The sequence below is a fragment of the Struthio camelus genome, chromosome 6, assembly GCF_040807025.1.
Source record: "Struthio camelus isolate bStrCam1 chromosome 6, bStrCam1.hap1, whole genome shotgun sequence".
NCBI lineage: Eukaryota > Metazoa > Chordata > Aves > Struthioniformes > Struthionidae > Struthio > Struthio camelus.
The window spans coordinates 17,806,218-18,084,558 of NC_090947.1; the positions used below are offsets into that span (position 1 = coordinate 17,806,218).

The 278,341-nt window shown below is 50.3% G+C and overlaps 4 protein-coding genes and 1 long non-coding RNA gene across 10 annotated transcripts; 2 read left to right on the forward strand and 3 right to left on the reverse strand.

The window, feature by feature from the left end:
• Window positions 1-3,811: 3,811 nt before the first annotated feature.
• NUP35 (nucleoporin 35) lies at window positions 3,812-13,572 on the reverse strand. The gene is made up of 9 exons (XM_068948363.1): window positions 13,374-13,572; window positions 12,367-12,537; window positions 10,363-10,487; window positions 8,626-8,686; window positions 7,858-7,999; window positions 7,388-7,457; window positions 7,170-7,298; window positions 4,829-4,993; window positions 3,812-4,465 (listed from the first exon to the last, which is right to left on the reverse strand). The coding sequence occupies exons 1-9, from the start codon at window positions 13,405-13,407 to the stop codon at window positions 4,388-4,390; spliced, it is 975 nt and encodes a 324-aa protein (XP_068804464.1). The 5' UTR covers window positions 13,408-13,572; the 3' UTR covers window positions 3,812-4,387.
• A 522-nt stretch (window positions 13,573-14,094) lies between these two features.
• On the reverse strand, window positions 14,095-22,254 carry DUSP19 (dual specificity phosphatase 19). The gene is made up of 4 exons (XM_068948371.1): window positions 21,570-22,254; window positions 21,291-21,337; window positions 19,517-19,669; window positions 14,095-15,337 (listed from the first exon to the last, which is right to left on the reverse strand). The coding sequence occupies exons 1-4, from the start codon at window positions 21,793-21,795 to the stop codon at window positions 15,116-15,118; spliced, it is 648 nt and encodes a 215-aa protein (XP_068804472.1). The 5' UTR covers window positions 21,796-22,254; the 3' UTR covers window positions 14,095-15,115.
• Window positions 22,255-24,005: 1,751 nt separating this feature from the next.
• Window positions 24,006-104,568, forward strand: NCKAP1 (NCK associated protein 1). Of its 5 annotated transcripts, none has more exons than XM_009676329.2 (32): window positions 24,006-24,029; window positions 48,385-48,402; window positions 49,542-49,652; window positions 60,358-60,450; window positions 60,647-60,703; window positions 61,772-61,914; window positions 62,003-62,093; window positions 64,392-64,529; window positions 65,303-65,351; window positions 65,836-65,992; window positions 66,618-66,674; window positions 67,965-68,061; window positions 68,365-68,471; window positions 69,011-69,143; window positions 71,993-72,074; window positions 73,213-73,271; window positions 74,192-74,337; window positions 77,314-77,446; window positions 79,943-80,062; window positions 80,774-80,913; window positions 82,085-82,216; window positions 84,276-84,494; window positions 84,874-85,004; window positions 85,381-85,478; window positions 91,516-91,609; window positions 92,460-92,542; window positions 93,011-93,091; window positions 96,409-96,502; window positions 97,955-98,071; window positions 101,310-101,419; window positions 102,930-103,019; window positions 103,615-104,568. In XM_009676329.2, the coding sequence occupies exons 1-32, from the start codon at window positions 24,021-24,023 to the stop codon at window positions 103,729-103,731; spliced, it is 3,306 nt and encodes a 1,101-aa protein (XP_009674624.2). In that variant the 5' UTR covers window positions 24,006-24,020; the 3' UTR covers window positions 103,732-104,568. The 5 variants fall into 5 exon arrangements, with proteins under 5 accessions (XP_009674624.2, XP_068804467.1, XP_068804468.1 ...); XM_068948365.1 differs by lacking the exon at window positions 24,006-24,029 and adding an exon at window positions 37,423-37,579 and having other exon boundaries at window positions 60,364-60,450; XM_068948364.1 differs by lacking the exon at window positions 24,006-24,029 and adding an exon at window positions 37,424-37,579.
• On the reverse strand, window positions 77,313-122,096 carry LOC138067633 (uncharacterized). The gene is made up of 3 exons (XR_011141883.1): window positions 121,774-122,096; window positions 100,216-100,296; window positions 77,313-78,329 (listed from the first exon to the last, which is right to left on the reverse strand). It is a non-coding gene; the product is annotated as an uncharacterized lncRNA (long non-coding RNA).
• On the forward strand, window positions 121,060-147,099 carry FRZB (frizzled related protein). 2 transcript variants are annotated; one of them, XM_068948369.1, is made up of 6 exons: window positions 121,060-121,533; window positions 132,619-132,666; window positions 139,561-139,626; window positions 141,710-141,914; window positions 142,169-142,232; window positions 145,825-147,099. In XM_068948369.1, exons 1-6 carry the CDS (start codon window positions 121,080-121,082, stop codon window positions 145,933-145,935), a joined length of 948 nt encoding a protein of 315 aa, XP_068804470.1. In that variant the 5' UTR covers window positions 121,060-121,079; the 3' UTR covers window positions 145,936-147,099. The 2 variants fall into 2 exon arrangements, with proteins under 2 accessions (XP_068804470.1, XP_068804471.1); XM_068948370.1 differs by lacking the exon at window positions 132,619-132,666 and having other exon boundaries at window positions 121,080-121,533.
• Window positions 147,100-278,341: the final 131,242 nt, after the last annotated feature.

Sequence of the window (278,341 nt, forward strand, 5' to 3'; positions counted from 1 at the left end):
ACGCAGCATTGCCAAGAAGCCAGAGTTGCCTAAGGATTAATGTTTTTGCTAGAGGTAGAATGTTTATTCTAGTGCCTTCTCATCTTCAGTCTGAAATTTAGTAAATCAACTGCTTAATCTTAGTTGTTGCAAGCCAGTTTGCTTTGTTTTTAATTTATCAAATGAACAGTAAGGGAGCTTACCATTTTTAAAACATTTAAAGCAATACATTTCTGTGGATTCATCTGTGCTCTAGACCTCTATGGCCAAATAGGAGAAAACTCATGCGAGTTGTCTTTTTATGCACGCACTCAGACAGTACTAGAAAAAAGCCAATTACATTTATGCAAAATGATTTTTACTTCATTTTCTGCTAAAACATGTTCAGTTTATCCATCTCAAAATGGAAAGGAAATGAGTAAATACTGATAACATTTTTAATAAAGTTTAAGAACGATTTATTCAAGCAGCATTTAGAAGTTTGAATTATTTCTAAATGATGTTGTAACTATATTTTGTGATCATCTTTGTTCTTTCTTTAACTACAAAAGCACTTTGACTAAAAACAACATTCGAGCACTACTGTTCTCTCATAGTACCATTTACGCACTGCCTAGACAAAGTACTAAGATACTGCATCCCATACAGTACCAGTTAGGTAGTTACAAGCCCAGTAACTAAAGAATTCTAAAGAACTGCCACAAGGTGGAGATAGATGCCTGCAACTTGAAATAAGAGTTTAAGCTAGAGAAGCAAACATGCTACACTCTTAACATTTGACGCACATTTTATAAACACATTACCCAGATACACATTTCTCAAAGTTACTAGAAAGCTAAATCGAGGAGGGATGGCAGGAAAGAAGAGGGAGAAAATAAGCACTATCTACTTGTCTTTAAAAAAGCCTTTACGAAAAAATATGCCAGTTAAAATTGTAATGAAATTACCATAAAAACACCACAACAGATCCTCCTAGAATTTAAAATAGTACAGATTTTGATATTGAGAGAAGTGAATTAAATCCCCAAGTAACTTGCTAGTGGTTGAGGCAGAGAGAAAGTTCTATTTTAAAGGCCACATTCCTATAAAAAATGCAGTGTCCAATCTTACATGTCCCATACAACTGAAAACAGGACTGAGTTTCATGAGCATGTTACCCATAACAAGCTGAAGTCCTTGATTTTGGTTTTAATGTAAATCATATCCTTAACAACAGTTAGCATAGCATTTTTCCTTACTGCAGAGCAGCATACAAATTGTTAACAAACAGGAAGAAGTGAGTTTTTAAATGCAATGCTACCTACCCCCAGTAGCCAGCCTTGAAAGAGTTTACTTGCAGACATCCAAGTGTTGCAGATAGATGTTCTTCACACATGTACTTCTGAGTCTTTCCATGGCCATTCACACATGGCCCCTGTACTCTCATTTAGTTAACAAAGACACATCAGGAACACACCAAATTAAAGTTGTACAGTAGTTTGTGCAGTGCGAGGCGAGACTAGCATTCATACACTCGCTGAACCTGAATTACCAGTGAGACTAGGGCTTACCTAGTGTATGACACTAAATATATTGAGGAGAACCTTCACCAGCAGAAGCCATATGAAGAGCATTACTGAATACTGTTGTACAGAAGTACACAGATTCACCTGTTCTAAACTTCCTTCTCCTCATTCACTACCTTTATAATTAAGTGAACACACACACACAAACCCCAAGTGCTCTTATTTTTCTTGCAGCTTCCTGAACACTAACTCCTAAAGCTAAGACAAACAAGAGACTGCATGACAAACAGGAGACTAAAGTAAATAAGTGGCACTTACGAGCACAGCTTTAAGTCTGGTACTTACTAGTACGACAGTTTAGCCAACAAACAAAGGACCTGGGCTCTAACTCCTTTCTTATACATTCAGTATCAGCCTTACTTGATCCAAGTTCAATCTCATTCTTGACCACTTGAATTCAAGTAACTAAATCCTACACACAATATAACTTTCAAGCACACCAGAATTATATTTTGCAAAGCGACTAGCAGAAGAAAAATGTAGATGAACCACCTTCTTTCTTTGAGGTCATATGCATGTCAAATGTTTTTCAGTGAGAAAGAGTGTATTCTGAGCAAATATATTTGACTATCAGTTAGGTTTGAGCAGCTGTTGATCAACAGCAAACAGATAAGTAACAACTAGCATTCATTCTAAAAGGCAATTCTTAATACAGCATCAGCCAGCACCTCAAACAGAACTCTGAATCTGCCTGTGCATAGGCTACTTCTACATCATAGAGTAGAGTACAAAGGGCCCTGAGGTAGCAGGGGACAAGTTAGCAGAACTGGAAACAGTACAGCATAGTGCTATACTTGAGCCCACAAGTCCTGCTGATACTGAGGACCAATTAGCTTTAGTACAATGCAGGACAGACATGAGTATGGTGCTTTCATACTTAAAGACAGTATGACTGAAGTGCTCAAGGACAGTGCAGACAACTGCAGGCCATAATATATTTACTTGCATTTCATGCAAACAGGCATTTAACCAAACCTGCATCTAGCTAATGGGTTTATGATATGCCCTACCACTACTGGTAAGTGATTTAATGGAGAAGAGTATAGTCTGCTAGATTCAAAGATCTCTGCACTGACTTCCAAAGTTTGACATCTCAGAAGCATCTTTCACAGCTGTGGACTGGCTGGAGTTCTCCATGTGTAAACATACATATTTCTATGCACTTAATGTGAATGCGTGTGTCCAAAGGAAGTAAGCAAGGAAACAAAACTTGGAAACATACCTTGGAGCATGCCCCACCTCTTGTGGGACTGTGCAACTTGCCCTACTTCTCCTAGTTCCCCAAAGAAACTCTATTAGATCACAGTTCCTCCTTTTCAGTCAGCCTTCCTCCTTCTCACCTAGACTGTCATAATTCATCTGATCTCATTTAAAAACCCAATATCACCAGGCTAGTTCAGATTCTTAGGCTCCAAACTCCAGCCAGTTGCAGAAAAATTGAAGAAAATAAAGAGCAATCGCATCACAATTTTCCTACGAAGCCCTACTCAGAAGTAAATTGCAGAAGTTTACCACTACACCCCCAATAAATATGATCATGTCTCTCCAGGGTGTTTTATCTCCTCCCTCCCTTTACAAACATAAGGAGCATTGCCATAGCAAATCAAGGCATCTTACAATAGGAAGTAGTGCAGCCCAGCCACAGCAGATGCTTAGGACCTGACTTCCTCACTAAGTACATCTGGTATTTTTCTTAGACCATCTTTAGCTTAATCCTGTAAACTGAATGCCCATTAGCATTTGGAGCTCATTAGGCATGTTCCTGGACTAATCTTCCAATCTAATTTCATCAGAGAAGTTCAGCTGATGAACTTTGAGACCACACTGCAGTTTGAACCAAAGCATGGTAAGTAGGTATGACTGGAGATTCACTTCAGGAGCACGCTCCTGATACGAAATAAAACTCTAATATTGACTCATCCTAAAATAGCCACACCAAAAAATCATGAGAGAAAAGTATTACTTACATGTAGATTCCCATGTATTGGAGAAAAAAAATTACTCTTTTTCAAGATAAAAGAGCTTCTTACAAGCTATCTCAGTCTAAGACCATGAGTTCACATGACACACATAATTATTCAAGAGCTTCAGGGGGAAAAAGTTCAATTCTAAAAAAAAATTCAGCATGCAGCCAACACCTCAGAAACAATTTCTTAGAATAACAATAATAAAGATTGAGCAGCCTCATAATCCACTCTAGTAAGAGTAACAGAAATACTATTTCCTAACAAAACTTATACTTGTTTAAAAAATAACCCAAGATGACCGAATTTTATTTAGCTTTATTAACAAAACGTAGGATAAAGAGTTAAAAGATTGTTATGACATTTAGAACAGGATGCCAGAGATAATTATAAAACAGCAAGGAATCCAAATAAAAAAATTAAAATCACATGTACTAAAAACAATCCTTATCCCTGGGAACCAGCTGTACAGTGTTCTTCCTGCAAAAAGCCCGTCATCTTCCAGGGTGGGGGGGAAGCCGATAAGATTAAATGCATCAGCAGATAAGGCTGCCACTTTAAACATCTCCAACTTACTGGAAAGTAATTTACAAGAGGTAATTACAGGGAAAGAAGTCAGTGCTGATGTTTCTTCTTTAGTCATGAAATCAAAGCATAAACAGGAAAAAAGCACTTAAATTTACACTGATTATACTTTTAAAACCGTGTGCACATTGCCATCATTTAAAGTGCAAGCTACATGTCTGCTGAATTCATAGAAGGCATAACAGGTGAGATGGAAGTTAAAGTACTGCCATCAGTGGTTATACAACTAACCAAGGATGCTGGTAGTAGATTTCAAATGCTAGCCATGCCTAGTGTGTTACTTCCTCTTGTTTATTACCAGCCAAACACATACTCCATTGCTTTAGATACAATACTTTCATCTTTCCTAGGAGTCTGTCTGTCAGAAACCACCTAGAAGGCAGAGGAAAGAAGAGAGAAAATAAAAAGAATCAATCAACATGTAGTTAACTCTTCATACTAATCAGTATCAGTAAAATCATCTTTTTAAGCATTACTATATTTTGCCAAAGTATGTTTGCAAGTTTCGTAACAAAACCCTAGTTCCTTGAAAAGTGATAAGTCGTTTTTTTTTTTAATGATTTTACCAGTTGAATGTATTCAGTCTGTACTCAAACCACCTCTTTACCACTTGCTATAAGAAATGACAGGAGAAGATAGAGGCTAGGGCCACACTAACTTTTTTTAATATGCCTACCCTCAATTAAGCAAGGGGGTTTTTGCTGTCTCCTCCTTTGCTATCTCCTCTTAAAATACCTGGTAGTCACTAGTGGAAGCTTTATATGCTGTTGCAAGAGGTCTCATTGTAGAAATTCTTGTAGTATTTGCAGGTTGTACTGGTGTGCCTAAGGATTTCATAGGTGGAGTAAAGACTGAAGACACTGAGGTTGTAGAACTTCTTTCAAAGTTTTCCATCACGCTCTTGGGGGGAAAAGAAAAAGTTAATGTAACATAATCAAAAACTGAAAAGCTACACAACAGTATTCTAATCTTTATGATTTTATCTAGAATTGTTTGATAAAAAGATGCGTCCGCATATCAAAGTGGGCAAAAAACTACCCTTTAAATGCCTCGCAGTACAGAGCAAGGTGCTTAAATACCTCTCCATAGCTATGTTAGTCCACACAAAGTCCAGAATTTTCCTTAATGCAACTTATTCAGATGTTGAATTATGCCACCGCAAGAGTGTGGAAGTCTGTCACCCGTTGGCTTTCTACACTCAAGGCCAGCCAAGTTGGAAACAGCACGGAAAAGATAAAACTCGCCACAAGCTTCAGGAAGCAACTTTCAGGCTCACTTGAACGTACATAGCATAACAATCATCTTCCAGATATTTTTTAAATATTTTATTTGACCTGTATAGGAGTAAATCTCCAAGCCTTTACCAACCTGCAGCGCTTTGCTCAGATTCAATTTGCAAAGAAGTTTCATTCAGTCCCCATTAGCAAATACTAGGAAAAGGAGTCAGAAGGTTCTTGCTCTGTTTTGTAAGCTCGCATTGAGAAGGCAATGTGCAGAGGATGGAGGAGGCAGCAGGTTACTTGATCATAATGATGCATTCCACAAGACAAGAGGAGATGACAAACAGTCTAGGAGACCTGATCCACCTTCCCTCTATTGCATCTAGACTCAGTGGAGCACAACATTCAACCAGCTTAAGGAAAGCAGAAATCCAGACGCACATGCGGCAGAAGAGGGCTCTTCAAAATACAGGATAGGATTAGCGTCCAGTGTGGGTGACAGCTGACCCTTCACTCACCATGATGGGAACCTACAGAACCAACTGCAACTTTTAGATCAGAAGCCTGAGCTGATGTCAAATCCACATCTAGTTTTCAACTGCAAAGAAGAGTTTTATAGGCCCATGCCAAGCCCTCAATGGATTAGTCTCCAGAATTCTCTCTCGCCTCCAGAAATCGTTCAATGTCTCAACCTCTCCTCCTGCACAGACTTTCCCATCCTTGGAAAGAAACACCAGCCGGAGCAGCAAACATGAAAGATAAAGTTGACAACCATGGGTTTATCTATCAATATTTAAAAGTGGACACTATCCACAATAGAGATAATGACAATTCAAAAGCAGCAAAGGAGTCACATGTCTGACAATTACATGTCTTAAATCACCATTTTCTGAGTTTTGGCTTATAGGTGACCCAGTCAGTCATACAAACTGGTCAACAAATTAAAAAAAAGGTAAGAAAAGAGGCTGGAAGCCCTACAATAAATCTGTGCAGAAAAGGAGCACTGTAATACATGTGAGTTTTACGTAACATAAGAATAAATGTTTCAAGCTTGTAAAAGCTGAAGTAATCATTTTTATTTCTAAGGCCTTCCTCTCAGAATAGTTTACTCTTTACTTTCACAACATTACTACTTAAGTGTTGTGTCACTTACCCTTAGAGGAGGCCAAAAAAATTCTGCAAGTGATAAACGACAGTGTCATTTGCTTAAGCTAGTGCACAGTACCATATATAGAAGGTACAATTAATGCACAGGAACTTACAACTCAATAAAAATCAGACTGAAACACAACTATCATTTAGAAATCCCAACCACCATCCACAACAAAGGGAAAATTGGGGGGGGGGCGGGGGGGTGAGAGTGTAATTAGATCAGGACTTGTCTTGCAAACAAGTTTTCAGCCGAATGTACTACAATAAACCTAAAAGCCAGAATCAGATAAGAAGTCACAGAAGAGTCGGGATGCAAGGGACAATTGGCAGCAGTATCAATTTTAATCCACCACCATACATCTGATGCAGCCTCTAGTGCCTCAGCTTCCAAACTGGGAAGCTGTTTCATCTCCATTGTCTCTCAAGTCTTAAACAAGTTATGGTTTAACTTCATATCTTGAAGAGCAACAAGAGTTTTGTGTATTACGTAATTTCCAAGCATCACAGAGCCTTCCCACAGTGATCCTTCTCAGCGCAGCATTTTGTCAAATACTTAAAAAACTTATTTAAGGTTTAACAGATTATCTATATAACTTATTTCCCTACACCTTGTGTTTCAAAAGGTTAAGGGAGCAGCAGGGAAATAAAAAGGAAGTCCAAAAGCAGAGCGCCTTTTATTTAAATAAAAGCAGCTGCTGACTTACTTTGTCTATACAAGGCTTGACACCAATCATGATAGATTCACCAAAGATTCTTCCATCTTTGCTTAAGGCTTTCCGGGCTTGAAGCTTAGACTGATATCGAATGTGCATCCAGTTTCCTGCGTTGGACATCTGTATAAAGTTAAACAAAAGTTGCAAAACTTAGGCTTTTAAAAACGTGCAAGAATATTTTCAGAGATAAGTTTTAAACCAAGACATACCACATGCTTTAATATGTTCCCATACTGAGCAAACTGGAGAAGAATATAGGAAGCTGATGCTTGAGGAAATCTGAAAGGTAGAGAAAAACGCTCAAAAAAAGCAATGAGAAGTGTAAGCATTTTGGTGCTAAAATACATCCCTATAAAGGGTTTCTAGATGTGCAAAACAAGCCGATGTGTTAATACTGTTTTAGAAGCAGTGACTCGCATAATGTTATCTTCTAGGCATTTTTACTTCATCACACACCACACTGGTAGAATGTTGCCTTTCTAATTTGAAGAAACAACATGCAGCTTAAGTTCAGATGCTTTACTAAAATATCAAATACATCTATTCGCTGGCTTTGACCACAGCTGCATTTGCTGCAGAACCTAGAGATACCAGATAACAGCAGTGTCTGACTGCTGCTTCTTTCTATATGTTACCAAGACTTTGTTCACAATTTCTAATGCTCCAGAAATCAACTTACCCAAATACAGTTACCCATGTGTCATCAAGTTGATCTTCTGAAGTTAGGGAATCACCCTGAGTATAAAAAGGATCTAGCTGAGCAGGAGAGAGAGTAGTCTTCCTAGGCTGTCCAATACTTGCAGGACTGAATACACTTGAGGCTGTTAAATTGAAATGGCATTAAGAAATTACTTTTGCAAGACGCAGAAGCTTAAGAACACACCCTAATAGGATACATTCAACATCAAGTGTTTCATTTGTATGTGGAAGAGTCTGGTAGAGATTTATTTGCAGACAAACAGTAAGTCAATCCAAACGTCACATCTGCAAGCACGCTCCTGAGTTTTGTGACTAGCTACCTAGCTTTTCCTTCAACACCTCAACAGCAGTAGCAGCTTAACATGGAGGCCAAACAGGAACACAGCTACCCAGAATTAAGCCTAGCAAGATGCCATGGGTTCATACAGAAGGTAGGAAGCCTTATGAAGGTGGAAGCCCACCCAACAACTTCAGCAGCTTTACTCAAGTAAAACCACCTCTGTGCTCAATTCAGTAGCAAGTTCTCCACAAGGAACAAGTAAAGATGGTTGAAACCGATTCAAATAGCATCATAGCGGAAAGGTATTTTCTGTTCTCATCCACATACCTTTTGAAGAGCTAGTAAGAAAGATGTGACTGCTTTGCAGATTAGCAAGGAGTTGATCTAGTTTGGACAGTGGTGACTTTTTAACTGTGTACTAAGGAAGGCAATATTAAAGTAGACTATATATTTTGACAGGATGTCTACCTGTGCCAGGAGTTGATGGCATAGTTCCAACCAACGGGCTCTGCGTTACAGAAAAGCTGGGCTGCGTTAAAATACAGAAAGTGACAAGTCATTCTTAAAAGTACACTTTTCACATTGGAAAAATCATTTTCAGGCAACTTGAATGTCAGGCGAGCATGTCAACAGCTTGCCTTAAGTTATTCCTTCTAACTTTTAAGAGGGAGATCAGTGCCATTTACATGTATTCTTAATACAAGCTTTCCAATTCCCCTCCAACACCCCCCCACATACACTCTCCCCCATCTATTCAACACTATTTTTACATTCTACCACACCCTAGTAGCCTAGTAGGTAGCCTGAACATCCAGTAAGCCTCAATTACTGCATGCCAGAATTTACAACTGATTACTAAGCCACCGAAAAGCATGCAGTTAGCTTTCTTAGTAAGTAACTTAGTGACTGTTCGAAGCAGAGATAACACAGGAACATAGAGCATGCTATTACACACAATGGAAGCATCACAAGCAACAAGATTTAGGAATTGTCTATAATGTTTTATCATCTATCAACCAACAGCTCCTGTCATACAGGAAGAAAGCCTATTTAAGCCACAGGAACTGGAAATTTTGGACTAAAAAAAATCCATTATGTAACATCAACCACATATCCTTTGTCAAGTCAAATAGCTTTTGGTATCAATACTCAGAAACCTTAAAGGTTAACTTTTTCAAAGTTAACTACTGATGCACTATAGTATTTCACACATCCTTCATGTGCGTCCTGAGGGAAAGGATACCAGTACAATAAGTTACCAGCATCTGATTTTTGCTGCTTACAAGATTTGGAAATCATGTAAATATATACAGCCTTGTACTCATTGCTAGACTTACTATCTCTTTCAATTCTTTAGTGCAACTTCAAGTTTTAGCTGTTACCAGTTATTTTCTCTTTAACACAGAAGGATCTCAATATCTGAAAATAACTTAAATTTATTTTTATCCTGCATAATGGCAATTCTTACACACAAGATCAAGCAAACTGGAGCACCTGTAGATCTAGCAGCATGCATTCTAACTGGTAGCTACTAATAATTTTTTTGGAAACATTTATTCCTTTAAGACAGTAGGGGATTCTCTTTTACAGAGGACTTGAACCTTTAGAATTCCATAAAAGGCCTGCTCATTCAGTGAATGTCCTCTCGACTCATAAGAATCACGTTTGCTGAAGAAGAACTCACTGCTCAGATGAGGTGAACAGCAAAGGTGTTTATTCGCACAACCTCATAGGAATTTTGCCATTGCTCTTTCAAAATGACCTCTACTCCCCACCCATCACTTGATAAGGTATTTTACACAGCACAAAATCCCTTCTACTTTTATAAGCACACCTATTGTCTATTAAAAGGCAAGATTACACATATGTCGGTATTTCTGGCTATCAGCAACCAAATAAACTTACAGAATGTGAAGAGCTGCAACAAGTCTGTATTTGTTATGTAAAAAGCACAATAGAGGCATGATCCGTTTTTCACTCTCTATTGTCTATTGATATAGAGTTACTACAGAAGATAACTCCACTACTGCAGAATCACTACTACAAAGGAACAGGCACACAAAACAACCAGAGCAAGCAACAACGTGAACTGAAAACTCAGTTCTTTTGCTACAACTGTTTATACAACTGAGTTAAAGAACTCACTGAATCAGTAATCTACCTCACATTTTCTGCTGAGAATAAATCAGGACATAAACCACTTACTGGTCTTGAGGTTAGAGGTGTTGATCCAAGTCCAGGACTAGATAACTCATCATATATGCTTCTAACTGGTGGAGCACCACTTTTATCTTTATGTGTAGGGACTACTGGTTGTGGGGGAGAGCCACCTGCACTTAAAAGGAACAGATGAGAAGCCTTAGGAAGTCCATAATTTTACTCCACTGCTGTGTTCTTGAAAGTTCAACAGCAAATTCAGCCATGAAAGACCATTTATTCTTTCACTAGGGATCTGCAAAACCATCTGACCTACCAAACCGTTCAGGTTAGAAAGTTCTGGGCAAGGATATCTCATATTTATCAGAAACTATCTCCTCACAAAGGCATCATCTAAAACTTGTAAATCGCTGACTGTCACAGCACATCTGATTAAACCTGATGTGCTCACTATTTAAATGCACTTGTTCTTTTTAAAAAGTTCTGAACCTAGCTACACCTTTCTGCTTTAAGGTACATTGGCATTTGAATTGTTTCAGAGATTAACTGCCCTGTTTCAGAGATGCAAAAGCAAGGTTTCTAAGACTTAAGGGACATACTGTACTAAAGAACAATGCCAAAATGCATACACTGTCACTTTTCCACTGTTTATTCCTTTCCTTCCCATAACATTGCATACTAAATAAAGTCTAAGCTCCTGAGAGTAGGAACTAGCTTGCATATAGACAGGATGAAGTTAAGTTCGCTGCCCTACCATATTTTAAGCTTCAGGACTTGCATTATTACACCGAATTAAATTGACTGAAAGACCCTGATATACCTCTGAACACTTTGTGTAGGTTTGTGCTAGAGAAGGCTTACAGTCTTCACACAACTTTAGGAAACTAAGCTTTTCAGAAGCATTTTTCAGTCCTGAGTTTTAAGCTTCAAGACTCCCCTCTCAACAGTTTAACATATCCAGGGGAGCACTCTCCCTTCAAGGTTCTTACCTTAAATTTAAATAATATACCTAACCACTCATTTTAGAAAATCTTTCCTAGCGTTTTACTGGTTACCCTGTTTGCGGAACTGATACTGTTGCAACGATTCCTTTTTTTAAAAAAAAAAAAAAAAGGATGAGGTGAAGTTTACATGATTATTTTAAATTTTGAAACTATTTTCTCAAGAGACTTGTATTTAAGGGAAAAAAAACAACACACACAAGACACAGGAATAGAGAATCGATCCTACTTGGACTGAAAGAAGAAAAATGAAATAATCTTGCAGTATGTCAACCCTCAATTCTTCTGTAAAAAGTGACCAGTATTTTAACACCAAGAAACCAAATATTTATATTGCATCCAATAATTTAATACAAAAGCCTGCCTCATCTAAGATAGGAAACAAATTAACAAAACTGTAACTACTGATTTATACTTCTAAGAGAGGATAGACACATAATATCACTGTCTTAGAAACACAGGAATGACTTCTAGTCAGATCAACTAGGTGGTTGAAAAACAAAAAAGCATCTACCTCCAACAGGTAAAAAATGTCACTACTCCAGTCCGATTACGGCAGACACTAAGATTGTCAAACATTAGCTCAATTACTAGATATTGACTAAGGAGCATTTTTTATATTCTCTCCATTCAGTTTTAAGAACCTGACAATCTGTAAGTGGCTTTTAAGAATTCATTGCAAAGAAATCAACACTTTCCATGAGCTGTATTTAGTTTGCCAGCAGATTATCTAACTACTTTGAGCAAACAGAAAATACAGATGATTCTATATGCAATTGGCTTGTAAAGAATTGTATAAGTTGAACTTATACTAGAAAAGGTTCATATTATCTTTGTCGTAGAAGTAACTTTTCCTGGTAACAAACTGCTGATTTAAAACTCTTATTAAACTTAAGTCTATTCTGAGAAGTTTAGCCAAACTAAACTGAACACACAAGTTCACTGTCAAGTAAATTCCAAAGCTACACAGAGCCAAGTCTCTAACAGAGCAATAAAGAAAACCCTAATTCTTATTTTTAAGATAACTTTTCAGTGTTTAATGCATTCTGACCTGCAAGTAGAGGAGACCTCATTTCCATTATACCAACAGCAGGGCCACTTAAAGCACGTGGTTGTGGAGTCACTGGAGCAGGCAGATCGCCCATCAAAAATCCAGGAAGAAACTGAGCACCAGCACCTGGTTTGGGAGACGTTGGGGAGCCAAGAGTCATTGGCTCAGCTCCTATATTAACAAAAACAAAATTTAAAAACATTGAAGCAGCCAAACAATTTAGCCTATGCCAACGCCTAAGTAGTAGCTCTATAAATAAGCCGTAAACCAATTCACTGTGAGGGACTAGGATGTTTCTAACAACTTATTTTTCAAGAAAATAAGGCTTATCATAATTCTGCATTTTTAGCAACTCCACTATCCAAAAGGCAGTAAAAATAAGAAGTGCCACACTGGGACTTTCTTTTTAAAATACACCGATTTGGTTGCAAGAGACACCTGCTTCTGAAGATATCTGCTTTCTTTAAGGTGCTTTTTTTTCCTTTTTTTTTCCACTTCTGAAACAAAGCCTGTCTAGAGTCCCGCTGTCATCCTGCTTTGTGCCCCAGCTCTGGGAACACGCTCTGCCAAAGCTCTCCGGCCTCTTGCCAGCCGCCTCAGTTTCCCTGCGGCCCAGCCACCAAAGCAAAGCTCGCCGCAGCCTGCAAGTTTGCTCGGGACTGTTGTTTCGGGGTGTCACGAAGCGTTTGCGTTACGGCCGTTTAGGTCACTCCGAAGGCGCGCCTCCTTCCACAGTCCCCGGGCGTAGGCAGCCGCCCACACCCAGCTGGGCACCCCGGCCCAACAGGGCCCGGACTGCGGCTGCCGGTGCAGCAGGGGGCCGAGGGGGACCGACCGCGCCGCCCGGGGCAGAGCCAGGCCCGAGGCGAGGAAGCGGCGGCGCCGGGCCGCGGTGAGCCCCGCGGCGCCACTCGGCCGCCGGCTGTGCGCGCGGGGCGGGGCGGGGCGGGGCGGGCCGGGCCGGGGGTGGCAGCAGGCCGGCACGGGCGGCCCACGGCCCGGCTCACCTGCAAGGGGCGGCTCCACGGCGAAGGCGGCCATGGCGGCGTGAAACGGCTGCCAGCAGCTCCGCCAGGCGCTTTCAAACGGGGCGGAAGCGCCTGCGGCGTCACTTCCGGGAGGCGCGGCCGCGGCCTCTCCCCCTCGCCATCTCGCGAGCCGCCCCCCGGCGGGGGGAGGCCGCGCCGAGGGCCGACATGGCGCCACGTCACTGCCCAGGCCCCGCCCCCTCCCCCCTCCCCGCGCCCGGGGGTGGGACGTCACAGAGCGGGGCGCCCTCGCTGTCGCCCGGGGACCGGAGCCGCCGCGGCTCCGCCGAGCGCCAGCCCGCAGCCCCTGGGAAGGGCCCGCACCGACAAGGCGCAGGCCCACCGTTGTGATTACAGCTGCTGATTCCGTGCTGTTTCTGTGGGCTGAGAACTCCTGAACCTGCGGCAGATGAAGCAGAAAAGCTTTCTCACCGCAGAAAACGATGGGCTGGCGTTTCCAGGGTTCACAGAGACTGGTCCCTTCCCCTGTTGCAACGGGAAAAGGGGGACCAGACAGCAACATGGGGCGAACCTAAAACCTGCACTGATAGTTAGCATGAACAATTAATACAGAGAACTACACACGGTGTAGTCCAAACTCAATGGTACACTGCAATTCAAATTAGTGGTATGAGAAGGAGAGAACCCAGTATCAGTACTTGTGAACAAATGTTTCAAATATCTCTCATTTAACACAAAATTTAACCAAATACAGGTTTTTTTATTTTATATTAATACGTCAAACCATTTAGAGCTGGCATGAAGGCCACAGAAAACACTGATTACATTAACAAAATCTTTTACAGATTCTTTTTTTTTTTTTTTGAAGTGTCATCCTAAGATGGTTATTCCAGCCTGAGATGTGGCAGGAGGATAACAAGACAAAAAGCCAAAGTCATCTATCCTATCACAGCTGTTCTTTTTAGGTGATGCTGAACGGAGTGAGAGGAGTGGAGAACTGGATACAAAAAAACGCAGTAGCAGTAGTCTGAGAGATGTTGCTTTAAACATTTTTCATATCTTCACTGAAACAATCTACCAAAATGAAAACTGATCGCCTGGTTCCAGCATTTCAAAAACATCACGTTAGTGCACTTCAAAACACAACTTGATGGGAAACAGTAAAAAGAAATAAAGCATTAAAGCACTCCATGCCTTTTTTAATTCCATCAAAAGACCACCTGGTTTAATTTCTAAAAATATTTATCAGCTGGCTAGCCCATGAAATTCAATAAAATCTTCTTTCTTTGCAACACCAAATCAAGACCTAATAGCAAGGTACGGTATTACAGGAATATTTTATTATCTAGGTGTTACAATCAACTAGAATGGATAAAGATTTGGTTTAGTATTAAAGTAAAAACGGCAACTTTATTATCTCAGTTATCATTTTATGTTCTGTCTCTATTGCCTGCATTGTCTGATGGTTCAATAAAGCCCATCATTCTGTTTTTTCTAATATTGCAAGGAAAAGAGAACTTGATCTTTCTAACGTTGCTCTAGGAAGAGCTGGTTCTTGAGCCAAATCTTCTCTGAAGTCAGTAGAACACCATTTGGCCTCTAGATTAGATGCTGAAAACAGGAGGGGGAAACACAGAAGAAAAATGTGTAGAGAATGAATTTTAAATGCACATGTGAAAAGGAACTGCAAAATGACAGATTAAAGTACATCCAACATCTGTTATTGTATACTTATAGATTGTTTCACTTCTCCCTTTTGATCAGTCATGATCATTTATGCTTCCATTTGCCCTTTTACTGTGTTCTTGGTACTTGTGAAGCTGCTCCATGAAGCCAGGATTTGGACAAACAGCAGGCCTTGCATTTTTCACCAAAGAAAAGGCTCTAGCAAAACTGAGTCCTTCTGAATTCATTAGAAAACCAATGACTATTGCTGCTGCACGAGAGACTCCTGCATTACAGTGAACCAGTACCACGCCATCCTACAAGAAACAAATGAAACACGTTAGTTGGGATACTCATAAAATACATAGTAACAGTACTGGAAACTTAATATGAAATGTATTAATATGTATTAAAACTCCTTAAGGAGTCCAAAACAAAAACATATACACATGTAAGTAACTCCAAACAAGATAGAGAACCTCAAATTAAGTATTTGTCAAAAGCCACTTTATAACTACCAAATACTTCAGACCTAACTATACTAATGTCATAGAAATAATTACCAGATCCCATTCCTCTGTCCCTTTCCCCAAGACCTTGCAGCATGTCCCTCGCATAAAATCCAAATCAAATACATCTGGGATACTAAGATATTGGGTGCTAATTTAAAAATAGATTGTATTTGCAATACAGAGAGGAACTTGACTGTATCTTGTAACCAGATTAAAAATATAGTGATGCAGCAAGCTCTTAGGCAGAGGTAGATATGAATTAGAATATTCCATAGTTTCAGTCATGCTTCTTGTGTACTCTGGAGTTCTTCAGTGAAGATTCTGGGCAAGCACGATTATGCATAGGGAACAGAAAAATCAGCAAAGTTAAAGCATGACTTGCAACAAATCTCTACCTCCCCATCATACTGCTGATCCAATTGTATCAGTTGGTACAACTATGGTCCCTTAGGTAGGGACTAAGGTGCAAAATCCAGTACTACTGAACTTCTTTTAAATTCACAGATGTTTCTGCTGGTGGTTAAATTCAGGCTCATCTTGAATTATATACAAAATTAATACTTTTACCCTACTTAAATATTTGCTGAACAACTTTTGAAGCAATTTCATGACACTTCAAAAAGGCACTGCAAGTTTCATTAAAATATAATGGGCATGAGTTAACAATCATAAAGACAGACACTGGACAGTGTAGTGTCGGTTAGGTCACATTTGCAATGCCCAGGCTTTGTGAAGTTGTCATGTTTGCATGTTAGACTACAACCTAGCAAACTCTCTGCCAGCATCTCCACGCTCTGGATAAAGATACCGAAACACAACACAAAACGTGCTCGGATATTTGAGGCTAAACAAATATATTATAGTTACAGTCAGCTTTGCCTGCCTTTAACATGCACAAATTACTCAATGTACATTTTACCCAGAGGAAAAAAGATCTTGTAACTGGCGGGGTTCCTTTTCAGGAACTTTACGATTTAGGTACAGACCTTGGAGTACCAATCATCTGGTACACAGAGCAGAAAATGGTTCCTGCTTCAAAGATTTTTCAGTTTAAACAATAAGACAAAGACATATGAAATGAAGTATTATTCTTGTTGAATAAGTGCTAAGCTAAGACTAGAAGAATGACTTGCTCAAGTTAACACAGCAAGATTATGGCAGTGTTAGGAACTGAATCTAAACTTCTGAATCCCAGCACAATGAATCACAGTTTCACCCCTTCTCGCTTTGCAAATCACATCCCCTTTGCATTGTCTACTGGATATTATAATCTTCATTCACTTTCTCACATTCATAGGGGTGTGTTTCCTGACCACACACTGCAAGAGAGTGGAAAGCAGACATATCTCTGTATTTCAATTCATTGCAGACATGCCACTGGAAAACTCTAAATCTGTTGCCTCCTTAGTAAGAATAATATGATATTAAAAAATTACATTTATGCCACTGCTAAGGAAGCAATTGCTCAAGCTTATCCACTGTAGATCTGCAGTAGCTTTTACTGATTCAATGGGTTATTTCAGACATAACCTACTGTAACTGAGATCAATATCTAGCAGTGACGTTCAGAGTGAAAAATCAACATTTGAAAGTGATTCATTTTTTTCTTGTACAGTTCATGCTTTACTTTCCTGTTTCATATTTCTCTCAAGTTTCCTTTTATGACTGCTCTGTGGTATACTGCCAAAAATTATATAATGATATCAATGCAATAGAACTGAAAATTACTGAACACGAATGAACAAGGGCAACAACATTAAACCAAAGTTACCACTGAGCACATTTAGCCTTCCTTGCTAAACCCTGTTGCTTGCTTTTTTATACAGAGATGAATTTGGAACATCATTCTTATTAATTTTGCATTAGATATGAATACAGAATAAAAGCAAGAAATAGAGTGCAGATATTAAACTACTCTCTATTTATTAAGAAGTCTCTGCTCTGATCCTTGTAGCCCAACCTTCTCCTACCCAGAAATGGTCTATCAACTTACAAGAACCTGCAAGATTTAAGACCAAGTTTTCTTGGAATTTTTATATAGGAGAAAGTATAGTGTCCTCCCACCAAAAGGAAATAGTGATTATATAGCACAGTCAGCAAAAAACCCCATTGAGGAAAGCAGTGAAAAAGAAGCATCAAGCTCTAAGATGAAGAACCAGGCTAACACAATTTCTTTAGGATTCACTTTACTTTTCAGCAGTGCCAGGGCTTTTGCTTTAAGAGAGAGAGAGAGAGAAAGTAATAAGGAGAGATGTTTGTGAATGAGCTAAGAGTTCTTTGCACACTCTTGAAAGACAAGATTTTATAAACTTTATGATTAGATATTAAACCAAAAAATAAAAACTACCCCTCATTCATAGCGATATGATTTGACATGGGTCACCTAATACCTTGTAGTCAATCTGTCTGTTTGAAGTCCAGAAGAAGAGGTGAGCTCTGATCAGTATCAGAATTAGTACCATGGTGTCTACAGACTCGAGCAGTTATAGTTTTCTAAAACTCCATCTATTACGAGTACCAGCTGTCAGTAACTTAAGGAACAGTGCAGCCTTTACTTGCATTCTCTAATATAAGTGCTCTCATACTCCTTCAGTTAACCATGTTTTAGGAATAATTTCCTATATATCACACTTTCTTTCATCAGTGATCCTCTCTCCCTCCCCCACCTTAGGGAATGAAACTATCTCTTTGTAACTACTTACATACAAAAGCACTACAACTTCATTACACCGCTTATCATAAGCCTTTTTAACACTATCTTGACAAAGCAAATAGGAGGATTCAAAACCATCCAGCCATCCCACTTTCCACACACTACTATCACATGCTTCATGAACTGCTCCTTGAGAACATCTATTCTATCAGTTATCTGATCTTTTGCCCAACTCTTCCATTACAAAGCTACTAATATTGCTATAAAAGTTTTCAGGAAGATTTCCTTGCTTACAAAATAGTAACTGGAACATAAACACTAGAGGCAGAGCAGCAACTCAGTTGCAGTTATGAATGGCAAGTCTCATTTAGAAATGAAGTGGAAACCGTAACTAGAAACCTTAAAAAGGTTATTAAGTGACAAAGTGTATCACATAGCTCATAAATGATATATGAGAGAAGGAAAGAACACCGTGTGACACAAAGAAAGCTGGGACAAGATTATCTTCTTTTACCCCAAACTATGTAAATAATGAATACGGCAGATATAGTGGAATAATGCCCAATAAGGTTTGTTTGTCAAGCCATAGTGTTTATACTAAAGCAAAGGTTGCTATGAAAATACAGTAAGTCTGAATTTTACAAATAGGAATCAGGGACAATCTGGGTCATATATAGGACTGCCAAGCAATTCCAAAAGCAGTCCCTTCACTCCATTTCCTATGTCACGTCTTTTTCAGGATTTTATTAGCAAGAAATCACTCATTAGCTTCAAGACTACAGAGAGTTCTCTGACAGTCTTTGTACATAACTGCATGTGGCTTCACAGTTTAATGTGTTGCATCTTCAGTGAACGGTCGAGAAAAAGCACAAAGATGGTAGATGGCACCTGACAAACCATATAGAGCTGTATAAGCCATATTCATCTTCCTGTTACCTTTTCTTCTAACTCAAAACAATCGCTCTGACGGATGTTTAAAAAGCAAAAAAAGCAAAAAAGTTTTTCCTTTTCTCTCTGTCAGATACGGTAACTTGGACTTAGATGGGATTTCTTTATCTAAAGACACAACAGCTTTGTTAAAGAAGCATGTCTCTATAACATGCAGATCAGTCATTCTAAAAAAAGTAACACTGATAGGGAATGGGGATTAATAGCAGGGTCATGTTTCTACGAATGCTTAGAAATTGCTTGAATTCTCTACTTAAAATGAAAAAAGCAATGACAAAGGTACTCATTTGGTGCCACATGTTCTTTTTTGCTTTAGATTTTAAATAGTGCAATAAATAATCTAAACAGGATAACTAGTAGCATTAATTATTCATATACTGTACCTGGATCTTGGCTTTCTCAATAAACTCAAAACATTCTGGGAAGTAGGAGGTAATATCAGTTTCTGGGAGATCCAGAATAGAAATGCTCTTGTATATAAAGTCATTGAGGAAGGCATTCTGGACTCCGTATGCCACATTTAGAACATGAGTAACCTAAGTCCAAAAAAAAAAAAAAAAAGCATTTTCTGAAGACTGCAAGCAACTGAACAGTAAGAAAGGTAGACTATTCATTAGACATACATAGACTGTAATGTACGCAACTGCACTGTTGTTCATTCAGTTTTATATATATAGCCTGCCTATGGTGTGTTTTTTTCAAAGTAAAGTTTTACTGAGTGTTAAAATATGTTGTGCTATATTTCACTTTTCTTCTTTTTTATTAAAACAAAATGGCAATGATCATTAGGGCAATGAAGGTATTTCAAATAAGTAACTTCATATCTACTGAAGTTACTCTGAGTCACAACTTTAATTTATTTAATATCTGATCACCAGGTAGGTACTCAAAATCCATTTCAATTTACAAGTAGGAATCATTTATTTCATCACTGCAGTTTAAACAACTCTGGATGGAGCATAACTTCCATTTTACAGTACAGAGACACACTACCCAACAATAAAAGAAGAATAAATATTAATTTGTCAGATGTGGTGAGAAACTGATCAGCTAAACTGAATTTGACAGAAAGCTAAAGTATTGCAGAGAAGTGCCAAGAAATTTAGAGTGACCGTAAATACCATAGCGTTCAGGGATGAATGCTAATGCCCCATAATTTATTGTGACACTGAGATCTGCTGTCTGAGGATACTCAATGGCACCAAGCCAGTCATACAACCTGGTCAATAAGCTTTAAACCTCTTACTACAAATCATGTGATTGAAGACTTCCTTTTTTTCCCCTCCCCTCATCGCAAATCAGAGGAAATTAAGTGATCTGTGCTCACCCAAACATACAGACTGAAGTAAGGATTTTAAACAGAAAAGGGAGTTGTCAGCATACAGATGGAAAATAAAAGAGAAACCAATGGGAATGACAGTACAGGTCACCCCTGTACTGACAGAATGACACCCCATAATCCCCCAAATTTCAAAGCCTGCCCAAGCCCGTCACAGTGATGTTGTTTCTACTGACTCACCAGTAATGTTTACTGGAACACAAGAATTTCAGAGTAAACTATACTTGCACTTGGCAGAAAAGAGCAAATCTGGCTTCCTACCATATTTGCTCTGTTCAAGGTATGGTGAAGTCATGGATTGTTTTAATTTATGGCGAAGTGACATTTAGATGGCAATGGATGCCAGGTCAGTGCACGCCCTGTCCTGCAGAAGCACAATGGTCTGAAGGCCATACCACCTCATTACCCTAGCAAAGAAGAGTAAAAAGATGGATGTTCAGGACAGACTTAGAGTTATTGCTTTGTTTTTCTCCTTTTAACAACTCCCATAAAAGCCAGTGGGTTTGATTCTGGCTAGCATCTGAAACTTAAGAACATGTATAGCAATGCCAGAATGTATTCTATAAATAGTGCTAAACAATCATGAGTCTTGCAGCAAAGTATTTCAGCCTCTTGTGAAACTCACATGCATCCATCCATCTGTGAATGGAGCTGCTGCAAGCTTTATTGGTAGCAGCCTTTTTAAAGTATAAATGTAGTATTACTACTATCTTTAAAGTTACCTGAGAACATACATTTTTTAGAGTTTTCCAACTTAAAAAAAAAATCCTCTAACAAGCACTACGTGAGGTATGTTTTTAATCGCTACACGATGTTACCTTATACTTCTTCATCGTCTCCAGATCATGAGCAGCATCCTGCGACCCTGGAAAGAGAGCAAGTTTACCATCACGTGAATTATCACTTGGCATCAAGGTAGCACCACACTGTCAAGAAGTCAACAACAGTCACTCCTGAAAGTCTGGAGACCCTTTTCCCTGGAGCCCACTGACTACAAACCAGCAGAGTGAACATTTACTGTCTACGGTTAGCTGTAACCATCCAGCCAGAGGCGAGGCAGGGTCTTCCAGCGGGCCTCGCCAGCGGCACCGACTCACCCAGCAGCAGCCAGGGCCGCACCACGCCGACCTGCAGGTCGGCGCTGAGGTCCGGCACGTAACCGCAGCCGCCGCCGCCGGCAGGCTCCGTCTCCTCCACCACCTGCAGGCAGGCGCCCCGCCACGTCTCGATGATCCTCTTCCCCGTCAGCGTCGTCACCCTGGTGCACTGCTTCCGCAGGTTCGCCCGGGAGAAGCTCCGGATCTCCTCTCCGAGCGAGTGCATGGCACCGGCAAGAGCCGCTCCGCCGGCCACCAACGCCGCCCGCCGGCAGCTGGGCGGCGCCCCCCGCCCCAACGGCAACCGCAACGGCAACCGCAACGGCAGCAGCGCGCGCGCCTTGCCTTCCTCAAGCCGCGGCGCCAGGCGGCCCGCGATTGGCCGAGCGCGCGCCGCCTCCCATTGGCTGCGGAGCCCTCGGGGGCGCGCGCGGCTCTCGCGCGTCCTGGCGTCGTCGCTGCGGGCGGCGGTAACGGCCGTGGCGTGGGGCGGCAGCGGCAGTGGCCGGGATCGTCGTGAGCCGCGGGAAGGAGGGGCCGGGCCCGCGGCTGAGGATGCCGAGGCGGCCGTTACCCGCCACGGGGAGCGCCGGGCTCTCCTCCAATCCGTGGCTGTGGAAAAGCGCTGGTGAGCACTCCCCCTAAGGTGTTCAGGTCGCCCTGGAGAGCATAGAGCTGTCTTGCTGAAGGAACCAGAAGTGGCAGATTTGCCAGCGCTTTTTCTTTAGTATTTACGACCCTGGGGGGAAGTTGGAGGCTCACCGAAAACGCCAGGGCTTTTTTGTTTTGGGTTTTTTTTTCTCTCCTTTCTGGGCTTTTGGTCCGCCAATGAAAAATGCAGCAGGTATGATTGATTGAGGCTGCACTTCAAAACACATGCTGCTGTTCCGAAAAACAAGTCGTGGAGAAATGCCTGTCTGATTGTGAGTTTCCTCATGGAAGCATGAGAAAATGTTACAAGCAATTATACGGAAAACATTAGAATGCAAAATCACTTTTCTCCTGGCTTATTGGGCCAATAACCAAAAACTAATCAGAATCATTTAATTCATAATTTACCAAATTATTATGAATATTATCAAATCATAATTTACCAGAGAGACAAAATAAGGAAAAGGGAGGGAGGGTAACACTGTTCTTTCCCTTCCGTTTGTTCCCAAGATGCTTAATGCCCATATTTTCAGGTAATCTATATAGACTATAAAGTGCTATTTGTAGTGTAATCGTTGCAATAAAAAGGTACATTTGGAGTGAAATCGTTGTTTATAATCAAGGTAAATGGGAATTCTGTTAACTTAAATTGTACCAGAAGTACATTTCAGTTTTAAAGAAGAAATTCTCCATATCAATTCATAGAATAAAGATGGATTTCTACAGTACTTCCCCTCTAGTGTTAAAATATCCTTAAAGCTAGAGCTGAGAGGATACGATGACTCTGAAAAGTCTGCCATTATAGTAGCACTGCTCTGGAACGTGCCTTATAACTGACTTCTGCCCCATACGAACCTGAGGCATGTTGTTGCCTGAGAGCTTCCAAGACTAAGCTGTGAAAGACCCTGTATAAGACCCTGGTAATTAAGTGTTAGTAATACAAATAAATTTTCTTCTTTAACGTCTGAGGAAGAGCCTCCGTTACATGTGGACACAAAAAAGCAGCTGATTCCAAAGCAGTTGATTTATCTTCCGGAAGTGTTTATCATTGCTATAACTATCTTAAACAGCAGGGGTCACTACTAGACATAAAAACTGTGCTATTTTTAGCACTCTGAATATTCAGTCTGCAGATGTTTACAAAAAGAATTACTGTACTATTATTTAATTAGTATGTCTGCATCATCAGCACTAGATCTGGCTTGACTATTCACAAACACTATTTTTTGTCATGCAGGCTGCTGTCAAGTTGTTCATATTTTCCATTACACAATAGAAGAGAAGATGATTGGGGAGATTAGAGTTTAAGATGGGATCTCAGTTCACAGATGAATACTGTTCTCTTGCATGCCTTGCTAAAGATAAAAGACTCCTCAAAAGATACAGCAGGAGCTGAACACTGTCTCCGCCTCTTCGGTAGAATGCATTTATGGTATTGCTGAATCTTTAGTTTATGAATAAGCTATCTGCCAGTGCATGTGCAGCAGAGCTTTAAGCTCACGGTCCTTTAATTTTGTCTGTGTCAAGAAATTCAGCTGAGTGTGTTCTAGTAGATGTAGTATAAGCTAAGAAACGTATAATGTAGGCACAAATTGTTAAAGAAAACAGCTTGTACACATTCAGAAAATCCATGTGACAATATGTCATCTCTCTCTGTTGTCTTCATTTCTTTCCACCACTCATTTAGACCCAGGTTACACCGCCCTTACTCATCGATGTAAAAGAGCCAGTTTCTGTCAAAGAAATGGTAATCAGACATTCCAGATAACTGACTGAGAAAACAGCCTTGCATTCTGAAGAATGAGGATGGTAGGTGGTTGAACTTGATTATAAAATGCACTAAAAATTGAGAGCTGATTGCTTATGTCAGTAACTTAACTGAAGAGGAGAATCGAACCCTGATTAATATGCTAATGACATTTCAAACTGAAATAACCAGATGACTTTGAAGACTAGAGTAAAAGAAATGGGTCAAAATTCAAAGTGTTGTTAGTTAATATCTAACTAACAATATGGGCCTTTGCTGCAATCTGGAAGTTTATTACTTGCAATTAACTGAGAAGGAGAAAAACCTGTGTGCAGCAGTTGGTCACAGAATGACTATGAATCATGAATGTAACGTGGTGATGAGAAAGGCAAGCGTGACCCTAGGATGTGTCAGGAGGCATTTAAAGTAAGGAGAAATAATGAAAATGCTATTGTATAAGGGTCTAATAAGCCTTTTCTGAAATACATTGTGCTATCTGGGGCTGACCGTATTTGAGAAAGATGATCTCATATTGAAACAAGCGCGAAGAACAGCTTAAAGCTTAAACTGCTCTATCTTCATTAGACATTGAACAAAGCACTTGATGGTACTTGTTCTCAGCATGGAGGACTGGCTCACTTTCAATCAGTTTGTCCTGGATCCCTCGAGGCAGGCAACTCAGGCTGCCTGCACTTCAGCAGGAGTAGCAACCCACATAGTATCTATTCCACCACGATTTGTGCCTCCACACACACGAGCACTTTAGCAATGACTTGTCTGCCTCCTACACTCCAGAATGGTGTGCCCACCATCAGGCCCATACCTGATGCAGATTCTCAAACTTTGCGAAGCTATAGGCTATATGATGCCTATTCCTGCTGCCTTTGTTATTGCTGGAGAAGCTGACTGTGTGGAATCATGAGCTCAGGATCATTCCCACCCTAAGCAAGGGCAAGGTGGAATGTGGGAGGATGGCTAGAGCATGACATGCTTTGAAAAAAAAAAACAAAAACATATTTCTCTTCAGAGACATTGGCTTTGGCACATATCTGTACACCCGCATCAGTTCCCCCATAGAGAGAAGTTTTAGCTGAGAGAGACAACCATTCGTTTGTTCTCATTCATTTATTTTCATCCTTTAGACTTGTCATGAGCGGCAGTGGATCTACATCTAGTACGCATGAGAAGAATATTCTGTAAGAAAACCAGAGTCCCAGCAAAGTGTCAGTGAGGTCTGTGGAGGAAAACCTAGCCTCTTCTTCAGCCCACCTGTGTCCCATATGCTGAATGAGGGTGTGGATGTGCAACCTCGTTTATCCTGGTATCCAGTAACATGTCTGGAAAATCTGACTTAAGTGGATTGATGGCTGTGAAGTAAACAGTATGTGAACTTAAAAAGCTACCAAAGTGTAGACCAAAGTCTGAAAGGGCATTGTGTGGGGAAGAATGAATTTGTAGCAAAGCCTCCTCTGGAGCAGGATAGGGCGAGGAGTGAAAAGCCTTCAAGGATTGTCAGTTTTATGTGCTGAAATGGCTACATCACCAAGGTAAGCCATAAGAAACTGTAACTTTGTCAGTTATTGCGGTTGTTTCTAGCATCACAGGGAGAAAGGACAAAGGCAGAGGCAGATTAGTAAGTACATGGCACTTTGAAAGTTTACCATAGTAGCTAGTCTAAATACAGAAAGTGATGGGAAGCAGGAACATGTTGAAGGCTATATACAGACCACTGTCAAAACTAAGAGTTACCGGGGCATTCCTGCAGGCTACCTATTGCTGCAGTTTTGTATACTGCAATCTGGCTCAGTGAGCCCAGCTTCAATGCAAGCTGTTACTTTGTTTCTGTGTTTTTTGTCTACGCCAGTTCATTACACACTAGAAGCAGTAAACCTGTCGGCTAAACTATCTGTAGTTATTCTTGGCTGGGAATGGGCTGAGGCCAGAAGTGGTGGCCTCCCTTGAAATTTCACTCGTCTTGAAATTTCTTTGTGCTTTGATTTGACGTGTTTGTGGTGCCCATTTTTACTACTGCAGAAGGTTTCCAGTTGAAGCAGGTAGTATACCTGCTATACGTGCTAAGATACGTACATATTCCCTCTTCCAATACCCATTCCAATGACTTCCAATACCAATCAAAACATCCATTAAAGCCGTGTTCCTGACATATGCTAGATCATTCTTGATCAGCTGTACCTACCTAGTGTTTCTTCAAATTAGAGCTGGAGATGCGTGTTTGTCAAGCCGAGAAAGAGAGCCACTTCTTTAAGCCTTTGAGTAAGTTTGTAGCCTCAGAGGTCGAGCTGGTGATCTGGCTCTGGCAATAATGTGTGAAAGCCCAGACCACGTTGCAAAAGATTGTAAACAATTAGATGCTCAGTGGTTGTTCCTAACAATTTTGGTAAGTCTGTGGACCTACTCTATCCCTAGCCTCAAGGTAGACAGCCTTCTATTTTATTTTGTTATTTTGTTTATTTTTGTATTTTTGTATTTTTTCTTTTATCTTTTATTCTTATTTTTGTTTTTATTTTTTATTTTGTGTTATTATTGTTTTGGAGGGGTTTATTTTTTATTTTTAAATGTATTTTGTTGTTTTATTTATTTTGTTTTTTAAAGTATTTTTATTTTTGTGTTTTAATATTTGTTTTTTATTTTTAAATTTATTTTTTATTTTTTATTTTTTATTTTATTTTATTCAAACAGCACTGCTTGCTGATCTCTTATAAAGCTAGCCTGACCCAGTGGTATTTCTACTGGAGTATATCCTCATCTTGCTGCAGGGAAATTCTCCCAGAAGCAAAGCCATGCATATGGGCATGGGCCTACAAACGCTTATCAGAGCATTATTTCTCTCTGCACTCACTGCACCTTGTGAGCAATCCATGCAAATGAGTGGACTGATTCACTGATCAAAAGATACATATTTTTATAGTGTGTCACTGACAGTGGTGAATATAAGCATTGGAGAACAGGGCGGACTGCAAAGCCAAAGTGTTTGATAGCCACCATAAGGAGTATCCTAGGGATACCCTCCCATCTGAACTCTGGTTTTTCCTCTGTGGAAGCTCTTTGGCTTGCTCCAGTGCAGCGTTGTATGTGAGCTCAAATAAATATATAATGTGCATGTGGATGAACCTTGGTGTAAAACAGGGTAGATCAGTTCAATAGCAGAGACACAGCTAAAATTAATCAGAGAAAGAGACAGTTTATTAAGTGACTGGAAAAACATGACTTATTTCAGCAAAAATATCTGTACCCGCACAACATCTTCCACTCAGGCTAGCTGCTCTGCAGAGGAGTAATGATTAAATATCCAGTTAGCTTGGTGACTGTCAGTCACTAAGGCAAATGTTCATCACCATTTGTGTGTTATTTCATTCTAAGAATACTTTCACTTCAGAAAAATTGACCTAAGAGAAGTTAACTTTGCAATAAAGTCTGAAAAGAACCTGTGGAGTTCAAGACCTCCACAGAGAAAGAAAAAGATCTGAGCTTTTCAAAAGAAATGATGCCACATAGGTGAACTTCTGTAATGTTCCCAAGGTTTCTAAGTTCTTTGAAACCCAAAGCATAGTTTTCTTTCTCCAAATGAGTTTAAAAAAAAAATAAAGCTGAAAGTTAGATTTACGATTTTTCAGAGGCTGAACATTATGACGTCTCACTTTTTTTTTTTATCAGAACACTCAAAAGAGCAACTTCCATCTTGCACTTCAGCTCCTATCAGCTCATTTCTGCATAAGAGCAATTAATCTTTCTCCTAGATTTTTTTTTTCTGTATAGTTTTATTTCAGTGGTCACTCAAAGACATGTGAGCTACTTTAGAACAGAAGTCCCCAAAGGTTTCTCTTGCAGCAGGGGCTAAGCCTACAGCCTGGAAAGTTAGTTTCAGAGGGTAAAATCAAAGTTTATTTCAGAATTCCTGTAACATCTTATGTGTAGCTTTTACTTATGTGTAGCTTCCACAGACATAATAAAATATTAACATTTTGATTTACACAACGATGCTTAGCTAGTTTTTCCAGCTTTACAAAGTTCAAGAAGGAAACCCATACAGCTTCTTATGGTATTTGATGTCAGAAGAATTTTCAGAAGATGTTCAGTAGAAGAATTATTTCACAGGTTAGCTTGTTCAGATATGGTATTGGGAGCTCCTCTTACTGTTTACAATTAAGAGACAACTTCTATAAATAGGAGTTAAGGTGAAGTGGAACATGTATGAGCATAGCATCTCTCCTTTTAAAAACTGGAGAATATGGTTTCCCAGTATCTTCTTGCCTTAGCATATTACTAATACCACATTATGCTGCATGCTGGTGTGTGGGAAGTTGTTCCCTGCAGGCAGGGAAGGAAAAAGAAACTATCTGCCTTAGCTCGTTCTGTATCTATTGCTTGATTCAGCCAGCCCAGATCTGCCAAATAACTTCTGGGCACTAAGAAGGAAAAGAGACTAATTTTCTCCTTTCCTGCTCAGAATACAAATATACTCAGGCAGGAAGAGACCTATGTTATTCCTTCAAATTCCTACATACAAGACGCTATTAAGCTAAGGGAGCCTTTGCTTACAGGATCCTAGAAGTTTGCATAGGTTCAGAAAATGATGGACACATTTGTAGAATAGTTCAACAGCTATTAAATACAAAGACAGTATCAGTGGCTCACAAAGTCCCTGAGCCACAAACAGTTGGAGTCTGGGAGTATATTCTACAGAAGCACTGCTATATGCTTAGTCTGTTCTTGCCCTCTTTTTTAGGGATCCATTCTTTAGTCACTGATTTCATACAAGATACTGACCTGGATGGACTTTTGATCTGACAAAGTTCTTATGTTCTATTTTCTTTCTGCTCAGCTGAATAATAAAAATTAATATGCTTAGCATTATGAAGCTTAAAAATTTCATAAGATCACTTAATATTTTAAATACATAAACTCCCTCACCCCAAAGCTATATCTGTGAACTGTAACAGAATGCAAACTGCAGGTGACAAAGTAAAGCCTTACTAGTCAATAATACTGATGCAGTAAAAACTGCTATCATAACTAAATTTGTAATGTGATATTGCATGTATCAGCAAAGAAAGTGACACTGCTGTGATTTTTTTGCTATGAGGCCTGAGATCGAGGTATCTGTCAAAATGTTCTGGGGATGTTTGAAAGTGATTGAACAGCAAGGTTTCCATCAAGAGAAGAGAACTCATAACTCTTAAAGGAAAGACATTTCCAGAAAAAGAGGTGACAGGCTGAAACATATGCATACCTTCATGCATACAGACATGCACACAGAGAAAAAAACTCACTAGTTTGGTATACTGCATGACTGAAGAAAGACCTAGATTGACCTAAACCAGATTGATTGTCTCTTTGGGTGCACTTAATATTTTTCTTTTATTCTTCAATGGGCAGGCAGACTGAAAGGTAAGTTCCTTTTGAGTATTTCAGTAAAGAGAATGTACAGAATCATTTTACTTCAACTCGAATGTCAGTCCCAACTTTAAAAAGTCATGATTAAATAATATGAAGTATTTGAGACCTTCCATTCTGTTTGGTCATTAGAAAAAGAAAAAAAAATCTGTGATGGAGTTCTATTTATATGTAGTTCATTTTTACATGTAGAATGTAAACGATGCTTAGGATGATGTAGCAATGTTTTCTGATTTACATTAGAAAAAACTAATTAATTTAGACTTAAACCAATGGTAGAAAATTACAAATGAGGATGTCAGTATGGATACCTTTGTCTGAGGTAAAGTGTTATTTTGATAACATCTTAGTTAGGAAGATTTCTTATGTTTAAGATTGACTATCTTGTCAAAATCAGTAATAACTAGCTTTTCCCTTTGTTCCCTTTCCCTACCTCTGTTTTCAGAATCACCAAAAGCCTCCTGGATAACTTTGTCCTTAAGTGTGAAAGATTTGCATTCAAGTCTGATTGCAATGACAAATGTCCTACCAAAAAGGTTTTTCAATATTTTGAATACCAGTCATTGACTTATTGTGAGTAGTATTGAGAGTTCTTGGCTTTGCCTTAATTTAGAAACTTCACAGTATTTCATAAAATGGATTAGCTGTTTTCTCTCCAGCCCTAAACAATGAGCTTTATTAGTTCAAGCAGATGAAATCTTTGATAATACTTTGCTAATGGCATCCCCTATTACCAGAACATAATCCAGCAAGTTGAACCTTTGAGGTTCAAGAAGCTGCATTTCCTGCATTAGACATTTGGGTTTTTTGAGTAGTAAAAGCTAGATCATTAACAGTTTCATTATCAAAGACACAAAATATTATATATACCTTCCAGTGTTTTTTGCAAGAGAGTTATACCTGTAAGCCAAATATCTTTTTCAAATATGTTAAAAGATATTCAGGGGTACTTCTGTAAAAAATTAACTTGAAAGTATTATTACTAAAGAGGAAACGTGTCTGAAAAGCTCTACATGCAGTAGAACAACTCCACCTAAGGAGATCCATTAGGAATAATTGGTATAAATCTTAGAATTAATGATTTTATTGCCTTTTAAATTTCCTTAAAACTGTGTTTGTATTATTTCACATTCACTCTATGAATATTATCTAAACTGGGAAGAAAATTTAAAAATATACCAAAAAAGTAGTTTTTCAGCTAATCTATACAAACAGATTATTTGATATCCGTTCCTCTACTTCAGTGAAGGCAATCAAGCAATTTTCCCGTAGGGAGTAAAGCATTAGGAAATAAGCACTTAAAAAGGCTTAGGCTTCCTATAGTAAAATTACAGTACCTGATGACACAGTAGCAATATTTTCTGCATCTTATTTCAGAGAGAAACTCAACAACAGTTGGGTTTAGCAGCATATTTGAACGGCAAATATTAAGGCACAGATTCATCCCATATATTTTTCGAGTGATATAAATTTGAAGTGATGACCACATATAATTTTTACTGTAACAGTCTTAATAAGCACTGGACTTTAGTTCTGAGGAACAGTTATTTAAAGTATGAGGTACTCCTTAATACACAGCCTTATCCTGGCCTGCTACCCTTTTCCACACATACGGATTCACGTTGCATCCTGGAGATAGATTTTTGTCGTATCTGTCACAGTATTGTTTCCACTTCTGTTTTAAGTTGAATAAGTATTTTACAACTCTCATGTATTCCATACCCTCAAGTATGGAATTCACATTTCTTTGTCAAATGGAGAAAACATTACGGATGGAGATGTGGATAATTGTAATAATTTTTTTGCTGTAATAGTTTTTTAAAGTTGTTTCCCAGTTTGATCATAGCTCATTGATGTGACATTTTGGCTGATGTTTGTATTATCCTTCTCCGCTAACTTGCTCTTCTCCACGTATATTTCATCTATAAAAATCTACAGCTGGTCTGTTCCGTTCTATGTAAACCTCAGGCTTCAGAGAACACTTGATTTTTACTCTAGTCAGTATCTGAGATCCCCCCTGGTTGGTAAACATATGATCCCTAGCAACACTGGAGGATAATCCTTCATTCTTTGGCCATTCATTTTCTGAAATGAAAATCCTATTTTCCTCTTCGACATTAAACTTACCCTACATTTAGAAGGCTTCTTCCTTGGTCTTTGCTGGATGGGCCTTAAAAACTATTGTATTTAAACAGGTACTTGCTGTTCTCTGGCATTCTCATGCATGGGAAAACAAACAAACAAACAAACCTGTAATAGGTTATTTTTGTACAGTTATAACTGGAGCCACGCATTAGTCCCTGGTGCTACCCCATCTATCTAGGATAGAACTGTAACAGATGCTAAAGGAAATAGGTCAGAGTGTATTAGCTTGTATGTGCCTATATCAGAAAAGGCTGGCTAGGAAGCTCAACGTATTAGAAAAAGTTAGAGACGTTTTATGGCCAGCAGTAGCCCCACTGTTTCTGTGTGTGCAGGACCACCTTGATGGGTCCTGTTTGACAAGTTGGCATCCCTATTCCAGCAACAACACACTACTTTCTGCCCACAGCCCAGTTCCAAAGGGGATGGAGACCATCCTTTGCAAACCAGTCACTCCTGACTTATTCTAGCTAGTAGCCAGTCAGCACGGGTGGGGTGAGTCATCTTTGTGATTAAGATTTGCAAGCCCATTAGGCACTCTATCTCCGTTTGGTGGCTTCACAAATATCTCATTGCTGGTTCCTCTTGAAATCACAGCCTGTAGGGAAACTATAAATAAAATACCGCTTGCTAATCTAGGTGGAGTCCTAACCCAGAGCCCTTTCTGATTTCAGGATTTACCAGAATTTATTTGAACCTGGTGATGCTACCTCTGCATAGGAATGTAACTTAAAGCCCATGCCCATATCAGATCAAGACCTTAATTTAGTCTGGTGACTCAGCCTGAGAGCCCTCATAAGCTTTATTTGACAGCCAAAGAGAAAACTCTTTTGTCTATTTGCTGAATGGTTTCTGCAAGAACCAGCTGTAATCCTAGCTCCAGCTTGAAACCATGCTGTTGCATCTAACCTAGCATCGTGATCCCATCTCAGTTATAAAAGTAACCAGTATTCCATGCTGTAACAAGCCAAATCCTAGCTCACCAATGCTTTCTAAGCTCTATCTCTTTAGTCTTCACCCGGAATGTTCTCATTCCCCAAGCCTATAGTTAAGATACATAACAATTCCAAAGCGAAATAGCTCATTACTGAAATAAGATCTAACCTACTTCAGATACCCAGTATTCTCAAAACTTATTGGCTTCTTTCATCCTGAATCCAAAATTATAATTCTAGGTTTATCCCAGGAACCTCTGATAATGGAGGGCCTAGTAACAATTTACATGGCTATTCTCAGTACAAGGCCAAAACATAGTCAGGTCCCCTTCTGAACCCAGGGTCCAATCTTTTGTCAATAATTGCCAGCCTGAGCCCTAATCCAGTCCTCATCCTAGTTTCAGTCCACGCCCAATGTTCATACTCTTTTCTTCAAAGTTTAAAGGCCTAGTACATTTGAGCAACTGCCGCATGTCATGCACAACTTCAGCTAGAGGGATTTACTGATACAGGGATGAAACTGAACATGTTGCTGTGAGAATGGATTTAAAAAATGTCCAAATAGTTTTAAAGGGAGGGAAAAAAAAGAGGACATGGGAAATTACAGCTATGTTAGTTTTATGCCAGATTAAATGAAAAAGTTAAGTTGGGATTCATCAAGAAAATTATGGATTGAAATGTATGTCATAAATCTTTACCAGCATGGTTTTGTGAGTCTTTGGAACCTGTTGCCTCTGTAGACAGGATTAAAAGTCTACTTGATAAAGGCAGCTTTGCGTAGTCCGTGCTATTTATTATTCTTATAAATGATCTAAACAATGGTGTAGGCTTTGTATGGTAAAGTTTTCAGCTTGTGTGCTTTTGAATCCCAAGATTAGCAATATAACAAATACCTTATGTTATTAACATAAATGCCATGGCATACCTAAATGGAATGATAATGATGACAGTTTAAAAATTCTAGTCAGTTCAGACAACAGCTTGCCTTTGTGTTTTGAATTGTGTTTTGAATTGTGTCTATTTGAAAATGAGATATTGAACAAAATAGGTCTGCGTAAGAGTCATTTCTTGGGCTTTACTGGCTAAGTTGGCAGAAGCTAGGTAGTGGACTCATGGAGAGTGCAGCTCCTCACGGCTGCCGTTCGGCTGGGATTACAAAGTTTGAATGGCCCCCAAAATGGAAGCAGGTAAACCGAGAACAAAGGTTATAATAGTAGCAAAGATCTAGTTGATGATACCATCTACTCTGCAGTCATGAATTGCCCATCATGTCTTTTAAAGTAGCAGTGCTAGAAAAGTATACATACAATTTACATGCTTTGCCAAACACCACATGAAGTTGGTACACCTGGAACTTCTTGGCTTATGGTGCCTCTTCTTTAGAAGTTTCTCAAACAAAATTTTCTTTACTGTCTAAAAGGCCCATTGTGAATAGCACTATTAGATCCTCAACTGAACTGAAAGTTGCCTTTGAAAGGATCAGAGCTGAGCCCAAAACAAACCTGAAATGTTTGCTACACTTACCCATAGCTCATACTTTTGAATTAAATATAGCAACCTGTTTGAATGTTAATCATTAATAAAACATCAAGGAAGTAGGTGTTGCATATGTTTTAAAAATAATTGGTAGCCTTATTCTTCCCTTCACTACATTTTAATTTCACCACACCTCTAAAAGCTATGCTGTCACTGACAAAGCTTGTATTTCTGCTTCACTGTTATGCTTCCTGCTAAACTGGTGAACCCAGACTCAACAAAGCAGATATATTTTTATACTCTAATATGCAACAAAACTTCCTGCTGAAAACCTAATGCCTATTCCAGCAGTTTCAAAATAAAGTTCTAGCAAAAAGTAGTATGAGAACATGGGCTTAACCCTGCTTCCATTAAAAACAATGACAAAATTGCCTTTTCACTGCTTGATTATATACATTCACGTTAACTAAGTTTGATCTCAGTTTCTATAATTGTAAATTTTCCATTCACATAGAGCAAAGTTTTCCACATCATTTTTGCTGCACTTCCTGTGAGACATAACTTTTTAGCGATATCCTATCCTCCCTAAGAGGTATGCACGTTTTCTCCTTCTAATAAGCAGTCAAGTGTTTAGAAGCAAGAAGAAAAAAGACATGCTTTGCAGTTCCAAACTCACCACCGGTCCTGGCACTCAGCGCAACAAGATGCTGCCAATTATGTGACCAGCAGCATGTTGTGTCTGTGTGGGCAGTAACATCGTCCGTCACTGAGTTTTGAACTTCCCTTTCACATCTTCCCCTGAATTGAGGTATGATACGCCTTCTTTTCCTGATCAGGTCTAGGCACCTCAGCGAGACCTTTTGCTGAAAAATCTGGAAGGTGGTGAGGCACAGCCTGTACTTGAAAACATCCGGTCTATTTTGTCAGGCTCCACTTAATGTAGAGATTGTTTTTCATCATAATGCTTGAATAGATTTTAGCAGAAAAGTGTTAAAAATCTGTGACTAACCATGTTATAGTGATAAATTCAGACAATATTCTATTTAATATTAGGACTGTATAGCTGCAAGTTAATAAAGAATTGATTGTAAATACCAGAGGTTCATATTTACTGGTATTGAGCTTTTCCTTAATCTGATATTTAATACGTTTTCAAGAAATGCAACTAACTCGGCATCATTTGCATTGATAATTATAGCAACCAGAGGTGCTTCTTACAATAGGATCTTGTAAATAGCCTCATAAGTAGTGTAGGAGTTTAAAATCAGAATGCTATGCCATTATTACAGAGGAGAGTCAGTCATGTTTCCATTCAATGCCTCAACTTGCAACCTCTCCAGTGCGGAAAGTGATTGTGATTGCTTTTGTATTGAAAGACAGCAAGGGATTGCCAGTGGTTACAGAGAGCTTGAAACTGTTCCAGCGAGCTCTGTAAGTGCCAGCCTTACCGTAGAGGCTTAAAACCAAGTGGCCTTGACCCCAATGTAACCCATAGTAGTAGTCATAAAACCGTAGTAGTTTTACTACTAATTTCAAGGGGAGGAAGATGAGTATGTTAGGTCATAGATGGTAAAATATGACACACACAAACTCATACTGAACCCTGTCGCTGTTAATATCAGTCCACTTGCTTGGCTATGTATAAATGGCATATTATATGGCTGTTATTGTTTGAAACTTCCAGAAGACTGAATATGGCTCAAAAACAAGTGAATACAGAATTGAAAATTGATGGTTACTTGTTTTAGGTGTGGATGAGAAAAAGAAGTTTGCACTCAGCAACAGCATATTTTTTGTTCTTGCTTTTCAGTGGAACTACATAGGAAGTATCTTTATTGCAACTAGAAATACTACATTCAATATTGATTTTAAAATGAATTTTTAACAGAAGAAAGATGCTTTGTATAATAGAATTACTGTAAATATTTTCCATTTAATACTTTGAAATTACATAGCATTTTATGCATTATAAATTTAAAGACTAATTTGAATGTTTCTGATGTTTTCTATAGACTACAGTGGTGAAAGGTCAGCTCTAAACTAATTAATCTTTGCAACATTATTGCTAGGTATGCTATAAAAGATTATTCCCAACTCTTGGACAAAAAGCTGAGGCAGAAAACTAACTGCTAAAGGCCAAAAAATGACTCAGTAGCAGGCTTCAGATTAGAACTCTAAGTTCTTGCTTCCCGGTTTCATTCTGAATCATAAATTATCTTGTAACTGCTAAAGAGGAGGAGGAGGTTGGTAACAAATTAGTTACATTTAGGCTTCTCACATTTATTCCTATGCTTTCTGAATCTATTAGTTTAAAACTGTTGAAAGGCTGATTCTGATCTCTAATGTGAAAATATGAACCGAAGATTAAAATAAATGCAATAAAAAGCACAGATGGTGTCATTATTAAAAGAGAGAGAGAGAGAGAGAGAGAGAGAAATAGACTAGAAGATTAATTCTTAGGTGCATCTTCCATTAAGCAGCCTGAGTTGACTTTCGTACCAGCTGGTTGTGCTGGCTGCTCAGCAGTAGCACTGTCTCAGTAACAGGTAACAACGAAGTTTGGAATACAGGGAGAGGTCTCACGGATGCCTGTTTGGGGTATTTATGACATAGGAATCTCACTGTTACTTAAAAATGCATCCTTTTAAACTTTGTAGCTCCAAGAGAAAAAATATATGTGGCTGTGTGAGTCATCTAATTGGTGAAATGGTATTTCTCTGAATTTGCTGTGCAGCTTTCTAAAGCAATGGCTCAGAGGAATAAGAGCCTCATAAATTTCAGCGTGTTGCTAACTCTGAACTTATTGATACCACCTTCAGCAGATGTCTGTACGATTCTTTTTTTGCTTCCAGGATCCCATCATGAAAGTGGCTTGTGTGTTACTGACAAAGGTTCTCTCAGAAAATTAGTGAGTGTCACTAGTACGGATAATTGTGTCCATATACACTATACACAGCTCTGCTAACCTTCAGTTCTTGATTTCACATGATTAAGTGAAAAAATCAGTTTTCATTACAAATTTAGGAGAAAAACTAATGTGCTTCACTGTTTTGAAATACAACGTAGAATTCTAAGTAAAATACAACCTAACGACTCAGAAATTAAAAATAAAAACAAACCGAAGGGAAAACCAAATCCCATTCCTTCGGGAACCCAATTTTAAAAAAATGGAGCCTAAATTTTTACGAGCGGTGAGCGCCAGCTGTCCGGGGCTCGGGATCTCCTCCTCCTCGGTGGGCCCCGGCGGCGGGAAGGCGGAGGTGTCGCGGGCGAGCCCGAGCCGCGCGGCGCCCCAGCCCGCGGGGCAGCGCCGCCGCCGGCCGCAGGGGGCGCCCGCCGGCCGCGTCACGTGGCGCCCCCTGCGCCGGGCCGGGCCGGCCGCCGTCGCCGTCACGGTCGCCACGCCCAGCGGGCCGCGAGCGGGCGGCGGGAGGGGAGGCGGCGGCGGCGGCGGCGCCGTGCGGGGCGGCGCAGCGCAGCGCAGCGCCGGAGGCCGCCGCAGCGGAGGCCGCGCCGGGGCCGGGGCCGGGCTCAGGATGTCGCGCGCGGTGCTGCAGCCCAGCCAGCAGAAGCTGGCGGAGAAGCTGACCATCCTGAACGACCGGGGCGTCGGCATGCTCACGCGGCTCTACAACATCAAGAAGGTGCGGGGGCCCCGCCGGGGAGGCGGCGGGAGTGGGACCGGGGCCGGGCCGGGGCCGGGCTCCATCCCCGCCGCCGCCCGCCTGGGCCCTGGCGGAGCCGGCGGGGCTGCCGGCGCCTGCCGGCTGGCGGCTCATCCGGTCGCGGCCCCCCTGCGCTGCGGCCTAGCGGCGGCCGGGAGGCGGCGGCGGGGGCCTGGCTGCCTGGCGCAGGGCAGGCGCGGCCCGGCGCCTCGGCCGCCTGCGCGGGGCCTAGGCCGGCGCGTGCCGCGGGTCGGCGACATGTCGGCGGGCGGGGGCCGGGGCCGGGGCCGAGGCGGCGGGGGCCGGGGCCGAGGCGGCGGGGGCCGATCGCCCCGGCGAGCCCCGCGGCGCAGCCTGCGCTTTCCCACGCCGCCCGCCGAGCGCGTAGCTGCCGGAGGGGAGGGCTCCGGTTAAAATTAGTAAGTTTAATTTCACGAAGTTCGAGGCGCATGGTTGCTTAGCAGCTGCTGGCTTGGATTGGAACAGATGTTTTAAGCTGTCACTGGTGCTAAAACTGTTCTCTGCCTTATTAAAAAATAAAAAGGAAATAATGTTTGCCTAGGGTGAGACCGGTCAGAGATGCAGGAAGTCGCGCGTCGTGTTATCGAAGGGAAAATATAGTGCTGTCTTCATATGTAGCCAATATCTCTTCTGAAAGAAACCTTGCTTTCATAAATTGAAGAATGTAGATCATAGTCATCCAGTACTCCAGGTGCTTCATTTATACTTGCTAGCTTATATTTTTTTCCTGATGTGTAATACATCATTTGAACTGAATAATTTGAAAGCTTGCTTAATTCAGTTTCAGTAGTGAATCTTGGTAAAGGCTTTATTGCTTTATCTTAGAAGCGTTTATTCGTAAGAAAATTGCAGTGGTTACATTCAAGCAATAAGCACACCTTTGCAGGAGTTGTGTCAAAATATCTGTGCCGATGCATATGCTCGATTCTGCTGACTTCTGCTAGAGCAGTACTTTTTGCTTGAAACCTGCAGAGTCCGGTGGCTTCCAAGATCCCCAGTTAGCGAGCCTCAGTCTGCAAGGATAATGTGTGAAGTTGAGGTATCGCTCTGCCTTCTGAACCTAAATTTTTAGAGGAAGTGCTCCTCCTTAACACATTTGAGCAGAAATAGGTGTTTTGTCAAATTGGTTTTCTCATATGGGAGACTTCTACTCTAGAAGTAGTAAGGACTCGGTATAGCCAAACGCTCTATTGATTTTACTTAAGGTGGTGTTTGTTTCCAGGAAAAAAATGATTGCAGTGTTCAAAAGCATGATTGCAGCATTCAGTGTTGATCCAAAGCACTACAAGTAGTTACTGTCAGAAATTGAAACAAGGTTCCTTTAGTTTGCAGTTTTGTATGTTGGTAAACTTGCTTCAATTTAATAATTGTAATTATAGAAATGTACCTTTTAAAACAAAAGAGAACTTATTTATTTGTAGGGAAAATGACATCAAAACCTTAAAGAAGCCATTTGCATGTGTAGTTGTTACGTTTTTAGAGAGATGTGTGAGTTGAAAAAGTCTGGCTTAATTTTGCCTAAGCTAGGTCTTCTGTCAACATAGCTGTGGGGTTTTTTGTGGGGGGAGAAGGAGATGGGGGAGGTGGTAGAGACTCAGAAAATTAAACCTTTGCTTGACATACCTCCATGCCTTAAAAATTTTAAGTGTAGACCATGTCTTGATTGCCAGCATCTTGGACGGGGGACAGTTGCTAATATTAAGAGGTTCAGTGCCCACCGACATGTTTTTGCTGGCATATTTGGATGACAGCATCCTAAGCATGATTGTCCATATGGTATCTTCTGCTATTGCTGGTAGTAGTGAAGTGATGCAATCGGATAGGTTCTCAGTATGGGAGCATCATCACTGGAGATAACACCACCTTTTCCTCCAGCTGCCATCCATATAATCCAAATAAGGTTTGATATTACCTATGGATATAGGCATGTCGGAGCAGCTTGATTATTATGTGACATATAGCTTTGCAAATCTGGAGATGACCCAGATACAACTCTGTGCGGGCATTAAAATAGTTATTTTCTTCAGCTGTGGTAAATACTGCCTGACTATATAGTATCTAACTAGCTTCACTGGAGAGCCCCAGAAATCTTGGGACTGGTTACTGTATTTGACTGTAGATCTCTCTTCAGAAATGCCTCAGGCCGGCCTCAGCTTAGATGACTTCTTGGAGTACTTTCTCTTTCTCTCTCCCCCCCCCCCCCCCCAATTCCCTCTCTCCCTTGCCTCCAATGAATTCCAAAACTGCTGTTCAAAATCAACAATCAATTCCAAAATTGCTATTCTATAGCTTTCTCTATGGATGAAGACACTGAAACTCAACTTGCTGGAGATAACTAGATGTGGTATTGCGGTATTGCGGTTAAAGGAAATGGTTAAGATTTTTTTTTTTTAATAAGAGGAAGTGAGAGGTGAAGTATTCATAATTGTGTTACAGATTTGTGCTGACTAACTTTCTGCAGATTTACTTTTTAGGAAGTAGAGATTTTTAAGGGATTAAGAATTTTCTTAACAGTTACAAATGCCACATGAACGTTCCTTACTTCCTAAGGAATGATAGCAGTTGTTTAAAGCAATTGGAAACCTGATATTTGTACTATATAAATTTCAATGTTGATGCCATTTAGCTTATGGCTGTTAATTGTTCATCATTTCCTGTTTGCTGACCTTTTGTGCTGTTGTTGTCTTCTGAAATAGTTTAAAGCTTGTTATTTTTAAAATAGAGTATCTGGTTGTTTTTTGCTTCTTCATGATAGTGATATGGAAAGTATGAAATGTAGTTACTAAGGTCATAGAGGATGATAAGAAATAATTAACATTTGACCTGCATGGAGTTGAAGGTTTTTATTTGTTTTATTAATTTCTTTTTAGAAGAATGACTCCTACTGCTTTCAGATATATATATATATAATATATATATATATATATTTTTTTTTTTTTTAACTAGGCCGAGTCTTAGTCCTGAACGTGGGTATGTTATTACTGTGCTTTCTTTCCTGCTTTGCTCATTCTGCTATTAAGTATTTATCTTTAAATATCCAAGTTAACAATTGTATTACTGCATTTCCATGTATTTGGAGTATTTGTTCAAAAAAGATAAATCTGATTGATAACAATGCTGTTTTGTTGGTATTTGAAGTTCAGCTTTTATGTTTGTGTGCAAAATTTTTTCTTAAAATAGCATTAATAGAACAAATTCTTTTGACTCACAACTCAAATGATCATGTAGTATCTAGAAAAAAAAAGAATCTTAATAAATTGAATTCAGTATGAATCGTGTAACTGAACTGAAATCAAAAGGAAAGAACAAAATAAGTATTTGAAACCACAGTGAGTTTAGTATGAAGTCATGATTTAAAGTCATTTAGCAGGTGATTGATTATCAGTTAGTACTTTCAAGGTCTAATATTTAGTTGAGAGTTCTGGATTTTTACCTTTTTTGAGAGTGTTGCTTGTCAGCCATTTTAAAGGTTTAATGAGTCCTTTTTCTATTTATTTCTTTTTCTGCAGCAGTTACAAGTCCATATTCTTGTTGAAAGAGCAAACATATTTTGAGAACTGTATTCTTCTATGATAAGATGATGAAAACTAGACGAGATTAGCCAAGATGGAATAGAAATGAAATCCTGCTCTAACCTTTTACACTGGATTGGTATGAAGAAAAATATTCTAAAAGGTCCAAAACTGAACTAGGAAGGACTTTACAGAGTCTAAATGTTATGCAGGACAGCTGTAAACCAATTAATAAGGGCTGCTATGTTGCTTGGGCCCTAGTGTAGTTCCTCAGCACAAAGTAATGGAATTCTGGAAGTTGCGAAGGTCCATAGGAGAGATTTTAGGTGTCTGGCAGAACATGCCAAAATTTCCAGCTGCCAGGGAAAATTTTGGAAGGGCATAGTATTAGATCACCCTTTTCGCTCTGAGCTCTGCGTTGGAGCGCAGACCTTTGGGCTGAGAGGAAAAACTCACAAATAATCTCATTTTGAATTGTAAGGGTGGTACTGGGAGGAACAAATAATGTTCTCAAATCATCAGGAAGTGTCCTAGGGTAGGGAATTGTTACTTTTACTGCTTGACAGATATTAGCAGCTCTTTAAAAAAAATTAAGGTGACTTGATTTTGTAAAGAAATAGTGAGTTTCTAGTATATTAAAAAACGCAATGATATCTTTTCAGATATACAGAGAGAAATCCAGATGGACTTATTCTTCTGCATCATGAACAAACACCTATAGTCATCTTGCATTGTTTGTTTGCTTAAAAATGTGGATATTGCCTGTTTTTCCCCTTTTACCCCCTCCAATTCTTCTTCATTTGCCCTGCCATCCAAAAGCACATCCAATTTTGGTTGCAGGAGATTTTAAGATCTTATTGCAGAGGAGATGCAGCTGAAAAGTCTAACACTTTACATTTTAGACTTAAAATAGATAGGACAATCCCATTGTCTTATTTTCTTTTATTAAAATCTTGCTTTATACATTACATTTAAGGAAACTAAGTCTTAATGGCAGTGAAACTCCTCTTCATTTTTCTTTGCATTTCAACTACCTTGTATTTAATTAGTAGAACCAAGCACTTGTTTAAACAGGTGCTACAAGCACAAGCAGACGATACAAATTTATCACATACGGGTAGTGTCAAATCAAGCATATTTCTTTCCTCGTTGAGGTAACGGATCACTAATATGGAAAATGTAGCAGATCCTTTACCTGTTGGCCTTAGTAAGGCTTCCGACATTACCTCATCTGGTTGTATCTATATGAACGATCTAAGAAAGTATGATTTAGATAAAATTACAATAATGAAAGTGGATGGATAACCATATTAGGGAATAGTTACAAAGATCTCATTGTCAGACTGCAGTTTAGCAGGATCTCACTGGGGTGTGTCTTAGCTGTGGTTCTCTTCAGTCTTTGCATTAACAACGTAGATGATGACTACCGTGTGCTTACTAAATTTGTGATGATACAAATGTGGGAGGAGCTACAGAAATATTGAGGAACACAGACTTAATTTTGAGCTTAACAAATTGGAGATGTTTTCTAACAAATTTTGGTGGTAGCTGAGCAAGTATGACTATAAGGTACTTTGTGCTTATTGAAATGTAAAATACAGGATGAGGAGTAAAGAGATAGCAAGTCTGCAGAAAATGATCAGAAGAGGTTATGGGACATGAAGAGGTAAATTTGAGTCAACTACATCCCATTGCAAAAACATAAGACGTTATGAAAACATGAGCTGGGTAATGTAAGGTAAAGTAATCCTTTTGCTCTACATGGTGTATGTCAAGATTCATTTGAAATATGTCTGATTCAGTATGCTCTTCAAGAAAGATGTGGACGAAATGGAGAGAGATCAGATCGGAACACTGAGAATGATCAGAGGTGTAGAAAATCTGACCCATTAAAAAAATGGGAAGGCGATAAATATGTTTTAAAGTAAGTTAATATTATGAGTGAAACAACTTTTTAAGTATTTAAGACTGTTGTAGAGAGAAGGTGAATAACTTGCCCAATTCAGGGTGACTACAGAGAGCAGGAAGTGATGGATTAAATTGTAGCAAGAAAAATTCAGGTTAGCTCTCAGGACTTCCTGATGATGAAGATAGTTTTTTCCAGTGTTTAACTATCTGAGGAGAAATTTTTGAATGTAGTTCATTAGAGACTTTAAGTAAAGATTGGGCAGATATCTCCCAGGAGCAGCATTGGTACGGTAGATCTTGCTTTGGAACAAGAAGGTAGACTAGACAATTTCTCAAGGTCCTTCCTAGCCTTGTTTCTTCTGATTTAATTTATTTGCATTTTAATGTCTTGGATATCCAGGTAGCGATACACTAGGAATTAAAATAAACTATATACTTTGGGCTTTGGACATACTGATTGACAAATAGTGTGGGGAGGAGGGGATATGTTGCTTAGCTTTAGGAAACATTGGACTGACTTTTAACACTTTTAATTTCCATTGAATTAACATGAAAGCGCGGTATCTTTCAAACATTTGAACCTTTGTGCTTGAAAAGTGATATGTCTTAAACGTAACTGCTACTTCAAAAATATGACTCAAAATGTTCAAGTCCTATAGAGAGTGTCCAGAAGTTAATTAAGTAGACACTTTCAGTCTGTATTACAGCTCAATCTGTATTGGATCATGGGAACAATACAGTTGTAGTTGAATCTATTAGCATAGTATATATACACATAGTTTATATACACAAATATAAAATAGGTATACCTTTTTTACAAGCCCCATATATGTAGTTGCAAGCACCATTACTCTAATTACTGTAAAGTCTCTTGATACCTGATCCTAGAGTAGGAAAGCTGTTAAATTTTAGCCATCAGTAGTATTAAACTATAATAATTTGCCCGTGTGTGATAGACTGCTGATTGCAGCAGCTTGCATAGCTGTTGAAAGGACAAGGCTTCATTCACCAAGCTTTTCTGGGACAAGCCTGTTTATTAATAAACTTAGGCTTCCACAAAACCTATAATATAACAAAATGGTTATAGGTTTCATTGTACCTGGTAGGTTTCACCAAAGATGTTAAGATAAGCATAGTGTGCACTATTTCCTTATGTAGTCACCTTTCAGAGCAGCTCTTCAGTATTATTCACCTCTCCATCCTTCTCAGTGGTTTTGCCTCTTTCAAAATTAGAGATTCTCAGCTGATAATTTCATTAGTCTTAAATGCATGACAGAAATGAAGGATAAGAATATACTTTATTCCACAGAAATCTGGAGTTAATGATAAACCTGTCTTTTTGAATATTTCTTTGCTGTATTTTATTTGGTATAATTTTATAGACTGCCCAACCCCAAACCAGGCATTCAAACTTATTGTAGATACGTTTTAGGGTAAAGTCTTTGTCAACACCTGTTGCAAAGGAAGAACTTTTTTACTGTGCATGCTTTTCTAGTGTGTGGAGAGAATGTGCTGTACTGAACTGTGAATAGTGGTTTTTTATTTTTTATTTTTTTGAATACTAGAAATCTTTGCCTATTTCCATTTACTAACAAAGGTGACTAGCTCAAAGCAAATCCTTAGCTTTCATTGAAATTAAGTCTGTTTGCTGGTTAAATTCATGGTATTTTTTGGCAAATTCATTCATAAATGAAACTTGAAAAGATGAGGTAATTTATTGGCTAAGATGATTTCAACATACATTGTCACAGTTTAATGGGATTTTACTTAGCAGTATTTTATCTCAGGTCCACGGTCACAGTAAAGCAAGTTCTCTTGAAGTAATAAAACCATATTAAATTGCTGCAAAATATCACTTATTTTGGGGATTGTTTACAGATATGGACAATTTGGGGGGATGAAAATATTGATACAAATGACAGCTTTTTTTTGGCCTTTTTTCTCTTCTGAAAAGCAGTGACTGCTTATTCATTTGGAATAAGCTAGGCTTAGCAACAAAAAGAAGGGTATAAAATGTATTTCTATAATATAGTAACATATGCAGATTTTTTGGTATCGTCCTGCATCGTGTCTAAATATTTCCCAGAGCGCTTGCTCAAGGGCATGCAGCAGGTCTGTCTAAAAGGCGAGAGTGAAGTTTAGATTTTCTAATTGCAAATTTGAACCCTGTGTACTATACCATAATATTGGCTTTTAACAGTGATTGTGTCTGAACATGTGCTTTCCATTATTCCTGTCCCATTGACCGAATGTACATAGCAGTTTTTCTAATGGGTGTTTTTACATTCTCATCCAACATACTTTAGCCTCATGTAGGAATTAATGTTAATCTTTGATTTTTTGTGATTGTATCTGTAACTATATTGGGGCAAAAGGTTTCATTCTTATTCTTCTTAATGGTGGTATATTCTAGTCCAAAGGCAGTTGCATGGGGTCTTATGTTCTTCTTGAGAGGTTTGTTGTTGGATGTCTTCTTGCAGGTTCCTTCTTAATGAGTGCAACCTAGAGAGTGAGACTGTCTAGTGTTATTTGGTGGTTCTGTGATATTTTCAGATTGATGAAATGAAATCAAATGAAGTATAAATTTTAACTTTTTTTAAAAAGAATGCAGCTTTTTAAGAGATGGGAAAATTTTACTTTAATTTAAAATGCGTGGCATAGTAAATTATTTCTTAATTGTTTACAAAAATCCAATGGTTTACATGGTCTGATAGAAAGTAAAAAAATTCTGAGTAATTAATCTCTGAGCTATAGAAATCATTTGTTTTTACTAGAGTTGGCTGCAGAGTTTCAGATCCAGAAGGATATGTTCACTTTCAGTTGAGAGCTTATCAGTATAGCAGGGACCCATTCTGAAGTGCTGTGGAAAGAAATGCTTTGTAACTTGGTAGAAGTTTGATGTCTGCGTAGTCAGTGGTTTTGTTTTTGTTTTTTTGAAAATAACACTTTCATAGATCAGTTTTAATGGTAGCTTTGCATCATCTTTCTTACCAGAGCTGCTTGACAGCTGTCTAGCAACACACAAAAGAGTTTAGAGGTGACGTCTGGGAGAGTCTTTCAATGTAACGTTGCAGGCCTGAAGCAGCTGGAATCTCATAGCTTCAGCGTGGTATTCCAGGAATGTTACACTAGCAAGACCATTTTAAATTCTTGATTATTTATTTATTTAAAGTTCAGAAACATGCAGTCATTCTGTTTAAAAAAAAAAAAATAAATAAATAACAACAACAACAATAAATGAAAAAAGCTGATTGTAGCCTATTTAGAGGAACAAGTGGTATCAGAAGAATTTTGAGCGGTAGCCAGGCGCAGCAGTTCTCTGTGAGTGCTAGAGAGCTCCGTGCGCCAAAATGAACTGCGTGTGTCGCACCACAATGTTCCTGCCTATCCCAGTGCTGACAGCAGAGCGTGTATTGGCTAATACAATAATAAAAAGCAAAAGCCCACTTACTGTTTTTGTCTTTATCCTATGTAGGGCCATTGCCCTCAACGTCTTTTTTTCTTTCTACAGCACAAAATTGTAGTTTATACGCTTTATCACACTTTCCCACGTGTACAGGAAAGTTATGCTAGGACTGGTGTTTGTGTTTTCTTTCCTTAATGCTTTCTTGAGTAAAACGTACTGAATTTGAGCTGCATAGATCTGTTTGCAGTTTCAGGGAAAGCCTGGTCTCATGTAGCCTGGTTTAAGTGTGATATTGAATGCAGGTAACCGTATGGTGGAAAATGTATTGATGCAAGAAGAGTTAGTAATCAAACAATATCAATTCTTAGAAACGAACTGAGCTAGGGCCTGGGCCGTTGTGGAGTATGGGCACGGCGGCACTGACCTGCTCCTTTGGTGAGGTACATTGTCCTCTTTCTGTCAAGTCCATGTAGGTAGCCTTTATAGCTTTTTAAAAGCTGAAATTTTAGAAGTGTCTGAATGATGTTGTTAACCTTTTGTATTTTGCAGAAATTTACTTTCTTATCTATGGGTTCATCTTACATAGCACGTTAGTAAGAAGGATTACGGTCTTTTTAATGTTGGCAAACAAACAATGGAAGGAAACAAAACTGCCTCTTGCATACACAACTATATTTAGGGGCCTGCCTAATAGATTTTAGGTAGTATTTATCATAAGTAGGAATTAAATCCCTGACACCGTGTAAGGATCTATGTGTGAATGTTTTCAGATATCTGTTTCAGCAAGAATAATCTGTATGTAAGAGCATGGGTAGAACGTAATTTTTAGCACAGAAAACGTCTGACAGCTGCTTTATAGGAGAATAAGCATCTATTGCTAGGAAAAAACAAGAAATAGTATATGTGGAAGTAATGTTTGAATTCAGTCTGACAAATTTAAGAGGTCAGTGGTGGCAAACTAAGTTTTTCCCCTGTCCTGTATGAGAGCAACCATACTGGAATTTAATGGATCACAAACATGTTGTCTGTTAAGCTGTTTTCTTTTAGTTTGTGATCCTTCTTTGAGTAGAGAAAGTTGTATGATGTGTAGCAAAGAGAATAATAGAAATAATCTGAGTTTTGGCAAACTCATGACATCTAGTTAATTAAGACTTTGTAAACTTGAAACATGAATTCTTTAATTTTTTGACATACCTATTTACAGTATTTTTACTTTTGAAATGGTGCAAAGGCTGAAGTGCATACAGACCAGATCTGTGGTGTGTGTTTGCTGCTGTAAGGATACTGAAGCAACTATTACATATCTAACTGATGGTGTGAATGTTGCTGAATTGTTTTATTTTTATTATAAATTCCTCTAGAAGTATTCTAGGTGCGACATTTTAATAATTTTTCCCACAACAAATACTCTTTGTTAGAGTTTGGAGTTTTGGCGCTAGAGAGTGGTGCGTTAGCATATGCCATGACGGTCGTTGCTGTACTGCAGGTGGGAGTTTTAGAGACTTACAATAATGACTGTTTTGTTTTGTTTTGTTTTGTTTTTTTCTTGGCTACCGTTTCTTTTTCAGGTATGTAAAACTTCACTGAGTCTCTCTCCTCCTTTTTTCCCCTGTAGATGCATGTGATGTTTATTGTTAACTCCTTTTCTCTCCCTACCTGAACTTAGTTGGGAAATAGTATTGGAAATGACATGTTGCAACTTATGCTCAAAGCTTTGCACAATAGTAAAAATCTATTAAGTAAATGTAGAATTGTTTCAGTGTTAGAATAATGGCCGTCAAGTAGAAAGTATGCTCTCTCTAGCACCAGAGGGTCATAGTATTTTCTTGGATGTAGATAATAGTATATTAGTTCGCTTAAATGTAATGTATTTTAGAATTTAAGAATCTTTTGTTTATATGTAATTTTTCTCTCTTTTTATTACAATGCTTTCCCAGCAAGGACAAGTTTGGAAGGTTTGCAAAGCTTTTCACCTTCCCTTTGCCCGCTTGCCCGCTTTCAGAATCAGTCTCATATTCCATGACTTCTGTCTCTACGATCCACAAGTCGGTCATAGAATCAATGTGGAAAAGTTTGAACGAGCTGTCATTCCGGTTTACTATGTTGCGTAGGAAAACGCGTAGCGTGTAATTTATAGTTTTGCATGAGAAACAAAACTTCTTTTCAAATCCGTATGAGGACTTTAAAACTAAACAAATGTTTTTAAGAAAATACAATTTGAGCACAAATTGTCATGTGAATAACACTGCTTTTATTGTGTTTCTCACAACTAAGCTCTGTAGCATGGCTCATTATTCAGAGTAGATGAGGAAAAAGTCGTCTGTGTCTGACAATATGCACTTAGTTTGCAAAAGTGGATGTTTCAGTTTGTCCACAGACTCTGTTATTCTGATCTTCATAAGTTACTTTAGAGACTTAAAATTTAGTTGAGACTTCTATTTGAATAAAAATTTAATGACGTTTCTTGAAAGTTGCTTTAAAGCACAGCTTGTGCTACTGGAGGAGTAAAGGAAATGAGCAAATGTTGAGTAAATTTTGATATGATCCTAATTTAAGGAAATTTAGGACTTTGGTCAAGTACTGCTGGTTTTATTGTGGAATGGTAAAGTGTCTTGCAGTTAACATTTTAAGGAAAACTTAAAGGCAGATTGGTGGGACTTAATTTTGTTTCACAAAAGATAAATCATTTAATGTGCCCAGTACTGTCCTCTACAGATGATGACATGACTGAATTTTGTAATGGTTTATTAACTCCAGATGAATACTACACTACCTCAAACCAGGAATAGCAGTAAAAAGAAAACTGCTTTTTTTCTTTTCTTCTTTTAGGATTGAGTTCCCCCCCCCAACGCTGCTCTGCACTAACTGCTTTGAAACTTCCATGCATCTTTTTCAGTAGGAGAGCATCTCTGTGCTGTCTCCCATTGCATATTTCAGCTGTGACAGTCCCTGCACTTTGCCTATTCATTTTATCACGTGCTCACTAAAAAAACAGAAAAGAATCTTTCTAGTTTGTCTTCAGACTTGCAGCTACTGCTTAGCTTTGGATGGATGATTTTATTTTTACCTCATTTTCATTGTATTTTTTTCATAGGCATGTGGTGACCCCAAAGCCAAACCATCCTATCTTATTGACAAAAACCTGGAATCTGCTGTCAAATTCATAGTCAGGAAGTTTCCGGCAGTAGAAACACGCAACAACAATGTAAGTAACTAGATGGCTGTATAAATGCTGTATTTTTCAATATCCATGAACGTTTGCTGCTCAGATCTACGAGACTTTTGTGCTCTTATGGAGCATCTGATGCTGGCAGGTATAGTTAGACTGCCCACCAGGTGTTGATTCAAATGTCTGACGGAGTACTTTCTGACTCTGGAGAGAGAATAATATTATACTGTTCTTATGAATTGTTTTTGTTAGGGTAGGATATTTTGTTTTGTTTTATTTTTAGGTAGTACCTAGTGTTCATTTTTAAAGAACTTTCAACCAAAGATGATATGGGCAAAAATTTAAATTTACTTCCTACCTTACTGTGATGGCAGAAATTCTTAGCTGACCAGGTGGATCACAGAAGATGGAAGTTATCTGACTTCATTTGTGATAAGACGTGACAAGCCGATCAATAAAAGCCAACTGACTGCAAAATCTGAAAATGCATCTCTACCTCACAGATCTTTTTATCTCTGGAGGCAGTCCTCTGGGAATAAAGAATGCATTAGTACATAGGAGAAACCTTGCAAAGTACAAAAATGTGAATCCCAAGGAAATATAATTGTTTCCTCTTCAAATGTAGCGAGGTCAACTGCAGTAAAAATTATCCTTCACCCTTCTGACAGAGCCAATATTGCTGAATTTGACTTTTTAGCCTTTTGGAGATAAAGATTACAGGTGGGATTTTTTTTTTTTTTTGGGGGGGGGGGGGGAGAAGGTGATGCACCCTTGTTTTTCAATTTAAAATCACAAAGAAAAGGGAAAGGGTTTTTGGTGGTGGTGGTTTTTTTTTTCCTGCTTATGTTTCTTTCCAAAGGTGGAAAGTAGAGGTAGGTGATGGGAGTTTGCATGTTCCCTGCATGCACCTACTTGCATGTGGCTTGAGAGGTTTAGACTTGCTTTTAGCATTTTGGTTTCCGCAGATTTTCATTTTAGCAGTGGTAATAAATAGTTTCTTTTACAATACTTCCCAGAGTTCCCATATAATATCTTCGGTAATGGCAAAAAAAACCCAAAAACTTTCCCTTATAAAGGAAATTATTTTAGTAGCAATGTACTTTCTCATTTTAGAACTTGTACATGTTTTGTGTTATTTAATGTTGCTTATCTTAGAATTTGGTTGTGTTAGTAACAGATATGGCAAATTCTTTATCAAATTTACATAAAAAGTAAATCCTTTAAACCGCGCTTGATAAAGCCTTCTGTATTCTCAAAACTTCTGTAGCACAGGTAGTATTAAGAATAAAAGGTTATTATGAACACAAGAACTCATTTAATGACATTGCATGTATGCCCTAAGCATCCTCAGGTTGTTAACTGTGAGTTAGGAGCTTTACTAATAATAGACACATAAGGATTTGGTACTGTGAAGTTTATGGAAATTGATCAAAGTGAACTAAACTGTTTTGACAGTCACAGTTTCTAAAATAGGACACAGTCATGATGTTTCATCTTTGCCTTGCATCTATTTACTATGAGCCAGCCAGACCTGTATTTATGAAGTAAAGGTATCGAAAATATGCACTCTGTATGTATGGGCTTAGTTTAGAATTTAGCATTCTCAGTTCTAGAAAGAGTCTGATTCTTTTTCCACCTGGTGGTTGCAGAGCAGCAGGCGGTTTGCTTGTCTTCAGGAAGACACTTGTAAATAATTTCTATGTATTATATTGGATATCCCAAAAGAAACTTTTACCGTACGTAGATACCTAATGAGACAGAAGTCATGTCAGGTTGCAGAGAAAGTTCTAGTTCTCTTTTGATGCAAGATAAACAGTTGTTCATAAAGCTTAGCTTCTAAAAGGCAGAAGCATCTAGCTCAGGAACAGTTGGGAAGAGGCCAGATTTCCCTCCTTGCGCTTCCTTTGTCTCCCTCCTGCTGCTGGTCAGTGAGCAGTCCTCTGTATGTTAGTAGGGCACACTGATGCATTTTTTTCAGGAGGGAAACAGATGGTTAGAGATTTAAAGGGACAAGAAGTTTTTTTGGAAAATGAAAAAATCAATTAATAAAACATACTGAGCATTATTACAGAAGCAATAAAGGAGAAATCATAACCTGTGTTTCTTCCTGGTAGTGACAGTTCCAGGACAGTCTTTCAAGGAGGCTGGGTTTTGTACTTTCAAGTGCAGCAGATTGCCGTTGCTTAGTGTTATGCATCCACATGTTTAATAATAACTGTTGCAATGTCAGTAGGTGATGTCACCAAACAAATAATTTTGCATTCAGTTAAAGAGTAATTCATGCTTGCTTTTGGATTTTTCAACCTATTTTAGCCTACTACTTTGTTTTCCTCCTGTACCATCGTTTACAGTGTTTTCTGTACTAGAGGCGAAGAATAAGTTTAACTGAAGAGCGTAAACAGTCTCTCCTGCAATCAAATGGGGGCCTGATTTTGAAAAGTCTGCGTTTTTAATCTCTCTGGAAAACAAGTGAATCTGTTGCATTTTGCTATTTATAACTTTTACATTTTTATTCTGGAGAAACGTGGCTGCTGGGTTTGTTCCTCCTTCCATGTTTGGCATACTGAGTCAGACTAGAACGAAGTCTGGCAATCACTGATTTTCAGTATTTTAGTGAAAGTTGCCGAGCGGTTCAAATGGAGAAGGAGCACCGAATGAATCCTTGCTATCAAGGCAGAAAGATAAAATGGAGTTGTCAGTCTTCTAAAAGATTGACTATAGATAACTCTGGACCTCATCAGTTCCCAGTTCTACTCTCTCATTGTCAGAGTGCAGTCCCTGTGATCTTGTTCTTACTGTTTCTCCTCCAGTCACCTTTTTGAGCCTTATGGTTCTGAAAACGTGCCGTTAGAAAACAGAGCTCTTCAGTCCGCTGTTGATGGTGTCGACCAGCAACATAGCTTAACTCTGCCTTGTTTTCAGTTACCAGTTCTAGTGGCTCTGTTAAGTACTTCTAGATTAACACTCATCTGATATTTGGAAGGGAGTATTAGTCGCATAAGCATTCATCAGAAGGATTGAGAGAGAGAGAGACACAAGCATTTCATTCTTGTATTTGAAAAGGAAACTATATAACAATGGAGAGTATTTATCTTGTGTGTTTGTGAAATCTTAGTACTGTTATTTATTTTAAAAGATTGGGTTTAAACGGAGAATTTGGGAGTAGCAAGCAGCGAATAGCATCGGTTACCAGTATCAAAGAATTGACAAGTTTTGTTTCTCCTTCTAAATTGGAGAAGCCTTGCAAAGCTTTTTGGTACGATCGTTCTTGGTCAGATCAGTGATATGATTGTGTTAGAACTGACATAGGGTTAGAATTTGTTTCTACTGAAATTCCTTGAGTAATTTCAGAAGAAATGTTCCAGAGTAAGGGACACTGAAGCAGACTAATTTTTATGTACCGTTTTTAGAACTCATCCTCTTATAAGGTGTACAGGCACCTTTTCACTCCAGAGGAGAACATACTGAACTCCAAAAATGTAGTAGGGCCTAAAAATTACTGTTTTCTTAGCAAACAATAACATCTAATGCTTGTGTAAGGCCAGAATAAAGTACTTTATCATGCGGAACTGGGGATGTAGAGAGATAAGCTGTAGATTTTCTGTGGAGTGTGTGTAGGATATGAAAAATCTGCTGTCTTCACAGATAAAGAGCTCTGTTTATGTAGCAGAACCGGTCTCCTTTCTGCTTTCCCAAACAGCGCATATGGAAAGTAGTGAGAATTTCTACATTCTTGCTAAAACATATGTTTTGTTTTTACTCCGATTGCTCCTCAGCAATTTTTCTGTAGAAAAAATTACCTCTATTTTGAAATGTCTTCTAGAGAAGTTGAGACTTAGTCATTACTTAACAGTAAGCAGACTAATGAAATGTTACTCGGAAAATGTTACTCGGAAGTTTATAAATGAATGGTTAGTGAGAGAAATAGCTGTGTATTTCAGCTACTGTTGATCTTTTAATAACTACTTTTCAGTAGTGTTCTTATCTATTCCTTTGTGTTTTGGTCTGGCTACATGCTCAAATTCTTAGGATGCAGTATTTTGGGGGGGGGGGGGGGGGGGAGTTATTTCCCTGAGTAATCTGTAACCTTTGTCTGCTGTATTGTGTCAGCGGGGATTGGAAGTGCGACCAGCCAAGAAGGGGTTACAATCAGTGAGAGTGTTCTCAGCCTGTGTGAGTTAGGGTCTGTAGTGCTAAGTATGGCAGGCCGTCGAAGACGTGTAGGGGACGTATGGGCTGTAATGCTAATACCTTACCTGTTTCAAACTGCAGCAGCTATGTGTTACTACAGATCTATCTTTATTTATTTATTTATTAGCTGTTACCACACAAAATATCAGTGGTAATTCAACAGCAAAGATGCACTGTTGTTCTACTAATGAATAAGTAACAGCTTAAACGCTTAGAGATACCAATAAGCAAGCAAAATGGAAACTACCGATGCAGGACTCCATCCTTGTTCTTGCAATGTTGTTCTGCAGCCTTGTAGTGGTTACTGATTTAGTGGGTCCATTTTTAACAAGAGATATAAATTAAATTTGCTTTAAATATATATTTTTAACATTTTCTTCGTGAATATTTTGACGTTTTTCTTTTAGATCTCAATATGTATGTGTGGGCTGCTGACTGTCTCTTTTACCGTTTCACTCCATAGTGATTCGGCTGCATGACAAATTAGCTGGATGTGGGAGAGTTGTGGGCATAGATGGCTGTACTTCCTCGACCAAAGCTTATTGGAAGACATTAATGTATGGTTTTAAAAAATGTTTCCTTATATAGTAGTAATATTTAAATCTGGACATTATAACCAATGTTGATTTTAATTTTGGTGGCAGGTGCTTCAAATAATTTTTATTTTTTAAAACACCCAACTAAATACAAATAATTTTTTGCTTTTCAAGTTGCCACTTTCAGGCCCTGAAAGGAGTACAGTGCCTCAAGGGAAATTGTTGTTTGTTTCATTGTTTGATTTTAATGAAGCTTACTAGTATTGTGATTTGCATGGTGCTAGTGGTGATAATCTAGAAATCAATTTTGGGGAAAAAGTAACTTTGGGGTCTTGGCTGTGCTCCCTCTTGTAGTAATAGTCTTTTTAAAACTTCATTAAAAAAATCAAGGCAGCTACTTTTTAGGAAACAATACAGAAAATAACACCTATGGCAGTGGGTTCTTAAAAGTAACTTAAATATAATAACTTATATCCTCCCAAGTTGGTTAGCTTATCACTAAATATTTTTCTGCAGCTTTCTGGAGTGCTAGATCTTTGTCTCGGAGACTTGCTCTTTCAGACACTTTATTGCTGTCTTAAGGTGTACTCCAAAAAAACCAAACCCCCCATCTTCTGTGACAAAACTAGCTGGCTTCCTGGCCAAGAACGCGCACAGACGAGCACCCTTTGCGTGGAAGCGGATGTTCTGCTCACCTTGCGAGGCTACCTGTGAAACTCTGGTGTTGCTTGATGAACAGACATTGCTGAAGGGACCACAAATGAGATCTTTCTGTCTGTCTGTCTGTCTCTCTCTCTCTCTCTCAATCAGTCCTTACAAGGGACTTGCAAAGTTAAACCAAACAAGTCTTGTGTTATTTTCTGTTGATTCATAGTATATGAAATGCCTGCAAGGGAGTGATTGTATGTAATACTTAAACTAATTGCTGCATCCAACTAAAAAAAAAAAAAAATCCTCTCCTGATTTGATGGTTGACAATTGAAGAGCTTGCACATTTAAAAAAAAAAAAAAAAAAAAAAAAAAAAAGCCCTCTCACTGTTACCAAAACAGTATTTTTAGTTAAGTGGTGCTTTGAGATAGCATTTTAAAATCAGTTTTCATGCATCTTAAATGAATGGTTCTTTCATAATTTCATGCCACAAACATAATTTGCATCTAGAAATGCGTCTGGAGATGTTTGTCCAAAACATTTTTATTTGTACAATGTCATAGCATAGACTTTTATTCTGTAAACGGCTGCCACAATGAGGTCAAGGCCTGTGACCAGTGCTTGGGTGCTATGGTAATGTGTAGTGAGCTTAACGTAGGAAATACTGAATGAACTTATGAAAAAGAAACTGAGAGAATAGGAAAATGTTCCTTATAACTTAGTAGTGGATCAGTTTCTAAAGAGGAGTCTCGCTGCTCAAAAGCAGGCTGTCTGCTGTTGTCCCTATGGGCAGTCCTGCAGTCGGTGACTGTTGTGGAGGGTCACAGGGGCTTATTTCTGTTTTAAAATAATTAAGTTAGTGCTAGAAACTTAAAAACAAACAAAAAGCAGAAGTTATAATACAAATGCATTAGTCAATAAACATGTTAAATATTCTATAACATCTGCCATTTTGGAGGCTGCTTTTAATTGCAGATAACAAAACCAAAACACATCCATCGTTCTCCAGTTCAGTTACAGAAAACCTAAAACTCGTTTTCTTCATTTGATTAGATCCATGTTCTCTCTCCACCATTCTGCTCTGTATCTCGTAGATGCAGAATTTTATAGCCTTTTTTTTTTTTTTGCCAATTCACTTCTAAATCAAAATGAGAAAGCCAGCCAGACCCCTTCCAGATGTGCTCAGCAGCAACTTATTGCATATATTCTCAGTCCATGAACTCTTTGACTTGTTCAAATGAGTTGAATTTTAAAAATCTTCCATCTAAGGACTCTACAAGCAACAGACATATTGAATATAATAAATGACAGTAAGAATACTGTCATTTAGTGATTATTTCCCCCATCTCAGAATTTTAACAGTCAGAATCTGTAAAACTGTTTTTTGGGTTATAGATTTCAGTTACTAAGAAGTTGATGATGTGTTGTGTGAGGACAATGTAATATTTACTGTGTAGGTTTGTAGAAAACAAATACAGTATTTAATGGTCAGACCTAAAGAGAAATACCACACCAATGTACGAATGAGAAGATTTCCCTACCTACTATCTCTTCCTAGATCATTACATAAGATATTTATTTACACGCTATTGGTACCAGTCAAATAAACATGATAAAATAGTTACAGTATTAGTTATCCTCTTTTTCTAACAGAAAACCCTCTGAACAACCATTTCTAGTTATCTCATATTTCTCCTCCCATATCTCCTCTTCATATTTATTCACATTATTAATATGCCAAAGTCTGTGTCATTATTCTACCAGCCGTTATGCTCAAATAAGTTTAAAGTGAGGCTGTCTTGCAATTTCTAACTTGTTATACGTTTGATGTCCTTTTTCTGTGTACAGTCAGTTGTATAATTTTTTTTTTTTTTAGTTTTAATATGAAGAAGAAAAAACATAAAGCAACTTGGTAAAGTTCAATTGCTGCTTTTGTAGGTAGCACGATTGACAAAATGTCAGTTTCACGCTCTGGTATTTGAAAATCTAATTCATAAATAAAATTCCAGTGCCATTGGAGACATAGTCGATATTTTGCCTAATAAATAAATGATTTCGGATTTTTCCTAATCTTGCTCTCTGACTTTTTAATGTTAAAACTTCTGCAATGCAGTGTATTTCTGAAGCCAGCCTTGCCTTATTCAACAAAAACAGTATTGTCCTTGCAAATATATTTTGTACTTCAAATACTTTAGGAATGAGTAAAATATTTTTATGTTAAACTAATCAACAAGGCACGATTATCTATAGTTAGAATAATCTTTTGTTGATCGTAACATTTTGAAAGTTCCTTATTTCTTCAGCTTATCCTATTTTAAAACTTTTTGCTCAATATTGGAAGCAAAAATGTTTGCTGCTAAGTGAGCATTACAGGCTAAGGAAAATCACCTCAAACCTAATACAAAACAAGATAGCACTACGTATTTCTAAACAGCTGTTATGAAATTAGTAATGGAAAGTCTTGTTGCAGTGGGTGTGGAAAGAGCTACACCCGCGTTCCGGAGTGTTAAAAATGCCAATAAACATCCAAGACTCTACGTGCTGTAAGCTGTACTTTTAAATATCACTCGTCAGACAGCGTTGTACGAACTAACCTGTTCGCGCCGTACTGATGTAACGATAATTACAGTTGATACGTTGTTTTACTTTTATTTTGAAAATTTAAATAAAAATTTGCTGATACCCTCAACCCTCAGAGTCCAAAGTACGATAAACTAAACTGTGTAAGGATGTTTTTAGCATCATTTCAGTATAAATATTTCTGGGAAGATAGGCAGCTAGTTAGCGGTGCACAGCAGTGATTTGTTAATTCTTGGCTCGGTAATGAATGCCTCCCTGTGTTCTTTTATTGATTGTGCAGCTTCATGGAGTTTCTGAAAAGAAGTGCTTCTTTTACAAGGGTAGCTTCTAGCACCATCTCCTCTCTTGCCATATCTCTACTTTGTGTTATGTATTGTGGCCTTGGAACAGTCAAGTCCTACAGAAGCGAAGGTTTTATTCCTTTTTGTTAATACCAAACATAGGTATTTAGATACAGAACCCTAAAACCTTGATAGGCTCCCTTAACATTGCTCCTTGGTTAGTCTGAGTCAGGACTGCAGTAGGAAAAAAGCGCTTAAGCATAGGTGTAGTAGTATCGCCTGTTTTCATGTTCTCTCTGCACTAGAGTCAATTATGATTTGAAGAGTTAAATTTCTATCATGCTGTGATATGTACAGGTTTCTCTTGAAGAGACATTTCCCCTTTCCACCAACTTCAATTGTGTAAGGTTGCTTCTTTCTTATTTCCTCCTCATTTTTAAATCTGTGTGACCTCTTCTCTGCTGCAGAAGTCAAAATGCAGCTAGGGGATTCAGTGTAGCATTCAGTATCTTATTTCTGAACAGTACTGTGTAGTCCGTGACTGAACGTTCATGAAGTGACTCCTTGAATTCATCCAGTTCACGCTTGTGTGTGTTACACAGAAATAAACCGTTTTTTGGCTTAGTGTTTTTAAAAATGAACCACGTACAATTCTTAAATGAGTAAGGATGAAGAATAAAACCAGCTCTCCTAGATGCTGAGCTTTCATTTTGTAGCAACTACTTACTGAAGAAGCAGCCCTGAAAGTACAAAGAGCTCTTTCTTCTGGGGAGGTTCTGGACGAAAGACACAACTTTACTCTAAGGTTGCTAGAACTATGTAGACCTCCATGAACCCCAGACACGGCGGATGATGATTCTGGATGGTTTATTCTCTGAACAGGTTTAAGGTTCAAAGTATGTATTGGGAAACTTGGTAATAAATTTATACTGAGGATCAACGTAGAACTCGTTGGACTTCTGTTTGAAAATTGATTTTGTGCTGCATCAGGTTATTAAATGGAAATATTTGGTCTCCTAGCGCATGAGATTTTCAGGAGAACTTACAAAATGAATGCATGTACTTGCACTCATTTTCCATCTAAAGTTGAGGTTGATGAGTATGTGAAAGAAACCAAAATAACATGCGAGGCAAGCATTCAGACCTTCAACATTAAATCCTTTGCAGCGGCATGAGAATAGGTGCAAGCGTTTTATAACGTTGCTATTCAAATTGGCTATGATGGAAATCTTATGGCTAAAGGCATCAGAAAATCAGAATCATTTCTAAAAATTCAGAAAAAGAAGCAAAATACGTCTGAAAAATATATGGCATACAGTACCTCTTCCAGTTGATTTGTTTTTGTGAGTTTAGTGCTTTACATAAAACTGAGAACACAGAGTACAGCGTTAGAGAGAGGGAGGCAAAGAAGAGTATTCGGTTCTAACCTATGTGAAAATAAGCTAACCAGTCTTGAAATGATTTATTTAATCTTTTTGTATATAGTTCATTGCTCTTGCAGAGGAAGAAAATCCTGTTTAGCTTGAGCAATCTTTAAATGGAAATCGTAAAGATTTTTGGCGGGAACTTTCTCATAATGAGTGTTACGACTGCTTTAACCCTTTTCAGTTCACATATCAATTAAGAAACCAACTAGCACCTGGGTTTTGCAAGTTAAATAATTGGATCCTTGTGCTGTGAGACTGTAGTACATAGATAAATGTAATGGCTGTTCAGTAATGTATTCTTAGTTGTAATTATTTAAATGAGCTGATTCCTCTGGCATATTTTGAAAAATGTAAATTAAGAGATTTCAATGTCGATTTAAAAAAAATCCAGGTGAACGATGTTATGCCTTTGTATTCACATTTGCCTCTTCCATTTTATCCACCAGTGTCTAATGCTAGTGTTTTGCTTCTTTTTTGTTTCTTTGTTTATTTTGTTGCTTTTGTTTGAATGTATTATTGTGTTTTATGGAACTGGTCAAAGAACCGTTACTGTATTTTATGTTTGTATCTACATTTTATTTTGCATGCTTAACGTGGCTTTGCCTGGATATTCTTTTTGGTAAGTTCAGAATTTAAAAGCACAATGTCTTTCTGTAGTAAAATTGTGACCTGCCACCTTCTTTTCTCCCACCTCAAGTAATGTCATTATTTTTTATCATACTGATTTGTGCTCATATACTGTTCTGCTTTTGCTAATTATACATATGATAACACTGTTTTCCTAACTTCCCATTTTTGTCTTTAGCTGAGCTAAACAATATGACTTTGGTACTAATGTGTACTAATTTGACTTTTATCTTCAAAATATAGTCAGCAGTTATTAAAATGATCTGTTTTGAGGACTTTGTGTGTATTTAAGAGACACAAAGAAACTCAATCTAAGAAAGCCATGTTAAGAATTCTGTGTGTAGCAAGCCTGGTGGTTAATCTGCGCAGCACAGGTATTTCATTGGTGCATTTTTCAGCTGTTTTCTCAAGATCCTCTTAGAACAGTGTACGTGTCTGTTTCTCTTTTAGCAACAGCTTGCTCAGCTGCAGAAGGAAAAATCGGAGATTCTGAAGAACCTGGCGTTATACTACTTCACCTTTGTTGATGTTATGGAATTCAAGGTAAGGTAGAGCAAATGTTTCAGAGTAGTTCTGTCGCAGCAGGTTTCTGTCTTTTTATTTATAAAATAGTACTTCATAATGAAATAGCTGAAACCGTAGTTCTATTTAAAGCAAAAACATAATCTCCATCATTAAGCATAGTAAACCGACATACTTAGATCTTTTTAAACTGAACATTGTTCCGTTGTTTTTCAAGGACCACGTTTGTGAGCTGCTGAACACTATTGATGTTTGCCAAGTCTTCTTTGATATTGTAAGTTTCTGGTTTAAGAAGTGAAATTTTCAAAAGCTACTCTTTAAAATGTTTATGATCATAATTCTGCACAGAGAATTAGAAGTACTTGATTACGTTAGCTCAGTAAACATGATATCTTTAGTTATAAATGCAACAAAAATATAATCTTCGGATCTCTAACTTTTTTTAATGGCTCGGAATAAGATAAGATATTTTAAACAGACTACATATGGATAGTGGTGACAATATAGTTTTTATATGCTATAGTTTTATATACTATATAGTATACTATAGTATATACTGTAGTTTATATATATGTATCTCTATGTACTACTATAAAATATATTGATATTTCACATATTGTACTGTATATCGTTTGGTTTATTGCATCTGCAAGTTTGCTTTCTCCTGTCAAAGGAGTACTAAGATATTTGTTGTCATCTCTATGCTTAAGCCATGTGAGGCTCACAACATAGAAATATCACAGGTGTGTCACCTGGGAGATATATGAGGACATCACTTTTCTACTGTGGGCTAAAACAGTACAAAAGCAGCTGAAAGTGTTAGGTTAAAAAAAAAAAAATCGAGCGTCTTTTTGTTTGGTTTCAGCTTTCTTTCCAGATATTCATAATGCCACCTTGTTAATTCTAGTCATTGTTCTTAACTTTGACGGACTTAGTTTCATAATATGAAGAAGGAGCAGGTTTATGTATCATGAAAAGTTCTCAACAGGTCAGAGGGATATGTGCTGTCTTAAATTACAAAGTCTTTTAAAATACAGTTCATAGGCAGTTGTTGACCGCTTGGGAGCGTTCAAGAAAAGCTTTTCTATCAGCCAGCTAATCAGCGATACTTGATCTTGAAAAGACTTATTTGTGTGTTTGCTTTCAAGAATACTAGTAGTTCTGGGGACTTGGGTGAATTCATTAAGATTATACAAAGTCTGTACACAACCAAAACAAAAACTATGATGAAGGCAGTCCGTTGTGTGTTTAAAATGTTGAGGTTTGATGGAGAGAGTAAAGTAAGTTTTGTGTTCTATCCTGAAAGTTTTACAGTGGAAAGTAATTGTTTCTTATCTCTCAGACTGTAAACTTCGATTTAACAAAGAACTACCTAGATTTGATTATAACCTACACAACCCTAATGATATTGCTATCTCGGATTGAAGAAAGGAAGGCCATCATTGGATTGTATAATTATGCTCATGAAATGACACATGGAGCAAGGTAAAAAATTTGTTGCATTGAAAGTTTTTTGTTTGTTTGTCTTTAAAGAATAACTACAACTGAGTTAGTTATTTGTTGTTGCTTTTAGTGACAGAGAATATCCACGCCTTGGCCAGATGATTGTGGATTATGAAAATCCTTTAAAGAAAATGATGGAGGAATTTGTACCTCACAGTAAAGTATGTAACTTCTTTTCACTGGAACACAGTAACCTTGACAGGAAGAAGCAGAAATAAAGCAGTAAATATGTGAGGGCTTTGTTCTGTTCAAGAGCATTAGGTGTAAATTTTACAGGGGATTTGAATTTTATTCATAATGGATTTTTGGGGGTGGAGACTGATTATTTTCTTAAACAACAGAAACAATAGAAGTACAGCAGTGCTGGCACCCATTGGTAAGGATCCATGTTACTCACTAAAGAATAAGAAAGTGATTAAAAATCAGTTGTGGGTCATCTGGTTTGGATTTGTAGCGTGAAATGAGGGAGATTCCTAATGTTTCTAGGGAACAGTTTTTGCAATTTTAACATCCTAGTTGAATGTGAGGGGTTTTTTTTGGTTTGTTTTCTGTTTTCTAATCTGTGGGGTTTTTGTGCTTTGGGTAGTCCTTAAACTGATGATCTTGGAGAGCAGCTGATCACCACTGCCTTTTTAATAATATTTTCTATACTCAAAGGCTGATATCATGTACCCTGCTCAGCTGACTTCGCTTGGTTAAGTGAACCCACTACAGCCTTTTTGCACAAACGTTAAGTGTATATTCTTACACAACTTTGGATTCTCCCCAATTTGTCTACGTTTTTTTTTTAATGTAGGACAAAAATAATATTACAGTGTAACACAGCCCTCCCAGCACCTAATACAATGAAACAGGTACCACTAAGATCTTTTTAGTGATTTCCTTAAAGAAATTTTCAGAATGAAGGATGCCCTTAGAGCAGTATTGTTCTGTTAATGGCAGTTTATAATCCACTGTAATGTCATACATTTATTTTTCCCTATATGAAAACTAATTATATTTTCCATATTTTCCATATATAGTTTTGGAAAGTTTAGACAGAGCTATACTTGGACCTCTCTAAATTTTCAGGTTCGTTGTAAGTTCTGAAGTTTTAGTTTCCTTCAGGTTTGGCAGCCCCGATTTCTGTGAATGTTATCTGTAATCTTTCAGTTGTTTATATCTTGAAATAGTGTTGATTTGGACCATGTCCACTACAAAGCTGTGCAGAAACTCATGGTTTAAAATGTTTTTCCAGACTGAGTCAAATACATTCTAGGAGTGGTGGTATTTGTTGTTGTTGTTATGTGGTTTTTTTTTTCTTTCCCCCTAACCAGTTGTGAACCAGTTCTGTGGCGATTTATTTAGGCCATATGAGAATACCTTAAAAAAGCATCATTAGCCTTGTCTTTCTTGCAGTGAGATACTTCACTAAGTAATCTTTTTGTGTGCACTTTGGAGCAAAGATGCTGCAATTCTCAGTATCATCTTTTTTCTGCTTTCTTATTTAATAATGAGCAAATCCTGTTAAACTGTTGTGTTAAACTGCACACTTAAATTGTCCTTCCATCATCTCACTACTTTACAGTAACCTGACAGCTGTGTAGCACTTTAAACTGACTTTAGCAGAAAGCCTCTTAGAAAAGCTTTAGCATAAAACTTTTTTTTCCCCCGGGTTGATTTTTCTTCTGGTTTAGTGCTTACTGAGCTGGCTCCTTAAGGAGTCGTACAAGCACCAGTATTGATGCAGAAGACAGGGAGAAGGTGCAGGACTACACTTACTTGAATAAGCTTAAACTGTTATGAAGATGCTCCCAGACAGTTTGTATTCTAAATAATTACAATTTGGCAGCCAAGAGAGAAGGACATACTAAGCGAAGTGGTAGAGAAGAAGTAGCAGAATAATGTGGCTGCTTTAATGAACAACTTGCAGTTATATGAGGTAGATTTGTTGTTCCCTCCTCATTTTTTATGTCCTCTAATTCCAAACTCAGAATTTTATAATTCTTCAACTTAAAAAAAAAAATATATATATATCAAAACCAGCCTCTGTCTCCCCTTTATCCTTACCCAGGTCTTGTAATAGTCTTTTGTATGATAAAGAAACTAGATGCAGTGGTTTCTAATGTCATGTTTAACTTCGGAAGTAGTTCAGTAAAATGTTTTAGTTATTGTTAGTAATATTACTAAAAAAACCAGCGTCACTGATAAAACAGGATTTAGCTTCTCTTATGCCTGAAGTATAGCAGTGTTTGAACTTCAGTACTAGCGTATAGCTGTTTGCATCAAATTAAATATCTGATCACGTTGCCAGTTGTTAAGACTCTTATGCTAACAAATTACAATAGCTTCCTACCAGTTGTCTCTGTATTTCTGCTGCCCAGCTAATATGCAGTTCACGAAACGACATGAAGATCTTTGATGTTTATCAAAGAGTGAGCCTTGAGGACATGTCAGACTAATCACGTTCTTCTCTCTAGTCCCTTTCAGATGCTCTAATTTCACTCCAGATGGTCTATCCTCGAAGAAATCTCTCAGCTGACCAGTGGAGAAATGCACAACTACTGAGCCTCATCAGTGCACCTAGTACAATGCTTAATCCTGCACAGTCTGACACAGTATGGCCTTTTAATTTGGATTATACAATAAAGTTAAGCAAGGTTTTCTGTAAAACAATGTAGAAAAACAATGTTTTGTTTTCTATTTGGTTACCTTTACCTGGCTTTTAATCAGAGAAATAAATAGCTTAGTTGGGAGAGCTGGGGACGTTTGTGTAGGGGAAAAACTTCCATTGCATTAGCTCATGGCATCATTTTCCTTTTTTGATAATCAAAAGGTGAAGGGAAGCAACTTTTACAGTGTAGAAGGAAGGAGTCCTGTATAGTATCTCAGGTGTTTGCGGTCTAACAGACTGAAAATCAGAACTGATACTTTCTTTAAAATGTATTACTGTTTGCATTTGCAAACAGCAGTGATATAGGTGGGCATCTTTCTGAAAAAATGGAACATCTTTCTGGAAAAATGAAAGCATTAACAGCTGTCAGCTTGTGTGATTAGTCTCTGAAAATTAAGTTTTTTCTGAAAGTATTAACTTTGTAACACTGTACATTAAAAACATTTTATTCTTAAACATACTTAAATACAGCACTAAACACTTGTCAAAAATTGTTTACTCTTTTGTTCACAGTATTGGAGGATATGGAAGCTCATTTAATGTTCAAACTCTTAGTTTCCAAATGGATGAAACAATGCCTTATTAGCAGACAGTAGCAGTCCTCCATGAGTCATCAGCATGTAAAAGCTTATTTGTCGCTTTTTGTAAGAACTACTTCTCATGAAATGCATTGTCTTTGCATAATTAGTTTGCTACAAATTACTGTTTTTTACACAGATGCCATGTGAATACCTCTCTCTGGATGCAATGGAAAAATGGATCATTTGTGAGTAAAATCTCTTGAAATAGCTCATGGCTGTACTTTTTTTTTCTTTTAAAAGACAGTTTGCTTTTATATGTACTGTACAAAAGCTGTTTTTTTTCAGACAGTTTCTAGAGAACTTGATTGACTCTCGTTTTGTATGTATCGTGCTTTTACATGCAATGAAGTTAGAATTTGACATATGTTGGAATTTGAGTTTGTCATCAATTTCTTTCAGCCTTTGACTAAATATGGGGGTTTTAGTAATTCTGGTGAAAATAGCTGAGCAGTGTAAGTATTAAGTTATTCGTACTACGAAAACACTGGTCACTCCTCTAATAGAATGCATATTGCAGGGTATTTTTGTGTGTATAAAACTACATGTTACCAGTTAAGGTTTATCAGTGAAGTAACTGAAGGATTTAAGAGAAAATGCATAATAATCTCACTGTTCCTTGTTGTCTTTGTGCATCTATTTTGTGACACAAATTGATGTGAACTTCTGAAGTTGGGTTTATTTTGTGCCATGGAATCCTGAATAGTGATGCTACAGCTTTGAACCTTTGGAAACTTGCACTTCAAAGTAGCTCCTGCTTGGCTCTGTTTCGAGATGAAGTATTCCATATTCACAAAGCTGCAGAAGATTTGTTTGTAAATATACGAGGGTGAGTTTTTGTTGTCTTTTTCTACTTCTAGAGCATCTGTTAAAATATTAACAGTCTTTACGAACTGTTTTGAAAAATGTTGCTTCTATTTCACTTAAGCTCTTCTTATGGACATTCCATACACAAGTGTTTTTGTTTGGTCTCCTGACTGTTTCTTTTAAGCATAAATTCCAGGAGCCCAATTTTATACATTTTATATATTGTACTTTTTTTTAATCTCAGTTCTCGAAAAGTCTGGTGAATCAGTCTCTAAAATGGAAAAAGTTAATTTTAGTGATCTGCACTCACAACTCTTAATTTAGAGCACAGAAGTCATGTCATTGATGCAGTTTTCTTAGAAAAGTTATAACTGTTGGCCACTGTTTCTGCAATAGATCATGTGAAAACTCAGCCAGAAAGAAAGTTCAGATCTCTACCTGTGAAGAGCAGGAGCACTTCAGTACAAGAGAATTCTTGGTTTGGATATGCAGTGTGAGCGTTTAGTTCTGATCAGGGAAAGAAGTCTTGTCTGTGAATGTCTTGCTAGGTCCCGCTTGCTATGGAATTGCAGTTCATCTGAAGTTCCAGCTCGTGTTAAATTTTATTACTGGTACTTGTTAACATATTGGATTGTTTTTACTTGCAGCTATAACAAACGTATTAATGACATTAGAGAGTGCAAAGAAGCTGCTGTATCACATGCGTAAGTATCTTACAAAATTCTCTAGACAGGTTTTAGTGTTGTTTTTATTCTCAAATACAATTACAAAGAATGTACAAAATAGATTTGTTAAATTATGAATTAGTTGTGCGTTTTCACGTGGGACCATATACAGATTAATCAGTATATAGCTATTTTTCTTTCTGCTTTCCTGTAGAGAAATTTATGCTTTGCTTTTGCTTTTACAAAGCAGTAATAAAATCTCAAAATTAAAATACTTATGCATTGAGATCTTCCTAATGAAAAACAGAGTTTTGAATACCATTTACAGACCCTGGTAGAGTTTTTAGAGATATTTCTTTAAATATTTATATAAATATTTAAGTGCTTGGAGATATTTATTTAAATAAACAAACTGTGTGGAAAAAGAAGGGATTATGGCTGGGGTGTTTTTCTCTGTTTTTCCTGCAGCAGTAGTAAGGAAGCATATCCACAATTGCCTTTAACTTTTCTATTTAACAGAAGTCTAACTTTTTTAATTAACAGTATAAATATCCTTTTTAATCTCATTGTTATCTACAGCTTAGTTCTTGAGAGACACTTTGAGAACTGGAAAGGTTATTTAAAAATTCAAGGTATTTTTGAATTCTTTCATAAGAAATTAAATACTTGGAAAAAAAACTTCCTATTATGTCTCTGGCAAGCGTCTAATGCAAGATAGCAAGTCGATGAAGCTTGATAGATAAAACTGAGGAAATGTGCATTTCTTTTATAAAGCTATCAGCTGTTAAGTGGAAGGTGCCACCGCGTTCTTTATTTGGATACCAGCTTCTTTGGTTTGTCTCGATTGTACTTTTAAATATGAATTTAATTAACAGTATGTCTTTATTGATTTAAATTCCCAAGTTTTAGGTTATTTTTCAAATTTTCAGGAAGGAAGCATTTAATTTGCATATTCCCCAATGTTTCTTGTTTTAGGGGAGTTTTTTAGGGTTGTTTTGGGTGGAGAGGTAATGTTTTGGGTTTTTTTGTTTAGTTTTTATCTTATTATTTAATACGAATGCAAATTAAGTGGAAACATTTTTAGTGGAGTCAAATGCAAATCATAGATAAGGCAGAAGACTTGATTTTTAAATTTAACCTTGCTTAAGAAGTATACAGCATTGGTGATGAAGATGCTAATTTTAATTGGATTCTGTCCTTAAAAATACAAACCTCTTGGGGTTAGTATGCTATGAGCTGCATACATCTGTGCTTAAATTATTTTTAAGAAAATGAAATGTTCCATGGTTAGCACAGCGTACGATGTTCCAGTTTGTTCTTTTGATGCAGTGGTTCAATGCATAGAGAGAGACGCAAGTTTTTACGTTCTGCGCTCAAAGAACTGGCAACTGTCCTGTCTGATCAGCCAGGCCTGTTGGGACCCAAGGTAATTATAGTAGTTATTTTTTGCATGTTTGTGATCTTACAATTTGTTCCTTAGTGATTGTACGACATTTAGGGGGGGGAAACAAACCCTACTCTGAGAGAAAATCTACTTAGATTTTTAAGATTCTTTATTTTAGAAACTGGTTGCCTCTTGGTGTGCACTAGGTGTCCTACTGCCATATATAAATATATATGTCTGTGTGTGTAGGTGTATATGTGTATGTATTTTATATATATTTTTTATATATATATGTGTGTGTGTGTGTGTATATATGTAAGCTCTTGAACAACTTTTCTTTTTCAGGCACTATTTGTATTTATGGCATTATCCTTTGCTCGTGATGAAATTATTTGGCTTCTTCGTCATGCAGATAATATGCCGAAGAAGAGTGCAGATGACTTCATAGATAAGTACGTTAACAACTTTTAATGTGATACCATAAATATTTGAGAACTTCACAGAGAGACTTTATCTAAATGCAAGGGAATCTAAACAGGAAAAGATAGCTAGATGAAAGAATTGGGACAGATCAGAGAACCTTTTCCTGGGAAACCTAATCTTCCCATCAAAACAGAAAACTAGAAGTATTGCATTAGAAACTAAAGCCCGTCAGTGAAAATTCTTTTTCTGCGGAAAGGTTACGCTTTTCATCAGAACGGAAAAGTTTCTTAAAGTAAATGAATGTGTTTTCCTTTGGGAAAGGAAGGCGGGGGGAAAAAAAAAAGCTTTATCATACATCTTCAGAGTTATTGATTTGCATTGAACAAATCAACAGTGTGGGGGGAAAAGAAACTGGCAAACAACTTGATTGGTAGATTTTGTTTTGTTTTTTAGAAAGATTGTCTTTTAAATCAAATGAAGCTTGTCTTATAATCAACGTGAGTGTCTCCATAAACATAGTATTTTGCATATTCCATACTTGTAACCTTTTTGTTTTCTTTTTGTCTAGGCACATAGCTGAGTTAATATTCTACATGGAGGAGCTCAGAGCACACGTGAGAAAATATGGACCAGTGATGCAGAGGTACTATGTGCAGTATCTCTCCGGCTTTGATGCAGTGGTCTTAAACGAACTTGTTCAGGTATGGCATGGCTGTGGTTTTGGGTTCTCAACAGCAAGTTTTAGAAAGGCCTTTTTGTTCAAAATGTCTTTATGAAATGCATCCTGGTTTGTGGATTTTGACGAACGTCATGAAATAAGGCAAACTAACTGTTTAATACCGGAATTTAGAGCTGTGCCTTTGGTTGTTCTGTGAACACTTAAATGGTACTAAGCAACGTAATGTTTACAGACAATTACATTACTTTTCTTCTCAAGGGACAAACTGTAATGTATTTTAACATCAGGCTGTAGTGATTGGCAAGAATTTATTGATGGTTTTCTCTTGTTCTTGACTGTTCTTGACTAATAAGATTCTTTTATGTCGGTTGCTGCTTTGAAATCTTTGCACGAGTGAGAAAGCACCAGTGCTCTCTAAAGGATGCTCTTAATGTTGTCTTATGATGTTACTTTGCTGACATAATGGAGAAAATGAGGCCAGTGTCATTTTACAAACCTTGCCGAAGGAAATGAAAAGATGAACTGGGATCCTGTGGCACCCTTTTTAAATACGCTATGTGAACTGATGTTTTCCACAATTCAGCATCAACCTTAATATGTGTTTAAGAATTAATGTAAGTGTCTGAGATAAATACTGCATTATGTCATCAACATTGAAAAGCATCAGAAACAATTATGAGAACTAACAGAATCATTGGGAGTTCTGCGTTCCTGTTCACCCCTATAAAGAAACGGACAGCTGAGGTGATTTATCTTGCTTAAGCCTAAATACCAAGTCAGGTAGTTGGAGGTGTCATCGGAGGCTGTCTCACTGTGGTCTTCTTTATTACTATTCTTCTCGCTGGAAGTGAATTCAAATTGGGGATCTTTTGAGCTTCATAGTGTGCATGAAAGATCTAGTATCAAAATTGGCCCTGCTTTGAGCTGCGAGTGGAACCAGATGACCTGCTGAGGTCCGTTCCAACCTAAACTGAGCTGAGGGTAGTTTATCTGCAGAGGATAAAGACAGCATGCTTGCAGTTAGAGTTGTTTGCTGGCATGGAGAGAATTGGCAAGGAGTTTCAAGAAGAGCTCGGATATAAAATAGAGGTCTCGCTCAAGTTAGTTGCAGACTTGACAAACTTAAACAGGGTTTCGGGAAGGCCTTCTGTTGTAGTGAGTGAGGGAAGACGTCTTGTCTTCTGTGTTAGGAAATATGGGATCTGGAAATGATGAACTCTCGCAAGAAAAGGAGAAGTTAAAGAGAGGTAGAAGGAACATTACCAAATTAAACAGATCTTTCACCCCAAGTCATTGAAAACACTATGGAGTGTGGATCTGTAGGAATACAAAGGTGCCGGAGAAGAGGATGATGCTCGTTCTTTAATGGAAGACCGCCTTCTCTTGTTCCCTGTAGGTTGTCATCTAGAGCGGGTGGGATTTCTGCAACTCTATAGGGAGTAACAACTATAGCTGAGTAGAAGATGGTTTCCAAAGTAAAGGCGGTAGATGTGGTTTGAATTTCTGAAATAAATTCTCTGGACTGGTTTAATTTGGTTTGAATAAATCCAAGTAAACAAGTATGGCCATCAAGGGAATACTGCAGAAACTGTTTTTCATAACTAGGCTGACAAAGAAATGAAAATGTTTCTGAACTCTCTTGATTTTATTCTCTGGTGACCACAAGATGGAGCCAAAATGTTGTGTACCTGTTAGTTACTCATGCTGTTGACAATTTTATATTGTATTTTAGGTTTTTGGTTTTTGCAAGAATTAAATCACACTTTAAGCAATATATCAATTACCAAAAGCTGGAACTTATCTCCTAGTGTTTATTTAAATTGGTATTTAAACGGTTTAGTTTTATTTCATTATTATTTGAACTACTAAATGTGACTGAATCTTTAGGTTTACTTTTCACATCAAAATAATTGTATTTGGGTTTCTTGTCCTTATAGCTCTATATACCTATATGTTAACTGATATGTTAGAGTGACAGAATGAAATACTTTTGAGTTTTGTCATTGATTCCTGAGAGATGAATTCCTAGATTTAGTGAATGACTTCTGTGCCACTTGTATAGCATTCAGATGTTTTATGTTTACAAAGAATAATCCCTAGGATCAAACTAAAATGAGAGAAAGATATTAACAGTGACTTCAATCTAATTCATTCATAGCAATTATCAAACACAAGACTAGACAGAGATGATTGATAATGTGGATCCTTTCTTTTTTCTGGGATCTTTCTTATTGTAAAAAATGTCAGTCATCTCGAATTATATGAAACTTCTATTTTGTAGTGTTAAATAGAAATATGATCATAGCAGTTGCTGGAACTAGTTATTTATGAACTGTTGCATTCTGTAGGGTTTGAAAACTTGATAGCCCATCTTTCAGATGGTGTGTGTCATTCAAAGCAAGCTTAGTTCGTGAGGTCTTATATGTTGAAATCTGTTGATATAGGGTTCTTAGGGAAGGAAGGCCTTAATCTAGGGTGATGCTGATGTGTTTAATGGTCTGTATTGTAGCCTGCCATGGCTAAATTTTCCATGCAGGTAAGTCAGATGCTTGCAGAGGTTAGAACAAAGTTTGTCGCATATATAAAGGCCTAAAGCCTGCAAGTGTGGGAGTATGTTTACGGACAGTTTTTTCTGCTTTGAGCCTCTGTCAGTTTGGAAGCAGGCTTTTCCAGGTGTCTGTCGTCAGGTAATGAATTAAAAACATAAAATTATTGTTAAATAGTACTACTTAAAATATTCCGGTGATCCAGTTATATGCTGTAAATTATATGAAAGACATTTCAGAGTATAGTTGATAAATTGAGCTTGGGTATAGGCGTTCTTTCATTAAATCAGATTTGGGAGGTAAATAGTAACAACGTTTATTTTAGAATCTTTCAGTGTGCCCAGAAGATGAATCGATCATCATGTCCTCTTTTGTAAACACCATGACTTCACTAAGTGTGAAGCAAGGTAAGTCTTTTCAAATGAACTTGAGGAAACTGTAACCGAATGACAGACTCCTCTGCGAAACTTTGTCATTTTTTGTTTTATGCAATCACTAGTAGTATGTAACTTGGATAAACTGAAGTTGTTCCCTCAGTTGCTTTGTGGACTCTGTTTCTTACTCTGTGTCTCTTTTCCAGTTAAGTTCACGTTTCTCATGGTTTACCTCATTTGCTGTAGTACTTCAGTGTGCCCTTTGGAAAGGCAAATTACTCTAAAAGGAATCCTGTCAGGAAAAAGTACTTTGTTATGTGCAAGCAAAGCATACAACTTTGTTCTAAGCAATGAACCTTAGACAGCTATGCCTAAATAATGTATATCGAGCAGAAGTGAAAACTGCTCTGAGTAAAATAGTCGTGCATGTTTTTTGTCATGGTTCTGATATAACTTAAGGAGACAACTTAGAGAACAAAAACTCAGTAAAAAAGTAGCAAGGAGGTGGCAGGAAAGTGGAGTACTGGAAGAACAGGAGGAACACTTACGCTGTTCATCTGTAAGAAGCTTAGTGAACATGTGCAATGGCTTGGGAGCCTATTGAGGTTACACTGAAGTGCATGGCAGCAAGCATGGTGAACAGCGTTTTTGTTCTTGCATTTAATAGTTGAGATTTGTCTAGCTAACAGACACCTATTAAGTATTGTAATAAAAGAAACAAAAGCACATTCTATTGCATTTTAATTCTTATTCCAAATTAATCACTGTCCATTTCCAGAGAGGAAGCCATTTGTCTATACAGGTAGTCATTTATTCAGATAATTTCTTAAAAGGTCTTAAATGTTTTTGCTCACATTTATGAGGCTCAAAGTAGTGATCTAAGTCTGTACAGAGAGAGCTTTTGCAGAAGGCTATTTCAGACGAAATCCTACATTTTAATTTAGAAAGTGCATAGGTCTCTTCATCTAGAAGGCATACAGATATTTTCATCTAGCTATTCTAATTTCTGTTAATGTGGTTGTGCTGCAATGATATTTTTAGGTAGCAGTGTGAAGTTCAATAACCAAGTAATTCTTCAGTACTCTTTTTTCCCAATAACTGATTTAGTATGTCTGAATGCTTGTAGTCATTTTTCTAAAGATTTGATATTCTGTATTTTTTCCTAATGCAGTTGAAGATGGAGAGGTATTTGACTTCAGAGGAATGAGATTAGATTGGTTTAGATTGCAGGTAAGACTTTCTATGCATGGCACTTTTGATTTTAATACGCATTTTGGTTTCAAGTTAGTAGTAAACTGCTACTTTTCTAGGTTACTCTCACATTGCAAATGGATGGCAGGATATCTAAGGATAACTTGCTCTTCAGCTTTTAAAATCTAGCTGTTCTTAAGCAGATAATTTGCCACGTGTTAATGTAATACTTTTTGCAAATAATTCTTGTAACGGTTCGGAAATAGAGCGTATGGAGCGCAAGCAATTTGTTGGCATCTTTGTACTCTGTAGAGTATGATACAGCCTACTCGGTCAAGGGAAGGTAGAAACTTTTTAGTATTTTAGGTAGTGATGACAACCTTCAAAATGTCTAGCAGTTTTGATAGCCTGATTGAAGATACTGTCTTGTTCAGTGAATTTACTACTGTGCGTTATTTTTTATATATATAATTGTATATTATCTTGAGTTGACTTTATAAAGGGGGGGAGTACTGTTTAGACTGTAAACCCATTATCTCAAGATTAGATGTTATTCTTTATATTTTATTATTGCTAGATCATTTTCAAAATTTGCTCTTTTCTTGCTTACCAAAGCTTGATTATTAGAAGGAAGAGCTTCCCTTAGGGAGGGAAGGCATCGCTAAACTTAATACCACAAGTGTGCAATTTGTTTGGGTTTTTTTGTCAATGATTTTGTCCTACAACTTTTCTGTGTGTTAGTATCATGCTTGAATGACTTTTGGAAATGTCATTGAAAGGCAGTTTGCTTTTCTTAAGTTATAGTGCAAAGATAAGTGGGCTGTGCGCGGTCTTTAAAAGCATAGATGTTCTGTGCTTAGCTTACTCAGCATTTAAACTGTATAGTGGGCAACAAGTAGTGGAATTTGCAGAAAAGCAACTTGTAGATATGACATTAAATTGTTCTTATGTCTTTCCAGGCCTACACCAGTGTTTCGAAAGCCTCGCTTAGTCTTGCGGACCATAGAGAACTTGGGAAAATGATGAATACAATCATTTTCCACACAAAAATGGTAGATTCTTTGGTGGAGATGCTGGTTGAAACCTCAGATCTTTCTATATTTTGGTAAGTTACTAACCTGACTGTAGAAGCTTTTTGTTGTTCTTTGATTCATCCTTGCAAGTGTAATTTTTAAATACCAAAAGAGTGAGGCAATGTAACTAATTATTCTGCCACGTTTTTGCCTCATTCTTTACAAACATCTGTAGTACCCATACATGCCTTTTCTGTATTTCTAGAATAACTTTTTTCTATTCTCAACTCGTAGTCAGGTACAGTGTCTGCATCTTTGAAAGGATAGATAAACCTCTGCCAATTTACATTCCTCATGATAAGTACTCTAGATTGTTATGGCTGACTTTAACCTCTCTTCTAATAAGCAAAGTAGTTTAAGCTGTTTTTAGAAACTTGCTTTTAATAATTAAAGTGTGACACTTTAAAAATTATGTCTTTACATAAGAAGTTATTTCAAAAGAGTTGCTGTGCTGGAAAGTTGTACTTAATACAAATTAACTTTTATTTAGGGCTTATCTAATTTTAATAGATTTCAAAATGTGGTTATGAGCAGAGATTCCTGACTGAGTGGATTTTTTTGGCCCCACAGATCATTTTTATAAATTAGTGACTTTCTTTTCCACGCTACCTCCACAAGTGAAACCAGTGCACTTCAAATATGTGGATGCGGCCATTAAAAACTGACAAATAATGAAGAGAATGGTTTGCTGATGAAGATCTGAATTGATAGGTGGACTGAAAGCAAAAAAGTCTTACAAAATGATCAAAAGTAGTGTCATCCAAAAACTAAAAATGCAGGATGGTTCTGAATGTCAGATTACAGTGGGAGCATTACATTTAAGCAGATAACAACATTCTTCATTGCATAAATTGAATTTAGTAGTAGGACGTTTATCTTGCAGGGTGCTCTGGTGCAATTGTTGTTTGAATATCAGGTCTGGGAGAAAACTGGAGACTAATGTTGGAAAAAAGGATCATAATATATTGTAGTGCCTTATCTACATAAAGATATAAGGACTATTTCACTTAACAGGAAAAGTTAAGGTCCTGATTTAATCAGAATATTAGTAGCTATTTATGGAGTACCATCTTTATAAAAATCAGACTGAGCAGATCCTAGACTAATTAAGATTTCAAGAACGTAATTCTTCAAACTAATTAATTATTGAAACAATTTCTGAACGCCATCATATAACAGTACGGTTTTAAAATTCAGATTAAACCTTTTTCTAAATGAAGTGTGCTCCTTCAAATATAAATCAATACAGGGAAACCATATAGCTTTTGTCGTGGAGGCGATCAAACTTTGTTATTAGAATGAATGATTTTGACTTGCTAATATATTGATAAATAATTATTGCTTCATTCCGTTGCTGATGGAGACTTTAACCACTTTGCATTCCCACCCTTTGAGAGCAGTTATAATTTAAATCTCCTGGCGTACTTTCATAGCTAGGAATCAAGAATACCAAGAGTTCTGCCATCAAGATGTATATAACTTATTGTTTTAATATAAAGAATTAACTTCTATTCTCCCATTATTGCTATGCGTAACTATCATATCCTGGTGATCATGATTTTTTTTTCCCTTTGGAAACTGTTTTTTCTGGTCATGGTATTACAATGTAGGTATGATATTTCTAAGTGAAAAATCTCAAAGTCAATCCTAGTAAAATATCTTAGTTGAAAGTCTAGTGAAAGACAGTTCAGCAGAGTTTTAATTGTTCAAATGTATCAATTTAAAGCTCTGATTATTCAGAGCTTTAATGTATTTCAGATATGTTAATTACTCAAAGCAATAATTCAGAGCAAATAGTTCTCTTCCAGCTGTTACAATTCCGTTATGTCTATGCAACTTGAGTCCCATGACTGGAATTTAATAATGTGCTAGACAAATACATTGATTAAATAAGAAATGGAATCAGGTTTCTTCTAGTGCAGTTGTAAATGTGTCATGGAGTTCCTGCATTAGAAAAGAAAAATGCCCTTGATTCCCTTCTCTCTTCCTTGACTCTTCTCCAAACAAGAAGAGCTAACTGGCCGTTGCCAGTTGTAAATAATTGATTTTTTGTAGTAGTAGTAGTAAATTCCCTTCCCACTCCCCCAAACTGAGTAATGTTTGCTACCATTAGTTGCTTTGGGGAGATTAAATTCCAGATGTCTTAACTTTTAGAAAAGCAGATTTAAAGGCCTGTGAAAACAGGATCAAGAGGCAGGTTGATTGAAATCTGTCTATGATTGTTTAAGGCTGAAATAATTAAATGTTTGTAGGATCAGTAGACAAATGCATTATGTAAGCAGTAGTTGAAATAAATCGTCTGAAGTCCCAGTGTGAAAATGTTAGTCTTGGAGAAACATAGCTCAGCCCTGCTGTAGAACCTTATTTCTTAGTTTGCAGTGAAGAAGCATGCCTCTGTTCTGAAGGGCACCATTTTATAGTGGCTAGGTTTGACTCTGAAAGTCCAGTCGTTATTCAATTGTCGCGACTGTGTTGAAGAGTTGACAAAGATGGTGGTGGAGTGTTTGGGGGTTTTTTGGTCTGTTTTTTTGCATGAGGAGTTTTTCAGAATATTTTTGTAATGATTACTTGGAAAGTAACAACCGCGAAACACAAGCATTTTCCATCAGAACTAGTTTGATAAAAGTATTGCTGAAGACCTGTCAGTAGAGTTTTAGCTCTACCAAACTGAGGTTCGGCGAGATTCTTCAGGCAGTCATGTAATCAAACTGGGATCATTTGCAGATTCTTCCTTCATGAATTTGAAAAAAAAATTTTTTTAAATTGCAAAACCAGCTAACTGTTCAAACGCCAATGTGGCAAACATCAGAATAAAAATGACTTAATAAATAACATCTGTAAGAAGTGAACACAGAAAATGCACTTTTTCGGAAAAATGATGCACTTTGTATCAGACGTGAGCTATAGTTACAAATCTGAAACTAATAGCATGTTTGATCTGTGTGAAGTAGACTTTATTTCCAGAAGTATTATATATGTACTCCATTTAAATGTCTATTTCTGATCAGTTTTTATAGTCGTGCTTTTGAGAAGATGTTTCAGCAGTGTTTGGAGCTTCCCTCTCAATCAAGATATTCAATTGCATTCCCACTGCTTTGTACTCATTTTATGAGCTGCACCCATGAACTATGCCCAGAAGAGGTAATTTTTAAATATATACTGTCTTAGATCTTTTCAATTGTCATTTAAAGTACAGAGGACTAGTACAGAACAGTGAAAGCAAGTATTATGCCAATCTAAGATTCAAGGGAGAAGAGTGGTAAAAAGGGAAGTAAATCATGTATATAACTTTATAAATCATATGCGATCCTTCTTCCATAGATCTCCAAATTGTTTTCTCAAGTGAGCAAGTATTATTCTTGTTTTAAAGAGAGGTGAAACTAAGGTGCAAAGGTTAGGTGACTTTCTGGGATCAGTTCGTGGGTTACTGGCAGAACTTGAAATGAAGCTTAGCTCTCCTGACCGCTACTGGGGGGCCATTTGCTAATTAATTCTGTTCTGAGGAACAGAGAAATGTACAAAAGCAGGTACTGTGTGTGCGACTTTTATCTTATCACTTATCAAGACTTAGATGCTAGTAAATACCACACACCTGTTCAAATATGTAAGCAAAAATTTCTTTTTTTAAATGACTTACAAGCTCATAGTTAGAAAAAGGAAATAGCAAGTGAAGAATTCTGTATAACTTGTTATAAATGGTGTTTCTTTAGTGAGTTAAAAAACCCTAAATGAAATGCAAGATAATGCAAGCATTCATTTTGCTGCCTCCTTCCCCCCCCACCCCCAAACCTTTGGTAGAATTTGAAATGAAAAAAGGAAAACGCTGCTTAAAGAACTTGACCGTTTGTTGAAGCAAGTAGTTTCATTCTGAGAAAATGCTTTGCGTTTTTATGTTGTAATGAAGTAGATCCTTCAGTACATTCCTTAAATGTCCATTGACTTTGGAATTACTCCAGGGGTTAACTTGGCCAAACTTGTTTAGTGTTCATCTTGATGTGTTTTCATTCTTTTTAACAGCGCTGTTCTGAAAGCAATAAGATGAATAAGATGCTGAAATGTGTATGGTGTGGGTTTTTCTTATTTAAACATTAAATCCTCTTCTGCTATATTCTTCCATATTTGCCTATGTCGTCATTTTGTCTGTCTACTTTGCTCCATAGAGCTGCAAACTTAATTTATATTTGACAACCACTAAAAAATTTCCAGGAAAGCTTCCCTTCAGGACAAAAGATGTCTTTCAGAACCATTATAGTAACAGTAAGGAGTCAGCAGCCAAGGTCCACCATACGCTAGTTACTGTAAATTCAGCTGTAGCAGGCACATTTTGCTACAGCCAACAGAACATGTAGTTCAGTGTATGGATTGCATGATTTGGTAACTATTACCATTTTGGAAAAATAATCTTCACTGCCCTGTGTGTGTAGTGTGTGCCTGTTACAAAGTAAACATTAGCAATGAAAGGAGGATTTCATTGATACAGAAGGCTGTGCAGATTCAGTAACAAAAGAACTGATTCCAGAAAGATGTATGTATCAGTGCTGCGTTATAGACTTACTCACTGATGTAAATAACACTGTGTGTTTTCTCTATAACTTGAGTTGCGTATTCTTTTCCTCTTAGGTTTAATACTAGTGCAAATTAAAGATGAGAAGTAGATTCAGTCCAAACTTAAAGATGGGAATCTACTTCTTGATTTATTTTGCCGGTTTTGCAAAGGTTTTGCAAAGTGTCATAAACATAATACTTTTATGACAATGTACAGTGTCAGTGACTTCAAAGATTTCAGCTTCAAGTTACCTTCCCCTGCAAATCCGCAAGAATGAAAGGAGCTGAAATAAATGATACTAATTAATCTATTATTTGAAGTGGATATAATACAGTAAGTAAATAGAGCATAACTGTTCAGGAGGAGTGCTAGATCTCTAATTCTCATACTTAATTAAAATAGGGTTTTTATCAGAGTGTTGCTTAGAACTAAAGTGCTTTGTCAACAGCAAAAAAATCCCTATTTCAAAGAGAAAGTTTTGCTAGACTTCGTTAAAATCTCCAGGATGACTTCTTTATTTCAAATTTCTAATTTAATTTTTTGGTGGAAATATAATGGTCTTAGACTGACATATAGGATTCCTCCCAGAAAACTTGAAACTCTTCTCATGCCTGTATTCTGTGCATATTTTTAGGAGCGTTCTGTAGTATTGTGTTCTGGTGGAAAAAAAGCTGTGCATATGTAATTACATGTGTGTGATGCTTTAGGTCAGATTGCAACAAAAATGTGAGACGTATTGCTTAACTGCCATATCAGCCTACCTATGCAAACTATATTGAAGCTACTTCTAGTTTGTAAATTTTGCCAAAAATAGGAATTAACTTTCAAGAAATTGATTTCTTATTTTCAGTCATTACCCTCCAGTGGTTACCCCTCAAAGGACAGAACAGGGATTTCCTGCTTTTGCTTACCATCTAGGAAAGACTCTTCTGGTCTTAGTGATAAATGGCCCTAAAGATTAGGCGTGTAGTTCTAGTACCCCAGATATGTGATGTGGTTGACTGTTATCTGCAGTACGGCGTGTGTTGTGTGAACAGCATAGGACTAAGAGGGAACTGAAGAACAGACTTCTCGATTTTTCTCTTTAACAGCGACATCATATTGGAGATCGCAGTCTTTCCTTATGTAACATGTTCTTGGATGAAATGGCTAAGCAAGCGCGAAATCTTATCACAGATATTTGCACAGAGCAATGTACGCTGAGTGATCAGGTGGGTGTTGCTGTTCTCACTTTGGATTAGGCAGAATGCTTTATTCCGCTGATAGTTCTAAGATGGTGATAATCTGCTTTGATTATGGAATCTATTATGCATATTGCTTTAGAGAATAATTCAAAATTCATTAAAAATGCATACTTTTCAAAATCGCAATTGCACTACAATTAATGTGGTTTGCTCAAGAGCTTTTCTCTCAGTGGGGAATATAAAGGAGATTTAAATATGCTGTATAAAATTTACACACTAGTTAAACTTCATGTAGTTTTGTATTGAGTGTTCTAAAACTTTGCATGTGGAATGATACTTCATGCTGCATCTCACATAGTCCAAGTTCATTTTTAAAAAGTCTTATTATTGTGTATGTCTGCTTGTGTGTGTGTGTGTGTATGCTTTTAATTCTCCTTTGAGCTTTCTTAAGGTTGTTCAACTTTCTAAATTTTATGGCTCTATTTTTTTCACCTCTTTTTTCCTATTTTGGGAAGTTTTGTTTTTATAACATTGAAGGTGATTTGAGGAAGACTTTTTTAATTAGAATGTTATAGCTAGTGGTCAAAATGAGAAGAAGGTTTATATGTGTAATGAAGTCTCCACCTGAACCGTAAGCTTACTGTGTATGTATGTCATACCTGCTGCTAAGAAATTGGATTTTAATTTTCTTTGGCGGGGGGGGGGTGTGATGGGGGAATTTCTCTTTCCCTCTACTAGTTGCTGCCAAAACATTGTGCCAAAACCATCAGTCAAGCAGTGAACAAAAAGTCAAAAAAGCAGACTGGAAAGAAAGGAGAACCAGAAAGGGAGAAACCAGGAGTAGAAAGCATGAGAAAGAACAGATTGGTTGTGACGAAGTAAGCCTCTCCTGCTCCTTTCCCTTCAAATCCCCAGTAAAAATTCATGTTTTACATGTTGAATGCTTGTTGTTTGTTTTATTTGAGTAAGTTTTATTGCCTGTAAATATGATAACTTTGTAGGCTGCGAGCCTGTGATGCTTGTGTAGAGACGGAAAGCTCTTTATTTAGAGCATTAGGAATGTGTATCTCTTTTAGCTTATCGCTTCAGCTACTTTCCTTCCTGGGTAGGAAGGATCCCCATGCTGTAATTCGGTCTACTTAATTGCTGCGGGAGTCTGAGGAGTGCCTGGCATTTTTGATTGTGCCTTGCTTAACGCTGTTAACTAGAAACAGTACAGGCTGCACTGGATATTCTTGCCACTGAAAGGCTGTTTGCTGCCTCCATCTGCTGAGATGGAGTTGAGGCTCTGTTCCTCCTCCATCCTTAGCGGAAGTTTCCTTCTCAGTGGCTGTAGAAAAGCTGAAAACACCAGCAAACCGATCGAAAACAAAACCCCACCTGAAAGAGATGCAGAGAAAGCTGAATAAATCCAGACTGAGATGTAAGAGAAGATGACAGAGAAAGTAAAAATGGCAAGGTAGAAAGTAATTGTTAGGCAAGCTCATAAGGCAAGATGATGAAGTGATAAAAGTAAGAGAAGGAAGGAAGCTGTGAAAAGGAAACCCTAAATGCTTAATGTTGTGGCTGGGAGGGGCTAAGCACACAGGCCTCTCTTTGCTGCGGTCTCAAAAAGCAAACATCAGAAAGCTGTACTGATTAGAGAAGGTGAAGGAAAAGAACTCATTTGTAGTTTTAGGGTGTGTTTTTTTGTTTTTTTTTTTTCCTTTTAAGGCTTTTAGTGCCAACTAGTAACACAGGTTATTGCCAGGTTGGGTTAAGAAACAAGCCCCTAAGCAGACTGCTTGTTTAGAGGAATATAGGTATTACTGTGTGTAATACAGATCAATATGCAGTTGTAGGCTTCTGTGTTTTTACTGAAATGTTTTTTTTTTTAAAGTAATAAGCTAGGAAAAAACCTCTGAAAGCAAATAAAGGTAATTAAAGGAAGAGTTGGACTCATACCTCCTCTTTAAGCTCCTTCCATCTCCCTCTGTCATGTGCTTTCCACAATAAAAATATCATGTTCTTTAAATATTTGTCATAATTTCTTGCTTACTGTTCTTAAAGCCTGGACAAACTGCACACTGCACTTTCTGAGCTCTGCTTCTCGATCAATTACGTACCAAACATGGTGGTCTGGGAACACACGTTTACCCCAAGAGAATATTTAACGTCTCACCTGGAAATCCGCTTTACCAAGTAAGATATATTGTAAAGAGGGAGGTTTACTCATAAACAAGATAAATCTTTTAGTTTGACATGAAGTATTGTGTACTTCCTACCTAAAACTTCTTCTTAAAGGTGGATTGCGAAGCTCTAAATCAAATTGTGACTGAAATTACAATAAATTAGTTGTGCAGACATACACAGTAGCTAGTTCTTGCTTTAAAACAAAATGTTTCAATATTATTTTTACCTCCTTAACAGCCTGATCCTACATTCCTAGTGCTGTATATCTTGTACGAGTTGGTGATACCTGTTTTTCAGCTCTCTTAGGTTTTAAATACTCTCTTTGCGCGGTTCTATCACAGTGTTAGGCATTGTTTCAAGTGTTTGTAGCTTACTGAAAGGGAAATCTGCAAATCAGAAGTCAAGAACTGGCAAAGCTGACTGAGAAGTTTTTTTTTTATTAATTACCTTTTTAATATAATATTAAAGGTAATTAAATTACCTTATTTTCTTAAAATAAATAGTATTGTCACTTGATATTCATGTCTGTCCTTCCCTTGATCATTCCACCATTGTTTGCAGAAATAGGCAAAAGGCAACTCCTGGAGAGGTTTCCTTATTAAAAGAGCTATTTGTCTTGATTATATTTTATGCCAGGGATTTTAACTGCATAGTCCAAGCAGGCTATAAATAGTTAATGAAATTAACTATTAACTAATGAAATACATGATAGTATGTCACTAAAGCATTCCATTGCTGAAGTAAGACCAAGTGGCATATAATAGTAAATACAACTTCATGACTTTATAATACGTCAGCTGTAATCTTCAGGATTATGAATCTGGAGTGCTGCAGGTCATTTTTGCTTGCCTGTTTTCATTTGGGGGTTTTGGAGGCTTGTAGATTGGCGCTGAAGCCATAGGCAAAAAATAAAGAGTTTTCAAAGACTGCTTTCCTTTTTCTTGCCTCTAGCAAGAGATGAGCCGTGTTAGCCAAACAGGATAAACGTTCAGTCTATAATTATTTTTCTAATATTTAAGTCAAGCTTGTGGTAGAGGCTTCTAAAGGCTTACCTTTAGTTGAAGGTGTTGATTTCCCTGTTTGGGGGTGGGGGGCAGGTACTATTTTCAGCTAATCTATTTTCACGGATGATTAGACTACAGCTTATTATTATGCCACTTTAAATTTTGTAATGTGACCAGTTTTGAACTGAGTTTAAAAAGAAAAGATTACTTCAACAGTAAACTTGTGAAAATAGACTTATTTACTTGTTTCTAAGAAACCACAAAAAAGTTTCATTAAGCTCATGTTCTCCTCCAAAATAATTCAACCTGTTCACCTCGGATGAAGACAACAATCTGCTACTTTCTTACTTTTTTTGTTTTTGCTGCTGTTATCCTGCTATTGAAAAGTACGTACCAGTTAAAGCTTAATTCTGAATGTTTGAGACTGTACTAGGCCTCAAATGAATATTAGAACAAGTATTTGTTTACTAAGGAGAGTTTGTTTGCTTTAAGAACTTTCTGATCCAGCTTGTATGAACGCCTGGTTCCGTAAGGTGCTGAGCAACTCCACGTCCATTCATGTTAAAAGGAAATAGTCTTTGGTGCAGCTGATCTAGCTTGAAAGCTAGCATGAGATATGTGACATCTGTTATTAGAAGCCTGATTTTATTTATGGTGAGAATTTGGACAAATCAAAGCATGTGCTACAATTTGTTCGTTTCCCGAACTAGCCGTAAATTAAATATTCTACATCATGGATTAGTTTATATATGGGGGGAAAAAAGCCTTATGTTTATAATGCTCACTGACCGTTCTTAGTCTCATGAATTTCTTGCTGGAGACAGTGGTCTTTGGCATTTACGACTATTATTAAAACTGCTAGTATAGCATTTTCCTTGATAAGAAAATCCTTGTTGTTTTACACAACAGTTGTTGTTTCCTTGTTGTTTTACACAACAGTTTCACACTTGGAGATTAATGAAGTGCTCAGATAAAAGCTTTGGATATAAAATCGTTTAATAGCTGCATCTTTGTCTCTGTTTAATTTTACTAATAAATGCACGTAACCCTTTTTTGGTTTACAGGTCAATTGTTGGAATGACTATGTATAATCAAGCAACACAAGAAATTGCAAAGCCTTCAGAGCTGTTAACCAGTGTAAGAGCCTATATGACAGTCCTCCAGTCAATAGAAAACTATGTACAGATCGACATTACGCGAGTATTTAACAATGTTCTTCTTCAGCAAACCCAGCATTTAGATAGTCATGGTGAACCAACCATTACCAGTCTCTACACAAATTGGTAAGTAAATATATGTGCATCTGTTACAAGTGTTCTGTATAGATGTGTTTTTTAATTAAGTGTCTGGAATTGGAGAAGTGGAATTACATGTGGTGTAAGTGCTTGAAATTTTCTTAAGTTTCAGACTGCACAAGCTTACTTCTCCCAGTACCTTTAAAAACACTTAAAAGTTTGCCTGTTGTGAATTTCTTCTCTTTGTAGGTGGAAGATGTAGAATAAGATGTAGTCATCAGTTGAACTGTGAAAGTTAGACTTTAATCTCTAGAGTTTGCTGTCCCTTTCATCGCAAGAGAGGATTTCATCTATATAGAGTACTTGTAATCTTTCAGTATGTCTGAACCCGTCCTTTCACCTTAAACTTTTTTCCCCTTTTGATAAGGTATTTGGAAACTTTGCTAAGGCAAGTCAGCAATGGCCACATAGCCTATTTTCCAGCCATGAAGGCGTTTGTGAATTTGCCAACAGAAAATGAATTGACGTTTAATGCTGAGGAATACTCTGACATATCAGGTAAAGTTCATATGATGTTTCTATCGAGTATTTGTGAGGGATAGTTATCATATGCTTGAGTAATTGGAATACCAACAACTCTTAAAGCATTCTGTTAACTTCAATATTGTTTTAAATAATTTTCATTCCTGCTGCCTCCGTGTATTGGCAGATCTAACTTTTCCTGTTCTTGGTAAAAGCATTTGATATATGGAGTACAGTATATCATTCAGTAGTGACTGTTGCTTTAGTTCTAGTATGTTACAAATTTTCACATCTGAAATTCAGTTTAGAGCTAAATATTTTGGCAATTAAAATATTATTGCTAGATGCATGATAGGCATCAAATAACTGAAGAAGGAATGTTTGAAGCAGAACAACTTGTTTCGTTTCTCAGAAATGAGAGCCCTCTCTGAACTTCTGGGACCATATGGCATGAAATTCCTAAGTGAAAGTCTGATGTGGCACATTTCTTCACAAGTTGCTGAGCTTAAGGTAACCTTGGATAGGGTTGGGGAAGGTTTGCTGTGCAGGCTTCCTTTATGGTATTGAATAGCTCTGCTTTTGTATGCCATCTTTATGAAATTACTTACGAAATGCAAATGGAATAAGCTGTGAATTTTACTCTGATTGCTTTGTAGTACATTTGAAAATATATTTGTATCCCATTTTCCTCAATAGCTTAAGGGACAGGACTTTATGCAAACTACGGTTGGTTGCAATGTTAGATCCCTAAGTTAGGAGTCCAGTCCCCCGTTCTCATCAGTCAGAAGAGAAATGCTTTTTAAGACATATAGGATGCTTGAGGAGGGCTTTCCCATGTCCACTGACTCCTAAAACTTAGCATGAATAATCTAAAACATATCTTAGTCTAAGTTCCAGACAGATAAAAGGAGTGACTTTTCTTTATCTCTGTACATTAGTGCTTATTTCTTGCTTTACATGAATGGCAGACTTAATTCAGTTGATTTTGTTTTCCTTGATAGTTTTGCCTATTTTTAAACATATTTTTCACTCTGCTGCAATGTTATCCATTTATAGTAGATATTTGTATTCTGGTAAATAAACCTGATAACTACAGTAACACAAGCAGTCTTCATGAACTTTGACACTTTGCATGCTTTGAGATTGAATGATTAGCCTTTGCTTAGAAAAGTTGCATTGTGATAGACGATACAGTCCTAATGATCCTGCATTAAAGTGCTAGGCCTTGCCTGCTGTTGCCATTTTACTAGATGAAGGCAAGAAATAAGGTTAGTGCCCTTTAAAACAAACAAACAACCCCCCCCCCCCCCCCCCCCCGCACACAACAGAAAGTAATACCAGCATGTCAAGGAAGCTAGTTACATATATATTCACATGGGGGAACGATGGGGGAAGCACTTGGTGCCTGTGTACTTAACTCTTTCTGGGAAGATGTTCTAATACATTGAATAACATACTACTTTTGCAAGGTAGTCATACTATAAAAATGCCACTCATTGGCATATATCTGCTTTTCATATGGCTTACTCTTTTAGTGTCATTTATAAGTTTAATTGCAAGGTATTGCAAGGTCCTGGAGAACAGGAGAGGTGCCTGAGAATTGGAAGAAAGCCATTGTCCCTCCAGCCTTCAAAAAGGGCAAGGAGGAGGAGCCCGGAAACTTACAGGCCTGTCAGCCTCCCCTCCATCCCTGGAAAGGTGATGGAACAGCTCCTCCTGGCAGTCATCTCTAAGCATCTGGAGGACAAGAAGGTGATCAGGAGTAGTCAGCATGGATTCACCAAAGGGAAATCATGCTTGACCAATCTGATAGCCTTCTCTGATGGAATGACTGGCTGGGTAGATGAGGGCAGAGCAGTGGATGTTGTCTACCTGGGCTTCAGCAAGGCTTTGGACACTGTCTCCCATCACATCCTTGTAGGTAAGCTCAGGAAGTGTGGGCTAGATGAGTGGACGGTGAGGTGGCTTGAGAACTGGCTGGATGGCCGAGCTCAGAGGGTTGTGGTGAATGGCGCAGAGTCAAGTTGGAGGCCTGTAGATAGTGGCGTCCCCCAGGGGTCAGTCCTGGGTCCAGTCTTGTTCAATGTATTCATCAATGACCTGGAGGAAGGGACAGAGTGCACCCTCAGCAAGTTTGGGGGGAGTGGCTGACACACCAGAAGGCTGTGCTGCCATTCCGAGGGAGCTGGACAGGCTGGAGAGCTGGGCGGAGAGGAACCTCCTGAAGTTCAACCAAGGCAAGTGCAGGGTCCTGCACCTAGGCAGGAATAATCCCATGCAGCAGTACAGGCTGGGGGCTGACCTGCTGGAAAGTAGCTCTGCCGAGAAGGACCTGGGAGTGCTGGTGGACAACAAGTTAACCATGAGCCAGCAACGTGCCCTTGTGGCCAAGAAGGCCAATGGTCTCCTGGGGTGCATGAGGCAGAGTGTTGCCAGCAGGTGGAGGGAGGTGATCCTGCCCCTCTCCTCAGCCCTGGGGAGGTCTCCCCTGGAGTACTGTGTCCAGTGCTGGGCTCCCCAGGACAAGAGAGACATGGCGCTCCTGGAGAGAGTCCAGCGGAGGGCTACAAAGATGATGAGGGGACTGGAGCACCTCTCCTATGAGGAAAGACTGCGAGAGCTGGGCCTGTTCAGCCTGGAGAAGAGAAGACTGAGAGGCGATCTCATCAGTGTCTAAAACTATCTGAAGGGAGGGTGTCAAGAGGATGGGGCCAGTCTCTTTTCAGTGGGGCCCAGTGACAGGACAAGAGGCAACAGGCACCAACTGAACCACAGGAAGTTCTGTCTGAACATGAGGGAAAACTTCTTGACTGTGAGGGTAACTGGGCACTGGCACAGGTTGCCCAGAGAGGTAGTGGAGTCTTCTTCCCTGGAGATATTCAAAACCCACTTGGACACGATCCTGGGCAATGTGTTCTAGAGGGCCCTGCTTGAGCAGGACCAGATGATCTCCAGAGGTCCCTTCCAGCTTTGGCCATTCTGTGATTTTTACATCTCATCCTCTTGAATGTATTTAACCACTAGTTACATGTCTGTCTACTGCTTTTTTTTTTTTTTAAGTGCACGTCAAATACTTAAAGGAATGTAAAGAATTTTCATTTTATCTTCAATAATAATTTTTTATTATTATTATTTTTAGAATTTCAGGCCTTTAAATTTTTTAAATATATTCCCCCTTGCATTTCCAAGGATTATATTCTCTCAGTAAATCTTCTGAATTTGTGTTGTTGAGTGCCTAGGATGTGTGATGCCCTAAAAAATTTGAAGCCTTTTATTCAACAACACAGCGTAAGGAGAGGGTTCTTACACTTTCCCAGCTCCGAAAAAAGCATGTGTCAACCCTTTCCTGAATAAACAATGTTAAGGTAGATAGGGTAGTTGGGTTTTTTTGTTTTGTTTTTGTTTTTAATGCCCATTCAAGTTTTTGAGCTTTAGGGTGAGGCTAGTAAGGTCTCATACTACTAGTATGAGTAGTAAGGTTTATTTATGTAACTCTTGGCTAGGTATGAAGTGATATCTGTCTAATTCTGGTAAAACAAAATCATCGAATAAAAGTTTTTTGGCTTCTGCTGCCTTTGTCCAGTTCTTGTCAAGTTGTGTCGTACTTTTCAACATGATTGATCTTGTAGCTCCATGTTGTTTTTTTTTTAAAGTAACTTTCAATTATCTCTGAAATCTGTTGTTTTCTGATACACCTAAGGATCAGTCATCTCGTGAACCATGATATAGCTCCACGTGAACATGGCCTCATATTTGGAGGAAAAAAGTAATAAAATGTTCATCTCTTTGGCATAGATGCAGTTGACTTAGCAGAGAGCACGAAGAAACATCTGTGTTTGGGAGAAGGAAGTAATAAGGGGATAGAATGGAGAATTTATTAAGAGTCGGGTTCAGCATGCTTGTTTTACTTTCTCATCCCACAGTGGGACCAGGTGCTGGTTTTATATGTGGAGGTTAAGAATGAGAAGGGAAAAAAGTTTGCTTCATTTAAGTAACTATTTTGAACTATATTCCAGCCTGTCTCTTTTAAAACTTAAACCAGTATGCTAGTTATTTTTGTAAAGTTGAAAGCCTGATTCAGTAAAAATGTGTGGGCTGTTGCCTTCAATCTTTCATTCTGTAGAGCTTTGGGGGAATTTAATTAAAATGTCACACACCTGCCAAGTTCTGATATATTGATTCTTCTACAATTGCCCATCTTGATTTCAAGTGCAAAACAGCGATCTATCTTGCTTTGGCTTTCAGCATGGAAATTTATTTTGAACGTGTGTCTGTCTACGCGCGTACACGTGTGCACGTATGCTTGGAGGTGATTGACTTGCAGTGTCTCCCATAGCTTGTTTCTTTCCTTCTTTCTCACTGAAGATAAGAAAAAGGAAAGTGGAAAGAGTGGGTGGATTATGGATGGAGGTTATGGAAATAACAGTGATGACTGCAGTTGAATGCTAGCTGAGATCTAAGCTGCTTTGCACAGGCTACTCAATTGGGTAGGAGTGAACAGACATCACAGTTTATTTCATAGTGGCATTACGGTTTAAGTCTTCATGGTTTTTGTGGCTTCTTCTTTTCTTCTTCTTTTCTTCTTCTTTTCTTCTTCTTTTCTTCTTCTTTTCTTCTTCTTTTCTTCTTTTCTTCTTCTTTTCTTCTTCTTTTCTTCTTCTTTTCTTCTTCTTTTCTTCTTCTTTTCTTCTTCTTTTCTTCTTCTTTTCTTCTTCTTTTCTTCTTCTTTTCTTCTTCTTTTCTTCTTCTTTTCTTCTTCTTTTCTTCTTCTTTTCTTCTTCTTTTCTTCTTCTTTTCTTCTTCTTTTCTTCTTCTTTTCTTCTTCTTTTCTTCTTCTTTTCTTCTTCTTTTCTTCTTCTTTTCTTCTTCTTTTCTTCTGGTAACAGGAACGTTTTCTCTGTAATTGAATTTCCCTGCTTGCCAATTGCTGTTTTGCATAGCATGGGTTTTTAGCATGGATTGAAGTTTAAAAAAAAAAACAAAACAACAACTTGTAAAGCCATTAGCAAAACTCTTTCTCATATGTCCTTGGATCCTTAGCAGTAGAATCTTGCTGGATCCTCTTGCTCCTCTTCCTTGATTATATGTACTATATCTTGAGTTAAGTTTCATGCTTATAGTCGTCTGCATGTTTGATGAATGGTAGTTTTTCGTTGCCCTTCTTCTTTGCTCCTTTTGTTTGTGCTGTTTAGTAATTGCGCTGGATTGAAATGTGTCCACATGAAAAATAAAGCTGTTAATAATCACTTTGGGAGACTACTCCCAACCTAGAATATCCTGTTTTCTTCTGCCGTCCTTCAATTTTTTCCTACCTTGATATTGTTTAGTATATAAGGCACTAAATTAAGCCTTCTTTAAAAGATGATGCCTTGGGAAAAGCTGGCATTATCTTTCTTTGTTGAGTGTTCAGAAGCACACAACACATAAGATCTCTGAACTTTCTTAGTCACTGGCTGTCCCCTAACTGAAGAGAGGTTTCATTCATTCTATTTCCAAAACAGAGTAGTTTGTAACCAAAAATGAATCACAGAATCACAGAGTGGTTGAGGTTGGAAGGAACCTCTGGAGATCATCTAGTCCAACCCCCCTGCTCAAGCAGGGTTCTCTAGAGCATATTTCCCAGGATCCAGTCCGGGTGGGTTTTGAATATCTCCAGGGAAGGAGACTCCACAACCTCTCTGGGCAACCTGTTCCAGTGCTCAGTCACCCTCACCTGAAAATGACAGGAGTTTAAAAATACTTCTTGGCACAACATAAGTTGTCCAGATAGCAAGATAATCCTTTTTGGATCTGACAGATTTTATAGATGTGGTTATGCAGTTTCAGTAATTTAAATTTAAATCTAATATATACTTGGAGAATAATTACAGGAAAGTTATTACTTTTACCCTAAAGAACTAGTGATGTATATGAGAACTGTCATCAATTTGAAAACAATACCCATTTTTCTTGTCATTTCGGTCAAACTGACATGGAAAATGTTGAACTTGTGAGTTTAATAACTGTTTTAAGCTAAGTTGCATGGTTTTGAATGAATGTCTCTCCCCCTCTATATTGTAGTAGAAGAAAATCTCAGGTAAACAGGGTTTAATAATCTGGCTCTTAAGCTCCTCATTCCACTTTTCAATGTTACTACTGAAACCCGAAGGATAACCTGAAGAATTTGATTACTTTTGGAAGCTAAATAATATAGATCTATCTGTATGCGTATGTCTGATTTTCTTTTAAAACTATAAAGAGCATGAGGATCCGATGTCTGATTTTACTCAGTTTCATTCCTTCATTTTAAGAAGTTGTACGTTTTTCTGAATATAAAAATCATGTTCTTAAGCATATTATCCTCTATTCTTTGATTTAGAGCTTTCTCTTTCATGTATAGTGGGTAGGACCTGACAACAATATTTTAGTCCCATTAAGAAGACAATGGGAACATCTGTATTCTATGAGTTTAGTTTCCTCTCTGCTAGACGAAAAAGTCCTAAGCATTGCCCTTATCTTGTTAATGTGCTGAGATCTATAGCTGACCTGAAGCGTTGCTTCTCTTTAGAAACTTGTAGTGGAGAACGTTGAAGTTCTAACGCAAATGAGGACCAGCTTCGACAAGCCAGACCAGATGGCAGCGCTCTTTAAGAGATTATCATGTGGGTAACTAGAAGGGTCCTATTAAAGATGTAGAATTGTTTTTATCCTTATCTTTGTAAAGAAAATGAAGAAAAAATAATGTCCATGTATTAAGTTAACAGAAGCAGCACAACGTATGCTACTTTCAGTGTTAAGTGGGTTCATATGAACTGATGTAACTTTTCAAAATCTTCCAGTCTTGTCATGTACAGACAAAATGAGATTTAAGCATTAATCAATGCACAGGCCCTACTGCAATGATCTTTAAGCATCTTTTTAATTCAGGAAGGATAATGCTTAGAGGTAAAATAGGCTTCCGTTTCTTTTAACGGCTAGAATAACAATAATCTGCAAACTGGGTGAATATATGGCTGTAGTATTCTAACGAATAGGAAAGCACAAATGTTTTATGTGAAAGATAAAACCTCATTTCTCCTAAATCATGTTTCTGATTTGATTTCATCAAAATAAGTCATTGTGTTATGTGGAGGTTTTTTACGGTGTAATTATTAACACATTTTAAAATAATTATTTATTTAAAATAATTGTCAAAATGAAACATTTGAAATTCAAGAAAAGACAGAAGTAGGGTTAGCACTGAACATTGTTAACTGTTTATAACAGGGATCATTTCCCTGTTTTACAGGATGCATGTCTTCTACTGAAAATTTCATCATCAGCTCACATATAAATACCTGCTTCAGTATGTGCTTATTTTGGGATAATTACTTTTTTTTTAAAGGAATGCCTTTGTTACAGTATTGTATGTTTTTTCAGTATTTTGTAAAATTTTTTTTTCATTTTTTTTGTTGGGGGGATTGAACTTGTAAACATAACAAGCTCTTGTTCACTCTTCTCATTTCTCTTCAGCTGTTGACAGTGTTTTGAAGAGAATGACGATTATTGGTGTGATCTTGTCTTTTCGGTCATTGGCACAGGAAGCACTTAGAGATGTAAGAAATGCCTGAATCATTTAGAATATATTAAGTTATTTCTATTAAATTTAATGGAACAATAAGGTATTTGAAGCTTTACTATTCAGAAATGCTGCCTCTAAAGGCTTGGCACCTGGGTAAAACGGGAAGTCAGTCATAACTGAACCTTGAATTACAAGTTCTGGAAAAAAATTAGCACTTTCTGGGTACTGTTCAGGGAAATACTACATTAGAACACATAGGTTTTCATTTGAACATACCTGTCAGTGTTTTCGATGTTTAATAGATTTTTAAAAATTTCGCTTTGTTCAGCAACAGCTCAATTTTGAGTTTATTAAGCTTTCAGGTCTTAAATGAGTAAACTAATCCATATACACAAAATAATTTATGAAAAAAATAGAATAAATCTTGTAAAGATAACATCAGTGACTAATTGATCATTAATATTGTAAGTATTTTTCCTAATTTCATATATGTCTCTCTTAGGTCTTATCCTATCACATTCCTTTCCTTGTAAGTTCAATTGAAGACTTTAAGGATCACATTCCAAGAGAGACTGACATGAAGGTAATGTTTTGTCCTAAGGGTAATGGGACAAAACCCTTAGTGTGAAAAATCCAGAAACAACACCCTTTATTCCAAGGAGCTAAATAATTGTGCTTCTTCAGCCTACTAACGTTCTGGAAAAAAACTGATAGGGTAAACACAAGTCTGGATCTGCCTGTGATCATATTTGAGAATTTTCATGAAAAGAAGTGAGAATAAAATTTATCAAGTGTTAAAACATGGCTGAGCAGTAAAGGGAAGAATACTGAGATACTTGGTAGTGTGAGCTGGTAAAATGAAATATTTCAAGAACTCTCTATATGGCTGGAGTTCTATATGTCTAATAGCTACGAGCCTGATTTTGGCCTTCAATTGAAAATTCATGTGATCCTACCCTTTGAAACGTTTGAGGGGAAAAGGAGGGAAATAGCAGCATGAATACGGTGCCTTGCTTCTGAACAGTAGTGTGTTTACATCCAAAAATCCTTTGTTAATGCATTGTGTGGCTTCCGGCCGTGTGATGCACAGTAATTCCTGAACTTGAACCTATTTGTAATTCCTGAACTTCCACGTTATGTTTTGCTGTATATGTATGAAGTTATGTATGAAGATTTATTAAATTAAGAAAAAAAACTTTATCCTTATTAGAAGTACATTACAAGAACGATTCAGATCCCACTATGGGTGAGCCTCATTACTTGAGAAAACAGTTTGGCAGTCTGTCTGAGAACAATGTGTCAGAAGTTCCATGAAGAATGTGATAAGCTACTTAAATTTCATAAGTATGTTATTTTACTCCAAAAGATAAAGAATTACATGCTTTCTGAAACTTGCAAAGCTGATAAAGCAGCCATAATGCTTGAAGTTCCAGAAAACATTGAAACTCATGCCACAGTGGAGAAATAATATGGAAATGCTATGGAAAATGGACATAGAACTTCAAGGATATTGGCTCATGATAACAGCTACATCAAAATAATGCAAATTGCCTTTGCACTTCTCAAGAAAAGCCTTCCTAGAGAATAATTTTCACCTGTAGTTATAAAGTAAAATCTTTGATCACCGGTGCATCATTTTTCATTATTAAACTTGAGGAATCAGCATGCAGAACAGAGGAGAAGGAAGTTTCCTCTGCTTACTGGTGCCTAATCTTTTAAGAAGACACATTACAACCCCTGATGTCAAAGGGGATCTGAAAATACGATAGGCTAAAACAGTAAATAAATCATTGCAGACAACATTTACCATTGGCGTTCTTGAGCGGATAGTAACAGATCATCTTAAACATCTAAATGGATCTCTTTAGAGATGACTGGACTCATCTGTGTCAGCAGATAAGAGGAACCATAGTACTCTTTTCTTCTGTTCTCAAAGTCACTAGAGTAATTTATAGTCATAAGTGGATGGCCGTTTTGCCATAAGTGGATGGCAAAAAAGCCATGTGTCTACTGCTAAATAAAACCATGCCGAGGACTTTTCTGCCACGTAGCACCACCTAGGTGCTCTGCCTACTTACTATTTGGCTGTAGGTCTTCTCTGGGCCCTGTGCAGTTCCCCTGTGATTCTTAGATATACCTATTATTTTGTGCATGGTTATTCTAGTTCAAAGCATCTGGAATAATATGGGGGCACTAGAACAGTCCACCGCACTAGTGTTTGCGTGATACCAAACTTAGATGTCATGTGTCTTGCGGTATGACATAATGCTGTGTAGGATTGCCTGAGAATAGGAGGCTTGCAAGGGTAATTTGGAGGTCTGTATATAGAGAAGGAGCCAAACTTGCGTAGTCTTGTCCGTAGTGCCTACTGGGAACTGTCTCCGGCATGTGCTACCCCATATCTCTGCCAGAGCCTTGTCTTGGAAACAGCTTGTTAGTACAGCCAGAGCTATGCTAAAAATCTACTAACGATTAAGCAGTGTGGACAATCAGCAATTTGCTCTTCGAGCTTTCTCTCTGGCCTTGTCATGTATATTAGTAATAATTATAGGCAACAATGACTTCTTTTGGGACAATTTTTTTTTTCTTAAATGAAGGCATGTCAACAGATTTTTGCAAGGCTTTATACAATACAATGGATTGGGACGTTCAGATATTTTAAGACATAATACCAGTAATTTCCTACATAAAGAATTTACCATAGCAAAGCTTGAATAGCTTTAAAGCTGTTCATGAGAAAAGTAGTTGTTATAAAATGGTATTTTTATTTTAGTATCTCTAAGCTTTTGGGGGCCACTGGTAAAATGGAGATTTCTTTTTAGATGGTTGTGTGTCGTGTTAGGCTATTGGAACGTCTGTATGGGCTTTTACAAACAGGCTTGCACTTGATCCACTGTTGCTGAAAGCCAGTTTGTTGTCAACCGCTTCCCAGTCAGAGGCTGTGTAATTCTTTTAATGCAGCACTGTACTCAAGCTAGTATCATATGTCCTACTGACAGCATTGCACTTTGCTAACAAAGCAGTGTGCTTTTCATATCAGAAACTGCCCTCAGCTAGCCAGGCTAGCTAAATACAGCTAGCTAACTATATGAGATGGTGAAAAAGGTAAAACTTCTCAACTGTTAATGGAAGCAAGAGATAGCAGCAGCATTTCTCATAGTCCTTGGTATTTGGTATACCTTTGCTTTTGCAGGGTTACATCTGAAGTACAGCTTCAGATACTTTGTTCAAAATGTAAATTAAGGAAAGAAATAAATACTATGTTGAAAGTTTGTTAATGGCAATAAAAGAGACAGGAAGACTGAAACATTGGAAAATGGAATAAATTTCAAAATGTTCTCAGTTCCTCCAAATACTAGGTCCACTTGCAATCTAATTTTTGGCGCTTGGAGTCTCTGGCCACTGTTAAGCTGTATCAAACTTGAACGTTGCTGTGAGATTACTTCTCTGTTTTACTGTAAAATTTTATCAAATTGCAACTTTTGGCTTTTGCTTTTCTAAAAATGCTATGTTTACAGATCTTAGCTGACACTTTAGATCTGACAGAGAAAACTTGTAAGTTTTTTTGAACGAGAAAGATGTGGAAACAGAAGGCTAACTGGAAGTCAGGATGTTTGCTTTGGAGGTAATTTAGGAAAGTATACAAGCTTTGTTTGACCTGACAAAAAGAAACGATAGCCGGCTAGCACAAAAGTACCGACCCAGCTGTTCAGTTGTAGGTTAGAAATGAGGAAAATCTAAAGGCTCTTTATCTTTTTTCTGCCAAGTCTCTGAAATTCCTTAGTGCCTCAGACTCTAATATAACCATTTAAAAACATTAGCATGTCTGTGCTTCCTAATGTTTGCACAAAAACATTCAACCGTTGTGGCCTTTGTAATTATATTACTTCTGGTCCTCAGGTGGCAATGAACGTATATGAATTGTCATCAGCTGCTGGATTGCCTTGTGAGATTGATCCTGCCTTGGTTGTAGCACTGTCTTCCCAAAAATCAGGTAAGAAGTTGCAACTTAAAAAAAAAAAAAAAAAAAAAAAAGTACCTTTTGCTCCCTCCAATTTTTAAAAAACCCCAAAGCGTAGAAGTGTTTGTAGTGATAGGGAGAGACTTGTGTGTCTTAGTTCCTTTGTGTTCCTTAGGTGAACTTCATAATGGCATAAGAACGTGAATATTTTGTGTGTCTGCTGTCTAGATCATGCTGATTTGTTAGCTGAGAATCTTTCAAAGCACACATTAACTTGTTGACCTAGAAAAGGATAATGGGTAGTAGATGTTTAATGAGTTTAATGGTTTCTGGTGAAAACTGCAGTAATTTAAGGACAATGAAAGTGAGCCTCTGTTGCCAACAACTGCTGATGTGATGAGTTCTGTTGTACAGATCTGTAGTAAATCTGTATCATGTAGGTAGGTATTAGAAGCTGAAAATGCTGACTAAATGTAGTTTATGTGGGTAGTTCAACGCTGGTAGTGGTGTATTGTACAAGTGTTAACATGGAGCTTACAAGAAAAAACATGGTAAAATGAGCATATTAATGTTCTAACAATTTTTCTAGTGTTTTCTCTTGTTATTTGCTTTAGAGCACCACTGTCTAAGCTTTCCAGTTTTGTTTACTCTGGCAGTTTTGAAGGCATGAATAGAGACAATTAAGTGCTTTTTGACGTGTTTTAACTTTTTTCTGCATCTTCGTTATTGGACACTTGTTCTTGTTTTTCCTGTAGGTATGGGATGTTTAATGTTCTAATCAGTTAAAGAACATTTTAAACGCTACCTAGGTATTTTTCCCCTCTAATAGTAGTTGTTTTGGAAAAACAAAATACAGCTAATTCCAAAAGGTATTTTAATATTAAAATAGACAACTATCCAGCTCAACTTATTTTAACAGCATAAAATATAAACATATATATTTGTTTACATACATTATATCTATAATATACATAGATATATCTTCGGATAATATCTAGTTCATGAAATTACATTTTAAATATAATTTTTATTGTGCAGCTGTGTGGACGAGACAGGAAATTTCTGTATGTTTTCATGATTGGTTAGGGTCTTGTGTTTTGATTCTTTCTTTTTTTGCAGTTTGAAGTATTGTGCTTTCAGGCAAGCCCTGCTCACCTGAGAGTGGTGCCTGGATTTATAGTAGCATGAAAAAATACTTGGCTCAGCAAGCTAAAAGTTTAGTAACTTAAATGGTTAACAGTAATAGGATGGCAGCAACTTCATTCTGCAGATAAAAAACTGGACATTTTGAAGCTTCACCTTACGCTGTGAATCCTATTGTGGCAAGACTGAGATAATTTTCCTCCTTTCACAATGCAAACGTTTATTTTCTCTCTCAGAGAAATTTAATCAGACAATTTATAGCTTATACTCTAAGCTACCTGCAGTTGAAAGTGAACATTTTAAGATGATTTCTGAGTTAAAGGACTTTATATTTATTTTCAGAAAACATTAGTCCAGAAGAAGAATATAAAATTGCTTGCCTTCTCATGGTCTTTGTAGCGGTCTCCCTGCCAACTTTGGCCAGTAATGTGATGTCTCAGTACAGCCCTGCCATTGAAGGTAATGTTAAATATTTGCTGTGAATGTTGTCTTCGTAGTAGTCCTGGTTATTTCTTGAATCCTTTTGCTTTAAATATTTACTTACGTTTTGTAGTGAACAAATTTAAAAAGTGGCTAGCGAAGCTAGACGAATTGTTCTGAAAATTACTTTGAAGAGCATTTACTTAAGTCCTGTTTTCAGATCACTTTTTATGAAAAGTGAGTCTTCTACTGGAGATTTTAAGAACAGAAGCAGTTCAGATACTGTAGGGGGCAATCTTGGACTAATATGTGGAATAGATAGAGAATGCATTCTACATTAATTAGTGCAAGACTGATATCATTAGCATAGTTGTTTTAGTAATGGTTACATTTGCTTTGTGTCACTTATAAAGTAAGTTTTCTATATGAATGTGCTGTTCATATTACTAATAATAACGTTTTGAGAACAGAATCTGGAAGGTATGAGCTGTAAACAGAATTATATCATAAGGAATAGTTCAGCTTCCTTATTTTAAAAAGAATATTTTTTAAAAAATCTTGCCTCAAGGAAATTCTTTTCCTGTAATCCGCACAATACAGAATTCTCTTTCAGACAAAATTAAATTGAATAAGAATGACTGACAAAACTGTTCCAACACATACAAAAGTCACCTTTCAGATGTTCAGTCCATTCCCTTTGAGATGTGTACCATGGTTTAGATAAAAGAACATTTGTTTTCTACATCCATTCAATTGATACACTGTGTTTTTATGTTTTTTAAGTTACGTTATTTTTAATCAGGACAAAATTAAATTCACATAGAATGTCTAAATTGACTTCTGAAAATTAGAAGCTCTGGGAAGAGACCAAAACACCCAAAAGCCTTCTGTATCACTTAATGTAGTAGGCAAATCAGAATTTCTTGAGAGACCAAAGATTATGGTTTTAAGTGGGGTATTTATTTTGTAATTATGCATGCAAATCAGCTTTTTTGAAGGGGAAATGTTTTCCTCAATTTTGAGAGATTAGAGATTTGTTAACTCTCAAGTTTAATTTTAAACAGTAAGCATAGTCTTTTGCCCATTGTGGAAGAGCTGGATATCTCTCTTGTGTAACAAATAGAACTTGAACATTGATTTGAAGTTAAGGAAGTTAAAGTCGGCATCTTGTTTTTGATGATTAGGGACAACAGCTTATAACCCACGAAGTTGTTTCATGTTATCTGCAGTCTCATAGCATTTCAGTCGGTCTTTGCATGATTTATCAAAGTCCTGCTGGCTGAATGAAACTCTTGATATAGTCAGGAGTAGGGAATATCAAACGGTTTATGGGCAAAAAGGGGAGAATCTTGCTGGTTATATGACAAGCAGGTTGGTTGTCTTGACTGGGTCCAAATGATCCTGCTTATGTATGATTAAGACTACATCTGTTAAATATTACTTACTTATATTACTGACAATGCTGTAAGCAATACTGTAATGTAAGTAATACTGTAAGTATTACTTAGAGCTCCAGAAAAGATTTTCCGCTGTTGGCTTCTCCTTCAAGTCTTGGAGATATGCACTCATCCCTGTGCAAGTATATTTCTAGGAACCCGAATTAGGCTAGCTGAACATTACTGGCCACATTCTCTTTCTCAAGCAGGTTAGAGCTTGTGCATGCTTGCTTTCCTCAAAGTCCTCTCTCTTCCAAGGACCCTCTTAGTCTGCAGAATATGGAATGTGTTCATTCTATAAAAATAACTAAGTAAACAGAATAGACCTTGTCAGTCCTGCCTTCCTTGCATAATACTTTTTTTTCCTGCTTTCTGCCTCTTACTGTAGAACATCTGGCTTTAGACACTAAATAGATACTGTTTCCAGAATGAGAATGTAATATGTGCTAGAATATTAGTCTACTAGAGCAAAAGCCTTTTCTGAAATCTTGAAACCTGCCACAGATTGGTGGACAGCGGTTTCTCAATTGAATTTTCCGTGCTGATGCTTTTTCTACAATCTCTTAGGCCTAAAAATCAATTCTCTTCAGTTCGAAAAATATAAATTTAAATCAGCAGAATTAAGCAGAGCAGATGTTTTTGACTGCCTGTTCAAGGATAGTGGCTCTCGTATTTTGCATTAGCGTATTCATGGAGTAGTATTTAATTAAAAAGTAGGGGACAGCAAGTAGGAGTATCAGTTCTTACCCAGGGGGGAAAGGGAGCCCACTGGTAGAGGTCCAAAGGGTTCTTTGCTGGCACCCACTGCTCGACATATTCCTCGACAATCTGAAAAGGGGTGAAGAGTTAAGTGAGAAAAACTTTCAGATCATATGAAGTTACCGAAAGTACTGGAGAGAAGTAAAGAGCTGCAGAAAGATATTATGACACTGAATAAATTGGGCAATAAAATGCAGATGAAATTCATTTTTAAATAAACATAGTGTTGCACATGGAGGGGATCTGTTATTTCTCACATGAAATGATGGAGTTTCAGCTGACCTCACTATTCAAGCATGATTTTGGAGTTAGGCTAAATGGCTAAATGAAACTGAGTTCATTCCTCAGCGATGGTCAACCCCTTCCACCTCCACCAAACTACTTGGTAAGAATAACATGTCAGAAACGTCCGTAGTCTGCACGTGCGTTAACTCTTTCAAAGACCTCTTCCATTGACTGTGTTGGCACGTTTCCGTAATGTTGTATTTGTACAGGTGTCTAGTAATCTTGTTTTAAAGCAGTAGACTCAACTAATTTACCTAGAAGAGATATCAGGCTCCCTGATGTGCAATTTTTCTTAGTTTTCAACCATAGCTCTCTTGGAAAAACTAGTGTAATTTAATCACCTTGCAGTCCTCTGGAGCCTCGGTGAATTTTAGGCAAGCTGTGCAGTACTACAATTAGCAATTCGCCGGTTTTGTTCACGAGTTGCTATATTTGTCTTAGGTGAATACCATCTGATCCTGATGACTTGCTCATTTACAGAGAAGGGGAGAAAACCAGCTAATTAACTTAAGAAAATCCTGTTTGCGCGTGTCCATTTAGCCTAGTCAAGCGGTAACACTTTCAAGCTCTGTAGAAATGAGATGAACTTCCAGTATATGCTTTTCCTCATCTAAAAGCCATAAAGAGTCTTTGCCAGGCTAGTTTGACCATTATAACTTTCCTCTGTACTTCTAATTGCTTTTGTGATACCAAGTTCAGCCTGTAAGAGTACTTTTCTGCTGTTGCGTAAAACATTAAACGTTGATCTTGCGTTTTCAAACACGATGCTGAGGTAATGTTTGTATGCTTTTGTGTAGGACACTGCAACAACATACATTGCTTGGCAAAAGCTATCAACCAGATTGCTGCAGCTTTATTTACCATCCACAAGGGAAGCATTGAAGACCGTCTTAAAGAATTTTTGGCTGTATGTATAACTTAATTTCTACAGCTAGCTTCTCTAAAAAGAGAGGAACTCACATGCCCTGATGCACCTTAATCTATCTGATGCATAGTGCTAGGTCATACAGGGCTACCATTAAAACGTCAATAAATGTGAGCAAGACTCCCCCTACCCCCCCTTTTTTTTCTGGGTGGTTTAAGCAGTTATAGGGGTAAACTAACTTTCTGTACGTAGAAATCCACAGAAGCAACTTTTTTTTTTTCTCCTTAAAAAGATCTTTCACCTCTGGAACTTTGTTGCATTTTGTAAAAGAGAAAAAACCTTTAGCCACTGACTTGTCTAGTGCAACTGCTGGCTATAAAAGATAAAAGAAAAATGGCTGTGTGTCAAGTTGCATACGTTTGACAAGTGAAGGAAACCAGCATAATTTAATGCGATTTAAAACACTTTTGGTATGAAGTTTGTATTTCTTCAGTATTAAAGAACTAGTTTCCTACCACTGCTTTTATTGCACGGACTGTGGCTTGATGGTTCAGGTGTTTTGTTAATCTTGTCTTTATAGTACTTTTTACATATCAATTATTGTTAGTCTGAAAATGACATTTCTCTCAGGAAGATGATGTACTGGTGGAGAGGATCTACTTTCATGTCAGAAGTTAATTAAATATAGAAAAATAATCTTAGGTTATTTCATGCTGATGGGTATGTGGTAAGGTTCTTTTGCAGTATTCCTGTTCACTTCAAAATTACAAATTAATCGATGAAAGAATTTGTTACAGAGAAATACTGATGTAGAGCTAATATTTTAAGTTCAAATCCATGATAATAAACATGTGGCTTAGGCACGTTGCCACTGCTTGGTGTGAGCACATAACTAATGATTGTACATCTGAAAGTCGAAGGGAATATTTTTCTTCAAATTTCTGTAAGTCATGAAAAAAAGGGTTATCACCTTATCTGCAAATAAAGCATTTTATCATCCTGATCTTGTAAAGAGCTAAGCACTTGTATAAGTTTCTAGAATATATAGTCTTTTAAAACTAGTAAATTTGGATTGCTCGTGCCCTAGTATATCATTCATTGCCTATTAGAGTGACATTTCCTCAAGTAAATATATAGTTCTGAAAGTAAAACTTCAATCATTTTTTAATCTTACAGAAATGCAATACTTTTTTGTGCATATTGGGACAGACAGAGAAAGTGAAGTCTTGATCCCGTGGGAGTTCTGTCATTAACTTCAGTAGAAGTTCTGTGAGTTTTTTTGTAGTAAAATACAATACACTTCTGTGTATTTGAAGTACTGTTTAATAAGCAACAACTTGCTGAGAGTAAAACCCAGTGATGGTTAGTGTGCTTAGGATTACTTACTTTTCATTGCAGCTATTAGTACAATGCAGTGTGTTGGTTAGGCTATAGATGCCTTCTTCAGAAAGGTAAATATACACACACGTGCACATGAGTGCATAGGTATGAAATGGCAGAAGCTGGTCAATGTATTGTTTATTTACTGCCTTGAAATACTTGTTTTATATAGCTTGCATCATCTAGTCTGCTGAAGATTGGCCAGGAGACTGACAAAACTACTACAAGGAACAGAGAATCTGTTTACTTACTACTAGACATGGTAAGCCTTTGCCTGTTTCATTTGTTTTAGTAGCTTTAGGGATAGGCTTCACATCACATTGTTCAACAAAGGTCTTTTCAGAGTTGTCTTTGGTGTAACTCAGCAACCTATGGAAATTATTCTTGATGTCGTTCTTACTGACATTCTAATGTTAGGGGTTACGTTTTTGCACCTCTTCCCTTCCCCAACGCACACACGAACACTCATTTTTACCATTATCCTTTGTTGCCTAGAACATGGTATTACAATATTTAGATTACTTTCATTGTTGATTTAGTACCTACATTATTAAAATTTTCACATTAAAGAAGTTCTGTTCAGAGTGTGGCAGGGGGGGAAGCTTCTTTGCACAGAGGTTTTCCATTTAATATTATGTATCTCTGTGGAAATAACAGGAGTAGCTGTGAGAAGCAATGAGTTTATAGCAACATGTTTCTCCCCAATATTTAAACTTTGTGTTATTTCTTTTTACTATTAAAAAAAAAAAAAAACAGTACTCTTGTGGTGGAGACCAGAAGTAGCTACATGAAAGAGATTATTAGCAGCAACTGGTAGAAGGTATTTGGCAAAATTTTGTGTTTCTGGTATTTTTCAGATTGTGCAGGAGTCTCCATTCCTGACAATGGATCTCTTGGAGTCCTGTTTCCCTTATGTCTTGCTGAGAAATGCATACCATGCGGTCTACAAACAAAGTGTCACATCCTCTGCCTAAGTATCTACTTATCGGAGATAAGACATAGCACGCATCTATGTGGCCTCAGTTTTATCTGTAAACTGTGGAGCTATTTTACTTTATGGCCTGATGAACAGTTTTGTGGATTATAAACTTTTTCCATAAAGTTGTATTTCTGATCAGTGGTTTCTTAATATGGTTGTACTACAATATCAGCTTGGTTGCTTTTTAGGTTGCACATTCATGAAGACTTTTTTCTCTTCTTTCCTTTTTTTTTTTTTTTTTAACTTTAGGGCATCAATTATGTTTTAAAAAAATACTATTCTGCTATATGTTTTTGATATTGATCATAAAAACAATAATTGCTTGTTTATTTCCAAGAAGAAAAATGTATTTAGTGATTATTTTAGATAGTGTAGGTTTCATCTGTGTGTAAATTATTTCATATAGGGAGAGTTATAATCTTGTACCTATTGTTCTTATTGAAAACAAATATTGGATGTGCATTTCTGTGAAGTAATTACAGCATTTCTACTTTTATTTGAAATATTCACCAAACTGCATACTATGACACTATCTAACATTAAAAATGTTATAGGACTGCTTATCCCTCAAGACAGCAATCCTCTCCTAATATTATTAAACAACAGCAAGTGGTGGTGTTTGTATAAAGCATAGTGGAAATTTTTTTTAAACTAACTTCTGTGGTGCCCTGTTGGCATTAACACTACCATTGTACCCTGCTGTATAATAAACATTCTTACACATTTATCACATGTTGATAAAATGGTAGCCCTTAACCACTTTTTATATGTTTTAAATTTTTGAAATTCAAGTGTACCTTCCATAACATACAATAAACACTAGACTGTATTATCTGTTGGTGAATTATTTTTAATATAAATGTTATCCTGGTATTTTAAGCTTAAACTTTGCTGTTGTGCAATGATTTCTATTTTAGAGTTGATTAAATATCAATCCTTAGACCTTTTATATGAAGACTTTTTATAATCCTTCATCTATTGGCTTCTGTGGCAGTGAATTTTGTAAAAACTGGAAGAAGGAATTAAAACCAGTGTAAAAAGTGTCAGTTTAGTGCTATTAACCTTTAAATCTTAATTTTAAATAATAAAGCAAGAGGAGTGTTATTATATACTACATAGTGATGTATATTGCAGCCATAAAAATAAATGTATTGTTAAAGCATGAAACTTGATATAATTACAAACCAAGAGAATGTTGCTAAAACCATAACATCAGACAATACTGAGACAGATATATAATAGGCCTTTTTTTCTTCTTCCCCCACCCCTTTTTTTTTTTTTTTTAAATCAATCATGCAAATTGGCATGCAGGATAGCTTTGGCTCATTTAGTCTGAAAGGTGACCAGATGGTTGTGCTCTTTGATCCACAGCATATAAAGGCAATGTGGTTCTCAGTGGCACAGACTCTGGACATTGTATAGAGCCCCTGTTCTTGATGCAACTTATATGCATGCTGGTAACTTTTTCTATTATGAAAGAGCTGTTGTATGCTCAGCTACAATAGCTTCCTCTGTCCAAAGAAAAATAAGTACTGGAATAAAATTGTCCTAAGGAAGTAAGACGGTGCATCTGTATTTTTCCTAATTATGCATTTCATGTTATAACCATGGAACTATTTTTAAATTGATAATTTGGTACCCTAACAAATACGTTTGTTCACAAAGAAGTTAGGTTAAGTGTGAGACTTAAAAGTTTTATTCTTTTTGATTTATAAACTACTTTGAAATGTCTTAATTAAGATTTTAATTGTAATGTAGCCATTTGTGGAAAAAACAATGCCTGTTTTCAAGAGCAAGTCTTGAATATCTGAAGATAACCTATTTTGTGTCTTTAATCTTTAAGTTCAAAGGAATTGCATTGAGTCATTTACCTCTGATCCCCAACAAACTTTCTGCTGTCTGAGGTGTTAATGATCTAAGATAGTCTAGAAAACAGGTAATCTGACAGATGAGTACAGTATCTGCAAGAAGTTACCTCTGGCACAGTCAGTTTTGATTCAGCCGTGAACCTTTTAGACTCAGTATTTTCTATAGGAGATGCTGTATGATTGCGCTATACTATGTGGTACGCAGATGCTTGAGATTTCTTTTTTAACTCTAACCTTCCTGCAATATCTCAGAGCAAGTTTAGAACTGAACTGAAAAATGGGACAGTCTGGGAAGAGTGGTGGGAATTAACCCATGTACTGTTTTTTTTTGTGGGTGGTATTTGGTGGGAGGGGAATTCTTGCTAAGTGACAATTATTTCTGGTTTCAGCTGAGCTACCACAAAGATATTTAGGGCTTCAGCCTGCTTGTTGAGGCCAGAGCACATCAGGTGCAGTCCTGGAGGCAATCTGTGTCCATGCACTACAGACATTTTAATAAACTAACTGAACCTAGATTTTGGGGGAGAAAGGTCTGGAAGGAATCCTCCTCTGGAGCCTGAAATATCATGACCACAACTTAAGTTCAGCTGTTGTTCCTGTTAGTGGGTTGGGTGCTACCTTGTGCATTTCCACAAGTGCTTGCAATTTCTGAACATAAAGTACAGACAACTTGAGCTGATTCTATATGGAGCCAGTTTGAATCAAATGCCCAATTAGCGGGGGGCGAGGGGGAGAGAGAGGGTCTGCCTTATGGAAAGAGCATATGAGAAGAATGTCCTCTTGCTGTCCAGAAAACTGTTTTGTTCAGTTAAAAAAAAAAAAAAAAAAAAGCGGTGTTCATGAGGGCAAAAGATTACTATCAAAAATTAGAAGTGAAACTTCTTTCTGCAAATATGGTGGAGAAGGGAAAATAAATGCAGAATAAGCAGTGATTGTTTTCTGCACTACAGTACAGTATAGTGCAGTACAGTAGCCATGTATTAGTCTAGCTAAAGATGGCCTATATTGCAAGAAAACTATGCCTTCTGTTTCATAGCTTTGGGATTGAAAGCCAAATGTTGCCTGAGAGGTTGTGGGCAAGATCCAGGTTGCTTTACATGAGCATGAACATTGTTCCCTGGGCAAGGCAAGGAATGTAAATGACAGCTACCCCTATTTGATATGTTTTGTGGATGAGAACTGTACTTTTCAGGGTTGTCAAATAACCAGCTTTCAAAAATACTCAGACTTAGGCCTATCTTTTTAAATACAAACTTTGAAGCACTTTTTGCAATGAAGTTAAGTCTTCCCTTAAAATGACAAATGTTTTTATTCTAAGATGACCACTCTATGTATGCTTTTGCCATTTGTCATGTTAGTAAGGCTATAAATGTTTGTACACATAAAATCAAAATGGCCCTACTGACCTATGTTCAAAACTATATCTAATTTGTTCTTAACAAGTCATGCTGTTTCCCGTACTACTAGGTCAAAACGACCTGTTCACTGGATATAGTGTCAGGGTGTCTTACACAATTCAGTAATTGAAAATGCTCGTATTGAATTCTGAATCAAAAGCATATGTTGAGCTTAGTGTAAAGCAAGGGGATTTGAGTAGTTTCTTGTCTAGACTTTCAGGCTATCACCTTGTTCATGATTATAATAATCTCTATGTATTTTTTCCAAATAATAAACAAAGGGGATTAAACAATAAAAAATAATACATCTGTGTGAGAGCACAGATGAGAGTTGCAATGCTGCTGCAGTTGTGTTTGCAATCCTAATACTGGTAAACCCAGTTCACAGTCCATTAACAATATAATTTCATATCTTGCCAGTAGTCACTTCAAAGCTGTGACCAGGAGAAGATGGAAAGGCATTATCTCAGATTTTCTGCGCTTTTCTGTTCTTGCCCTCCCTGCTTTTGCCTCCAGTGGAGTCACTGTATGGCCTTTAAGTTTTGTTAAATTTGAGATAAATCCATGGGCAGCCCGTGCAGAAAGCAGACTCTTGTTTGGGAAGAGCAGTATTATTTTTAAATATCAATTAATTGACAATCTCTTTAAAAACAGCAAGAACATAATAGCTACAAAAAGGAATGAAAGAAAAATAAGAGGGGAGTGAGCTGAAAACTGATCACAGCGTGCTCAGAGAAAGGCATGTTGCTCAATGACTCAATCAGTTTCGTAACTGTAAGTCCTTATTCTGGCATTTTTGATGGATTAAATTTAGATTGTATCTCACTGACTCCATCGTAGTATTTCAAAATCTCAACTGAGGTGTCATCTGCTTTCCACTTCATAAGTGAAGTAGCAAATTTGTCCAGGTTTAGGGTCATTCGTAAATTAGGAATGCTTGAAAGTGTATAATTTCAAGACATTTTAGTCTGAACATGTTTATCAAGTCGAAGTCAGCAAAACTGGACGGGAATGTGTTTCTGTTACAATGAAACAATATAGATGGGCCTATACTATTTGGAATTAGTTCCATTTAAGTCTTTTCAATGGAAGATATCGTGAAAGATATTTAGCAATAGTGATGCTCATTTGTTACAGTGAGATTTGAGTAAGTGAAAGGATTTATCTCAATGGTTTATTACGTTCGGATGAACAAAGCCCTTTGAAAGGCTGAGAAGCAGTTGACGCTGGCTTTAAAGCTAACAGAATTGTGCCTGCGAGCATGATCTCTACTGTAATATTGTATACTCAAGCCGCCTGGACCTCGAGTCTTAGGTCTGTGTGCTGTTAAGTGCTCAATGGTCCTAGTGTGAAGAGCAGAGAAATGAAATTAAAATCATTGATGACCACCTAGGACCATTGTAAAACCACCATATACACTATTTGAATCAAGTCATACGGGGCAGTGAGAGAGTACTGGTAGTTTCCAGCTTTGGAGCTGAGATGCAAAGCAGACAAAACTACAGTGGTCATCTCTCTATGGAAAAGTACCGATAAAAAAAAAATATTCTGTGGTATTCAAAAATACATTTTCCTGAACTTTTATTCTAATGATTCCAGCGTGATGACTGACAGACGTGAGAATAAAGGACTGAGTCATTGTATATGTAATTAGCCTTCTGTTGGTAGGTAAAATAAACGAGCATTTGTTGGTCACAAAACCTTGAACAAGTTTATTTCCATCCCTTTAAACTGGCAAATATTTGTATGTATGCATGTGAGCTCTACTGCTAGAGGAGGAAGGGGGAAAAAAAAGGATTTTTCTTTCCAATTTTAGAAAACAAGCCTGTAGCTTCAAGAAGAGGGGGAAAAAAAGCAAGCATTACTGTATGTACATTTTATAAGTGAAGAAAAAAATAGGCCTAAAAAAGCTTGTTGGGAGGTTAGCTTTATGAATCTCGTAAAAGAATTACTAGGGAAGACAGCACAACGGTCTACCTTTTAAAAACTATAAATAATTTCTGGAAAAATGCCACTAATTCTTTCCCTTGACATTGGCTCAACTAAGGAAGTTTACTTAGTGGACAAGTAAAGCGGTTTTCAAGCATTTTAGTTATCAACACCATCATCCTATTGTTTCACATGTTTCTGCCTTTCAGTTCAAAAACATTCTTAATGCCATCAGGGAACTGGAAGAAGATAAACATTTTTATAATTTCCTGGGCATGATATTTATTCTGCCACCACTGAAGTGTTTGCGGGATTAAGAACTATGATGTGAAAGTTGCAAGGTTCCAGAAATATCCCCCAAATCACACTTTTATTGAAAAGCTTTAGAATCACTAGTGGATAGTTTGAAGTGATTGTAAATCACTGGACACGCTGAGCACTGCGGACTTCTGCAAATGACTGAAAGAGCTGGCAAGCAAGGAAAGGGCTCTGTAGGAATAACAAGATTTTTTAAAGAGACTAGGCACTTACTATAAGCTCTGTATGACAGCTAGGTAGTGGATTACATTATTATGTAATCTAAATTATGTTGTGGTATGTATTCATGTTCAGACCTAGTCTATAGACCATCAGCTGTTATTTAATTGTTATGAATCTCTTAATATCTCTTTTCTACCTTCTTTCACTTTCTCTAATAGAAGAAAAAAAAAAAGGGGAGGGGGAATGTGAACACCCTTGCTAAGTGACAGAAGTGGTTGCAGACTCAGTAATTCTATGTGATTTTAAAGATTTTCAGTAAATCAGAAAAGGGACAATGAACTGAGTTTTGAAGCTGAAAATAAACATCAAACAGCTACTTATCTGGAAAGCATTATCTGGGTTGCACACTTACCACTACAAGGGATCTGACAGGGAAAGAAACATGCCGTCAAGACTTGACGCATAATATATACATAAGGAAACTGAAAATCTTAACTTGAAAGAGTTAAAAACTTCTGTGAATGTGGCTGACTTTTTTAAAAATATAGATATTTTTACAGGATTAGGTTTCATAGTTTTCTGTTTTTGAGATCATTTGCTGTTTGTGTATCTTGCAGGTGTATTAGTAAAGGCTTTAAGGAAAGGCAACATTTATTTCCTAAGTTTGTTTTGGTTCCAGTACAAACCCCTTGGCAATCCCAGTAGTAACTGCCAAAAATATCAGTAAAGTATATGTGAGCTATTTTGGCTTCTATTTATGCATAATACTTGATCCTATGAGATGCTGAACACAGTCAGCTCCCGTTAAAGTCAGTGGTTAAGTCTGAGTTTCAGCACCTGGCAACATTAGGCTGTTACTGTAAAACTCAACTGGTTTTGCACATCTTATTTTTAGGCATGGGTGTGATTTGGTACTTAATGCGGCTGTGTACTGCTAATAAATCTGTATAAGCAGAAGCAAAGACAGACTTTAGCACTGCAACTTGAAGGCTATAAATCTTAAATAGTAAATTTATAGTTTAACAAAATTAAATTCTCAGTGGTTACGGCATTTAAACTTAGGAATCTGAAATTATTTCTACAAAAGCTAGAATGAAAAGGCAGCATAATGTATATGGTATTATACAGCTTTGCAGTTTTTGCCTTAAATGCTCCATCTGGAGGTCGTTATAGCTCAGAGAGGGTTAAGTGGATTCTGTGTCTCTAGAATGACCCACAGTGGGAGGGAAAGATACATTTTTATATATGTTCTAATCTCACTATGGCAAACTCCCATGAGCCCAGGATAAACGTTCATTATCGTGTTCATTACAATAGCATATAGCAATTTGTTGCACTAGAACGATGAACAAAATGTGTATTTAAACTGAACACCTGTACGTGATACTATTATGGAGGCTACCTTACGTTAATAAATGCTCAAACAGTAGTTAAATTTTAAAAGAAAAAAATGTACACCTGCATGTTAGAGTAAGAAAACGTGAAGAAAAAAGGATTGCTGTATCATGATCAAACTTGTCTGCTTTGAGTCAATATACTGTTAAAAATGTTAGTTTTTGCAGATGGGGAGAGGTTGTTACAAGATTTGTAATAGCCTCCTTGATTGTATGGGCTAACCAGTATATGCTGAAGATTACCAGTTTTGCTTGTTGGATGATAAAGGGTCCTGTAAGAGAAAAGACATTCAGTCAGAAATCCGATCAGAATAAATATGCATAAGGAAGATGAAAAGCTTAATTCTGGTACCCTCTGACTTTCAACAGTTTGACAAGTTGTAATTTACTTTTGGATTATGTAGTCCAGGTAAATCTAGCAGTTAACATTTACAGAGGCCAGTTTGCCACATTAGAGCTAGAGATTTTCTTATCTACTCTTGGATGTGCTGCAGTATCTCCCATATTAACAATATATCTTCTTCCTAATGCAGTCACTGAAATGGATGACTCATACCTTTTCTAAAATTAAATGTGCATTTTTGAACGGACAGAACAAAGGATGCAAGCTTATTAACAGTCCTTGAGGTAGGATCTGTGAGGGTAAGCAAGTGCAGAAAGTCATTTCCCTTGGAGAAGCTTCCCAGAAATACTTCTGGGAAAGCTGAGCAATCAGTATAGCATTTGGATCCCTGACAAACAGTCTGATATAATGCTATGTAGTGCCAAGAAAAGCGGAGACCTAAAGTCCTTTGTCACATCTAGCCACGTTTAAACATGGAAGCTGACGAGGTCTTCTGAGCTGATCAGAATATCTGAAACTACAATTTCTGGGTATAGTACAATAATATGTACTCAGCACCTTAGTCTGTAGCAGCAGGCTCTTCATTTCACAGAGCAGTTGTCCCGTAGGTCATGTGAGAGCGCAGGTCTCTACACTGTTTCAGCTGAACAGTAAGAAAAGGTGATAATCATAGTTTCCCCCTCTGCTGCCCAGAGCTCATCTCCGATGCCTGTAGGTTTACTTGTGAACTCCCAGCCAACTTAATTTTGTCCTGAAGAAGTACCTTCTCAATGATCATGGATGGTCACAACAATAAACACTGAGTACTAAAGCAACAGGCTTATATTTCAGTTCTCCAAAGTGTCATCTCTCTTCCATCTTACCCTTTTGAATTGCTGCAGATCTAGCAACTGGCTTCTCATCTGCCTGGACTTTGTATCATGGCATGAAAGCAAATTTTTTTGTATGTATCTTTAATTAAACTGATGACAACACAGTTAAGGGAGATTGTTTCATACCGTGTTACTGACTGTGGGGTAGTGTAAAGGAAGCTGAAACAAGTTCACTTGCATGAAGATTTAACAGGGTTCGTAGCTGATGGCATATTAATGATGATGCTTGTGCCGCCCTACTGATGGAAATTACTTCTGGGAGAAAATGAAAGTAGGGGAGAGACAGGAAAGGGTAAACTGCCCAGCAGCCAGCCAGGAAGAGAAGCAGACAAGCATCTTTCCCGAGTGTCCTCAGCAATCCACCCCCGTGAGTTTTCCTTTAGAAGCTACATAGCTTTCGTCAAGACCTGCTCAGACTCCCTATTATTTGTTCCAGTTCGTGACGCTGTTGGTGTTGACAGGCCCATGCTTTGCTTAGAGCTAGTGTTGCACACCGGTCGATTGTGTGTGTGCACGTTATTGGGTCCCCCAACATAAGCTACAACCAGAGGATGGAAACGGGGTGGAGGAGGAAGGGGTGACTCCCATGCTGGTGGCAGTCACTTTCCCTGGGAAACCACCACCACAGCAGTGCCAGGCTTTGCAGGTGCAAAGCCATGAGAATGACAACATGGGGACAACAGGAGCAACAAGGGGAAAATACTGCCCTGGTGGTGCCAGGAAGGGCCGCTGGGGCCACGAGGCTATGAGCAAGGGCAGGGTGCCCACGGCAGCCTCTGCCCTTCACAGTGCTCAGGCCCTTCCAGCCCTGTACAGCGGCAGGCAGCACTCCCTTTCCCTTGAGAGGGAAAATTCTGAGCTTCGTCTCACTGTTTTTGTCTTTCAGCAAGGAATGCAAGAGCTAAAGCGTTTCAGCTGTAAACCTGAATCAGATTCCAGCAGAGCCCTCAGGGCATACGCAAGTCATTCACAGCTGTTGGAGAAAGAACTGTGTTCAGGACACTAATTATGTTTTGATAAATACAGTAAGTGACTGTGGATGGTCGTTCTTCATCTTTGCACTGAAGAATTGCCAAATTAACACAGATCAATGAGAAATAGTGGCATGAACTTAAAATCGAGATATTTCAGTTTGAAATGCAAGTCGTAATAGTAATTAGATGGTTTGGTTTTTAAAGATTTGGAACCATAAAAGCTCTCAGGTATAAATTTTGAATTTTGTGTCATAGTCACAGATCTGAGTAGTTATAGACTATCAATGGAGAGCGTTTATCGCCTTTGAATTTAGATATTCTCCCAAGTGAAAAAAATGAAAGTCCATCAATTGCTATATTCAAAAGTGGACTTAATATGTGTTAAGCCTGGGCACAAGGAAAGGTGTGAATGTAATTACTCCAGCTAAACTATAAACTGGAGCATTTCTTTTTCACTGGAAGCTATCCTCTGAAAGACTTGCATTTAAGATGAGATGGGAGGATTGTCAACAAAGGATGACAAAAGATGTTTCATGAGGTTCAGCTTTTTGTCTTCTGCTGTTAAGTCTCTTCAGCATGACCGAATGCTTTGAAAAGCATGTACTCCTAGCAATAAATCTGGCCGTGGAAAACTAATACACGTTCCAATATCCAGATGGAAAATAAGCATTCCAGGTAGAAAACCTTACTACCAGGACGCTGCAAGCCCTTATGTGGCCGCGCAATCTGGGAAAGTTCCAAGCAGCTAACAAACTCACCCTGGAAACCGCGTCTTCTCTGGGATGTATATATGCGTATGCCTGTAGACTAAATGTCTACAATAAGGAGTGTTGGACAGAAATGCTATTGGCATCACTGTGTCTTATGAAATGCATGTCAGTTAGGCTCCTTAGTGTTTAAAGATAAATTGGTGCATCGTCCTACCCATGCTATCAATTTTACCAATAACAGAGAATGTAAAGTACTGGGAAAACAGTGTTTTTGCTGACATTCTAAGAAGAGAGATAATGTGAGCAAATCTTAATCTGAAAAGTTTGATCCTAAGATGCATACAGACCTTGAGGGCACCGGATAGTTAATAATGAGCTGTCTAACCAGTCTGGAAGAGACTGCATTAAAAGAACCTTTTGTTCTTCCTTTCTACTTCTAAATCATCTACGTAGAAGCTTGAAATATTATGAAAATAAGTTAATAGTCCCCTGTGTTTTGTCTACCTGAAGGAGCTGTAATAAGACCCCGGCTGGAACAGGAAAAGTACAATAAATCCCATTTTTATGACTCTGTAAGTCAATATTTTATGGTTTTAGTAACAGCTATGTAAGAAGTACTTTAAGTTTTTTAGGGGGGTGTATGTAAGTAAATTAAATTGTAAGCAAACCCAGATCACTATAAAAAGGCTTAGGAAAGTGAAAACCTGTTCTGAATATGTATTTTTTTCTTGGTTAGCTTTCTTCTTAGGTGCAGTCTGAACTGCTATGAACGTGGCTTGCACTTTTGTCAGTTAGATTGGGCGTGAGTATACCAAAAATATATATAATGTGGTTTATAAATATTAGCCTATTAATAGCCCATATAAATATTAGCCATTGCCCAGCCTCTTGGCCATCCTGAACCAGTAACAAGATCAGCAGCTTACCAAGCCTATGAAAAAGTCTTGCATGTTCTCTAAACACTATCACAAGTTGCTGGTTTGGAGGGACTGGCAGAAGATGTAAATCTAAAGGTAAAGCATCAAGCACTTACCGCCTAATAGAAGCTATACAATAACAATGTTTTTTATAATGTCTAAAATATAAATGTACCATGCAAGAACGGCCTTCATCTCTCTCCTTGGGTAACTAACTATTCTACCAGAAGAAGAGATGCAGTTGTTCTGCATTTTTTCTGATCTTCTCTCTAATTTTCCTGTTCTGAATTTCACCCTCTTCCTTCTTAGTTTTAGATTCATACTCACTTCTCAACAGGTCATGATCGACTATGGAGTTAAATGTATGCATACTGTCTACCTAATGTCATTCATTTTAAAAAATGTAAGTAGAGATTCACTGGTCTGTTGAACTCTGCCCCTGCCCCAAGCAAGATTAGGTGCCACGTGATTTGAAGTGGGCTCCTATACTTCTTGTAGCCTATAAACAACTCCTGCATCACCACAGCAGTAAGTTGCCAGGATATAGATATGGGGTTATTGTACAGAATGCTTTGAATTTCACTTTTAATAAAGTAAAATTACTAATTATATGCTGTATTCAATAATATATTTCTTACTGCTTAAATTTAAAATATACAAAAACCAATAGCAAGTTTTGCTAATGTATAGTTCTAACAACTAAGCTGGACACCACAGCTTCTCAAAAAGTCACCTCTCGCTTCTTAAGTCAGTTGCTCTTTATCTGACTCCTACAAGAGGAAAACAAGCAGAGGAGGAAAAAAATATACACTATTAAAGAGGGAAAAAAACAACAAAGGAATAAATTGATTCTAGCCATCTAGAAACAGCTCTTTGCGCAGCTTCCATTTGGGGAAGGGTACAGGAAGAACAAAGACACCAATCCCCTTTCATGTGCTCATCAACTCTGGGAGCACTGTTAGGTTTACATGCCCAAATAAAGTTACTCAGCCATCCGCACAGCTGTGCATGTTATCAAACCACCTCCAGCTGAATTCCATCCTCAGGTCACGGCAATTCCACTGATTTTTATGGGGTTACACAAGAGTAACTGAGGGCAGTTTGGCCCACAAGATATATTTTGCACTACTGTGGATTACAGAGATTCTTACAGGATTTAGTAACAATAATAAAACTTCTCTTTAGTTTTCATATGAACCACTTTGAGGGTAAATCCTTTCCTTAGGCCTCAGCCCCAGTAAGGGCTTGTATATTCTAGGAAATGCCTTCATGTGATACCATGTGCTGTATTATTATTCTTTAAAGGTATGTACCAGCCCCTTAAACCCTACCACAAAACTCATAGGCAGCTAGGGCTTATTGCACAATGCCGACTGAAGATGCTTTATGAAGAAATTTGTGCTAGTCATAGACGATACCAAGCTGATACAGTGCTAAATAAGGTTGCCCCTGTTAATTTGACTAACTCCTTTTTGAGATGCATCTCCGTTATACAGGATTAGGAATCCAGTTATTGTCCCCATGCGTTGCTGAAGGTTTAATGTTGTATTTGTTGATAAAAGTTGTAGAAAGAATTTTTTATTCCTAAATCTTAAGACTGTTTCAGGAGAGAAGGGGATGAAATTCCCAAGAGAGGTGTAGTGGCACCCAAAATAAAAGCTATTTCCCTGCCTCACCTTTTTGTGTGTATGAGCTTTGGGTAAAAAACATATGCTGAGAACATATATCATTTGTATGGTCATTTGGAAAATAAACACCCCAAGGCTGAGCGGTTGAAGCACAGGCATTGCAGGCAATGGTGAGCAAATCACTTCTCTCATGACAATTCTCCCTATGCAAAATGGCAACGCTGTTTTTGATTTCTTTTATAGAGTATTTTGAGATCTGCTGCTGCTGAGTGCTAAATACAACAGCCCCAGCAACTATTTTGCTCAGTTAACGGATGTCTACCTTACTCATTTTACATACATACACATACTTTCATCTCAATCTTTTGCCGCAACTGCATGTGAAGACAGAAAATAGATTCTTATTTAGCACTTGTCCTCAGGTCATTTTATTCTTCCTCTGGCGTAACCTTTCCATGTGCAGGACAGACCACTGCAACCATGACTTTTACGGCATGAAACCGGTCCCTCCTCTTACTTGTCTCTTTTCCTTTACCAGCCTTTTACCCTATCTTTACCATATGTTTTTAAAAAGCTGGCAAGGCTGAATAGAGTGCAAACGGGGCCGTTGCTTCTGTCCCCCCCCCCCCCCCCCCAAAAAAAAAAAAGAGTCAGTCAACAGATGTTTGGGTATAGATAATCTGTAAAAATGAGAATGTGTTTCAGGTCAGTGACCAGACTGTGTTTGCCAAGTTTCAGCCTGAGGTGAATTTTTACAACCAAGTATAACCTGATTTATAATGGAAACGCTGACAGGCCGTTAACTCTTGACAGCCCCATCGCTCAGCAGCCTTGCCAGAGCCTGTGAAGGACGATTCCTGCCAGGAGGGAGCTGGAGTGCTGGTGCTGGGGCTGTGCGTGGGCGCTGTGCACCCTCAGTGCTGCTCATGGCACGAGGCTCCCCCTTAAAAAGCACTGGGGGCTGCGAGCAGGATGGGGGAGGCAACCCCCTGCAGACTAAATGCATAGCAAGAACATTCACATAGAAGTTGCAAGATTTAAAAACAGATTGCATGGGAACATATGTTACTACTTCTGAGTTTATGTGGATGTCAACAGTTGCTGTTCTGAGAAAGCATGTGCAGTATTGTTCACGCTTGAAAATAAAAAGGTGCAATGTCATCTCATGTAAATCTAGACGTGGGGAAAAAAAAGTACTTTTAATTGATAGACTTGCAGCACATATGGAACTATTCAACACAGATATGCTGTAGGCAGACCTACCTACCTAGAAATTATCTGCCGAAAAACTGTAACTTACAAGAGCAAAACAGTCAAAGTGCTGTGGGGGATGCAAAATGTGTTTGAATGAAAAAGGAAATATATTTGGAGTCAGAAAAAGCTGGGCCTGAGTATTCACAAGAAGAATTTGACCCTGCAGGGCTACAGAAGGAAAGTCATTGCTCCCTGAAGCCAATGGAGCCGTTTCACTGAGTCTGAATGAGGCCCTAAAAGAATAGTGAGTGAGACTGTTTGTTTGTACTGCTTCAGTTCTGCAATGCAACTAAGGAAGCAACAGGCTGACTGAGATACCAGACTAAAAGAAAAGGAAATTCAAGTTTGATTTCTGATTTCACAGTTTAGATGAGCTTAGATTGAAGTCAGATTTGTTAAAAAATAAAAGAAAGAAAAAAAAAATCTCAACTCCCACTTAGGGAAGGTCAAAGCTTGCAAAGTGCTCAACACCAGTCAGCTCTCACTGGAAAATATTTTGAAGTGAATTACTTGGAATACTGACGCTCAGATACAGGTCCTGAGTTGTTTTGCATGTATCAGTCTCTGTAGGTAGATTCTCTGCCTGTGCAGTGAGGATGCTGTTATTTCTTCTGTCCTACCCTATGTCTAGTCTAGACCTTTGAGGTCAAAACTACCCCTAACACAATGGGGAACCTATTTTGAGCTTTAAGATACTCTTTGAACAAAAAAAAATCAATAGCAATATTGCTGAAATTTCTATGTTTTGTCTTCTAAAATAAAACTTTCTTAATAAAGTATGCTATTAAAATTCCTCTTTGAAGAAAAAGGAGTGCATACTTTTTCTTGCAAAGCATAGGAAACACGTTTAAAGTCATTCTATGTAAGTAACCATTCTAAAATAGACTGGAGGTGCCCTGAAAAATTATTCCCAAAGATTAGAAAGATAAAATACATAGATTAGCAAATTTCACGCTGAGGGATACACTAGAGGTCATTCAGCAAACAATGGATTACAACACATTTTTAAACAGTTCTGGTTCCTTTACATCACTCCGCTTTAGTCTGCTCTTGATCTTGCTCTCCTCTAATATGCCTAGATGTGCCACTCTCAAAACAATCATCACTATCAATCAAAGTCTACTAGAGAAAGGCAGTGTTTTCTAGTTCTCAATCAGGTGGCTAAGTTTTTCGATTAAACTGCATACTTTTTAAAAACTATTTTACATTACAAGAGGAAATTTAAGCCTCAGACTTTGCTACGACTAAAATTTGAAGAGCTGAGAGGGAGAGTCAAGCCAGATCTTTCTTTAATCCACTCTGTAAACGAAGGAGCTTCATTTGCTTTTCCTTGTACCTCTTTTGCAAGCATTTATGCACACACAATGACATGAGCAGCCTGACTGAAGGCAACTGAGACTACTCATGTGCATGCTTTTCCGCATATCTCTACAAGTTTGTGAGGCTAAAAGTCAGTTCTGGAAGTGCTGAGAACAATTTGTTCCTTCAAATTAGCACTTGTCTGCTGGGGGGGGGGGGGGAATGAAAGGCTGAATATTAATAAATACTTACTTCAGATTGTATTGAATTTAGTAGAACCAGATTTTTCCCCATTTTAAATTAATAAGAGCGGTGTATTGGTGTCAGTGAAAACCGGGTTTTTTAACAAGTTACATGCAAGTAGTCAAATTAAGTAACTTCACAACTGTCCTAACATCACATTTTATGGGGTTTTTTTTGTAAAGTAACTTAAGCATTTGCTATTGCATGGTATCCACAGCACAATTTTTGTTGTTTTTGTTAAGAGTATCTTCAGAAAGTCCAAGTCACCGAGATGTTAACAACTCATATGAACAGAATTGCTTCCACCATTGATCCTATAATGTTTAGAAACAGCTGAACTGAAAAATCAGTCACTGCAACAATTACCAACTACTAATAAACATCACTGCTGAGCCTCATTGCTCAGGCATACACTGAAATGTGCCCAGTACATTTCAGCTCCTACTGGATTTATTAGTAGTCACTGTACAGTTGACATGTCTTCACTTGAACCAATGGAAGTTTTGCAACTGAGTTAAGGGGATCAAGATTTCATTTGTAGTGATCAAATTAAAAATGTAAAAAAGTTTTTCACAGATTAGGATCCTGAATTTCAAAGTCTGTAAACATGCTTGCTTTCATAACCTATTCACATTTTTGTTCCAGTTTCCAAGTACTGGCTTCTGACACAGTTTGATTTGATGGCAGAAACTGAAATAATAAACACCCTAACATCACTATACAACTAAAACAACCCCTGATCAAGCAGTTGCTTGATCCTTTCAGAACTAGGGGGAATTGATTTGGCTCATAAATACTAATTCAAGTCAGTATGAAAAAAGCCTTTGTATCAGGGCTGTTTTCTTTTCTCAGACCAGCTGAAATACCCTTTGTCATGTCACTGCTCCGTGTGCTATTTAAACACCTATATATGGATTTTTTTTTTTTTAAATCTGACATAAAGAAAGCAGTAGCAGCTGTCTGGTTGAGTTTCCTTTACATTAATTCGACCTTAAGTCCTTCAATATTATTACAGGTTCTGCTTTAAAAATGGTCACTCATCTAACGTTTCAAGGCGATTTTTACCTAATTGCAGCTGACTGTCCAACATGTATGATATTTATGAAAAATACATTTGCTTCTCAGTCTGTAACACCACACACAGTAGCAGACATAAAAATAGGTACTTCTCATATAATACATGAATATTTCTCGAGGACTAAGGTAGAAATTGATGTATTTCTCTCTCGCGCTCTATAAATCGGTATTTTTACCCCTTGTTTCTGTTCGATGTTCACCTTTTAGGAAGGACAGAAAGCTTTTTAAGCACTAAATTCCATTTTCTTTCCTTTTTTCTTTTTTTTTTTTCCTGGCATAATTGAGAGTTGGTGCTTACTCTCGTTCCATTTAAATTGCCCGAGTGACACTGAACCAGCACACACAAACGCCGGCTGTCTGTACGGCTCGATCATTTAAGCGTTGCCTGCAGTTCTTTGTTCTGAAACAAGCCGTTTGGTGGCGAAAAACGCGCTTCTGGCCCAGGAGCTGGGCAGAGTTACCTCAGCGGCGCGGCGCAACCGCGACGTGACCGCGCAGCCCCGCCGCCGCGGCAGAACCAAGCGCGTTTCGGCGGCGGGGGCGAGCGGTCTCTCCGGGCCTTGCTGCCCGGCTCGGGGAGCTCCCCTTGTCGCCGGTTCAGTCTCCGCGACACCGGGAAGCGGCGCGGCGCGGCTCTGCCCTGCCCTGCCCCGCTCCGCACCTCACCGCGCCCACACGCCCCGCCGCCGCGGCAGCGCCCGCCCAACGGCTCCGCCCAACGGCTCCGCCCCGCCCAACGGCCGCAGTGCCGCCCCGCCCGCCCCGCGCCGGCCGGGCGCAGAGCGAGACGGCGCCGGGCCGCCGCCGCAGCCCCTCGCAGAGCAGCCGCCGCCGCCGCCGCCGCCGCCCCCCCCCCCCCCCCATGCCGGCCTAGCGCCTCGCGCCAGCTCCGCTCGCGCCCGCCCGTCCCCGCCGAGGCCCCGGCGCTCCCAGGCGGCCCCCGCGGGGCGGCGCCGCCATGTGGCGGGGGCTGCCGCTGCTCGCCCTAGCCGCGGTGCTGCTGCTGCGCGGGGCGCCGCGGGCGCGGGCCGCGGCCTGCGAGCCGGTGCGCATCCCCCTCTGCAAGCCGCTGCCCTGGAACATGACCAAGATGCCCAACCACCTGCACCACAGCACGCAGGCCAACGCCATCCTGGCCATCGAGCAGTTCGAGGGGCTGCTGGGCACCAACTGCAGCCCCGACCTGCTCTTCTTCCTCTGCGCCATGTACGCGCCCATCTGCACCATCGACTTCCAGCACGAGCCCATCAAGCCCTGCAAGTCGGTGTGCGAGCGGGCCCGCGCCGGCTGCGAGCCCGTCCTCGTCCGCTACCGCCACGCCTGGCCCGAGAGCCTGGCCTGCGACGAGCTGCCCCTCTACGACCGCGGCGTCTGCATCTCCCCCGAGGCCATCGTCACCGCCGAGGGAGCCGGTGAGTGCCGGCCTGCCCCGCTCCGCACCGCCCCGCCCCGCGCCGCACCGCACCGCACGGCAGCGCGGGCGCGGAGCCGCGGGCACGACGGCGCCCCCGGCGCGGGGAGGTTGCGCCTCGGCCCGCGCACACGCCGCGGCCCGAGCAGACGGTGCTGGGCAAGCGCAGCCCCCCCCCCCCCCAAGACCTTTGTGGGAAGCTTTTCCTCCCCCCCCCCCCCCCCCGCTTTGTGCTTTTTACCTCTTTTCTCCCTTTTTATCCGCAATATCAGTTCTGAAAAAGTTTTGCCTCCGGGAAAGAGGCGAATGCCTGACGAATGACAGCCCTCTGGCAGAGCGCGGTAGGGTTTCAAACTTCGGTTTTGACGACCTTCACGTAGGCAGGAAACTACTTCTACGCGGTGTTAGCGTTTTGTCAGCAGCAGTTGCTGTTGGGAGGCACGCTCATCGATACGGGCCCTGCTGCCGAGCCCCTGGCTTTACCCCTCCCGCAGCCACCCGCTCCCTGCAGAGCGGACTGCGCTCGCCGGCAGGACCGGTCGCTCCTGTGCCTCCTGCGGCTTCGGGTGCCGGCGAGGGGCAGCTTCGCGGTGCCCCTCGCCCGGCCCTACGCGGCGGGACCTGAGTCAGAGCGCAGCTGTCGCCCTCCTGCCCCCGTGCCAGCAGCAGCGCGGGCACGTCGCGCAATCTCTGCTGGGGCGGCTGAGGGGGAGAAAACAGATTCATCACTGCACGTTTGCATTTAATACACAGTTACAGCACAGATCCTGTATTAGGTACCCTGGTTATGGTCAAGACAAGGGCAACAAAGGTGCATTTTTAGTACATCTCATTGCTGGAGTCCGGGGGGGCAGGGGTGAAGGCTCCTTCCAATGTTGAAGCAGCTTCATTTGCTCTATCCCATGTCCCATCACGATGGCCTTCAAGGGGCCACTCAAGCCCGCAGCGCCCAGCAGCTTTCCGGCTGCATCCTGTTTCATTGGCTGTGCTTACCGAGTTAGATACGACAAGGCTGCTGGCAATTGATTTTTAGCTATGTTATCTTGCTGCTGTCTAAGGGTTACCGTAGCAGTAGGAAAATCTCCATATGGATGGATGAAGACTTCCGCCTGTTTTGTGTCACCAGGACACTGCAAAACTATTGTTGCCAGTGTTTTCTGCTCCGCTAAGGGTGTGATTCTGCTTGTACCTGAATAGCAGCTCCCTTTGGAGTGGAACAGCTACCGCTGCACGCCTGCAACACAGTAAGTCGAGCACCGTAGGAATGTTTAAGTGAAGTAGCTATTGAATAGGAAATTAAAGTAGGCAACGGTTAGTTATTGTGGCTGAGCTTTGACCTTTACAAAATGACCTGTCTCATTTGAGGAAAACATTTGCCAATGATGTAACCAGGTTGCATAGAACATGCTATAAGTCACAGTGCTGGTGAGTTTGCATGACCTCTGTGTCAAAGTGGCAGAAAAGCAAGCTGTGGCCAGAAGGCAGTTAATGGGAAGTTAGGGGATAAGGCAGGAATGCACCTGTGCACCCCTCAGGCTTCCTTGTGCTCTCTGTTAGTAGCTCTTGCTGCTGCAGCTCAGCAGCCCGCAGCACCAAGCTGAAGCAGTTCCCTGGGTGTAATATATTCCATCTCTCCCTTATCCTTCCCTCTCCATCACCAGTGTCCTTTGAATGAAAGGTTTGTTTCTTCTGACTTGCTTTGATCAGCACTTCAGTGTTTGACTGTGCTTTTATCTCGTTACCAGCAATGTCAGATATTGTAATTCCTGTTTTCTTCTCCTAATAAGATGTCATACTTTAGTCTCCTGACCGTGCCCTCCTGTTCAGCCTTCCCCAGATAAGCTTTTCTGTTTACTCCTCCCTATTTACTTGTAGTCCAGACTAACTCCATTCCTTCTCTGTTTCCATCAAATTATCCTTTCTACCGCTTTCAAGACTTGTATAACACTCAATAATCATACACTGATATCTCAAGTTGTTATTAAAGTTCTCTCTGACCCTTCCAATTGTTCCTCTCTAACATTTCCTTCCTTATTTTACCTTCTGTAATAGCACCCAGCCTGTAAACCTAGCTGCTTATTTTTGTCTCTGCATCTCTTCTTGCTGTTTTCTGAGGGCTGCGGACCTGTTGGGATGGTTTTGGGGAGTGTGGTTTTGAACACCCAACTCGTTTCTCAGCAGCATTGAGATGCTTTTACATCTACCTTAAAATGCATCCAAACTGAGTGAGGCTTGGCAAGTCTACAGCAATTTGAAAGCAATCACATTCAAATCTGAAAGGAGGAAGTTTTGCTAAAGTTGCACCAGAGTTACCTATTTCTGAGGACCACAGCAGTACAATAACCTCTTTGAATGATTCCAGTCCAGAATCCATGAAAACTTTCTTTCAGCGAATGAGAACCTGATGACATTCTCATTTCTGGGTTTAAAATTTTGAACCACTGTATTATTCACTAGACTGAAAGAATCCTTCTTGAGGGAATGAAAATGCTCCTTTAGAAAGCAGAATGAAGTATTGCTGTTCTAGGAAGAGGTAAGGTGAACATTTCCCAATTCTCCAAATAAAGGATTGCAGCCAAGTAGAAGATGCAAATAACAAACTGTTCAATGGTGAGTATACAGTACTTTTATTTTTCTTCCTGAGCACTCCTGAACCTCATGCTATTTGTGAACTACTTTTAGTAGAGCAGGCACAGGGGAATTTGTTTCTCAGTGGCTTTTGTTACAGAATAGTTTTTTTTTGTTTTTTTAGTTTATTCTTCAGAAATGAAATCTTCATTTTTCATTTTCAAAAAGAAAAGGAATTTGCTGCCTGTAGGGTGACAGGATTCTACTGTATTCTTTCTTCTCAAGCTCATCTCTGCATTATTAACTGAGGAGGATTAATGTGGTGTTTGTTTTTTTTTTTAATCCCTTGTGTAAGGTGGCAGCCTAAAAGACAATATGCTCAGATATTTGCCATTGAGTAGGGGCAGTTCAGAAGGCCTGATTTCCATTTCTTTTCCTAATAGTCTGCCATATGTCTCTTATGAACCCGTGATTCAGCTGAGTGAAAGGGGTGTTCTGACACTCGGTGCACACTGAGGAAGGCCATCTTCTGTAGTTTGGGTTGCTTGTAAGAGGCATTGACAGTGGCAGTTTCTAAGAAAGGTACAGTCTGAGAGCTGGAGATTTGCAGCTATTATGGGAAAGACGGTGGCCACAGGACACAGAGGGCTCGTAGAGTGGCAGGTTCAATGCATTGAGACGTTTTTGACGGGTTAACACCATGCCAGTTCAGTTGTCATCTGGCTCTTCCGCAGCCAGGAAGAGTCTGTACAGAAGCTAGCAAAAAAGCTTTTGGGTGCTCTGACAAGCTCTGATTTGTGCCGGTACCAGCTATACTGCTGGCCTCTCCCATTTGGCTGATTAGAGCCTCAGTCTAGGCGTAGGCATGCAAACTGTTGGTTGTTGCTCCACAATATGAGATTCCTGGAGGTTCTGCCTCATCAGGTCCTACAAACCCGTTTCTTTCATTATGTCCAATCTCTGTCACCATGAAAGTAATTGGTCTTTACTTTAATGGTCATTTTGACAGTGTCAAGTTGAAGTTCATTTGGAATCCACTTGACTTGTTTCTTTAGTTGAAATTACAGTAAATGATGAAGACTTTCACTAATATCAGTTGTACACCCCATACATACAATACTGTGGTTGGTATAAAATGTGGAGAAGCTGCAATTGGTAAAATCTGTGACAAATCCCAGTAAAAAGTTCTCTCTCAGTTATTGGGACATAGGTTAATCCTCTATGAGCATCTTTTAGAACAGCTTCTTTTTTCCATAGGCAGCCTACGATTTGAGCGGGTTTCCTCTTTGCAAGAATGAGGGAGATATTTATATTTTTCCCCTAAGATTTTTTCAGGGCAGTCTACAGATTAAAGGGATGAAATAGCCACGAAGATGTTTGTGATGGAGAGGGCTGGTAAAAATACTACTAGCACCTTGTTTAGGGCTCAGAGAAAACTGTTTTGGATTTTAGGCAAGACTTGCCTCATGACAGTGCTTTAAAACAACTGATTTTGGATGGCCAAGGTCATTCAGGTTTTAGGGACCACCTTCAAACAAATATGCTGTGGAAAACATACCTTTCTTGTTACTTTATGTATATTATATTTGTGTAATATATAATAACACAATGTAATGATGTATACAACACATAAATATTATTTATATTACAGATACTTCCTATCTGTCAGTGAGTTTGGTGAAGTCCAGTTTTTGTCACCTGTGGAAAACAGCTGGGCTCCTTTATACTTACATAACAAAGGGAATCTCCAGGCCCGTGTTTAAAAGGCAGTATGTAGGTGTTTCGGAGACTAGCATGACACTGAATATTTCGGTTTGTTTGGAGGATCCCACAAATCAAAGTCCAAGAGGGAGAATTAAAAAACCCTCTTGACAATATGTTAACCTCTGCAAGGCCAGTGTGTGCGAAGGTCAACTCTATCCTAGGCTTTTTATTTTACACCTCTATCCAATGCTTTTTGTGGATGAAAGTGATTCCACTCATAGACACTGATATATGCTGTTGTGTATATACCAAATGGTTGTATATAAGTAGTGTTGCTATGTAGATGCTTCAGAATGTCCCATTCACTTGCTCCATATATTTCAGTCTGTGCGCCGGCTGCATAAGCTGAGTCTTCCTCAAGTTTTATCGAGTTGCCTGTTTCCTTCATTCCTGTCAAATCTTCCTTAGTCTGTGAAGTAGCAAGAAGCGTGTACAGAAGCAAACAAAGGCCAAGTACTGCTAAGCACTGCATGACCCAGTCTGTCAGCTCTTGGAATCTAAGATTTTAATATTGGGGCCTGTCTTTAATTTTACACATAATAAATGACCAAATTCATTGCTAACATTCAGATGCTGATTCAGAAAAGCCTTAAGCATGTGTGCTGGTCTGCTGCTGTCTATCACACTGTTTATATTAAAGTGACAAGTTTATTTCTGTTTTGAAGAGAGAAATAATAAAATGAGAGCAATATAATGGGTAACAAGCATATCTGAGAACAGTTCTGTCAGCTGTATTTCTCACTTTGCAAATATTTAATTTATGTTTGAGTGGGGCATACTTTAAAATTAGAAAAACTGTGAACAAGCAATCTTGTTGCTTGTTCAACAGCTGCAGGGATAACTTTACAGACCTGCATTATTTCCCTTAAAGAATTTTGAAAATGGATCAGTAAAGCAGTCATATCTCACTGTATTTGATCTTGTTACTGCTTCTAAGAAGCAGTACTTAATTTGTGATTTAACTTGTGTCTTCTGTGGAGAAGCCAGATCCATCCAGTTACCTGGTTCCATGTTTCTGGAGTTTACAGCTTACAGTCTCAAACTACAAATCCTCTAACTCCCGTCATAAGAAAGTTCTTGAGCAGTTTAAACGTTTGTGAATTTCCATATCAGAAAAGCTGGGCCTTTCCGCTACCTCAAACTAGCTGCTGGTCACTGTACGTTCTTTATCTGCTTGTCCTGGAACAGGAACTGCCCCTGTTACAAGCAGATATAAAAATGGCTTGAAAGCGTGTAGGGCTTTCAGTGACGTGCTGGAGAAAAGGAAACATCACAGCAAGATATCGGTAATCACCCAAAATGTTTCTAAGACAACCGTTCAGAATTCAGAATCTTTTAAAAAAAACATAATCTTTTAAAGAAAGTTAACTGTTATTTAATTGAGGGAAATGTATTTTGAGAATCTTAAATGCAGTTCAACCATGTCTGCCTAGATGAATTCGTAGTAATCCACTATGTGAATTAGGCATTGTACGCTTAAAACAAAAGTGAAAGAATCATTTTTCATGCTCATTCTTCATATGTTTTTAACTTAATTTCCAAAGCAGTTGTTTCCAAACATGAGATCCAATTTGCTCTGACTCGCGCTTTGCATAGCTCTGGTTATTGTAGTCGAACTCTACAAGAGTATTAGGAAAGTATTTCAGACTACGCAAAGTATACATTCCTTGGGATGACTGCATATGCTGAGATTATCATTTTAGAGTGGAGATTTGTTTTAGTCATCTGCACAACTTTCAAGCAGACTAGTTTCTTAGTTAAAGAGCAAAATAATTGCAAGCTGCAAGCCTTGAAGGAGATACTGTGAGCAAATGTAAATAAGATAATTTAAACGTTGTTAAATAAGAAAATGTTAAACCTTGCTAAACCTTGTTAACGGTAATATCATTGATTATGTTACAGTATTGCTTCAATTTGCCAGCCTTTGAAGACTGAATTCCCTAGAATGGCTTTTGTGGTCTAAGCACAGAGTCGAGATCTGTGTAGTTAAATTTTATTAAAACCAGGTTTTGGTGCAGACAGTGAGAAATATTTGTTTTCTTATTGATGTAAATGAAAGGTTAACAATTCAGATTTTCCTACATGTATGTAGAATGGAAGTATTGTCAGTTTGCAAGTTGCTCTAGGGTTTAGCATACAAAGACCGTGCAGTGACTTATAAAAATGATACTAATTAAAATTTAATATATTATTTTCATTCACCTTTTTTTCAATCAGCTAAGCAAAGATTCCTTGTGTATTAAGAGCTGAAGTAGATTACGAAGTCTAAGCGTATATGTTTTTGAAAGGTTTCTTAATCAACAGGGCTCACAGATACTCCATCTGAAGAAAGTGCCCAAACAACAACCGCTCTCTGTGGTTTTGTTGTTTAGAGCAGTGTTCCTGGAATGGCTTCAATAATAGCTGGGTGATACTCTTTTAATTGCAATGACCATCAGGATCGTATTACTCTTGGCTGTTTCTCTCTCTCGCTCTCTCTCTCTCCTTTTTTTTTTTAACCTCTCATCCAAATCTGTGGTCCAGGAATTGTTATTTTGTACACTGATTATAAAAATGGCTTTTATTCTTCTCTCATTCTGAGTGATTTTATAGTTTCCCACTAAAAAAAGATTAATTAGAATGGCTTGTGGGAAAAATCAGTCTTCCCCTGCCCCGCTTCTTCTAATCAAATGTTAATAGGAAACTTTAGAGTTTGAGCTCTGCATAATATTTCTCCTTGACAGTCCTGCTAATCATTGTTGACAGATATTTCTTTTAAAATTTTTTTTTTGTGTAGACAGAACTTGGCAAAGAGGTCAATTCTGGAGAGAAGTGGAACAATAGGAAGTCAGTTGTTTATTATTAAAAACGGCAGGTTTTTTTTTTTTCTGTCTGCGTTGTGACTGCAAGTCTAAGCAGTGTACATGTAAGCCTGATGGAGAAAGATCTCCACCCGTTCAACTGCTGGGTCCGTGCGTGGGGCTTCAGGGTTGGTGTAAGCCAATTCAGGCATGTGGGGCTGGTGGAAGGAGTGGCTCAGACCCTGGTTTCACACCGCTTGGCTGATGCGAGCTCGGTGTCAGGAGTGTCCCACTGAGGAGGGGAGACCCTGCACAATTGCACGAGGAAACTCAAGGGCAGGAGCAGGACGGTGGAGGCTTAGCCTGCCCTGATCTGCCGCTGCCCTGGCCCTGGAGCTGAGGGAGAAGCATGGGAAGGCTGCGGGCGAGAAGGCACTGGGCGCTATGAACTTGATTGCAGGGTGTAAGGAAAGGATCAGGGACATGAGGAGCCTTATCCGTTGTGTCTTCTGCAGTGATGAAGGTCTTGGGTAGCCTCTCACAGTTCTTCTGTCCCATAGGCTTGTGCTCCTCTCTCTAGTAACTGCCTATCCCTAAATAAGCATAAGTACACTGAGAAGCATCAACCTAAAGTCGCTTCAATACTTGCCTAGCCTAGCGCTCAAAATTAAGGAAATGCATCATTAAGTGGCTTAACAGTACCTGTTTACTGCCCCTTCATTCATTGACAAACACCTTACTGTGACCACAATTGCAGTATACAATACATTGTGCACCGCAGCCTTAACTTAGGCACAAAAACTGAACATATTTCCTTTAATAGCTGTTCAGTACACAACTTCTTACCAAATTACTCCTCTGCAGTACAGCCAACTGTTTTGTCAGATATCCATAACTCTTGGTTTGAGGGTAGGACAAGTGAACTGGCAAGTGAGTGCATGTAGAATTATGACATGGTTTGAGGTTGTGCTGTGTTGTTATTTGGTTAAAAAAAAAAAAAAGTCACATACCTAGAAGTAGAAGAGAATGTCTGGTGGAAAGCAGTCTAATTCCCTCTTTTTTGCAGTTACGGGATTATATTAGGCATGTTGAGTGTTTTACCAGCCCTCATTGCATTGCAATGGAGTTTTCTGTATGTTGCTTACAAGGACAGTTCCTCAGCTGATAAACCAGGGCTGAGTATCTGGCCCAAAGTTACAGAAATACACCAGCTTTAATCAAATTTGTCTCTAGTTAAAACTTGAGAGTCAATTGGACTTTGTGCTAACATAGTTGGGGTTTCAAACTGGATCCAACTGTAGATTCTAATTCTGGAGTTGTATGTTAATATACAAAGTTACTGTCTTGCATAAGTGTTTATTAATGAAATGCGTTAGAATCCCTGTCCTTGGGTAACAAAGGAAGCCTTTGTTATCGCAAACATTCCTGTATAGGAGTGTGAGGCTAAAAAGAACAGCAGGTGATTTTTCTGGATAGTCAGAAGCTGGCAGTTTGGATCAAAATGCAGATCTAACATACAAACACCGTGAAGCTCATGAATGGTTGGATCAGCCTTCAGTTTTGGAAGGGTGTCTTTCTGTGCTTTTTTTGGTTTAGCCCCATTAACAGTTTTGTTGGCATAGGGAATTTGATTTAGAAGTGTGAACAAAGCATCCCTTCATTCATAACTGACATGCCTATTTTGGCAGGAGTTGTAGTTTGTTGGTCCAGGTGAAGCACCAGAAAAAGTTGTTTTGGGCATGTGCAAAGCGAGCAGGTCCTAAAGGCAAAGCGGGTAGTTAGTTGCCCAAGGCAACAGAGTGAGAGCGGCAGCAAATCCAGAGAGCTTTCTCTGCGTGGTGCCGTTACTGTCTTGAATGCCTAGAGAGTGGCAAAATACCTCAGGCCGGTCCTCATCAACAGGAGAGGTAGAGCCATGGGTAGAACGTTTTATATACTTCTTTCTGTAGCGGGAGGTCAGTGAATTGTTGAACTATAGAAGGAAGCATGCTATGTGCTGTCCCCAAGTCAGAAAGAGCTGTTGGTTTAAAGAGAAACACTGACTAAATACACTATAACAAGGCCACAGAGCTCGGCCCCGCAAAAGGAGAAGAGTGAAAAATATGATAATCATCCTTTTACTTATCGTTTGCTTGAAGACCGTTTTATTTCTTCTATCATCCTGTCCTGGAATACAGGAAAGCCCTTGATAAAATGTAAAATGCATTTAAATTTGATAGAGAACCGCTTTCGTTACTGTATATCATTGGTAAGAATCACAACCTTTAATTATTACCTCATAAAAATAATGTATTAAAATTCAAGAATATCTCACATGAATAATCATAGTAAAACAAATAAGAATTAGCGTATGTAATTTGGCTTGTTACAAGGCAGTATGGAGAAGCCTTATGGCTACCGTGGAAGTACAGTATGGCTGAAGACTAAATTGCCACCATAAAAATGTTTTTTGTACTATAAACTAAAGTACTGGGATAGTTTGAAACTTTCTTTGAAGAAAGATGGTTTTGATTGTTACCAGGGACAGGATACCGGACGTAAAAAGGCATCTAGTCAATTGTTCTATGTTATTTCCTGTACCCTTTGCTCATTACATTGGTAGGAATACTTGTTTCTGAAGTCTCAGTTCTGTGAAGTTAATTACTACATCAGTTAACTGAATTAGGATTTTTTTCAGATTTATGTGTGCCCTGACTATCGTTTAGCCATATGTCCATTTATGTAAAGAAAATCTCATGCTATGAGAAGTGTAAAAATACATTAAGGTAGTTTTTTTTTTTTTTTAATGTATGGGCAAAATTAGAAGATCAAGTGTGAGTGTTAGATATCTGGTAAAGAGTTAGGTATTTTAAATACATGTTTACAGTTCAGAATCTATGATTAAATAACAGTCCCAGTCCTTAAAATTTAATCCACATGTCTAAACCCTTCACCTGTACTAAGTATCATCAGTGTCCTAGCCTATATTACAGACAAATCCATATAGCTCTAGTTGCAAGAATGCAGCTTTTTTACATGGTCGTGGATTCGTTTGTTCTGCACTTTAATAGCTGTGCTGTTGTATGCATGATAATGTAAGGATATAAGAAAGATGGTGTTTGTGTGACATCAGTTTCTGGAGATGAAAAAGCTACACAATCTTTTGGGCATGCAAACTTAAAGAAGGTCTCTTTATTTGAAGGCTCATCTGTTTTTTTCCATTTTATTTGTCATCCTAATAAAGTGTACTACTTTTCCCCTGTAACTTCTCTGCTATATTTAAACATCTGTTTTTTCTTGCTTGTACAACATTATATGCAGTAATATATTCATGTTCATTATTAAGTATATGCATAAATGTAGTAAATGGAAGTGTGATTTAATAAACAACAGATTTGAAATTATGCATTTTACCAATGTGGGACACATTCCACTTACAGATGTTTCTAAAAACAGCTCTTTGGAAGTTTGGCACATTCTTTCCGTCCTTCAAAATAATCAGTATGTTGTTTAAACTGAGGGGAAGGGGAAGGTCTGAAACATTTGTTTTGGCATTTTCTTCAGTGATATGATTAAGTTGGGTTTGATTTTCTCAGTAACCAATAAAACAAACTAAAAGTAATTTCTCCTTCAGCATCTAATTAAATGCAAACAGTATGTGTATGTTTTTAGATGCCCTAAGTTCATGCCGTAAGTTTCCATCCTTCTCTCAAACTTGCTGATTTATGCACTGGTATAAATGTGGCGTTTAATCTGCTTTTGCATTTAACTTTGTGAGCCATATTCCACTCAAGTTTAGATAAGAGCTCATGTCAACTTTAGCAAGAGCAGACTGGCCTGTAGAACATTACAACTTCTTTGTTTATTAATAAAGTTATAAAGTTTTAATATACTAAATATTAGAGAAAGAAAAAGCATTTTAATGAGGCTGTATTGAAATAATCCAGTATTAAAAATACTAACATTTCTTTACATATTTTACGAATCCATGCCAGATTTCCCTATGGATTCTAATAATGGCAACTGTAGAGGCACCGGCAGTGGTGAGTACGTTTTTATAAAACTGTATAATAAGCTATATTCTTGCAAATTCTTTCAATAATTAAGACCAGTACTAAGTGATGCATAAATATTCTGTCTTGTCTTAGGCTCTTGTAAATTGTGCTTTTGTAGACTGCGATTTCTGTCACATGAAAGTGAGATTTGGGGGCTGGTAAGCCTGTGTATTTCTTAGTGGAGGAATGAATTAACTTTTTAGCACTTCTTTTAGCAATTGTTTCTCCTACTCTGGGCAAAATTTCCATCAAATCGAGAGTGCTGTGTTGGTTTTATAGAAAGCTTTGTCTTATTGGACAGAAGACTGATCATTAAATGCATTTCCTTCCCTGCTATAAAACATGCTGTAGTTTCTTCCTCTGATCTTCCAGCTATAACTTGTCTCCCCGTTACTTTTTTGTGCAAAACTGAAAATTTAGTGAGAAAAAGAATAATTTTCTGGGTAAGAATCTACAAAAGCATATTTTGCCACATCAATACAATGCAAAACGTTTCTCTTAACATTTTATCATGCAGAAAAAAGAATAATGTTGGTCAAACCTGTGTTATCAACACAGGAACTCTCACGATTTGACTTTTTACACACTACGTAGATGCTCCTCTGTATGCTTTTAGAGCCCATTTCATCACTTTCTTGGTCAAAGCATTTACAAGTGTACCAACATGGATTTTGATTTAATTGGGAAAATGTTTACTGAAATAAAAAAAGAATCCCAAGTCTTTAAACTGTAAAGCAAAGAAAGCAATGCAATATTTGAATTGGATATACTGAAAGAAAATTCTGTAACCTGGTAGATATTAATGCTCTAAATCATTAAGAAAGAAAAAATAAAGTTGCAGATGCTCACAGTAATGTTTTCAGTTCACTTCCGCTATACAAGTTACAGGTTTAATAATCTTTAGTCAAATGAGGCTAGGCTCAAGTAGGCTGTTAGGGATTCAGTAGGAAAGGAAAAAGATCTTCTGATATGCTAAGTGACATTAAGAACTAATACAAGTAATGCCTATTTTCCTTAATTTTATTTTACTTCACAGCAAACTGATGACTATACCAGCCCTCTCTCTATTGTGGAGGGCAAGAGCGAGAAAGATAGTGTTTTAAAATTTGTAGGTTACATTCTGAACCCTGTGTAGATAATGGCAAAACTCCCATTAACCTGAGAACATTAAGGATAAGACCTTGTGAGACTGTTCTTATTTCAGTGGGTCCCCTATTGGTGCTTTTATTTCTTTGTTTTGTTCCTGCTGGAACTGAATAGACTCCTCTGAGTTTTGCCACTATTTATAGGCAATGCAATAAAGCAAAGCCTAGCTGGGTAGATGATGATATTACAGAAATGTGAATTTGTAGTTAAAGCAAGCTAATAACTATAGGATTTCTTGAATTTATTAGCTTTCCTTCGGAAGTCTTCCTCCTAGGCTTTTGGCAAAAAGATGAGACTTGGGAGCCTAGCGTTAGACATACTGTCCTTTCTTTTCTGGAGTTTTTGATGAGCTACAGTGCACAATGATGGTCAAAATTATTAGTATAAGTACCTAAATGGGATTGTGGAACTTATAGCTAGGTACCAAATTTTCATACCTTTAGCCCTAATCTCTGTGGTGGAATTGTAAAATGATATTAATAATGCTCAGCTTATAACACAGTTTTAAAACATAATCAGTAGGTCCCAATGTAAAATAAACTATATAAGTGCAAAATATTATTTAAATTCCAGTGTACATCCGTTAGGAACCAACAACAATTAAAAAAAACCCTGACAATAGTAAGCCCCTTAAAAAGCTTTGCTTTAATTTGCCTTGAGCATGGGATCATGTCTGAAAGGCTTTAAGATTTTTATCATTCAATATCTTTTTACTGTTAAGCAATTTTTAATTGCATGGCATAAGTGTGAGTTTCATGCTCTATACAAAGAACATGCAAACTACAGTTTGGGTATGAAAATAAAGCTGGATGCCTTCTATGTCATATTATATCAGAAATATTTAATATATCTTCAGAGCTACCTGTCTTAAGTGATGTAGAACTGCATATAAATAAGTAGTAGTGAAAGAGAAAGGAGGAAGATTCAGTTGTACTGAATCTTCAGCTGTCATGGTGCATCTGGACTAGTAGAAGCAAAACCACATGTATAAAACCCTCATCCAAAAAGAGAGTGAAGATGCACAGGAACAAGACTGATGTAAAAGGAAGGGTGCTGTTTTTATCACCAGTTTTCATTGTAGAACCACATTTTGTGATTCAATGCACTTGTTTCAATTGACGCTTTTTTAAATTGACAAATACAGTTTAGCCTCACCTAAAAAAAATGTTTTCAATACTTGGCTTCTTTATATGTTCAGTAAAGCAGATTTGTAATTTTGCCACTGTAAATAGAGATTTTTTTGCGAGTAGCATGAACATGAAGTGTTTGAAAGAATCCTGGACTCAGCTCCATGGTTTCTGAAACATATTGCAAATACTTCTGTGTATTGTTGCTGTGAGCAATGTTAATGTCTTAAATCTGTTCAAAGCATTTTTTATCCCTGGTGCTGTCAATTGGCAAAACTTTTGATCTAAGTCTCCCCCTCTCCCCCTCTCCCCCTCTCCCCCTCTCCCCCTCTCCCCCTCTCCCCCTCTCCCCCTCTCCCCCTCTCCCCCTCTCCCCCTCTCCCCCTCTCCCCCTCTCCCCCTCTCCCCCTCTCCCCCTCTCCCCCTCTCCCCCTCTCCCCCTCTCCCCCCTGCAGACTACATTTTTATCTCTTTCATCAGTTGTTCCTCAAGTCACATAGAAGGCTTTCCAGACCTTTTTATCCTTATTTTATCAGGGAAGAATTTGCCAGGTCTGAATACTTAGACTGATGGATATTACAGACACATTTTAGACTATGTATACATATATATTTAAGATGACATATTCGTAGGTAGTAGTGATTATTGTGGAAAAACTTTCTGTCGTGCAGTCCATTTGTTTTGGTATTTATAGGGGGAAGTTTTCAAAGACATAGATGTTGAGCTTACGTTAGGCATATGCTGGCTTACATTAAAAAAGAATATTTAATTGAAAAGTTAGCTGAGGTACCAGTCAAAACTGATGTGAACCTCTGTCTGTCTCAGTGCTTCAGATGTATTGTTGCTGTGGTCCCAGAGCTCTTTTGAGAATTCTGGCAGATTCGGAGGAGAATATCCAGGCATGGTGCCAGACAAACATGCATTAGGAAAATTAAGTAAAGAGATCCAGATCAATAGCTGCACATGGCTTATGTAGAATGGGATTTTCCCTTAGCGTCAAGAGACAGACCATTTTTACAACATGGTTCTTTTGCTGCCTTCTTTTCTGGATACTCTATTCATACTACCTGCGGAAACCTTGCAAGAAACAGGCATCAGTCAAAAATGTTTTTTCTAATACTCATATTATGTTTCTTTTGAAGGTCACTGTAACAGGAATTGGGAGTACTGAGTTCGTTCTAGCTCTACAGCTGGCTTAATAACTGACCTTGGCAAGTTACTTAATGCCTCATTGAGCCAGTTTCTTTATCCCTTGATAGGGATTAGAAATAATGCATCATTTTGTAAAGTTCTTTGAAATATAAATTTGAAAAGCAGTAGGACTATTAGAAGTTATCCTTCGTTAAGAACATGGGCAGTTCTATGGATTTCTTTCTAGAGCAATAGTAATAAAAAATATTTCTCAAGCTTAAAAAAAAAAAAAAAGAGCTCCCAATACTGCCTTAAAATTGAGGGGAATGTGAGGGTATATATTCCTTTTCTACTAGTACCACAGAACAGACTTCTGTAGACCAGGAGATTGTTAGCGTAACACTTCTTGGAACTGAATTCTGAGATGCATGCGTGAGTATGGGTCATAGGATCAGGTCTTTTATGGCCTGTTCTGAGGCAGCTTATAAAATGGGTCATAATTTGGCCTAAAGTATGCATGAGTTCCCACAGGCAGAAGGGAAGCCAAAAATCACTTCCCTCTTTGCTTTTATTATTTTAGCATAGTGTCATACAAAAGCTTAAGTCTGTAGTATGTACAGCCTGTTACAATGATACAGTCTTAAGTCTGTCCTATATATAGAAATATACAGATTTCTGAGGATATGTTTGAAATTCAAGGAAACAATGTTCTCTTCTTCAAAATGTTCTCTTCTCTCCTGTATTTTTTGTATTTTCAACTATGAGAATTCTTTCAATCCAAAATAAATAATAATTTGAGAAGTCCATAGCCCCATGATACTGTCTTTGTTTTTCTTTAAATACAGGACTCTTTTCCAGGAAATAAAAGTTCTTTTAAAAACTCTAAATTTAGAGTTCACTTTGGATTTCACTAAATCGCTGGCTGTATGCATTGTTATTTTAGATCAGTGGTGTATAGAAATAGGTTGTATTAGGTCTACTCTCATTTAAATGCTGAGTGAAATATAATCAGCAGACAGTGTTAGATACTTAAGACATTGAGTATGAGTCAGGACACCTGGATTTATGCTCAGGTCAGCTGCTCTGCTCTAAACTAGATACTGCTTCTGCTGATTGTGTCCAAATGGATGACTAAGTGTACTTAATTCTGGAGCCCGATGTTTGAAATGGGTGTGCTAGTGGGCTTGCAGGGGGAGATTTCTGTGAGCTGGATTTGACCGTGCAACTCTACCAAACTCCACTTATATGCTAGCTTGAAATAAGTGGATATTTGCATTAAAATAACCAGCAGTGAAGTATTTGTGGTGTTAATAAAAGCGTGGGTCTGAGGCTTCAGCATTAGTACTCCCCTGACACTAATGAAAGTGTTTTTACATCAGTTATTGTTTCCAGCTGTCTGGAAGCTGCACCACTGGAAACAGTACTTTGACAATGTTCATTTGTATTGTGTTTTGAAGGTCACCCTTACTGCCATGTGGGCTAATAATTTCCCTATTTATTATGACATTGAAAATAAACCTGAGAACGCATCATAGTTTTATACAGCAAAGTCGAACAGAAGGTGGCTCTCTGGCCCATATTTTTATTATTACATGTCCAAATTCTGTATATACAGTGCAAGCCTAAGTTAGACTTAGGTGTGACGATCCACAGTGTGGATTTATCAGAAGGACTTAAGTCAGGCAATGGCAGTCTTTCCAGGCAGCTATGCTAACCATATTATTCTTTCCAAATTAGAGAACGAGCATGCTGGTGGAACTGCAGCGAGATCTAGGGGATGTTGCCAATAAATTGCTGATCTTTCCTCTGTAGGAAGTATGAGCTCCAAGCATCTGCAGAGTTTCAAGCTCAATGAGGGAATTGTTGCCTTGAAACGGAGGTTTTCAGCTGCCGGCCCTGCTGCATGTCAAAACCTGCCTGTGTGCACTTCGATACCCTCATGTGGCTGTCCCAGTTCTCAGTCTCGTGTTCCGAAGGAGAGGCTCGTGAGCAGCTCCTTGTTCTGGTTATAACTACACAGTTATTTGTTATTCATGGAATTTTTAGCCCTTATAGTTTCTTAAAGGAGAAGCCAGAACTTCAGCGCTACCCCTACTGAAATTGTTTCAAGCAAAATTAATTGGGAAGCTAAGAAGGAACATGATTGTGTGGCCCAAAAGGTGAAGTGTTCTGCCCCTGTGGTGAAGGAGCCTGGTTTCTGGTCTTTATCCCTCACTGCTGTTTGGCTGTTAAGTTAAGGATAAAGTACAATTGCGGTTCCTGTGCCAGGGACTTCTCATAACTCCTGGCTCTTGCGTGAGTGCCTTTAACTGTTCACCTCTTTTCCTCTGTGCTGTCTCTAGTCTGCGAATCTAGCATTCCTGGCTGCACAGTGGCACAGCTTCAGGTAGGAGTTAAAAATTTCTCTCATTCAGAGAAGCTCAGGTGCTTCCCGGTGTGATAAGAGATTAGTTCTGAATTCCCTCAGCCTGAGGACAGCATAGGGTTCTGATTTCCGATTTCTTGGTAAATTCTTGAGACTGTGAAGTAAAAATGGCTCTCACCCCCAGTTGCATGTTGAAACATAAAGTTGTCTTTTGTTCTGTGAAAGAACAGACAGAGGTGCCTACCTTTCTGGCAGGATTTCCTGCATATGGATCCTCAGGTAGGGGTTAGGACCTACTTGGGTTCTGCATATGAAAACTAAAATCAGAAGAAATGCAACGTGAAAAATGACTGAGCTGAGCCTTTCTCCTCTGCACCTGTGGAACCAAGGCAGCTCCCTGCTCACCCCGTGAATTCTCTGGGGTACCCATTCTGTCTAGTTTTCTGGTTTTCTTCCTTTATTACATGGTGAGTGTCAGAGCTTGCTTTGAAACTATGGACTCTACCCTAGTGACATGGTGCCTGAAAGTTAGGCACTGCAATGCAGATTTCTAGGTATGCACGTCCTTGGACTTATCCCATAACTTCTCATTTGGATCTACATTTAAAAAATAAAGCACTCTTTATGGTATATGCATTGAAAAATAGCACACGGATCCATTTGACTAATATTTGCTAGAGAGGCACCTTTGCCTTGGCTTATCATTCTGTTGGTAAGGGAAAAAAAGAAATACTGCCTACGTTCTGGCTGCCCTTTAGTTTAGAAATAAAGCACCTATTTGAGATGCATTTGTTTTTGTTTTCTTTTGTCATAGGATTAAAAAGATCAAATGCAAATGTGTCAGTGATTGTTAGTATTCTACGCATAGTACTCTCAAATCTCCATCTAGACCGGTCCTTTGTGGAGAATGTAAGCCATTAGGTAGACAGAGCAAACCACATTTTGGGACAGTTTCACAGTATCTTCCTGCAATAATAGCCTGTATATTTTTATATTTACCTTGCCTGTAAAAAATACAGGCACTGTTTTTGTTAGATGTGAGCTTGGAGTCTCAGGGAGATTGTCGCTGGGCATAGGCTATGTTCTTTCTAAACAAAAGTTTCTGTTTTACAGAACGCTGCAAATGTAAGCCTATAAAAGCTACCCAGAAGACCTATCTTCGGAACAATTATAACTACGGTAAGGACAGCTGCATGGCCAGATACCAAGCCTTTAAGGAGGAGATGAACGTTTTTAAGGCTACAGTAAGGGAATTAAATAGGTAGGGCTGGGAAAATTTTCACAAAAGTAGGCTATGGGCCAATTACTAATTGTTAATCCAGTAGTACTTATTACAGAAGGAAGACGTGGCCTGAAGCATTGTTTCCAAAGTCAAAACTGAGAGTGCTTGTAGAAGAATGAGTAAGGATTAGCCTAATATTTTAGTACAAGACTGCCTTTGTTGACATGGAGCGTCAACAAAGGCGTTCAGGATTCATGCACTTTTTTTAGTGAGAAAAGTGATTTGATAAAAATGACATTGTGGACTTCTGTGCTTAAATTTCCCCTTTGATGTACAGCTCAGATATGTTCTGCTTACAGAGGAAAGTATTTATTTTTTCTTTTTTTAAACTAATTTTCATGCTTGCAAGCTCACTGTGGGATCGTACTAGGTTCTTTCCTTCTCATGTTATCAAAGCCAGTAAAGAATATCTTGCAGGCTGTGTTAAGCTCTCAGTAATGCTTATGAGACTGCATGATGTTCATACTATGTCTATTATCCAGACTGCCCTACTCTTCAGACATATCACAGGTCCTATCTGCTGCTTTTATTCATACAGCTTGTCTTAAGCAGCCTAACCTGATGAAGTCAGTAAATATGTATCACTTACAGGAACTGAACAGTTAGGCCCTTGAGATTGGAACTTGTGGGACCCATTCTTGCTCCCCATTACTCATGTGAATAACCTTAGGTTTACTGAACTACCTTTAAAGACTTCATCTAAATGGTAGCGATTACTTAATATATATTAAGATTAACTTCCAGATAAGTTTCTTTTAAAAATAAATCCTGTTAGAAGCTAATAAGAATATAATTGTATTCAAACTTTTTTGGAGGTCACTAGTTGCTTTCATGTTGTTTTGATGGATTTATTTGGGAAATCTTTATGGAATGATTATTCTTTAGCGGATACTGCACCTGCATGTTGTAGAGAGTTACTGAGCATGCTACTGATGACTGTGCGGGAGTTGTTTCGGAGATGATTTCTAACCACTGGCTCTCTTTGTATTTTGTATCACATTGTTTCCCTCTTTTCTTTCTTTTGAAACTAAAGAGCTTTCGAAAGGCATTTGAAAGAGCTCCAAACTAAAGTAAGATTTTGTATTGAAGTTAAGGGGTTTTAAGAGAGTGGATCACTTTGGATCAATTGTGTATGTTAGATGCATAATGTTTGCCAATTGTTGGCAGCTGTATTTAAAGTGGCTGAAATATATGCTGGTTGAATGTCTTTATGGACAATGCATGAGAAGAGAGTTGTTGTCCGTGATTTTCTTTTCTTTTTCTTTTCCTTCCATATTATCTTTGTCACATAGGTTATAAGAAATTAGAAACCTGTGGAATTTTTTATCTGAATTGGGAAGGGATTCTGTCTGCAAGCCTTGAAAGATGTAGTATTCTCTAGAGTATGACCTCTGGATTTGCTTTGCGTTTGCATGTGGTATCAGTTCATTGATTGCTCTGAGAGACCTGAAAAACTGTTGCCTTTAAAAGGCAACTTTCCCTCCTGTGCAACTTAAGTCGAAAAGAAAGGATAAGGGAAGAAACAATTAGACAGGTCGTCAGGTCAAGATCAGGAGCATCTGGAGTTCATAAAGAACAGAACAGATTAGTGCTGGGTCACTGGAGAGAGAATAAAAAATGTAAGGGCCTGTCATCTAATAGGGATAGTGATACAATAAGTTTTTATGCATATTCACGTCTTATAAAAGGCTGAGAATGACAAATTAACTTTGGTCATCTGTACTGCAAGTAGTCAAAGAGCAGTTGTAGCATGAGTGAAAAGGAGGAAAGCATGCAAATAATGAACTAAATGTATAAAATGGAGCACCATCTTCATGGAGGATTAAATGAAGAGTTGGGGGTGGGAAAATTGCTGGAGTTCAGCTAAGCTTTTGATAAGTGAGCACACAAAAGACTAATCTATGAGGTTGCTAGGAATGGCTTGTGGGTAACCCGTATCGTTTGCTGCTGTTAACTATACTCTTTGTTACTTTTTCCCAGTCATTCGGGCTAAAGTGAAAGAGGTGAAGACTAAATGTCATGATGTTACTGCAGTAGTGGAAGTAAAGGAGATTCTGAAATCTTCTTTGGTGAACATCCCAAAGGACACTGTAAACCTTTACACAAACTCTGGTTGCCTATGTCCACCGCTCAGTGCCAACGAAGAATACATCATAATGGGCTATGAAGATGAGGAGCGTTCCAGGTAACTCTTTCTGCCTTATGCTTGAGGAATATTTGTTATTGATCTATTCTTCTCCCCATAGAACTATATTTCGGAGGCACCAGCCTCTGAAAACTTGGTGTGATTCTCTGTGCAACTCCTTAATCGTATTCAGCTGGACTGCTGAAAGGCAGAAGGCTCTCTCTGTAAGCACGGCGATCTTAGTTGTGTTTGTGTCGGTTTGTACAGCCTACGTATGCCTGCTACTGAAATAATGGATTGTCTCCAATGTGTAGGTTACTCTTGGTAGAAGGCTCCATAGCTGAGAAATGGAAGGATCGTCTAGGTAAAAAAGTAAAGGTAAGAAAATGTCTCACCAGAAGTCAAATGCTGCGAATATCATGAAACGTTTGCCCCACCTTTTGAAGAGAAAGGAAGAAATGCCTAGTTCATTAGTATCAATGATTAAATGTTAACCTGGCATGTTATTTATTATATTACTCAGAAATATATGCTGAAAAAAGTAAAGAGCTAAATGGAATTACCTCAAACTACACTGGTGTAATAGCAATCAAGACTTCAGTCTCAAAAATCAAACAGCAATGTGTTAGCTCTGTAATCAAACTGTGCTTTCTGCAGCATGTGCTTACTTCATTGAGATTGTGGTAATAATGAAGAAAACAAAGCGTTTTATCACTGTTGCCTAATATAAGACAAAATTATATTTTCAGATTTTAGTGTTCTTTAAATGCAGTTCTCTTACCAAATTGTGTGGGGTTAGTAACTATTTTAGATTTATCTTTCTGGCCTGGATGAGGGGCTATAGGATAAGGAAATCTCATTTTGAAGCAATGAGCTCAAACACAATATTTGAAAAATATATTCCGATGTATTTTAATGTCTTTCAAGTACTGGGAGGGCTGGCTGGCTGTTTAAACTAGACATTCACACAGTTCTGACCTGTTTAGGCATCTCTTTTTATGCATCTGATGCATAGCAGAACATCATTGATATCAGCATTGTAAGGAATGTCATTTTACAGAGAGCATTCTTGTTTTGAAACAATTTCTCAAGTGTTGATTTGACATAATGGGTTTGCCTGTGCAAACCAGTCTCTTCATTGAATATTTTCTTAAACAGCTTTAGTAGTGACTGGCAGAAAATACAGTTCTGATTAGAAATATAAGTTTTTCCATGTGTATTTGTCACAACCGCAGCGTTTGCATGAGTGAGAAGAAGTGGGGATCGTATTCCAAGTTTTTGTTCAATTTGGCATAACTTCCCCAAATCCAGTTATCGCTGTGGGCTAATTTCTCCCTAATTCCAGTTCTCTGGTGGCAGCAGAACTTATTTTTTCCTTCTTAGCAACTTACTTATTTTCTCACTTATTTCAGAGCTGGAGTTGCCTTCTACTGAGTATTGGTTTCAATTTAATTCAGTTGTTACTCTGTCAAGCATTGGCTTCCATATGCAGAGCGTTTTTATGGTAGCTCTAGAGACTCGTTCCACCTCAGCAGTGAAGAGGTCCATGTATATAAAAAGACTAAACCCTTTACTCCTACTGTATTTATTTATTTAATTTAAATCCTGTGACACTCGATACCTTTCTAGCTATCCTTTCAGTTCTTGTAGCCATTGGTATGTATCAGGTGTGGGTTGATCATAAAGTTCTTGCAGTAGAGACTAACTGCTATGTATTTCAAAAGGCATTTGTATCACTATATAAATGACTGCTGATACAATAGTGGTACTTTCATCAGGAGACTAGTGATCTAAATTAAAGTATAGGGCAAGAAGTTACTAATTAGGAATTTGTGACGTTGATGACTATTGATACTTTCAGACCATGTTCTCCTCGTGACGTGATGTTCACCACAAAAATGGCCAAATAGATATGTAGCACGTGAGTGGCATTTGAGGTTTTCAGAGAGGTGTACAAATATTAGTATGCCTTTCCAGTAGTTCCATGATGGTTGTCCGCTGTCCTCATTTTAATTGGCAGCGTAGCTGACATTCTTAACAAAAATACAGTAGTCAAAGATATGAAAACTTTTCCTATCCACTTCCCGGATGAGCAGCCCTGCTCCAGCCCACTGGGAAGCCCTGTGCTGTTAGCTCTCTAGACACCATGAAGTTTCATTTCTTCAGAAATCCTTTCAGTTAAATATAGATTTAATTAAGTTCCTCTGCCTCTTGGCCCCCAACAGAGGGGTGGGTTTTTTGATAGGAGGAGAAATAATTGAAATGGGCTTTGTGCTGCTGTTCAGAAACCTAAGAGAAGGTTGTCCAAACTCAGAGCAGCTTCATGAGGGCACTGCTGTCCCCAGAGCTTTACTAGAATCTGAGTCCCAACACTGTCTTAAATTTAGTTTTACTGTTCCTTTGTGTTCTCATATCCTTCATGTATCCTGCTCTTTCCTTTCCACCATCCCATCCCACCCATCCGCCCCCAGCCTGCTGCCTCGTTGTGCCTTTTGTTTCATCTTGCAGGGCATATGACCTCAGGAGGTGCTATTAGGAACCGTACCATGGTGCTACTTGCTTCTCAGGGCAATCTTTTCGTTTGTATCAGCTGTATTTGTGCCAGTTTTTCGTACTGCTGTTGCTATTACTTGGAAAAGCATTTTCTGTACATCTTATTCCACAGTGGTTTTTGCAGTGCCTGCAAGGAATACCAGTTATAGAATAAACAAGCAATGAAGGGTTGAGTTCTGTCTGCTTCTTTTCATTTTCATGAGTCAAAATCCTTTTGAACTGTTTAACACCTTCAGAAAATTATACGTGCAACTGTGCAAAGTACTGTAGAGCCAGATCTTTGGAATATGCCTCACAGCCTGATTCTACAAGGTGCTGAGCTGCTGTCGTCTTCCAGTGCTTTCCCTTTTATCCTCAGCACCTCACTTGAAAAGATCAGTAACTTCTTGCAGAAATGGTGGCAGAACTGAGCACAACTTCAGTTAGTTTCGATACTGCTTGTATTACTGCCTATCTGCGATTACACCACAACACAAAGTACTGGCCAGCTCTGTTCCTTGACTCCTGTGACTGTTTTTTCATCCTGTTCCCCCTGCCCCCCAAGAATCAGCAGGTGGATCTAGTTACATTTTATTATTTAAAGGGTGAGACACTTTCCTGCTGAAGTCATTATGTCCTTATATCAGCCCATTCATTTACATGATTCTTTGAGTTTGCTGTGTTAAAGGGCAGTGTGAGGTAAAAGCTCTGTTATCCCCCTCTCCCCCCTAGAATTCTACAAAGAGTTCGCAGTTAAGTATCAAAATGAACCTGAGGGGTCTGGTGACAAAGTAGATTGTGCTTCTAAATAAATACTTGAGCTGTGTGGTGTAGTGAGGCTAACTGCAGGAGTTAATCATCCTTGCAAGATGAAGATATAAGTTATTAGTCTAATTTGTTTTCCCACAGTTGTTTTTCACTACTTCCCCACCCCCGAGGCTACAAGAGAGCTAGGTGCGGAAATCATTTCTCTTTTTTGTTTAAAGTAGCTTACTTATAACCTCATCATATTCCACTGTTTGAGCCCTATCAGAGGCTAATGCGGTGGAAACAGTGGCTACTCTCAACCAGTGCTGTCCTAGACTGTTTTGCAGGTGCAAGTGGAGGTATTCTGCTGTTTTTCCTATCTAATGTGGGGAGAAGCAGTTGGCTGGATGGTGACGTTGAGTTGTAAATGCTAGGAAGGAAAGCAGAGTTTAAATCTGGGGGAAAAACTGTTTTTCTTTCAAATATTCTTCATTTGAGCATCGTCTGGCAGCATTCCCTTATTAAGGCATATTAAGGTTTCTTACTAAATCTGTTCTACAAAAGATAGCAGGAGTATCTGTAATGGGGCATTTTGGAAGTGAATGGTTTGTAAATACATGCAGTTGCTTTAAATGGTATTTATTTATTCTTCTGTCATCTATTTATAATTTCTTTTCACTTCAATATACAGCGCTGGGATCAGAAACTCCGCCACCTTGGAAAGGGAAAAGGAGAGCCTGGACAAAGTGATTCCGCTCAGAAGTCTGGCAAAACCAGCAATTCACGACAAGCACGTAATTAGATGTGAAATGCTGTATGTTAAAAGTCAGTGGACTATATATCAAGACTTGCATTGTTGGAGCAGCAAAGGAGAAATTGCACTATTGCACGTTATATTCTATTGTTTACTACAAAATAATGTTTTAGCTTATATTAGTTTTTATTCTTCTTTGTGTCTGCTTTTTTTTTCCTGGAACTGTGCAAGCTCTGGAAATATATAATTTTTTCTGTCAATAAGAACTGTAGAAAACTGCCCTTATGAGATGGGGAAAGATTAGGTCATACTGAAGTTACCATTTTATCTCCTGAATCTTCTTATGGAGAAAATGCTGATGTAAGCAGGAATGAGATCTGTCAAAGACCATGATTTAAAATCATGACTCACACTGGCTCCCTTGTTTCGGTCTTTCTCATCACAGGCTTGGTCATTGTTTGCAGACGCTCGTGGCGGGGGGGAGTGGAGGTAGTGGATTTTTTTTGAGTGTATACGTTCTTATTCTGAAATATAATGGCCATATATGTGTGTGTGTGTGTATATTTATATGTATGTATATACATGCACACACATTTAGAGTCACATGACACTTCTAGAGAAAGAATGGAAAAGAAAATTGTTTGCAGAGTTACTTACAGAAAAACAGCAAAATGATTTTTTACTTGTAGAAAACTACAGTTTAGATGTTTAGTGTTGTTTATGTAGTTACTTTTTTATTTGGACATTGGTAGAATTATTTGTTCACAGACATACTAATTAGCACTAAGGAAAGAAATTGCATCAAGAGAACTGTTTTACTCAGTATACCTTTGTAAAATTTGTAAGTAATTTTGTAACTTGCATAAGCCAAAGTCTAACTTAAAATATTTACTACAACAACAAACAGTGTGCTTATACACATGGGACTTGTTTTTTGAATATGTTGAGTATACGTGGGAAACGTATTGTTCTGTTATCTCAGAACATACTTTGCAATATGTTTTCCTCTTATAATGGCAGTTTTCTTCCTTTTCTTTCATTTCTCTGCTGAGTTGTAGGAGTAGACTGACTTACCAGGCCTGCTTCTCAGTACAGGTCTGCACTTTATCATTTTGATTTTGTGGTGTTATTCTTAAATCTGTGCCTACATAAACAGCAGTGTTCAATGCTAAGTAAAATATGTCCAATAAAAGAATTGTAGCTGTCAACACAGATCTTATCTGACTTTTGAATCAATGTCACTTTATTATATTACTATTCAAAATATAAGCTAAAAAACAAAAACCCTTCATTTTTTGTCCTTTCAGAAAGTTCTTTGCAGACATTGCCAACATTTGAAATTAGCACTCTGTTCTTTCCATGTTTTTCTTGTCTCTCTTGCCTAAAAATAATTTTAAATTATTTAAATAAAATAACAAGCCTCTCAGCTATAGCATACAGAAAAGAAACCACCTTAAGATGTAAATGACTCTTTCATTTTCAGCTGAAAGTATTGTCATGGTCTTCCTAGTGCTGTTAAGTGCTTTATGGCTGCCTTTTGTTACGAAAACAATTTTGCAGTTTTTAGGTAGTTTTTAAAGGATCATAATAATAAAGTAAACAAATATTTTGGGATATTTATAATAATACTATTTTAAGATTTCCATTAGTAACTAAAGGTTTCAGGGCAAGATTTGAATTGTGCTGGGTACCAAACAAGTTGAAACACAGGCCACTTTCCTGAAAAGCTCACAATATCATTTGTGTTTTTCATTTTGAAAAAGTAAAGGGGTAATTTAGAGAACTGAGTGGTTCTGAAGATTAGCAGTGGAATATTAAGCCTCTCGCTATTTCAGTGTTTGCTCAGTATACTATCCAGGCTGACTCAGAAGTTGTAGAAGGGCTTTCAAAAGAGAAGCCGATTTGGGGGGTAAAGAATTAGAAGAGTCATTTAAACAAAAAACCTATTCACATTTGAAAACATTGCTGTGATGCATCTTGGACATTGTAGTTTAGTGCTTCCTTTCTTGTCTGTTCTGTCATTTGGTTCCTGTTTTTCCAGGCATGCTGTCAGTGAGCAGCTCTCTGGTGTGGTGCGTCATAATAGATATGTCAGGATGAACAGCATCACTGAAGCAGAAAATGGAGACCAGGGGCTAGTAAGCTGGAAGTCCTGTGAGACCCATTATCTACATTATTAATTAAGTTTAATTATTTGGCTTTGGACTTTTCAGTTAAAATATTGAATAGTAGGCAGTTCATGTGAGGAGAAATCTCTTGCACAAAAAGCCAAGAACACCAGACTTTTGAGTAGTCTTGCTTACTACTATCCTGTTCCCATCCTCAGAGCCTTCTGAAGAAGGCCAAGAAGTTTGTGGTTTTGCACATTGCTTAATTAATTCCTTATTAGAGACTGATCTAATCTCTTATGTAATTCAGAATTAGATTCTGTGGTGTGAGAATTTTTTTCAGTGTTCTCCTAAAACTGTGTTGAGCTTTGCCTTGTGCTTCCCCCTCGTTATTGCCATATTGCTTCATTCAAGGAAAGTCAGAATATCCCTGATAAAAGTTACATTTTTAATCAATTATTTGCAAAGGTCTTCCTTCTAATCCAGCATCTATTCCACTTATCTCTGGAAGTAAGATGCCCTTACTTCATCTTTTAGTCACCCTAACTAGGTCCAAAGGAAAATTACGATCTCTGGAAAAAAGAAAGGGAAAGAAGTAGCTCCATGTATTTAATTAACTAACTGGTTTCTGGTCATCAATTCCAGCTCCTTATTCTGGGATTTCCTGTTTTTATTGCTAGGCCTAAACTCATGCGCATTCTTTCTGTGGTCAGCAATATGATAGACAGAAAGTGAGGTAGCTGTTTTTACTGCTGTTAACCTCTGCTGTTTTGCCTTTCTAGTGGGGACAGCAGGGTGTGATGCCTTTCTCTGAAGGAGAGCCAGAGGTATGTTTGTAACAGTATGTTTGCTCTCCTCTGCAACATGCCGGAGAATTGGTTACCTATCTCTGTACTCATCTGAGAGAACAATTGCAGAGGTAAGGGGGGAACTTGTTGATAAGTGTTTGCCTCTGTGAGAGAAAGATCTTGGCAGTAATCACTTGAGAGCACTCTCAGTTGACTGGGCAGTAATATTCTTGGGTGGGGAGCATGTTCGCCTGGCTGTGGTCATTAAATGGACAGTTTTCCAACAAACTCACTTGATTGGAAATCCACATGAATCAGTTGTGCATTGAATTGTTTCATTTAGCTCTCCAGATCTGAGTTTGATAAAGGAGGATATCTATACTGAAGGACTGCTGTGTAGAGGCAAACGTGTTTCTATTCAAATCAGTGATAACAAAATCTGAACTCAGGTCTAATTGGGTAAGAAGAGCAGTGATTTTTTTTTATTATTATTTTTTTTAATCCTGCACTATTATGTGTAGTGTTAGTAAGTGACTGCAGTTTATACGCAGGTCCATTTTTCAATACCCAGCTAATAGAGCCAGGCTATGTTGGGATGCTACCACTTGCTTCAGGAAAAAAGACCTTGGAGGTCTGTAGAGAGGTGGTATTGTGCTCCAGTATGGGCTGCACTAAAGCTTCCAGTATGGCCTTTGATGGTGAGTGCCTTTAAATGGCCATCCATATGCTGGAAGGAAAGCTCTTTTCACCTGTGTTCCCCGAGCTCTTCTATAATAGTACAGGGGCAGTATATAGCTTTTAATTTTCCCTTTGTATGTGCAACTGAGGGTCATGCTCAGTCTTTTATAAAAATCTTTGTAGCAATGGAACAAGTGATCGGTAGTGATTAGGAGTATTTAGTTTTTACATTTGAATATGCAAAGACTTTCTATTCACTTTCAGAACTGAAATGTGTTTGGAGATGGTACTAAAATTACACAGAAAAAGCACAAACAAAAATGTATGTGACAGTAGCTTGTTAATTGTGTATGATGTGGTTCTTCTACTGTGATGCACGCACCTTCACATACACGTGTGTTTCAGTGTCATAGGATGTATAGAAGGATTGATTAAAACCATGCCTTTCCCACATCTGAATGAAACTATTCCAGAAGGCAAATATGCACTTTAAAATCTCTGTGGATAATTAGTCTGACATGTTGCTTATCAGAAGGCAACTTTTCCTATTACAACTTAACAGATGAGAAGGCAGGAGGAATAAACACTCAAGTTGCTGTTCACAAGCAGCGTCTGTAGTTTCTGGTGGGGTTGACTAATAGTTTTAATAAATATGCACAGAAGGCTTTGGACATGTTAGCAATATCATAAAAGTAACCAAGCTTAATTTCAGTCTGTGTGTTGTATTATTATTTCAATGCAGTTTTCTTTCTATTAAAGCCTATAATAAGCGGAGTTTATATGGTAAACACAACTTCTGTATTAGTGCTAATGAGAATAGCATAATTCATTTTCACTAAGCTTTGCAGAGAGAGACTGTGCCAGTAGAAATACTAGATAAGGCTAAGGGCCTCGTGTTTTCACAGTGTCTTTGCTCTGAGGAGAGTGAAGGCTGCAAAATCTAGATCACCAGTGTGTGAAAGGGGAATTCCAAAATGAAAGGGAAAAAGTCAGCATTTTTAAAGATAGGATAAGATATCAAACAGCAAGACTATACAATGTGACTCAACTGGAATCAGTTTTTTTAATAAGATTCTAGTGTATCAAGCTTGAGAAAAGATCAGTTGAGTGTAATATTGGTGATCTGATGAAATATATCTACTGTGAGTTACACCCTTAGCAAATCCAGTGCCTCCTGTCAAGAAGTAAACTGCAAGGGTCCCCAGCTTTGGGGAGCTGTCTCTGCTATTATCTGGTTACAGAATGGCAACAATGTGCAGTGTAAGATGCCAAAATCTGTACCTTGAAGGATTTATGCTATAAATTAAGAAGGTAAGTCAATGAGATAGTAACAATGAATGAACAAATGAACATTATACACTGGGGAAGTAATACAGCTGTGGAAGCTTAAATCCAGCTGTGCATGAAAGGGAAACTCTTGTTTCCCTTCACTCATGTGGAAAAAGATACAAAGCATACCAGTGGATAATTTCTATTCACATAGCAGTCCTGATACTCTAAGGAGCTAAGAGACTGAAGTCAGAACCTTGAAGTTCTCTCCCAGCTCTCTGGCTATGCTGCTGTGTAACTTGAGAAAATTTACTTTTCTTCATCTATATCACAGTACAATAGTTATGTGTTCTGCAGTAAATATCTTAACAAACCCTTCTGTGATCCTTGGAGGAGGAATTTTTATTCCCTCCCTAGCCTGTTAACCAAGTACTGGCTATTGGATTGTTATTCAGTTCAGATAGTGGTGTTGGAATACTGGTAAATGCAGGCTCTGGTGACGACTTTTTTGTTGTACATGAGACATGGCTAGCATTTTCTTCAGTTGTGTGCATTGCAGATTTTTAGAAAGGCAATGGAATGAATGAATGGAGGAAGGAAAACAAAATGTAAACATCCCTGAAATACAGTATCCTTTACCAATGATAAACAACGGGAGCCGTATGCTTAAGATGGATTCCTGAATGGTCACCACACCACAGTATTAACAAGGAAAACCCCAAAGTCGTGTTTTTAGAAAATTGTAAGTGCATCATCCTCAGTGTCACTACTAACACTGAGATCAGCAGCAAGGCTGATTTGACTTTAAAAAACCCTGATTCTCAGTATGTTCTTGTTCTGTATCTTTCTGAAAAAATAATCCTTTGTTCCCTTTAGGGTTCTTGAGAAAAATGTATTTGTACACACGGCTGAGCAGTAACCTTGTGGATTTCAATCCCTTTCCCCTGAGCATTGTATTAATTAGTGCATGATTCTTCCCATGCTTCCTAACTGTTGAAGAGTTTCAGACTGTGTTCCAAATTTGGAGCTATCTTAAATGAAGCTTTCCAGACGTGTAATAGAACTCAATTTTCATGTCATGCTGAAAAAGTGTCTATAGATACAGAAGTATCTAAACTATGTTAGGAATTGTGGCTTTTTTTAAGGCAGAGCTCCTCTACTGTTATGAAATAGAGCAGATGGAGATGTAGAAAATCCTGAGACTGAATAGTGCTCCTTTAGTAATTTCCTATTTACAAGCCTGTATGTGTATGTGAAACATAGGGGAAAGACCCCAGGGCTGAGTGGGCCCTCTGTTACAGTGTTAACTTGGGCCTAGAAAACTAGTTAACCACTTAATTCACAGTGCAGGTCTAAATGCCTACGTAAGGCCTCAGTGAGCCTTGTCTTGCAAGATGGCTTAGTACCTTGGAAGGAATTTCACACTGGCAGTTATTCTGCTTTGGGCAGGCCTACCTAGTAGGGGATGACTGGAGTGTGTACCAGTGGGTAGTATAACCACAGGCTTCAGATTTTAAGTCTTCAAAACGAGGATAATGCACAGTCTTGGAAACTCCTGTGAAAGAAATAGTATTTCAGTGACATGTTGTGTTAAAGTTCATACAGCAATTCCCATCTGTAAAGTTGTACATAAGAGGCCAGGCATCTTCATTTCTATGAACTAACTTACTACTGAAAATCTGTAAGCTTCTTTGAGAAAAGACCCCCTCCTTTACACTGATAAATTCTTGAGTAGCACTCAGTCTTTTCAGTGTGTTCGCAGTGTGAGTCTTGGCGTATGTCATCCTTGTAACTCCGGAATTTAGGGATCAAGTATATAGAGAATATGAAAATAACTATGCACGGTAACTATCACCCTTTTTCTAGGTCCACAAAATGAAAATGAAAGGTTTTTTTTTTTTATCAATCTCTTTCTCAGAATTTACTACATTCTTTCACTTAGATGCCCAAACTGCCTTAGAATAAATGGGTCTCACCCTCTGTTGTGTTGCATCAGCTTTAATGCTACTGTAAAACTGATGTTACACCATTTTTAGGGTAATGTAATGAAATCAGGTCTCAGCCTTTCCATCTTTTAGTCTCTCATCCAGTGAAAACAAGCTCCTGAGTAAAGATCGTGTGTGGGTGCACGTAGTAATGATATGCCCTTGACATCATCAACAAACTTATTTCTAAGCTTCAAGATAAATTTTAGTAATGTGTGCCTGAGATATTCCCACAAACTTGCATACCAAAGCCTACATAAGCAGAATTTAAGTTTAGCTACATGTTCAGAGGCCAGAAGTAGGATTGTTCACAAAACTGAATTTTGTCTCGCCAAGCAATATTTAACCGATTCCTCAAAGTTCTCATCCATCCCCACAGCACTTCCGCTTCACCAGTTTCCAGGCTAGACCGTGCTTGAATAGTGAGTCAGAGCTATGCTTAGAAATAAAGTTGCAAATTGTCACCTCACCACCTGCGGAGTTTGAAAGGTTTAATCGGTAATAATGAAGGTAGAGGACTACTGAGGAGTATCAGACTGAAGACAGCAGAAAGTTGTTTTGGAGAACTAGATCCTGCTCTTGTGCAGTTTTTTTATATGATGCTGGGAAAGAGAATTATACATGGTGTTCCTCATTTCCTGGGGCTGAGTGGTATTACAGACAGCAGATTCCGGGGGTACCAACCACATGTGAGCTGCTTTGAATGAATGAAATGCAACAGAAATGTGAAGGGCTCTAAACCTTTGTATCTCAAAGTGGGAACCTGCAGATAGTGTATATTTCTGGTGGATTTGGTTTAGCTTTCTGCGCCTGATCTCTCTGGCTGTAAAATGAGGATAATGATTTCTCAGGGAAGATAAATTTGTTAAATTAATTTACTTAACTCTTATGAGTACTTACTATAGTGAGGACACCATTGAAATGCTATGACACTGGTGACTGTCTAGCCCCATCAGGAACTGCTGGTGAATGTGCAACCACATGATGAAGGCGGAAGATGAAAGGAAGTGCTGAGCAGTTAAGTGGTTCAGGATCCAACAGGTAAAATAAAGAACATGTTACTGTATAACTAAAGGCTATATCATACCATCACAGATAAACAATGGGTTAGCTCTAATTTTAGAACTTCACAAACGTTGAATGGTTGACTTAGAAAACCTGACATTCCTGTAATACAGATCAGCATGTTATTTTCTAGGGTTTGAAGTGCGTAACCTGAAGAGATCACGTGATCCTATATGGTCCATTGGGAAGATTGAACCTGTCTCTTCCCCATATGGACCTGTTTCTATCCCAGGCGGCATGTCTTTTCATGGCCCTCTCTTTGCACTACTGAGATAGGGAAATCTGTGCCTCTGTTTTTTGTGCCTGACGCGGTCTCCCTGACCAGGCATTGGTCTCCAGGTCTTAGTCTGTAATCCCAGCTCATTCTAGTATTTCCTTCTGTGAGCTTTTCCTTCTTTGAAGTGCCTCTTCCTCCTCCCAGCACTAGATAACCAGTCTCCTCCATTCCACATGGTTAGTCTTAGTCCCCTCACTGAGCCAGCCTTCATCTCCCCAGGGACTTCACAAAGTCACAAGGATCTTCACAAAGGATCTTAGTTTCTCTGCTCCCCCCTGCCAGAGTTTTGTCCTGACTTTCTGCTCCCCCTGGGCCTCACAGAGCCTTTTGACCAGCATCCTGATTCAGACAATCCATCTGATGTTTCTTGCTGGTTCCTTTCTGATACAGGCTTTCCTCCTGTTCACTGCTGTCTTAGTATTCTCCTTGCAACTCTCTGTTTCAGCTTTCTTGCAGCTTTCTAACCCAACTTCTTCCTATTTCTTGGCTGCTTCTGCTCACTGTCTACCCAGCAGGCCCAGTTTTTGTAGCTGGATTAAAAAAACAACACTTCTGGACACCGGGGGCATTAGCTTCCTCCCTTCAGTTTGTATCTAGTTTCATGGTGGTCCGTGAGTATCAGTTGCAGGGAAGTTTCCGCTAGCTGTTGAGAATTTAACAGCCAGACCCATCTTGTGGGTCTAATTGAAATTCCAAAGACCTCTTGCTCTATCATCTAGTTCAATGTTGAGATGCTGTGGCATCCCTCACAATTTAATGTCAAATTCCTGCCCTGCAACCTCCAAGAAATGAAAGTGGTAGAGCTTTTGAGTGAAAGAATTGCTTTCTTTTTGTCAATGTGAGTGGAATAAGTATTCTTCCCTAACTTAGCTCTTGGAAATGACTGTATCTCAAAACAAAACAAAAATCCAAACCACAAACAACTGATACTTAATATGTTAGCCTGTGCAAATATTCAGTATATTAAAAAACTTCAGCTCAAGGCCTTACAGTCTGGAAACGGAAAGCTGGCTATTATTAGGAGAAATACTGGGTACTCTTAAAGGTAGTGTTGTTAAGAGCCCCTCAGCTGATATCTAAACACTGAGCAGCACGTTGCCCAGCGTGGTCAATTTCTCCATGAGTGCAAGATACAGCACAGGATGTTCTTAGGATACTACTTAAGAAAAAAAAAAAAAGAAAGAAAAAAATGTTAGAGTTTGCCAGTTGACTTTTAGTGCATTCATTCTTGTTTAGTTTCACCATGTGTATGTATTGCAAAGGAGGGCCAACATTTAAGTGATCTAGGAGGCTATTTAGGCCTAAATGCAGGTCTGTTGCAAAGAAATTCCCATTAATAGAACATGTGACTGCTGTGAAAATTGTTCAATATAAGTTGAATTGCAAAATATTCTCATGCATTCCAGATATTTCTGGGAGTGATTTGGAAAGTCAAGAAGTGTATTTTACCTTAGATGGCCCTGAAGATCAGTCAGGCTTTTCATCCTTCTACTACTTAAAATCACACAGTAAAATGTAAGCAAATGCTGATGCCCACATTCCTGTCATCATTATGATGAAAAGAGGTTAATTCAAAGGCCTTTAATCCTTGAATTTTCATGCAGAACCCATTGTAAACCTCTCTTATGCATTCTCTCTGTTAATTCCCAGACTCTGTTAATTCCCAGAACACTATCTGACTCTCTTCAACTAAAATGCTTTTTAGCTTTTGATGTCTTCCTTAATGATTGGGGTCTTTGTCTTTTTAAGGATTTAGATGTCTCTGGAACCTGATTTACATTTGTAACTAACCCTTTGTGAGTCCTGCTAGTTCAGCTTGCATGGAATGAAACCAGTAGCAAATAGGTTTCAGAGGAGTTTTCCACAAATATGCACATGCCCATATGCTTGGAGGTACTGACTTTCTTGTCATTCCCTGTCCCTCTAATGATCCAAATGTTTAGCTCCATGAGAGTTCATTTGTCTTCCTCAAACGCTTCTTGTCTGAGAAGTTTCTCCAGTGCTCTGTGAATGAGATGAATGGAGGTAATGGGAAGCCTCTGAGCATCAGCTGATGAGATCCAATGTGCTTTCAGAAGTTTATTTTACAAGAAACAAAGGCTGGACTTCTTTGCAAACACCACTGGGGCCTGTTCCATAAATCACCCTCTCCCCTCAAACTATAAAGGAAACCCTTCTTCCCTTACTGTTGCATGATTTACAAATTACAAGAAGTACGTAGTCCTTTGGTACTCTATGTATCAACAGTTAACTTTGAAGAACTCTCTCATTCCAAAAATCAAACTAAATGCCCACCCTAAATTCTGAACCTTCTTCCACTCCCATTTACTGACCTGAAGGTATCTTAAATTCAACATGTTTTTGAATGTTGCAGTCTCAGCAAGGAAGGAGTTAACCTTTTCTGTCTAGGAGCAAGGACATTCTTAGTGCAGACATTTCTGCAGGGTTAGAGGGTTGGAACCAGGGTGGGAAATTAATTCACACCCTCCACATACTAGAAGAAGGATGCACATAGTTGCTAGCGTAATTGCCAGATGGTTCCCAAAGGAGCCAAGAGAGAGGCCATTGCACTCAGATGGATTTTAGAGTATTTTAATCCCTGGAAGGTTGAGAGGAGAAGGTAAATGTCAAAGTTCTCAGCTTCTGCTCTTCTGCTGAGCATGGATCAGAAGCTGGGAGCTGCTGCTGGAGAAGGACTGGAAGGGGAAACTTCCTGCCCTGATCAGGTCACAGCTGCATTATGGCCATTAATAGCAGTGGGAGTGATAGTGACCAGCAGAGCAGTTTCCTGGGTTGAGTCTGCAAACCAGGGTGAAGGAGGATATGGTTGGACGGGAGGGAAGGCTAGCAAGTGATAGCAATGCTGAGGACTGAAAATTGCAAACCATTTGTGCTCATGAAGTTCTATCTTTCTAAGGCTCTTCAGCCTAGTGACAACAATTTCTGTGCTGAATGAAGCTGGGAGCAAATTTGGTTAGGGATTCAGGAGAGGTCACTCCCATAGGCTAGGAAAATTACTATGGCTAGCAGGTTTCCTCTCTCTTCTTGAAGATAGTTCAAATGAATAATGCCTTCCCCTTTAACTTGGCTAAGAATTTTGTTAAGTGTTGCTGTCAAGAAAATGGAAAAATGTTCCTCTCACTTTTCCCATTAGGAAAAAAAAAAAGTCATGCAACAATGCACATTTTCCACAGGTACGTCAAAGGAATTATCTCGTTGTTGGTCAGGTCCATCAGACGATTTAGATGAGTTTATAATTTCTGTTACGTTCCTAACCACTTTAAACTTTTTTTTAATATACAAATAGTATCTTTCTACTATGGTATCTAAGAAATACAGGTATGCCCATAAAGGATTATCTGTTCTTCTAGTATCATTATCCACAGATATCTTTTAAATTTCAGACTGTTGTTTATGGAAAATGAATTCATTTAATTTTCTGTAGAAAGTTAAACATGCATCATTGCCAAGGAAATGTTTTCACTAGGTATTGTGGCCCCTGTTACAGTAAAATGCTGAAGGTCTGCTTGGGTCTACTGATATGCGTATGATAGGTTTTCCATGCTGACATATTTTGTTGAATCTGACGCAAGTTTTAAATCTGATTCTTATCTGACAAAAACACTGCAGCGTTTTCCTACTTACGTTCTGCTTTTTAAAGTAGCCACGCTAGTTTCTATAAGATGAGAGATAAATTTAATGACACTTTAAAAACCTATTTGGATGTCTATTACATTTTGAAAAAGCATTTTGCCAGAACGTCGAGAATAGGAAAAAGTCTAGGAAAGTTGCTGATTCTACACTGAAAACTATTGTATGTTCAGCTCTTTCCACATAGAAGCCTGCTTTATGTTTGATGTCAATTTTTGATGATTTCCATATGCCCCATATTTTAAACAACTTAACGTGATCATATTCTAAGAGTGTTTATGTGGACTGTCACTGATGCTGAAACTGTTTCATATCAGGAGTTTTTTTTATTTGATATACTTAATGGTATGTAGAATACAATTGTATGACACTTACACCTGTAAAATAAAATGCTGTAGGTTCATTTCAAGCTGTTCTAAATTACATGGTGTATGTTAATTTCCCCTAAAATTCCACACTCTTGATGATAGACTTTAGCTTTTTACAAACGCATTTTATGTAAAACATTGAAAGACCCATCTTCTGTAATAAGTTAAGGAATATACTCTTTATCACTATGTGAAAGAAATGTGGTTGATTTCCCAAGTACATAAGCCAAAGAGCTTTGAGACTGAAGCATGAAACTCCTTAATAAGTGCATATTTTTCAGATAAAGATTTCATTAATATCAAATATATCCATATATATTGGAGACGGGGAAAATGTTGATGTAGGACGCTGTAGTCCAATCAGAAACTGAAAGAAGGAATTATAGATTATATAGTATTCCAGGGATATGTGAAACTCCAATGAACACAAGTTTAGAACTGTAAGTGAAAATAGGCTTTTGCCAACTCATTAGTTGAACTAACATTCTTCACCTTTAAATGAAAGAAAACCTTAAAAACTAAGGGCTTTTCTTCATCTGTAACAAAAAGGGAATACCAGCACTGAAGTATATCTGAAGCTGAGAGCAACATTATTGTATGCAAGATATGTTTTACAAGGACTTTTCCAGTATGGTAAGACCATTAGGTTTTATGTTTTTTGTGGACAGGCATGGGTTAAAATTTAGCACAGTTCTCCTTCTCAACTTCAAGCCATGCACAAGCTAAGTGCTGAGGTTAGGGAAGAGGTGAACGTGTATCTCAGAGGGCAAAATCACTTACTGAGAGTTATGCGCTGTGCAGACGTTTTAAGATAAATGGCAGCCAGCTCTGGGTGAGATAAAAGCTCAGGGCTGAAGCATAATAAAGTAGGGATTTGTTACATCAGTGTCTCATATCTGTGTTCTTCCTTTACAGGAAGACAAACGGTAAGTTAACATGATCAATGCTGGTAATGCAGCCAAACCTCACTGCCTTAGACTTTGCTCAGGATTTGCAGCAACTTCCAACAGAAGGTCTAATACACTGAATTAACCACCCAGGAATTTCTCCCACATCATTGCAACATTGAGTTCTACCTACAGTGATCACGGATGCAAGAGCACTGAGATGAAGACTAAACATTCAGATTTAAAAACCTGCTCTTATGACATAACTTTTCCAGTGTTGTGTTAAGAAGGAAGAAATATTTGTGATATCATTGTGAATTGTTTTCCATTGCACAGTTTTCTCTCAAACTTCAGCTGTTCTTTCCACGCTTACTTATCCTGCACAACTCTTGCTCTGTTATGCCAAACAATTACTGAGCGTTGCCTAATTTCTTTAAGGCTGTATCTCTGCATTTATTTCCTCAGCTGCAATCCAACTAAAACAAAGCCTGCTCTTTCTCACCTCTGTGTTGCCCCTGCGTTGAGCTGGCTCAGCTGCTCATGCAGCTACAAGGTGAGCTGGATGAAAGAACCCATCTATCTGAAATAAAAAGTTAAAGTGGGGGAGGTTTTTTTTCTAGCCAGCATAGTCCTTTAATCTACTTCACTGTTCAGCTTTACTAACAATTGTACTGGTACAACACAGGACGGGAGTGAGGGGTTGGGTCAATTGGGAACCAGGTGAAAACAGCTTAAGTGACACAAACACCAAATGTGAAGCTACAGACCCAGTTTCGCAGCCCGTGAGGCTTTCTGCTGCCAAAAGGGGGAGGTTTCATTTCCTTTGTTTGCTTGTTTATTCTCAGTTAATTTTCTGTTTTTTAGTGAGTTGAATAGGCTCTCACAGGAGTCTGAAGAGCGCCAGAGCTTCCACAGGAAAGGGGCAGGAATGTGAACACAAATGCTGCTGAGAAGAAAGGAAGAGGGGAGAAAAGAGCTTGACTTCTTTTGGTGGTTTTGAACTGTTGTGTTAACTTACTGTATCTTTTGAAACTGTATCTTCAGTCTTTTTTCTTTCATCTGCCTCAAAGTGGATGTGTCTAGGACTGTATATATTAAAAACTACTTCTCTTTTGCCAGCCCTGTCCTGATATAACAGGGGAGATTTGTGTAAGGGGGGAGCTGCACATACTGTTTTGATTCTTCTCTGTTTCTCTTTAATGCTCTAGCAATATCAGGGTATCCTTGTGTTGAGTGCTGTAAAAAAAAAAAAAAATGGAGCACTACTTCAGCAGTAAAATTTTCCTACGATCCTGTGATCTACAAGGATAAGTAAAGGAGAGAAGGTAAGAGGAATATATCAAAAGGTGCCTTGGTGTTAGAAATGATGTCCTTTTTTTCCCAATTTTTTTTATTATGAACCATCTCCTTCCCCAGCGTTCAGGTACCCCCATCAATCTAGAGAAGAAATTCATATAACAAACCTCCTACTTATCTTATCTCAAAGGCTTTATAGTCTAATACCAACCTATATTCCATCTTTAGTTATAGTAGTTAAGAGTTATATAGGCCACTCAGCAAATTCTGTATGTAGGTACGTTTCATACAAGGGAGAAGCCTGTTTTCAGATTGTACCCATTGTCCAAAACTATGTTGGCAGAAGCCTTTTCTGGGAGCTGGGGTGGGAATAAATCACGTGTACGTTTAGGACTGCTTTTGTTCTTTTTTGCCACTTGTAGCTACTCTTTGAATGCCTTTTCATCTGCCTGTTGCCTTGGTGGTAAACTGTTGCCTACAATCGCCTATCACTACCTATCTACTGGAAGTTACCATTTGCTTAGATCTGCTAATGGAGCAGCTTCAACAAATGTGTTCAAACCTAATTTGCTCAAAATAAGCAAGCTAGTTTAGAGTGTTTTAAATAGCAGATCTTAATGAACCCAGTTGATTTTTGACTGGTGCAGCCGTGCTGATGCTTAGGTGGGACTTGTCTTGCGCAGTGAATTCTTCCACAGACAGAGCCGGATCTCAAGAAGGACGTTGGTCTGCAGGCAAGGTTGGATAACTATGCATGTAAAACAAGGCCTGGAATTAATATTTAATGAGACCACACAATATATCTTACAAATACCTGAAGTACCCTTTTCTGCAAATTGACTTTTTAATGAGAAGACATGATCTCAAGTTTCAAATGATGTTTCTTTGTAATTTTTGTAAATCAGTACTGCAGTCAGGATACACAAACCACAGGAATAGCATAATAATGTCTGTATGGAGCACTTTTTTGATATTTGGAAGTAATTAAGTGGACATAAGTAAAATGAATTTGGAAATGAAGTCTTTTTAAGCTTCATATCTTAAGCCCTGCTCCCTGGATATATTATTTCGCTGTTCTCATCTGTTAGTTCCAAGGTTATTTAGAACAACACCTGTACGTTAGAAGTAGCTGCACTGATCTTAAAACCAAACAAACAGAAAATCCAAAAGTGCCTCATACATGCAAACAACATTCTCATTTTCCACTGCTTTAAAAGTGCAATTACAGCTTGTAATTCCTGTTACAGACAGGCACCTTTCTTTCCCCTTACTACATTTTAGTGAATTCAATAAAAATCCTCCCTGTTTTCATTCTACTTTTTGTTTTGTTTATATCATAGAAGTTAGTCATATCTATATGGCACCACTGATCCTTACTGCTAAATTATTTCAATCTTGCAGGCTTCTTGTACATGCTGAATAAACAATCAACAATAAACAAAGAAAAAAAGACACTCAAAACTATCACTTTAAGCTACGGAAACTTGGCTTGAGGCTACCTGCTGTTTCTCCCAAGGAAGCATGAGAAACAGTTAGGAAAATACTTTCATAACTCTGCAGCCAGCAAAATCAAGGGAATCCTAAGATTGTGAACTAACAGAAGACACACAAAACCTTTGTCAGTCTTCTGTGGAGAAAGTATGCAGTTACGCTTGTAACAATGACTGGCATCAATAATAGAAAATCACCTAACAGGAGAGTGGGCTTGTCCTATTGCCTTTTGTTGTATAAACTATATGACATGAGAACCCTCTCTGACTACTTGTTTAACCAAGGCAGAAACAAAACGCTGATGTGAATATGCTTGATACCTTTACCAGGTCTGTGCCATGTATGAATATTAAGGATATACACTAATCGAACACATATAACTTTGTGGTATCATTTACCTTGGTAAGTGAAGAAGATTATTAGATTTCCACATGATGCTTGAAAAAAGCTGCTTTGGGTTGTATGGTATGCACAGATACATTTCCTTTCATAGCAAAAAGATTAGATGAATTTAAAAAAAAAACAAAATAACCTATTTTTTGATATAAGCATCACCGATTTTCCTTGGCCTCCTTTGAGTTTTCTGAACACTAGGCAGAATGAAAGCAAATAGAAATTACGAAAACATGGACCATCTCTCAGCTATATGACAATGACAAAATGTGATTTCTATTTATTTCTGTTGTAATGATATAATATAAGAAATAGTCATCAAAACAAAGCTGCTAGTCTCAAAAAGAAGGAATGCTGAATCAAATGTCAGTAATATCATTTTAATTGGCTTCCAAAGTGAAAAATACAAGCTCAGCCTAATAGTATTGTATTAACTCCCTGAACTACTTGCATTTGCTAACAAATCTCTTAAAGAGAAGTGTTTTCTAAAAATTTGTTTTTACGATATTTGCTACTAGTTTTAGTGAAAACGTTGACAGAATGGAAGTGTGTCAGAGCAGTAAACTTTTCACCAGACTATGACATGCTATTATCAGGAAAGATTTTCTCTGAATAAAGTATAATTGGATAATGAGAGAGAATTACACTGAAATGCCAATAATTTGGATATGTTTTCTGGCAGGAGGCTGGTTTTTGATTGGCAACTTGACTGACATTCTCCCAGACGGAATAGTAGCCTGGAAATATATATTTCAGACAGTGAATTCCTAAATGTCAGTTTGGTAGTTCAATGCTATTTATTAATAAACGGTTTGCTTTAAAAAGAAAAGACTTATTTAGTTCAAATATATTTAAAATACAAAAACACCACTTTGCTAAAATATTTATGTTAAGCAAGCTAGAGTTTTGGTTGCAGCAGGAATTTGGGTTTTGTAAGGTATGCTAACTTTTGCCAACATTATGCTGTTAACTCCTGACTCTAAAGAGCTGTCAATAAAATACAAAACAGCTAATTCATTCTAAAGAGCTTCATTTACTCATTCCAAGCATGGGTCTTTGTAACTTCATTGTAGACAGTAGTGTTCCCTTTTCTATCCACCAAAATGGGAGCTATAGCAAGATTGGAGGTTTTCCTGTATACTAATATATTTAGGAACAGAAAGATGAGTCCTCAGAAATGCCAGCTGTAGTCAGTTTCTCTCTCAAAGGAAGCATTTAGGCTAAAATATCTTGAGCGTACTTCAAATCCTAAGCTAAATAACAAGTTGATTCAAATGCTAAGGATTACTCAAGGCTGGAAATGCTTTCCATACCTCTGCAATAATGATAGAGCCATTACCGTTCTTTTTCAATACTTCCAGGCTGTCTTAACTAGCATGATTTTTAAAATCAGTGCTTTGTTTGGGGTTTAGATGGCTGGTACTGTGCATTTCATCATTTTGCAAGCCTGTAAAACAGAGAAATAGGAAAAAGTCCTACTCTGGATTTATTTCTGGACCCCAAGGTTTGTGTCCTACAATGTCTTATTGTTTGCATCATTCTTAAAGGTCTTCCTGGCAATGCTTGCCTAAGTAACATTGTATGGTTATGAGCAGCAAAACTGAGCCTTCTTGTCATTAACCCGTAAACTCCTCACATCAACTCCTGTGCTATAAAAATGCTCACAAACCTAAATATTAAAATAGCAACCTTCCTGAAAGGTAGGTTTTCTTTTTGGTACCTGTCTATCTTTTCTAGCATGGCAACTTTAATATTCACATTGCTTTTCACAATGAGGGACGAAGATGACTGCTGTCAATAATTCTTTAAAATACCAAAAAGACAAAAGAGAGAAATCAGTCCTAAACAGTAATTAAAACTAAACTATCGCAGCTAATTAAAGTCCTGTCCAAGGCCAAGGCAGGGCTCCAGCTGCTGGGATCAGTGTAACATAAAATGCTACCAGCTGTGACCAATTACTGGGCCCCGGGCACTCAGCTAAAGAAACCGAGCAAGTATGACAGTTTGGTGACATTCATCTGCTATGGCATAACTAGGTTTTATCTACTGCGGTAACGTGTGAGGTATTGCTTTACATCATAATGGAATATACTGATTAGTTTCTGTTTGTTTTCTTTTGATGTTGTGTTTGGATCATGTACTTTAGTAGTTTTAGTATGTAGTAAAGGTCTGTAAAAAGAGAATTGTCTGTTATAGGAATTATAAACGTTTAACCAAGCTTGCAGAATGCCTTTCCTGAGAGTTAGTCAGAAATAAATGCCGGTTCTAGTCTCATAAAAAGCCAGCAGGTCTGGGTAACAGCTGGAAACTCCTTCATTTCTATTGCTGTCGTTCTGACCTGTGTTGGGAGCTAAACAGCCTGTGCGTGAGCAGTAGGGCCAGGGAATCTTAATGGGCTGGATTTAAAGTTTTGCTCTGACTTCACAAAGACACTTATTTTTGTGACTGCTGCTATTTCTGGACGTACTAAAGTCAATGGCAAACTTTTCCTTGATTGCAGTGTAGCCAGGCTATTTCATTCCAGGTGGTGGGTCTTGCCACAGCACTCCCCCAAGGGAAGAGCCTGATGGGTTGAAACACTCTGCTTCCTTCGTGAGGTGTGAGAAATACTTAATTGTACTTATCCCGCTAGGGGAAGGATCTCTCTGAGAGCACATTTTGTAACTGAGCCAATAGCAAAAATCAGATAAGCGCAGATAATAAAACCGCATTTTTTTCCATCTGCTTGGTTTGCAGCCCCAGCACATCCTCCCTCAGAGCTGAGGCGCTGCAGACCCCGGCTCACGGGCATCTCCTTGCTGCTCCTGTCCCTCCTCACCAGTCTCCTCCCTCACAATAACTGGGAATTTGCAGCTAGCACCCTGCCACGGTAATGGATGGGAAGTGACCACGGCACCTACGTTTTGGGTAGGAAACTTCAAGGTACCTGAGAGGGGACAGCAGAGAGGTTTGAGCAGGAATGGCCAAGGTCCCTCAGCGCAGAGGGACCAGGGTGATTTGGGGATAAAAATGAGGCAGAGGGAGGGGCGATGGCATACGGCTTTGGGTGGGAAGAGCTGAGGTACCTCATTGCTGACAACTGCTGTGTTTTGATGGTAAATGCTGAGGTACGAGAGAGTGGGCAGCAGAGAGGATTGACCGGGAAACACTGAGCGGGGACAGGGTAGAGGGTTGGGCAGGAAATCGCTGAGGTGCCGGCCACCGCGTTTGGGAGGGAAATCGCTGAGGCGCTGCTGAGGCGCCGGCCGCCGCGTTTGGGAGGGAAATCGCTGAGGCGCTGCTGAGGCGCCGGCCGCCGCATTTGGGAGGGAAATCGCTGAGGCGCTGCTGAGGCGCCGGCCGCCGCGTTTGGGCGGGAAATCACTGAGGCGCCGCTGAGGCGCCGGCCGCCGCATTTGGGAGGGAAATCGCTGAGGCGCCGGCCACCGCGTTTGGGCGGGAAATCGCTGAGGCGCCGCTGAGGCGCCGGCCGCCGCGTTTGGGCGGGAAATCGCTGAGGCGCCGCTGAGGCGCCGGCCGCCGCATTTGGGAGGGAAATCGCTGAGGCGCCAGCCACCGCGTTTGGGCGGGAAATCGCTGAGGCGCCGGCCGCCGCGTTTGGGCGGGAAATCGCTGAGGCGCCGCTGAGGCGCCGGCCGCCGCGTTTGGGCGGGAAATCGCTGAGGTGCCGCTGAGGCGCCGGCCGCCGCGTTTGGGTGGGAAATCGCTGAGGCGCCGCTGAGGCGCCGGCCGCCGCGTTTGGGCGGGAAATCGCTGAGGTGCCGCTGAGGCGCCGGCCGCCGCGTTTGGGCGGGAAATCGCTGAGGCGCCTGGGAGGTGCTGCTGAGGCGCTTGGGGGGGAAATCGCTGAGGTGCCGCAGAGGCACCTTGGAGGCGCCGGCTGATGCTTTTGGGTGGGAAATCACTGAGGTGCCACTGAGGCACCTTGGAGGTGACAGCTGCCTCGTTTGGGAGGGAAACCACTGAGAGGCTGCAGAGGCACGGCTGAGGCACTGCCTGCCACGTTAGGCGGGCAATTGCTGAGGTGCCGCGGAAGCGCCGACAGCCATGTTTCGGTGGGAAGTTGCTGAGAGGCATCTGTGCGGGCAGCAACGAGGTATACCCACAGTGCCAACCTCGGGGCGGCCCCCATCTCTGCGGACGCCACTGCACTCAAGCTGGTCAAAGTCAAAGTGGTTCACGAAAGCTGGTCTTTGTGCTGTTCTCCTTCAGCTCGTGCGGAAGCCGGAAGCCGGAAGAGGAGTCGTGTGGAGCTGCGGGTCAAGAGCGAGCAAGGCCGAGAAGACGGGCAAGAGCTGCGGATGGCACTCTGGGCACAGGAGGGGCCGGCCTGCAGTCAGGGCGCAGGTCCCACGAGGGCACGCGCGGCCCTGTGGATGGCGGCCTTGGCTTTGAGGCGGGCGCAGCCCCTGCCCCCCGCCCGCCGGCCGTAAGCAGGGCCGGGGTCTTGGGCTTTTTTTGGCGCGCTGCTTTTTTGTTGCTCCTTGTGCTGCCTGGGGAGAGTGACAACCCTGTAAGGAGGGTGAGAGTCGCTTTCTCCTCGCTCCAGGGGGAAAGGGAGCTCTCTGGAACCCGCTCGCAGCCGTGTAAGCAGGGCAGGGCCGGGCCCCTTAGCGCCCGCCCGCCCGCCCGCCCGCCCGCATGTGCGGCTTTCTGCCCGCTGGCAGTGAGGCCAGCGTGAGCAGCCCGTGCAAAGAGGGGTGCGTGGCAGCATTTGCCTGCCTGCACCCTGCAAAGCTCCTTGGCGTGGGGAGTGCCGCGGCCTCCGTGCAGCCTGGGCGCAGGCCCGAGCTCGACCTGCCGCTCGTGGGCGAGAGGACAGGTCCTTTGACGCTGGCTGCCCTGGGTTCTCCTCCTCTTCTGGGAAGGCCTTCTGGGGGGGGTGTGCGAGTGCGTGCGTGTATGTGGGTGCGCGCGTGCCGGTGGCTGCCTGTGTGCGTGCGAGCTTGTTTTGCTTTCTCTTGAAAATCGCTGCAGTATAGACAAGCAAGGCTTCCCAGGAGCGGAAGGAGAGCCCTGTGCACCAGCGGACAGGTCCTGCCTCGAAGCCGTAGGAGCTGAGGGAGAGCTCCGGCTTGCCCCTTCTTCCTTGAAGGCAGGCCACGGAGGCGTGTTTTGGGCAACGGGACCTGCGTGTAAGCAGGGGCGAGGAGTCTCTCTCTGCCTGTGTGGCCGCCTGCCCTGCTGGGAGCTTTGCGAGTGTGACGGCCCTGTAAGCAGGGCGGCTGTCACGAGCGGCGGAGCCCCTCGTCGCCCGGAGCGGCTTGAGCTGCCTGTAAGCAGGGCTCAGGGGCCTGCAGTACTGCAGCCGGCTGCTTTAGCCAGCAACCAGGAATGACCCCTGCCAGCTTTAAGCAAGGGGCAGGCGGAGGAGCTGCTCCCCTGGGAGGGGGCAGCCCGGTATTTCGTGCCGCTTTTTGTCTTGGCGTGACCAGCGGCAGCTGGGGGGCTCCAGGTCTTTGCTTGGGCTCCTGAAGACGCCTTGTGCTGCAGCCCGGATGGCCAGCCCGTCGCGTGGGTGTAGGCCAGAGCCCCCCGCTGTGGGGGGCTCGGCGCTAGCGCTGGGCCGCGGGGGTGACCGCCCTGTCGGCAGGGTGCTGTGTGTCCCCCGTGCGCCGCTGCAGGTGCTCGGAGCAGCCCCCTGTAAGGAGGTGGGCGACTCCTGCCCCTGCCTTTCCGAGGCGCGGGCAGGGATCTCTGGTGCTGGCTGTGCCCTGCCTGTGCTCAGGGCTGGCACCGCGGCTCGTCCGGCCTCTGGCCTTTGCGCCGCGCCGCGCTGCGCCGCGCTGCGCTGGCTGTTGAGAGTCATTCCTGGTGCTGTGGGGGAAGGTAGAGCTCTCTGACCCGCTGGGCGCCCACGTCCCTGTAACGAGGGTCTGGGTGGCTGAGGCTTGCCGGCCAGCTGGCAGCCCGCTTGGGGGGACCGCCCCGTAAGCGGGGTGTGCGTCCGCGCGCGCCTTGAGTGTGGGCAAAGGGGCCTTGTCTGCCCTCTGGGAGCAGGGCTGTGCGGGAAGGCGGCGACTGGCTGGTGCCCTGGGGTGCCCAGCACGATGCCGCGCAGGCGTGGCGGAGCGAGCGCCCTGTAAGCAGGGCTGAAGCCTCGGCCGCCACGGCTTGTTGCGCCCGGCTAAATGTGCCCAGAGTGCCAGCCTCGGGGCGGCCCCCATCTCTGCGGGCGCCGCTGCAGTCAAGGAGGCCGGGCGCCTTGCGCCCGGCAGGCGGAGGCCGAGGAGTTGGCAGCGGAGGCTGGTGAGTTGAGCAAGGGCATGGGCGGGAGGTGCGGTGGCGGCTGGGAGGAGGTGTTGCCTGCCGGGGCTTCTTGGGATGGGAAAGTGGCAGGCGAGTGTTTGGTGCGCTTTGTTTTTGTCTTGCCAAGGAGCCTTAGTGCTGGTAGCGTAGAACAAAGTGGATCGTTGCCTGGGTGGTGCGCGTTCTCTTTTGCCCGGTGCGGGAGCCCGGAAAGGCGACTCCTGCTTTCCCCCTTAGCAAGGGTTGGTGGTAGAGCTATAGAAGGACGGCATGGGAGGAGAGCCTGTGTTGAAAGGGGCCTTGAGAGGTGAGTGGTGCCAGCTGTTTCCCCCCCGCCCGCCCCGAGGGTGACTTGTGACAGCGGAGCAGGTTCCTCAGGGCTTTGTGCAGCTGGTTGGCTTTCAAGCGCTTGCCTTTTGGCCAAAGCTGGCCTTTGTGCTGTTCTCCTTCAGCTCGTGCGGAAGCCGGAAGCCGGAAGAGGAGTCGTGTGGAGCTGCGGGTCAAGAGCGAGCAAGGCCGAGAAGACGGGCAAGAGCTGCGGATGGCACTCTGGGCACAGGAGGGGCCGGCCTGCAGTCAGGGCGCAGGTCCCACGAGGGCACGCGCGGCCCTGTGGATGGCGGCCTTGGCTTTGAGGCGGGCGCAGCCCCTGCCCCCCGCCCGCCGGCCGTAAGCAGGGCCGGGGTCTTGGGCTTTTTTTGGCGCGCTGCTTTTTTGTTGCTCCTTGTGCTGCCTGGGGAGAGTGACAACCCTGTAAGGAGGGTGAGAGTCGCTTTCTCCTCGCTCCAGGGGGAAAGGGAGCTCTCTGGAACCCGCTCGCAGCCGTGTAAGCAGGGCAGGGCCGGGCCCCTTAGCGCCCGCCCGCATGTGCGGCTTTCTGCCCGCTGGCAGTGAGGCCAGCGTGAGCAGCCCGTGCAAAGAGGGGTGCGTGGCAGCATTTGCCTGCCTGCACCCTGCAAAGCTCCTTGGCGTGGGGAGTGCCGCGGCCTCCGTGCAGCCTGGGCGCAGGCCCGAGCTCGACCTGCCGCTCGTGGGCGAGAGGACAGGTCCTTTGACGCTGGCTGCCCTGGGTTCTCCTCCTCTTCTGGGAAGGCCTTCTGGGGGGGGTGTGCGAGTGCGTGCGTGTATGTGGGTGCGCGCGTGCCGGTGGCTGCCTGTGTGCGTGCGAGCTTGTTTTGCTTTCTCTTGAAAATCGCTGCAGTATAGACAAGCAAGGCTTCCCAGGAGCGGAAGGAGAGCCCTGTGCACCAGCGGACAGGTCCTGCCTCGAAGCCGTAGGAGCTGAGGGAGAGCTCCGGCTTGCCCCTTCTTCCTTGAAGGCAGGCCACGGAGGCGTGTTTTGGGCAACGGGACCTGCGTGTAAGCAGGGGCGAGGAGTCTCTCTCTGCCTGTGTGGCCGCCTGCCCTGCTGGGAGCTTTGCGAGTGTGACGGCCCTGTAAGCAGGGCGGCTGTCACGAGCGGCGGAGCCCCTCGTCGCCCGGAGCGGCTTGAGCTGCCTGTAAGCAGGGCTCAGGGGCCTGCAGTACTGCAGCCGGCTGCTTTAGCCAGCAACCAGGAATGACCCCTGCCAGCTTTAAGCAAGGGGCAGGCGGAGGAGCTGCTCCCCTGGGAGGGGGCAGCCCGGTATTTCGTGCCGCTTTTTGTCTTGGCGTGACCAGCGGCAGCTGGGGGGCTCCAGGTCTTTGCTTGGGCTCCTGAAGACGCCTTGTGCTGCAGCCCGGATGGCCAGCCCGTCGCGTGGGTGTAGGCCAGAGCCCCCCGCTGTGGGGGGCTCGGCGCTAGCGCCGGGCCGCGGGGGTGACCGCCCTGTCGGCAGGGTGCTGTGTGTCCCCCGTGCGCCGCTGCAGGTGCTCGGAGCAGCCCCCTGTAAGGAGGTGGGCGACTCCTGCCCCTGCCTTTCCGAGGCGCGGGCAGGGATCTCTGGTGCTGGCTGTGCCCTGCCTGTGCTCAGGGCTGGCACCGCGGCTCGTCCGGCCTCTGGCCTTTGCGCCGCGCCGCGCTGCGCCGCGCTGCGCTGGCTGTTGAGAGTCATTCCTGGTGCTGTGGGGGAAGGTAGAGCTCTCTGACCCGCTGGGCGCCCACGTCCCTGTAACGAGGGTCTGGGTGGCTGAGGCTTGCCGGCCAGCTGGCAGCCCGCTTGGGGGGACCGCCCCGTAAGCGGGGTGTGCGTCCGCGCGCGCCTTGAGTGTGGGCAAAGGGGCCTTGTCTGCCCTCTGGGAGCAGGGCTGTGCGGGAAGGCGGCGACTGGCTGGTGCCCTGGGGTGCCCAGCACGATGCCGCGCAGGCGTGGCGGAGCGAGCGCCCTGTAAGCAGGGCTGAAGCCTCGGCCGCCACGGCTTGTTGCGCCCGGCTAAATGTGCCCAGAGTGCCAGCCTCGGGGCGGCCCCCATCTCTGCGGGCGCCGCTGCAGTCAAGGAGGCCGGGCGCCTTGCGCCCGGCAGGCGGAGGCCGAGGAGTCGGCAGCGGAGGCTGGTGAGTTGAGCAAGGGCATGGGCGGGAGGTGCGGTGGCGGCTGGGAGGAGGTGTTGCCTGCCGGGGCTTCTTGGGATGGGAAAGTGGCAGGCGAGTGTTTGGTGCGCTTTGTTTTTGTCTTGCCAAGGAGCCTTAGTGCTGGTAGCGTAGAACAAAGTGGATCGTTGCCTGGGTGGTGCGCGTTCTCTTTTGCCCGGTGCGGGAGCCCGGAAAGGCGACTCCTGCTTTCCCCCTTAGCAAGGGTTGGTGGTAGAGCTATAGAAGGACGGCATGGGAGGAGAGCCTGTGTTGAAAGGGGCCTTGAGAGGTGAGTGGTGCCAGCTGTTTCCCCCCCGCCCGCCCCGAGGGTGACTTGTGACAGCGGAGCAGGTTCCTCAGGGCTTTGTGCAGCTGGTTGGCTTTCAAGCGCTTGCCTTTTGGCCAAAGCTGGCCTTTGTGCTGTTCTCCTTCAGCTCGTGCGGAAGCCGGAAGCCGGAAGAGGAGTCGTGTGGAGCTGCGGGTCAAGAGCGAGCAAGGCCGAGAAGACGGGCAAGAGCTGCGGATGGCACTCTGGGCACAGGAGGGGCCGGCCTGCAGTCAGGGCGCAGGTCCCACGAGGGCACGCGCGGCCCTGTGGATGGCGGCCTTGGCTTTGAGGCGGGCGCAGCCCCTGCCCCCCGCCCGCCGGCCGTAAGCAGGGCCGGGGTCTTGGGCTTTTTTTGGCGCGCTGCTTTTTTGTTGCTCCTTGTGCTGCCTGGGGAGAGTGACAACCCTGTAAGGAGGGTGAGAGTCGCTTTCTCCTCGCTCCAGGGGGAAAGGGAGCTCTCTGGAACCCGCTCGCAGCCGTGTAAGCAGGGCAGGGCCGGGCCCCTTAGCGCCCGCCCGCCCGCCCGCCCGCCCGCATGTGCGGCTTTCTGCCCGCTGGCAGTGAGGCCAGCGTGAGCAGCCCGTGCAAAGAGGGGTGCGTGGCAGCATTTGCCTGCCTGCACCCTGCAAAGCTCCTTGGCGTGGGGAGTGCCGCGGCCTCCGTGCAGCCTGGGCGCAGGCCCGAGCTCGACCTGCCGCTCGTGGGCGAGAGGACAGGTCCTTTGACGCTGGCTGCCCTGGGTTCTCCTCCTCTTCTGGGAAGGCCTTCTGGGGGGGGTGTGCGAGTGCGTGCGTGTATGTGGGTGCGCGCGTGCCGGTGGCTGCCTGTGTGCGTGCGAGCTTGTTTTGCTTTCTCTTGAAAATCGCTGCAGTATAGACAAGCAAGGCTTCCCAGGAGCGGAAGGAGAGCCCTGTGCACCAGCGGACAGGTCCTGCCTCGAAGCCGTAGGAGCTGAGGGAGAGCTCCGGCTTGCCCCTTCTTCCTTGAAGGCAGGCCACGGAGGCGTGTTTTGGGCAACGGGACCTGCGTGTAAGCAGGGGCGAGGAGTCTCTCTCTGCCTGTGTGGCCGCCTGCCCTGCTGGGAGCTTTGCGAGTGTGACGGCCCTGTAAGCAGGGCGGCTGTCACGAGCGGCGGAGCCCCTCGTCGCCCGGAGCGACTTGAGCTGCCTGTAAGCAGGGCTCAGGGGCCTGCAGTACTGCAGCCGGCTGCTTTAGCCAGCAACCAGGAATGACCCCTGCCAGCTTTAAGCAAGGGGCAGGCGGAGGAGCTGCTCCCCTGGGAGGGGGCAGCCCGGTATTTCGTGCCGCTTTTTGTCTTGGCGTGACCAGCGGCAGCTGGGGGGCTCCAGGTCTTTGCTTGGGCTCCTGAAGACGCCTTGTGCTGCAGCCCGGATGGCCAGCCCGTCGCGTGGGTGTAGGCCAGAGCCCCCCGCTGTGGGGGGCTCGGCGCTAGCGCCGGGCCGCGGGGGTGACCGCCCTGTCGGCAGGGTGCTGTGTGTCCCCCGTGCGCCGCTGCAGGTGCTCGGAGCAGCCCCCTGTAAGGAGGTGGGCGACTCCTGCCCCTGCCTTTCCGAGGCGCGGGCAGGGATCTCTGGTGCTGGCTGTGCCCTGCCTGTGCTCAGGGCTGGCACCGCGGCTCGTCCGGCCTCTGGCCTTTGCGCCGCGCCGCGCTGCGCCGCGCTGCGCTGGCTGTTGAGAGTCATTCCTGGTGCTGTGGGGGAAGGTAGAGCTCTCTGACCCGCTGGGCGCCCACGTCCCTGTAACGAGGGTCTGGGTGGCTGAGGCTTGCCGGCCAGCTGGCAGCCCGCTTGGGGGGACCGCCCCGTAAGCGGGGTGTGCGTCCGCGCGCGCCTTGAGTGTGGGCAAAGGGGCCTTGTCTGCCCTCTGGGAGCAGGGCTGTGCGGGAAGGCGGCGACTGGCTGGTGCCCTGGGGTGCCCAGCACGATGCCGCGCAGGCGTGGCGGAGCGAGCGCCCTGTAAGCAGGGCTGAAGCCTCGGCCGCCACGGCTTGTTGCGCCCGGCTAAATGTGCCCAGAGTGCCAGCCTCGGGGCGGCCGCCATCTCTGCGGGCGCCGCTGCAGTCAAGGAGGCCGGGCGCCTTGCGCCCGGCAGGCGGAGGCCGAGGAGTCGGCAGCGGAGGCTGGTGAGTTGAGCAAGGGCATGGGCGGGAGGTGCGGTGGCGGCTGGGAGGAGGTGTTGCCTGCCGGGGCTTCTTGGGATGGGAAAGTGGCAGGCGAGTGTTTGGTGCGCTTTGTTTTTGTCTTGCCAAGGAGCCTTAGTGCTGGTAGCGTAGAACAAAGTGGATCGTTGCCTGGGTGGTGCGCGTTCTCTTTTGCCCGGTGCGGGAGCCCGGAAAGGCGACTCCTGCTTTCCCCCTTAGCAAGGGTTGGTGGTAGAGCTATAGAAGGACGGCATGGGAGGAGAGCCTGTGTTGAAAGGGGCCTTGAGAGGTGAGTGGTGCCAGCTGTTTCCCCCCCGCCCGCCCCGAGGGTGACTTGTGACAGCGGAGCAGGTTCCTCAGGGCTTTGTGCAGCTGGTTGGCTTTCAAGCGCTTGCCTTTTGGCCAAAGCTGGCCTTTGTGCTGTTCTCCTTCAGCTCGTGCGGAAGCCGGAAGCCGGAAGAGGAGTCGTGTGGAGCTGCGGGTCAAGAGCGAGCAAGGCCGAGAAGACGGGCAAGAGCTGCGGATGGCACTCTGGGCACAGGAGGGGCCGGCCTGCAGTCAGGGCGCAGGTCCCACGAGGGCACGCGCGGCCCTGTGGATGGCGGCCTTGGCTTTGAGGCGGGCGCAGCCCCTGCCCCCCGCCCGCCGGCCGTAAGCAGGGCCGGGGTCTTGGGCTTTTTTTGGCGCGCTGCTTTTTTGTTGCTCCTTGTGCTGCCTGGGGAGAGTGACAACCCTGTAAGGAGGGTGAGAGTCGCTTTCTCCTCGCTCCAGGGGGAAAGGGAGCTCTCTGGAACCCGCTCGCAGCCGTGTAAGCAGGGCAGGGCCGGGCCCCTTAGCGCCCGCCCGCCCGCCCGCCCGCCCGCATGTGCGGCTTTCTGCCCGCTGGCAGTGAGGCCAGCGTGAGCAGCCCGTGCAAAGAGGGGTGCGTGGCAGCATTTGCCTGCCTGCACCCTGCAAAGCTCCTTGGCGTGGGGAGTGCCGCGGCCTCCGTGCAGCCTGGGCGCAGGCCCGAGCTCGACCTGCCGCTCGTGGGCGAGAGGACAGGTCCTTTGACGCTGGCTGCCCTGGGTTCTCCTCCTCTTCTGGGAAGGCCTTCTGGGGGGGGTGTGCGAGTGCGTGCGTGTATGTGGGTGCGCGCGTGCCGGTGGCTGCCTGTGTGCGTGCGAGCTTGTTTTGCTTTCTCTTGAAAATCGCTGCAGTATAGACAAGCAAGGCTTCCCAGGAGCGGAAGGAGAGCCCTGTGCACCAGCGGACAGGTCCTGCCTCGAAGCCGTAGGAGCTGAGGGAGAGCTCCGGCTTGCCCCTTCTTCCTTGAAGGCAGGCCACGGAGGCGTGTTTTGGGCAACGGGACCTGCGTGTAAGCAGGGGCGAGGAGTCTCTCTCTGCCTGTGTGGCCGCCTGCCCTGCTGGGAGCTTTGCGAGTGTGACGGCCCTGTAAGCAGGGCGGCTGTCACGAGCGGCGGAGCCCCTCGTCGCCCGGAGCGACTTGAGCTGCCTGTAAGCAGGGCTCAGGGGCCTGCAGTACTGCAGCCGGCTGCTTTAGCCAGCAACCAGGAATGACCCCTGCCAGCTTTAAGCAAGGGGCAGGCGGAGGAGCTGCTCCCCTGGGAGGGGGCAGCCCGGTATTTCGTGCCGCTTTTTGTCTTGGCGTGACCAGCGGCAGCTGGGGGGCTCCAGGTCTTTGCTTGGGCTCCTGAAGACGCCTTGTGCTGCAGCCCGGATGGCCAGCCCGTCGCGTGGGTGTAGGCCAGAGCCCCCCGCTGTGGGGGGCTCGGCGCTAGCGCCGGGCCGCGGGGGTGACCGCCCTGTCGGCAGGGTGCTGTGTGTCCCCCGTGCGCCGCTGCAGGTGCTCGGAGCAGCCCCCTGTAAGGAGGTGGGCGACTCCTGCCCCTGCCTTTCCGAGGCGCGGGCAGGGATCTCTGGTGCTGGCTGTGCCCTGCCTGTGCTCAGGGCTGGCACCGCGGCTCGTCCGGCCTCTGGCCTTTGCGCCGCGCCGCGCTGCGCCGCGCTGCGCTGGCTGTTGAGAGTCATTCCTGGTGCTGTGGGGGAAGGTAGAGCTCTCTGACCCGCTGGGCGCCCACGTCCCTGTAACGAGGGTCTGGGTGGCTGAGGCTTGCCGGCCAGCTGGCAGCCCGCTTGGGGGGACCGCCCCGTAAGCGGGGTGTGCGTCCGCGCGCGCCTTGAGTGTGGGCAAAGGGGCCTTGTCTGCCCTCTGGGAGCAGGGCTGTGCGGGAAGGCGGCGACTGGCTGGTGCCCTGGGGTGCCCAGCACGATGCCGCGCAGGCGTGGCGGAGCGAGCGCCCTGTAAGCAGGGCTGAAGCCTCGGCCGCCACGGCTTGTTGCGCCCGGCTAAATGTGCCCAGAGTGCCAGCCTCGGGGCGGCCGCCATCTCTGCGGGCGCCGCTGCAGTCAAGGAGGCCGGGCGCCTTGCGCCCGGCAGGCGGAGGCCGAGGAGTCGGCAGCGGAGGCTGGTGAGTTGAGCAAGGGCATGGGCGGGAGGTGCGGTGGCGGCTGGGAGGAGGTGTTGCCTGCCGGGGCTTCTTGGGATGGGAAAGTGGCAGGCGAGTGTTTGGTGCGCTTTGTTTTTGTCTTGCCAAGGAGCCTTAGTGCTGGTAGCGTAGAACAAAGTGGATCGTTGCCTGGGTGGTGCGCGTTCTCTTTTGCCCGGTGCGGGAGCCCGGAAAGGCGACTCCTGCTTTCCCCCTTAGCAAGGGTTGGTGGTAGAGCTATAGAAGGACGGCATGGGAGGAGAGCCTGTGTTGAAAGGGGCCTTGAGAGGTGAGTGGTGCCAGCTGTTTCCCCCCCGCCCGCCCCGAGGGTGACTTGTGACAGCGGAGCAGGTTCCTCAGGGCTTTGTGCAGCTGGTTGGCTTTCAAGCGCTTGCCTTTTGGCCAAAGCTGGCCTTTGTGCTGTTCTCCTTCAGCTCGTGCGGAAGCCGGAAGCCGGAAGAGGAGTCGTGTGGAGCTGCGGGTCAAGAGCGAGCAAGGCCGAGAAGACGGGCAAGAGCTGCGGATGGCACTCTGGGCACAGGAGGGGCCGGCCTGCAGTCAGGGCGCAGGTCCCACGAGGGCACGCGCGGCCCTGTGGATGGCGGCCTTGGCTTTGAGGCGGGCGCAGCCCCTGCCCCCCGCCCGCCGGCCGTAAGCAGGGCCGGGGTCTTGGGCTTTTTTTGGCGCGCTGCTTTTTTGTTGCTCCTTGTGCTGCCTGGGGAGAGTGACAACCCTGTAAGGAGGGTGAGAGTCGCTTTCTCCTCGCTCCAGGGGGAAAGGGAGCTCTCTGGAACCCGCTCGCAGCCGTGTAAGCAGGGCAGGGCCGGGCCCCTTAGCGCCCGCCCGCCCGCCCGCCCGCCCGCATGTGCGGCTTTCTGCCCGCTGGCAGTGAGGCCAGCGTGAGCAGCCCGTGCAAAGAGGGGTGCGTGGCAGCATTTGCCTGCCTGCACCCTGCAAAGCTCCTTGGCGTGGGGAGTGCCGCGGCCTCCGTGCAGCCTGGGCGCAGGCCCGAGCTCGACCTGCCGCTCGTGGGCGAGAGGACAGGTCCTTTGACGCTGGCTGCCCTGGGTTCTCCTCCTCTTCTGGGAAGGCCTTCTGGGGGGGGTGTGCGAGTGCGTGCGTGTATGTGGGTGCGCGCGTGCCGGTGGCTGCCTGTGTGCGTGCGAGCTTGTTTTGCTTTCTCTTGAAAATCGCTGCAGTATAGACAAGCAAGGCTTCCCAGGAGCGGAAGGAGAGCCCTGTGCACCAGCGGACAGGTCCTGCCTCGAAGCCGTAGGAGCTGAGGGAGAGCTCCGGCTTGCCCCTTCTTCCTTGAAGGCAGGCCACGGAGGCGTGTTTTGGGCAACGGGACCTGCGTGTAAGCAGGGGCGAGGAGTCTCTCTCTGCCTGTGTGGCCGCCTGCCCTGCTGGGAGCTTTGCGAGTGTGACGGCCCTGTAAGCAGGGCGGCTGTCACGAGCGGCGGAGCCCCTCGTCGCCCGGAGCGACTTGAGCTGCCTGTAAGCAGGGCTCAGGGGCCTGCAGTACTGCAGCCGGCTGCTTTAGCCAGCAACCAGGAATGACCCCTGCCAGCTTTAAGCAAGGGGCAGGCGGAGGAGCTGCTCCCCTGGGAGGGGGCAGCCCGGTATTTCGTGCCGCTTTTTGTCTTGGCGTGACCAGCGGCAGCTGGGGGGCTCCAGGTCTTTGCTTGGGCTCCTGAAGACGCCTTGTGCTGCAGCCCGGATGGCCAGCCCGTCGCGTGGGTGTAGGCCAGAGCCCCCCGCTGTGGGGGGCTCGGCGCTAGCGCCGGGCCGCGGGGGTGACCGCCCTGTCGGCAGGGTGCTGTGTGTCCCCCGTGCGCCGCTGCAGGTGCTCGGAGCAGCCCCCTGTAAGGAGGTGGGCGACTCCTGCCCCTGCCTTTCCGAGGCGCGGGCAGGGATCTCTGGTGCTGGCTGTGCCCTGCCTGTGCTCAGGGCTGGCACCGCGGCTCGTCCGGCCTCTGGCCTTTGCGCCGCGCCGCGCTGCGCCGCGCTGCGCTGGCTGTTGAGAGTCATTCCTGGTGCTGTGGGGGAAGGTAGAGCTCTCTGACCCGCTGGGCGCCCACGTCCCTGTAACGAGGGTCTGGGTGGCTGAGGCTTGCCGGCCAGCTGGCAGCCCGCTTGGGGGGACCGCCCCGTAAGCGGGGTGTGCGTCCGCGCGCGCCTTGAGTGTGGGCAAAGGGGCCTTGTCTGCCCTCTGGGAGCAGGGCTGTGCGGGAAGGCGGCGACTGGCTGGTGCCCTGGGGTGCCCAGCACGATGCCGCGCAGGCGTGGCGGAGCGAGCGCCCTGTAAGCAGGGCTGAAGCCTCGGCCGCCACGGCTTGTTGCGCCCGGCTAAATGTGCCCAGAGTGCCAGCCTCGGGGCGGCCCCCATCTCTGCGGGCGCCGCTGCAGTCAAGGAGGCCGGGCGCCTTGCGCCCGGCAGGCGGAGGCCGAGGAGTCGGCAGCGGAGGCTGGTGAGTTGAGCAAGGGCATGGGCGGGAGGTGCGGTGGCGGCTGGGAGGAGGTGTTGCCTGCCGGGGCTTCTTGGGATGGGAAAGTGGCAGGCGAGTGTTTGGTGCGCTTTGTTTTTGTCTTGCCAAGGAGCCTTAGTGCTGGTAGCGTAGAACAAAGTGGATCGTTGCCTGGGTGGTGCGCGTTCTCTTTTGCCCGGTGCGGGAGCCCGGAAAGGCGACTCCTGCTTTCCCCCTTAGCAAGGGTTGGTGGTAGAGCTATAGAAGGACGGCATGGGAGGAGAGCCTGTGTTGAAAGGGGCCTTGAGAGGTGAGTGGTGCCAGCTGTTTCCCCCCCGCCCGCCCCGAGGGTGACTTGTGACAGCGGAGCAGGTTCCTCAGGGCTTTGTGCAGCTGGTTGGCTTTCAAGCGCTTGCCTTTTGGCCAAAGCTGGCCTTTGTGCTGTTCTCCTTCAGCTCGTGCGGAAGCCGGAAGCCGGAAGAGGAGTCGTGTGGAGCTGCGGGTCAAGAGCGAGCAAGGCCGAGAAGACGGGCAAGAGCTGCGGATGGCACTCTGGGCACAGGAGGGGCCGGCCTGCAGTCAGGGCGCAGGTCCCACGAGGGCACGCGCGGCCCTGTGGATGGCGGCCTTGGCTTTGAGGCGGGCGCAGCCCCTGCCCCCCGCCCGCCCGCCGGCCCGCCCGCCGGCCGTAAGCAGGGCCGGGGTCTTGGGCTTTTTTTGGCGCGCTGCTTTTTTGTTGCTCCTTGTGCTGCCTGGGGAGAGTGACAACCCTGTAAGGAGGGTGAGAGTCGCTTTCTCCTCGCTCCAGGGGGAAAGGGAGCTCTCTGGAACCCGCTCGCAGCCGTGTAAGCAGGGCAGGGCCGGGCCCCTTAGCGCCCGCCCGCCCGCCCGCCCGCATGTGCGGCTTTCTGCCCGCTGGCAGTGAGGCCAGCGTGAGCAGCCCGTGCAAAGAGGGGTGCGTGGCAGCATTTGCCTGCCTGCACCCTGCAAAGCTCCTTGGCGTGGGGAGTGCCGCGGCCTCCGTGCAGCCTGGGCGCAGGCCCGAGCTCGACCTGCCGCTCGTGGGCGAGAGGACAGGTCCTTTGACGCTGGCTGCCCTGGGTTCTCCTCCTCTTCTGGGAAGGCCTTCTGGGGGGGGTGTGCGAGTGCGTGCGTGTATGTGGGTGCGCGCGTGCCGGTGGCTGCCTGTGTGCGTGCGAGCTTGTTTTGCTTTCTCTTGAAAATCGCTGCAGTATAGACAAGCAAGGCTTCCCAGGAGCGGAAGGAGAGCCCTGTGCACCAGCGGACAGGTCCTGCCTCGAAGCCGTAGGAGCTGAGGGAGAGCTCCGGCTTGCCCCTTCTTCCTTGAAGGCAGGCCACGGAGGCGTGTTTTGGGCAACGGGACCTGCGTGTAAGCAGGGGCGAGGAGTCTCTCTCTGCCTGTGTGGCCGCCTGCCCTGCTGGGAGCTTTGCGAGTGTGACGGCCCTGTAAGCAGGGCGGCTGTCACGAGCGGCGGAGCCCCTCGTCGCCCGGAGCGGCTTGAGCTGCCTGTAAGCAGGGCTCAGGGGCCTGCAGTACTGCAGCCGGCTGCTTTAGCCAGCAACCAGGAATGACCCCTGCCAGCTTTAAGCAAGGGGCAGGCGGAGGAGCTGCTCCCCTGGGAGGGGGCAGCCCGGTATTTCGTGCCGCTTTTTGTCTTGGCGTGACCAGCGGCAGCTGGGGGGCTCCAGGTCTTTGCTTGGGCTCCTGAAGACGCCTTGTGCTGCAGCCCGGATGGCCAGCCCGTCGCGTGGGTGTAGGCCAGAGCCCCCCGCTGTGGGGGGCTCGGCGCTAGCGCCGGGCCGCGGGGGTGACCGCCCTGTCGGCAGGGTGCTGTGTGTCCCCCGTGCGCCGCTGCAGGTGCTCGGAGCAGCCCCCTGTAAGGAGGTGGGCGACTCCTGCCCCTGCCTTTCCGAGGCGCGGGCAGGGATCTCTGGTGCTGGCTGTGCCCTGCCTGTGCTCAGGGCTGGCACCGCGGCTCGTCCGGCCTCTGGCCTTTGCGCCGCGCCGCGCTGCGCCGCGCTGCGCTGGCTGTTGAGAGTCATTCCTGGTGCTGTGGGGGAAGGTAGAGCTCTCTGACCCGCTGGGCGCCCACGTCCCTGTAACGAGGGTCTGGGTGGCTGAGGCTTGCCGGCCAGCTGGCAGCCCGCTTGGGGGGACCGCCCCGTAAGCGGGGTGTGCGTCCGCGCGCGCCTTGAGTGTGGGCAAAGGGGCCTTGTCTGCCCTCTGGGAGCAGGGCTGTGCGGGAAGGCGGCGACTGGCTGGTGCCCTGGGGTGCCCAGCACGATGCCGCGCAGGCGTGGCGGAGCGAGCGCCCTGTAAGCAGGGCTGAAGCCTCGGCCGCCACGGCTTGTTGCGCCCGGCTAAATGTGCCCAGAGTGCCAGCCTCGGGGCGGCCCCCATCTCTGCGGGCGCCGCTGCAGTCAAGGAGGCCGGGCGCCTTGCGCCCGGCAGGCGGAGGCCGAGGAGTCGGCAGCGGAGGCTGGTGAGTTGAGCAAGGGCATGGGCGGGAGGTGCGGTGGCGGCTGGGAGGAGGTGTTGCCTGCCGGGGCTTCTTGGGATGGGAAAGTGGCAGGCGAGTGTTTGGTGCGCTTTGTTTTTGTCTTGCCAAGGAGCCTTAGTGCTGGTAGCGTAGAACAAAGTGGATCGTTGCCTGGGTGGTGCGCGTTCTCTTTTGCCCGGTGCGGGAGCCCGGAAAGGCGACTCCTGCTTTCCCCCTTAGCAAGGGTTGGTGGTAGAGCTATAGAAGGACGGCATGGGAGGAGAGCCTGTGTTGAAAGGGGCCTTGAGAGGTGAGTGGTGCCAGCTGTTTCCCCCCCGCCCGCCCCGAGGGTGACTTGTGACAGCGGAGCAGGTTCCTCAGGGCTTTGTGCAGCTGGTTGGCTTTCAAGCGCTTGCCTTTTGGCCAAAGCTGGCCTTTGTGCTGTTCTCCTTCAGCTCGTGCGGAAGCCGGAAGCCGGAAGAGGAGTCGTGTGGAGCTGCGGGTCAAGAGCGAGCAAGGCCGAGAAGACGGGCAAGAGCTGCGGATGGCACTCTGGGCACAGGAGGGGCCGGCCTGCAGTCAGGGCGCAGGTCCCACGAGGGCACGCGCGGCCCTGTGGATGGCGGCCTTGGCTTTGAGGCGGGCGCAGCCCCTGCCCCCCGCCCGCCGGCCGTAAGCAGGGCCGGGGTCTTGGGCTTTTTTTGGCGCGCTGCTTTTTTGTTGCTCCTTGTGCTGCCTGGGGAGAGTGACAACCCTGTAAGGAGGGTGAGAGTCGCTTTCTCCTCGCTCCAGGGGGAAAGGGAGCTCTCTGGAACCCGCTCGCAGCCGTGTAAGCAGGGCAGGGCCGGGCCCCTTAGCGCCCGCCCGCCCGCCCGCCCGCATGTGCGGCTTTCTGCCCGCTGGCAGTGAGGCCAGCGTGAGCAGCCCGTGCAAAGAGGGGTGCGTGGCAGCATTTGCCTGCCTGCACCCTGCAAAGCTCCTTGGCGTGGGGAGTGCCGCGGCCTCCGTGCAGCCTGGGCGCAGGCCCGAGCTCGACCTGCCGCTCGTGGGCGAGAGGACAGGTCCTTTGACGCTGGCTGCCCTGGGTTCTCCTCCTCTTCTGGGAAGGCCTTCTGGGGGGGGTGTGCGAGTGCGTGCGTGTATGTGGGTGCGCGCGTGCCGGTGGCTGCCTGTGTGCGTGCGAGCTTGTTTTGCTTTCTCTTGAAAATCGCTGCAGTATAGACAAGCAAGGCTTCCCAGGAGCGGAAGGAGAGCCCTGTGCACCAGCGGACAGGTCCTGCCTCGAAGCCGTAGGAGCTGAGGGAGAGCTCCGGCTTGCCCCTTCTTCCTTGAAGGCAGGCCACGGAGGCGTGTTTTGGGCAACGGGACCTGCGTGTAAGCAGGGGCGAGGAGTCTCTCTCTGCCTGTGTGGCCGCCTGCCCTGCTGGGAGCTTTGCGAGTGTGACGGCCCTGTAAGCAGGGCGGCTGTCACGAGCGGCGGAGCCCCTCGTCGCCCGGAGCGACTTGAGCTGCCTGTAAGCAGGGCTCAGGGGCCTGCAGTACTGCAGCCGGCTGCTTTAGCCAGCAACCAGGAATGACCCCTGCCAGCTTTAAGCAAGGGGCAGGCGGAGGAGCTGCTCCCCTGGGAGGGGGCAGCCCGGTATTTCGTGCCGCTTTTTGTCTTGGCGTGACCAGCGGCAGCTGGGGGGCTCCAGGTCTTTGCTTGGGCTCCTGAAGACGCCTTGTGCTGCAGCCCGGATGGCCAGCCCGTCGCGTGGGTGTAGGCCAGAGCCCCCCGCTGTGGGGGGCTCGGCGCTAGCGCCGGGCCGCGGGGGTGACCGCCCTGTCGGCAGGGTGCTGTGTGTCCCCCGTGCGCCGCTGCAGGTGCTCGGAGCAGCCCCCTGTAAGGAGGTGGGCGACTCCTGCCCCTGCCTTTCCGAGGCGCGGGCAGGGATCTCTGGTGCTGGCTGTGCCCTGCCTGTGCTCAGGGCTGGCACCGCGGCTCGTCCGGCCTCTGGCCTTTGCGCCGCGCCGCGCTGCGCCGCGCTGCGCTGGCTGTTGAGAGTCATTCCTGGTGCTGTGGGGGAAGGTAGAGCTCTCTGACCCGCTGGGCGCCCACGTCCCTGTAACGAGGGTCTGGGTGGCTGAGGCTTGCCGGCCAGCTGGCAGCCCGCTTGGGGGGACCGCCCCGTAAGCGGGGTGTGCGTCCGCGCGCGCCTTGAGTGTGGGCAAAGGGGCCTTGTCTGCCCTCTGGGAGCAGGGCTGTGCGGGAAGGCGGCGACTGGCTGGTGCCCTGGGGTGCCCAGCACGATGCCGCGCAGGCGTGGCGGAGCGAGCGCCCTGTAAGCAGGGCTGAAGCCTCGGCCGCCACGGCTTGTTGCGCCCGGCTAAATGTGCCCAGAGTGCCAGCCTCGGGGCGGCCCCCATCTCTGCGGGCGCCGCTGCAGTCAAGGAGGCCGGGCGCCTTGCGCCCGGCAGGCGGAGGCCGAGGAGTCGGCAGCGGAGGCTGGTGAGTTGAGCAAGGGCATGGGCGGGAGGTGCGGTGGCGGCTGGGAGGAGGTGTTGCCTGCCGGGGCTTCTTGGGATGGGAAAGTGGCAGGCGAGTGTTTGGTGCGCTTTGTTTTTGTCTTGCCAAGGAGCCTTAGTGCTGGTAGCGTAGAACAAAGTGGATCGTTGCCTGGGTGGTGCGCGTTCTCTTTTGCCCGGTGCGGGAGCCCGGAAAGGCGACTCCTGCTTTCCCCCTTAGCAAGGGTTGGTGGTAGAGCTATAGAAGGACGGCATGGGAGGAGAGCCTGTGTTGAAAGGGGCCTTGAGAGGTGAGTGGTGCCAGCTGTTTCCCCCCCGCCCGCCCCGAGGGTGACTTGTGACAGCGGAGCAGGTTCCTCAGGGCTTTGTGCAGCTGGTTGGCTTTCAAGCGCTTGCCTTTTGGCCAAAGCTGGCCTTTGTGCTGTTCTCCTTCAGCTCGTGCGGAAGCCGGAAGCCGGAAGAGGAGTCGTGTGGAGCTGCGGGTCAAGAGCGAGCAAGGCCGAGAAGACGGGCAAGAGCTGCGGATGGCACTCTGGGCACAGGAGGGGCCGGCCTGCAGTCAGGGCGCAGGTCCCACGAGGGCACGCGCGGCCCTGTGGATGGCGGCCTTGGCTTTGAGGCGGGCGCAGCCCCTGCCCCCCGCCCGCCCGCCGGCCCGCCCGCCGGCCGTAAGCAGGGCCGGGGTCTTGGGCTTTTTTTGGCGCGCTGCTTTTTTGTTGCTCCTTGTGCTGCCTGGGGAGAGTGACAACCCTGTAAGGAGGGTGAGAGTCGCTTTCTCCTCGCTCCAGGGGGAAAGGGAGCTCTCTGGAACCCGCTCGCAGCCGTGTAAGCAGGGCAGGGCCGGGCCCCTTAGCGCCCGCCCGCCCGCCCGCCCGCCCGCATGTGCGGCTTTCTGCCCGCTGGCAGTGAGGCCAGCGTGAGCAGCCCGTGCAAAGAGGGGTGCGTGGCAGCATTTGCCTGCCTGCACCCTGCAAAGCTCCTTGGCGTGGGGAGTGCCGCGGCCTCCGTGCAGCCTGGGCGCAGGCCCGAGCTCGACCTGCCGCTCGTGGGCGAGAGGACAGGTCCTTTGACGCTGGCTGCCCTGGGTTCTCCTCCTCTTCTGGGAAGGCCTTCTGGGGGGGGTGTGCGAGTGCGTGCGTGTATGTGGGTGCGCGCGTGCCGGTGGCTGCCTGTGTGCGTGCGAGCTTGTTTTGCTTTCTCTTGAAAATCGCTGCAGTATAGACAAGCAAGGCTTCCCAGGAGCGGAAGGAGAGCCCTGTGCACCAGCGGACAGGTCCTGCCTCGAAGCCGTAGGAGCTGAGGGAGAGCTCCGGCTTGCCCCTTCTTCCTTGAAGGCAGGCCACGGAGGCGTGTTTTGGGCAACGGGACCTGCGTGTAAGCAGGGGCGAGGAGTCTCTCTCTGCCTGTGTGGCCGCCTGCCCTGCTGGGAGCTTTGCGAGTGTGACGGCCCTGTAAGCAGGGCGGCTGTCACGAGCGGCGGAGCCCCTCGTCGCCCGGAGCGGCTTGAGCTGCCTGTAAGCAGGGCTCAGGGGCCTGCAGTACTGCAGCCGGCTGCTTTAGCCAGCAACCAGGAATGACCCCTGCCAGCTTTAAGCAAGGGGCAGGCGGAGGAGCTGCTCCCCTGGGAGGGGGCAGCCCGGTATTTCGTGCCGCTTTTTGTCTTGGCGTGACCAGCGGCAGCTGGGGGGCTCCAGGTCTTTGCTTGGGCTCCTGAAGACGCCTTGTGCTGCAGCCCGGATGGCCAGCCCGTCGCGTGGGTGTAGGCCAGAGCCCCCCGCTGTGGGGGGCTCGGCGCTAGCGCCGGGCCGCGGGGGTGACCGCCCTGTCGGCAGGGTGCTGTGTGTCCCCCGTGCGCCGCTGCAGGTGCTCGGAGCAGCCCCCTGTAAGGAGGTGGGCGACTCCTGCCCCTGCCTTTCCGAGGCGCGGGCAGGGATCTCTGGTGCTGGCTGTGCCCTGCCTGTGCTCAGGGCTGGCACCGCGGCTCGTCCGGCCTCTGGCCTTTGCGCCGCGCCGCGCTGCGCCGCGCTGCGCTGGCTGTTGAGAGTCATTCCTGGTGCTGTGGGGGAAGGTAGAGCTCTCTGACCCGCTGGGCGCCCACGTCCCTGTAACGAGGGTCTGGGTGGCTGAGGCTTGCCGGCCAGCTGGCAGCCCGCTTGGGGGGACCGCCCCGTAAGCGGGGTGTGCGTCCGCGCGCGCCTTGAGTGTGGGCAAAGGGGCCTTGTCTGCCCTCTGGGAGCAGGGCTGTGCGGGAAGGCGGCGACTGGCTGGTGCCCTGGGGTGCCCAGCACGATGCCGCGCAGGCGTGGCGGAGCGAGCGCCCTGTAAGCAGGGCTGAAGCCTCGGCCGCCACGGCTTGTTGCGCCCGGCTAAATGTGCCCAGAGTGCCAGCCTCGGGGCGGCCCCCATCTCTGCGGGCGCCGCTGCAGTCAAGGAGGCCGGGCGCCTTGCGCCCGGCAGGCGGAGGCCGAGGAGTCGGCAGCGGAGGCTGGTGAGTTGAGCAAGGGCATGGGCGGGAGGTGCGGTGGCGGCTGGGAGGAGGTGTTGCCTGCCGGGGCTTCTTGGGATGGGAAAGTGGCAGGCGAGTGTTTGGTGCGCTTTGTTTTTGTCTTGCCAAGGAGCCTTAGTGCTGGTAGCGTAGAACAAAGTGGATCGTTGCCTGGGTGGTGCGCGTTCTCTTTTGCCCGGTGCGGGAGCCCGGAAAGGCGACTCCTGCTTTCCCCCTTAGCAAGGGTTGGTGGTAGAGCTATAGAAGGACGGCATGGGAGGAGAGCCTGTGTTGAAAGGGGCCTTGAGAGGTGAGTGGTGCCAGCTGTTTCCCCCCCGCCCGCCCCGAGGGTGACTTGTGACAGCGGAGCAGGTTCCTCAGGGCTTTGTGCAGCTGGTTGGCTTTCAAGCGCTTGCCTTTTGGCCAAAGCTGGCCTTTGTGCTGTTCTCCTTCAGCTCGTGCGGAAGCCGGAAGCCGGAAGAGGAGTCGTGTGGAGCTGCGGGTCAAGAGCGAGCAAGGCCGAGAAGACGGGCAAGAGCTGCGGATGGCACTCTGGGCACAGGAGGGGCCGGCCTGCAGTCAGGGCGCAGGTCCCACGAGGGCACGCGCGGCCCTGTGGATGGCGGCCTTGGCTTTGAGGCGGGCGCAGCCCCTGCCCCCCGCCCGCCGGCCGTAAGCAGGGCCGGGGTCTTGGGCTTTTTTTGGCGCGCTGCTTTTTTGTTGCTCCTTGTGCTGCCTGGGGAGAGTGACAACCCTGTAAGGAGGGTGAGAGTCGCTTTCTCCTCGCTCCAGGGGGAAAGGGAGCTCTCTGGAACCCGCTCGCAGCCGTGTAAGCAGGGCAGGGCCGGGCCCCTTAGCGCCCGCCCGCCCGCCCGCCCGCCCGCATGTGCGGCTTTCTGCCCGCTGGCAGTGAGGCCAGCGTGAGCAGCCCGTGCAAAGAGGGGTGCGTGGCAGCATTTGCCTGCCTGCACCCTGCAAAGCTCCTTGGCGTGGGGAGTGCCGCGGCCTCCGTGCAGCCTGGGCGCAGGCCCGAGCTCGACCTGCCGCTCGTGGGCGAGAGGACAGGTCCTTTGACGCTGGCTGCCCTGGGTTCTCCTCCTCTTCTGGGAAGGCCTTCTGGGGGGGGTGTGCGAGTGCGTGCGTGTATGTGGGTGCGCGCGTGCCGGTGGCTGCCTGTGTGCGTGCGAGCTTGTTTTGCTTTCTCTTGAAAATCGCTGCAGTATAGACAAGCAAGGCTTCCCAGGAGCGGAAGGAGAGCCCTGTGCACCAGCGGACAGGTCCTGCCTCGAAGCCGTAGGAGCTGAGGGAGAGCTCCGGCTTGCCCCTTCTTCCTTGAAGGCAGGCCACGGAGGCGTGTTTTGGGCAACGGGACCTGCGTGTAAGCAGGGGCGAGGAGTCTCTCTCTGCCTGTGTGGCCGCCTGCCCTGCTGGGAGCTTTGCGAGTGTGACGGCCCTGTAAGCAGGGCGGCTGTCACGAGCGGCGGAGCCCCTCGTCGCCCGGAGCGGCTTGAGCTGCCTGTAAGCAGGGCTCAGGGGCCTGCAGTACTGCAGCCGGCTGCTTTAGCCAGCAACCAGGAATGACCCCTGCCAGCTTTAAGCAAGGGGCAGGCGGAGGAGCTGCTCCCCTGGGAGGGGGCAGCCCGGTATTTCGTGCCGCTTTTTGTCTTGGCGTGACCAGCGGCAGCTGGGGGGCTCCAGGTCTTTGCTTGGGCTCCTGAAGACGCCTTGTGCTGCAGCCCGGATGGCCAGCCCGTCGCGTGGGTGTAGGCCAGAGCCCCCCGCTGTGGGGGGCTCGGCGCTAGCGCCGGGCCGCGGGGGTGACCGCCCTGTCGGCAGGGTGCTGTGTGTCCCCCGTGCGCCGCTGCAGGTGCTCGGAGCAGCCCCCTGTAAGGAGGTGGGCGACTCCTGCCCCTGCCTTTCCGAGGCGCGGGCAGGGATCTCTGGTGCTGGCTGTGCCCTGCCTGTGCTCAGGGCTGGCACCGCGGCTCGTCCGGCCTCTGGCCTTTGCGCCGCGCCGCGCTGCGCCGCGCTGCGCTGGCTGTTGAGAGTCATTCCTGGTGCTGTGGGGGAAGGTAGAGCTCTCTGACCCGCTGGGCGCCCACGTCCCTGTAACGAGGGTCTGGGTGGCTGAGGCTTGCCGGCCAGCTGGCAGCCCGCTTGGGGGGACCGCCCCGTAAGCGGGGTGTGCGTCCGCGCGCGCCTTGAGTGTGGGCAAAGGGGCCTTGTCTGCCCTCTGGGAGCAGGGCTGTGCGGGAAGGCGGCGACTGGCTGGTGCCCTGGGGTGCCCAGCACGATGCCGCGCAGGCGTGGCGGAGCGAGCGCCCTGTAAGCAGGGCTGAAGCCTCGGCCGCCACGGCTTGTTGCGCCCGGCTAAATGTGCCCAGAGTGCCAGCCTCGGGGCGGCCCCCATCTCTGCGGGCGCCGCTGCAGTCAAGGAGGCCGGGCGCCTTGCGCCCGGCAGGCGGAGGCCGAGGAGTCGGCAGCGGAGGCTGGTGAGTTGAGCAAGGGCATGGGCGGGAGGTGCGGTGGCGGCTGGGAGGAGGTGTTGCCTGCCGGGGCTTCTTGGGATGGGAAAGTGGCAGGCGAGTGTTTGGTGCGCTTTGTTTTTGTCTTGCCAAGGAGCCTTAGTGCTGGTAGCGTAGAACAAAGTGGATCGTTGCCTGGGTGGTGCGCGTTCTCTTTTGCCCGGTGCGGGAGCCCGGAAAGGCGACTCCTGCTTTCCCCCTTAGCAAGGGTTGGTGGTAGAGCTATAGAAGGACGGCATGGGAGGAGAGCCTGTGTTGAAAGGGGCCTTGAGAGGTGAGTGGTGCCAGCTGTTTCCCCCCCGCCCGCCCCGAGGGTGACTTGTGACAGCGGAGCAGGTTCCTCAGGGCTTTGTGCAGCTGGTTGGCTTTCAAGCGCTTGCCTTTTGGCCAAAGCTGGCCTTTGTGCTGTTCTCCTTCAGCTCGTGCGGAAGCCGGAAGCCGGAAGAGGAGTCGTGTGGAGCTGCGGGTCAAGAGCGAGCAAGGCCGAGAAGACGGGCAAGAGCTGCGGATGGCACTCTGGGCACAGGAGGGGCCGGCCTGCAGTCAGGGCGCAGGTCCCACGAGGGCACGCGCGGCCCTGTGGATGGCGGCCTTGGCTTTGAGGCGGGCGCAGCCCCTGCCCCCCGCCCGCCCGCCGGCCCGCCCGCCGGCCGTAAGCAGGGCCGGGGTCTTGGGCTTTTTTTGGCGCGCTGCTTTTTTGTTGCTCCTTGTGCTGCCTGGGGAGAGTGACAACCCTGTAAGGAGGGTGAGAGTCGCTTTCTCCTCGCTCCAGGGGGAAAGGGAGCTCTCTGGAACCCGCTCGCAGCCGTGTAAGCAGGGCAGGGCCGGGCCCCTTAGCGCCCGCCCGCCCGCCCGCCCGCCCGCATGTGCGGCTTTCTGCCCGCTGGCAGTGAGGCCAGCGTGAGCAGCCCGTGCAAAGAGGGGTGCGTGGCAGCATTTGCCTGCCTGCACCCTGCAAAGCTCCTTGGCGTGGGGAGTGCTGCGGCCTCCGTGCAGCCTGGGCGCAGGCCCGAGCTCGACCTGCCGCTCGTGGGCGAGAGGACAGGTCCTTTGACGCTGGCTGCCCTGGGTTCTCCTCCTCTTCTGGGAAGGCCTTCTGGGGGGGGTGTGCGAGTGCGTGCGTGTATGTGGGTGCGCGCGTGCCGGTGGCTGCCTGTGTGCGTGCGAGCTTGTTTTGCTTTCTCTTGAAAATCGCTGCAGTATAGACAAGCAAGGCTTCCCAGGAGCGGAAGGAGAGCCCTGTGCACCAGCGGACAGGTCCTGCCTCGAAGCCGTAGGAGCTGAGGGAGAGCTCCGGCTTGCCCCTTCTTCCTTGAAGGCAGGCCACGGAGGCGTGTTTTGGGCAACGGGACCTGCGTGTAAGCAGGGGCGAGGAGTCTCTCTCTGCCTGTGTGGCCGCCTGCCCTGCTGGGAGCTTTGCGAGTGTGACGGCCCTGTAAGCAGGGCGGCTGTCACGAGCGGCGGAGCCCCTCGTCGCCCGGAGCGGCTTGAGCTGCCTGTAAGCAGGGCTCAGGGGCCTGCAGTACTGCAGCCGGCTGCTTTAGCCAGCAACCAGGAATGACCCCTGCCAGCTTTAAGCAAGGGGCAGGCGGAGGAGCTGCTCCCCTGGGAGGGGGCAGCCCGGTATTTCGTGCCGCTTTTTGTCTTGGCGTGACCAGCGGCAGCTGGGGGGCTCCAGGTCTTTGCTTGGGCTCCTGAAGACGCCTTGTGCTGCAGCCCGGATGGCCAGCCCGTCGCGTGGGTGTAGGCCAGAGCCCCCCGCTGTGGGGGGCTCGGCGCTAGCGCCGGGCCGCGGGGGTGACCGCCCTGTCGGCAGGGTGCTGTGTGTCCCCCGTGCGCCGCTGCAGGTGCTCGGAGCAGCCCCCTGTAAGGAGGTGGGCGACTCCTGCCCCTGCCTTTCCGAGGCGCGAGCAGGGATCTCTGGTGCTGGCTGTGCCCTGCCTGTGCTCAGGGCTGGCACCGCGGCTCGTCCGGCCTCTGGCCTTTGCGCCGCGCCGCGCTGCGCCGCGCTGCGCTGGCTGTTGAGAGTCATTCCTGGTGCTGTGGGGGAAGGTAGAGCTCTCTGACCCGCTGGGCGCCCACGTCCCTGTAACGAGGGTCTGGGTGGCTGAGGCTTGCCGGCCAGCTGGCAGCCCGCTTGGGGGGACCGCCCCGTAAGCGGGGTGTGCGTCCGCGCGCGCCTTGAGTGTGGGCAAAGGGGCCTTGTCTGCCCTCTGGGAGCAGGGCTGTGCGGGAAGGCGGCGACTGGCTGGTGCCCTGGGGTGCCCAGCACGATGCCGCGCAGGCGTGGCGGAGCGAGCGCCCTGTAAGCAGGGCTGAAGCCTCGGCCGCCACGGCTTGTTGCGCCCGGCTAAATGTGCCCAGAGTGCCAGCCTCGGGGCGGCCCCCATCTCTGCGGGCGCCGCTGCAGTCAAGGAGGCCGGGCGCCTTGCGCCCGGCAGGCGGAGGCCGAGGAGTCGGCAGCGGAGGCTGGTGAGTTGAGCAAGGGCATGGGCGGGAGGTGCGGTGGCGGCTGGGAGGAGGTGTTGCCTGCCGGGGCTTCTTGGGATGGGAAAGTGGCAGGCGAGTGTTTGGTGCGCTTTGTTTTTGTCTTGCCAAGGAGCCTTAGTGCTGGTAGCGTAGAACAAAGTGGATCGTTGCCTGGGTGGTGCGCGTTCTCTTTTGCCCGGTGCGGGAGCCCGGAAAGGCGACTCCTGCTTTCCCCCTTAGCAAGGGTTGGTGGTAGAGCTATAGAAGGACGGCATGGGAGGAGAGCCTGTGTTGAAAGGGGCCTTGAGAGGTGAGTGGTGCCAGCTGTTTCCCCCCCGCCCGCCCCGAGGGTGACTTGTGACAGCGGAGCAGGTTCCTCAGGGCTTTGTGCAGCTGGTTGGCTTTCAAGCGCTTGCCTTTTGGCCAAAGCTGGCCTTTGTGCTGTTCTCCTTCAGCTCGTGCGGAAGCCGGAAGCCGGAAGAGGAGTCGTGTGGAGCTGCGGGTCAAGAGCGAGCAAGGCCGAGAAGACGGGCAAGAGCTGCGGATGGCACTCTGGGCACAGGAGGGGCCGGCCTGCAGTCAGGGCGCAGGTCCCACGAGGGCACGCGCGGCCCTGTGGATGGCGGCCTTGGCTTTGAGGCGGGCGCAGCCCCTGCCCCCCTCCCGCCCGCCGGCCCGCCCGCCGGCCGTAAGCAGGGCCGGGGTCTTGGGCTTTTTTTGGCGCGCTGCTTTTTTGTTGCTCCTTGTGCTGCCTGGGGAGAGTGACAACCCTGTAAGGAGGGTGAGAGTCGCTTTCTCCTCGCTCCAGGGGGAAAGGGAGCTCTCTGGAACCCGCTCGCAGCCGTGTAAGCAGGGCAGGGCCGGGCCCCTTAGCGCCCGCCCGCCCGCCCGCCCGCCCGCATGTGCGGCTTTCTGCCCGCTGGCAGTGAGGCCAGCGTGAGCAGCCCGTGCAAAGAGGGGTGCGTGGCAGCATTTGCCTGCCTGCACCCTGCAAAGCTCCTTGGCGTGGGGAGTGCCGCGGCCTCCGTGCAGCCTGGGCGCAGGCCCGAGCTCGACCTGCCGCTCGTGGGCGAGAGGACAGGTCCTTTGACGCTGGCTGCCCTGGGTTCTCCTCCTCTTCTGGGAAGGCCTTCTGGGGGGGGTGTGCGAGTGCGTGCGTGTATGTGGGTGCGCGCGTGCCGGTGGCTGCCTGTGTGCGTGCGAGCTTGTTTTGCTTTCTCTTGAAAATCGCTGCAGTATAGACAAGCAAGGCTTCCCAGGAGCGGAAGGAGAGCCCTGTGCACCAGCGGACAGGTCCTGCCTCGAAGCCGTAGGAGCTGAGGGAGAGCTCCGGCTTGCCCCTTCTTCCTTGAAGGCAGGCCACGGAGGCGTGTTTTGGGCAACGGGACCTGCGTGTAAGCAGGGGCGAGGAGTCTCTCTCTGCCTGTGTGGCCGCCTGCCCTGCTGGGAGCTTTGCGAGTGTGACGGCCCTGTAAGCAGGGCGGCTGTCACGAGCGGCGGAGCCCCTCGTCGCCCGGAGCGACTTGAGCTGCCTGTAAGCAGGGCTCAGGGGCCTGCAGTACTGCAGCCGGCTGCTTTAGCCAGCAACCAGGAATGACCCCTGCCAGCTTTAAGCAAGGGGCAGGCGGAGGAGCTGCTCCCCTGGGAGGGGGCAGCCCGGTATTTCGTGCCGCTTTTTGTCTTGGCGTGACCAGCGGCAGCTGGGGGGCTCCAGGTCTTTGCTTGGGCTCCTGAAGACGCCTTGTGCTGCAGCCCGGATGGCCAGCCCGTCGCGTGGGTGTAGGCCAGAGCCCCCCGCTGTGGGGGGCTCGGCGCTAGCGCCGGGCCGCGGGGGTGACCGCCCTGTCGGCAGGGTGCTGTGTGTCCCCCGTGCGCCGCTGCAGGTGCTCGGAGCAGCCCCCTGTAAGGAGGTGGGCGACTCCTGCCCCTGCCTTTCCGAGGCGCGGGCAGGGATCTCTGGTGCTGGCTGTGCCCTGCCTGTGCTCAGGGCTGGCACCGCGGCTCGTCCGGCCTCTGGCCTTTGCGCCGCGCCGCGCTGCGCCGCGCTGCGCTGGCTGTTGAGAGTCATTCCTGGTGCTGTGGGGGAAGGTAGAGCTCTCTGACCCGCTGGGCGCCCACGTCCCTGTAACGAGGGTCTGGGTGGCTGAGGCTTGCCGGCCAGCTGGCAGCCCGCTTGGGGGGACCGCCCCGTAAGCGGGGTGTGCGTCCGCGCGCGCCTTGAGTGTGGGCAAAGGGGCCTTGTCTGCCCTCTGGGAGCAGGGCTGTGCGGGAAGGCGGCGACTGGCTGGTGCCCTGGGGTGCCCAGCACGATGCCGCGCAGGCGTGGCGGAGCGAGCGCCCTGTAAGCAGGGCTGAAGCCTCGGCCGCCACGGCTTGTTGCGCCCGGCTAAATGTGCCCAGAGTGCCAGCCTCGGGGCGGCCCCCATCTCTGCGGGCGCCGCTGCAGTCAAGGAGGCCGGGCGCCTTGCGCCCGGCAGGCGGAGGCCGAGGAGTCGGCAGCGGAGGCTGGTGAGTTGAGCAAGGGCATGGGCGGGAGGTGCGGTGGCGGCTGGGAGGAGGTGTTGCCTGCCGGGGCTTCTTGGGATGGGAAAGTGGCAGGCGAGTGTTTGGTGCGCTTTGTTTTTGTCTTGCCAAGGAGCCTTAGTGCTGGTAGCGTAGAACAAAGTGGATCGTTGCCTGGGTGGTGCGCGTTCTCTTTTGCCCGGTGCGGGAGCCCGGAAAGGCGACTCCTGCTTTCCCCCTTAGCAAGGGTTGGTGGTAGAGCTATAGAAGGACGGCATGGGAGGAGAGCCTGTGTTGAAAGGGGCCTTGAGAGGTGAGTGGTGCCAGCTGTTTCCCCCCCGCCCGCCCCGAGGGTGACTTGTGACAGCGGAGCAGGTTCCTCAGGGCTTTGTGCAGCTGGTTGGCTTTCAAGCGCTTGCCTTTTGGCCAAAGCTGGCCTTTGTGCTGTTCTCCTTCAGCTCGTGCGGAAGCCGGAAGCCGGAAGAGGAGTCGTGTGGAGCTGCGGGTCAAGAGCGAGCAAGGCCGAGAAGACGGGCAAGAGCTGCGGATGGCACTCTGGGCACAGGAGGGGCCGGCCTGCAGTCAGGGCGCAGGTCCCACGAGGGCACGCGCGGCCCTGTGGATGGCGGCCTTGGCTTTGAGGCGGGCGCAGCCCCTGCCCCCCTCCCGCCCGCCGGCCCGCCCGCCGGCCGTAAGCAGGGCCGGGGTCTTGGGCTTTTTTTGGCGCGCTGCTTTTTTGTTGCTCCTTGTGCTGCCTGGGGAGAGTGACAACCCTGTAAGGAGGGTGAGAGTCGCTTTCTCCTCGCTCCAGGGGGAAAGGGAGCTCTCTGGAACCCGCTCGCAGCCGTGTAAGCAGGGCAGGGCCGGGCCCCTTAGCGCCCGCCCGCCCGCCCGCCCGCCCGCATGTGCGGCTTTCTGCCCGCTGGCAGTGAGGCCAGCGTGAGCAGCCCGTGCAAAGAGGGGTGCGTGGCAGCATTTGCCTGCCTGCACCCTGCAAAGCTCCTTGGCGTGGGGAGTGCCGCGGCCTCCGTGCAGCCTGGGCGCAGGCCCGAGCTCGACCTGCCGCTCGTGGGCGAGAGGACAGGTCCTTTGACGCTGGCTGCCCTGGGTTCTCCTCCTCTTCTGGGAAGGCCTTCTGGGGGGGGTGTGCGAGTGCGTGCGTGTATGTGGGTGCGCGCGTGCCGGTGGCTGCCTGTGTGCGTGCGAGCTTGTTTTGCTTTCTCTTGAAAATCGCTGCAGTATAGACAAGCAAGGCTTCCCAGGAGCGGAAGGAGAGCCCTGTGCACCAGCGGACAGGTCCTGCCTCGAAGCCGTAGGAGCTGAGGGAGAGCTCCGGCTTGCCCCTTCTTCCTTGAAGGCAGGCCACGGAGGCGTGTTTTGGGCAACGGGACCTGCGTGTAAGCAGGGGCGAGGAGTCTCTCTCTGCCTGTGTGGCCGCCTGCCCTGCTGGGAGCTTTGCGAGTGTGACGGCCCTGTAAGCAGGGCGGCTGTCACGAGCGGCGGAGCCCCTCGTCGCCCGGAGCGGCTTGAGCTGCCTGTAAGCAGGGCTCAGGGGCCTGCAGTACTGCAGCCGGCTGCTTTAGCCAGCAACCAGGAATGACCCCTGCCAGCTTTAAGCAAGGGGCAGGCGGAGGAGCTGCTCCCCTGGGAGGGGGCAGCCCGGTATTTCGTGCCGCTTTTTGTCTTGGCGTGACCAGCGGCAGCTGGGGGGCTCCAGGTCTTTGCTTGGGCTCCTGAAGACGCCTTGTGCTGCAGCCCGGATGGCCAGCCCGTCGCGTGGGTGTAGGCCAGAGCCCCCCGCTGTGGGGGGCTCGGCGCTAGCGCCGGGCCGCGGGGGTGACCGCCCTGTCGGCAGGGTGCTGTGTGTCCCCCGTGCGCCGCTGCAGGTGCTCGGAGCAGCCCCCTGTAAGGAGGTGGGCGACTCCTGCCCCTGCCTTTCCGAGGCGCGGGCAGGGATCTCTGGTGCTGGCTGTGCCCTGCCTGTGCTCAGGGCTGGCACCGCGGCTCGTCCGGCCTCTGGCCTTTGCGCCGCGCCGCGCTGCGCCGCGCTGCGCTGGCTGTTGAGAGTCATTCCTGGTGCTGTGGGGGAAGGTAGAGCTCTCTGACCCGCTGGGCGCCCACGTCCCTGTAACGAGGGTCTGGGTGGCTGAGGCTTGCCGGCCAGCTGGCAGCCCGCTTGGGGGGACCGCCCCGTAAGCGGGGTGTGCGTCCGCGCGCGCCTTGAGTGTGGGCAAAGGGGCCTTGTCTGCCCTCTGGGAGCAGGGCTGTGCGGGAAGGCGGCGACTGGCTGGTGCCCTGGGGTGCCCAGCACGATGCCGCGCAGGCGTGGCGGAGCGAGCGCCCTGTAAGCAGGGCTGAAGCCTCGGCCGCCACGGCTTGTTGCGCCCGGCTAAATGTGCCCAGAGTGCCAGCCTCGGGGCGGCCCCCATCTCTGCGGGCGCCGCTGCAGTCAAGGAGGCCGGGCGCCTTGCGCCCGGCAGGCGGAGGCCGAGGAGTCGGCAGCGGAGGCTGGTGAGTTGAGCAAGGGCATGGGCGGGAGGTGCGGTGGCGGCTGGGAGGAGGTGTTGCCTGCCGGGGCTTCTTGGGATGGGAAAGTGGCAGGCGAGTGTTTGGTGCGCTTTGTTTTTGTCTTGCCAAGGAGCCTTAGTGCTGGTAGCGTAGAACAAAGTGGATCGTTGCCTGGGTGGTGCGCGTTCTCTTTTGCCCGGTGCGGGAGCCCGGAAAGGCGACTCCTGCTTTCCCCCTTAGCAAGGGTTGGTGGTAGAGCTATAGAAGGACGGCATGGGAGGAGAGCCTGTGTTGAAAGGGGCCTTGAGAGGTGAGTGGTGCCAGCTGTTTCCCCCCCGCCCGCCCCGAGGGTGACTTGTGACAGCGGAGCAGGTTCCTCAGGGCTTTGTGCAGCTGGTTGGCTTTCAAGCGCTTGCCTTTTGGCCAAAGCTGGCCTTTGTGCTGTTCTCCTTCAGCTCGTGCGGAAGCCGGAAGCCGGAAGAGGAGTCGTGTGGAGCTGCGGGTCAAGAGCGAGCAAGGCCGAGAAGACGGGCAAGAGCTGCGGATGGCACTCTGGGCACAGGAGGGGCCGGCCTGCAGTCAGGGCGCAGGTCCCACGAGGGCACGCGCGGCCCTGTGGATGGCGGCCTTGGCTTTGAGGCGGGCGCAGCCCCTGCCCCCCTCCCGCCCGCCGGCCCGCCCGCCGGCCGTAAGCAGGGCCGGGGTCTTGGGCTTTTTTTGGCGCGCTGCTTTTTTGTTGCTCCTTGTGCTGCCTGGGGAGAGTGACAACCCTGTAAGGAGGGTGAGAGTCGCTTTCTCCTCGCTCCAGGGGGAAAGGGAGCTCTCTGGAACCCGCTCGCAGCCGTGTAAGCAGGGCAGGGCCGGGCCCCTTAGCGCCCGCCCGCCCGCCCGCATGTGCGGCTTTCTGCCCGCTGGCAGTGAGGCCAGCGTGAGCAGCCCGTGCAAAGAGGGGTGCGTGGCAGCATTTGCCTGCCTGCACCCTGCAAAGCTCCTTGGCGTGGGGAGTGCCGCGGCCTCCGTGCAGCCTGGGCGCAGGCCCGAGCTCGACCTGCCGCTCGTGGGCGAGAGGACAGGTCCTTTGACGCTGGCTGCCCTGGGTTCTCCTCCTCTTCTGGGAAGGCCTTCTGGGGGGGGTGTGCGAGTGCGTGCGTGTATGTGGGTGCGCGCGTGCCGGTGGCTGCCTGTGTGCGTGCGAGCTTGTTTTGCTTTCTCTTGAAAATCGCTGCAGTATAGACAAGCAAGGCTTCCCAGGAGCGGAAGGAGAGCCCTGTGCACCAGCGGACAGGTCCTGCCTCGAAGCCGTAGGAGCTGAGGGAGAGCTCCGGCTTGCCCCTTCTTCCTTGAAGGCAGGCCACGGAGGCGTGTTTTGGGCAACGGGACCTGCGTGTAAGCAGGGGCGAGGAGTCTCTCTCTGCCTGTGTGGCCGCCTGCCCTGCTGGGAGCTTTGCGAGTGTGACGGCCCTGTAAGCAGGGCGGCTGTCACGAGCGGCGGAGCCCCTCGTCGCCCGGAGCGGCTTGAGCTGCCTGTAAGCAGGGCTCAGGGGCCTGCAGTACTGCAGCCGGCTGCTTTAGCCAGCAACCAGGAATGACCCCTGCCAGCTTTAAGCAAGGGGCAGGCGGAGGAGCTGCTCCCCTGGGAGGGGGCAGCCCGGTATTTCGTGCCGCTTTTTGTCTTGGCGTGACCAGCGGCAGCTGGGGGGCTCCAGGTCTTTGCTTGGGCTCCTGAAGACGCCTTGTGCTGCAGCCCGGATGGCCAGCCCGTCGCGTGGGTGTAGGCCAGAGCCCCCCGCTGTGGGGGGCTCGGCGCTAGCGCCGGGCCGCGGGGGTGACCGCCCTGTCGGCAGGGTGCTGTGTGTCCCCCGTGCGCCGCTGCAGGTGCTCGGAGCAGCCCCCTGTAAGGAGGTGGGCGACTCCTGCCCCTGCCTTTCCGAGGCGCGGGCAGGGATCTCTGGTGCTGGCTGTGCCCTGCCTGTGCTCAGGGCTGGCACCGCGGCTCGTCCGGCCTCTGGCCTTTGCGCCGCGCCGCGCTGCGCCGCGCTGCGCTGGCTGTTGAGAGTCATTCCTGGTGCTGTGGGGGAAGGTAGAGCTCTCTGACCCGCTGGGCGCCCACGTCCCTGTAACGAGGGTCTGGGTGGCTGAGGCTTGCCGGCCAGCTGGCAGCCCGCTTGGGGGGACCGCCCCGTAAGCGGGGTGTGCGTCCGCGCGCGCCTTGAGTGTGGGCAAAGGGGCCTTGTCTGCCCTCTGGGAGCAGGGCTGTGCGGGAAGGCGGCGACTGGCTGGTGCCCTGGGGTGCCCAGCACGATGCCGCGCAGGCGTGGCGGAGCGAGCGCCCTGTAAGCAGGGCTGAAGCCTCGGCCGCCACGGCTTGTTGCGCCCGGCTAAATGTGCCCAGAGTGCCAGCCTCGGGGCGGCCCCCATCTCTGCGGGCGCCGCTGCAGTCAAGGAGGCCGGGCGCCTTGCGCCCGGCAGGCGGAGGCCGAGGAGTCGGCAGCGGAGGCTGGTGAGTTGAGCAAGGGCATGGGCGGGAGGTGCGGTGGCGGCTGGGAGGAGGTGTTGCCTGCCGGGGCTTCTTGGGATGGGAAAGTGGCAGGCGAGTGTTTGGTGCGCTTTGTTTTTGTCTTGCCAAGGAGCCTTAGTGCTGGTAGCGTAGAACAAAGTGGATCGTTGCCTGGGTGGTGCGCGTTCTCTTTTGCCCGGTGCGGGAGCCCGGAAAGGCGACTCCTGCTTTCCCCCTTAGCAAGGGTTGGTGGTAGAGCTATAGAAGGACGGCATGGGAGGAGAGCCTGTGTTGAAAGGGGCCTTGAGAGGTGAGTGGTGCCAGCTGTTTCCCCCCCGCCCGCCCCGAGGGTGACTTGTGACAGCGGAGCAGGTTCCTCAGGGCTTTGTGCAGCTGGTTGGCTTTCAAGCGCTTGCCTTTTGGCCAAAGCTGGCCTTTGTGCTGTTCTCCTTCAGCTCGTGCGGAAGCCGGAAGCCGGAAGAGGAGTCGTGTGGAGCTGCGGGTCAAGAGCGAGCAAGGCCGAGAAGACGGGCAAGAGCTGCGGATGGCACTCTGGGCACAGGAGGGGCCGGCCTGCAGTCAGGGCGCAGGTCCCACGAGGGCACGCGCGGCCCTGTGGATGGCGGCCTTGGCTTTGAGGCGGGCGCAGCCCCTGCCCCCCTCCCGCCCGCCGGCCCGCCCGCCGGCCGTAAGCAGGGCCGGGGTCTTGGGCTTTTTTTGGCGCGCTGCTTTTTTGTTGCTCCTTGTGCTGCCTGGGGAGAGTGACAACCCTGTAAGGAGGGTGAGAGTCGCTTTCTCCTCGCTCCAGGGGGAAAGGGAGCTCTCTGGAACCCGCTCGCAGCCGTGTAAGCAGGGCAGGGCCGGGCCCCTTAGCGCCCGCCTGCCCGCCCGCCCGCCCGCATGTGCGGCTTTCTGCCCGCTGGCAGTGAGGCCAGCGTGAGCAGCCCGTGCAAAGAGGGGTGCGTGGCAGCATTTGCCTGCCTGCACCCTGCAAAGCTCCTTGGCGTGGGGAGTGCCGCGGCCTCCGTGCAGCCTGGGCGCAGGCCCGAGCTCGACCTGCCGCTCGTGGGCGAGAGGACAGGTCCTTTGACGCTGGCTGCCCTGGGTTCTCCTCCTCTTCTGGGAAGGCCTTCTGGGGGGGGTGTGCGAGTGCGTGCGTGTATGTGGGTGCGCGCGTGCCGGTGGCTGCCTGTGTGCGTGCGAGCTTGTTTTGCTTTCTCTTGAAAATCGCTGCAGTATAGACAAGCAAGGCTTCCCAGGAGCGGAAGGAGAGCCCTGTGCACCAGCGGACAGGTCCTGCCTCGAAGCCGTAGGAGCTGAGGGAGAGCTCCGGCTTGCCCCTTCTTCCTTGAAGGCAGGCCACGGAGGCGTGTTTTGGGCAACGGGACCTGCGTGTAAGCAGGGGCGAGGAGTCTCTCTCTGCCTGTGTGGCCGCCTGCCCTGCTGGGAGCTTTGCGAGTGTGACGGCCCTGTAAGCAGGGCGGCTGTCACGAGCGGCGGAGCCCCTCGTCGCCCGGAGCGGCTTGAGCTGCCTGTAAGCAGGGCTCAGGGGCCTGCAGTACTGCAGCCGGCTGCTTTAGCCAGCAACCAGGAATGACCCCTGCCAGCTTTAAGCAAGGGGCAGGCGGAGGAGCTGCTCCCCTGGGAGGGGGCAGCCCGGTATTTCGTGCCGCTTTTTGTCTTGGCGTGACCAGCGGCAGCTGGGGGGCTCCAGGTCTTTGCTTGGGCTCCTGAAGACGCCTTGTGCTGCAGCCCGGATGGCCAGCCCGTCGCGTGGGTGTAGGCCAGAGCCCCCCGCTGTGGGGGGCTCGGCGCTAGCGCCGGGCCGCGGGGGTGACCGCCCTGTCGGCAGGGTGCTGTGTGTCCCCCGTGCGCCGCTGCAGGTGCTCGGAGCAGCCCCCTGTAAGGAGGTGGGCGACTCCTGCCCCTGCCTTTCCGAGGCGCGGGCAGGGATCTCTGGTGCTGGCTGTGCCCTGCCTGTGCTCAGGGCTGGCACCGCGGCTCGTCCGGCCTCTGGCCTTTGCGCCGCGCCGCGCTGCGCCGCGCTGCGCTGGCTGTTGAGAGTCATTCCTGGTGCTGTGGGGGAAGGTAGAGCTCTCTGACCCGCTGGGCGCCCACGTCCCTGTAACGAGGGTCTGGGTGGCTGAGGCTTGCCGGCCAGCTGGCAGCCCGCTTGGGGGGACCGCCCCGTAAGCGGGGTGTGCGTCCGCGCGCGCCTTGAGTGTGGGCAAAGGGGCCTTGTCTGCCCTCTGGGAGCAGGGCTGTGCGGGAAGGCGGCGACTGGCTGGTGCCCTGGGGTGCCCAGCACGATGCCGCGCAGGCGTGGCGGAGCGAGCGCCCTGTAAGCAGGGCTGAAGCCTCGGCCGCCACGGCTTGTTGCGCCCGGCTAAATGTGCCCAGAGTGCCAGCCTCGGGGCGGCCCCCATCTCTGCGGGCGCCGCTGCAGTCAAGGAGGCCGGGCGCCTTGCGCCCGGCAGGCGGAGGCCGAGGAGTCGGCAGCGGAGGCTGGTGAGTTGAGCAAGGGCATGGGCGGGAGGTGCGGTGGCGGCTGGGAGGAGGTGTTGCCTGCCGGGGCTTCTTGGGATGGGAAAGTGGCAGGCGAGTGTTTGGTGCGCTTTGTTTTTGTCTTGCCAAGGAGCCTTAGTGCTGGTAGCGTAGAACAAAGTGGATCGTTGCCTGGGTGGTGCGCGTTCTCTTTTGCCCGGTGCGGGAGCCCGGAAAGGCGACTCCTGCTTTCCCCCTTAGCAAGGGTTGGTGGTAGAGCTATAGAAGGACGGCATGGGAGGAGAGCCTGTGTTGAAAGGGGCCTTGAGAGGTGAGTGGTGCCAGCTGTTTCCCCCCCGCCCGCCCCGAGGGTGACTTGTGACAGCGGAGCAGGTTCCTCAGGGCTTTGTGCAGCTGGTTGGCTTTCAAGCGCTTGCCTTTTGGCCAAAGCTGGCCTTTGTGCTGTTCTCCTTCAGCTCGTGCGGAAGCCGGAAGCCGGAAGAGGAGTCGTGTGGAGCTGCGGGTCAAGAGCGAGCAAGGCCGAGAAGACGGGCAAGAGCTGCGGATGGCACTCTGGGCACAGGAGGGGCCGGCCTGCAGTCAGGGCGCAGGTCCCACGAGGGCACGCGCGGCCCTGTGGATGGCGGCCTTGGCTTTGAGGCGGGCGCAGCCCCTGCCCCCCTCCCGCCCGCCGGCCCGCCCGCCGGCCGTAAGCAGGGCCGGGGTCTTGGGCTTTTTTTGGCGCGCTGCTTTTTTGTTGCTCCTTGTGCTGCCTGGGGAGAGTGACAACCCTGTAAGGAGGGTGAGAGTCGCTTTCTCCTCGCTCCAGGGGGAAAGGGAGCTCTCTGGAACCCGCTCGCAGCCGTGTAAGCAGGGCAGGGCCGGGCCCCTTAGCGCCCGCCCGCCCGCCCGCCCGCCCGCATGTGCGGCTTTCTGCCCGCTGGCAGTGAGGCCAGCGTGAGCAGCCCGTGCAAAGAGGGGTGCGTGGCAGCATTTGCCTGCCTGCACCCTGCAAAGCTCCTTGGCGTGGGGAGTGCCGCGGCCTCCGTGCAGCCTGGGCGCAGGCCCGAGCTCGACCTGCCGCTCGTGGGCGAGAGGACAGGTCCTTTGACGCTGGCTGCCCTGGGTTCTCCTCCTCTTCTGGGAAGGCCTTCTGGGGGGGGTGTGCGAGTGCGTGCGTGTATGTGGGTGCGCGCGTGCCGGTGGCTGCCTGTGTGCGTGCGAGCTTGTTTTGCTTTCTCTTGAAAATCGCTGCAGTATAGACAAGCAAGGCTTCCCAGGAGCGGAAGGAGAGCCCTGTGCACCAGCGGACAGGTCCTGCCTCGAAGCCGTAGGAGCTGAGGGAGAGCTCCGGCTTGCCCCTTCTTCCTTGAAGGCAGGCCACGGAGGCGTGTTTTGGGCAACGGGACCTGCGTGTAAGCAGGGACGAGGAGTCTCTCTCTGCCTGTGTGGCCGCCTGCCCTGCTGGGAGCTTTGCGAGTGTGACGGCCCTGTAAGCAGGGCGGCTGTCACGAGCGGCGGAGCCCCTCGTCGCCCGGAGCGGCTTGAGCTGCCTGTAAGCAGGGCTCAGGGGCCTGCAGTACTGCAGCCGGCTGCTTTAGCCAGCAACCAGGAATGACCCCTGCCAGCTTTAAGCAAGGGGCAGGCGGAGGAGCTGCTCCCCTGGGAGGGGGCAGCCCGGTATTTCGTGCCGCTTTTTGTCTTGGCGTGACCAGCGGCAGCTGGGGGGCTCCAGGTCTTTGCTTGGGCTCCTGAAGACGCCTTGTGCTGCAGCCCGGATGGCCAGCCCGTCGCGTGGGTGTAGGCCAGAGCCCCCCGCTGTGGGGGGCTCGGCGCTAGCGCCGGGCCGCGGGGGTGACCGCCCTGTCGGCAGGGTGCTGTGTGTCCCCCGTGCGCCGCTGCAGGTGCTCGGAGCAGCCCCCTGTAAGGAGGTGGGCGACTCCTGCCCCTGCCTTTCCGAGGCGCGGGCAGGGATCTCTGGTGCTGGCTGTGCCCTGCCTGTGCTCAGGGCTGGCACCGCGGCTCGTCCGGCCTCTGGCCTTTGCGCCGCGCCGCGCTGCGCCGCGCTGCGCTGGCTGTTGAGAGTCATTCCTGGTGCTGTGGGGGAAGGTAGAGCTCTCTGACCCGCTGGGCGCCCACGTCCCTGTAACGAGGGTCTGGGTGGCTGAGGCTTGCCGGCCAGCTGGCAGCCCGCTTGGGGGGACCGCCCCGTAAGCGGGGTGTGCGTCCGCGCGCGCCTTGAGTGTGGGCAAAGGGGCCTTGTCTGCCCTCTGGGAGCAGGGCTGTGCGGGAAGGCGGCGACTGGCTGGTGCCCTGGGGTGCCCAGCACGATGCCGCGCAGGCGTGGCGGAGCGAGCGCCCTGTAAGCAGGGCTGAAGCCTCGGCCGCCACGGCTTGTTGCGCCCGGCTAAATGTGCCCAGAGTGCCAGCCTCGGGGCGGCCCCCATCTCTGCGGGCGCCGCTGCAGTCAAGGAGGCCGGGCGCCTTGCGCCCGGCAGGCGGAGGCCGAGGAGTCGGCAGCGGAGGCTGGTGAGTTGAGCAAGGGCATGGGCGGGAGGTGCGGTGGCGGCTGGGAGGAGGTGTTGCCTGCCGGGGCTTCTTGGGATGGGAAAGTGGCAGGCGAGTGTTTGGTGCGCTTTGTTTTTGTCTTGCCAAGGAGCCTTAGTGCTGGTAGCGTAGAACAAAGTGGATCGTTGCCTGGGTGGTGCGCGTTCTCTTTTGCCCGGTGCGGGAGCCCGGAAAGGCGACTCCTGCTTTCCCCCTTAGCAAGGGTTGGTGGTAGAGCTATAGAAGGACGGCATGGGAGGAGAGCCTGTGTTGAAAGGGGCCTTGAGAGGTGAGTGGTGCCAGCTGTTTCCCCCCCGCCCGCCCCGAGGGTGACTTGTGACAGCGGAGCAGGTTCCTCAGGGCTTTGTGCAGCTGGTTGGCTTTCAAGCGCTTGCCTTTTGGCCAAAGCTGGCCTTTGTGCTGTTCTCCTTCAGCTCGTGCGGAAGCCGGAAGCCGGAAGAGGAGTCGTGTGGAGCTGCGGGTCAAGAGCGAGCAAGGCCGAGAAGACGGGCAAGAGCTGCGGATGGCACTCTGGGCACAGGAGGGGCCGGCCTGCAGTCAGGGCGCAGGTCCCACGAGGGCACGCGCGGCCCTGTGGATGGCGGCCTTGGCTTTGAGGCGGGCGCAGCCCCTGCCCCCCTCCCGCCCGCCGGCCCGCCCGCCGGCCGTAAGCAGGGCCGGGGTCTTGGGCTTTTTTTGGCGCGCTGCTTTTTTGTTGCTCCTTGTGCTGCCTGGGGAGAGTGACAACCCTGTAAGGAGGGTGAGAGTCGCTTTCTCCTCGCTCCAGGGGGAAAGGGAGCTCTCTGGAACCCGCTCGCAGCCGTGTAAGCAGGGCAGGGCCGGGCCCCTTAGCGCCCGCCCGCCCGCCCGCCCGCCCGCATGTGCGGCTTTCTGCCCGCTGGCAGTGAGGCCAGCGTGAGCAGCCCGTGCAAAGAGGGGTGCGTGGCAGCATTTGCCTGCCTGCACCCTGCAAAGCTCCTTGGCGTGGGGAGTGCCGCGGCCTCCGTGCAGCCTGGGCGCAGGCCCGAGCTCGACCTGCCGCTCGTGGGCGAGAGGACAGGTCCTTTGACGCTGGCTGCCCTGGGTTCTCCTCCTCTTCTGGGAAGGCCTTCTGGGGGGGGTGTGCGAGTGCGTGCGTGTATGTGGGTGCGCGCGTGCCGGTGGCTGCCTGTGTGCGTGCGAGCTTGTTTTGCTTTCTCTTGAAAATCGCTGCAGTATAGACAAGCAAGGCTTCCCAGGAGCGGAAGGAGAGCCCTGTGCACCAGCGGACAGGTCCTGCCTCGAAGCCGTAGGAGCTGAGGGAGAGCTCCGGCTTGCCCCTTCTTCCTTGAAGGCAGGCCACGGAGGCGTGTTTTGGGCAACGGGACCTGCGTGTAAGCAGGGGCGAGGAGTCTCTCTCTGCCTGTGTGGCCGCCTGCCCTGCTGGGAGCTTTGCGAGTGTGACGGCCCTGTAAGCAGGGCGGCTGTCACGAGCGGCGGAGCCCCTCGTCGCCCGGAGCGGCTTGAGCTGCCTGTAAGCAGGGCTCAGGGGCCTGCAGTACTGCAGCCGGCTGCTTTAGCCAGCAACCAGGAATGACCCCTGCCAGCTTTAAGCAAGGGGCAGGCGGAGGAGCTGCTCCCCTGGGAGGGGGCAGCCCGGTATTTCGTGCCGCTTTTTGTCTTGGCGTGACCAGCGGCAGCTGGGGGGCTCCAGGTCTTTGCTTGGGCTCCTGAAGACGCCTTGTGCTGCAGCCCGGATGGCCAGCCCGTCGCGTGGGTGTAGGCCAGAGCCCCCCGCTGTGGGGGGCTCGGCGCTAGCGCCGGGCCGCGGGGGTGACCGCCCTGTCGGCAGGGTGCTGTGTGTCCCCCGTGCGCCGCTGCAGGTGCTCGGAGCAGCCCCCTGTAAGGAGGTGGGCGACTCCTGCCCCTGCCTTTCCGAGGCGCGGGCAGGGATCTCTGGTGCTGGCTGTGCCCTGCCTGTGCTCAGGGCTGGCACCGCGGCTCGTCCGGCCTCTGGCCTTTGCGCCGCGCCGCGCTGCGCCGCGCTGCGCTGGCTGTTGAGAGTCATTCCTGGTGCTGTGGGGGAAGGTAGAGCTCTCTGACCCGCTGGGCGCCCACGTCCCTGTAACGAGGGTCTGGGTGGCTGAGGCTTGCCGGCCAGCTGGCAGCCCGCTTGGGGGGACCGCCCCGTAAGCGGGGTGTGCGTCCGCGCGCGCCTTGAGTGTGGGCAAAGGGGCCTTGTCTGCCCTCTGGGAGCAGGGCTGTGCGGGAAGGCGGCGACTGGCTGGTGCCCTGGGGTGCCCAGCACGATGCCGCGCAGGCGTGGCGGAGCGAGCGCCCTGTAAGCAGGGCTGAAGCCTCGGCCGCCACGGCTTGTTGCGCCCGGCTAAATGTGCCCAGAGTGCCAGCCTCGGGGCGGCCCCCATCTCTGCGGGCGCCGCTGCAGTCAAGGAGGCCGGGCGCCTTGCGCCCGGCAGGCGGAGGCCGAGGAGTCGGCAGCGGAGGCTGGTGAGTTGAGCAAGGGCATGGGCGGGAGGTGCGGTGGCGGCTGGGAGGAGGTGTTGCCTGCCGGGGCTTCTTGGGATGGGAAAGTGGCAGGCGAGTGTTTGGTGCGCTTTGTTTTTGTCTTGCCAAGGAGCCTTAGTGCTGGTAGCGTAGAACAAAGTGGATCGTTGCCTGGGTGGTGCGCGTTCTCTTTTGCCCGGTGCGGGAGCCCAGAAAGGCGACTCCTGCTTTCCCCCTTAGCAAGGGTTGGTGGTAGAGCTATAGAAGGACGGCATGGGAGGAGAGCCTGTGTTGAAAGGGGCCTTGAGAGGTGAGTGGTGCCAGCTGTTTCCCCCCCGCCCGCCCCGAGGGTGACTTGTGACAGCGGAGCAGGTTCCTCAGGGCTTTGTGCAGCTGGTTGGCTTTCAAGCGCTTGCCTTTTGGCCAAAGCTGGCCTTTGTGCTGTTCTCCTTCAGCTCGTGCGGAAGCCGGAAGCCGGAAGAGGAGTCGTGTGGAGCTGCGGGTCAAGAGCGAGCAAGGCCGAGAAGACGGGCAAGAGCTGCGGATGGCACTCTGGGCACAGGAGGGGCCGGCCTGCAGTCAGGGCGCAGGTCCCACGAGGGCACGCGCGGCCCTGTGGATGGCGGCCTTGGCTTTGAGGCGGGCGCAGCCCCTGCCCCCCTCCCGCCCGCCGGCCCGCCCGCCGGCCGTAAGCAGGGCCGGGGTCTTGGGCTTTTTTTGGCGCGCTGCTTTTTTGTTGCTCCTTGTGCTGCCTGGGGAGAGTGACAACCCTGTAAGGAGGGTGAGAGTCGCTTTCTCCTCGCTCCAGGGGGAAAGGGAGCTCTCTGGAACCCGCTCGCAGCCGTGTAAGCAGGGCAGGGCCGGGCCCCTTAGCGCCCGCCCGCCCGCCCGCCCGCCCGCATGTGCGGCTTTCTGCCCGCTGGCAGTGAGGCCAGCGTGAGCAGCCCGTGCAAAGAGGGGTGCGTGGCAGCATTTGCCTGCCTGCACCCTGCAAAGCTCCTTGGCGTGGGGAGTGCCGCGGCCTCCGTGCAGCCTGGGCGCAGGCCCGAGCTCGACCTGCCGCTCGTGGGCGAGAGGACAGGTCCTTTGACGCTGGCTGCCCTGGGTTCTCCTCCTCTTCTGGGAAGGCCTTCTGGGGGGGGTGTGCGAGTGCGTGCGTGTATGTGGGTGCGCGCGTGCCGGTGGCTGCCTGTGTGCGTGCGAGCTTGTTTTGCTTTCTCTTGAAAATCGCTGCAGTATAGACAAGCAAGGCTTCCCAGGAGCGGAAGGAGAGCCCTGTGCACCAGCGGACAGGTCCTGCCTCGAAGCCGTAGGAGCTGAGGGAGAGCTCCGGCTTGCCCCTTCTTCCTTGAAGGCAGGCCACGGAGGCGTGTTTTGGGCAACGGGACCTGCGTGTAAGCAGGGGCGAGGAGTCTCTCTCTGCCTGTGTGGCCGCCTGCCCTGCTGGGAGCTTTGCGAGTGTGACGGCCCTGTAAGCAGGGCGGCTGTCACGAGCGGCGGAGCCCCTCGTCGCCCGGAGCGGCTTGAGCTGCCTGTAAGCAGGGCTCAGGGGCCTGCAGTACTGCAGCCGGCTGCTTTAGCCAGCAACCAGGAATGACCCCTGCCAGCTTTAAGCAAGGGGCAGGCGGAGGAGCTGCTCCCCTGGGAGGGGGCAGCCCGGTATTTCGTGCCGCTTTTTGTCTTGGCGTGACCAGCGGCAGCTGGGGGGCTCCAGGTCTTTGCTTGGGCTCCTGAAGACGCCTTGTGCTGCAGCCCGGATGGCCAGCCCGTCGCGTGGGTGTAGGCCAGAGCCCCCCGCTGTGGGGGGCTCGGCGCTAGCGCCGGGCCGCGGGGGTGACCGCCCTGTCGGCAGGGTGCTGTGTGTCCCCCGTGCGCCGCTGCAGGTGCTCGGAGCAGCCCCCTGTAAGGAGGTGGGCGACTCCTGCCCCTGCCTTTCCGAGGCGCGGGCAGGGATCTCTGGTGCTGGCTGTGCCCTGCCTGTGCTCAGGGCTGGCACCGCGGCTCGTCCGGCCTCTGGCCTTTGCGCCGCGCCGCGCTGCGCCGCGCTGCGCTGGCTGTTGAGAGTCATTCCTGGTGCTGTGGGGGAAGGTAGAGCTCTCTGACCCGCTGGGCGCCCACGTCCCTGTAACGAGGGTCTGGGTGGCTGAGGCTTGCCGGCCAGCTGGCAGCCCGCTTGGGGGGACCGCCCCGTAAGCGGGGTGTGCGTCCGCGCGCGCCTTGAGTGTGGGCAAAGGGGCCTTGTCTGCCCTCTGGGAGCAGGGCTGTGCGGGAAGGCGGCGACTGGCTGGTGCCCTGGGGTGCCCAGCACGATGCCGCGCAGGCGTGGCGGAGCGAGCGCCCTGTAAGCAGGGCTGAAGCCTCGGCCGCCACGGCTTGTTGCGCCCGGCTAAATGTGCCCAGAGTGCCAGCCTCGGGGCGGCCCCCATCTCTGCGGGCGCCGCTGCAGTCAAGGAGGCCAGGCGCCTTGCGCCCGGCAGGCGGAGGCCGAGGAGTCGGCAGCGGAGGCTGGTGAGTTGAGCAAGGGCATGGGCGGGAGGTGCGGTGGCGGCTGGGAGGAGGTGTTGCCTGCCGGGGCTTCTTGGGATGGGAAAGTGGCAGGCGAGTGTTTGGTGCGCTTTGTTTTTGTCTTGCCAAGGAGCCTTAGTGCTGGTAGCGTAGAACAAAGTGGATCGTTGCCTGGGTGGTGCGCGTTCTCTTTTGCCCGGTGCGGGAGCCCGGAAAGGCGACTCCTGCTTTCCCCCTTAGCAAGGGTTGGTGGTAGAGCTATAGAAGGACGGCATGGGAGGAGAGCCTGTGTTGAAAGGGGCCTTGAGAGGTGAGTGGTGCCAGCTGTTTCCCCCCCGCCCGCCCCGAGGGTGACTTGTGACAGCGGAGCAGGTTCCTCAGGGCTTTGTGCAGCTGGTTGGCTTTCAAGCGCTTGCCTTTTGGCCAAAGCTGGCCTTTGTGCTGTTCTCCTTCAGCTCGTGCGGAAGCCGGAAGCCGGAAGAGGAGTCGTGTGGAGCTGCGGGTCAAGAGCGAGCAAGGCCGAGAAGACGGGCAAGAGCTGCGGATGGCACTCTGGGCACAGGAGGGGCCGGCCTGCAGTCAGGGCGCAGGTCCCACGAGGGCACGCGCGGCCCTGTGGATGGCGGCCTTGGCTTTGAGGCGGGCGCAGCCCCTGCCCCCCTCCCGCCCGCCGGCCCGCCCGCCGGCCGTAAGCAGGGCCGGGGTCTTGGGCTTTTTTTGGCGCGCTGCTTTTTTGTTGCTCCTTGTGCTGCCTGGGGAGAGTGACAACCCTGTAAGGAGGGTGAGAGTCGCTTTCTCCTCGCTCCAGGGGGAAAGGGAGCTCTCTGGAACCCGCTCGCAGCCGTGTAAGCAGGGCAGGGCCGGGCCCCTTAGCGCCCGCCCGCCCGCCCGCCCGCCCGCATGTGCGGCTTTCTGCCCGCTGGCAGTGAGGCCAGCGTGAGCAGCCCGTGCAAAGAGGGGTGCGTGGCAGCATTTGCCTGCCTGCACCCTGCAAAGCTCCTTGGCGTGGGGAGTGCCGCGGCCTCCGTGCAGCCTGGGCGCAGGCCCGAGCTCGACCTGCCGCTCGTGGGCGAGAGGACAGGTCCTTTGACGCTGGCTGCCCTGGGTTCTCCTCCTCTTCTGGGAAGGCCTTCTGGGGGGGGTGTGCGAGTGCGTGCGTGTATGTGGGTGCGCGCGTGCCGGTGGCTGCCTGTGTGCGTGCGAGCTTGTTTTGCTTTCTCTTGAAAATCGCTGCAGTATAGACAAGCAAGGCTTCCCAGGAGCGGAAGGAGAGCCCTGTGCACCAGCGGACAGGTCCTGCCTCGAAGCCGTAGGAGCTGAGGGAGAGCTCCGGCTTGCCCCTTCTTCCTTGAAGGCAGGCCACGGAGGCGTGTTTTGGGCAACGGGACCTGCGTGTAAGCAGGGGCGAGGAGTCTCTCTCTGCCTGTGTGGCCGCCTGCCCTGCTGGGAGCTTTGCGAGTGTGACGGCCCTGTAAGCAGGGCGGCTGTCACGAGCGGCGGAGCCCCTCGTCGCCCGGAGCGGCTTGAGCTGCCTGTAAGCAGGGCTCAGGGGCCTGCAGTACTGCAGCCGGCTGCTTTAGCCAGCAACCAGGAATGACCCCTGCCAGCTTTAAGCAAGGGGCAGGCGGAGGAGCTGCTCCCCTGGGAGGGGGCAGCCCGGTATTTCGTGCCGCTTTTTGTCTTGGCGTGACCAGCGGCAGCTGGGGGGCTCCAGGTCTTTGCTTGGGCTCCTGAAGACGCCTTGTGCTGCAGCCCGGATGGCCAGCCCGTCGCGTGGGTGTAGGCCAGAGCCCCCCGCTGTGGGGGGCTCGGCGCTAGCGCCGGGCCGCGGGGGTGACCGCCCTGTCGGCAGGGTGCTGTGTGTCCCCCGTGCGCCGCTGCAGGTGCTCGGAGCAGCCCCCTGTAAGGAGGTGGGCGACTCCTGCCCCTGCCTTTCCGAGGCGCGGGCAGGGATCTCTGGTGCTGGCTGTGCCCTGCCTGTGCTCAGGGCTGGCACCGCGGCTCGTCCGGCCTCTGGCCTTTGCGCCGCGCCGCGCTGCGCCGCGCTGCGCTGGCTGTTGAGAGTCATTCCTGGTGCTGTGGGGGAAGGTAGAGCTCTCTGACCCGCTGGGCGCCCACGTCCCTGTAACGAGGGTCTGGGTGGCTGAGGCTTGCCGGCCAGCTGGCAGCCCGCTTGGGGGGACCGCCCCGTAAGCGGGGTGTGCGTCCGCGCGCGCCTTGAGTGTGGGCAAAGGGGCCTTGTCTGCCCTCTGGGAGCAGGGCTGTGCGGGAAGGCGGCGACTGGCTGGTGCCCTGGGGTGCCCAGCACGATGCCGCGCAGGCGTGGCGGAGCGAGCGCCCTGTAAGCAGGGCTGAAGCCTCGGCCGCCACGGCTTGTTGCGCCCGGCTAAATGTGCCCAGAGTGCCAGCCTCGGGGCGGCCCCCATCTCTGCGGGCGCCGCTGCAGTCAAGGAGGCCGGGCGCCTTGCGCCCGGCAGGCGGAGGCCGAGGAGTCGGCAGCGGAGGCTGGTGAGTTGAGCAAGGGCATGGGCGGGAGGTGCGGTGGCGGCTGGGAGGAGGTGTTGCCTGCCGGGGCTTCTTGGGATGGGAAAGTGGCAGGCGAGTGTTTGGTGCGCTTTGTTTTTGTCTTGCCAAGGAGCCTTAGTGCTGGTAGCGTAGAACAAAGTGGATCGTTGCCTGGGTGGTGCGCGTTCTCTTTTGCCCGGTGCGGGAGCCCGGAAAGGCGACTCCTGCTTTCCCCCTTAGCAAGGGTTGGTGGTAGAGCTATAGAAGGACGGCATGGGAGGAGAGCCTGTGTTGAAAGGGGCCTTGAGAGGTGAGTGGTGCCAGCTGTTTCCCCCCCGCCCGCCCCGAGGGTGACTTGTGACAGCGGAGCAGGTTCCTCAGGGCTTTGTGCAGCTGGTTGGCTTTCAAGCGCTTGCCTTTTGGCCAAAGCTGGCCTTTGTGCTGTTCTCCTTCAGCTCGTGCGGAAGCCGGAAGCCGGAAGAGGAGTCGTGTGGAGCTGCGGGTCAAGAGCGAGCAAGGCCGAGAAGACGGGCAAGAGCTGCGGATGGCACTCTGGGCACAGGAGGGGCCGGCCTGCAGTCAGGGCGCAGGTCCCACGAGGGCACGCGCGGCCCTGTGGATGGCGGCCTTGGCTTTGAGCCGGGCGCAGCCCCTGCCCCCCTCCCGCCCGCCGGCCCGCCCGCCGGCCGTAAGCAGGGCCGGGGTCTTGGGCTTTTTTTGGCGCGCTGCTTTTTTGTTGCTCCTTGTGCTGCCTGGGGAGAGTGACAACCCTGTAAGGAGGGTGAGAGTCGCTTTCTCCTCGCTCCAGGGGGAAAGGGAGCTCTCTGGAACCCGCTCGCAGCCGTGTAAGCAGGGCAGGGCCGGGCCCCTTAGCGCCCGCCCGCCCGCCCGCCCGCCCGCATGTGCGGCTTTCTGCCCGCTGGCAGTGAGGCCAGCGTGAGCAGCCCGTGCAAAGAGGGGTGCGTGGCAGCATTTGCCTGCCTGCACCCTGCAAAGCTCCTTGGCGTGGGGAGTGCCGCGGCCTCCGTGCAGCCTGGGCGCAGGCCCGAGCTCGACCTGCCGCTCGTGGGCGAGAGGACAGGTCCTTTGACGCTGGCTGCCCTGGGTTCTCCTCCTCTTCTGGGAAGGCCTTCTGGGGGGGGTGTGCGAGTGCGTGCGTGTATGTGGGTGCGCGCGTGCCGGTGGCTGCCTGTGTGCGTGCGAGCTTGTTTTGCTTTCTCTTGAAAATCGCTGCAGTATAGACAAGCAAGGCTTCCCAGGAGCGGAAGGAGAGCCCTGTGCACCAGCGGACAGGTCCTGCCTCGAAGCCGTAGGAGCTGAGGGAGAGCTCCGGCTTGCCCCTTCTTCCTTGAAGGCAGGCCACGGAGGCGTGTTTTGGGCAACGGGACCTGCGTGTAAGCAGGGGCGAGGAGTCTCTCTCTGCCTGTGTGGCCGCCTGCCCTGCTGGGAGCTTTGCGAGTGTGACGGCCCTGTAAGCAGGGCGGCTGTCACGAGCGGCGGAGCCCCTCGTCGCCCGGAGCGGCTTGAGCTGCCTGTAAGCAGGGCTCAGGGGCCTGCAGTACTGCAGCCGGCTGCTTTAGCCAGCAACCAGGAATGACCCCTGCCAGCTTTAAGCAAGGGGCAGGCGGAGGAGCTGCTCCCCTGGGAGGGGGCAGCCCGGTATTTCGTGCCGCTTTTTGTCTTGGCGTGACCAGCGGCAGCTGGGGGGCTCCAGGTCTTTGCTTGGGCTCCTGAAGACGCCTTGTGCTGCAGCCCGGATGGCCAGCCCGTCGCGTGGGTGTAGGCCAGAGCCCCCCGCTGTGGGGGGCTCGGCGCTAGCGCCGGGCCGCGGGGGTGACCGCCCTGTCGGCAGGGTGCTGTGTGTCCCCCGTGCGCCGCTGCAGGTGCTCGGAGCAGCCCCCTGTAAGGAGGTGGGCGACTCCTGCCCCTGCCTTTCCGAGGCGCGGGCAGGGATCTCTGGTGCTGGCTGTGCCCTGCCTGTGCTCAGGGCTGGCACCGCGGCTCGTCCGGCCTCTGGCCTTTGCGCCGCGCCGCGCTGCGCCGCGCTGCGCTGGCTGTTGAGAGTCATTCCTGGTGCTGTGGGGGAAGGTAGAGCTCTCTGACCCGCTGGGCGCCCACGTCCCTGTAACGAGGGTCTGGGTGGCTGAGGCTTGCCGGCCAGCTGGCAGCCCGCTTGGGGGGACCGCCCCGTAAGCGGGGTGTGCGTCCGCGCGCGCCTTGAGTGTGGGCAAAGGGGCCTTGTCTGCCCTCTGGGAGCAGGGCTGTGCGGGAAGGCGGCGACTGGCTGGTGCCCTGGGGTGCCCAGCACGATGCCGCGCAGGCGTGGCGGAGCGAGCGCCCTGTAAGCAGGGCTGAAGCCTCGGCCGCCACGGCTTGTTGCGCCCGGCTAAATGTGCCCAGAGTGCCAGCCTCGGGGCGGCCCCCATCTCTGCGGGCGCCGCTGCAGTCAAGGAGGCCGGGCGCCTTGCGCCCGGCAGGCGGAGGCCGAGGAGTCGGCAGCGGAGGCTGGTGAGTTGAGCAAGGGCATGGGCGGGAGGTGCGGTGGCGGCTGGGAGGAGGTGTTGCCTGCCGGGGCTTCTTGGGATGGGAAAGTGGCAGGCGAGTGTTTGGTGCGCTTTGTTTTTGTCTTGCCAAGGAGCCTTAGTGCTGGTAGCGTAGAACAAAGTGGATCGTTGCCTGGGTGGTGCGCGTTCTCTTTTGCCCGGTGCGGGAGCCCGGAAAGGCGACTCCTGCTTTCCCCCTTAGCAAGGGTTGGTGGTAGAGCTATAGAAGGACGGCATGGGAGGAGAGCCTGTGTTGAAAGGGGCCTTGAGAGGTGAGTGGTGCCAGCTGTTTCCCCCCCGCCCGCCCCGAGGGTGACTTGTGACAGCGGAGCAGGTTCCTCAGGGCTTTGTGCAGCTGGTTGGCTTTCAAGCGCTTGCCTTTTGGCCAAAGCTGGCCTTTGTGCTGTTCTCCTTCAGCTCGTGCGGAAGCCGGAAGCCGGAAGAGGAGTCGTGTGGAGCTGCGGGTCAAGAGCGAGCAAGGCCGAGAAGACGGGCAAGAGCTGCGGATGGCACTCTGGGCACAGGAGGGGCCGGCCTGCAGTCAGGGCGCAGGTCCCACGAGGGCACGCGCGGCCCTGTGGATGGCGGCCTTGGCTTTGAGGCGGGCGCAGCCCCTGCCCCCCTCCCGCCCGCCGGCCCGCCCGCCGGCCGTAAGCAGGGCCGGGGTCTTGGGCTTTTTTTGGCGCGCTGCTTTTTTGTTGCTCCTTGTGCTGCCTGGGGAGAGTGACAACCCTGTAAGGAGGGTGAGAGTCGCTTTCTCCTCGCTCCAGGGGGAAAGGGAGCTCTCTGGAACCCGCTCGCAGCCGTGTAAGCAGGGCAGGGCCGGGCCCCTTAGCGCCCGCCCGCCCGCCCGCCCGCCCGCATGTGCGGCTTTCTGCCCGCTGGCAGTGAGGCCAGCGTGAGCAGCCCGTGCAAAGAGGGGTGCGTGGCAGCATTTGCCTGCCTGCACCCTGCAAAGCTCCTTGGCGTGGGGAGTGCCGCGGCCTCCGTGCAGCCTGGGCGCAGGCCCGAGCTCGACCTGCCGCTCGTGGGCGAGAGGACAGGTCCTTTGACGCTGGCTGCCCTGGGTTCTCCTCCTCTTCTGGGAAGGCCTTCTGGGGGGGGTGTGCGAGTGCGTGCGTGTATGTGGGTGCGCGCGTGCCGGTGGCTGCCTGTGTGCGTGCGAGCTTGTTTTGCTTTCTCTTGAAAATCGCTGCAGTATAGACAAGCAAGGCTTCCCAGGAGCGGAAGGAGAGCCCTGTGCACCAGCGGACAGGTCCTGCCTCGAAGCCGTAGGAGCTGAGGGAGAGCTCCGGCTTGCCCCTTCTTCCTTGAAGGCAGGCCACGGAGGCGTGTTTTGGGCAACGGGACCTGCGTGTAAGCAGGGGCGAGGAGTCTCTCTCTGCCTGTGTGGCCGCCTGCCCTGCTGGGAGCTTTGCGAGTGTGACGGCCCTGTAAGCAGGGCGGCTGTCACGAGCGGCGGAGCCCCTCGTCGCCCGGAGCGGCTTGAGCTGCCTGTAAGCAGGGCTCAGGGGCCTGCAGTACTGCAGCCGGCTGCTTTAGCCAGCAACCAGGAATGACCCCTGCCAGCTTTAAGCAAGGGGCAGGCGGAGGAGCTGCTCCCCTGGGAGGGGGCAGCCCGGTATTTCGTGCCGCTTTTTGTCTTGGCGTGACCAGCGGCAGCTGGGGGGCTCCAGGTCTTTGCTTGGGCTCCTGAAGACGCCTTGTGCTGCAGCCCGGATGGCCAGCCCGTCGCGTGGGTGTAGGCCAGAGCCCCCCGCTGTGGGGGGCTCGGCGCTAGCGCCGGGCCGCGGGGGTGACCGCCCTGTCGGCAGGGTGCTGTGTGTCCCCCGTGCGCCGCTGCAGGTGCTCGGAGCAGCCCCCTGTAAGGAGGTGGGCGACTCCTGCCCCTGCCTTTCCGAGGCGCGGGCAGGGATCTCTGGTGCTGGCTGTGCCCTGCCTGTGCTCAGGGCTGGCACCGCGGCTCGTCCGGCCTCTGGCCTTTGCGCCGCGCCGCGCTGCGCCGCGCTGCGCTGGCTGTTGAGAGTCATTCCTGGTGCTGTGGGGGAAGGTAGAGCTCTCTGACCCGCTGGGCGCCCACGTCCCTGTAACGAGGGTCTGGGTGGCTGAGGCTTGCCGGCCAGCTGGCAGCCCGCTTGGGGGGACCGCCCCGTAAGCGGGGTGTGCGTCCGCGCGCGCCTTGAGTGTGGGCAAAGGGGCCTTGTCTGCCCTCTGGGAGCAGGGCTGTGCGGGAAGGCGGCGACTGGCTGGTGCCCTGGGGTGCCCAGCACGATGCCGCGCAGGCGTGGCGGAGCGAGCGCCCTGTAAGCAGGGCTGAAGCCTCGGCCGCCACGGCTTGTTGCGCCCGGCTAAATGTGCCCAGAGTGCCAGCCTCGGGGCGGCCCCCATCTCTGCGGGCGCCGCTGCAGTCAAGGAGGCCGGGCGCCTTGCGCCCGGCAGGCGGAGGCCGAGGAGTCGGCAGCGGAGGCTGGTGAGTTGAGCAAGGGCATGGGCGGGAGGTGCGGTGGCGGCTGGGAGGAGGTGTTGCCTGCCGGGGCTTCTTGGGATGGGAAGTGGCAGGCGAGTGTTTGGTGCGCTTTGTTTTTGTCTTGCCAAGGAGCCTTAGTGCTGGTAGCGTAGAACAAAGTGGATCGTTGCCTGGGTGGTGCGCGTTCTCTTTTGCCCGGTGCGGGAGCCCGGAAAGGCGACTCCTGCTTTCCCCCTTAGCAAGGGTTGGTGGTAGAGCTATAGAAGGACGGCATGGGAGGAGAGCCTGTGTTGAAAGGGGCCTTGAGAGGTGAGTGGTGCCAGCTGTTTCCCCCCCGCCCGCCCCGAGGGTGACTTGTGACAGCGGAGCAGGTTCCTCAGGGCTTTGTGCAGCTGGTTGGCTTTCAAGCGCTTGCCTTTTGGCCAAAGCTGGCCTTTGTGCTGTTCTCCTTCAGCTCGTGCGGAAGCCGGAAGCCGGAAGAGGAGTCGTGTGGAGCTGCGGGTCAAGAGCGAGCAAGGCCGAGAAGACGGGCAAGAGCTGCGGATGGCACTCTGGGCACAGGAGGGGCCGGCCTGCAGTCAGGGCGCAGGTCCCACGAGGGCACGCGCGGCCCTGTGGATGGCGGCCTTGGCTTTGAGGCGGGCGCAGCCCCTGCCCCCCTCCCGCCCGCCGGCCCGCCCGCCGGCCGTAAGCAGGGCCGGGGTCTTGGGCTTTTTTTGGCGCGCTGCTTTTTTGTTGCTCCTTGTGCTGCCTGGGGAGAGTGACAACCCTGTAAGGAGGGTGAGAGTCGCTTTCTCCTCGCTCCAGGGGGAAAGGGAGCTCTCTGGAACCCGCTCGCAGCCGTGTAAGCAGGGCAGGGCCGGGCCCCTTAGCGCCCGCCCGCCCGCCCGCCCGCCCGCATGTGCGGCTTTCTGCCCGCTGGCAGTGAGGCCAGCGTGAGCAGCCCGTGCAAAGAGGGGTGCGTGGCAGCATTTGCCTGCCTGCACCCTGCAAAGCTCCTTGGCGTGGGGAGTGCCGCGGCCTCCGTGCAGCCTGGGCGCAGGCCCGAGCTCGACCTGCCGCTCGTGGGCGAGAGGACAGGTCCTTTGACGCTGGCTGCCCTGGGTTCTCCTCCTCTTCTGGGAAGGCCTTCTGGGGGGGGTGTGCGAGTGCGTGCGTGTATGTGGGTGCGCGCGTGCCGGTGGCTGCCTGTGTGCGTGCGAGCTTGTTTTGCTTTCTCTTGAAAATCGCTGCAGTATAGACAAGCAAGGCTTCCCAGGAGCGGAAGGAGAGCCCTGTGCACCAGCGGACAGGTCCTGCCTCGAAGCCGTAGGAGCTGAGGGAGAGCTCCGGCTTGCCCCTTCTTCCTTGAAGGCAGGCCACGGAGGCGTGTTTTGGGCAACGGGACCTGCGTGTAAGCAGGGGCGAGGAGTCTCTCTCTGCCTGTGTGGCCGCCTGCCCTGCTGGGAGCTTTGCGAGTGTGACGGCCCTGTAAGCAGGGCGGCTGTCACGAGCGGCGGAGCCCCTCGTCGCCCGGAGCGGCTTGAGCTGCCTGTAAGCAGGGCTCAGGGGCCTGCAGTACTGCAGCCGGCTGCTTTAGCCAGCAACCAGGAATGACCCCTGCCAGCTTTAAGCAAGGGGCAGGCGGAGGAGCTGCTCCCCTGGGAGGGGGCAGCCCGGTATTTCGTGCCGCTTTTTGTCTTGGCGTGACCAGCGGCAGCTGGGGGGCTCCAGGTCTTTGCTTGGGCTCCTGAAGACGCCTTGTGCTGCAGCCCGGATGGCCAGCCCGTCGCGTGGGTGTAGGCCAGAGCCCCCCGCTGTGGGGGGCTCGGCGCTAGCGCCGGGCCGCGGGGGTGACCGCCCTGTCGGCAGGGTGCTGTGTGTCCCCCGTGCGCCGCTGCAGGTGCTCGGAGCAGCCCCCTGTAAGGAGGTGGGCGACTCCTGCCCCTGCCTTTCCGAGGCGCGGGCAGGGATCTCTGGTGCTGGCTGTGCCCTGCCTGTGCTCAGGGCTGGCACCGCGGCTCGTCCGGCCTCTGGCCTTTGCGCCGCGCCGCGCTGCGCCGCGCTGCGCTGGCTGTTGAGAGTCATTCCTGGTGCTGTGGGGGAAGGTAGAGCTCTCTGACCCGCTGGGCGCCCACGTCCCTGTAACGAGGGTCTGGGTGGCTGAGGCTTGCCGGCCAGCTGGCAGCCCGCTTGGGGGGACCGCCCCGTAAGCGGGGTGTGCGTCCGCGCGCGCCTTGAGTGTGGGCAAAGGGGCCTTGTCTGCCCTCTGGGAGCAGGGCTGTGCGGGAAGGCGGCGACTGGCTGGTGCCCTGGGGTGCCCAGCACGATGCCGCGCAGGCGTGGCGGAGCGAGCGCCCTGTAAGCAGGGCTGAAGCCTCGGCCGCCACGGCTTGTTGCGCCCTGCTAAATGTGCCCAGAGTGCCAGCCTCGGGGCGGCCCCCATCTCTGCGGGCGCCGCTGCAGTCAAGGAGGCCGGGCGCCTTGCGCCCGGCAGGCGGAGGCCGAGGAGTCGGCAGCGGAGGCTGGTGAGTTGAGCAAGGGCATGGGCGGGAGGTGCGGTGGCGGCTGGGAGGAGGTGTTGCCTGCCGGGGCTTCTTGGGATGGGAAAGTGGCAGGCGAGTGTTTGGTGCGCTTTGTTTTTGTCTTGCCAAGGAGCCTTAGTGCTGGTAGCGTAGAACAAAGTGGATCGTTGCCTGGGTGGTGCGCGTTCTCTTTTGCCCGGTGCGGGAGCCCGGAAAGGCGACTCCTGCTTTCCCCCTTAGCAAGGGTTGGTGGTAGAGCTATAGAAGGACGGCATGGGAGGAGAGCCTGTGTTGAAAGGGGCCTTGAGAGGTGAGTGGTGCCAGCTGTTTCCCCCCCGCCCGCCCCGAGGGTGACTTGTGACAGCGGAGCAGGTTCCTCAGGGCTTTGTGCAGCTGGTTGGCTTTCAAGCGCTTGCCTTTTGGCCAAAGCTGGCCTTTGTGCTGTTCTCCTTCAGCTCGTGCGGAAGCCGGAAGCCGGAAGAGGAGTCGTGTGGAGCTGCGGGTCAAGAGCGAGCAAGGCCGAGAAGACGGGCAAGAGCTGCGGATGGCACTCTGGGCACAGGAGGGGCCGGCCTGCAGTCAGGGCGCAGGTCCCACGAGGGCACGCGCGGCCCTGTGGATGGCGGCCTTGGCTTTGAGGCGGGCGCAGCCCCTGCCCCCCTCCCGCCCGCCGGCCCGCCCGCCGGCCGTAAGCAGGGCCGGGGTCTTGGGCTTTTTTTGGCGCGCTGCTTTTTTGTTGCTCCTTGTGCTGCCTGGGGAGAGTGACAACCCTGTAAGGAGGGTGAGAGTCGCTTTCTCCTCGCTCCAGGGGGAAAGGGAGCTCTCTGGAACCCGCTCGCAGCCGTGTAAGCAGGGCAGGGCCGGGCCCCTTAGCGCCCGCCCGCCCGCCCGCCCGCCCGCATGTGCGGCTTTCTGCCCGCTGGCAGTGAGGCCAGCGTGAGCAGCCCGTGCAAAGAGGGGTGCGTGGCAGCATTTGCCTGCCTGCACCCTGCAAAGCTCCTTGGCGTGGGGAGTGCCGCGGCCTCCGTGCAGCCTGGGCGCAGGCCCGAGCTCGACCTGCCGCTCGTGGGCGAGAGGACAGGTCCTTTGACGCTGGCTGCCCTGGGTTCTCCTCCTCTTCTGGGAAGGCCTTCTGGGGGGGGTGTGCGAGTGCGTGCGTGTATGTGGGTGCGCGCGTGCCGGTGGCTGCCTGTGTGCGTGCGAGCTTGTTTTGCTTTCTCTTGAAAATCGCTGCAGTATAGACAAGCAAGGCTTCCCAGGAGCGGAAGGAGAGCCCTGTGCACCAGCGGACAGGTCCTGCCTCGAAGCCGTAGGAGCTGAGGGAGAGCTCCGGCTTGCCCCTTCTTCCTTGAAGGCAGGCCACGGAGGCGTGTTTTGGGCAACGGGACCTGCGTGTAAGCAGGGGCGAGGAGTCTCTCTCTGCCTGTGTGGCCGCCTGCCCTGCTGGGAGCTTTGCGAGTGTGACGGCCCTGTAAGCAGGGCGGCTGTCACGAGCGGCGGAGCCCCTCGTCGCCCGGAGCGGCTTGAGCTGCCTGTAAGCAGGGCTCAGGGGCCTGCAGTACTGCAGCCGGCTGCTTTAGCCAGCAACCAGGAATGACCCCTGCCAGCTTTAAGCAAGGGGCAGGCGGAGGAGCTGCTCCCCTGGGAGGGGGCAGCCCGGTATTTCGTGCCGCTTTTTGTCTTGGCGTGACCAGCGGCAGCTGGGGGGCTCCAGGTCTTTGCTTGGGCTCCTGAAGACGCCTTGTGCTGCAGCCCGGATGGCCAGCCCGTCGCGTGGGTGTAGGCCAGAGCCCCCCGCTGTGGGGGGCTCGGCGCTAGCGCCGGGCCGCGGGGGTGACCGCCCTGTCGGCAGGGTGCTGTGTGTCCCCCGTGCGCCGCTGCAGGTGCTCGGAGCAGCCCCCTGTAAGGAGGTGGGCGACTCCTGCCCCTGCCTTTCCGAGGCGCGGGCAGGGATCTCTGGTGCTGGCTGTGCCCTGCCTGTGCTCAGGGCTGGCACCGCGGCTCGTCCGGCCTCTGGCCTTTGCGCCGCGCCGCGCTGCGCCGCGCTGCGCTGGCTGTTGAGAGTCATTCCTGGTGCTGTGGGGGAAGGTAGAGCTCTCTGACCCGCTGGGCGCCCACGTCCCTGTAACGAGGGTCTGGGTGGCTGAGGCTTGCCGGCCAGCTGGCAGCCCGCTTGGGGGGACCGCCCCGTAAGCGGGGTGTGCGTCCGCGCGCGCCTTGAGTGTGGGCAAAGGGGCCTTGTCTGCCCTCTGGGAGCAGGGCTGTGCGGGAAGGCGGCGACTGGCTGGTGCCCTGGGGTGCCCAGCACGATGCCGCGCAGGCGTGGCGGAGCGAGCGCCCTGTAAGCAGGGCTGAAGCCTCGGCCGCCACGGCTTGTTGCGCCCGGCTAAATGTGCCCAGAGTGCCAGCCTCGGGGCGGCCCCCATCTCTGCGGGCGCCGCTGCAGTCAAGGAGGCCGGGCGCCTTGCGCCCGGCAGGCGGAGGCCGAGGAGTCGGCAGCGGAGGCTGGTGAGTTGAGCAAGGGCATGGGCGGGAGGTGCGGTGGCGGCTGGGAGGAGGTGTTGCCTGCCGGGGCTTCTTGGGATGGGAAGTGGCAGGCGAGTGTTTGGTGCGCTTTGTTTTTGTCTTGCCAAGGAGCCTTAGTGCTGGTAGCGTAGAACAAAGTGGATCGTTGCCTGGGTGGTGCGCGTTCTCTTTTGCCCGGTGCGGGAGCCCGGAAAGGCGACTCCTGCTTTCCCCCTTAGCAAGGGTTGGTGGTAGAGCTATAGAAGGACGGCATGGGAGGAGAGCCTGTGTTGAAAGGGGCCTTGAGAGGTGAGTGGTGCCAGCTGTTTCCCCCCCGCCCGCCCCCAGGGTGACTTGTGACAGCGGAGCAGGTTCCTCAGGGCTTTGTGCAGCTGGTTGGCTTTCAAGCGCTTGCCTTTTGGCCAAAGCTGGCCTTTGTGCTGTTCTCCTTCAGCTCGTGCGGAAGCCGGAAGCCGGAAGAGGAGTCGTGTGGAGCTGCGGGTCAAGAGCGAGCAAGGCCGAGAAGACGGGCAAGAGCTGCGGATGGCACTCTGGGCACAGGAGGGGCCGGCCTGCAGTCAGGGCGCAGGTCCCACGAGGGCACGCGCGGCCCTGTGGATGGCGGCCTTGGCTTTGAGGCGGGCGCAGCCCCTGCCCCCCTCCCGCCCGCCGGCCCGCCCGCCGGCCGTAAGCAGGGCCGGGGTCTTGGGCTTTTTTTGGCGCGCTGCTTTTTTGTTGCTCCTTGTGCTGCCTGGGGAGAGTGACAACCCTGTAAGGAGGGTGAGAGTCGCTTTCTCCTCGCTCCAGGGGGAAAGGGAGCTCTCTGGAACCCGCTCGCAGCCGTGTAAGCAGGGCAGGGCCGGGCCCCTTAGCGCCCGCCCGCCCGCCCGCCCGCCCGCATGTGCGGCTTTCTGCCCGCTGGCAGTGAGGCCAGCGTGAGCAGCCCGTGCAAAGAGGGGTGCGTGGCAGCATTTGCCTGCCTGCACCCTGCAAAGCTCCTTGGCGTGGGGAGTGCCGCGGCCTCCGTGCAGCCTGGGCGCAGGCCCGAGCTCGACCTGCCGCTCGTGGGCGAGAGGACAGGTCCTTTGACGCTGGCTGCCCTGGGTTCTCCTCCTCTTCTGGGAAGGCCTTCTGGGGGGGGTGTGCGAGTGCGTGCGTGTATGTGGGTGCGCGCGTGCCGGTGGCTGCCTGTGTGCGTGCGAGCTTGTTTTGCTTTCTCTTGAAAATCGCTGCAGTATAGACAAGCAAGGCTTCCCAGGAGCGGAAGGAGAGCCCTGTGCACCAGCGGACAGGTCCTGCCTCGAAGCCGTAGGAGCTGAGGGAGAGCTCCGGCTTGCCCCTTCTTCCTTGAAGGCAGGCCACGGAGGCGTGTTTTGGGCAACGGGACCTGCGTGTAAGCAGGGGCGAGGAGTCTCTCTCTGCCTGTGTGGCCGCCTGCCCTGCTGGGAGCTTTGCGAGTGTGACGGCCCTGTAAGCAGGGCGGCTGTCACGAGCGGCGGAGCCCCTCGTCGCCCGGAGCGGCTTGAGCTGCCTGTAAGCAGGGCTCAGGGGCCTGCAGTACTGCAGCCGGCTGCTTTAGCCAGCAACCAGGAATGACCCCTGCCAGCTTTAAGCAAGGGGCAGGCGGAGGAGCTGCTCCCCTGGGAGGGGGCAGCCCGGTATTTCGTGCCGCTTTTTGTCTTGGCGTGACCAGCGGCAGCTGGGGGGCTCCAGGTCTTTGCTTGGGCTCCTGAAGACGCCTTGTGCTGCAGCCCGGATGGCCAGCCCGTCGCGTGGGTGTAGGCCAGAGCCCCCCGCTGTGGGGGGCTCGGCGCTAGCGCCGGGCCGCGGGGGTGACCGCCCTGTCGGCAGGGTGCTGTGTGTCCCCCGTGCGCCGCTGCAGGTGCTCGGAGCAGCCCCCTGTAAGGAGGTGGGCGACTCCTGCCCCTGCCTTTCCGAGGCGCGGGCAGGGATCTCTGGTGCTGGCTGTGCCCTGCCTGTGCTCAGGGCTGGCACCGCGGCTCGTCCGGCCTCTGGCCTTTGCGCCGCGCCGCGCTGCGCCGCGCTGCGCTGGCTGTTGAGAGTCATTCCTGGTGCTGTGGGGGAAGGTAGAGCTCTCTGACCCGCTGGGCGCCCACGTCCCTGTAACGAGGGTCTGGGTGGCTGAGGCTTGCCGGCCAGCTGGCAGCCCGCTTGGGGGGACCGCCCCGTAAGCGGGGTGTGCGTCCGCGCGCGCCTTGAGTGTGGGCAAAGGGGCCTTGTCTGCCCTCTGGGAGCAGGGCTGTGCGGGAAGGCGGCGACTGGCTGGTGCCCTGGGGTGCCCAGCACGATGCCGCGCAGGCGTGGCGGAGCGAGCGCCCTGTAAGCAGGGCTGAAGCCTCGGCCGCCACGGCTTGTTGCGCCCGGCTAAATGTGCCCAGAGTGCCAGCCTCGGGGCGGCCCCCATCTCTGCGGGCGCCGCTGCAGTCAAGGAGGCCGGGCGCCTTGCGCCCGGCAGGCGGAGGCCGAGGAGTCGGCAGCGGAGGCTGGTGAGTTGAGCAAGGGCATGGGCGGGAGGTGCGGTGGCGGCTGGGAGGAGGTGTTGCCTGCCGGGGCTTCTTGGGATGGGAAGTGGCAGGCGAGTGTTTGGTGCGCTTTGTTTTTGTCTTGCCAAGGAGCCTTAGTGCTGGTAGCGTAGAACAAAGTGGATCGTTGCCTGGGTGGTGCGCGTTCTCTTTTGCCCGGTGCGGGAGCCCGGAAAGGCGACTCCTGCTTTCCCCCTTAGCAAGGGTTGGTGGTAGAGCTATAGAAGGACGGCATGGGAGGAGAGCCTGTGTTGAAAGGGGCCTTGAGAGGTGAGTGGTGCCAGCTGTTTCCCCCCCGCCCGCCCCCAGGGTGACTTGTGACAGCGGAGCAGGTTCCTCAGGGCTTTGTGCAGCTGGTTGGCTTTCAAGCGCTTGCCTTTTGGCCAAAGCTGGCCTTTGTGCTGTTCTCCTTCAGCTCGTGCGGAAGCCGGAAGCCGGAAGAGGAGTCGTGTGGAGCTGCGGGTCAAGAGCGAGCAAGGCCGAGAAGACGGGCAAGAGCTGCGGATGGCACTCTGGGCACAGGAGGGGCCGGCCTGCAGTCAGGGCGCAGGTCCCACGAGGGCACGCGCGGCCCTGTGGATGGCGGCCTTGGCTTTGAGGCGGGCGCAGCCCCTGCCCCCCTCCCGCCCGCCGGCCCGCCCGCCGGCCGTAAGCAGGGCCGGGGTCTTGGGCTTTTTTTGGCGCGCTGCTTTTTTGTTGCTCCTTGTGCTGCCTGGGGAGAGTGACAACCCTGTAAGGAGGGTGAGAGTCGCTTTCTCCTCGCTCCAGGGGGAAAGGGAGCTCTCTGGAACCCGCTCGCAGCCGTGTAAGCAGGGCAGGGCCGGGCCCCTTAGCGCCCGCCCGCCCGCCCGCCCGCCCGCATGTGCGGCTTTCTGCCCGCTGGCAGTGAGGCCAGCGTGAGCAGCCCGTGCAAAGAGGGGTGCGTGGCAGCATTTGCCTGCCTGCACCCTGCAAAGCTCCTTGGCGTGGGGAGTGCCGCGGCCTCCGTGCAGCCTGGGCGCAGGCCCGAGCTCGACCTGCCGCTCGTGGGCGAGAGGACAGGTCCTTTGACGCTGGCTGCCCTGGGTTCTCCTCCTCTTCTGGGAAGGCCTTCTGGGGGGGGTGTGCGAGTGCGTGCGTGTATGTGGGTGCGCGCGTGCCGGTGGCTGCCTGTGTGCGTGCGAGCTTGTTTTGCTTTCTCTTGAAAATCGCTGCAGTATAGACAAGCAAGGCTTCCCAGGAGCGGAAGGAGAGCCCTGTGCACCAGCGGACAGGTCCTGCCTCGAAGCCGTAGGAGCTGAGGGAGAGCTCCGGCTTGCCCCTTCTTCCTTGAAGGCAGGCCACGGAGGCGTGTTTTGGGCAACGGGACCTGCGTGTAAGCAGGGGCGAGGAGTCTCTCTCTGCCTGTGTGGCCGCCTGCCCTGCTGGGAGCTTTGCGAGTGTGACGGCCCTGTAAGCAGGGCGGCTGTCACGAGCGGCGGAGCCCCTCGTCGCCCGGAGCGGCTTGAGCTGCCTGTAAGCAGGGCTCAGGGGCCTGCAGTACTGCAGCCGGCTGCTTTAGCCAGCAACCAGGAATGACCCCTGCCAGCTTTAAGCAAGGGGCAGGCGGAGGAGCTGCTCCCCTGGGAGGGGGCAGCCCGGTATTTCGTGCCGCTTTTTGTCTTGGCGTGACCAGCGGCAGCTGGGGGGCTCCAGGTCTTTGCTTGGGCTCCTGAAGACGCCTTGTGCTGCAGCCCGGATGGCCAGCCCGTCGCGTGGGTGTAGGCCAGAGCCCCCCGCTGTGGGGGGCTCGGCGCTAGCGCCGGGCCGCGGGGGTGACCGCCCTGTCGGCAGGGTGCTGTGTGTCCCCCGTGCGCCGCTGCAGGTGCTCGGAGCAGCCCCCTGTAAGGAGGTGGGCGACTCCTGCCCCTGCCTTTCCGAGGCGCGGGCAGGGATCTCTGGTGCTGGCTGTGCCCTGCCTGTGCTCAGGGCTGGCACCGCGGCTCGTCCGGCCTCTGGCCTTTGCGCCGCGCCGCGCTGCGCCGCGCTGCGCTGGCTGTTGAGAGTCATTCCTGGTGCTGTGGGGGAAGGTAGAGCTCTCTGACCCGCTGGGCGCCCACGTCCCTGTAACGAGGGTCTGGGTGGCTGAGGCTTGCCGGCCAGCTGGCAGCCCGCTTGGGGGGACCGCCCCGTAAGCGGGGTGTGCGTCCGCGCGCGCCTTGAGTGTGGGCAAAGGGGCCTTGTCTGCCCTCTGGGAGCAGGGCTGTGCGGGAAGGCGGCGACTGGCTGGTGCCCTGGGGTGCCCAGCACGATGCCGCGCAGGCGTGGCGGAGCGAGCGCCCTGTAAGCAGGGCTGAAGCCTCGGCCGCCACGGCTTGTTGCGCCCGGCTAAATGTGCCCAGAGTGCCAGCCTCGGGGCGGCCCCCATCTCTGCGGGCGCCGCTGCAGTCAAGGAGGCCGGGCGCCTTGCGCCCGGCAGGCGGAGGCCGAGGAGTCGGCAGCGGAGGCTGGTGAGTTGAGCAAGGGCATGGGCGGGAGGTGCGGTGGCGGCTGGGAGGAGGTGTTGCCTGCCGGGGCTTCTTGGGATGGGAAAGTGGCAGGCGAGTGTTTGGTGCGCTTTGTTTTTGTCTTGCCAAGGAGCCTTAGTGCTGGTAGCGTAGAACAAAGTGGATCGTTGCCTGGGTGGTGCGCGTTCTCTTTTGCCCGGTGCGGGAGCCCGGAAAGGCGACTCCTGCTTTCCCCCTTAGCAAGGGTTGGTGGTAGAGCTATAGAAGGACGGCATGGGAGGAGAGCCTGTGTTGAAAGGGGCCTTGAGAGGTGAGTGGTGCCAGCTGTTTCCCCCCCGCCCGCCCCGAGGGTGACTTGTGACAGCGGAGCAGGTTCCTCAGGGCTTTGTGCAGCTGGTTGGCTTTCAAGCGCTTGCCTTTTGGCCAAAGCTGGCCTTTGTGCTGTTCTCCTTCAGCTCGTGCGGAAGCCGGAAGCCGGAAGAGGAGTCGTGTGGAGCTGCGGGTCAAGAGCGAGCAAGGCCGAGAAGACGGGCAAGAGCTGCGGATGGCACTCTGGGCACAGGAGGGGCCGGCCTGCAGTCAGGGCGCAGGTCCCACGAGGGCACGCGCGGCCCTGTGGATGGCGGCCTTGGCTTTGAGGCGGGCGCAGCCCCTGCCCCCCGCCCGCCGGCCGTAAGCAGGGCCGGGGTCTTGGGCTTTTTTTGGCGCGCTGCTTTTTTGTTGCTCCTTGTGCTGCCTGGGGAGAGTGACAACCCTGTAAGGAGGGTGAGAGTCGCTTTCTCCTCGCTCCAGGGGGAAAGGGAGCTCTCTGGAACCCGCTCGCAGCCGTGTAAGCAGGGCAGGGCCGGGCCCCTTAGCGCCCGCCCGCCCGCCCGCCCGCCCGCATGTGCGGCTTTCTGCCCGCTGGCAGTGAGGCCAGCGTGAGCAGCCCGTGCAAAGAGGGGTGCGTGGCAGCATTTGCCTGCCTGCACCCTGCAAAGCTCCTTGGCGTGGGGAGTGCCGCGGCCTCCGTGCAGCCTGGGCGCAGGCCCGAGCTCGACCTGCCGCTCGTGGGCGAGAGGACAGGTCCTTTGACGCTGGCTGCCCTGGGTTCTCCTCCTCTTCTGGGAAGGCCTTCTGGGGGGGGTGTGCGAGTGCGTGCGTGTATGTGGGTGCGCGCGTGCCGGTGGCTGCCTGTGTGCGTGCGAGCTTGTTTTGCTTTCTCTTGAAAATCGCTGCAGTATAGACAAGCAAGGCTTCCCAGGAGCGGAAGGAGAGCCCTGTGCACCAGCGGACAGGTCCTGCCTCGAAGCCGTAGGAGCTGAGGGAGAGCTCCGGCTTGCCCCTTCTTCCTTGAAGGCAGGCCACGGAGGCGTGTTTTGGGCAACGGGACCTGCGTGTAAGCAGGGGCGAGGAGTCTCTCTCTGCCTGTGTGGCCGCCTGCCCTGCTGGGAGCTTTGCGAGTGTGACGGCCCTGTAAGCAGGGCGGCTGTCACGAGCGGCGGAGCCCCTCGTCGCCCGGAGCGGCTTGAGCTGCCTGTAAGCAGGGCTCAGGGGCCTGCAGTACTGCAGCCGGCTGCTTTAGCCAGCAACCAGGAATGACCCCTGCCAGCTTTAAGCAAGGGGCAGGCGGAGGAGCTGCTCCCCTGGGAGGGGGCAGCCCGGTATTTCGTGCCGCTTTTTGTCTTGGCGTGACCAGCGGCAGCTGGGGGGCTCCAGGTCTTTGCTTGGGCTCCTGAAGACGCCTTGTGCTGCAGCCCGGATGGCCAGCCCGTCGCGTGGGTGTAGGCCAGAGCCCCCCGCTGTGGGGGGCTCGGCGCTAGCGCCGGGCCGCGGGGGTGACCGCCCTGTCGGCAGGGTGCTGTGTGTCCCCCGTGCGCCGCTGCAGGTGCTCGGAGCAGCCCCCTGTAAGGAGGTGGGCGACTCCTGCCCCTGCCTTTCCGAGGCGCGGGCAGGGATCTCTGGTGCTGGCTGTGCCCTGCCTGTGCTCAGGGCTGGCACCGCGGCTCGTCCGGCCTCTGGCCTTTGCGCCGCGCCGCGCTGCGCCGCGCTGCGCTGGCTGTTGAGAGTCATTCCTGGTGCTGTGGGGGAAGGTAGAGCTCTCTGACCCGCTGGGCGCCCACGTCCCTGTAACGAGGGTCTGGGTGGCTGAGGCTTGCCGGCCAGCTGGCAGCCCGCTTGGGGGGACCGCCCCGTAAGCGGGGTGTGCGTCCGCGCGCGCCTTGAGTGTGGGCAAAGGGGCCTTGTCTGCCCTCTGGGAGCAGGGCTGTGCGGGAAGGCGGCGACTGGCTGGTGCCCTGGGGTGCCCAGCACGATGCCGCGCAGGCGTGGCGGAGCGAGCGCCCTGTAAGCAGGGCTGAAGCCTCGGCCGCCACGGCTTGTTGCGCCCGGCTAAATGTGCCCAGAGTGCCAGCCTCGGGGCGGCCCCCATCTCTGCGGGCGCCGCTGCAGTCAAGGAGGCCGGGCGCCTTGCGCCCGGCAGGCGGAGGCCGAGGAGTCGGCAGCGGAGGCTGGTGAGTTGAGCAAGGGCATGGGCGGGAGGTGCGGTGGCGGCTGGGAGGAGGTGTTGCCTGCCGGGGCTTCTTGGGATGGGAAAGTGGCAGGCGAGTGTTTGGTGCGCTTTGTTTTTGTCTTGCCAAGGAGCCTTAGTGCTGGTAGCGTAGAACAAAGTGGATCGTTGCCTGGGTGGTGCGCGTTCTCTTTTGCCCGGTGCGGGAGCCCGGAAAGGCGACTCCTGCTTTCCCCCTTAGCAAGGGTTGGTGGTAGAGCTATAGAAGGACGGCATGGGAGGAGAGCCTGTGTTGAAAGGGGCCTTGAGAGGTGAGTGGTGCCAGCTGTTTCCCCCCCGCCCGCCCCGAGGGTGACTTGTGACAGCGGAGCAGGTTCCTCAGGGCTTTGTGCAGCTGGTTGGCTTTCAAGCGCTTGCCTTTTGGCCAAAGCTGGCCTTTGTGCTGTTCTCCTTCAGCTCGTGCGGAAGCCGGAAGCCGGAAGAGGAGTCGTGCGGAGCTGCGGGTCAAGAGCGAGCAAGGCCGAGAAGACGGGCAAGAGCTGCGGATGGCACTCTGGGCACAGGAGGGGCCGGCCTGCAGTCAGGGCGCAGGTCCCACGAGGGCACGCGCGGCCCTGTGGATGGCGGCCTTGGCTTTGAGGCGGGCGCAGCCCCTGCCCCCCTCCCGCCCGCCGGCCCGCCCGCCGGCCGTAAGCAGGGCCGGGGTCTTGGGCTTTTTTTGGCGCGCTGCTTTTTTGTTGCTCCTTGTGCTGCCTGGGGAGAGTGACAACCCTGTAAGGAGGGTGAGAGTCGCTTTCTCCTCGCTCCAGGGGGAAAGGGAGCTCTCTGGAACCCGCTCGCAGCCGTGTAAGCAGGGCAGGGCCGGGCCCCTTAGCGCCCGCCCGCCCGCCCGCCCGCCCGCATGTGCGGCTTTCTGCCCGCTGGCAGTGAGGCCAGCGTGAGCAGCCCGTGCAAAGAGGGGTGCGTGGCAGCATTTGCCTGCCTGCACCCTGCAAAGCTCCTTGGCGTGGGGAGTGCCGCGGCCTCCGTGCAGCCTGGGCGCAGGCCCGAGCTCGACCTGCCGCTCGTGGGCGAGAGGACAGGTCCTTTGACGCTGGCTGCCCTGGGTTCTCCTCCTCTTCTGGGAAGGCCTTCTGGGGGGGGTGTGCGAGTGCGTGCGTGTATGTGGGTGCGCGCGTGCCGGTGGCTGCCTGTGTGCGTGCGAGCTTGTTTTGCTTTCTCTTGAAAATCGCTGCAGTATAGACAAGCAAGGCTTCCCAGGAGCGGAAGGAGAGCCCTGTGCACCAGCGGACAGGTCCTGCCTCGAAGCCGTAGGAGCTGAGGGAGAGCTCCGGCTTGCCCCTTCTTCCTTGAAGGCAGGCCACGGAGGCGTGTTTTGGGCAACGGGACCTGCGTGTAAGCAGGGGCGAGGAGTCTCTCTCTGCCTGTGTGGCCGCCTGCCCTGCTGGGAGCTTTGCGAGTGTGACGGCCCTGTAAGCAGGGCGGCTGTCACGAGCGGCGGAGCCCCTCGTCGCCCGGAGCGGCTTGAGCTGCCTGTAAGCAGGGCTCAGGGGCCTGCAGTACTGCAGCCGGCTGCTTTAGCCAGCAACCAGGAATGACCCCTGCCAGCTTTAAGCAAGGGGCAGGCGGAGGAGCTGCTCCCCTGGGAGGGGGCAGCCCGGTATTTCGTGCCGCTTTTTGTCTTGGCGTGACCAGCGGCAGCTGGGGGGCTCCAGGTCTTTGCTTGGGCTCCTGAAGACGCCTTGTGCTGCAGCCCGGATGGCCAGCCCGTCGCGTGGGTGTAGGCCAGAGCCCCCCGCTGTGGGGGGCTCGGCGCTAGCGCCGGGCCGCGGGGGTGACCGCCCTGTCGGCAGGGTGCTGTGTGTCCCCCGTGCGCCGCTGCAGGTGCTCGGAGCAGCCCCCTGTAAGGAGGTGGGCGACTCCTGCCCCTGCCTTTCCGAGGCGCGGGCAGGGATCTCTGGTGCTGGCTGTGCCCTGCCTGTGCTCAGGGCTGGCACCGCGGCTCGTCCGGCCTCTGGCCTTTGCGCCGCGCCGCGCTGCGCCGCGCTGCGCTGGCTGTTGAGAGTCATTCCTGGTGCTGTGGGGGAAGGTAGAGCTCTCTGACCCGCTGGGCGCCCACGTCCCTGTAACGAGGGTCTGGGTGGCTGAGGCTTGCCGGCCAGCTGGCAGCCCGCTTGGGGGGACCGCCCCGTAAGCGGGGTGTGCGTCCGCGCGCGCCTTGAGTGTGGGCAAAGGGGCCTTGTCTGCCCTCTGGGAGCAGGGCTGTGCGGGAAGGCGGCGACTGGCTGGTGCCCTGGGGTGCCCAGCACGATGCCGCGCAGGCGTGGCGGAGCGAGCGCCCTGTAAGCAGGGCTGAAGCCTCGGCCGCCACGGCTTGTTGCGCCCGGCTAAATGTGCCCAGAGTGCCAGCCTCGGGGCGGCCCCCATCTCTGCGGGCGCCGCTGCAGTCAAGGAGGCCGGGCGCCTTGCGCCCGGCAGGCGGAGGCCGAGGAGTCGGCAGCGGAGGCTGGTGAGTTGAGCAAGGGCATGGGCGGGAGGTGCGGTGGCGGCTGGGAGGAGGTGTTGCCTGCCGGGGCTTCTTGGGATGGGAAGTGGCAGGCGAGTGTTTGGTGCGCTTTGTTTTTGTCTTGCCAAGGAGCCTTAGTGCTGGTAGCGTAGAACAAAGTGGATCGTTGCCTGGGTGGTGCGCGTTCTCTTTTGCCCGGTGCGGGAGCCCGGAAAGGCGACTCCTGCTTTCCCCCTTAGCAAGGGTTGGTGGTAGAGCTATAGAAGGACGGCATGGGAGGAGAGCCTGTGTTGAAAGGGGCCTTGAGAGGTGAGTGGTGCCAGCTGTTTCCCCCCCGCCCGCCCCGAGGGTGACTTGTGACAGCGGAGCAGGTTCCTCAGGGCTTTGTGCAGCTGGTTGGCTTTCAAGCGCTTGCCTTTTGGCCAAAGCTGGCCTTTGTGCTGTTCTCCTTCAGCTCGTGCGGAAGCCGGAAGCCGGAAGAGGAGTCGTGTGGAGCTGCGGGTCAAGAGCGAGCAAGGCCGAGAAGACGGGCAAGAGCTGCGGATGGCACTCTGGGCACAGGAGGGGCCGGCCTGCAGTCAGGGCGCAGGTCCCACGAGGGCACGCGCGGCCCTGTGGATGGCGGCCTTGGCTTTGAGGCGGGCGCAGCCCCTGCCCCCCTCCCGCCCGCCGGCCCGCCCGCCGGCCGTAAGCAGGGCCGGGGTCTTGGGCTTTTTTTGGCGCGCTGCTTTTTTGTTGCTCCTTGTGCTGCCTGGGGAGAGTGACAACCCTGTAAGGAGGGTGAGAGTCGCTTTCTCCTCGCTCCAGGGGGAAAGGGAGCTCTCTGGAACCCGCTCGCAGCCGTGTAAGCAGGGCAGGGCCGGGCCCCTTAGCGCCCGCCCGCCCGCCCGCCCGCCCGCATGTGCGGCTTTCTGCCCGCTGGCAGTGAGGCCAGCGTGAGCAGCCCGTGCAAAGAGGGGTGCGTGGCAGCATTTGCCTGCCTGCACCCTGCAAAGCTCCTTGGCGTGGGGAGTGCCGCGGCCTCCGTGCAGCCTGGGCGCAGGCCCGAGCTCGACCTGCCGCTCGTGGGCGAGAGGACAGGTCCTTTGACGCTGGCTGCCCTGGGTTCTCCTCCTCTTCTGGGAAGGCCTTCTGGGGGGGGTGTGCGAGTGCGTGCGTGTATGTGGGTGCGCGCGTGCCGGTGGCTGCCTGTGTGCGTGCGAGCTTGTTTTGCTTTCTCTTGAAAATCGCTGCAGTATAGACAAGCAAGGCTTCCCAGGAGCGGAAGGAGAGCCCTGTGCACCAGCGGACAGGTCCTGCCTCGAAGCCGTAGGAGCTGAGGGAGAGCTCCGGCTTGCCCCTTCTTCCTTGAAGGCAGGCCACGGAGGCGTGTTTTGGGCAACGGGACCTGCGTGTAAGCAGGGGCGAGGAGTCTCTCTCTGCCTGTGTGGCCGCCTGCCCTGCTGGGAGCTTTGCGAGTGTGACGGCCCTGTAAGCAGGGCGGCTGTCACGAGCGGCGGAGCCCCTCGTCGCCCGGAGCGGCTTGAGCTGCCTGTAAGCAGGGCTCAGGGGCCTGCAGTACTGCAGCCGGCTGCTTTAGCCAGCAACCAGGAATGACCCCTGCCAGCTTTAAGCAAGGGGCAGGCGGAGGAGCTGCTCCCCTGGGAGGGGGCAGCCCGGTATTTCGTGCCGCTTTTTGTCTTGGCGTGACCAGCGGCAGCTGGGGGGCTCCAGGTCTTTGCTTGGGCTCCTGAAGACGCCTTGTGCTGCAGCCCGGATGGCCAGCCCGTCGCGTGGGTGTAGGCCAGAGCCCCCCGCTGTGGGGGGCTCGGCGCTAGCGCCGGGCCGCGGGGGTGACCGCCCTGTCGGCAGGGTGCTGTGTGTCCCCCGTGCGCCGCTGCAGGTGCTCGGAGCAGCCCCCTGTAAGGAGGTGGGCGACTCCTGCCCCTGCCTTTCCGAGGCGCGGGCAGGGATCTCTGGTGCTGGCTGTGCCCTGCCTGTGCTCAGGGCTGGCACCGCGGCTCGTCCGGCCTCTGGCCTTTGCGCCGCGCCGCGCTGCGCCGCGCTGCGCTGGCTGTTGAGAGTCATTCCTGGTGCTGTGGGGGAAGGTAGAGCTCTCTGACCCGCTGGGCGCCCACGTCCCTGTAACGAGGGTCTGGGTGGCTGAGGCTTGCCGGCCAGCTGGCAGCCCGCTTGGGGGGACCGCCCCGTAAGCGGGGTGTGCGTCCGCGCGCGCCTTGAGTGTGGGCAAAGGGGCCTTGTCTGCCCTCTGGGAGCAGGGCTGTGCGGGAAGGCGGCGACTGGCTGGTGCCCTGGGGTGCCCAGCACGATGCCGCGCAGGCGTGGCGGAGCGAGCGCCCTGTAAGCAGGGCTGAAGCCTCGGCCGCCACGGCTTGTTGCGCCCGGCTAAATGTGCCCAGAGTGCCAGCCTCGGGGCGGCCCCCATCTCTGCGGGCGCCGCTGCAGTCAAGGAGGCCGGGCGCCTTGCGCCCGGCAGGCGGAGGCCGAGGAGTCGGCAGCGGAGGCTGGTGAGTTGAGCAAGGGCATGGGCGGGAGGTGCGGTGGCGGCTGGGAGGAGGTGTTGCCTGCCGGGGCTTCTTGGGATGGGAAAGTGGCAGGCGAGTGTTTGGTGCGCTTTGTTTTTGTCTTGCCAAGGAGCCTTAGTGCTGGTAGCGTAGAACAAAGTGGATCGTTGCCTGGGTGGTGCGCGTTCTCTTTTGCCCGGTGCGGGAGCCCGGAAAGGCGACTCCTGCTTTCCCCCTTAGCAAGGGTTGGTGGTAGAGCTATAGAAGGACGGCATGGGAGGAGAGCCTGTGTTGAAAGGGGCCTTGAGAGGTGAGTGGTGCCAGCTGTTTCCCCCCCGCCCGCCCCGAGGGTGACTTGTGACAGCGGAGCAGGTTCCTCAGGGCTTTGTGCAGCTGGTTGGCTTTCAAGCGCTTGCCTTTTGGCCAAAGCTGGCCTTTGTGCTGTTCTCCTTCAGCTCGTGCGGAAGCCGGAAGCCGGAAGAGGAGTCGTGTGGAGCTGCGGGTCAAGAGCGAGCAAGGCCGAGAAGACGGGCAAGAGCTGCGGATGGCACTCTGGGCACAGGAGGGGCCGGCCTGCAGTCAGGGCGCAGGTCCCACGAGGGCACGCGCGGCCCTGTGGATGGCGGCCTTGGCTTTGAGGCGGGCGCAGCCCCTGCCCCCCGCCCGCCGGCCGTAAGCAGGGCCGGGGTCTTGGGCTTTTTTTGGCGCGCTGCTTTTTTGTTGCTCCTTGTGCTGCCTGGGGAGAGTGACAACCCTGTAAGGAGGGTGAGAGTCGCTTTCTCCTCGCTCCAGGGGGAAAGGGAGCTCTCTGGAACCCGCTCGCAGCCGTGTAAGCAGGGCAGGGCCGGGCCCCTTAGCGCCCGCCCGCCCGCCCGCCCGCCCGCATGTGCGGCTTTCTGCCCGCTGGCAGTGAGGCCAGCGTGAGCAGCCCGTGCAAAGAGGGGTGCGTGGCAGCATTTGCCTGCCTGCACCCTGCAAAGCTCCTTGGCGTGGGGAGTGCCGCGGCCTCCGTGCAGCCTGGGCGCAGGCCCGAGCTCGACCTGCCGCTCGTGGGCGAGAGGACAGGTCCTTTGACGCTGGCTGCCCTGGGTTCTCCTCCTCTTCTGGGAAGGCCTTCTGGGGGGGGTGTGCGAGTGCGTGCGTGTATGTGGGTGCGCGCGTGCCGGTGGCTGCCTGTGTGCGTGCGAGCTTGTTTTGCTTTCTCTTGAAAATCGCTGCAGTATAGACAAGCAAGGCTTCCCAGGAGCGGAAGGAGAGCCCTGTGCACCAGCGGACAGGTCCTGCCTCGAAGCCGTAGGAGCTGAGGGAGAGCTCCGGCTTGCCCCTTCTTCCTTGAAGGCAGGCCACGGAGGCGTGTTTTGGGCAACGGGACCTGCGTGTAAGCAGGGGCGAGGAGTCTCTCTCTGCCTGTGTGGCCGCCTGCCCTGCTGGGAGCTTTGCGAGTGTGACGGCCCTGTAAGCAGGGCGGCTGTCACGAGCGGCGGAGCCCCTCGTCGCCCGGAGCGGCTTGAGCTGCCTGTAAGCAGGGCTCAGGGGCCTGCAGTACTGCAGCCGGCTGCTTTAGCCAGCAACCAGGAATGACCCCTGCCAGCTTTAAGCAAGGGGCAGGCGGAGGAGCTGCTCCCCTGGGAGGGGGCAGCCCGGTATTTCGTGCCGCTTTTTGTCTTGGCGTGACCAGCGGCAGCTGGGGGGCTCCAGGTCTTTGCTTGGGCTCCTGAAGACGCCTTGTGCTGCAGCCCGGATGGCCAGCCCGTCGCGTGGGTGTAGGCCAGAGCCCCCCGCTGTGGGGGGCTCGGCACTAGCGCCGGGCCGCGGGGGTGACCGCCCTGTCGGCAGGGTGCTGTGTGTCCCCCGTGCGCCGCTGCAGGTGCTCGGAGCAGCCCCCTGTAAGGAGGTGGGCGACTCCTGCCCCTGCCTTTCCGAGGCGCGGGCAGGGATCTCTGGTGCTGGCTGTGCCCTGCCTGTGCTCAGGGCTGGCACCGCGGCTCGTCCGGCCTCTGGCCTTTGCGCCGCGCCGCGCTGCGCCGCGCTGCGCTGGCTGTTGAGAGTCATTCCTGGTGCTGTGGGGGAAGGTAGAGCTCTCTGACCCGCTGGGCGCCCACGTCCCTGTAACGAGGGTCTGGGTGGCTGAGGCTTGCCGGCCAGCTGGCAGCCCGCTTGGGGGGACCGCCCCGTAAGCGGGGTGTGCGTCCGCGCGCGCCTTGAGTGTGGGCAAAGGGGCCTTGTCTGCCCTCTGGGAGCAGGGCTGTGCGGGAAGGCGGCGACTGGCTGGTGCCCTGGGGTGCCCAGCACGATGCCGCGCAGGCGTGGCGGAGCGAGCGCCCTGTAAGCAGGGCTGAAGCCTCGGCCGCCACGGCTTGTTGCGCCCGGCTAAATGTGCCCAGAGTGCCAGCCTCGGGGCGGCCCCCATCTCTGCGGGCGCCGCTGCAGTCAAGGAGGCCGGGCGCCTTGCGCCCGGCAGGCGGAGGCCGAGGAGTCGGCAGCGGAGGCTGGTGAGTTGAGCAAGGGCATGGGCGGGAGGTGCGGTGGCGGCTGGGAGGAGGTGTTGCCTGCCGGGGCTTCTTGGGATGGGAAAGTGGCAGGCGAGTGTTTGGTGCGCTTTGTTTTTGTCTTGCCAAGGAGCCTTAGTGCTGGTAGCGTAGAACAAAGTGGATCGTTGCCTGGGTGGTGCGCGTTCTCTTTTGCCCGGTGCGGGAGCCTGGAAAGGCGACTCCTGCTTTCCCCCTTAGCAAGGGTTGGTGGTAGAGCTATAGAAGGACGGCATGGGAGGAGAGCCTGTGTTGAAAGGGGCCTTGAGAGGTGAGTGGTGCCAGCTGTTTCCCCCCCGCCCGCCCCGAGGGTGACTTGTGACAGCGGAGCAGGTTCCTCAGGGCTTTGTGCAGCTGGTTGGCTTTCAAGCGCTTGCCTTTTGGCCAAAGCTGGCCTTTGTGCTGTTCTCCTTCAGCTCGTGCGGAAGCCGGAAGCCGGAAGAGGAGTCGTGTGGAGCTGCGGGTCAAGAGCGAGCAAGGCCGAGAAGACGGGCAAGAGCTGCGGATGGCACTCTGGGCACAGGAGGGGCCGGCCTGCAGTCAGGGCGCAGGTCCCACGAGGGCACGCGCGGCCCTGTGGATGGCGGCCTTGGCTTTGAGGCGGGCGCAGCCCCTGCCCCCCTCCCGCCCGCCGGCCCGCCCGCCGGCCGTAAGCAGGGCCGGGGTCTTGGGCTTTTTTTGGCGCGCTGCTTTTTTGTTGCTCCTTGTGCTGCCTGGGGAGAGTGACAACCCTGTAAGGAGGGTGAGAGTCACTTTCTCCTCGCTCCAGGGGGAAAGGGAGCTCTCTGGAACCCGCTCGCAGCCGTGTAAGCAGGGCAGGGCCGGGCCCCTTAGCGCCCGCCCGCCCGCCCGCCCGCCCGCATGTGCGGCTTTCTGCCCGCTGGCAGTGAGGCCAGCGTGAGCAGCCCGTGCAAAGAGGGGTGCGTGGCAGCATTTGCCTGCCTGCACCCTGCAAAGCTCCTTGGCGTGGGGAGTGCCGCGGCCTCCGTGCAGCCTGGGCGCAGGCCCGAGCTCGACCTGCCGCTCGTGGGCGAGAGGACAGGTCCTTTGACGCTGGCTGCCCTGGGTTCTCCTCCTCTTCTGGGAAGGCCTTCTGGGGGGGGTGTGCGAGTGCGTGCGTGTATGTGGGTGCGCGCGTGCCGGTGGCTGCCTGTGTGCGTGCGAGCTTGTTTTGCTTTCTCTTGAAAATCGCTGCAGTATAGACAAGCAAGGCTTCCCAGGAGCGGAAGGAGAGCCCTGTGCACCAGCGGACAGGTCCTGCCTCGAAGCCGTAGGAGCTGAGGGAGAGCTCCGGCTTGCCCCTTCTTCCTTGAAGGCAGGCCACGGAGGCGTGTTTTGGGCAACGGGACCTGCGTGTAAGCAGGGGCGAGGAGTCTCTCTCTGCCTGTGTGGCCGCCTGCCCTGCTGGGAGCTTTGCGAGTGTGACGGCCCTGTAAGCAGGGCGGCTGTCACGAGCGGCGGAGCCCCTCGTCGCCCGGAGCGGCTTGAGCTGCCTGTAAGCAGGGCTCAGGGGCCTGCAGTACTGCAGCCGGCTGCTTTAGCCAGCAACCAGGAATGACCCCTGCCAGCTTTAAGCAAGGGGCAGGCGGAGGAGCTGCTCCCCTGGGAGGGGGCAGCCCGGTATTTCGTGCCGCTTTTTGTCTTGGCGTGACCAGCGGCAGCTGGGGGGCTCCAGGTCTTTGCTTGGGCTCCTGAAGACGCCTTGTGCTGCAGCCCGGATGGCCAGCCCGTCGCGTGGGTGTAGGCCAGAGCCCCCCGCTGTGGGGGGCTCGGCGCTAGCGCCGGGCCGCGGGGGTGACCGCCCTGTCGGCAGGGTGCTGTGTGTCCCCCGTGCGCCGCTGCAGGTGCTCGGAGCAGCCCCCTGTAAGGAGGTGGGCGACTCCTGCCCCTGCCTTTCCGAGGCGCGGGCAGGGATCTCTGGTGCTGGCTGTGCCCTGCCTGTGCTCAGGGCTGGCACCGCGGCTCGTCCGGCCTCTGGCCTTTGCGCCGCGCCGCGCTGCGCCGCGCTGCGCTGGCTGTTGAGAGTCATTCCTGGTGCTGTGGGGGAAGGTAGAGCTCTCTGACCCGCTGGGCGCCCACGTCCCTGTAACGAGGGTCTGGGTGGCTGAGGCTTGCCGGCCAGCTGGCAGCCCGCTTGGGGGGACCGCCCCGTAAGCGGGGTGTGCGTCCGCGCGCGCCTTGAGTGTGGGCAAAGGGGCCTTGTCTGCCCTCTGGGAGCAGGGCTGTGCGGGAAGGCGGCGACTGGCTGGTGCCCTGGGGTGCCCAGCACGATGCCGCGCAGGCGTGGCGGAGCGAGCGCCCTGTAAGCAGGGCTGAAGCCTCGGCCGCCACGGCTTGTTGCGCCCGGCTAAATGTGCCCAGAGTGCCAGCCTCGGGGCGGCCCCCATCTCTGCGGGCGCCGCTGCAGTCAAGGAGGCCGGGCGCCTTGCGCCCGGCAGGCGGAGGCCGAGGAGTCGGCAGCGGAGGCTGGTGAGTTGAGCAAGGGCATGGGCGGGAGGTGCGGTGGCGGCTGGGAGGAGGTGTTGCCTGCCGGGGCTTCTTGGGATGGGAAGTGGCAGGCGAGTGTTTGGTGCGCTTTGTTTTTGTCTTGCCAAGGAGCCTTAGTGCTGGTAGCGTAGAACAAAGTGGATCGTTGCCTGGGTGGTGCGCGTTCTCTTTTGCCCGGTGCGGGAGCCCGGAAAGGCGACTCCTGCTTTCCCCCTTAGCAAGGGTTGGTGGTAGAGCTATAGAAGGACGGCATGGGAGGAGAGCCTGTGTTGAAAGGGGCCTTGAGAGGTGAGTGGTGCCAGCTGTTTCCCCCCCGCCCGCCCCGAGGGTGACTTGTGACAGCGGAGCAGGTTCCTCAGGGCTTTGTGCAGCTGGTTGGCTTTCAAGCGCTTGCCTTTTGGCCAAAGCTGGCCTTTGTGCTGTTCTCCTTCAGCTCGTGCGGAAGCCGGAAGCCGGAAGAGGAGTCGTGTGGAGCTGCGGGTCAAGAGCGAGCAAGGCCGAGAAGACGGGCAAGAGCTGCGGATGGCACTCTGGGCACAGGAGGGGCCGGCCTGCAGTCAGGGCGCAGGTCCCACGAGGGCACGCGCGGCCCTGTGGATGGCGGCCTTGGCTTTGAGGCGGGCGCAGCCCCTGCCCCCCTCCCGCCCGCCCGCCGGCCGTAAGCAGGGCCGGGGTCTTGGGCTTTTTTTGGCGCGCTGCTTTTTTGTTGCTCCTTGTGCTGCCTGGGGAGAGTGACAACCCTGTAAGGAGGGTGAGAGTCGCTTTCTCCTCGCTCCAGGGGGAAAGGGAGCTCTCTGGAACCCGCTCGCAGCCGTGTAAGCAGGGCAGGGCCGGGCCCCTTAGCGCCCGCCCGCCCGCCCGCATGTGCGGCTTTCTGCCCGCTGGCAGTGAGGCCAGCGTGAGCAGCCCGTGCAAAGAGGGGTGCGTGGCAGCATTTGCCTGCCTGCACCCTGCAAAGCTCCTTGGCGTGGGGAGTGCCGCGGCCTCCGTGCAGCCTGGGCGCAGGCCCGAGCTCGACCTGCCGCTCGTGGGCGAGAGGACAGGTCCTTTGACGCTGGCTGCCCTGGGTTCTCCTCCTCTTCTGGGAAGGCCTTCTGGGGGGGGTGTGCGAGTGCGTGCGTGTATGTGGGTGCGCGCGTGCCGGTGGCTGCCTGTGTGCGTGCGAGCTTGTTTTGCTTTCTCTTGAAAATCGCTGCAGTATAGACAAGCAAGGCTTCCCAGGAGCGGAAGGAGAGCCCTGTGCACCAGCGGACAGGTCCTGCCTCGAAGCCGTAGGAGCTGAGGGAGAGCTCCGGCTTGCCCCTTCTTCCTTGAAGGCAGGCCACGGAGGCGTGTTTTGGGCAACGGGACCTGCATGTAAGCAGGGGCGAGGAGTCTCTCTCTGCCTGTGTGGCCGTCTGCCCTGCTGGGAGCTTTGCGAGTGTGACGGCCCTGTAAGCAGGGCGGCTGTCACGAGCGGCGGAGCCCCTCGTCGCCCGGAGCGGCTTGAGCTGCCTGTAAGCAGGGCTCAGGGGCCTGCAGTACTGCAGCCGGCTGCTTTAGCCAGCAACCAGGAATGACCCCTGCCAGCTTTAAGCAAGGGGCAGGCGGAGGAGCTGCTCCCCTGGGAGGGGGCAGCCCGGTATTTCGTGCCGCTTTTTGTCTTGGCGTGACCAGCGGCAGCTGGGGGGCTCCAGGTCTTTGCTTGGGCTCCTGAAGACGCCTTGTGCTGCAGCCCGGATGGCCAGCCCGTCGCGTGGGTGTAGGCCAGAGCCCCCCGCTGTGGGGGGCTCGGCGCTAGCGCCGGGCCGCGGGGGTGACCGCCCTGTCGGCAGGGTGCTGTGTGTCCCCCGTGCGCCGCTGCAGGTGCTCGGAGCAGCCCCCTGTAAGGAGGTGGGCGACTCCTGCCCCTGCCTTTCCGAGGCGCGGGCAGGGATCTCTGGTGCTGGCTGTGCCCTGCCTGTGCTCAGGGCTGGCACCGCGGCTCGTCCGGCCTCTGGCCTTTGCGCCGCGCCGCGCTGCGCCGCGCTGCGCTGGCTGTTGAGAGTCATTCCTGGTGCTGTGGGGGAAGGTAGAGCTCTCTGACCCGCTGGGCGCCCACGTCCCTGTAACGAGGGTCTGGGTGGCTGAGGCTTGCCGGCCAGCTGGCAGCCCGCTTGGGGGGACCGCCCCGTAAGCGGGGTGTGCGTCCGCGCGCGCCTTGAGTGTGGGCAAAGGGGCCTTGTCTGCCCTCTGGGAGCAGGGCTGTGCGGGAAGGCGGCGACTGGCTGGTGCCCTGGGGTGCCCAGCACGATGCCGCGCAGGCGTGGCGGAGCGAGCGCCCTGTAAGCAGGGCTGAAGCCTCGGCCGCCACGGCTTGTTGCGCCCGGCTAAATGTGCCCAGAGTGCCAGCCTCGGGGCGGCCCCCATCTCTGCGGGCGCCGCTGCAGTCAAGGAGGCCGGGCGCCTTGCGCCCGGCAGGCGGAGGCCGAGGAGTCGGCAGCGGAGGCTGGTGAGTTGAGCAAGGGCATGGGCGGGAGGTGCGGTGGCGGCTGGGAGGAGGTGTTGCCTGCCGGGGCTTCTTGGGATGGGAAAGTGGCAGGCAAGTGTTTGGTGCGCTTTGTTTTTGTCTTGCCAAGGAGCCTTAGTGCTGGTAGCGTAGAACAAAGTGGATCGTTGCCTGGGTGGTGCGCGTTCTCTTTTGCCCGGTGCGGGAGCCCGGAAAGGCGACTCCTGCTTTCCCCCTTAGCAAGGGTTGGTGGTAGAGCTATAGAAGGACGGCATGGGAGGAGAGCCTGTGTTGAAAGGGGCCTTGAGAGGTGAGTGGTGCCAGCTGTTTCCCCCCCGCCCGCCCCGAGGGTGACTTGTGACAGCGGAGCAGGTTCCTCAGGGCTTTGTGCAGCTGGTTGGCTTTCAAGCGCTTGCCTTTTGGCCAAAGCTGGCCTTTGTGCTGTTCTCCTTCAGCTCGTGCGGAAGCCGGAAGCCGGAAGAGGAGTCGTGTGGAGCTGCGGGTCAAGAGCGAGCAAGGCCGAGAAGACGGGCAAGAGCTGCGGATGGCACTCTGGGCACAGGAGGGGCCGGCCTGCAGTCAGGGCGCAGGTCCCACGAGGGCACGCGCGGCCCTGTGGATGGCGGCCTTGGCTTTGAGGCGGGCGCAGCCCCTGCCCCCCTCCCGCCCGCCGGCCCGCCCGCCGGCCGTAAGCAGGGCCGGGGTCTTGGGCTTTTTTTGGCGCGCTGCTTTTTTGTTGCTCCTTGTGCTGCCTGGGGAGAGTGACAACCCTGTAAGGAGGGTGAGAGTCGCTTTCTCCTCGCTCCAGGGGGAAAGGGAGCTCTCTGGAACCCGCTCGCAGCCGTGTAAGCAGGGCAGGGCCGGGCCCCTTAGCGCCCGCCCGCCCGCCCGCCCGCCCGCATGTGCGGCTTTCTGCCCGCTGGCAGTGAGGCCAGCGTGAGCAGCCCGTGCAAAGAGGGGTGCGTGGCAGCATTTGCCTGCCTGCACCCTGCAAAGCTCCTTGGCGTGGGGAGTGCCGCGGCCTCCGTGCAGCCTGGGCGCAGGCCCGAGCTCGACCTGCCGCTCGTGGGCGAGAGGACAGGTCCTTTGACGCTGGCTGCCCTGGGTTCTCCTCCTCTTCTGGGAAGGCCTTCTGGGGGGGGTGTGCGAGTGCGTGCGTGTATGTGGGTGCGCGCGTGCCGGTGGCTGCCTGTGTGCGTGCGAGCTTGTTTTGCTTTCTCTTGAAAATCGCTGCAGTATAGACAAGCAAGGCTTCCCAGGAGCGGAAGGAGAGCCCTGTGCACCAGCGGACAGGTCCTGCCTCGAAGCCGTAGGAGCTGAGGGAGAGCTCCGGCTTGCCCCTTCTTCCTTGAAGGCAGGCCACGGAGGCGTGTTTTGGGCAACGGGACCTGCGTGTAAGCAGGGGCGAGGAGTCTCTCTCTGCCTGTGTGGCCGCCTGCCCTGCTGGGAGCTTTGCGAGTGTGACGGCCCTGTAAGCAGGGCGGCTGTCACGAGCGGCGGAGCCCCTCGTCGCCCGGAGCGGCTTGAGCTGCCTGTAAGCAGGGCTCAGGGGCCTGCAGTACTGCAGCCGGCTGCTTTAGCCAGCAACCAGGAATGACCCCTGCCAGCTTTAAGCAAGGGGCAGGCGGAGGAGCTGCTCCCCTGGGAGGGGGCAGCCCGGTATTTCGTGCCGCTTTTTGTCTTGGCGTGACCAGCGGCAGCTGGGGGGCTCCAGGTCTTTGCTTGGGCTCCTGAAGACGCCTTGTGCTGCAGCCCGGATGGCCAGCCCGTCGCGTGGGTGTAGGCCAGAGCCCCCCGCTGTGGGGGGCTCGGCGCTAGCGCCGGGCCGCGGGGGTGACCGCCCTGTCGGCAGGGTGCTGTGTGTCCCCCGTGCGCCGCTGCAGGTGCTCGGAGCAGCCCCCTGTAAGGAGGTGGGCGACTCCTGCCCCTGCCTTTCCGAGGCGCGGGCAGGGATCTCTGGTGCTGGCTGTGCCCTGCCTGTGCTCAGGGCTGGCACCGCGGCTCGTCCGGCCTCTGGCCTTTGCGCCGCGCCGCGCTGCGCCGCGCTGCGCTGGCTGTTGAGAGTCATTCCTGGTGCTGTGGGGGAAGGTAGAGCTCTCTGACCCGCTGGGCGCCCACGTCCCTGTAACGAGGGTCTGGGTGGCTGAGGCTTGCCGGCCAGCTGGCAGCCCGCTTGGGGGGACCGCCCCGTAAGCGGGGTGTGCGTCCGCGCGCGCCTTGAGTGTGGGCAAAGGGGCCTTGTCTGCCCTCTGGGAGCAGGGCTGTGCGGGAAGGCGGCGACTGGCTGGTGCCCTGGGGTGCCCAGCACGATGCCGCGCAGGCGTGGCGGAGCGAGCGCCCTGTAAGCAGGGCTGAAGCCTCGGCCGCCACGGCTTGTTGCGCCCGGCTAAATGTGCCCAGAGTGCCAGCCTCGGGGCGGCCCCCATCTCTGCGGGCGCCGCTGCAGTCAAGGAGGCCGGGCGCCTTGCGCCCGGCAGGCGGAGGCCGAGGAGTCGGCAGCGGAGGCTGGTGAGTTGAGCAAGGGCATGGGCGGGAGGTGCGGTGGCGGCTGGGAGGAGGTGTTGCCTGCCGGGGCTTCTTGGGATGGGAAAGTGGCAGGCGAGTGTTTGGTGCGCTTTGTTTTTGTCTTGCCAAGGAGCCTTAGTGCTGGTAGCGTAGAACAAAGTGGATCGTTGCCTGGGTGGTGCGCGTTCTCTTTTGCCCGGTGCGGGAGCCCGGAAAGGCGACTCCTGCTTTCCCCCTTAGCAAGGGTTGGTGGTAGAGCTATAGAAGGACGGCATGGGAGGAGAGCCTGTGTTGAAAGGGGCCTTGAGAGGTGAGTGGTGCCAGCTGTTTCCCCCCCGCCCGCCCCGAGGGTGACTTGTGACAGCGGAGCAGGTTCCTCAGGGCTTTGTGCAGCTGGTTGGCTTTCAAGCGCTTGCCTTTTGGCCAAAGCTGGCCTTTGTGCTGTTCTCCTTCAGCTCGTGCGGAAGCCGGAAGCCGGAAGAGGAGTCGTGTGGAGCTGCGGGTCAAGAGCGAGCAAGGCCGAGAAGACGGGCAAGAGCTGCGGATGGCACTCTGGGCACAGGAGGGGCCGGCCTGCAGTCAGGGCGCAGGTCCCACGAGGGCACGCGCGGCCCTGTGGATGGCGGCCTTGGCTTTGAGGCGGGCGCAGCCCCTGCCCCCCTCCCGCCCGCCGGCCCGCCCGCCGGCCGTAAGCAGGGCCGGGGTCTTGGGCTTTTTTTGGCGCGCTGCTTTTTTGTTGCTCCTTGTGCTGCCTGGGGAGAGTGACAACCCTGTAAGGAGGGTGAGAGTCGCTTTCTCCTCGCTCCAGGGGGAAAGGGAGCTCTCTGGAACCCGCTCGCAGCCGTGTAAGCAGGGCAGGGCCGGGCCCCTTAGCGCCCGCCCGCCCGCCCGCCCGCCCGCATGTGCGGCTTTCTGCCCGCTGGCAGTGAGGCCAGCGTGAGCAGCCCGTGCAAAGAGGGGTGCGTGGCAGCATTTGCCTGCCTGCACCCTGCAAAGCTCCTTGGCGTGGGGAGTGCCGCGGCCTCCGTGCAGCCTGGGCGCAGGCCCGAGCTCGACCTGCCGCTCGTGGGCGAGAGGACAGGTCCTTTGACGCTGGCTGCCCTGGGTTCTCCTCCTCTTCTGGGAAGGCCTTCTGGGGGGGGTGTGCGAGTGCGTGCGTGTATGTGGGTGCGCGCGTGCCGGTGGCTGCCTGTGTGCGTGCGAGCTTGTTTTGCTTTCTCTTGAAAATCGCTGCAGTATAGACAAGCAAGGCTTCCCAGGAGCGGAAGGAGAGCCCTGTGCACCAGCGGACAGGTCCTGCCTCGAAGCCGTAGGAGCTGAGGGAGAGCTCCGGCTTGCCCCTTCTTCCTTGAAGGCAGGCCACGGAGGCGTGTTTTGGGCAACGGGACCTGCGTGTAAGCAGGGGCGAGGAGTCTCTCTCTGCCTGTGTGGCCGCCTGCCCTGCTGGGAGCTTTGCGAGTGTGACGGCCCTGTAAGCAGGGCGGCTGTCACGAGCGGCGGAGCCCCTCGTCGCCCGGAGCGGCTTGAGCTGCCTGTAAGCAGGGCTCAGGGGCCTGCAGTGCTGCAGCCGGCTGCTTTAGCCAGCAACCAGGAATGACCCCTGCCAGCTTTAAGCAAGGGGCAGGCGGAGGAGCTGCTCCCCTGGGAGGGGGCAGCCCGGTATTTCGTGCCGCTTTTTGTCTTGGCGTGACCAGCGGCAGCTGGGGGGCTCCAGGTCTTTGCTTGGGCTCCTGAAGACGCCTTGTGCTGCAGCCCGGATGGCCAGCCCGTCGCGTGGGTGTAGGCCAGAGCCCCCCGCTGTGGGGGGCTCGGCGCTAGCGCCGGGCCGCGGGGGTGACCGCCCTGTCGGCAGGGTGCTGTGTGTCCCCCGTGCGCCGCTGCAGGTGCTCGGAGCAGCCCCCTGTAAGGAGGTGGGCGACTCCTGCCCCTGCCTTTCCGAGGCGCGGGCAGGGATCTCTGGTGCTGGCTGTGCCCTGCCTGTGCTCAGGGCTGGCACCGCGGCTCGTCCGGCCTCTGGCCTTTGCGCCGCGCCGCGCTGCGCCGCGCTGCGCTGGCTGTTGAGAGTCATTCCTGGTGCTGTGGGGGAAGGTAGAGCTCTCTGACCCGCTGGGCGCCCACGTCCCTGTAACGAGGGTCTGGGTGGCTGAGGCTTGCCGGCCAGCTGGCAGCCCGCTTGGGGGGACCGCCCCGTAAGCGGGGTGTGCGTCCGCGCGCGCCTTGAGTGTGGGCAAAGGGGCCTTGTCTGCCCTCTGGGAGCAGGGCTGTGCGGGAAGGCGGCGACTGGCTGGTGCCCTGGGGTGCCCAGCACGATGCCGCGCAGGCGTGGCGGAGCGAGCGCCCTGTAAGCAGGGCTGAAGCCTCGGCCGCCACGGCTTGTTGCGCCCGGCTAAATGTGCCCAGAGTGCCAGCCTCGGGGCGGCCCCCATCTCTGCGGGCGCCGCTGCAGTCAAGGAGGCCGGGCGCCTTGCGCCCGGCAGGCGGAGGCCGAGGAGTCGGCAGCGGAGGCTGGTGAGTTGAGCAAGGGCATGGACGGGAGGTGCGGTGGCGGCTGGGAGGAGGTGTTGCCTGCCGGGGCTTCTTGGGATGGGAAAGTGGCAGGCGAGTGTTTGGTGCGCTTTGTTTTTGTCTTGCCAAGGAGCCTTAGTGCTGGTAGCGTAGAACAAAGTGGATCGTTGCCTGGGTGGTGCGCGTTCTCTTTTGCCCGGTGCGGGAGCCTGGAAAGGCGACTCCTGCTTTCCCCCTTAGCAAGGGTTGGTGGTAGAGCTATAGAAGGACGGCATGGGAGGAGAGCCTGTGTTGAAAGGGGCCTTGAGAGGTGAGTGGTGCCAGCTGTTTCCCCCCCGCCCGCCCCGAGGGTGACTTGTGACAGCGGAGCAGGTTCCTCAGGGCTTTGTGCAGCTGGTTGGCTTTCAAGCGCTTGCCTTTTGGCCAAAGCTGGCCTTTGTGCTGTTCTCCTTCAGCTCGTGCGGAAGCCGGAAGCCGGAAGAGGAGTCGTGTGGAGCTGCGGGTCAAGAGCGAGCAAGGCCGAGAAGACGGGCAAGAGCTGCGGATGGCACTCTGGGCACAGGAGGGGCCGGCCTGCAGTCAGGGCGCAGGTCCCACGAGGGCACGCGCGGCCCTGTGGATGGCGGCCTTGGCTTTGAGGCGGGCGCAGCCCCTGCCCCCCTCCCGCCCGCCGGCCCGCCCGCCGGCCGTAAGCAGGGCCGGGGTCTTGGGCTTTTTTTGGCGCGCTGCTTTTTTGTTGCTCCTTGTGCTGCCTGGGGAGAGTGACAACCCTGTAAGGAGGGTGAGAGTCGCTTTCTCCTCGCTCCAGGGGGAAAGGGAGCTCTCTGGAACCCGCTCGCAGCCGTGTAAGCAGGGCAGGGCCGGGCCCCTTAGCGCCCGCCCGCCCGCCCGCCCGCCCGCATGTGCGGCTTTCTGCCCGCTGGCAGTGAGGCCAGCGTGAGCAGCCCGTGCAAAGAGGGGTGCGTGGCAGCATTTGCCTGCCTGCACCCTGCAAAGCTCCTTGGCGTGGGGAGTGCCGCGGCCTCCGTGCAGCCTGGGCGCAGGCCCGAGCTCGACCTGCCGCTCGTGGGCGAGAGGACAGGTCCTTTGACGCTGGCTGCCCTGGGTTCTCCTCCTCTTCTGGGAAGGCCTTCTGGGGGGGGTGTGCGAGTGCGTGCGTGTATGTGGGTGCGCGCGTGCCGGTGGCTGCCTGTGTGCGTGCGAGCTTGTTTTGCTTTCTCTTGAAAATCGCTGCAGTATAGACAAGCAAGGCTTCCCAGGAGCGGAAGGAGAGCCCTGTGCACCAGCGGACAGGTCCTGCCTCGAAGCCGTAGGAGCTGAGGGAGAGCTCCGGCTTGCCCCTTCTTCCTTGAAGGCAGGCCACGGAGGCGTGTTTTGGGCAACGGGACCTGCGTGTAAGCAGGGGCGAGGAGTCTCTCTCTGCCTGTGTGGCCGCCTGCCCTGCTGGGAGCTTTGCGAGTGTGACGGCCCTGTAAGCAGGGCGGCTGTCACGAGCGGCGGAGCCCCTCGTCGCCCGGAGCGGCTTGAGCTGCCTGTAAGCAGGGCTCAGGGGCCTGCAGTACTGCAGCCGGCTGCTTTAGCCAGCAACCAGGAATGACCCCTGCCAGCTTTAAGCAAGGGGCAGGCGGAGGAGCTGCTCCCCTGGGAGGGGGCAGCCCGGTATTTCGTGCCGCTTTTTGTCTTGGCGTGACCAGCGGCAGCTGGGGGGCTCCAGGTCTTTGCTTGGGCTCCTGAAGACGCCTTGTGCTGCAGCCCGGATGGCCAGCCCGTCGCGTGGGTGTAGGCCAGAGCCCCCCGCTGTGGGGGGCTCGGCGCTAGCGCCGGGCCGCGGGGGTGACCGCCCTGTCGGCAGGGTGCTGTGTGTCCCCCGTGCGCCGCTGCAGGTGCTCGGAGCAGCCCCCTGTAAGGAGGTGGGCGACTCCTGCCCCTGCCTTTCCGAGGCGCGGGCAGGGATCTCTGGTGCTGGCTGTGCCCTGCCTGTGCTCAGGGCTGGCACCGCGGCTCGTCCGGCCTCTGGCCTTTGCGCCGCGCCGCGCTGCGCCGCGCTGCGCTGGCTGTTGAGAGTCATTCCTGGTGCTGTGGGGGAAGGTAGAGCTCTCTGACCCGCTGGGCGCCCACGTCCCTGTAACGAGGGTCTGGGTGGCTGAGGCTTGCCGGCCAGCTGGCAGCCCGCTTGGGGGGACCGCCCCGTAAGCGGGGTGTGCGTCCGCGCGCGCCTTGAGTGTGGGCAAAGGGGCCTTGTCTGCCCTCTGGGAGCAGGGCTGTGCGGGAAGGCGGCGACTGGCTGGTGCCCTGGGGTGCCCAGCACGATGCCGCGCAGGCGTGGCGGAGCGAGCGCCCTGTAAGCAGGGCTGAAGCCTCGGCCGCCACGGCTTGTTGCGCCCGGCTAAATGTGCCCAGAGTGCCAGCCTCGGGGCGGCCCCCATCTCTGCGGGCGCCGCTGCAGTCAAGGAGGCCGGGCGCCTTGCGCCCGGCAGGCGGAGGCCGAGGAGTCGGCAGCGGAGGCTGGTGAGTTGAGCAAGGGCATGGGCGGGAGGTGCGGTGGCGGCTGGGAGGAGGTGTTGCCTGCCGGGGCTTCTTGGGATGGGAAAGTGGCAGGCGAGTGTTTGGTGCGCTTTGTTTTTGTCTTGCCAAGGAGCCTTAGTGCTGGTAGCGTAGAACAAAGTGGATCGTTGCCTGGGTGGTGCGCGTTCTCTTTTGCCCGGTGCGGGAGCCCGGAAAGGCGACTCCTGCTTTCCCCCTTAGCAAGGGTTGGTGGTAGAGCTATAGAAGGACGGCATGGGAGGAGAGCCTGTGTTGAAAGGGGCCTTGAGAGGTGAGTGGTGCCAGCTGTTTCCCCCCCGCCCGCCCCGAGGGTGACTTGTGACAGCGGAGCAGGTTCCTCAGGGCTTTGTGCAGCTGGTTGGCTTTCAAGCGCTTGCCTTTTGGCCAAAGCTGGCCTTTGTGCTGTTCTCCTTCAGCTCGTGCGGAAGCCGGAAGCCGGAAGAGGAGTCGTGTGGAGCTGCGGGTCAAGAGCGAGCAAGGCCGAGAAGACGGGCAAGAGCTGCGGATGGCACTCTGGGCACAGGAGGGGCCGGCCTGCAGTCAGGGCGCAGGTCCCACGAGGGCACGCGCGGCCCTGTGGATGGCGGCCTTGGCTTTGAGGCGGGCGCAGCCCCTGCCCCCCGCCCGCCGGCCGTAAGCAGGGCCGGGGTCTTGGGCTTTTTTTGGCGCGCTGCTTTTTTGTTGCTCCTTGTGCTGCCTGGGGAGAGTGACAACCCTGTAAGGAGGGTGAGAGTCGCTTTCTCCTCGCTCCAGGGGGAAAGGGAGCTCTCTGGAACCCGCTCGCAGCCGTGTAAGCAGGGCAGGGCCGGGCCCCTTAGCGCCCGCCCGCCCGCCCGCCCGCCCGCATGTGCGGCTTTCTGCCCGCTGGCAGTGAGGCCAGCGTGAGCAGCCCGTGCAAAGAGGGGTGCGTGGCAGCATTTGCCTGCCTGCACCCTGCAAAGCTCCTTGGCGTGGGGAGTGCCGCGGCCTCCGTGCAGCCTGGGCGCAGGCCCGAGCTCGACCTGCCGCTCGTGGGCGAGAGGACAGGTCCTTTGACGCTGGCTGCCCTGGGTTCTCCTCCTCTTCTGGGAAGGCCTTCTGGGGGGGGTGTGCGAGTGCGTGCGTGTATGTGGGTGCGCGCGTGCCGGTGGCTGCCTGTGTGCGTGCGAGCTTGTTTTGCTTTCTCTTGAAAATCGCTGCAGTATAGACAAGCAAGGCTTCCCAGGAGCGGAAGGAGAGCCCTGTGCACCAGCGGACAGGTCCTGCCTCGAAGCCGTAGGAGCTGAGGGAGAGCTCCGGCTTGCCCCTTCTTCCTTGAAGGCAGGCCACGGAGGCGTGTTTTGGGCAACGGGACCTGCGTGTAAGCAGGGGCGAGGAGTCTCTCTCTGCCTGTGTGGCCGCCTGCCCTGCTGGGAGCTTTGCGAGTGTGACGGCCCTGTAAGCAGGGCGGCTGTCACGAGCGGCGGAGCCCCTCGTCGCCCGGAGCGGCTTGAGCTGCCTGTAAGCAGGGCTCAGGGGCCTGCAGTACTGCAGCCGGCTGCTTTAGCCAGCAACCAGGAATGACCCCTGCCAGCTTTAAGCAAGGGGCAGGCGGAGGAGCTGCTCCCCTGGGAGGGGGCAGCCCGGTATTTCGTGCCGCTTTTTGTCTTGGCGTGACCAGCGGCAGCTGGGGGGCTCCAGGTCTTTGCTTGGGCTCCTGAAGACGCCTTGTGCTGCAGCCCGGATGGCCAGCCCGTCGCGTGGGTGTAGGCCAGAGCCCCCCGCTGTGGGGGGCTCGGCGCTAGCGCCGGGCCGCGGGGGTGACCGCCCTGTCGGCAGGGTGCTGTGTGTCCCCCGTGCGCCGCTGCAGGTGCTCGGAGCAGCCCCCTGTAAGGAGGTGGGCGACTCCTGCCCCTGCCTTTCCGAGGCGCGGGCAGGGATCTCTGGTGCTGGCTGTGCCCTGCCTGTGCTCAGGGCTGGCACCGCGGCTCGTCCGGCCTCTGGCCTTTGCGCCGCGCCGCGCTGCGCCGCGCTGCGCTGGCTGTTGAGAGTCATTCCTGGTGCTGTGGGGGAAGGTAGAGCTCTCTGACCCGCTGGGCGCCCACGTCCCTGTAACGAGGGTCTGGGTGGCTGAGGCTTGCCGGCCAGCTGGCAGCCCGCTTGGGGGGACCGCCCCGTAAGCGGGGTGTGCGTCCGCGCGCGCCTTGAGTGTGGGCAAAGGGGCCTTGTCTGCCCTCTGGGAGCAGGGCTGTGCGGGAAGGCGGCGACTGGCTGGTGCCCTGGGGTGCCCAGCACGATGCCGCGCAGGCGTGGCGGAGCGAGCGCCCTGTAAGCAGGGCTGAAGCCTCGGCCGCCACGGCTTGTTGCGCCCGGCTAAATGTGCCCAGAGTGCCAGCCTCGGGGCGGCCCCCATCTCTGCGGGCGCCGCTGCAGTCAAGGAGGCCGGGCGCCTTGCGCCCGGCAGGCGGAGGCCGAGGAGTCGGCAGCGGAGGCTGGTGAGTTGAGCAAGGGCATGGGCGGGAGGTGCGGTGGCGGCTGGGAGGAGGTGTTGCCTGCCGGGGCTTCTTGGGATGGGAAAGTGGCAGGCGAGTGTTTGGTGCGCTTTGTTTTTGTCTTGCCAAGGAGCCTTAGTGCTGGTAGCGTAGAACAAAGTGGATCGTTGCCTGGGTGGTGCGCGTTCTCTTTTGCCCGGTGCGGGAGCCCGGAAAGGCGACTCCTGCTTTCCCCCTTAGCAAGGGTTGGTGGTAGAGCTATAGAAGGACGGCATGGGAGGAGAGCCTGTGTTGAAAGGGGCCTTGAGAGGTGAGTGGTGCCAGCTGTTTCCCCCCCGCCCGCCCCGAGGGTGACTTGTGACAGCGGAGCAGGTTCCTCAGGGCTTTGTGCAGCTGGTTGGCTTTCAAGCGCTTGCCTTTTGGCCAAAGCTGGCCTTTGTGCTGTTCTCCTTCAGCTCGTGCGGAAGCCGGAAGCCGGAAGAGGAGTCGTGTGGAGCTGCGGGTCAAGAGCGAGCAAGGCCGAGAAGACGGGCAAGAGCTGCGGATGGCACTCTGGGCACAGGAGGGGCCGGCCTGCAGTCAGGGCGCAGGTCCCACGAGGGCACGCGCGGCCCTGTGGATGGCGGCCTTGGCTTTGAGGCGGGCGCAGCCCCTGCCCCCCGCCCGCCCGCCGGCCCGCCCGCCGGCCGTAAGCAGGGCCGGGGTCTTGGGCTTTTTTTGGCGCGCTGCTTTTTTGTTGCTCCTTGTGCTGCCTGGGGAGAGTGACAACCCTGTAAGGAGGGTGAGAGTCGCTTTCTCCTCGCTCCAGGGGGAAAGGGAGCTCTCTGGAACCCGCTCGCAGCCGTGTAAGCAGGGCAGGGCCGGGCCCCTTAGCGCCCGCCCGCCCGCCCGCCCGCCCGCATGTGCGGCTTTCTGCCCGCTGGCAGTGAGGCCAGCGTGAGCAGCCCGTGCAAAGAGGGGTGCGTGGCAGCATTTGCCTGCCTGCACCCTGCAAAGCTCCTTGGCGTGGGGAGTGCCGCGGCCTCCGTGCAGCCTGGGCGCAGGCCCGAGCTCGACCTGCCGCTCGTGGGCGAGAGGACAGGTCCTTTGACGCTGGCTGCCCTGGGTTCTCCTCCTCTTCTGGGAAGGCCTTCTGGGGGGGGTGTGCGAGTGCGTGCGTGTATGTGGGTGCGCGCGTGCCGGTGGCTGCCTGTGTGCGTGCGAGCTTGTTTTGCTTTCTCTTGAAAATCGCTGCAGTATAGACAAGCAAGGCTTCCCAGGAGCGGAAGGAGAGCCCTGTGCACCAGCGGACAGGTCCTGCCTCGAAGCCGTAGGAGCTGAGGGAGAGCTCCGGCTTGCCCCTTCTTCCTTGAAGGCAGGCCACGGAGGCGTGTTTTGGGCAACGGGACCTGCGTGTAAGCAGGGGCGAGGAGTCTCTCTCTGCCTGTGTGGCCGCCTGCCCTGCTGGGAGCTTTGCGAGTGTGACGGCCCTGTAAGCAGGGCGGCTGTCACGAGCGGCGGAGCCCCTCGTCGCCCGGAGCGGCTTGAGCTGCCTGTAAGCAGGGCTCAGGGGCCTGCAGTACTGCAGCCGGCTGCTTTAGCCAGCAACCAGGAATGACCCCTGCCAGCTTTAAGCAAGGGGCAGGCGGAGGAGCTGCTCCCCTGGGAGGGGGCAGCCCGGTATTTCGTGCCGCTTTTTGTCTTGGCGTGACCAGCGGCAGCTGGGGGGCTCCAGGTCTTTGCTTGGGCTCCTGAAGACGCCTTGTGCTGCAGCCCGGATGGCCAGCCCGTCGCGTGGGTGTAGGCCAGAGCCCCCCGCTGTGGGGGGCTCGGCGCTAGCGCCGGGCCGCGGGGGTGACCGCCCTGTCGGCAGGGTGCTGTGTGTCCCCCGTGCGCCGCTGCAGGTGCTCGGAGCAGCCCCCTGTAAGGAGGTGGGCGACTCCTGCCCCTGCCTTTCCGAGGCGCGGGCAGGGATCTCTGGTGCTGGCTGTGCCCTGCCTGTGCTCAGGGCTGGCACCGCGGCTCGTCCGGCCTCTGGCCTTTGCGCCGCGCCGCGCTGCGCCGCGCTGCGCTGGCTGTTGAGAGTCATTCCTGGTGCTGTGGGGGAAGGTAGAGCTCTCTGACCCGCTGGGCGCCCACGTCCCTGTAACGAGGGTCTGGGTGGCTGAGGCTTGCCGGCCAGCTGGCAGCCCGCTTGGGGGGACCGCCCCGTAAGCGGGGTGTGCGTCCGCGCGCGCCTTGAGTGTGGGCAAAGGGGCCTTGTCTGCCCTCTGGGAGCAGGGCTGTGCGGGAAGGCGGCGACTGGCTGGTGCCCTGGGGTGCCCAGCACGATGCCGCGCAGGCGTGGCGGAGCGAGCGCCCTGTAAGCAGGGCTGAAGCCTCGGCCGCCACGGCTTGTTGCGCCCGGCTAAATGTGCCCAGAGTGCCAGCCTCGGGGCGGCCCCCATCTCTGCGGGCGCCGCTGCAGTCAAGGAGGCCGGGCGCCTTGCGCCCGGCAGGCGGAGGCCGAGGAGTCGGCAGCGGAGGCTGGTGAGTTGAGCAAGGGCATGGACGGGAGGTGCGGTGGCGGCTGGGAGGAGGTGTTGCCTGCCGGGGCTTCTTGGGATGGGAAAGTGGCAGGCGAGTGTTTGGTGCGCTTTGTTTTTGTCTTGCCAAGGAGCCTTAGTGCTGGTAGCGTAGAACAAAGTGGATCGTTGCCTGGGTGGTGCGCGTTCTCTTTTGCCCGGTGCGGGAGCCTGGAAAGGCGACTCCTGCTTTCCCCCTTAGCAAGGGTTGGTGGTAGAGCTATAGAAGGACGGCATGGGAGGAGAGCCTGTGTTGAAAGGGGCCTTGAGAGGTGAGTGGTGCCAGCTGTTTCCCCCCCGCCCGCCCCGAGGGTGACTTGTGACAGCGGAGCAGGTTCCTCAGGGCTTTGTGCAGCTGGTTGGCTTTCAAGCGCTTGCCTTTTGGCCAAAGCTGGCCTTTGTGCTGTTCTCCTTCAGCTCGTGCGGAAGCCGGAAGCCGGAAGAGGAGTCGTGTGGAGCTGCGGGTCAAGAGCGAGCAAGGCCGAGAAGACGGGCAAGAGCTGCGGATGGCACTCTGGGCACAGGAGGGGCCGGCCTGCAGTCAGGGCGCAGGTCCCACGAGGGCACGCGCGGCCCTGTGGATGGCGGCCTTGGCTTTGAGGCGGGCGCAGCCCCTGCCCCCCTCCCGCCCGCCGGCCCGCCCGCCGGCCGTAAGCAGGGCCGGGGTCTTGGGCTTTTTTTGGCGCGCTGCTTTTTTGTTGCTCCTTGTGCTGCCTGGGGAGAGTGACAACCCTGTAAGGAGGGTGAGAGTCGCTTTCTCCTCGCTCCAGGGGGAAAGGGAGCTCTCTGGAACCCGCTCGCAGCCGTGTAAGCAGGGCAGGGCCGGGCCCCTTAGCGCCCGCCCGCCCGCCCGCCCGCCCGCATGTGCGGCTTTCTGCCCGCTGGCAGTGAGGCCAGCGTGAGCAGCCCGTGCAAAGAGGGGTGCGTGGCAGCATTTGCCTGCCTGCACCCTGCAAAGCTCCTTGGCGTGGGGAGTGCCGCGGCCTCCGTGCAGCCTGGGCGCAGGCCCGAGCTCGACCTGCCGCTCGTGGGCGAGAGGACAGGTCCTTTGACGCTGGCTGCCCTGGGTTCTCCTCCTCTTCTGGGAAGGCCTTCTGGGGGGGGTGTGCGAGTGCGTGCGTGTATGTGGGTGCGCGCGTGCCGGTGGCTGCCTGTGTGCGTGCGAGCTTGTTTTGCTTTCTCTTGAAAATCGCTGCAGTATAGACAAGCAAGGCTTCCCAGGAGCGGAAGGAGAGCCCTGTGCACCAGCGGACAGGTCCTGCCTCGAAGCCGTAGGAGCTGAGGGAGAGCTCCGGCTTGCCCCTTCTTCCTTGAAGGCAGGCCACGGAGGCGTGTTTTGGGCAACGGGACCTGCGTGTAAGCAGGGGCGAGGAGTCTCTCTCTGCCTGTGTGGCCGCCTGCCCTGCTGGGAGCTTTGCGAGTGTGACGGCCCTGTAAGCAGGGCGGCTGTCACGAGCGGCGGAGCCCCTCGTCGCCCGGAGCGGCTTGAGCTGCCTGTAAGCAGGGCTCAGGGGCCTGCAGTACTGCAGCCGGCTGCTTTAGCCAGCAACCAGGAATGACCCCTGCCAGCTTTAAGCAAGGGGCAGGCGGAGGAGCTGCTCCCCTGGGAGGGGGCAGCCCGGTATTTCGTGCCGCTTTTTGTCTTGGCGTGACCAGCGGCAGCTGGGGGGCTCCAGGTCTTTGCTTGGGCTCCTGAAGACGCCTTGTGCTGCAGCCCGGATGGCCAGCCCGTCGCGTGGGTGTAGGCCAGAGCCCCCCGCTGTGGGGGGCTCGGCGCTAGCGCCGGGCCGCGGGGGTGACCGCCCTGTCGGCAGGGTGCTGTGTGTCCCCCGTGCGCCGCTGCAGGTGCTCGGAGCAGCCCCCTGTAAGGAGGTGGGCGACTCCTGCCCCTGCCTTTCCGAGGCGCGGGCAGGGATCTCTGGTGCTGGCTGTGCCCTGCCTGTGCTCAGGGCTGGCACCGCGGCTCGTCCGGCCTCTGGCCTTTGCGCCGCGCCGCGCTGCGCCGCGCTGCGCTGGCTGTTGAGAGTCATTCCTGGTGCTGTGGGGGAAGGTAGAGCTCTCTGACCCGCTGGGCGCCCACGTCCCTGTAACGAGGGTCTGGGTGGCTGAGGCTTGCCGGCCAGCTGGCAGCCCGCTTGGGGGGACCGCCCCGTAAGCGGGGTGTGCGTCCGCGCGCGCCTTGAGTGTGGGCAAAGGGGCCTTGTCTGCCCTCTGGGAGCAGGGCTGTGCGGGAAGGCGGCGACTGGCTGGTGCCCTGGGGTGCCCAGCACGATGCCGCGCAGGCGTGGCGGAGCGAGCGCCCTGTAAGCAGGGCTGAAGCCTCGGCCGCCACGGCTTGTTGCGCCCGGCTAAATGTGCCCAGAGTGCCAGCCTCGGGGCGGCCCCCATCTCTGCGGGCGCCGCTGCAGTCAAGGAGGCCGGGCGCCTTGCGCCCGGCAGGCGGAGGCCGAGGAGTCGGCAGCGGAGGCTGGTGAGTTGAGCAAGGGCATGGGCGGGAGGTGCGGTGGCGGCTGGGAGGAGGTGTTGCCTGCCGGGGCTTCTTGGGATGGGAAAGTGGCAGGCGAGTGTTTGGTGCGCTTTGTTTTTGTCTTGCCAAGGAGCCTTAGTGCTGGTAGCGTAGAACAAAGTGGATCGTTGCCTGGGTGGTGCGCGTTCTCTTTTGCCCGGTGCGGGAGCCCGGAAAGGCGACTCCTGCTTTCCCCCTTAGCAAGGGTTGGTGGTAGAGCTATAGAAGGACGGCATGGGAGGAGAGCCTGTGTTGAAAGGGGCCTTGAGAGGTGAGTGGTGCCAGCTGTTTCCCCCCCGCCCGCCCCGAGGGTGACTTGTGACAGCGGAGCAGGTTCCTCAGGGCTTTGTGCAGCTGGTTGGCTTTCAAGCGCTTGCCTTTTGGCCAAAGCTGGCCTTTGTGCTGTTCTCCTTCAGCTCGTGCGGAAGCCGGAAGCCGGAAGAGGAGTCGTGTGGAGCTGCGGGTCAAGAGCGAGCAAGGCCGAGAAGACGGGCAAGAGCTGCGGATGGCACTCTGGGCACAGGAGGGGCCGGCCTGCAGTCAGGGCGCAGGTCCCACGAGGGCACGCGCGGCCCTGTGGATGGCGGCCTTGGCTTTGAGGCGGGCGCAGCCCCTGCCCCCCGCCCGCCGGCCGTAAGCAGGGCCGGGGTCTTGGGCTTTTTTTGGCGCGCTGCTTTTTTGTTGCTCCTTGTGCTGCCTGGGGAGAGTGACAACCCTGTAAGGAGGGTGAGAGTCGCTTTCTCCTCGCTCCAGGGGGAAAGGGAGCTCTCTGGAACCCGCTCGCAGCCGTGTAAGCAGGGCAGGGCCGGGCCCCTTAGCGCCCGCCCGCCCGCCCGCCCGCCCGCATGTGCGGCTTTCTGCCCGCTGGCAGTGAGGCCAGCGTGAGCAGCCCGTGCAAAGAGGGGTGCGTGGCAGCATTTGCCTGCCTGCACCCTGCAAAGCTCCTTGGCGTGGGGAGTGCCGCGGCCTCCGTGCAGCCTGGGCGCAGGCCCGAGCTCGACCTGCCGCTCGTGGGCGAGAGGACAGGTCCTTTGACGCTGGCTGCCCTGGGTTCTCCTCCTCTTCTGGGAAGGCCTTCTGGGGGGGGTGTGCGAGTGCGTGCGTGTATGTGGGTGCGCGCGTGCCGGTGGCTGCCTGTGTGCGTGCGAGCTTGTTTTGCTTTCTCTTGAAAATCGCTGCAGTATAGACAAGCAAGGCTTCCCAGGAGCGGAAGGAGAGCCCTGTGCACCAGCGGACAGGTCCTGCCTCGAAGCCGTAGGAGCTGAGGGAGAGCTCCGGCTTGCCCCTTCTTCCTTGAAGGCAGGCCACGGAGGCGTGTTTTGGGCAACGGGACCTGCGTGTAAGCAGGGGCGAGGAGTCTCTCTCTGCCTGTGTGGCCGCCTGCCCTGCTGGGAGCTTTGCGAGTGTGACGGCCCTGTAAGCAGGGCGGCTGTCACGAGCGGCGGAGCCCCTCGTCGCCCGGAGCGGCTTGAGCTGCCTGTAAGCAGGGCTCAGGGGCCTGCAGTACTGCAGCCGGCTGCTTTAGCCAGCAACCAGGAATGACCCCTGCCAGCTTTAAGCAAGGGGCAGGCGGAGGAGCTGCTCCCCTGGGAGGGGGCAGCCCGGTATTTCGTGCCGCTTTTTGTCTTGGCGTGACCAGCGGCAGCTGGGGGGCTCCAGGTCTTTGCTTGGGCTCCTGAAGACGCCTTGTGCTGCAGCCCGGATGGCCAGCCCGTCGCGTGGGTGTAGGCCAGAGCCCCCCGCTGTGGGGGGCTCGGCGCTAGCGCCGGGCCGCGGGGGTGACCGCCCTGTCGGCAGGGTGCTGTGTGTCCCCCGTGCGCCGCTGCAGGTGCTCGGAGCAGCCCCCTGTAAGGAGGTGGGCGACTCCTGCCCCTGCCTTTCCGAGGCGCGGGCAGGGATCTCTGGTGCTGGCTGTGCCCTGCCTGTGCTCAGGGCTGGCACCGCGGCTCGTCCGGCCTCTGGCCTTTGCGCCGCGCCGCGCTGCGCCGCGCTGCGCTGGCTGTTGAGAGTCATTCCTGGTGCTGTGGGGGAAGGTAGAGCTCTCTGACCCGCTGGGCGCCCACGTCCCTGTAACGAGGGTCTGGGTGGCTGAGGCTTGCCGGCCAGCTGGCAGCCCGCTTGGGGGGACCGCCCCGTAAGCGGGGTGTGCGTCCGCGCGCGCCTTGAGTGTGGGCAAAGGGGCCTTGTCTGCCCTCTGGGAGCAGGGCTGTGCGGGAAGGCGGCGACTGGCTGGTGCCCTGGGGTGCCCAGCACGATGCCGCGCAGGCGTGGCGGAGCGAGCGCCCTGTAAGCAGGGCTGAAGCCTCGGCCGCCACGGCTTGTTGCGCCCGGCTAAATGTGCCCAGAGTGCCAGCCTCGGGGCGGCCCCCATCTCTGCGGGCGCCGCTGCAGTCAAGGAGGCCGGGCGCCTTGCGCCCGGCAGGCGGAGGCCGAGGAGTCGGCAGCGGAGGCTGGTGAGTTGAGCAAGGGCATGGGCGGGAGGTGCGGTGGCGGCTGGGAGGAGGTGTTGCCTGCCGGGGCTTCTTGGGATGGGAAAGTGGCAGGCGAGTGTTTGGTGCGCTTTGTTTTTGTCTTGCCAAGGAGCCTTAGTGCTGGTAGCGTAGAACAAAGTGGATCGTTGCCTGGGTGGTGCGCGTTCTCTTTTGCCCGGTGCGGGAGCCCGGAAAGGCGACTCCTGCTTTCCCCCTTAGCAAGGGTTGGTGGTAGAGCTATAGAAGGACGGCATGGGAGGAGAGCCTGTGTTGAAAGGGGCCTTGAGAGGTGAGTGGTGCCAGCTGTTTCCCCCCCGCCCGCCCCGAGGGTGACTTGTGACAGCGGAGCAGGTTCCTCAGGGCTTTGTGCAGCTGGTTGGCTTTCAAGCGCTTGCCTTTTGGCCAAAGCTGGCCTTTGTGCTGTTCTCCTTCAGCTCGTGCGGAAGCCGGAAGCCGGAAGAGGAGTCGTGTGGAGCTGCGGGTCAAGAGCGAGCAAGGCCGAGAAGACGGGCAAGAGCTGCGGATGGCACTCTGGGCACAGGAGGGGCCGGCCTGCAGTCAGGGCGCAGGTCCCACGAGGGCACGCGCGGCCCTGTGGATGGCGGCCTTGGCTTTGAGGCGGGCGCAGCCCCTGCCCCCCGCCCGCCCGCCGGCCCGCCCGCCGGCCGTAAGCAGGGCCGGGGTCTTGGGCTTTTTTTGGCGCGCTGCTTTTTTGTTGCTCCTTGTGCTGCCTGGGGAGAGTGACAACCCTGTAAGGAGGGTGAGAGTCGCTTTCTCCTCGCTCCAGGGGGAAAGGGAGCTCTCTGGAACCCGCTCGCAGCCGTGTAAGCAGGGCAGGGCCGGGCCCCTTAGCGCCCGCCCGCCCGCCCGCCCGCCCGCATGTGCGGCTTTCTGCCCGCTGGCAGTGAGGCCAGCGTGAGCAGCCCGTGCAAAGAGGGGTGCGTGGCAGCATTTGCCTGCCTGCACCCTGCAAAGCTCCTTGGCGTGGGGAGTGCCGCGGCCTCCGTGCAGCCTGGGCGCAGGCCCGAGCTCGACCTGCCGCTCGTGGGCGAGAGGACAGGTCCTTTGACGCTGGCTGCCCTGGGTTCTCCTCCTCTTCTGGGAAGGCCTTCTGGGGGGGGTGTGCGAGTGCGTGCGTGTATGTGGGTGCGCGCGTGCCGGTGGCTGCCTGTGTGCGTGCGAGCTTGTTTTGCTTTCTCTTGAAAATCGCTGCAGTATAGACAAGCAAGGCTTCCCAGGAGCGGAAGGAGAGCCCTGTGCACCAGCGGACAGGTCCTGCCTCGAAGCCGTAGGAGCTGAGGGAGAGCTCCGGCTTGCCCCTTCTTCCTTGAAGGCAGGCCACGGAGGCGTGTTTTGGGCAACGGGACCTGCGTGTAAGCAGGGGCGAGGAGTCTCTCTCTGCCTGTGTGGCCGCCTGCCCTGCTGGGAGCTTTGCGAGTGTGACGGCCCTGTAAGCAGGGCGGCTGTCACGAGCGGCGGAGCCCCTCGTCGCCCGGAGCGGCTTGAGCTGCCTGTAAGCAGGGCTCAGGGGCCTGCAGTGCTGCAGCCGGCTGCTTTAGCCAGCAACCAGGAATGACCCCTGCCAGCTTTAAGCAAGGGGCAGGCGGAGGAGCTGCTCCCCTGGGAGGGGGCAGCCCGGTATTTCGTGCCGCTTTTTGTCTTGGCGTGACCAGCGGCAGCTGGGGGGCTCCAGGTCTTTGCTTGGGCTCCTGAAGACGCCTTGTGCTGCAGCCCGGATGGCCAGCCCGTCGCGTGGGTGTAGGCCAGAGCCCCCCGCTGTGGGGGGCTCGGCGCTAGCGCCGGGCCGCGGGGGTGACCGCCCTGTCGGCAGGGTGCTGTGTGTCCCCCGTGCGCCGCTGCAGGTGCTCGGAGCAGCCCCCTGTAAGGAGGTGGGCGACTCCTGCCCCTGCCTTTCCGAGGCGCGGGCAGGGATCTCTGGTGCTGGCTGTGCCCTGCCTGTGCTCAGGGCTGGCACCGCGGCTCGTCCGGCCTCTGGCCTTTGCGCCGCGCCGCGCTGCGCCGCGCTGCGCTGGCTGTTGAGAGTCATTCCTGGTGCTGTGGGGGAAGGTAGAGCTCTCTGACCCGCTGGGCGCCCACGTCCCTGTAACGAGGGTCTGGGTGGCTGAGGCTTGCCGGCCAGCTGGCAGCCCGCTTGGGGGGACCGCCCCGTAAGCGGGGTGTGCGTCCGCGCGCGCCTTGAGTGTGGGCAAAGGGGCCTTGTCTGCCCTCTGGGAGCAGGGCTGTGCGGGAAGGCGGCGACTGGCTGGTGCCCTGGGGTGCCCAGCACGATGCCGCGCAGGCGTGGCGGAGCGAGCGCCCTGTAAGCAGGGCTGAAGCCTCGGCCGCCACGGCTTGTTGCGCCCGGCTAAATGTGCCCAGAGTGCCAGCCTCGGGGCGGCCCCCATCTCTGCGGGCGCCGCTGCAGTCAAGGAGGCCGGGCGCCTTGCGCCCGGCAGGCGGAGGCCGAGGAGTCGGCAGCGGAGGCTGGTGAGTTGAGCAAGGGCATGGGCGGGAGGTGCGGTGGCGGCTGGGAGGAGGTGTTGCCTGCCGGGGCTTCTTGGGATGGGAAAGTGGCAGGCGAGTGTTTGGTGCGCTTTGTTTTTGTCTTGCCAAGGAGCCTTAGTGCTGGTAGCGTAGAACAAAGTGGATCGTTGCCTGGGTGGTGCGCGTTCTCTTTTGCCCGGTGCGGGAGCCCGGAAAGGCGACTCCTGCTTTCCCCCTTAGCAAGGGTTGGTGGTAGAGCTATAGAAGGACGGCATGGGAGGAGAGCCTGTGTTGAAAGGGGCCTTGAGAGGTGAGTGGTGCCAGCTGTTTCCCCCCCGCCCGCCCCGAGGGTGACTTGTGACAGCGGAGCAGGTTCCTCAGGGCTTTGTGCAGCTGGTTGGCTTTCAAGCGCTTGCCTTTTGGCCAAAGCTGGCCTTTGTGCTGTTCTCCTTCAGCTCGTGCGGAAGCCGGAAGCCGGAAGAGGAGTCGTGTGGAGCTGCGGGTCAAGAGCGAGCAAGGCCGAGAAGACGGGCAAGAGCTGCGGATGGCACTCTGGGCACAGGAGGGGCCGGCCTGCAGTCAGGGCGCAGGTCCCACGAGGGCACGCGCGGCCCTGTGGATGGCGGCCTTGGCTTTGAGGCGGGCGCAGCCCCTGCCCCCCTCCCGCCCGCCGGCCCGCCCGCCGGCCGTAAGCAGGGCCGGGGTCTTGGGCTTTTTTTGGCGCGCTGCTTTTTTGTTGCTCCTTGTGCTGCCTGGGGAGAGTGACAACCCTGTAAGGAGGGTGAGAGTCACTTTCTCCTCGCTCCAGGGGGAAAGGGAGCTCTCTGGAACCCGCTCGCAGCCGTGTAAGCAGGGCAGGGCCGGGCCCCTTAGCGCCCGCCCGCCCGCCCGCCCGCCCGCATGTGCGGCTTTCTGCCCGCTGGCAGTGAGGCCAGCGTGAGCAGCCCGTGCAAAGAGGGGTGCGTGGCAGCATTTGCCTGCCTGCACCCTGCAAAGCTCCTTGGCGTGGGGAGTGCCGCGGCCTCCGTGCAGCCTGGGCGCAGGCCCGAGCTCGACCTGCCGCTCGTGGGCGAGAGGACAGGTCCTTTGACGCTGGCTGCCCTGGGTTCTCCTCCTCTTCTGGGAAGGCCTTCTGGGGGGGGTGTGCGAGTGCGTGCGTGTATGTGGGTGCGCGCGTGCCGGTGGCTGCCTGTGTGCGTGCGAGCTTGTTTTGCTTTCTCTTGAAAATCGCTGCAGTATAGACAAGCAAGGCTTCCCAGGAGCGGAAGGAGAGCCCTGTGCACCAGCGGACAGGTCCTGCCTCGAAGCCGTAGGAGCTGAGGGAGAGCTCCGGCTTGCCCCTTCTTCCTTGAAGGCAGGCCACGGAGGCGTGTTTTGGGCAACGGGACCTGCGTGTAAGCAGGGGCGAGGAGTCTCTCTCTGCCTGTGTGGCCGCCTGCCCTGCTGGGAGCTTTGCGAGTGTGACGGCCCTGTAAGCAGGGCGGCTGTCACGAGCGGCGGAGCCCCTCGTCGCCCGGAGCGGCTTGAGCTGCCTGTAAGCAGGGCTCAGGGGCCTGCAGTACTGCAGCCGGCTGCTTTAGCCAGCAACCAGGAATGACCCCTGCCAGCTTTAAGCAAGGGGCAGGCGGAGGAGCTGCTCCCCTGGGAGGGGGCAGCCCGGTATTTCGTGCCGCTTTTTGTCTTGGCGTGACCAGCGGCAGCTGGGGGGCTCCAGGTCTTTGCTTGGGCTCCTGAAGACGCCTTGTGCTGCAGCCCGGATGGCCAGCCCGTCGCGTGGGTGTAGGCCAGAGCCCCCCGCTGTGGGGGGCTCGGCGCTAGCGCCGGGCCGCGGGGGTGACCGCCCTGTCGGCAGGGTGCTGTGTGTCCCCCGTGCGCCGCTGCAGGTGCTCGGAGCAGCCCCCTGTAAGGAGGTGGGCGACTCCTGCCCCTGCCTTTCCGAGGCGCGGGCAGGGATCTCTGGTGCTGGCTGTGCCCTGCCTGTGCTCAGGGCTGGCACCGCGGCTCGTCCGGCCTCTGGCCTTTGCGCCGCGCCGCGCTGCGCCGCGCTGCGCTGGCTGTTGAGAGTCATTCCTGGTGCTGTGGGGGAAGGTAGAGCTCTCTGACCCGCTGGGCGCCCACGTCCCTGTAACGAGGGTCTGGGTGGCTGAGGCTTGCCGGCCAGCTGGCAGCCCGCTTGGGGGGACCGCCCCGTAAGCGGGGTGTGCGTCCGCGCGCGCCTTGAGTGTGGGCAAAGGGGCCTTGTCTGCCCTCTGGGAGCAGGGCTGTGCGGGAAGGCGGCGACTGGCTGGTGCCCTGGGGTGCCCAGCACGATGCCGCGCAGGCGTGGCGGAGCGAGCGCCCTGTAAGCAGGGCTGAAGCCTCGGCCGCCACGGCTTGTTGCGCCCGGCTAAATGTGCCCAGAGTGCCAGCCTCGGGGCGGCCCCCATCTCTGCGGGCGCCGCTGCAGTCAAGGAGGCCGGGCGCCTTGCGCCCGGCAGGCGGAGGCCGAGGAGTCGGCAGCGGAGGCTGGTGAGTTGAGCAAGGGCATGGGCGGGAGGTGCGGTGGCGGCTGGGAGGAGGTGTTGCCTGCCGGGGCTTCTTGGGATGGGAAAGTGGCAGGCGAGTGTTTGGTGCGCTTTGTTTTTGTCTTGCCAAGGAGCCTTAGTGCTGGTAGCGTAGAACAAAGTGGATCGTTGCCTGGGTGGTGCGCGTTCTCTTTTGCCCGGTGCGGGAGCCCGGAAAGGCGACTCCTGCTTTCCCCCTTAGCAAGGGTTGGTGGTAGAGCTATAGAAGGACGGCATGGGAGGAGAGCCTGTGTTGAAAGGGGCCTTGAGAGGTGAGTGGTGCCAGCTGTTTCCCCCCCGCCCGCCCCGAGGGTGACTTGTGACAGCGGAGCAGGTTCCTCAGGGCTTTGTGCAGCTGGTTGGCTTTCAAGCGCTTGCCTTTTGGCCAAAGCTGGCCTTTGTGCTGTTCTCCTTCAGCTCGTGCGGAAGCCGGAAGCCGGAAGAGGAGTCGTGTGGAGCTGCGGGTCAAGAGCGAGCAAGGCCGAGAAGACGGGCAAGAGCTGCGGATGGCACTCTGGGCACAGGAGGGGCCGGCCTGCAGTCAGGGCGCAGGTCCCACGAGGGCACGCGCGGCCCTGTGGATGGCGGCCTTGGCTTTGAGGCGGGCGCAGCCCCTGCCCCCCGCCCGCCCGCCGGCCCGCCCGCCGGCCGTAAGCAGGGCCGGGGTCTTGGGCTTTTTTTGGCGCGCTGCTTTTTTGTTGCTCCTTGTGCTGCCTGGGGAGAGTGACAACCCTGTAAGGAGGGTGAGAGTCGCTTTCTCCTCGCTCCAGGGGGAAAGGGAGCTCTCTGGAACCCGCTCGCAGCCGTGTAAGCAGGGCAGGGCCGGGCCCCTTAGCGCCCGCCCGCCCGCCCGCCCGCCCGCATGTGCGGCTTTCTGCCCGCTGGCAGTGAGGCCAGCGTGAGCAGCCCGTGCAAAGAGGGGTGCGTGGCAGCATTTGCCTGCCTGCACCCTGCAAAGCTCCTTGGCGTGGGGAGTGCCGCGGCCTCCGTGCAGCCTGGGCGCAGGCCCGAGCTCGACCTGCCGCTCGTGGGCGAGAGGACAGGTCCTTTGACGCTGGCTGCCCTGGGTTCTCCTCCTCTTCTGGGAAGGCCTTCTGGGGGGGGTGTGCGAGTGCGTGCGTGTATGTGGGTGCGCGCGTGCCGGTGGCTGCCTGTGTGCGTGCGAGCTTGTTTTGCTTTCTCTTGAAAATCGCTGCAGTATAGACAAGCAAGGCTTCCCAGGAGCGGAAGGAGAGCCCTGTGCACCAGCGGACAGGTCCTGCCTCGAAGCCGTAGGAGCTGAGGGAGAGCTCCGGCTTGCCCCTTCTTCCTTGAAGGCAGGCCACGGAGGCGTGTTTTGGGCAACGGGACCTGCGTGTAAGCAGGGGCGAGGAGTCTCTCTCTGCCTGTGTGGCCGCCTGCCCTGCTGGGAGCTTTGCGAGTGTGACGGCCCTGTAAGCAGGGCGGCTGTCACGAGCGGCGGAGCCCCTCGTCGCCCGGAGCGGCTTGAGCTGCCTGTAAGCAGGGCTCAGGGGCCTGCAGTGCTGCAGCCGGCTGCTTTAGCCAGCAACCAGGAATGACCCCTGCCAGCTTTAAGCAAGGGGCAGGCGGAGGAGCTGCTCCCCTGGGAGGGGGCAGCCCGGTATTTCGTGCCGCTTTTTGTCTTGGCGTGACCAGCGGCAGCTGGGGGGCTCCAGGTCTTTGCTTGGGCTCCTGAAGACGCCTTGTGCTGCAGCCCGGATGGCCAGCCCGTCGCGTGGGTGTAGGCCAGAGCCCCCCGCTGTGGGGGGCTCGGCGCTAGCGCCGGGCCGCGGGGGTGACCGCCCTGTCGGCAGGGTGCTGTGTGTCCCCCGTGCGCCGCTGCAGGTGCTCGGAGCAGCCCCCTGTAAGGAGGTGGGCGACTCCTGCCCCTGCCTTTCCGAGGCGCGGGCAGGGATCTCTGGTGCTGGCTGTGCCCTGCCTGTGCTCAGGGCTGGCACCGCGGCTCGTCCGGCCTCTGGCCTTTGCGCCGCGCCGCGCTGCGCCGCGCTGCGCTGGCTGTTGAGAGTCATTCCTGGTGCTGTGGGGGAAGGTAGAGCTCTCTGACCCGCTGGGCGCCCACGTCCCTGTAACGAGGGTCTGGGTGGCTGAGGCTTGCCGGCCAGCTGGCAGCCCGCTTGGGGGGACCGCCCCGTAAGCGGGGTGTGCGTCCGCGCGCGCCTTGAGTGTGGGCAAAGGGGCCTTGTCTGCCCTCTGGGAGCAGGGCTGTGCGGGAAGGCGGCGACTGGCTGGTGCCCTGGGGTGCCCAGCACGATGCCGCGCAGGCGTGGCGGAGCGAGCGCCCTGTAAGCAGGGCTGAAGCCTCGGCCGCCACGGCTTGTTGCGCCCGGCTAAATGTGCCCAGAGTGCCAGCCTCGGGGCGGCCCCCATCTCTGCGGGCGCCGCTGCAGTCAAGGAGGCCGGGCGCCTTGCGCCCGGCAGGCGGAGGCCGAGGAGTCGGCAGCGGAGGCTGGTGAGTTGAGCAAGGGCATGGGCGGGAGGTGCGGTGGCGGCTGGGAGGAGGTGTTGCCTGCCGGGGCTTCTTGGGATGGGAAAGTGGCAGGCGAGTGTTTGGTGCGCTTTGTTTTTGTCTTGCCAAGGAGCCTTAGTGCTGGTAGCGTAGAACAAAGTGGATCGTTGCCTGGGTGGTGCGCGTTCTCTTTTGCCCGGTGCGGGAGCCCGGAAAGGCGACTCCTGCTTTCCCCCTTAGCAAGGGTTGGTGGTAGAGCTATAGAAGGACGGCATGGGAGGAGAGCCTGTGTTGAAAGGGGCCTTGAGAGGTGAGTGGTGCCAGCTGTTTCCCCCCCGCCCGCCCCGAGGGTGACTTGTGACAGCGGAGCAGGTTCCTCAGGGCTTTGTGCAGCTGGTTGGCTTTCAAGCGCTTGCCTTTTGGCCAAAGCTGGCCTTTGTGCTGTTCTCCTTCAGCTCGTGCGGAAGCCGGAAGCCGGAAGAGGAGTCGTGTGGAGCTGCGGGTCAAGAGCGAGCAAGGCCGAGAAGACGGGCAAGAGCTGCGGATGGCACTCTGGGCACAGGAGGGGCCGGCCTGCAGTCAGGGCGCAGGTCCCACGAGGGCACGCGCGGCCCTGTGGATGGCGGCCTTGGCTTTGAGGCGGGCGCAGCCCCTGCCCCCCTCCCGCCCGCCGGCCCGCCCGCCGGCCGTAAGCAGGGCCGGGGTCTTGGGCTTTTTTTGGCGCGCTGCTTTTTTGTTGCTCCTTGTGCTGCCTGGGGAGAGTGACAACCCTGTAAGGAGGGTGAGAGTCACTTTCTCCTCGCTCCAGGGGGAAAGGGAGCTCTCTGGAACCCGCTCGCAGCCGTGTAAGCAGGGCAGGGCCGGGCCCCTTAGCGCCCGCCCGCCCGCCCGCCCGCCCGCATGTGCGGCTTTCTGCCCGCTGGCAGTGAGGCCAGCGTGAGCAGCCCGTGCAAAGAGGGGTGCGTGGCAGCATTTGCCTGCCTGCACCCTGCAAAGCTCCTTGGCGTGGGGAGTGCCGCGGCCTCCGTGCAGCCTGGGCGCAGGCCCGAGCTCGACCTGCCGCTCGTGGGCGAGAGGACAGGTCCTTTGACGCTGGCTGCCCTGGGTTCTCCTCCTCTTCTGGGAAGGCCTTCTGGGGGGGGTGTGCGAGTGCGTGCGTGTATGTGGGTGCGCGCGTGCCGGTGGCTGCCTGTGTGCGTGCGAGCTTGTTTTGCTTTCTCTTGAAAATCGCTGCAGTATAGACAAGCAAGGCTTCCCAGGAGCGGAAGGAGAGCCCTGTGCACCAGCGGACAGGTCCTGCCTCGAAGCCGTAGGAGCTGAGGGAGAGCTCCGGCTTGCCCCTTCTTCCTTGAAGGCAGGCCACGGAGGCGTGTTTTGGGCAACGGGACCTGCGTGTAAGCAGGGGCGAGGAGTCTCTCTCTGCCTGTGTGGCCGCCTGCCCTGCTGGGAGCTTTGCGAGTGTGACGGCCCTGTAAGCAGGGCGGCTGTCACGAGCGGCGGAGCCCCTCGTCGCCCGGAGCGGCTTGAGCTGCCTGTAAGCAGGGCTCAGGGGCCTGCAGTACTGCAGCCGGCTGCTTTAGCCAGCAACCAGGAATGACCCCTGCCAGCTTTAAGCAAGGGGCAGGCGGAGGAGCTGCTCCCCTGGGAGGGGGCAGCCCGGTATTTCGTGCCGCTTTTTGTCTTGGCGTGACCAGCGGCAGCTGGGGGGCTCCAGGTCTTTGCTTGGGCTCCTGAAGACGCCTTGTGCTGCAGCCCGGATGGCCAGCCCGTCGCGTGGGTGTAGGCCAGAGCCCCCCGCTGTGGGGGGCTCGGCGCTAGCGCCGGGCCGCGGGGGTGACCGCCCTGTCGGCAGGGTGCTGTGTGTCCCCCGTGCGCCGCTGCAGGTGCTCGGAGCAGCCCCCTGTAAGGAGGTGGGCGACTCCTGCCCCTGCCTTTCCGAGGCGCGGGCAGGGATCTCTGGTGCTGGCTGTGCCCTGCCTGTGCTCAGGGCTGGCACCGCGGCTCGTCCGGCCTCTGGCCTTTGCGCCGCGCCGCGCTGCGCCGCGCTGCGCTGGCTGTTGAGAGTCATTCCTGGTGCTGTGGGGGAAGGTAGAGCTCTCTGACCCGCTGGGCGCCCACGTCCCTGTAACGAGGGTCTGGGTGGCTGAGGCTTGCCGGCCAGCTGGCAGCCCGCTTGGGGGGACCGCCCCGTAAGCGGGGTGTGCGTCCGCGCGCGCCTTGAGTGTGGGCAAAGGGGCCTTGTCTGCCCTCTGGGAGCAGGGCTGTGCGGGAAGGCGGCGACTGGCTGGTGCCCTGGGGTGCCCAGCACGATGCCGCGCAGGCGTGGCGGAGCGAGCGCCCTGTAAGCAGGGCTGAAGCCTCGGCCGCCACGGCTTGTTGCGCCCGGCTAAATGTGCCCAGAGTGCCAGCCTCGGGGCGGCCCCCATCTCTGCGGGCGCCGCTGCAGTCAAGGAGGCCGGGCGCCTTGCGCCCGGCAGGCGGAGGCCGAGGAGTCGGCAGCGGAGGCTGGTGAGTTGAGCAAGGGCATGGGCGGGAGGTGCGGTGGCGGCTGGGAGGAGGTGTTGCCTGCCGGGGCTTCTTGGGATGGGAAGTGGCAGGCGAGTGTTTGGTGCGCTTTGTTTTTGTCTTGCCAAGGAGCCTTAGTGCTGGTAGCGTAGAACAAAGTGGATCGTTGCCTGGGTGGTGCGCGTTCTCTTTTGCCCGGTGCGGGAGCCCGGAAAGGCGACTCCTGCTTTCCCCCTTAGCAAGGGTTGGTGGTAGAGCTATAGAAGGACGGCATGGGAGGAGAGCCTGTGTTGAAAGGGGCCTTGAGAGGTGAGTGGTGCCAGCTGTTTCCCCCCCGCCCGCCCCGAGGGTGACTTGTGACAGCGGAGCAGGTTCCTCAGGGCTTTGTGCAGCTGGTTGGCTTTCAAGCGCTTGCCTTTTGGCCAAAGCTGGCCTTTGTGCTGTTCTCCTTCAGCTCGTGCGGAAGCCGGAAGCCGGAAGAGGAGTCGTGTGGAGCTGCGGGTCAAGAGCGAGCAAGGCCGAGAAGACGGGCAAGAGCTGCGGATGGCACTCTGGGCACAGGAGGGGCCGGCCTGCAGTCAGGGCGCAGGTCCCACGAGGGCACGCGCGGCCCTGTGGATGGCGGCCTTGGCTTTGAGGCGGGCGCAGCCCCTGCCCCCCTCCCGCCCGCCCGCCGGCCGTAAGCAGGGCCGGGGTCTTGGGCTTTTTTTGGCGCGCTGCTTTTTTGTTGCTCCTTGTGCTGCCTGGGGAGAGTGACAACCCTGTAAGGAGGGTGAGAGTCGCTTTCTCCTCGCTCCAGGGGGAAAGGGAGCTCTCTGGAACCCGCTCGCAGCCGTGTAAGCAGGGCAGGGCCGGGCCCCTTAGCGCCCGCCCGCCCGCCCGCATGTGCGGCTTTCTGCCCGCTGGCAGTGAGGCCAGCGTGAGCAGCCCGTGCAAAGAGGGGTGCGTGGCAGCATTTGCCTGCCTGCACCCTGCAAAGCTCCTTGGCGTGGGGAGTGCCGCGGCCTCCGTGCAGCCTGGGCGCAGGCCCGAGCTCGACCTGCCGCTCGTGGGCGAGAGGACAGGTCCTTTGACGCTGGCTGCCCTGGGTTCTCCTCCTCTTCTGGGAAGGCCTTCTGGGGGGGGTGTGCGAGTGCGTGCGTGTATGTGGGTGCGCGCGTGCCGGTGGCTGCCTGTGTGCGTGCGAGCTTGTTTTGCTTTCTCTTGAAAATCGCTGCAGTATAGACAAGCAAGGCTTCCCAGGAGCGGAAGGAGAGCCCTGTGCACCAGCGGACAGGTCCTGCCTCGAAGCCGTAGGAGCTGAGGGAGAGCTCCGGCTTGCCCCTTCTTCCTTGAAGGCAGGCCACGGAGGCGTGTTTTGGGCAACGGGACCTGCATGTAAGCAGGGGCGAGGAGTCTCTCTCTGCCTGTGTGGCCGTCTGCCCTGCTGGGAGCTTTGCGAGTGTGACGGCCCTGTAAGCAGGGCGGCTGTCACGAGCGGCGGAGCCCCTCGTCGCCCGGAGCGGCTTGAGCTGCCTGTAAGCAGGGCTCAGGGGCCTGCAGTACTGCAGCCGGCTGCTTTAGCCAGCAACCAGGAATGACCCCTGCCAGCTTTAAGCAAGGGGCAGGCGGAGGAGCTGCTCCCCTGGGAGGGGGCAGCCCGGTATTTCGTGCCGCTTTTTGTCTTGGCGTGACCAGCGGCAGCTGGGGGGCTCCAGGTCTTTGCTTGGGCTCCTGAAGACGCCTTGTGCTGCAGCCCGGATGGCCAGCCCGTCGCGTGGGTGTAGGCCAGAGCCCCCCGCTGTGGGGGGCTCGGCGCTAGCGCCGGGCCGCGGGGGTGACCGCCCTGTCGGCAGGGTGCTGTGTGTCCCCCGTGCGCCGCTGCAGGTGCTCGGAGCAGCCCCCTGTAAGGAGGTGGGCGACTCCTGCCCCTGCCTTTCCGAGGCGCGGGCAGGGATCTCTGGTGCTGGCTGTGCCCTGCCTGTGCTCAGGGCTGGCACCGCGGCTCGTCCGGCCTCTGGCCTTTGCGCCGCGCCGCGCTGCGCCGCGCTGCGCTGGCTGTTGAGAGTCATTCCTGGTGCTGTGGGGGAAGGTAGAGCTCTCTGACCCGCTGGGCGCCCACGTCCCTGTAACGAGGGTCTGGGTGGCTGAGGCTTGCCGGCCAGCTGGCAGCCCGCTTGGGGGGACCGCCCCGTAAGCGGGGTGTGCGTCCGCGCGCGCCTTGAGTGTGGGCAAAGGGGCCTTGTCTGCCCTCTGGGAGCAGGGCTGTGCGGGAAGGCGGCGACTGGCTGGTGCCCTGGGGTGCCCAGCACGATGCCGCGCAGGCGTGGCGGAGCGAGCGCCCTGTAAGCAGGGCTGAAGCCTCGGCCGCCACGGCTTGTTGCGCCCGGCTAAATGTGCCCAGAGTGCCAGCCTCGGGGCGGCCCCCATCTCTGCGGGCGCCGCTGCAGTCAAGGAGGCCGGGCGCCTTGCGCCCGGCAGGCGGAGGCCGAGGAGTCGGCAGCGGAGGCTGGTGAGTTGAGCAAGGGCATGGGCGGGAGGTGCGGTGGCGGCTGGGAGGAGGTGTTGCCTGCCGGGGCTTCTTGGGATGGGAAAGTGGCAGGCGAGTGTTTGGTGCGCTTTGTTTTTGTCTTGCCAAGGAGCCTTAGTGCTGGTAGCGTAGAACAAAGTGGATCGTTGCCTGGGTGGTGCGCGTTCTCTTTTGCCCGGTGCGGGAGCCCGGAAAGGCGACTCCTGCTTTCCCCCTTAGCAAGGGTTGGTGGTAGAGCTATAGAAGGACGGCATGGGAGGAGAGCCTGTGTTGAAAGGGGCCTTGAGAGGTGAGTGGTGCCAGCTGTTTCCCCCCCGCCCGCCCCGAGGGTGACTTGTGACAGCGGAGCAGGTTCCTCAGGGCTTTGTGCAGCTGGTTGGCTTTCAAGCGCTTGCCTTTTGGCCAAAGCTGGCCTTTGTGCTGTTCTCCTTCAGCTCGTGCGGAAGCCGGAAGCCGGAAGAGGAGTCGTGTGGAGCTGCGGGTCAAGAGCGAGCAAGGCCGAGAAGACGGGCAAGAGCTGCGGATGGCACTCTGGGCACAGGAGGGGCCGGCCTGCAGTCAGGGCGCAGGTCCCACGAGGGCACGCGCGGCCCTGTGGATGGCGGCCTTGGCTTTGAGGCGGGCGCAGCCCCTGCCCCCCTCCCGCCCGCCGGCCCGCCCGCCGGCCGTAAGCAGGGCCGGGGTCTTGGGCTTTTTTTGGCGCGCTGCTTTTTTGTTGCTCCTTGTGCTGCCTGGGGAGAGTGACAACCCTGTAAGGAGGGTGAGAGTCGCTTTCTCCTCGCTCCAGGGGGAAAGGGAGCTCTCTGGAACCCGCTCGCAGCCGTGTAAGCAGGGCAGGGCCGGGCCCCTTAGCGCCCGCCCGCCCGCCCGCCCGCCCGCATGTGCGGCTTTCTGCCCGCTGGCAGTGAGGCCAGCGTGAGCAGCCCGTGCAAAGAGGGGTGCGTGGCAGCATTTGCCTGCCTGCACCCTGCAAAGCTCCTTGGCGTGGGGAGTGCCGCGGCCTCCGTGCAGCCTGGGCGCAGGCCCGAGCTCGACCTGCCGCTCGTGGGCGAGAGGACAGGTCCTTTGACGCTGGCTGCCCTGGGTTCTCCTCCTCTTCTGGGAAGGCCTTCTGGGGGGGGTGTGCGAGTGCGTGCGTGTATGTGGGTGCGCGCGTGCCGGTGGCTGCCTGTGTGCGTGCGAGCTTGTTTTGCTTTCTCTTGAAAATCGCTGCAGTATAGACAAGCAAGGCTTCCCAGGAGCGGAAGGAGAGCCCTGTGCACCAGCGGACAGGTCCTGCCTCGAAGCCGTAGGAGCTGAGGGAGAGCTCCGGCTTGCCCCTTCTTCCTTGAAGGCAGGCCACGGAGGCGTGTTTTGGGCAACGGGACCTGCGTGTAAGCAGGGGCGAGGAGTCTCTCTCTGCCTGTGTGGCCGCCTGCCCTGCTGGGAGCTTTGCGAGTGTGACGGCCCTGTAAGCAGGGCGGCTGTCACGAGCGGCGGAGCCCCTCGTCGCCCGGAGCGGCTTGAGCTGCCTGTAAGCAGGGCTCAGGGGCCTGCAGTGCTGCAGCCGGCTGCTTTAGCCAGCAACCAGGAATGACCCCTGCCAGCTTTAAGCAAGGGGCAGGCGGAGGAGCTGCTCCCCTGGGAGGGGGCAGCCCGGTATTTCGTGCCGCTTTTTGTCTTGGCGTGACCAGCGGCAGCTGGGGGGCTCCAGGTCTTTGCTTGGGCTCCTGAAGACGCCTTGTGCTGCAGCCCGGATGGCCAGCCCGTCGCGTGGGTGTAGGCCAGAGCCCCCCGCTGTGGGGGGCTCGGCGCTAGCGCCGGGCCGCGGGGGTGACCGCCCTGTCGGCAGGGTGCTGTGTGTCCCCCGTGCGCCGCTGCAGGTGCTCGGAGCAGCCCCCTGTAAGGAGGTGGGCGACTCCTGCCCCTGCCTTTCCGAGGCGCGGGCAGGGATCTCTGGTGCTGGCTGTGCCCTGCCTGTGCTCAGGGCTGGCACCGCGGCTCGTCCGGCCTCTGGCCTTTGCGCCGCGCCGCGCTGCGCCGCGCTGCGCTGGCTGTTGAGAGTCATTCCTGGTGCTGTGGGGGAAGGTAGAGCTCTCTGACCCGCTGGGCGCCCACGTCCCTGTAACGAGGGTCTGGGTGGCTGAGGCTTGCCGGCCAGCTGGCAGCCCGCTTGGGGGGACCGCCCCGTAAGCGGGGTGTGCGTCCGCGCGCGCCTTGAGTGTGGGCAAAGGGGCCTTGTCTGCCCTCTGGGAGCAGGGCTGTGCGGGAAGGCGGCGACTGGCTGGTGCCCTGGGGTGCCCAGCACGATGCCGCGCAGGCGTGGCGGAGCGAGCGCCCTGTAAGCAGGGCTGAAGCCTCGGCCGCCACGGCTTGTTGCGCCCGGCTAAATGTGCCCAGAGTGCCAGCCTCGGGGCGGCCCCCATCTCTGCGGGCGCCGCTGCAGTCAAGGAGGCCGGGCGCCTTGCGCCCGGCAGGCGGAGGCCGAGGAGTCGGCAGCGGAGGCTGGTGAGTTGAGCAAGGGCATGGACGGGAGGTGCGGTGGCGGCTGGGAGGAGGTGTTGCCTGCCGGGGCTTCTTGGGATGGGAAAGTGGCAGGCGAGTGTTTGGTGCGCTTTGTTTTTGTCTTGCCAAGGAGCCTTAGTGCTGGTAGCGTAGAACAAAGTGGATCGTTGCCTGGGTGGTGCGCGTTCTCTTTTGCCCGGTGCGGGAGCCCGGAAAGGCGACTCCTGCTTTCCCCCTTAGCAAGGGTTGGTGGTAGAGCTATAGAAGGACGGCATGGGAGGAGAGCCTGTGTTGAAAGGGGCCTTGAGAGGTGAGTGGTGCCAGCTGTTTCCCCCCCGCCCGCCCCGAGGGTGACTTGTGACAGCGGAGCAGGTTCCTCAGGGCTTTGTGCAGCTGGTTGGCTTTCAAGCGCTTGCCTTTTGGCCAAAGCTGGCCTTTGTGCTGTTCTCCTTCAGCTCGTGCGGAAGCCGGAAGCCGGAAGAGGAGTCGTGTGGAGCTGCGGGTCAAGAGCGAGCAAGGCCGAGAAGACGGGCAAGAGCTGCGGATGGCACTCTGGGCACAGGAGGGGCCGGCCTGCAGTCAGGGCGCAGGTCCCACGAGGGCACGCGCGGCCCTGTGGATGGCGGCCTTGGCTTTGAGGCGGGCGCAGCCCCTGCCCCCCTCCCGCCCGCCGGCCCGCCCGCCGGCCGTAAGCAGGGCCGGGGTCTTGGGCTTTTTTTGGCGCGCTGCTTTTTTGTTGCTCCTTGTGCTGCCTGGGGAGAGTGACAACCCTGTAAGGAGGGTGAGAGTCGCTTTCTCCTCGCTCCAGGGGGAAAGGGAGCTCTCTGGAACCCGCTCGCAGCCGTGTAAGCAGGGCAGGGCCGGGCCCCTTAGCGCCCGCCCGCCCGCCCGCCCGCCCGCATGTGCGGCTTTCTGCCCGCTGGCAGTGAGGCCAGCGTGAGCAGCCCGTGCAAAGAGGGGTGCGTGGCAGCATTTGCCTGCCTGCACCCTGCAAAGCTCCTTGGCGTGGGGAGTGCCGCGGCCTCCGTGCAGCCTGGGCGCAGGCCCGAGCTCGACCTGCCGCTCGTGGGCGAGAGGACAGGTCCTTTGACGCTGGCTGCCCTGGGTTCTCCTCCTCTTCTGGGAAGGCCTTCTGGGGGGGGTGTGCGAGTGCGTGCGTGTATGTGGGTGCGCGCGTGCCGGTGGCTGCCTGTGTGCGTGCGAGCTTGTTTTGCTTTCTCTTGAAAATCGCTGCAGTATAGACAAGCAAGGCTTCCCAGGAGCGGAAGGAGAGCCCTGTGCACCAGCGGACAGGTCCTGCCTCGAAGCCGTAGGAGCTGAGGGAGAGCTCCGGCTTGCCCCTTCTTCCTTGAAGGCAGGCCACGGAGGCGTGTTTTGGGCAACGGGACCTGCGTGTAAGCAGGGGCGAGGAGTCTCTCTCTGCCTGTGTGGCCGCCTGCCCTGCTGGGAGCTTTGCGAGTGTGACGGCCCTGTAAGCAGGGCGGCTGTCACGAGCGGCGGAGCCCCTCGTCGCCCGGAGCGGCTTGAGCTGCCTGTAAGCAGGGCTCAGGGGCCTGCAGTACTGCAGCCGGCTGCTTTAGCCAGCAACCAGGAATGACCCCTGCCAGCTTTAAGCAAGGGGCAGGCGGAGGAGCTGCTCCCCTGGGAGGGGGCAGCCCGGTATTTCGTGCCGCTTTTTGTCTTGGCGTGACCAGCGGCAGCTGGGGGGCTCCAGGTCTTTGCTTGGGCTCCTGAAGACGCCTTGTGCTGCAGCCCGGATGGCCAGCCCGTCGCGTGGGTGTAGGCCAGAGCCCCCCGCTGTGGGGGGCTCGGCGCTAGCGCCGGGCCGCGGGGGTGACCGCCCTGTCGGCAGGGTGCTGTGTGTCCCCCGTGCGCCGCTGCAGGTGCTCGGAGCAGCCCCCTGTAAGGAGGTGGGCGACTCCTGCCCCTGCCTTTCCGAGGCGCGGGCAGGGATCTCTGGTGCTGGCTGTGCCCTGCCTGTGCTCAGGGCTGGCACCGCGGCTCGTCCGGCCTCTGGCCTTTGCGCCGCGCCGCGCTGCGCCGCGCTGCGCTGGCTGTTGAGAGTCATTCCTGGTGCTGTGGGGGAAGGTAGAGCTCTCTGACCCGCTGGGCGCCCACGTCCCTGTAACGAGGGTCTGGGTGGCTGAGGCTTGCCGGCCAGCTGGCAGCCCGCTTGGGGGGACCGCCCCGTAAGCGGGGTGTGCGTCCGCGCGCGCCTTGAGTGTGGGCAAAGGGGCCTTGTCTGCCCTCTGGGAGCAGGGCTGTGCGGGAAGGCGGCGACTGGCTGGTGCCCTGGGGTGCCCAGCACGATGCCGCGCAGGCGTGGCGGAGCGAGCGCCCTGTAAGCAGGGCTGAAGCCTCGGCCGCCACGGCTTGTTGCGCCCGGCTAAATGTGCCCAGAGTGCCAGCCTCGGGGCGGCCCCCATCTCTGCGGGCGCCGCTGCAGTCAAGGAGGCCGGGCGCCTTGCGCCCGGCAGGCGGAGGCCGAGGAGTCGGCAGCGGAGGCTGGTGAGTTGAGCAAGGGCATGGGCGGGAGGTGCGGTGGCGGCTGGGAGGAGGTGTTGCCTGCCGGGGCTTCTTGGGATGGGAAAGTGGCAGGCGAGTGTTTGGTGCGCTTTGTTTTTGTCTTGCCAAGGAGCCTTAGTGCTGGTAGCGTAGAACAAAGTGGATCGTTGCCTGGGTGGTGCGCGTTCTCTTTTGCCCGGTGCGGGAGCCCGGAAAGGCGACTCCTGCTTTCCCCCTTAGCAAGGGTTGGTGGTAGAGCTATAGAAGGACGGCATGGGAGGAGAGCCTGTGTTGAAAGGGGCCTTGAGAGGTGAGTGGTGCCAGCTGTTTCCCCCCCGCCCGCCCCGAGGGTGACTTGTGACAGCGGAGCAGGTTCCTCAGGGCTTTGTGCAGCTGGTTGGCTTTCAAGCGCTTGCCTTTTGGCCAAAGCTGGCCTTTGTGCTGTTCTCCTTCAGCTCGTGCGGAAGCCGGAAGCCGGAAGAGGAGTCGTGTGGAGCTGCGGGTCAAGAGCGAGCAAGGCCGAGAAGACGGGCAAGAGCTGCGGATGGCACTCTGGGCACAGGAGGGGCCGGCCTGCAGTCAGGGCGCAGGTCCCACGAGGGCACGCGCGGCCCTGTGGATGGCGGCCTTGGCTTTGAGGCGGGCGCAGCCCCTGCCCCCCGCCCGCCGGCCGTAAGCAGGGCCGGGGTCTTGGGCTTTTTTTGGCGCGCTGCTTTTTTGTTGCTCCTTGTGCTGCCTGGGGAGAGTGACAACCCTGTAAGGAGGGTGAGAGTCGCTTTCTCCTCGCTCCAGGGGGAAAGGGAGCTCTCTGGAACCCGCTCGCAGCCGTGTAAGCAGGGCAGGGCCGGGCCCCTTAGCGCCCGCCCGCCCGCCCGCCCGCCCGCATGTGCGGCTTTCTGCCCGCTGGCAGTGAGGCCAGCGTGAGCAGCCCGTGCAAAGAGGGGTGCGTGGCAGCATTTGCCTGCCTGCACCCTGCAAAGCTCCTTGGCGTGGGGAGTGCCGCGGCCTCCGTGCAGCCTGGGCGCAGGCCCGAGCTCGACCTGCCGCTCGTGGGCGAGAGGACAGGTCCTTTGACGCTGGCTGCCCTGGGTTCTCCTCCTCTTCTGGGAAGGCCTTCTGGGGGGGGTGTGCGAGTGCGTGCGTGTATGTGGGTGCGCGCGTGCCGGTGGCTGCCTGTGTGCGTGCGAGCTTGTTTTGCTTTCTCTTGAAAATCGCTGCAGTATAGACAAGCAAGGCTTCCCAGGAGCGGAAGGAGAGCCCTGTGCACCAGCGGACAGGTCCTGCCTCGAAGCCGTAGGAGCTGAGGGAGAGCTCCGGCTTGCCCCTTCTTCCTTGAAGGCAGGCCACGGAGGCGTGTTTTGGGCAACGGGACCTGCGTGTAAGCAGGGGCGAGGAGTCTCTCTCTGCCTGTGTGGCCGCCTGCCCTGCTGGGAGCTTTGCGAGTGTGACGGCCCTGTAAGCAGGGCGGCTGTCACGAGCGGCGGAGCCCCTCGTCGCCCGGAGCGGCTTGAGCTGCCTGTAAGCAGGGCTCAGGGGCCTGCAGTACTGCAGCCGGCTGCTTTAGCCAGCAACCAGGAATGACCCCTGCCAGCTTTAAGCAAGGGGCAGGCGGAGGAGCTGCTCCCCTGGGAGGGGGCAGCCCGGTATTTCGTGCCGCTTTTTGTCTTGGCGTGACCAGCGGCAGCTGGGGGGCTCCAGGTCTTTGCTTGGGCTCCTGAAGACGCCTTGTGCTGCAGCCCGGATGGCCAGCCCGTCGCGTGGGTGTAGGCCAGAGCCCCCCGCTGTGGGGGGCTCGGCGCTAGCGCCGGGCCGCGGGGGTGACCGCCCTGTCGGCAGGGTGCTGTGTGTCCCCCGTGCGCCGCTGCAGGTGCTCGGAGCAGCCCCCTGTAAGGAGGTGGGCGACTCCTGCCCCTGCCTTTCCGAGGCGCGGGCAGGGATCTCTGGTGCTGGCTGTGCCCTGCCTGTGCTCAGGGCTGGCACCGCGGCTCGTCCGGCCTCTGGCCTTTGCGCCGCGCCGCGCTGCGCCGCGCTGCGCTGGCTGTTGAGAGTCATTCCTGGTGCTGTGGGGGAAGGTAGAGCTCTCTGACCCGCTGGGCGCCCACGTCCCTGTAACGAGGGTCTGGGTGGCTGAGGCTTGCCGGCCAGCTGGCAGCCCGCTTGGGGGGACCGCCCCGTAAGCGGGGTGTGCGTCCGCGCGCGCCTTGAGTGTGGGCAAAGGGGCCTTGTCTGCCCTCTGGGAGCAGGGCTGTGCGGGAAGGCGGCGACTGGCTGGTGCCCTGGGGTGCCCAGCACGATGCCGCGCAGGCGTGGCGGAGCGAGCGCCCTGTAAGCAGGGCTGAAGCCTCGGCCGCCACGGCTTGTTGCGCCCGGCTAAATGTGCCCAGAGTGCCAGCCTCGGGGCGGCCCCCATCTCTGCGGGCGCCGCTGCAGTCAAGGAGGCCGGGCGCCTTGCGCCCGGCAGGCGGAG

Bases quoted from the DNA above. Each gene is read 5' to 3' on its own strand.
- NCKAP1 (XM_068948364.1), top strand. From the start codon at position 37,472: ATGTCGCGCGCGGTGCTGCAGCCCAGCCAGCAGAAGCTGGCGGAGAAG. The intron at 61,915-62,002 runs GTAAAAAATTTG...TGTTGCTTTTAG, and splicing joins GAAATGACACATGGAGCAAG to TGACAGAGAATATCCACGCC. The intron at 103,020-103,614 runs GTAAGCCTTTGC...GGTATTTTTCAG, and splicing joins TTTACTTACTACTAGACATG to ATTGTGCAGGAGTCTCCATT.
- FRZB (XM_068948369.1), top strand. From the start codon at position 121,080: ATGTGGCGGGGGCTGCCGCTGCTCGCCCTAGCCGCGGTGCTGCTGCTG. The intron at 132,667-139,560 runs GTGAGTACGTTT...TCTGTTTTACAG, and splicing joins CTGTAGAGGCACCGGCAGTG to AACGCTGCAAATGTAAGCCT. The intron at 141,915-142,168 runs GTAACTCTTTCT...TCCAATGTGTAG, and splicing joins GAAGATGAGGAGCGTTCCAG to GTTACTCTTGGTAGAAGGCT.
- DUSP19 (XM_068948371.1), bottom strand. From the start codon at position 21,795: ATGCACTCGCTCGGAGAGGAGATCCGGAGCTTCTCCCGGGCGAACCTG. The intron at 19,670-21,290 runs GTAACATCGTGT...TTTTGGACTTAG, and splicing joins AGACGATGAAGAAGTATAAG to GTTACTCATGTTCTAAATGT. The intron at 15,338-19,516 runs GTACAGTATATG...TGTTTCTTGTAG, and splicing joins TTGAGAAAGCCAAGATCCAG to GATGGCGTGGTACTGGTTCA.
- NUP35 (XM_068948363.1), bottom strand. From the start codon at position 13,407: ATGGCCGCCTTCGCCGTGGAGCCGCCCCTTGCAG. The intron at 4,994-7,169 runs GTAAGTCAGCAG...TTTCCCCCCAAG, and splicing joins TCAAGCCTTGTATAGACAAA to AGCGTGATGGAAAACTTTGA. The intron at 4,466-4,828 runs GTATTTTAAGAG...TCTGCCTTCTAG, and splicing joins CTTCCACTAGTGACTACCAG to GTGGTTTCTGACAGACAGAC.